General features: G+C 40.8%; 12 protein-coding genes and 1 long non-coding RNA gene across 14 annotated transcripts; 7 read left to right on the top strand and 6 right to left on the bottom strand.

Annotated features, from left to right (window-relative positions):
* Positions 1 to 29,091: 29,091 nt before the first annotated feature.
* On the bottom strand, positions 29,092 to 31,472 carry cxcl18b (chemokine (C-X-C motif) ligand 18b). Its single transcript, XM_072657308.1, has 4 exons — positions 31,305 to 31,472; positions 30,580 to 30,700; positions 30,103 to 30,204; positions 29,092 to 29,575 (listed from the first exon to the last, which is right to left on the bottom strand). Exons 1-4 carry the CDS (start codon positions 31,369 to 31,371, stop codon positions 29,515 to 29,517), a joined length of 351 nt encoding a protein of 116 aa, XP_072513409.1. The 5' UTR covers positions 31,372 to 31,472; the 3' UTR covers positions 29,092 to 29,514.
* Positions 31,473 to 36,428: 4,956 nt separating this feature from the next.
* Positions 36,429 to 38,851, top strand: LOC140535359 (uncharacterized). Its single transcript, XR_011977534.1, has 3 exons — positions 36,429 to 36,471; positions 38,392 to 38,448; positions 38,674 to 38,851. It is a non-coding gene; the product is annotated as an uncharacterized lncRNA (long non-coding RNA).
* A 34,857-nt stretch (positions 38,852 to 73,708) lies between these two features.
* Positions 73,709 to 83,815, top strand: caly (calcyon neuron-specific vesicular protein). The gene is made up of 5 exons (XM_072657447.1): positions 73,709 to 73,816; positions 75,617 to 75,747; positions 78,583 to 78,702; positions 78,965 to 79,078; positions 81,380 to 83,815. Exons 2-5 carry the CDS (start codon positions 75,619 to 75,621, stop codon positions 81,581 to 81,583), a joined length of 567 nt encoding a protein of 188 aa, XP_072513548.1. The 5' UTR covers positions 73,709 to 73,816; positions 75,617 to 75,618; the 3' UTR covers positions 81,584 to 83,815.
* A 53,900-nt stretch (positions 83,816 to 137,715) lies between these two features.
* Positions 137,716 to 141,381, top strand: msx1b (muscle segment homeobox 1b). Its single transcript, XM_072657333.1, has 2 exons — positions 137,716 to 138,217; positions 139,860 to 141,381. The coding sequence occupies exons 1-2, from the start codon at positions 137,833 to 137,835 to the stop codon at positions 140,267 to 140,269; spliced, it is 795 nt and encodes a 264-aa protein (XP_072513434.1). The 5' UTR covers positions 137,716 to 137,832; the 3' UTR covers positions 140,270 to 141,381.
* Positions 141,382 to 146,071: 4,690 nt separating this feature from the next.
* On the bottom strand, positions 146,072 to 177,618 carry gsk3bb (glycogen synthase kinase 3 beta, genome duplicate b). Of its 2 annotated transcripts, XM_072657025.1 has the most exons (12): positions 177,184 to 177,618; positions 176,665 to 177,004; positions 159,731 to 159,924; positions 158,999 to 159,082; positions 153,397 to 153,507; positions 152,599 to 152,729; positions 152,029 to 152,135; positions 151,826 to 151,923; positions 151,611 to 151,706; positions 151,160 to 151,346; positions 150,007 to 150,105; positions 146,072 to 149,914 (listed from the first exon to the last, which is right to left on the bottom strand). In XM_072657025.1, the coding sequence occupies exons 2-12, from the start codon at positions 176,747 to 176,749 to the stop codon at positions 149,844 to 149,846; spliced, it is 1,263 nt and encodes a 420-aa protein (XP_072513126.1). In that variant the 5' UTR covers positions 176,750 to 177,004; positions 177,184 to 177,618; the 3' UTR covers positions 146,072 to 149,843. The 2 variants fall into 2 exon arrangements, with proteins under 2 accessions (XP_072513126.1, XP_072513125.1); XM_072657024.1 differs by having other exon boundaries at positions 176,665 to 177,618.
* A 1,804-nt stretch (positions 177,619 to 179,422) lies between these two features.
* Positions 179,423 to 187,632, top strand: taf5 (TAF5 RNA polymerase II, TATA box binding protein (TBP)-associated factor). Its single transcript, XM_072656828.1, has 11 exons — positions 179,423 to 179,774; positions 181,977 to 182,202; positions 182,816 to 183,131; positions 183,867 to 184,030; positions 184,162 to 184,297; positions 184,552 to 184,672; positions 185,006 to 185,135; positions 185,416 to 185,580; positions 186,002 to 186,179; positions 186,314 to 186,491; positions 187,045 to 187,632. The coding sequence occupies exons 1-11, from the start codon at positions 179,423 to 179,425 to the stop codon at positions 187,260 to 187,262; spliced, it is 2,184 nt and encodes a 727-aa protein (XP_072512929.1). The 3' UTR covers positions 187,263 to 187,632.
* Positions 187,633 to 187,650: 18 nt separating this feature from the next.
* atp5md (ATP synthase membrane subunit k) lies at positions 187,651 to 189,124 on the bottom strand. The gene is made up of 4 exons (XM_072656829.1): positions 189,054 to 189,124; positions 188,052 to 188,153; positions 187,834 to 187,929; positions 187,651 to 187,713 (listed from the first exon to the last, which is right to left on the bottom strand). Exons 2-3 carry the CDS (start codon positions 188,136 to 188,138, stop codon positions 187,840 to 187,842), a joined length of 177 nt encoding a protein of 58 aa, XP_072512930.1. The 5' UTR covers positions 188,139 to 188,153; positions 189,054 to 189,124; the 3' UTR covers positions 187,651 to 187,713; positions 187,834 to 187,839.
* Positions 189,125 to 189,323: 199 nt separating this feature from the next.
* pdcd11 (programmed cell death 11) lies at positions 189,324 to 215,323 on the top strand. The gene is made up of 36 exons (XM_072657861.1): positions 189,324 to 189,415; positions 189,620 to 189,757; positions 191,150 to 191,290; positions 191,659 to 191,826; positions 192,916 to 193,074; positions 193,324 to 193,444; positions 194,894 to 195,069; positions 195,518 to 195,625; positions 196,405 to 196,614; positions 197,296 to 197,420; positions 197,655 to 197,715; positions 197,803 to 197,949; positions 198,689 to 198,940; positions 199,348 to 199,473; positions 199,683 to 199,877; positions 200,509 to 200,679; positions 200,825 to 201,038; positions 201,770 to 201,916; positions 202,185 to 202,297; positions 202,516 to 203,012; positions 203,559 to 203,621; positions 203,706 to 203,796; positions 204,222 to 204,311; positions 204,978 to 205,083; positions 205,701 to 205,878; positions 206,006 to 206,062; positions 206,597 to 206,719; positions 206,832 to 206,954; positions 208,000 to 208,171; positions 209,237 to 209,359; positions 209,512 to 209,655; positions 210,606 to 210,856; positions 211,859 to 212,027; positions 212,363 to 212,516; positions 212,926 to 213,091; positions 214,666 to 215,323. The coding sequence occupies exons 2-36, from the start codon at positions 189,656 to 189,658 to the stop codon at positions 214,832 to 214,834; spliced, it is 5,412 nt and encodes a 1,803-aa protein (XP_072513962.1). The 5' UTR covers positions 189,324 to 189,415; positions 189,620 to 189,655; the 3' UTR covers positions 214,835 to 215,323.
* A 15-nt stretch (positions 215,324 to 215,338) lies between these two features.
* On the bottom strand, positions 215,339 to 224,307 carry LOC140536177 (RING finger protein 122). The gene is made up of 6 exons (XM_072657862.1): positions 222,968 to 224,307; positions 221,391 to 221,540; positions 218,711 to 218,754; positions 218,068 to 218,109; positions 216,822 to 216,904; positions 215,339 to 216,285 (listed from the first exon to the last, which is right to left on the bottom strand). The coding sequence occupies exons 1-6, from the start codon at positions 222,990 to 222,992 to the stop codon at positions 216,162 to 216,164; spliced, it is 468 nt and encodes a 155-aa protein (XP_072513963.1). The 5' UTR covers positions 222,993 to 224,307; the 3' UTR covers positions 215,339 to 216,161.
* A 4,641-nt stretch (positions 224,308 to 228,948) lies between these two features.
* On the bottom strand, positions 228,949 to 230,439 carry calhm1b (calcium homeostasis modulator 1b). The gene is made up of 2 exons (XM_072657705.1): positions 229,891 to 230,439; positions 228,949 to 229,590 (listed from the first exon to the last, which is right to left on the bottom strand). The coding sequence occupies exons 1-2, from the start codon at positions 230,437 to 230,439 to the stop codon at positions 228,949 to 228,951; spliced, it is 1,191 nt and encodes a 396-aa protein (XP_072513806.1).
* A 1,472-nt stretch (positions 230,440 to 231,911) lies between these two features.
* LOC140535854 (inositol 1,4,5-trisphosphate receptor-interacting protein) lies at positions 231,912 to 235,046 on the top strand. Its single transcript, XM_072657385.1, has 2 exons — positions 231,912 to 232,067; positions 232,527 to 235,046. The coding sequence occupies exon 2, from the start codon at positions 232,528 to 232,530 to the stop codon at positions 234,796 to 234,798; it is 2,271 nt and encodes a 756-aa protein (XP_072513486.1). The 5' UTR covers positions 231,912 to 232,067; position 232,527; the 3' UTR covers positions 234,799 to 235,046.
* A 1,348-nt stretch (positions 235,047 to 236,394) lies between these two features.
* Positions 236,395 to 242,538, bottom strand: zp3c (zona pellucida glycoprotein 3c). Its single transcript, XM_072656905.1, has 8 exons — positions 242,259 to 242,538; positions 240,764 to 241,101; positions 239,268 to 239,383; positions 238,646 to 238,743; positions 237,918 to 238,092; positions 237,705 to 237,831; positions 236,990 to 237,078; positions 236,395 to 236,506 (listed from the first exon to the last, which is right to left on the bottom strand). The coding sequence occupies exons 1-8, from the start codon at positions 242,536 to 242,538 to the stop codon at positions 236,395 to 236,397; spliced, it is 1,335 nt and encodes a 444-aa protein (XP_072513006.1).
* A 12,032-nt stretch (positions 242,539 to 254,570) lies between these two features.
* col17a1a (collagen, type XVII, alpha 1a) lies at positions 254,571 to 287,771 on the top strand. Its single transcript, XM_072656904.1, has 55 exons — positions 254,571 to 254,608; positions 258,117 to 258,190; positions 259,445 to 259,489; positions 259,643 to 259,798; positions 261,526 to 262,002; positions 263,069 to 263,116; positions 263,223 to 263,228; positions 263,265 to 263,306; positions 263,393 to 263,440; positions 265,289 to 265,423; positions 265,776 to 265,862; positions 267,387 to 267,455; positions 267,943 to 268,017; positions 269,649 to 269,702; positions 269,784 to 269,948; positions 270,466 to 270,543; positions 270,629 to 270,667; positions 271,129 to 271,260; positions 271,620 to 271,874; positions 272,294 to 272,344; positions 272,529 to 272,555; positions 273,345 to 273,371; positions 273,459 to 273,521; positions 273,752 to 273,856; positions 275,092 to 275,154; positions 275,392 to 275,481; positions 277,052 to 277,087; positions 277,176 to 277,211; positions 277,742 to 277,804; positions 278,142 to 278,177; positions 278,288 to 278,359; positions 278,498 to 278,524; positions 278,651 to 278,686; positions 279,576 to 279,611; positions 279,766 to 279,849; positions 280,008 to 280,043; positions 280,403 to 280,486; positions 280,690 to 280,767; positions 280,885 to 280,926; positions 281,079 to 281,141; positions 281,237 to 281,287; positions 281,706 to 281,747; positions 281,877 to 281,957; positions 282,503 to 282,550; positions 282,650 to 282,769; positions 283,162 to 283,266; positions 283,468 to 283,587; positions 283,709 to 283,804; positions 284,430 to 284,573; positions 284,808 to 284,948; positions 285,512 to 285,565; positions 286,007 to 286,153; positions 287,206 to 287,283; positions 287,553 to 287,633; positions 287,710 to 287,771. The coding sequence occupies exons 2-55, from the start codon at positions 258,127 to 258,129 to the stop codon at positions 287,769 to 287,771; spliced, it is 4,500 nt and encodes a 1,499-aa protein (XP_072513005.1). The 5' UTR covers positions 254,571 to 254,608; positions 258,117 to 258,126.
* Positions 287,772 to 288,358: the final 587 nt, after the last annotated feature.

Genomic DNA, 288,358 nt, shown 5'->3' with positions numbered 1-288,358 from the left:
CAGCGCAACAAAGAGTGTGACATCAATATGCATTATGCACTCCATCATTGCTCCAGATTCCACACAGAAAGGAAAGCTGAGAAAGAAGCCCCTGATGTCCTTGCTTTGTATTCATCGTCTGAAAAGACAAATCAATGCCATTCACATCATAATTCCCCCCATGCGCCCGGCTCCGATCCGCCTCGCTCTCGTTCAAATTTGAATCACGCCGCATTGCAATCTCCTCCATTGATTGCATCTTTACAGTAGCGCTGCTCAATTCTTCTTATAATTATTAGTCACAATTACACACTTTTCAGGCCTTTGGAAGCGACAGATCACTTTTGTTCAAAAGCCTATTTAGTTAATATCTTGGCGATTGGCGATAAGAAAGCATGTTTAATGAATTGTGTTGCTTGTGATAATCACATCCTCCACACTGCGCTCAGTTAGATTATCTAAAAGTGCTAAGACTCGCCTTAAAACTGTTAAACAAGAGGAACTGGCGGAGACTTGAAAGGGATACGATGTTCCACAGCATGTTATGGAGATGCGGATTATACCCCCTGCCTCCCATCTTTAGGTTTGGATTAAACTATTGCAAAGATCAAAGGCCCCTACATCTGGCTGTACTCCCTCCCCCACCACACACTTTCTTCTGGTGTGTCTGTGTGTGTCTCAATAGGGTGTTCTGCCTTAACAACCTTTTGCACTGCGATTCCAGTTTGAAAGCCTTTGCAGACTTTAATCACCACTTCTTCCTCTCCTCCGGCAACCTAGAATGTCTTATCTGCCACTGTCTGTGAAGCCTGCCCGGCTCTTATGTCCGAGTATGAAAAGATAGCGCATGAAATATTATTGAATTATACATGGAGGCATCCACCCACCATCTGGGTGCCTATGACCTCAACTCACTCTCAGAACAGGTACTGTAAGGGGAGAAGATAACAAGGCTTGGGCCTGCACTTAACAGCCCATAGCAGTGTTACATTCTTTTAAACTATTAGCAGAGAGTTAGTAGGGCTAGTCAGGCATACAGTACTGTGCAAAATTGTGATCACCCTTCTTTTGTTTATTTCCAATCAAAACAGCACTGGTTATTCGTTCCTCAGGAGATGGTTCCAATAGATTAGATGGCTTGAGAGAGAAAGAGCCAAGTCAAAAAAAAAAAAAGAAATAATCAGGCTCCACTCTCACTTCAGATCTGGAACAATCCACATCCTCCCATTGTGAGAAGATGAACATGCTGTGGATCGGAAAGGATGTGGAGCTGATCAGGAAATTAGCCAAAAAAGAAGCACATTTGATGAAATCAAGCTTTTGAAGCTGCTGCTATTCTCAGAACAATGGACTGGCCACCCCAGAATCCAGGTCTCAACATCACTGACCATGTTCAGGATGACTTGGATGGTGCAGAAACAGGGCTGTAAAATGGGCTAATTCCAAAACCCCCAAACCAGTCCACAAAGTTGACATAAACCCCGCCCACTAGGAAAAGCTTTTCAACACCTAAAGCTGCAAAACACTCATACTCAAAAGCCACTTTGGGAGAATATGGTGTTGTTGATAGAGCAGCACATTACCACCAGACTAGTTCTAGGTTTATGTGTCTCTACACAAACCAGACCTTGTGGCTTCCCCTGTACCAGTGTCCACAGAAAGGGAGCTCAAACTGGTTGTGTGACAAAGCAAGCAGGTACTAGGCTAAAGGCTAACTCAGCTACGATTTCTTCAGCTAGCTAACTGTACACTGAACCAAAACATACCTAAGGAACACTGAGAAGACACCCAGAGAACAGGAACACTATCTGGTAAAGCTCCAGAATAATGAATTTAATAAAACGTGTTACTTTGTTCTACAAGCCTATTATAACAAGCCTGGTAACAGGGTTGTAAATTGGCACGGTAAACCAAAATCACATATTTAATTCATCTAGGAGCAACTACAAGTACACATTAAACCCATATTGTGCTAATACATCTAAATGTATTGTTTTATATATAAATAAAAAAATAATAATAAAATAAAAATATAAAAAATAATATATATTACATTATTTTATTAATTAATTAATTAATTTTTTATTCCAAACCTGGAACAGTGGCATAATTTCTTAACAATCATTCTTTATATTAAATATCTTAATAATAAGACATTTTAAAGGGCTAAGTAATATACAGAATATAGTAAGCAGTGTAAATTGTGAAGGAAAGGTACAGTCGGTTCAAGGTCAGGAACGAGCTGATTTTCTCAGAGCTGAAGTAGATTAGCTTCTGATTCATGGCAGTTTGCATATGCCATGAAAGTTGATTTGGGGGAGTGTGGGGGGTGGACCCTCTTTTTTCTGAATGATTTTCATCTTCCTCTTTCTCTCAGATAATCAGTGACATTCTGGCTTTATTAATATTGGTGTGTCTTGCTGCATTCTGTTTTTGGATGAATGCAACAGCTGCCATTATAAGTTCACTGGGTAGAGTTAATGGCAACAAAGTGCATGTAATGGCTATGCATTGTAGCAAGTAATTGTGGGGTCCTATGAGCGTCTGGAGCTTAAATTATAATGCAATTACGCTGTCATTACAGGGCATGAAGAATTAAATGGAGTTGACCTTAAGGGGACAGAAAGCACAAGAGTCAGTAAGGGATCCTGGGCTAATGGAACATGATCTCACACATATTAACTCTATTAGAGAAGAGGCCTGGATCAGTGTCTGTTATTGTAACCTAAGACCTCAAAAGTTAGCATCTGAAATGTAGAACTTTAAAAGGAGACCCACTTTACTTTCTTGTCTTAATTTATTAAACAGTAAACTCCTTAATTCAGGGTTTAAACTACATGTTTTAAAAAGCAGCTAATTTTGGGGCTGTTGATTTTGTATATTAATAGCCACTCCTGACACTGGCTTTCTTAAATAAGTTGGTGGGATAAGGTTTGAGTTTTCCTTGTGCAAAAAGACCAAGTATGGTAAATAGTCATGACCACAAGCCAGCCAAGCAAATCAGTACACAGTGATGCTTAACACAGAAACATTTTAACTGTAGCTTTTATTTACATGTTAGCCCTGCTAACCTTCTTTAACCTTCAGCCATGGCCTGGAGGCCGGAGAAGCTGCCTTGTGTCTGGAAAGATGGTCGCTGGTTCGAGCCCCTGTGCTGACAGGACGCAATTTAACTGCTCTCCGTGAGCTGCAACTAGAACTGCCTACTGCTCCCGGCACTTGTGCTCACTGGTTTCTTTATTGTGTGTGTGTGTGTGTGTGTGAGTGTGTGTGTACTGCATTGATGGGTTAAGTTCGGAAAACAAATACTTATGTGTGCAGCACAAATGGCGATTGAGTGGTTCTCTTCTAAGATAATGCTAATTTTCATTAGCCTGGTAATGCACATTTGCCTGTTATGTTATCATTAAGCTAACAGTGGTGATGCCTGATCAACATCAACTTGACACAGCAACATCAAAACCAGAACTGAACCACAGGAGAGAACTAATGCTAATACCAACAAAACCAACAGAACCGGCCTTGGTGTTATCATGGCGTTAGTTCAACCATAGTCAGCCAGACTCTGAACTATCAAACTAATAGTGGTAATGTTCTGCAGTAATGTCAACAACAATAATTTCCATTTAATAAATTACCTCAGCTGTTAGCATTAGCTAAATAAACACATACCCCAAGATTGTGTGTTGAATCGTCTGTTTTCCCTCCTAGGCAGCACACAAAAACTGACAGGGCTGGCTTACATCTCAGTTTGTGGGTTAGTAGGCACTCCAAATGTATGAGTGCAAACACAAACAAAAGAGATTTTCAAACGTCCCCCTAAAACTAACACTGAATTTAGAAAGTGACACCTATGGATTTATGCAGGCAAATTCATAAGCTATATATAATATGTGCTCATGCAATATTATTGGTTTTAAATCAGACAATAAGGGACGAAATCTGTTTCCCAGATTATTCTTAAGCTTAGACTAAAAAGAATTTCTAAAGGTGAATCATTGTGGACACTTTAATTTAGTCCAAGACAAGGCTTAATCCATTTTAATCCATGTCTGGGAAAGTAATCCCTAAGACTATGTGTCATTTCTTTCAAAGGTGCAACACTCTTACCTTAACTGGTTTCTTTTCTCTGACACCATAGAACTACCACTTTTCCATAAAGAACCCTTTAACAGATGGGTCCTTAGAGATTATTTATACACCATATAAAAGATGGTCTTTATGTGTTAGGGTGAGGGTAATGAACCTTTTTAAACTTAATAATAATAATTATCTAGCTAACATAAGTGTTTACTCTAGGATCTGCAATGGTGGCCATAAAAGAACCTTGCAAAGCGTTGAAGAAACTGAAATATTTCTTTGGTTCTTTAAACTTTAAAAAGGTTCTTCTAATTAACATTTCATTTATTAAAAGGGAACCAACCTCTGAAAACCTTAGGAAACTTTAGGAAACCAAACATGGTTCTTCTATGGCTAAAAACCCACTGAGGAACATTCATAACTGTGCAGAAATGTATGTCCAACTCAATAATCTGAAGCTTTTTTTTTTTTTTAGAGAAAAGTTATGGTTTGGATTTGTTTAGAAAAATCAGCACTAAATTTGCATATATTCAAATGAGAATAAATGACTGCCACATATCCCAATAGTCCCTGTTGTTGTTTCTACAACTGCTTTTCAAAAGCCCCAGACCAGTGCAGCTCTTGTCAAATGTGTCAGAATATGATGAATATGCTCCTTTATGTTTGCTGGGCTTGATGCTAAATGCCAATAGCAGACTGACAAAATGGAGAGGAGTGATTATGCAAATTCAGATTCATTCATCCAATAAAAACAAGGGCTGATACTGAGAATCCAAAGAAAATTCATAATTAGTGCACGTCAGCAAGACTGTGGAATCTACTGTTGTTGTTTTTCAACCCAGTTAATGCTACATTTCGTAGTCATTTACCACTGCCATTATTCTGCATCTTTTTATCCATTAGAATTAAACAGGCTGTAGGATGTTTTTGTACCTGTGCCTTTAAGACTCATTTACAGTATATAAAAGACCTGTTTTTTGATTGGCTGCCCTGTGTTGTGTACCATTTAGCACTTACCAAAGCAGTCTGGGATGAAACACTTCTTATAACTAAAGTGTACATGGGCAGAGCTGAACAATGCACAGGAATGTTGTGGTCAGGCTGTTTTAAAGGCTTGACTAGAACGTAAACAGTGTTTTGAAACTTGTGTACATATTAACTTATTTTAAAAAGTTAATTTTTTGTAACATGAGCCCTGTAAACTAATTACTGTGACATAGCATAAATATACATGATATATACATTTAGATATATACATAATTTATCTAAATTGCATAAAAGTTGTCAGACTGACAAACCAAGCAGACGCTCACAGAAGTAAAAGAGTAAAGCTGGTTTAATGTAGAAAGAGCAATCCAACAGAAGGGTCAGTAAACAAGCACAGGTCAGAAATGAGAAGGCAGTAAAATACAAAACAGGGTCCAAGTCAACGAGAAGCAGTAATGGTCTAAATGCAGAAAAATGCATTCAATAAATCCAATAGCTATAGACAAAAGTGGCAATACGCAATGAGACGATAGACTGAACAGGTATATAAACACTTAGACATGATTACAAACAGGTGACAAGCGCCACTGAACTGTGAAACTGATCTGAGGGTGAACTTGTGGCCATGAAGTGAGGATCTGATGAATCATGGGACAATTCCAACAAATCATTGGGGTTTGCAGGCTGGTGGGATATGTTAGGAGAATCAGGTAGTGTGACAAAAGTATTCTCCCCTCCTCTCCTTGCACTGTGAGTGGCCACTTGTATAATTTAGCTACCACAAAGAAGTGAGATTTGAACTTGACCTATCTGTGAAATAATCATACCCAGCCTCGTGATTTCTGGTTCCAGTGCTGTGAACAGCTTAAAGCTGGTCCATGTTGATGTTTTTACTTCTTGCACCACTGACAGACATTAAATTAGCGTGAAAAAAGTATTTGTTACTAAACATCAATGAATGTTTTCTTCCTTTAATTATCACATTAACAATCCCAGGACCCACTGGTGGGTCCAAACATTTGTGACACACCTCTGTGAATTGGTCAGTTTGTTTGCATTCAAGTCATGATAATTACAGAATAATAAGCCTTGGGGTGTAATATAGTTATAGTACACTATATTACACTCTGAATGTTTAAAGGGAATGGAATTAAAGGGTTACATTTCTTTACATCTAAAAAAAGGGCTGTCCTTTTACCATAGTCTAATCAGGAGCTAGTGTAAATTCAACCTTTTCCCCCTATTATAAAGTTATCATTAGCTTTAAGTTTGCTGGAAGATCAGTTTCAGCACTGTGAGTTAACTTTTATTTGGGGAGGGTGGGTGATAATGTCTGCCAGCTAAAAGTGGCTATATTAAATACATTATTACTCTTAATATAATGTATAAAGTATATGTGAATTCTTTGATATTATCTTCGGTATTTCATTCCCTGCACAACTCATTCTCGTCCTCCTGGGCCAGAATCGTGCTGAGTCAGCCCCAGCTCGTCAGGGCGGGATGACTGATCAGCTGGCTGAGATTTCCCCAGATACAATGGGCTACTGGCCTTCAGAGGATATTATGACTCATGGACATACAGGAGGCCCATGTGATGGCCTAATAGTAGCTTTTATGCAAAGTAAGGACAGAGAGGTTTCTGGCAATTCTTTTTATTATTATTTTTTATTATTTTTGGATCCAGCAGAGCAAAGAATTGCATTTCTGTGCCCATATGTAATACATGCTCATATTAAATACAATATATAATATTGATAATCCATCAAGTAAGATGAAGATTGGTAAAAAGGACAGTTTTGTAAATAGGACATTCTCTGTTACTTTTTGCTATAAGTGTATTGCCATAACATTCTATGTCCAAATGTTTGTCCACACTCCTTCTAATGAATGGAATCAAATCCTTACTGCAATGCTCCATAATCGAGTAGAAACCCTTCCCTGGACAGTAGAGACAGTTTCTGGCTTTGCAGTAAAGACAGTAAAGGCAGTTATCAGAATCCTTGATGCTATTTTATCCTATAACATGCCCATGTGGAGGCCTACTGGTTTGGTTAACCCAACTGGGAACCAGAAGACAAATATGTTCAAAGGATTCATGTTTGTTGAGATTTAGGTTGTAAATGTCTTCCTCTGTATGTCTCACGTTACTTTACTGTGTCAGCTTACTTAGCAAGTTAAAGGCTACATGGCTAACAAAAAATAAATTAAATAAAATGACTATAAGTTTTAAGCCAAAGCTTATAGCCAGACCAAGCAGTTATTCACAAGTTGATCAACCTAACAATTATTTAAATGGCAAAGTTTGCATGGCTAGCTGATAAGCACACCAATGCTAACCAAGCTAAGGGGAAACACAATCCAGTTGAAAATTACACATCTCATTTTTCCCACCTCTCCTTGCACCGTGAGTGGCCACTTGTATAATTTTGCTACCAGAGAGGTGGAGAAGTGAAATTAGAACTTGACCTATCTGTCATATCGTGTTATAGGCCAGACATGAAGGAATGAACACTCGCAGAGATGGAACTCAATGCAAGAGGGTTTATTTAACCGTGAACCATTTAAACCGTGAACACAACCAAAACAGTGAACACAACAAACCTGGGACTGGGAGGAGTCGGGAGCAGAGCAGGAGTAAAGGAGAGACTAACACAGGAAAACCAAACGGGAACTAGAACTAAATCCTACAGGCAGGGCCTGGGCGATAGGGGGTTAACGTGGACAGACACTAGAGCAGCGCTCCATACATAAGCAAGGAGAGCTGGGGAACCAGCAGCTACACCGAACAGCAAGACCGACCTAACCTGAAATAGCAGCGTGCTGCTGCGAGCGTGGGTCGCCTTGCTTGGATGTGGGCAACCTGAGAATCCTGAAATGAAGCGAGCGAGTCTCGCTAGACGCGTGAGTAGCAGGGAGACCTGCTCCTGAATGTGGGTAAAGCACCGGAGCTGACCTGAACACACAGGAACGTGCAAGGAACCTCGGGGCATCCTAGAGGTTCCAGACGGTTCAGTTCTCTGCAGAGAATGATGATGTAGAGGCTCCTTAAGTACCTCCAGTCCATTTCAAATATATTGTTTCATTTCAAAATTTCTTTTAAGCAATAGCAGTAAATTAAGGGCAATTATACTTTTTGGCCATTTTCAGACATTTACACACACTGTTCACACACTCAAAAAACAGCTAATTGTTGTTGATCAGTAAAGAAGAGGAGCTTTTGTTGAAGCTGGCTTACAGACAGGTGGCATGTACATCCTGAACAGCAGCAGCCAATGAACGATTGAGGCATGTCTGTGTCACTATGTGGACTGGCTGCATTGTTTCAATTCCATGCGTCCAGCCATGTCGTCAGCTATTACAACCCAATGGCACGTCCACGTCCGCAGTAGGTATGAACCTGCCTTTGGTCCTTTAGTGTAATCCTTAATATTCTGTATGCTTCCCTTGTCCTAAGGTGTAAAAAATTACCCAGAGACAGTCAGTGTGTCCTGGTGGTGTACAGCTTTCATGAAAGAATGAGCAAAGGCCATGTTTCACTTACTCTAATGTCGGGGTCCCTCTAGAAAAGGTCAAGCTGAAAAATGATTATTGAGGGGGTTTTTCTCGGCTGTTAAACATAGTGGCGGATCATTTTTGGCCCAAGGGTTAAGAGCAAAACAGTAGACATGACTGTTCCAAAAGACCCAAGTGAACTTTGTGTAGAGAGTTGCACTATTTGTTCAGCACAGGGTTTTGCTTGGAAGAACCGGATGACTTCTCTTTTTGCTCGGAACAAGACATAGAAACTTTCCAAGATCCCGGGATTACCCCAGCTTTCCTATATTTATATATTTTTTTATTACAGGAAATGATGAGGAAAGAAAGACAAAGAAGAACAGAGAAAAGAAATAAATAAAGTATTATGCCGAGCCCTGCTAAAATGGCAAAGCCGGTCCTGTTTCCGCTGCTGTGAGTGTGTGCACTGCACTAGGAACAATGTGAAGGAAAAAGAGGGGGGGGGGGGGGCAAAATAGTGTGAAATCCTCTCAAAGAAAGGGATGAATGTTTCATGAATGAGGCACACGTTCGCTCCCCCTTTTGAAAGAGCAGAGTGCAACTCGCCTCATGCGTGCACACACACACACACATACACACACACACACACACACATGCATGCTCTCACTCAGCATTTATAAATAAGGGGATGTGGGCACACTAGCCTGCTTCAACAACAAAACACGAGGCTGCTGGGATTTCTAGCACTAACAACATGAATAATGCGTTCCGCTCTTTAAAGGGAGAGAATAGAGAGAGCGGGTGGCTCCTCTTTGAGGCCTCCATATCTGCTGAACTTGGAGGGAGATAACAAGATGCAAGAAGAATACCAACAGGGAAATGTCCAAAATACTTATAATTAGAGGAAACCGTTGCTCGCTGTTGACGTGAGACATGCAGTTCTGAATCTGCGTTTCATTTTCAGGAATAAAGTAACACAGAACTGTTTGGTTTTGCTGTGTTTTGTGATTAGTTTTACCTGAGTTGACTGTATGTGATTTGGGTAGATCTGGGTTTTTAATCCAGCATGAAGATGCAATGTGTGTATTTTTTACAGGTCTCTAAGTAATCATTTCAGAGCTACTTAACCTCTGTAATTCACTGAATCCACCCACAGTAAAAGTTGGCCTCATTTACCAACCATTCCTAAGAAGAAACCTCTTCTCAAATGCCACTTATGCAGTTTTATGAAAATCCTGTTATCATTTGAGATTTAGATTTGTTCAGATTACGAGGACAATGGTATTCATGAGATCATAACTGAGAATACTTTCCCAGTTAAAAAACACAAGGTTTTCATTGGGACGGTATTGGGGAATGAGGCCCGGTATCTTTTCTTATCTTTGTCTAAAGACAAATACAGCAGATCTCATATCTTTTCACTGTTGCTTCACTGATTCTTTAAATATTTCTCCTAAGCCCCTTTTTAGTAGTACAGAGGAGATCAACACCAGCATTTAACTGAATGGGATTCTGAACCCAAATGAGACAAGCATGAAGCTCTAATTCTGCATTGATAGACTGCAGAAAAATCTCTGAGATGTTGAAGAGATCTATAAACTAAATCACAAAATCATGCACTTTTCTGAAGTGAGATCATTCTGACCTAGAGTGTTAAGCCACCTGTTCGAATATATCTTGATCAATGTAAAAAAAAAAAAAATTGAGCTTGTGTCTCAGGAGCTGAATTTCAGAAAGTTTCAGGACTCAACTGTGTCAAGGAGGACTGAATGAAAATAAGAGGAGATCTTAATTAATTAGCTGTTTTCCTCTAATATTTGGTGTTTATTCTGCATCTCCAAAATGTAAAATTTTTCAAAATGAGAAAACAACTTTCAAGTGGAAGTTAATGTAAAAAGATTTTATTCCAATATTCCATTTTTGGAGTGTTTATGTTGTCCCATTCATTATGAAAAGTGAATACAATGTAAATAACAACTGCCAGATTTAGATGAACAAATGGAGATACTAGGTTTTGACATGACAGTGATGATATGTACTTTTCCATACAATATGTAGACTACATTTACATATTTGCTAAACTTGTAAAAAGTATTTGTGTATTAACATGCATCAATGTGTAAATGTGTCAAAAATATTAGACATTCACATCATTTGACCTGGGGTAACCAAAACTTTTCACTCTACTGTATCGCAGCTGTGTAGAAAAAAACAGATCTCTCTAGAATGAATTAAATAATAAATTCAGTTTAAATGCTCACCTCTGAATTGAACACTGGATCCAGCATGAACTATGTGTGTCATTATTCCTCTAGAGCCTGTCTAGCTAAGTTACATATTGAAATATATTAGCGAATGAACGCAAGGAACATATTCAGGCACTGCTTATCTTGGGGGGAGGCGGCTCAGTAATCTGCTACCTGAAAGAGCAGAGCTGATGGGCCCTTGAGCAATGCCCTGAACCCTCTCTGCCTACTATATCACTGTGTGTGTTTGCTCATTACTGTGTATGTGTATGTTCACTGCACAGATGGGTTACAGGCAGGGTCCAAATTCAGGGTCCAACACAGGCGAGTGAAACAAGAGATACAAATGTGAGATACAAGTGAGAGCATTCATCAAGGAAGTTCTCAAAAAAAAAGTTTGCGAACTTCTGGCTTACATCACCAAAGTGTGGACGTAAAGGAGGACAGCAAGTGTTTTTTGTGACAGGTTTGAGTGTTACGTCTGTCACGAAAGGCTGACATGTAGATCCGGCCTTCAGTCTGGGCTATCTGTGGGAATTTTGGTAATTTACACCTTATGCCGTGCAAATCCTTTACAAATGACATTATAGAGGCTCCTCTGTCAAAACTGCTCCAGCATGAATAATATATATTTTATCCATTTTGTGGCATTTCTCTTCTTTTTTCTCTGTCTCTCTCTCTCTCTCTCGCTCTCTCTCTCTCTCTCTCTCTCTCTTTCTCTCTCTTCAAAAGGTAGCTCCTACTTCTGCTGTCAGTCTCTGCCTATCTTGTTCTCTCTCTACTCAGTGTCAACACCTCACCCCAACCCTTTCTGATTTGATCCTGATCCTTCTCCATCATGAGGCAGCCATGAAACACACATGATGGCCTACTTTGGAGAACTCTTTCACCGCAGCCATGTTTGACACCTGCTGGAACAATTGTGCTGAGCAAAGCTCCTCCACTCAACAGTTTTATGTGGCGCTTTGAAGCTCTACAACAGCCTATTCCGATACTCTTTTCATTGCGGCCCTTTTACTGCTAATTTCACAGTTGCTTGGATACAAGGGGATTTAATTTGTAAAGAGCAAATAAGGTCTGCACGATCCCTTAAGCCTAAAGAGAAGAAAGAGGAGAAAGTCCACGGCACTGGCTTTTTCAGGGCACATCACATTGGTCATATATTTTAGTGAGTAGCCTGGTTCCCCTCATATTTCACTGGCTTCATGTCCAATTAGATAGTCTCTTAACTCATTAGTATGGGTCTGTTGAGTCAGCCTTGCAATATTCCTCGAGATGATGAAACACTGAAGTGGTGTGGAGTGCCACACATGGCTCAAATTCACTCGTTTAAATTCGCACTGCAAAAATCGTCCATTATTTAACCCATTAACACTCCAAGGAACCCTGAGTGGTTCTACAATTCTACATCGTCATAACATAACTTACAGTATCAAGCAGTTACTGGAGAGCGCAAGGCCTTAAGATAACCACCTAAATGATAAGCCTGGAGATTAAGAGGTTGCGCCAAGCAATCGTCTTGATCTGGGCCACCAAATCATTATTTCTAAACAACACCAGAACATCAGCAGAGTCGATACACCAGGACAGGCCAAAAAGAAGCACCTGACCCTCTTGATTAAGGTGGACTGGGGAGGGGAAGGGTTGAGTTTGTGAGCTCACATCGATTGAACTGCAAGTCCACCAGGCCTGAAGTATCTCCTATGCTCTGTCTCAGGCACACAATTAGTGTTAATGTCCGCTGGCTGTCGCCCGGGCACGCATTAACCAAACACTGATGGAGCAGATAAGTGGCTTTGCCCCCTGACGAATCTGCTCTCCTGTAGAAGTTGCTGAGCACTAAATCTCACCAGCGATGGACCTGCAGAGTCGTGGGGTCATTCAGACACCACTTCCAGTTCTCTGCAATGGCCCCCTCGTCCCAAAAAAGCTGTCATGCCTCCTATCTCTCTATAAGTCACTGTCAACTCTTGGAACTCTATTACCCACCACAAATCACATTTTCTTTAACTATTGCTTGTTTTGACCTCTACCTTTTGCCTTGTTCCATGTTTTTTTTTTTTTTTTCTATGACCTGGCCTGGCTTATGCTCGACTCGATTTTCCTGTTTTCCTAGCATCTGGCTTGTCTCACCAGCATTATAAAAGCACATATGACCATACACAGACTTGCCTACCTATACTCATAGTACTGTGTTTAGCTATGAGCTATATTACAGAATATGTCAAATAATGTATATAGATAAATGTCAAATGATCATAATGGGTCAGGGTTCAGATCCCAGACGAGCCCCCATATTTCTCACAATTAGCTCAACATCATGACAAATAAAAGGGCACATTGCAGTGAATAAGTGACAGATTATTTTCAAATAAAAACAGTCTGGTACAAATATTTTAAAGCTAACATATTTTGGTCAAATGAAATTCAAAATAACCAAAGGGAACTAAAGCATAATGCCTAAAAAGCAAAAGAATACAGGCCTCAGAAAACAAAAAGAGCCTGCCACATGCACACCATGCACAGCATAAGTAGTGCTCTTGATAAGGCTTGATGCGGCTTTCAGCCTGTCCCACTGCAGCGTAACCTGGTAATGGCACATAACCTTATGTATTTCGTAAGTCTGGCTTAATCCATCCCTTGCTCTAGGGTGTTTAAAACCTATGGCCTATGGCGGTCCCTTTACACTAAACAGTGAGGTAGAGGGTAGTGCATGTATGTGGCCAATGCCTCATTACCTAATAAACTGGTAACATTTCCCTCAGGTTACATCTCCCTAATACTTAGAGACATACTGTTTACAGCCTTATGCCTGCTTTTTATATGGGCTCTGACATCATGTGTTTTGGAAGTCTGGGACATTGAGATGTTTGTTGTGTATCTCACCTGTCTCTGTCAGGAATGTCATCAGGCTTCAGTCAAACAGGCTGCGGCTTTGATGGGTCAGACTGCTGTCACATCACAAGTCAATTGAGACAATGCTTATGTTTGTATTGTGTGATGCGAATACGATTTGGCACAGCTGAAATATGCATGATGCATTTGCGTTTTCTTTACATACGTGTTTAAAGTAGTTGGCACAACTTTCTCTCTACTTCTCTGTCTCTCTCTCTCTCTCTCTCTCTGTCTCTTCAAATGACTGTTGTTTTCTCTGTTGTCTATGCGGCATCTGCAGTAGAACCTTTCAAGCTGTTGCCAGTGGAGCGTTCAGAGTCGACAGCCGCACTCAACCAAAGCAGTTCAAGGCCATTATATGATCTCTGCAACTCGGCGGAGACGAGCCGGGACTCCTCCAAAATAAACAGCAAGCTCTGAAAATTCTTATGCTTCTCACTCTTTAGGAAGAAACTGGATTGTGGAATTAATCATGTAACATACTGGCCGTAGAAAAAAGATCATTTTGCATCATCTGCTTCTGTTTGCTTTTAATATCCTCCCACTCTTTGGGCCTATTTGTTAATTTAGCCAGTTTTCCATTGCTTGGCACCTTTTTTATGTCCATGCCATTTCAAAACATTAACACTGCAATCTCTCTCAAAATAACATACCAATCATAGATGCAAATGTAAAAGTCCTAGAGGCACTGCATGACATAATGATACAAGCATATCCAGAGGTTGCTCCAAAGGCTCATCACCTCCATGCTCATTACTAATTGATATGGAAATTTGCATTTTGAATGATGCATATGCCATGCAGCATATAATGGTGATGCAGCAGGTAGTGTGTCGACTGCACATGTGTTCTTCCTGTGTCCACTTGGGCTCTGCAGTTTCCTCCCACCTTCTAAAAACCACACGGTAGGGAAATTGGTTATGCTAAATTGCCTCTTTGGATCTACACAATGATTTTTCCCCCTTTTACTCCCCATTTTCCTCCCCATACATGTGAAGCCATCCACTACCTCTGGATGAATACCGCTGCCTCATAATGCCTCCTGTGTCAGCCAACATCGCTTAAAGAGTGATGAGGTGAGAGAGTGGAGCGCCATCTTCACCCCCGGATAAGGCACGCCTCTGATGGCAAAGCCACTGAGTTGCTAGGGGCCCTGTGCTAAATTGCTTTTAGGTACGCTTGAGTGGGATAAACTGCAATGGACTGGTGCCCTATCTAAGGTAGTCCTGCCTCATGCCCAGTGTTTCCAGGTAGGCTCTGGACCTACCACAACCCTACCACTTCATTTTTTGAGTGAAACCCGAAATAGAATACACTGACCTCTGTAAACGATCAAAACCACCACTGACAATCTACAAATTACACAAATTGGAAAAATATTTGGGGTCTAAGCATAACACATAGTATGGAGCCAATATAAGCCTTTCTGCAGATGGAGCAGAAATGGACCAATTTTTTAGAATTGTCTTCATTTATAATAATTGCTGAAGAGAGATCTCAAAAAGAGATGTCAGGCTAATTGCAAACACACAGATTTAGGTTAGCAATAGGTTAATATACGTGCTTTCACTGTATTTTACTCCTAGAGTGCACCAAAAGGGGTCATTTTCATGTTAAAATGAAGCACATTTTTTCTAGAGGATGAAGCCTTTAGATACCCTTGAACGTGTCTCCTTTTTCACTGCCCACTTGCTGACATGCCAAACTTATTAGCCCTGTGATTATATATTTGACCATGTCTGCAACTGAATGTAAAACATGTTAAATAATATAGGAGCTGTATCAGCACTGTGGGTGTTGCTTAATGAAGTGTTTTCTTTTTAACAAACATATTTAAAGATTATAAGATAATTAGATCATAAGACTGCAAGATAATTAATGGAGCTCTTTGAATTGAACTGTGAGACCTGGGAACTGTGGCCTCATTACAGCCCACTGCATGGAATAGAAAGCTAGCTGTATAGAGTTTTAAAGGACAGAAATGCAACACAGCGCCAATGCTGCCACCATACTTCTGGTTTAGGTTTGTGATATGAATGTGTGTTTGTGTGGGTGGTGCTTCATGTTTGTGGATTCAACATTCTCCTGTTAGCCGGTTTAGATGACCACAGTATTGAACGAAATGTGCCTGACCTGGTCCTTCAGCAGATGACTCATTTTTCCCACTGTCTATAGACACTCGCATTATAGCCCACAGCCGGTGTCTCATTTGAAGGCAGATCGATATTGAGATGATGTGTGTCTGGCACACGGCGATCAGCCCATAAGACAGAGCAATTAGCACAGATGTCACTGTCATGCTCGCATGGCTGTGAAGCACAACGAGGGGAAATTGCTTTAATCAAACTCCGAAGACAGCATGGCAGCGGTATTACCAATGCCTCTGTAGGTGCTTGGGTGTGCATCAGTGTGGCTGTGTCTAAGCTAAGTATCAGCAAGTTCAAACTGATTTTTTAGGCCAAAAAAAGCCTAAAATCAAGTTATTTCAAATGCATTGTAGACATCCATAGATTCATGAATATCAGAGGGGCACAGATGTATGCAATGCTAAACCTAACACTTAGCAAGCTACCAACCCTGCATCAAAGACTTTGTCCTCTTTCTATTGCTGTCACGACCCAACAATAAACCTCACTTGATAGTCACCTCTTTCTAACCTACTGTGTTTCCTTTGTTTCAGCCACCTTAGGCTAACAGAGCCAGCTGATGTAGAGTGAGTCATGTTAGCATGGAGGCTGTCGTAGCTCAGATCTGTTCCTGCCCCCCTCTCTCCCTCCCTCCTCACACTGCTTGCATAACTCAGTTGAGTCAAGTCCAGCTCTCTCAGACATGAAAATGAGCTTGAGGGGAGCAGTCAACGAAGTGCTAACCTTTTTTGGCTTTGTCAAGGGTCATAGAGTATTTAAAACCATGTGCTTCACCTTGAGATTTACCATTTTTGACCTTGCTGCTTTCTTTCCAAAGAAGCGAAGTGCTAAAAGCATTTCAGATGAAGCTCTTACAGCCGGGCCGTGTTGTCACGGCAAGTCTTTGGTTAGTTTTGAGGTCTGATCTTGCTGCGAGCGACATCACTGAACACAGTTTATCCTAACCCAGAGTTGAAGTGCTCATTGCCAGAATACAAAAACAGTTTTACTGGTAAGAACAGGATGAAAAGGCAGTGGCGATTGCAGGACTGTGTAAATGGGGTCGACAATGGGTGGCCAAGGCAACTTAAGGTGGTCCATAAACTTAAAAGAAGAGGACTATTACACATATTCTATTTTATTAGGCCTATATGAACAAAACATGTCATTGTGAAAACACTGGAGAGTATTACTTATGCCATATTTGGACAGGATTAGTTTTACATGAGGAGGTGGGGGAATGTAATCATTAGCAGAGTTTCTCAGTGATTGTAGGCCTGATCTGTTGTGTCATTTATTTTGCGCTGCTGTGTCACTAAAGATTACCATGCCTTTTACCTTGTCATGGCATTGTGGCCTATTAAAGATGTGTTTTAATAGGGCAGGCAATAATAATGAGAGAAATCAGACAATACTTGCTCTCATTTACTTAGCTACATTCATATTGCGGGACTGCACTGATCATGAGACTTACTTGAGTCTAATATTACACTCTTGCCATTTCTCACACATTTTTAACATCCTCTCTATCCCTTCCAAAAACCCTCTGGATGAATTCAACTGTCTATAAAGTTTCCTACAGCTGCCACTCCAGATTTCACTGATTAAACACAGTCTGGACCGGCCTCATCAGTCTTCTGAAGAAGGTTCATGTTCTGACCCCCCCCCCCTCCACACACACCCCACACCCCCAGTCAGCCAGTGTATGATGAATAGATACTATCATAACCCATTTCCCTGCTTAGCCCATTTGAATCTCACCCTAAGTAAACTGTAAAAGTTGGCAGCACTGATATTGGGTTTCTAGGATATGAATGCACATAAAAGAAACCTTGCTGGTGATTCAGATTCACTGAGGACATAATGGAACTTATGATTATGTTCAGGTTTGTGCCCCTTTGCTGGTCTCTGACTGCAAGTAAAACCATGTTCCAAATGGCTTTCTCCAAGATGAGTAGGCAGAAGCCTTCTAATCTAACAGTTATGTAAAAGAAAGTTAGAAGTGGCTCCCAGGGTGGCCAACCAGATTTCAGGGGTAGCCTGTGCCAGGGGAAGCACAGTAGGTGTGTTTCTGAGATGTACAGAAATTTTATGAGAAACAAAGTGGTGAAATTCCCACCAAAGCACCATGCAGCTGTTTTTATTTGAGCCACTTGGACTTGAAAATTGAATAATTGTTATAGCTGAAGAAAATCCTTTTAACCTTTTATTATGCAACTTTCTCCAAACCCAAGTTTTGCTTGATTTCATCGGGGGAGATTAGAGGTACCTGTCCTCGAAAACCCATTTTTAGTTAGACCCTTTAGGGTGTCTAATAAAATCTGACTTCCACTTCTCCGTCACCAGTCATAAATCTCTAATCCAACCCTCAGGGTCGTGTAGGTATACATCTTCATCTTCTCTGCCCTAGTCTTACCTTGATCTCCTGTCCGTCACATCTTCTCTCATTAAAACTTCCCCTTTTTTCCTATGGAGTCCTCAGAGTTCTTGAGTCTGACTGCATTACTACCTAGCATAGATCAAGCTTTCTTGTCATCTTGCTTTTCCCCAATTCCCTGTCGTCATATTGTATCTTCCTCTGGCTGAGAAGCATTTCCATCCCTCCTCAGAAATCCTTTTTCGCTTTTAATTTTTCTGCCTTCCCGTAGATTTTGAAGCCATCGATCTCTCGTGTATCGCGGCTTAAAAACCTCAGGGTCAATTTGCTGAGTTTTTGAACCTCACCTAGATTCTTTTCTCGAATGTAGAGCAGTGTGGTGTTCCTCTTCTTCTCTTGTAGTTCATTCATCTGGGTTTCTTTGGGTTTCTATTCATGGCACAAGGGTGTCTGACTACTTTCTTTTCCTGCGTGAGGCTTTGAGGCTTCAGGGTGCATCTTTATGAGCTGGAATGGTGGTGTTCTTGCTCACACAAGACAACAACGTCCTCTCTGAAGGCTGCATGTTAAAAACAACAACATTCAAAATGTTCTCTGCCTGTTTCGAGCATGTGTTTGTCTGACAAAAAGGTGCCAGACATCAGTAGGCGCTCCTTCCGCGCTAGAATTCATTTGAGATTTCAAAGAAATGTGTCAGGGCGTACAGGGTGATGCTTGTGAAATGACGTATGTCTGTGGCCCTATATTTCCTGTAGTCATCCCACCCCTCGTCATGTCAAGAAGACTTTAGGCCTGTTCGGATGACTCCTCACAGAACTTTTCAAAGTTCACTGCTTTAAGGTAATGTGACGGCTATTAACTTTTGAAGCGCTGCGAACAGCTGCACGGAAACTTCAGCTGTTGTCACCACCCCCGGCCCAAGGAATCCTTTCTCGAAGTTGAACTTTATGATGACGCATCACAGCCACCACCTTGACACAAACCGTCCCTGAAGGCTCACTTCCAAGTGACAGAAACCCATCAGAGGCTGCGGCGCCACATAATTGTCGCCTTGTGCACGAGATTTTGTGCAATTTGTCGCCTGTCTGGCATCCGCATGTCAAGGCGAGGCTCTGCCCCGCGCAATGGTGGCGGCCACGAGAGGCGAGTGCATTTGTGAATAACTAAGCCGCTGATTTGGGGTGACACCTCTTTGATCGGGACAAATGGGGGGGCTGGCCCTTCGGCTGCCGTCTCCTGACCTCCCTTTGCGGAGGCGCTCGTGGGGTTGCAGGGCTTGGCCGCTGGTGCCTCCGCCTGTGTTTTTCCGTGGGAGCCAGGCAAAAAGGTTAATGGATTCAGCACTGTAGAGCAGCAGATCCCTTACAGTGGCCGCACCAGGGCTTGGAGGACGCAAGGAGGGATTTCAGCAGCATGCTGATGCGGGAGCACAGGCGGTTTTTGGGTGGCTTTGCTGCCCCCTTTGGGCAAATACAGGTAATTGCAAGGATGTCTTTCGGCTGTAGAGGTAGTGAGGCCACTTTATGGAATGGCACAGGCATAGCGGATACTCACCTCATTCCAGAGGTCTGTTTTGTGATGTGGTGCAGTGCCATGGCAGTGGCATTTGGATCAAGTTTGGCAAAAAGATCTTTTCTGTTCTAATGCTCTTCTCTTAGTTTCAGTGTCAGACTGAGAACTGAGAACTGAGGACAGTCGAGAGTTGTTTTAAATTTTGCTGCTCCAGTACTCGGCCTTGCATAATCCTCCTAGAGAGTAGCGCGTCTAAATCTAAGTGCAGCTAAAGCTTTCAGTCTGCCTGTGTGTGAGTGTGTATGTATGTGCATATGTAAGCCTCCAGGGCGCTCCATCTGAAGACTCAGAGAGGCGTGCCGCGCAACTAGAAGAAAGAACCGAAAAATCAGTGACTAGAAACCCAGACAAATCCCCAGTTTGTATCTTTCATGTTCCTACAAGTTGGCCCCTGCTGGAGCGGCCCTGCATTACCCATCCGCAATGCTCTAAAGAGGGAATCCCGTTCAGGGTCGGAATCATGATGCAATGTTACGGCAACACACTGTAGTCATCAGCCGGGCGATCAGCATCTTCGGGAGGTTCTGGGAGGTTCATCAGGACTGGGCTCAGTCCCTTCTGTATTCAGTGAAGCTGGATCCTTAAAGGGGCGGAATGTGATAATCTACAATGACCAAGTGCTGTGTGTTCAGAAAGCAATATGTCACCTGTGAATATCTGACATGGGAGCAAAGAGGAAGCACACACCACTAACTTCCTCATCTCTTTCTTTTTTCTCTCTCTCTCTCTCTCTCTCTCTCTCTCTCTCTCTCTCACCGTGTCTCTGCTTTCCTCTTTTCCTTTGTTCTGGAAATGACAAGTCCTCCCTTCCCTATCCGCTTGCACTGAGGGCCTGCCGAACAGATGTGGTGCAGCTGGAGAGCTTTGTCATTCTTTATTTATCGTGCCAAGGCGGTTTGATTGACAAGATGGGACATCAAAAAAGCTCCCTGTAAAGCCAAACGGATGGGTGGAATGCTTCAGCGGAAGATAAAACAGAGTGAGGCGACATAACGGGCTATTTGTTGAGCCTCGACAAAAGGCGTCCCTCATTGATGTTGTTGCGGGGTTCTGTGGTAGTGCACGGTGACAGTTGTTTTTTTCACTGGGGTATCATTCGTTTTAATTGAAGTCCCGTATTATTTCTCGGCGGCGCGTGGAACGCATGAAAGCGGCGTTGCACCATGGCGCATGAATATTGCATACCGACGGACGTGTTGGGCCCATTTACGATTCCTTTCTATTGTATGACAGCAGCATCAACAAGCAGTTGGGCCGGGCTCCACCAAGTATAAATAAAAGATTGGATTGCAAATGCTGGGAAAAGTTTTCGGCACGTCAGCGAACGTGCGTAGGTTTCGTTGGACAACACTGAAGGGGACAGCAATTCTCAGACAACTTTGATTCTCTTTTCACTGTGACTGCACAGTGTGTTTGTGAGAGACTGGGGGTGGTGTGGGGGGAGTTCCTTTTAAATGCTGTATGTAAAATTCAAAGCATGATGACACGTATTAGCTTGGCAGTAAAATGTCAGAAAAATAATCAAACGCTCTCTCTTTTTGTGTTGCATAGGAATGTTTTAAAATGAATAACATTTGTAAGCAGCTCTGTGAACATGTATAAAGCATCATTAGTAGTTATTATGAACACCTCACTTCAAAATAAGGGTTCTACAAAAGGTTATTTGAGCAAGGCTATACATTCCTATAGAAGAGCCATTTGTGGTTTCATTAAGAATCTTAATTGCAAAAAGACATGTATGTGTGAAGAATCTTAAAGGGTTAAAGAAGGCAAAGTTGGGGGCTGTGGTTCACTAGAGTAAGGTACTGCCACTATTATCCAAGAAACACTGCTTGCCATCAGCAGACAGAGTCAGAGACAGCACAACTTTCCTTGGTCTCTCAGGGGTGGATGATGGCACTTTCTCCCCACATCACTCCTAGTGTGATGTTGGTATGCACAGGCATGTGTTAGCTGTTGTATCGAAGCTGGCAGTATCACCCTGGCTGCCAAGTGATACTGCATCAGCGGCAGTTTGAAGGCGGTGGCTGGCTTCACATGTGCCGGAGGACATGTGCTAGTCCTTACACTCCTACTGTTGAGGGGAATTGCTACCAGGAGGGGGAGTTCAGTTCACATGAACAGGGATCGGGAAATTGGGTAGGAAATTGGGTAAAAATTAAAAATATATGTAATATAAATTATATATAATAAATGTAAAATAAGTGTATTATAATATAAATATAATAATAAAAACAGAGTCGATATTCAATACCAACACATAGACACTGTTCAACACCATAGTGTTGGGTCAATGTTAAGTTTCTTTACCAAGTTAAAAATTACTTACACACATCTCGTAGAACAAAAATGGTTCTTTATGAAACCAAAAATAATCCTTTGTAACATCTTTATTTTTAAGATTGTGAGGATTTCTGTGTGGGAGGTCTTCAGATGTTTTGTAGTGTGTAAAAATGTCTTATATGCCCTATTCTTTGTTCCTGTTTTATGTTAAAGAATGCTTTAGAATACTTGATGTCAGTATCTGCCCAGAAGCTAACGTATAATGGCTTGCTCTCACAGTACTTTACTGCATATTGCTTTCCGTGCAGAGAATAATGGCATGGGCGGCTGTCTGTAATTCAGAAAGATACGATTTCTGATCAGTTAATGGCTAAGGAATGAAGGCTATTTTGGTGTGGCATGCTTGAAATGGATTTCAACAAATCTCCACAGACCTGACAGTAAGACTTAAGATTTGAGCTGCACCGTCCACTTTTTCCGAAACACCATTTCATTTGTATGCACATTCCGATTTGACCAGCTACAGCTTCTGTAGATTTACTCTCTATAGGTAAACAGTTATAGACTGTATTCAATCTGTTGTCTTGCACAATTCGTCAGACCCTTTTGGCTCCAGGGGCGCCTAGTCCTGGTCCGGTTGAGTTTAGCTAAAACCCTCATCTGACACACCTAGTGGACAGACTAGAACAAAATGGAAAGTATATAGTATAGTATATAGCACCAAGTTTTTCCATTTGTTACAAGTCAAAGAACCCTTTTTCAGTGCTCTACTAACAGCAAGGCAGGAAACAACAAAGTAAAATGTGCTTCTAATAAATAATATAGTGGCTAAATTGGTGCCTTTTGAATGCCACTTTCTACATGTTGCAGTTTTAGATGATTAAAGAAAATGAGCTAGCACTGTCAGAGCTAATGTTATTCATGCTATATCTTCAGATTGCTGTTGTTACATTGTTCATAATTTAATTTGTCAGGAAGCAGAATATATTGAATAATAAACAGAGACAGAATACATTAAACTATACATGACAAAACCGTGATCAGACTAGCATTAAAGTCTAATGCTGGCTACTATTAATGCAGTTGTTCCTGTAGTTAGCTAGCTGTAAGTGTTTTGTTTTACAAACTAACAAAATGTATTTAAATAAACATGAAACTGATCTGATTAAATAATTGCACACCATTTAAAATGGTTCGATCAGTGAGAGACTACAGACGCTAAAAGTTCTGCTTTTGAAATAAGCTACATTAAATGCTAATCTTACAGTGTCAGATACGTTTTTTTGCATCTGTCTCTTAACTGTTAAAGGCAAGACTTTGAACACAAACTGTCAGGAGCAGCTTTAGAGCTGCGCTCAGCAGGTCTTCATCTTTGTGTGAGCGGCATGCCACTACCGCAGCGCAGTAGCAGTTAATACAAACAAAACAGGTGTAAAGAATCTGGCGGTGTAAGCAGATATATAGCCAGATACTTTGTTAGCCTCCTTTTACCCTGTTATTTCCCGGTCAGGACCCAACAGGACCACCACAGAGCAGGTATTATTTTGGTGGTGGGTCATTCTGAGCACAGCAATTAGTGTGTTTTGGGCTGATTCATGTGGATCAGTCACTGTCCACTCTTTTAGACACTCCTACCTATTTGGTCCCATTCATTGTAGATGTAAAGTCAGAGACAGAGGCTGATCTGTTGCTGCACAGTTTGTGTTGTGGATATTTTTGGTTGGTGGACTATTCTCAGTCCAGCAGTGATGCTAAAGGGGGTCTGATCCATTCGTACCAGCACAACACACACCAACACACCACCACCATAGTCAGTGTAACTGCAGTGCTGAGAATGACCAAATACCCAAATAGTGCCTGGTTTGTGGTGGTCCTGACCATGTATATACTGATAATATTGAACCACGACCATATGTGAGTAAAAGTGACTCTAGAAGATATTGCTGATATGGGGCCTTTTGTGGCCAGGCTAACATTCTCAGAGATGGGTGACATTCCATATCTTAGGCTAGCTAAAATAAAGGGAGGTAAACAAACTGCATGAGCTATTTGGATTGCTGGGAGCGTGGCTTAATAATACAAATTTAAAAAGATTGCTAATTTTAAGCTGGAAATGTTTTACTATTTCGTAGCAATGTCAGATTTGACAGAGAATCTGTTTCTGAAGGGGTAAAACAAAAGAAAAGCTGGGGTATCTGAAACAGCAAAAGTCTTGCTGCAACTCCAGAACTAGGCCAGTGGTAACCTGTTGTAGCCTTGAACTTTGTTTCTAACACTATAGCATTATCTACTAGTCAGAATGATGTCTATGACATGCTGCTAATGTTCCAGACCATTGGTCTTGCATATTCCTACATATTCAATTAAGTGACTAAGATTAAGGTTATCCTTTAGAGTCATTGTACAGCAGTCCAAAAGAATGGTAGAGTGGTAGTGTGCATACATACACTAGAAAATAGTGTATGAGAGGGAACACACACATTTACACTAGTGAATAGGGGCAGTAAGCACACACATTTGAAGCAGTGGACAGCCACCTTAGCACTTAAATTGGCGGTTAGGGGCAAGGGCACCTCAGCCATCAATGTTGAGCAAGAAAAGAAAGCCATGTTCCTTTACTCCCAAGGTCCAGAAGATTGAACCTGCAATCATCCAATCATAAACCCACTTCTCTAACCTTTAGGCTGTGGAAACTAAAAAGTTGGAAATTAGAATATATGATATTTAATATGCACTTGTCTTCAGCTGTGTAGCAGTTACACAAGACATTGGCTGTTTTGTGCTGTTACAGGACTCAGGGTGTTTTCTGTTGACAATTGCTGTAAGATGACGTGGCCCAGAGGGGTCCTGGGGTCAAAAGAGAATGAACCACGAGACAACAACCTATCTGAGGGATGTGCTTGTAAACTCTCCTCAGTATGACCAATACACGCCTGTTCTACATAGCGTAAAGTTGTAGACAAGCTAGAAGATTTTTTCCTGACTACTTATTTCTTCTCTTTCAGAGTCTTTAAGACACTTAAAGATTTTCTGATGCACAAGAACAAGGCTATGGAGCTGAACAACAAGGTGATAAGAACTTGTGCAATGCCCATCTGCTAGTCAAGTCAGAAACAGACTGGAACCATTCAGAAAAACATGTTAATTGGACACTGCTGACATTGTCTTATTAATAAAAGCCACCCAATAGTATTCTGTTTAATCATTGGTATGAAGTTTTAATCTATTTTCAATGCCAGCAATTTTGAGGCAAATCAGAGGTTTTGTATTTTGATTAAGTTTGATTTACATATAATCATTCTCCTCTGGTTGATGCCGGAGAGTAAAACTAATAACAGCAGAAAAAGCATGAAATGGTGACAAACTAATGGATACACAGTAATAAAAAGACCAATGAAGAAATAAAAGTGAGCCTAATATTACACAGACATACTCAGATTGAACTAAAAAGACATCTCGTTATTGGGATCTAGCATTATGAGAGCAGATCTGTGATAATTCTGCGGTTTAAAAACACATGCTGATCTAGACTTTTTGTTAGGACTTTTCTCAAAAACAAATTTAGGAAATTTCCTAGGGCGATAAATGGTAAATGAAGCCTGCTGTTAGAAGTTTTATCAAGAGGAATGGAGATTAGATCTATGATTACCTTCTGAATATATAAATATGTAAAGATGAACTCTTGGGTATGACTCTATATATTAGTAGAAATGTTTAGTTAAGCATGGGCCGAGCTGGACTGTACACTGCACATCAGGTCTAGATGGGACCCATGTAAGATTAAGGTGGACTGTAACTATACCAAAGTATGGACAAAGCCACTCTGAGCCCATGAATGCATTCATTAGAAGGGCTGTCCACAAACATTTGGACAATGACTACACAAATATAGTGTTAGTGTTTCTAATAAAATGGCTAGGCTGTGTATATACTGTACAGTTAGACAGACAGATGTAGCTGAAAGTGCTTGAAATTTACAAGGGTGCATTAAGGTTTAGTAATTGGCTGTAAATATTGATGGGCGTGTTTTACTGTAAAAGGATTGCTGTAATGTGTGTGTGTGAAAATACAGCGGCTTTCCTGACAGCCTTTAATTGTTGTGATTGACTGAGATGGTTTTGTTTTACAGTGCAGGACTGGAAAGTTTCTTTTTGCTGACAGGCAATGATACGAGAGAGAGAGAGAGAGAGAGAGAGAGAGAGAGAGAGAGAGAGAGGGAGTGAGAGACAGAGAGTGAGAGTGGAGTAATTTAATTCCTATTCATTTTTGGTAATCGAAACAACAAACTGCATTAGCCCAGTGTGATATATGCGCTATCTCCTCCTGAGGACTGGAGAGAGTGCAGCTGAACACAAGCAATTATTATTTCAAGTCTGAGGCCGTGCTCACTTGATGTTGCAGTGTGTCCGAGGGGGGAAGATGAATCAGAGGAGACAGACAGAGAGAGAGAGTGAGAGAGAGAGAGAGAGAGAGAGAGAGAGAGAGAGAGAGAAAGCATAAAAAAGACAAAGCGCCAGCCAGCCCTCCAGACTGACAGAGTGTGGAAATTTATTGAGGATCTATTCTGCCCCACACTCCCTCTTAGTTAAACCCAGAGAAAGGCTTTGATTTCCCTTGAGAACATGGGGATGAACACACACACACACGCACACACACACACACACACACACACACACACACACATACACACACATACTGTCACTGCAGTCAACTTCATCTCTGCATCCAAGACACAGTCCATATTTGACCTTAAGCCATTCTGTCTTTCATGACTCTGCAACAAACGGGTTTGAGCAGCCGGTCAAACTGTATATGATTTTTTGCAACCGACTGACATTCCCGTTTGACACTGCACATCTCAGCATAGCCTTGTTTCCACTCACGTTAGCAACGGGGGGAGGCCCTACCCCCCCTATGTAAATTTTAAAAAGTACATTTTTTAATGTTTTATTAATTTTTGATAAAGTAAATACTAAACTAATAGGATACTGTATACTTTAATGCTTCCTTGCTGATATTTGGTGTTCTATGGGTAATAATACACTGTATGTCTAATGAATGCACTTTATCTACATTAAGTTGGCCAGAGGGGGCACCTCTGGGCATTTGCAGGTTGATAGATAGTCGGGTTACAACTCACTCATCTCTGTTGCAATTAATCCTGCTTTGAGGTTCGTGGTAAGGTTTGCACACACTTACTGTTTCCTGCTGAAGTGATCATAAATTCTATATACAGTTTCATTTGTAGCAGCTTCAGTATTTCATTGTGGAAGCTTAAGTTTTCAAATGATGATGTTTACAGACCACTTCTGAAATATACACTACATATTCATTAAAATGAGGAACCTTTGGTTTTGACAGATATGGGCCTTTTAAATGCTGATTTTCTACCACACCAAAAAAGAGTATTATTTTGCTGAAAAATGAGCGAAGCTCGCTCACACACAGGTCACGTTCACACCAGAGATCTGTGATCAGACACAAATCCAACACATTTCAGACTCAAAACCTAAGATTCTGTCAGGTGTTATTTCTAAAAACTTAAATATTGAGTTGAATCAATATGGTCTCTTGGTAACAGAATCTGTGAGAAATATACCATGCAAAAACGAACTAGCCAAAGCTAAATTACTCAAGCTATCCAGAGAGGTCTGATCAGTATTTTTAAACCATGTTTTATCATATGTCCCATATTTTACTGGATGTTTAATTAAACATAATTTTAGAATAATACAGGCAATTTGAATATTTTACTCTGTCTTTTTTATGACCAAGTTTTCAATTAAATACTTGCAGTGGATAAACTGTAGAAAAATGGCACAGTGATGGTAGGTTCAAACACTTTATTGCGGGGAGGCCGGGTTTGCTATATGTTTTGACTTTTTAGTCAGACATCTTTTACCTTATCCTGTGACTGGATTGCCCTGTTCTTTATCTAGAATATAATTGTGACAATAAATAAGTGTAATCAGCTGGTAGTTTAACATGTACTGTGTAAGATTTGCAATTCTTGGTTAATAAAATTGGGAAATCCAACTCTATTAAACCCTCTTCTCCAAACCAGCATGCAAGACACCAAGACAAATTTGAGTTTCTGTTGGTGAACTTGATTGTTATGAATTGGTGTGCATGCATGGTGGCTTTAGCTTGGAAAGTAGTAATTGCACAAGATGTAAATTCAACATGACAAAAGTGAGTAAAGATTAGCTGCATTCAGTTCTTTAACCCATTAACACTCCCAGGCTTGTTGCACACTAAGGTGTATTATTCAGTAACTACAGGGACTTATCTACAACCTGGTGGGGCTTATCCTAGATAATAGAAGTTTGTAAAAACACTTTCGGCCCACTAATGGGCCACAAGCGTTTTAGGGGATTCATTGAGTTATTTGAAATAACCTCTTGCTGTGTTTGCTTACTAGTCTAAATACAATTATTTCAAAACAACTCATATTTTCAGAAGCTGTATTTAAGCATGGCATGTCGTACATTGTTAACTTCGTTGCTTCATTAGAACTACTACCTGTCATACACCTCAGGTATGCTCAGCCCATTGTGCCTCATAGCGTAAGCATTGTATAGTTTGTATACTACACCGACTGGAGTTTTTAAATGTTCAAAAGTAGCCAGTAGATGGGGCTCATTCCCCTTGAACCAATAACCGTCTGGGTCAACGCAGGACACAAGGCACCAGCTTGAATTAATCTGGAGGACTTTAAAGCTTGTTTAGTTTGATTTCTCCTGTTTTTTTGCCCTGTCTCCGTCAGCACAGTCTCTCTTCCCCTTTCTCTAATATCATTTAAACCTGTGTAGTTTTCTCATTTGGTTGTTTACTTGATTTTCTTGATTTTAGTCCAGCTTTGCTTTTCTTTGCCAATTTCATAACGCTCTTTCAATGTTGCCTTGGGGCAACAAACCCACTTTTAGTCACTGTACAATCCCAGGATGCACGTTTAGTGACAATGAAAGGGTTTCATTATAATGAATCAAAAAGGAATAATCCAATTAATAGCTTGTCCAATTTTAAGTAAGGAAGACATAGTAAGACAGTGTTTGTACAAAATATATACATTTATTCACATTAACATAAACATTCTATTATTAAGCAAATAAATATGCCAAAATAAAATGTGTTAAATATTAGCTGTAAAATAAAAGGAATAGCAACCGTATGCTTGTGCAATGTACAGCTGCGCATGTGTAATACTGCAATAGTCATTCTTACAGTCCTCCAGGGGGCAAAGCATTCTTGCTGGAAACCATTCACTAGTGACAGTTTTTTGTATACACAGCTCCCAGGGCTTATCTAACTTTCTGGGTTTTTCCAGTGGCATAACGGGGGACAAAGTCCCAAACAGTATTCCTGCAGTCCTGTTGGATTCCGTTTAGTCATGTGACTGCAGGAATTTCCACTGAAGTTTTCCCACTGGCCCCAATATCCATCCTTTCTGCTTCGGCCTGCAGAGCATGTGCTTTCACTTTCTCTGTCCACATTCGGAGTACTTGAGCATTGGTTTGCTTTCGTCTTTGTTTATCCTGTTAGAATAAAAAAGACGTGTTTTTAACATTACATATCTAGCATATATCAATATCTAGTGTAGAGTTATATATGAACTTCGTCAGACTGTCCAAAACTATGGCAGGATATGAGGTTAATTTGCCATGTTGTCCTGTGATGTAGCTTTCAGAGACACAAAACGTTTCACATATGTATATATTTCTTATTAAATTAGCCTCTTTAAAACTGAGCATTTCACATCAAATTACTTTTAATTGCATTACTTTTACTTTTAAACAAACTACTTTCAATTACCTAAATCTGAACAATTTATTAATGCTCACATAAAAATAAAAAAAAATCAGTGGAACTCCCCTTCACGTGGGAAGCCAGTATCTTCTCAATCTGGTCTTCAAAGACCCAACAATAACTATGATTCATGATTAGCTCTGAGATTACTGAAAGTCATACGGGCTGTGCTACAAACCTACTCACCACCATCTCCTGACTAAGATTTCAATTGAAACACGAGTAAGCACCAATGTGTGTGCTATTGTGTTCATACCTGCTCCAGCACTCCTGAAGGGTCTTGGTCTGGTTTAACTCTAGGCCTAGGCAGCGCTGGTCATTCTCTCCCGTTGTTGGATTGATAGTTTTCAGCTTGAGTCTGAAAAACAAGGAGAAAAACTGCAATAGGTAAGTATGTAGTGATTACACAACATTTGACACCTCAAATATACAGTAGTGATGCAGTGCAAACATGATTGTATGTAGTTCGCACAACTAATACTGAGAGGGTTCTTTGCTACTACTACAGCAATTTGTTCTTAATAATGATAACACACCTTGTAAATAGACAATAAACAAAAGACAATTCGACAACTGTTTCCTGAATTTCCCTGTTGTGGGTCTAATAAAGGATTATGTTATCTTATTTTCAGCATACAGGACTGCAATCTTAAGGGCTCATAAAACCCAATTTTTTCTCCAACTATAAGCAGCATTGATGGCAAGGTAAATTTTGGGGGGCTGGGACACTTACACAACCTCGGTGGTTTTGCAGCGGCCATGTGGTTGAGTGATAGAAAACTCTTCAATGTTCTTCCAGGGATAAGGCCTCAGAGAGTACCTCATGCATTGGCATCTGCGTTGAATAGCCAAAGCTGTGGATCAGAGATGGACAGAAATAAATGTTAAAGCATGCTGAAGCATCCGATTAAGCAAGCAAATTGTTGGGATCATGTTGCTTCACAATTTTTTCATTTAGTTTAGGAGAACAGATAGACAATAGCCAGTTCAGTTGCACATGATAAAAAAAGCACCTGCACTCCAAAGCCAAAAGGGTTCTTTAAACCCTCCCAACAATATTCGAACCCTTTCTGGTACTATTTAGGAAACCATTTACAAGACCCATCTACATGACCATTGACTTTTCTACAGAACCCTTCAATAACCTGCTTTTTACGCTTGCATTTTCAGACAGTACATACGCTGTAATTTAGTGTTTCTTGACCCTGGTCCTAGAGGCACCCTCCCCAGTACATTTATAGCTTTCCCTTCTCCCAACACACCTGATTCAACTAATCAGTTAATTAACACGTCCTCTCAGAGATGCAGGGAGTCCACTAAAATGTGCAGGACAGAGTGCCTCCAGGACCAGAGTTGAGAGACACTGCCATGGACTATGCACTACTTTCATACACTCACACTGCAGTGGTCCTGTTACAGGAGTGTAAAGATCAAAAAAAGAATCAAAAGCACACTCACCAGTATTAAGCTGGATACAAACGACAACAACCAGAAACAAGGAGAGGGCTTTGAGTGGAAAAGCCATGGTGAACAGAAGGAATGAGCAAAAAACCAAAAGAGCGCAAAGGAACAAACAGAAATGTTAACTTTCTCCTCAAGTCCTCAGCAGCAAGTGAGAGTGTTAGATGAGGAGGAGAGGACAGCCCTTGCTTATATAACGAAGTGGGTGTTTCTCTCTCCGCAACTCCACCGCCCCCATCCCACCCCCCCACCCCCCCGCCGCCCACCCATCACTTACTGGCAACTGGTACTATTCAGTGGAATTCCCCTTGGAATGCATGAGGTGGGGGAGAAAGAGAGAGAGAATGAAAGTGTGGGAGCTGGAAGAGAGAGAGAGAGAGAGAGAGAGAGAGAGAGAGAATGAAAGTGTGGGAGCTGAAAGAGAGAGAGAGAGAGAGAGAGAGAGAGAGAGAGAGAGAGAGAGAGCAGGCAATTGTCTTGGTGAATATATTGATTTGTAGTTTCTTAAGTGATCCTGCACCTAATAATTGGGGTTACACATAGGGCCCAGCCCACCCCTTGCACCCATGTTGTAGCTCACACAATACCTCGCAAACTCTTCACAATGGTTATCAGTTATCAGGTTGGTGCATCGCTTAGTCAGTGTTTCCCTGAATTAAGCTTTCAACACCTCCAAAAAAGCCCAAAAGTGGGGTCTGGTGTTCCAGACCCATCCACCCCCTCCAAACTTCCTTCACAGAATGCTCACTTAACCAACTTCAACTGAAGAACCAGATGACTAATGCCAGTTAAATGTTCTGCATCCACACACACATCAGTTCTGTATAATTTCAGTAATGCAGTTTTCTAATCACTAAAGAAGTCTGTATATTGCTTTCATTTAAACCCCTCACTTTTATTATCAAATGTGTTCGGTAAATTACATTCTTTGCAATGCAAAAAGAATACCAACTAACATGTCCACATAGGGCCCGTATGTATAGTTCAACTGGGAACCAGAAAGTTTTGTCTTTAAATTCCATGTTGCCCACTAGAGTCAGTTTCTTCACACCTTCTTCTACCCTTTTTGCTCAGGATTTTCCAAAGATATTATTTACTGAGATCACAACCTACACTGTAAATAATGGTGTTTTAATAGCTTTAGTTTACAGGAAATTGACTAGTTCATATCATACTTATACAAAGCAATGTACAGTGTGTACAGCAGTACTGTGTTACAATGTAATAGTCATTGGGATTTGGGAAATTTTGTAGTAATTCCAAGTAATGCTTGTGGATTCTTTGAAAATTAACTATGTAAATATGAAATCGTTATTGTAGAGAATATCAGATATTAGTTTAGCATTTTATAGTAAGGTAAGTAAGTGCATTTGTGCTTTGTTTGAAAAAATAATCGGTGGAAAGATTTTCACACAGACAAATGTATTTGTTTTGTTCACTAAGTAGAACCCAAATATAAAAAATGTGTTTTATTTTTATGACACCAAGAGTGCATTTCTGATTAATCTATCAATTAAAAATGTCACCAGTAGTTAACCTTCTACTCTTATTTTCTCACATTATGTATTTGAAAAGATATTGTTATAATATTTGAGTCATTATTGCACCAAAGCAACACCCCTTCTCCCCTCACCCCAATGGCATGGGTATAGAGTACTTTTATATGAGTTAATTTAGCAGTCTTTGACCTTCTACATATGTACGTTTAACCAAGAGTTTATTTGGAAAGACTTTACTTTTACTTGAGTCATTATTACACCAAGTAACAACAGTTTACTTAAACATGGGTTTGGACATTTCTCTCCACTTTTGCGAAAGACACGCATCAGACCAGGAAAGGAATTGTACAATACATAATACACACTACAATTGTCCCAGATTACCTGTTGTCCCTAATTCCCCTGTTATTCACAGTATGTTTCAGTGTGTACTTAATAGTTTTCACATGCCGTGCAGCAATTATCTTTGGCATTGAAAACAAGCAGCTGCAAGCGTCATAGCTGTTCACTGTGAAAAGTCCATGACGGTTACATAAACCCAATCCATTATTCATGCAGACATGTGACAATAGAGTTGCGAAAAACTCTTACTGACATCCATATCTCAAAGCAAATCAGACAGCCAGTCATATAGAGGCACCTGAAGCTTCAGCTTGATTAGTACTTGAGTCATTAAGCTTTCTCACTGAAGCACGTGATGTGTTTGTGCAATGCATTGATTAACGGCTAAGTTCACATAAATTGCTGTGAAGAGATGCATGCATGAATTAGGTCATGTGATCAGTCATTCTGGCACACAAGAGAGTATTACTGCAATCATGTAAAGACTGTGTAACGACTGTGCTTTTTCTTTTTTCATTCATCTGTAAACACTGTTGAACCAACCAATTATTTAAGATCACTGCTTACACTATACTCACACAATTAGAAAAAGACTGAACCAGTATGGCTTGTTTGGAGAAGAGACAGTTTTTCCAAAAAAACAACATGGCATCATGGCTTAAGTTTGCAAAGGTGCATCTGAACAAACCGCAAGGCCTCTGGAACAATGTCCTTTGGATAGATGAGACCAAAGAAGAGATGTTTACCAATACTACACAGCACCACATTTGGCAAAAACCAAACACAGCATGTCAGCTCATACTAACTATCAAGCACAGTGGTGGAAGGGTGATGATTTGGGCTTGTATTGAAGCCACAGGACATGGGCACCTTGCACTCATTGAGACTTCCAAGAACTCACTAAACTATTATGTTTAAAGAATTCTAGAGTCAAGTGGGAACCCATGTATCCAACAGCTATAGATTGGCCAAAATTGGGTCATGTCACAGGACAGTGATCCCAATCACACCAGCAAATCTGCAACAGAATGGCAGAAAAAGAATCAACTGACTCTGACTTGCGACAAATGCTGGTTGAAGAATGGGATGCCATCCCACAGCAGTTTGTGACCAGCATTAGGAGGAGGTGCCAGGCTGTTGTGGCTTTGGATGGTTCTTCCACACGCTACTGAGGCTTCTGTTTAATGTTTAATAAATAAATTGTTATATTTCCAATATGCCTTGTTTCTTTAAATCTCAGTCATCCAGTCCACCAAACACCAAACTAGGCAACGGCAAAATAAGCTGTTTAGCATTGGCAGAGAGGATTTGGCAATTTTTTATGGATGCAACCCACATACTCAGCTCTGCTAGTCATCCCACAAATCCATGTTCTTTACAAATGTGGCAACATTTAAAAATTATCAGGCTTTCCAAAAGTATAAGATTCATTGACGAGAAGCATTGTGCTAAGTTATGAGGTATCTTTACTTAATCCAATTTGTCCATTTTTGCACTGAGATTTACAGGGTATAATGCAGCGTGTTTAAGTTACTTTTGGTGTCCACTTTGACCTTGTGGAAACGCACAGTACATAGAAGTATAGCCTCCTGCTTTTGGACTCATTCATGTGAACAGAGAACTACACAGAACAAGCTCAGACATTGTTGATGTAATTATTATGAAGTGATATTGAAACCTAACATGGTCAGGCATGTCAAATCAGTTGCATTTCCCATGGCAAGAGATTACTAATGGAAATGTTCCAGTGAAATCAAAGCATCTTAGAAGCACTGTACCATTTATGATGAGCATAATGAAATCTGGGATCTGTCTATAAAGTAGGATTCCTTACTTATCCAGTTACCTTCAAGCATAGTTTGATTCAATCGGTCTGAATGGCATGAGAGCTGATTCTGCACATCTAACCTGGTTCAGTTTGGGATTTCAAATCTTAAACAGCTCTTGGGTCTAAACAACAGAGTTTCTGTAGTGCTTCTTTCTGCTTTGTGACATTTGTGGTGTTAATTACATGACTAACAGAACACCTGATCGTTTTTTAGTTTAAAATCCTGTTCCTGCTACTTGCACAATCAGTGTCAGATCTCCTATCATCTTTAAGCCTATAAGCTTCATGATTTATTTACACTGATACTGTGTAAACAGAAGATGTTAAAGCTTAAAAAGATCCTAAAAGTACTTTAATGGTTTTTTGGTAAACACTTTGGTCATATATAGAAGTATGACAACTTAAGGGATGGTTTGCATTGCATTGAACGAATGGGGTGCAAAAGTCTTGGTCCCTTCAAATGTCACGGTGATGCAATGTCACTAGTATACCATAGCAACTGCCTAGCAACCACCAAAAACCACCATAGCAATTGCTTGACATACCAAAGGAATATCCTTGCATTGCTATAGCACCCTATAGCACCCACCTAGCAAGCACTTAATAGCAACTACCTGACATGCCATAGGTCCGAGCAGCACCATAGCAACCACTTAGCATCCATCTAGCAACACCATAGCAACCACCGTGGATACCGTAGCAGCCAGTGGGAACCACTTTAGCTGCATAACCATTTCTACCTCCTGAAGGAAATTTACTTTTCTAGTTAATATCATCATTCCTTTTCTTATCCTCTTCTTTCTGGTCAGGTTTGTTAGAAGGTTAAAGAACCTTCTAACAATGTTCTATTTAGTACCACAACATGTTCCAATGTAGCTACAGAGTGCAGGAAGGGTCACTGATCGAACTTTACCTTAACTTACACGGTTCATTTACAACAAAAAATCTTTAAAGAATAATCCATTGAAAGGTTTCTTCTCCTCGTCTCATTGGCATCTCTCCAATGAACTGTTCTGTCAACTTCGTTTTATAGAGTTTTAAAGTCCCCTTGACAGAATTTTTGTGTGTGTGTGCAAGATTTGGCTGCTATTCTAATTTTTCACAAAAAGTGTGCTTGTTTTTGCAGCATCATCATCTCCTGCACACACTCATTTGAAAACTATGATCGTTTACAGCAAAAGGGTTATTCTTAAGAAAGGCATTTTCCCCCATATCCTCCTCACTCCCCCTGGTCTGGACAGAGTTTAGATTTGCGTCAGAGCGAGAAAAGAAATTTAATCTTCTATTTTTTTGCTGAACTGGGATTGCATCAACTGGTTTTATTCTCCTTATCCTCTCCCCATCCCCCAGTCCTCTCCTTTTTAGGCATGAGAACAGCTGGAATGGTGGGCCTCTTTTTTATAGCTGGCCAAAACAACTCTTCAACCCTGTGCACAGAAAGACTGAGACTTAGAGGAAAACGAAACTTAACTGTGTTCTACAAAGAAGACTGACTGTAAGACTGCTGCCCTAATCTACATGAATCTGAAAAGATGCCAATAGACGATTTTAACTTTACTGTGAAATCTAAGTCATTAATCTAACTTAAAAGAAAGCATGCTAACTGAATGTTTAAAAAAATTTAAAGTGATAAGGTATTGTGTGTTGTACTAGCCAATGCTTTTTAATATAGTTTACTTACACTTGAGTTTCACTGACTTAAAAATACCTAGAACACTAGAGAATTTACCTTAGATGTTCTTTTGACTTAGTGTAGTTTGTTTCAAACAACAAAATCATGTCAAGTGAAATCCACTATGTGTTGAATCTGAATAACACATTTATTAAAGCTGGGCTAACTAATATGACATTTCCTGCAACTTAGAATTTATCAGCTGTATTTGTTTATGCAACGATTTACTTGCAAAACGATTGCCTTCAAAACTCCAAGTGTTACTCGTGTACTTGTCTTCACACATCTATGCCACTGTAAAGTCTGACTAGTTAAATGAACCTAAATCATTTTTGTTTACCACTCACATAAACCACATGAACACACACTGGATGCATAAGTTCGTCTTGGGACAAAACTGCAGTCCAGGAGCAAGAGACTAAATGCTACTGCTGAGTGCTACTGCACATGCTCACATGGCAGCCTCTGGTACTACATTATCTGCACCCAAAACAATAAGTACATTTCACCCTGTAATTAAATGGAACTTTTTATGTATTGGTAAATGAATAAACTTTACTATTGTTTTATTATTTAGGTCATGACAGTTATTAGAATTTAGAGTTAATATTGAAATTATGATAACATACTCTTTAAGAGACACTCAAGGATGCATATTTTCAAAAAGCAGTAAAACTTAAACTTTTATTAAAGCCTGGGGATTACTATTCTGTAACCATACAAAAAGAGGTGTTTCTAAGTTACAACAGTCAAGAAAAAAGACCACAAACCACCGGCAGTTCTGTCCAGTTTTAGAGGTTAATTAAACCTCCTTCTTACCCAGGCTTGCTTTTCAACTTTTAGACAATAACCACAATAAACCATGTACAAAGCATTACACAATTAACTATACAGCCATTAAAGCACAGAACAAATTAGACTAGACAGTAAACAGTGTATATAATGCAGTGGGGGGAAATAAACCAATTGTTAGGCCTCAGCAGCAGCGACTACTGTACCTGCATTAGCCCCTTAAAAACCTGATGGGCTGGAAGTTACAAACTTCTATTACCAAATAATAGTCCCAATTTGTACAGAAGTTCCTGTAGAGAAATTAGCCCTTAGTGTGTAATACGATCAAGTGCAAGTTGGACTGCAGTTTTGTCCCAAGACGAACTTATGCATCCAGTGTGTGTTCATGTGGTTTATGTGAGTGGTAAACAAAAATGAAATATGAGAAATGATGTCTGTAGTTCATTAGCTAGCTGGCATTGAATGCTTTTGGCCTGTTTTAAGTGTTTTGAACACAAACAAATCAGAAATAGCCTAAATTGATGATCAATTATATATATTTTCAAATGTAGGTTACCATAGCTATCATATTAATGCATTGTTATTTGCTCATTTTCACATGGAAGGAGTGCTCAGTTTTTCTTTACTCCAAATTTAATACAGCATTGATATAAGGGATGTCTATGCACTGTATCCTGGTGGGAAAATGGACCACTTGAGAGTTCAGATCCAACATACAGATCTCCAGAACCAGAACTGGGCACCCCTGGGCTATAGTGTGCTGTTAATATTAAATTATGGAAATACAGTCCACCATGGCTGAAATGGAGGAAAACAAAGGAACAGTTAGCAGTAAGCAGTGTTGAACTGTTGTTCAGCTGAATGTAATGAACAATCTGTAGCCTTTTTCAAGATGGGAGGTCTGTGAATACTCTGCGTCAGTGGTGAGATTGATGCTTCCTCGCCCTAAAGGTCAGAGATGGACTGGCTGTGCTTTTCTGTCCAAGGCTGAGCAGTTTCCATCTGCAGGTCAGGATGCCCTCTATTATGCTTCTGAAGAGAAGATTCTGATGAACTTTAATAAAGCTATGAGTGTAAAAACAAGTGATTAAAAAAAACTATATATCTTTTATCATATCTGTCATCATGCCAAACCATGTCATCCCTCGTTAGCACTGTTTGTACTTCCTGCAGATGTAAGATTCAGATTATGAAAATATGAAAAACATTTTTCTCCTATCTCGTGTTTTCCAGATATGGGTGGCTGAGTTGCAGCTGATAATTTTAGCAGGTATATATGGCCTGCATGTGGCCATGTGGAGTGGACCACCAAAGTGCCATCAAAATTATATGGCTAGTGGGCTCAATGAAAAAGAACAATATGGACCAGACCTGTGCTGGTTACCCTATGCACTGTATGGACAAAAGTATTGGGACACCTGTCATTTATTGTTTCTTCTGAAATTAGGTGCATCATAAAATAGTTCATCCTGCTTTTGTTGGAGTAACTGTCTTTACTGTCCAGACTGTCTACAAGATTCTAGAGCATTGCTGTTAGTGAGGTCAGAATGTTGGATGATCACCACTCCACCTCATCCCCAAATCATCCCCAAAATTAGCTGAAGCACCATCATTTCAGAGAACACAGTTCTACTGCTCCACAGCTCAATGCTAGGGAGCGTACTATGCCTCTAGCTGATAGGTTCATGTTTATCTAGGCGAGTCCTATTCTATTGGCAATACTTCTCTACAGGGACTAAACAAGATGTGTTTGTTTGCATTTGCATTGAGCCCCCTCTACCTCGTCAAGTTCGGTGTCAATCAACTTTACCAGTTTTACAGTTACCTTTTACCTACTCCTCCCCAGACAAATATTGTCTCAGGTCTCCTCGTTCAGCAAGTGAAAGCTAACTGTAACTTGTACTCTGAAGTGTCTCAGTAAAAGCTAACTGGTACACTGAGGTACTTCATCAATAAACATTGTATAGTATGTTGAGGTACTTTAGTGAAGCTAACTAGAATATTGAGGCACTTTGGTGAAAGCTAACTGAAATATTGAGGTACCTCAGTGGAGCTAACTGAATTATTGTGGTACCTCAATAAAGCTAGCTGTTACATTAAGGTACCTCAGTAAGGCTAGCTGTTACATTAAGGTACCTCAGTAAAGCTAACTGGAATATTGAGGTACCTCAGTAAAGCCACCTGAAATATTGAGGTACCTCAGTGAAGCTAACTAGAATATTGAGGCACTTTGGTGAAAGCTAACTGAAATATTGAGGTACCTCAGTGGAGCTAACTGAATTATTGTGGTACCTCAATAAAGCTAGCTGTTACATTAAGGTACCTCAGTAAGGCTAGCTGTTACATTAAGGTACCTCAGTAAAGCTAACTGGAATATTGAGGTACCTCAGTAAAGCCACCTGAAATATTGAGGTACCTCAGTGAAGCTAACTGAAATATTGAGGTACCTCAGTAAAGCTAACTGGAATATTGAGGTACCTCAGTGAAGCTAACTGGAAAATTGAGGTACCTCAGTGAGGCTAACTGAAATATTGAGGTACCTCAGTGAGGCTAACTGAAATATTGAGGTACCTCAGTAAAGCTAACTGGAAAATTGAGGTACCTCAGTGAAGCTAACTGGAATATTGCAATACCTCAGTAAAGCTCACTGGAATATTGAGATACCTCAGTAAAGCTAACTGAATTATTGAGGTACCTCAGTGAAAACGAACTGTTACATTGTCATTGAGACATAAATTACACTCTTAATAGTTCTGATTTTAGGTATCAAATGATAAACATTTCTATGTTCGGTAACAAATTATAATACACCAGAAGCCTTAGTATTTGCCTGAAGAAGGACAGACTATGACACAGAAGCCCAAGCACCAGGACCTGGAATACATAGTGTATAGATGTCAGCCCTGCGGCGCCGCGCCCCCCCCCAGGGGCGGCTTCGGGCCGCGGTCCACAGGCTCCTGGGAACTTTTCAGTCAATGTTAGGTTAATTTCTATGTTCACATACTTTCTGTTCCTCCCGTTGGTTTGCACTCTAAGGACTTTTATGTTGACAGCGGTCGCAGTAAGGCGCCATGTTTTTGTGTTTACATCTGATTTGTTTCACCTGAGTGCTGGAGTACAAAGGGAGCAAACGCAGAGGCATCGGCGCCGAGAATTACTCTTGCGATGCCAAGCTGTAAGGTTGGCTTCATGGTCTGGAGACTTCTAGGAAGTTCTACAAGTTCAAATAGTCTATGCTCTATCGGAGCGGTTTCTCGTACAGGAGTTCGCTGTCTGGTACACCGGTTGGTCGCCAAGGGGATTTGGCGTCCGGTTCCCTAGCACCTGAGTCGAGTAAGTTCGTCAGCGCCTGACTAGCGCGGTTTGTTATTTGTCCCCTCTCGCTTTGCTCCCGGACGGCTTTCCAGCCTCAGGTGGTTTTTTCCTGCTTTATCCCCTTTCGGTTTTCACCTGTTTGTTTTCTGTTTCTGTTTATTGGACCCTGTACTTTGCTGCCTCGTTTTGTTTGTGTTTGTTCTGTTTGGTTCGTCCATTAAAGACGGTTTCTCCGCATTGCTCTGTCCCTGCGAGTGTTCCCTTGTCTCGCCTAGCCAGCATGACAGAATTCTCGGCCGACACCCTCCGAACAGCGGGGATGGACGCCTTGGATCACGCTGTTCGCGCCCAAGGTCAATTCTTGGGGCAGCAGCAACACACTCTGTTGAGCGTGTCAGAGACTGTGGGCCACCTGGCGCAGCAACAGGTGGGCCAGCAGCACCAAGTCACCCAACTAGTGGGTGACGTTCAGGGGCTCACGAATCTGGTAAAGACTTCGTTAGAGCCTGCTAGCACACCCCATAGCGCGTATCCGGTTGGCAAACCGGATACGTACAGTGGCAATCTGGAGCTTTGCGAGGGGTTCTTGCTTCAGTGTGAGGTCTTCTTTAAGAACTCCCCGACCGGCACTGACCAGGCGAAGATCGCCTTTATAGTATCCCGGCTCGCAGGGAAGGCTCTGGATTGGGCCACTGCCACCTGGAGGGAGCTTAGCGAAGGATCCCTCTCGGCATACCTTAAACATTTTAAGGCAGTGTTTTTACACCCCCGAGAGGGACTCACCAAGGGCGATCTGCTGCTGCGCATGGAGCAGGGCTCCCAGTCGGCGGCTCAATACGCCCTGGAGTTCCGTACTCTGGCGGCAGGGAGCGGATGGAATCAGCCGGCCCTCTTGGCCCTGTTTCGTAATGGGTTGAACCCCCGTCTGCAGCGGGAGCTGGCCTGTCGGGGGTCGCCCTACTCACCCCAGACCCCACGGAGCTGGGGGATCGGTCGCCTGCCCCAAGAAGCAGGCCGGCCAAGGTGCACCAAGGAATATTGGACTCCCTAGTGCAGCGGGTACAGCGGCCTCCATCTCGCCCAGTACACCGGAGAGTGAGCCCATGGAGGTGGGTCTCGGCCGCTTGGCACCGGAGGAACGCGGTCGTAGGACCAGAGAGGGGCTATGCTTCTACTGTGGGGAAGCGGGGCATCGTCGCAGAGACTGCCGGAGGAGGATCCTGATGGCTTCTCGCCCTAACACCGATGGGCGCGGGGAGGGGACTCCTCGCGCTAATGCGGTGAGTCTGCCCGTTCCGGGGCTAGTGTCTAGGTTGATCACGTTGCCAGTATTAGTGACCTACCGGTCTCAGTGTGTGTGTGTTGCAGCGTTGATCGACTGCGGCGCGGAGGGGAGCTTCCTGAGGGCCGACATCGTGGAGCGTCTGGGAATCCCGGTGGAGGAACTCCAGAGACCTCTCCGCATCACCGCCCTGGACGGGCAGCCCATGGGTCCTCGCCCCATTACCCACGTGACCACTGAGGTTCACCTAGCCGCGAGTTTCCTGCACCAGGAGGAGGCCTCACTGCTGGTACTCCCGGTCTCCGAGCATGCTCTGATACTAGGTCTGCCGTGGCTAGGTAAACACAACCCGCACATCTCCTGGCCAGACAGGGAGATAGTATCTTGGTCCTCTTATTGCCGCACACACTGCCTCAATCTCGCCCCCCCTTAGCATCGGATCCACCTCGGTGGAGAGCCCTGAACCCGAAACCCTAGTCGTCTTGCCGTCCAAGTATGAGGACCTTGCTGATGTCTTCTCCAAGTCCGGTGCTGCTAAGCTTCCCCCCCACCGCCCGTACGACTGCGCCATCGACCTAGTCGAGGGAGCGGTCTTACCTAAAGCGCGAGTTTACCCCCTCACTAGGGAGGAGGAACGGGCGATGGAGGACTATATAGACGAGGCCTTAGCACAGGGGTACATCACGCCGTCCAAGTCTCCCGTAGCGTCAGGGTTTTTTTTCATTCAGAAGAAAGGGGGGGGGGGGTTGAGGCCGTGTATAGACTACCGGGCACTCAACGCTATTACCAGGCGCTTCCCCTATCCCATGCCGTTGGTCCCGTCTGCCCTCGAACAGTTACGGGGGTCCCGAGTGTTTAGCAAGCTGGATTTGCGCAGCGCGTATAATCTCGTGCGGATCAGGGAGGGGGACGAGTGGAAGACGGCGTTTATGACCACCAGGGGGCATTACCAGTATCGGGTCATGCCGTATGGCCTAGCCAACGCCCCCTTCGTCTTCCAGTCTTTCATCAATGACGTCCTGAAGGACTACCTCGGACGATTCGTGGTGGTCTTTCTGGACGACATACTCGTGTACTCCCCCGACCTGGCCACCCATGTGCGCCACGTCCGCCTGGTCCTGGCGAGACTCAGGTCCCACCTGCTGTTTGTGAAACTAGAAAAGTGTGTGTTCCACGTGCCGGAGATACCTTTTCTGGGTTACATCATCAGCGAACGGGGGGTTCTTATGGATCAGGCAAAGGTTCAGGCAGTCCGGGACTGGCCGACACCTGGCTCGGTCAAGGAAGTACAAAGTTTTCTGGGGTTTGCGAACTTCTACAGAAGGTTCATCAGAGACTTCAGTAGTTTGGCAGCGCCCATCACGTCATTGCTAAAGGGAGCCCCGCGGCGCATCACTTGGACGCCCGCCGCGGAGGACTCGTTCCAAGCACTCAAGCGTGCTTTCACGTCGGCCCCGTTGTTACGACACCCCGATCCCCGTAGGCCGTTCGTGGTGGAGGTGGATGCCTCCGGTACAGGGGTGGGGGCTGTCCTGTCACAGAGACAGGAGGTAAGCGACGGCTTACACCCCATTGCGTTCTATTCCAAGAAGCTCACAGGAGCAGAGAGGAACTACGGGGTAGGGGATCGGGAGCTCCTGGCGGTTAAGATGGCACTGTCCGAGTGGCGTCATTGGTTGGAGGGGGCTGCCCACCCATTCCTAGTCCTTACCGACCATAAGAACCTCGAGTATCTCTGGCAAGCTAAGTGTCTGAACCCCCGACAGGCCAGGTGGTCCCTGTTTTTCGCCAGGTTCCAGTTCCACATCACATACAGGCCGGGCTCCCGTAACACTAAGGCGGATGCCCTCTCCCGCATCCACCAAACGGCGGAGGGGGGGGAGGTCGACCCGGTACCCTTGTTACCACCTTCGGTCTCAGTCGCGGCGATACAATGGGACCTAGATACGGAGATAGCCGAGGCACTTTCCCGCACCGTCGTTCCCACAGTGTGCCCCCCAGACAGGGTCTACGTACCGAGCACGTTCTGGGAGAGGCTCGTTGGCTGGGCCCACGCCTCTCCAACGGCCGGCCACCCAGGTGAGACCCGTACTTTCCACCTACTGGCGGCCAAGTACTGGTGGGAAGGGATGCGGGCAGACATTCACCGTATAATTGCTTCATGTAGCACCTGCGCCCTGTGCAAAACCCCCAAGACGCTCCCTTCGGGGAAGCTCATGCCTCTGCCCGTCCCCGACCGCCCGTGGTCTCACCTGGCGGTAGACTTTGTCACGGATCTGCCCGAATCCGGGGGTTACACGGTGGTGATGACGGTGGTGGATTGATTCTCGAGGGGGGTTAAGTTCATCCCGTTCCCTGCGTTGCCCACAGCAATGCAGGCGGCCCAAGCCCTGGTAGACCATGTCCTCCGGAATTTCGGAATCCCGGAGGACATAGTATCAGACCGAGGGGCCCAGTTCACATCCCGGGTGTGGGGTGCGTTTTGCGAGCACCTGGGGGTGAGTGTAAGTCTGTCCTCAGGATACCACCCTCAGACCAATGGCCAGTGCGAGCGCACTAACCAGGAGCTGGGAAAATTTCTGCAAATCTACTGTCACGACTACCCCAGCGACTGGTCGCGGTATCTGGTTTGGGCCGAGATGGCCCAGAACTCGCTGAAGTGCGCGACCACTGGCCTCACCTCCTATCAGTGCATGTTAGGCTGCCAACCCCCGTTGGCCCCTTGGACTGCTGCGGAGACCCCGGTACCAGCAGTAGATGCATGGATGCGCCGCAGCGAAGACGTCTGGACCAAGACCCATCAGCACATCCAGACCTTCCTGCGGCGCTACAAGACACAGGCGGATAGGAAGCGTGGGGAGACCCCGTCATACGCGCCAGGAGATCGCGTATGGGTCTCCACACGGAACTTTCGGACTGGTCTTCCGTCTCAAAAACTGGCAGCTAAGTACATGGGTCCATTCGAGGTTGTCAAACACGTCAATGAGGTTTCGGTTAAGGTTCGTTTACCCCCACACTCACGAATGCATCCTGTGTTTCATGTTTCGCAGCTCAAGCCTGTGGTGTCAGGGCCCCTGGACGAGGCCACCCCGGCGGACACGCCGCCGGAGCCTGTAGAGGTGGAAGGGACGCCCGCTTACACGGTCCGGCGAGTACTGGACTCCCGACGGCGCGGGGGCCGACTGCAGTATCTGCTGGACTGGGAAGGGTATGGTCCGGAGGAACGCTCCTGGGAACCGGCTAGTAACGTCCTGGACCCGGCATTGGTCCAGGAGTTTCATGAACGCTATCCGGACAAGCCGGCTCCCAGGCCTCGCGGTCGCCCCAAGAAGCCGCGGGCCCCCACCCGTGGAGGGCTCTCCAGTCGGCAGGTGTCACGGTCCGTCTCGTCGGACCGAGTGGGCCCGCTCCCGGACGTTCTGGGCTCTCGGGCATCTGGCCGGCGACCGGGGCGTCCCCGTCGGGGGACCCGACCGGCCGCCTCGGGGGGGGGGTACTGTCAGCCCTGCGGCGCCGCGCCCCCCCCAGGGGTGGCTTCGGGCCGCGGTCCACAGGCTCCTGGGAACTTTTCAGTCAATGTTAGGTTAATCTCTATGTTCACGTACTTTCTGTTCCTCCCGTTGGTTTGCACTCTAAGGACTTTTATGTTGACAGCGGTCGCAGTAAGGCGCCATGTTTTTGTGTTTACATCTGATTTGTTTCACCTGAGTGCTGGAGTACAAAGGGAGCAAACGCAGAGGCATCGGCGCCGAGAATTACTCTTGCGATGCCAAGCTGTAAGGTTGGCTTCATGGTCTGGAGACTTCTAGGAAGTTCTACAAGTTCAAATAGTCTATGCTCTATCGGAGCGGTTTCTCGTACAGGAGTTCGCTGTCTGGTACACCGGTTGGTCGCCAAGGGGATTTGGCGTCCGGTTCCCTAGCACCTGAGTCGAGTAAGTTCGTCAGCGCCTGACTAGCGCGGTTTGTTATTTGTCCCCTCTCGCTTTGCTCCCGGACGGCTTTCCAGCCTCAGGTGGTTTTTTCCTGCTTTATCCCCTTTCGGTTTTCACCTGTTTGTTTTCTGTTTCTGTTTATTGGACCCTGTACTTTGCTGCCTCGTTTTGTTTGTGTTTGTTCTGTTTGGTTCGTCCATTAAAGATGGTTTCTCCGCATTGCTCTGTCCCTGCGAGTGTTCCCTTGTCTCGCCTAGCCAGCATGACAATAGAACATGCCATAAATCATGTGAACGAAGATGAGTTAGACAGACCCCAAAATCCATTGTCCTCATTTTTTAAAAAACTCACTAGATAAGTCCTTCATGCCATTTACACACTGGCACACCTACTACACATCAATCTCCTGACACGAACCTGTCTCCTGGCTCACTGATCCATGCTAACAGGGAGCAAATGAGGACTTGGATGGATGACAAAAGACTGCTGATTTAATGGTTGTGTGTGTGTGTGTGTGTGCGCTTTACTCATCTGCTGAAAGAATTTATGAGCATAATTTCCATCAGCTGTTACCAAAACCATGTTGTTCTAATTTGGTTGCTTAAAATTTCTGGATTTTTGTCCAGTTTAACTTTCTGTTGCCAATTTCCTAACCCTCTTGCAATGTTGACTCAAAGCAGCAAACCCACTTTTGGTCACTGGACAATCACAGGACGCACATTTAGTGAAATCCACCTTTTATAGCTTGTCCCTTCTTTGCTGGTAGTAAGAAGCAAATGTAATATGAATTTGTACAAAATGTATATATTTATTTACATGAATACATTCCACTATAAAAAAATACAATGATTTAATGATTCAAAATTCTAATTTTATTTGTCACATACATAGTCATACACAGTATAACTTATGATATGCTGTAAAGTAAAGAAAATGGCGACAGTGTTCTTGTGCATACAATCCTACAGCAGTCATTCTTACGGTACTCCAGGGAGCAATGGATTCTTGGTGGAAAATATCTGCTAGTGAGAGTTTCTGGATGCTTTCGGGCTTATCTGACCTTCTGGATTTTTATCGGGGTGGGGGGGGGGGGTCGATGGATTGCATTTAGTTACATGACTGCAGGAGTTTCCAGTGGGGTTTTCCCACTGGTCCCCTATCTGTCCGCTCTGCCTTTGCCTTTTGAGCATGTGCTTTCACTTTTTCTGTCCACACTCAGAGTACTTGAGCGCTGGTTTGCTTTCGTCATTATTTATCCTGTTAGAATAGAAAATAAAAGATTTTAATATCAAAGTACTTTTAATTCCATTCTTACTTTTAAACAAACCACTCTCTGTGACCAAATCTGAACAAGTCATTAATGCTCACATTTTTTTAAATCAGTGGAACTCCCCTTCAGGTGGGAAGCCAGTATCTTCTCGATCTGTCGTCTGGTCTTTAAAGACCCAACAATAACTCGGATTGTGATTCATGATTAGCTCTGAGATTACTGAAAGTCATACAGGCTGTGCTACAAACCTACTCACCACCATCTCTGAGACTTCAATTGAAACAAGAGTAAGCACTAATGTGTGTCCTATTGTATTCATACCTGCTCCAGCACTCCTGAAGGGTCTTGGTCTGGTTTAACTCTAGGCCTAGGCAGCGCTGGTCATTCTCTCCCGTTATTGGATTGATAGTCTTCAACTTGAGTCTGAAAAACAAGGACAAAATGGCAATAGATAAGTATGTGGTGATTACACAACATTTGACACCTCATACCTTGCATGCATATAGAAATATACAGTATGTACAGTAGTGGTACAGTGCAAACATGATATGCAGCTGACTACAGCAATCAGCTCTTCAATAAATAGTAACACTTTGGAAGTGGACAATAAACAAGTTACAGGACTGCATTTAAAGGGCTCATAAAACCCAAGTTTGTCTCCAACTATGAGCAGCATTGATAGCAAGGTAAATGGCCATGAGAAGCTAATGGACACTTACACAACCTCGGTGGTTTTGCAGCGGCCATGTGGTTGAGTGATAGAAAACTCTTCTATGTTCCTCCAGGGATAAGGCCTCAGAGAGTACCTCATGCATTGGCATCTACGTTGAATCGGCATGGATTTGTTTGTTTTTCCTTTGGATCAGAGATGGACAGAAAGGAATATTAAAGCATTCTAAAGCATCCGATTAAGTAATCAGATTTATGGGATCATGCTTCTTTACAATATTTTCCTGTGTACATGCTGATAAAATAAATAAATAAATAAATAAATAAATGCACTCCCGTTAAGAATCTGTACTGATTCAACTAAAAAACAACCAACAGTTCACTACAAAATGTACATCATAGACTACTTACCAACACTGAGCTGGATGCAAACGACAGCAACTAGGAACAGGCAAAGGGCTTTTTTGTGTACATAACCCATGGTGAATAGCAGGAAGGAGCAAACAAAAGAACAAAGGAACAAACAGAAAAGTAAACCTTCTCCTCAAGTCCACAGCAGGTAGTGAGAGTGTTGCTTGAGGACCAGAAGACAGAAGACTCTTGCTTTTGTACTTTAGCGGAGCTAAACTTCCTCTTCTGTTACTGGCAAGCATGTGGTACTACTTACTGGAATATCTTAAATCACTCTCAGTAGACGTCTTTGGAATGCATGACAGTGGTAGAGAGGGAGAAAGTGTGAGAGCTGGAAGAGTTGAACAAGTGTTTTCATGAATACAGTGAATTGATTCATGTTTAAACATTAAACTGTAAATTGTTATGTGTCTACATATGATCACACAGCAATTCTTAAATGTAGTTTGTTAAAGGTTTTTTAACTAAAAGAATATTTATAATAAAAGGGAAATGTATAAAATTAAAGCAGAAATAGTCGCCAGTAATTGAGTTGATGCAGTTTACTGTACTCATGTGCCTCTGATGAACTGGTATGGAATAATCTTCGAGTGTTTTATTGCTTGGCAGCTATTCACTCTTTGCAAGAAGGATTCTATATAGTACTGAAAAGAGGCTAATTGTACTGTACAAATAGCAGAACTCTATATAGAACCATTTTAAAAGGTTCTTTAAAGCAACATTATGTAACATTTTAGCTTAAAGAACCTTTAAAATCATCACGATGTTCAACTGACTTGTAATAAGGAGAAGGGTCTCAAATGTTGCTACTCTGGGCTCAGCTTTCCCAGAAATTGCAGTATGTAATTTTGGAGAAGCAGGCAGGAAATATTATTCATATTCATATTAGTCATATTATTGTATGATCTGTTGAATTTAGGATGACTTTACAAACAAACCCTTGAAGAACTTGTTTAGGTGTGTAGCCCACTGGCATAGTGCTACAGTGAAATTTGTTTTTATTATTATTTAAAATAAATAAATATATTTATTGGAGAATAGAATTGAGACTAACATTTTTGCTTTAATTTGTGGTGTGTATGTATGGTATGTAAAACTCACATCTGCACAATATAGTTAATTGGCCAATATTATTCATTTCACCAACATTAACTGCATATAAAGAATATGAATAATAGTGTTTACATTTACCATCCAATATCTATTCCTTGTTTAAACTAAATTCTGGTGAAATTGGATAAATCCATACAGTGTCTGGAGTTCAAATGGAATCATCGACCATTCAACCTTGTATGGTCGTGAAGGGGCCACAGACTTCACTGTAAAAAATGAGTTTACAGAAATACTTTCATATACCTTGCATATGATAATACTTATATTACAGTTCTGCAATCCCACTATGCAAGTATGGAGTCACTACTGTGAGAAGTACTACCAAACTGCTTCAAGAAATACAGCTCCTGATAATGAGAAACATGTCAGTGCAGGTGAAAAATGTGCTGCAGTTCAGGGATAAGTGCTAGTAAATACTCAATCAGCAGCTAAGAATTTCTGGTCCTGTAAGCTACATTTGACTTGCACAGGTTTTACAACTTACTTCATAGGCGAGATAAATTGTAAAGTGCCTGTAACGGCCTGTGGGAATAGAAATTAACTGGTAAAATATTGTGGTAAAACTAGTAAAATATTTTTTTTGTTTGTTTTTATTAAAATTCTCAAAAATATATATTTGGTTTTTTGCTTAAAATTTACGACTAGAGGAGCTGCTACTGCATGTCTGTTCAGGCTTATAGTACAATAGCATTTTCTTAGTGGCTTATAGCTTTTTAAAAGAATGATTTAGACAATTTATAGAGAATTTCTATTGTCTATTCATCCAGAATTATTTACATAGTGTACAGATCTGCTTTCTTTTAATGACATTACTACAATAGAAATCTGTTTTCACTTTCACATTAAAGAGGTTTGGGCTTTTTGGAAGTTCTTGTAAAAGACCAACTTATATGTTATAACTTAAATAATAAATAATTAAAGGGGAAAACATCCATGTAGGGTAAAAACCTTGCGTTCTCGGACCACATGTCTGACAGGGAGGCCCCAGTTAGTCCGGTTCGGGGACAGCAGCTCCAGCATCATCACAATGAACACTGGGGCACCCCAGGGCAGTGTACTGAGTCCTCTGCTGTTCACCCTGCTGACTCATGATTGTGTTGCAAAACACAGTTCTAACAGCATCACAAAGGTCGCCGATGATACAACTGTGCTGGGTCTCATCAGCAAAGGCGACGAGTCAGCATACAGAGAGGAGGTGCAGCAGCTGACAGACTGGTGTACGGTCAACAACCTTCACTGGAATGTAGACAAGACCAAGGAAATGGTTGTTGACTTCAGGAAAACAAGACAAGAACCTCACCTGGTCCCTGAACACCAGCTCTACAGCCAGGAAAGCCCAGCAGCATCTCTACTTCCTCCAGAAGCTGAGAAAGGCCCGTCTCCCTCCACCCATCTTCACCCTCTTCTATAGAGGGACCATAGAGAGCATCCTAAGCAGCTGCATCACTGGCTGGTTTGGGACCTGCACAACCTCTGACCGCAAGACCCTCCAACGCATTGTGAGGACAGCTGAGAGGATCATCGGAGTCTCTCTCCCCTCCGTCATGGACATTTACACTGCCCGCTGCATCCGCAAAGCAACCAGCATTGTAGATGACTCCACCCACCCTTCACACAGACTGTTCTCCCTCCTGCCATCAGGAAGAAGGTACTACAGCATCCGGTCCAACACGACCAGACTCTGCTATAGCTTCTTCCCCCAAGCCATCAGACGTCTCAACTCAACTCAACTTCTGAACTGATGTCTTTTCTGTTACATGCACTCTCTCTCTCTCTCTCTCTCTCTCTCTCTCTCTCTCTCTCCAACCATTTACCCCAGATAAATGGGAAGCATTTTTTGCATAAGCATGTGCACTAATAGTGCACTCTAGTGTGTACTTGGGGGTATATGTGGCCCGCATCTGGCAACTGGGAGTGAACCATGCAAGTTCCATGAAATTTATGCAGCTAGTGGGCTGGATAAAAAAAAAATGGGCAACATGGGCCTGACCTGGGCCAGTGTGATTTTGCTATCTGGGACATTCATCTCTGACCATTTAGAGCTGGTTCACTTTATCAGTACAGTACAGTTACTGTTTGTAGCCTGTTTGTTGCTGCAGAGTTTATTAGAGCTAGAGTACAGTTAAAGACTACAGACTGAACTAAAGTCCTTAGTTAGAGACTAAGTGCACCAATATGGTCACATTTTTGATGAAACTGTCAGGGGCTACAGATATGAGGTATGTGTTCCTGGCCTAACTGGCATGGCTCAGTCATGACTTGTCTTGACAAAAACTAGGAGAATGATCCAATTGAACCTATTCTATGGTGTTATCTTACATTCAATTGCACTTCTTCTGACCAGAAATGGAGGAGGAGGCGTTAAGGCATTTTAAGAGATGCTGAATCTGCAAAATTAGATCATCCAAAAGTTGGCTCAGGTAAATACCTCCGGTGCAAGAATGCAAGAATTAGACGGTCTAATTCCAATCAAACAAGAACAATTTAAATAGCTCAACACAACTAATAACACAAATGTTTTCTCCAAATTCAACATTTCAATGAGGACTGCAGTCTCAGTATGATTCAACCCCTTCATGACAAGTGTCTTCAGTACTTAGTAAAGCAGTCTTTCTCGTTCCATAGAACCATGAACCATAGCCCATTCCTTATAGGCAAAGGCAATCAGTTCACTAGTATTATTGGGTCTACGTGGTGCAACCACCTTTTTTAAATGCCAACAAAGATTTTCTATGGGGTTCAAGATCAGGTAATCGTGACGACCACTCCAGAATCTTTCAGGACTTCTGAAATCAAGCCTTGGTGGTTTGAGGTATGCTGAAAATTTGTACACTTCGGGAAGATTTCGGGGATGTTTTGTAGCGTTATGGCTGGAGGAAGAAAAATAAAGCATCTGCTGAAAACACCCTGTCTACAGAAAAATGAAGCATCCTAGGAAATCCTAGAAGAAAAACGTCATGACTTCTGTAGGGATGCTGAAGTTTGGGCATCATTAGATCTTCAAACAAGACAGTAATTCCAAGCATACCTTGGCTTGGTTTCCTGAAAGTCCTGGAAGATTCTGATTTTAAACTACTCATAAAAAGTCAGAGATATTTGGCTCTCTGGTGAAATTTATGGAAAACATAAGAAGTTTACGCTACAGTGATATAAGTATTTAAGTAGAAGCACGTAATGGTGATTTCCTCATTTCAAACAAACCCTCATTTAATTAAAGTTTTCTATTTGACTCAAATCTAGAGAAAGTGCAGGCCACTCCATTTGAGGGACCCCAGTCTCCAGCAGCCATTCCCTAATGATGCCATCTCAATATCAATGTGGGATGTGGTCAAAGGATGTCCACTTCTATCCCTTTCTGTGACTCTACCAGTCTCTTTGTATCTCCGTTAAGACCTGCTGCTGGCCATCTAAGCTCAGTGGCCACTTCCGTGTATGAACATCCTGTTTGAAGCCTTGCAATGGCGAGTTTCTGTTAATCAATTGTTAGGTGTCTTCTGAGTCTCATGTTGTCAAAATGTGAACAGTATGATGAGGAGGACTGTTTAAATACCAATTCAAGTTGAACCAGAAAATGTTCACCGGTAAAATGTTAGAGCGCATTTAGGTTCATCCTGAAATTTCACCCCAAACCCAAAAACTTTAGTAGAGTATTTGTTTCAATTATTTGTTGATTTATTATTTTCTTTAATTATTTTAACTATACTGTTACCTACTTTTACAGTTACTGGATAATAAAATGTCCCTTATACAGTAGTATTGGAATAATGAGTTCAAGTTGTCACATCAATCAAAATCCACCATGTGTCATCCAGTGTTTTGGGATGGTTTACTTTGAGAAAGAATCAGACTTTGAGGAAAAACCCAAAAGTCATTGCGGTTAGTAAAAAACAGGAGTCATCTGACCTGTGGCCAAATTCTTGTGAAATGAACTTGGACTCTTTGGAGGGGAGTGCTGCGTACTGTTTATAGACAAACTCTCATTTAATTAAACATTCACTGTTGAAAAAGAACAGGGTGGCTATCAAGTACAGCTTATGTAAGCTAACTCTTCTAACACATCCTGCACCACTGTCCCATTCATGATAGTTGAACCATTTTTGATTGCCATAGAGAAATATCTGTAGCGAGTTCTAGAACAGAAAAAAACTCACCAAAAGGCCAAAAAACAAACAAACAAAAAAACAAAAGTGTGTATATAAAATTTCTCGGACACCTTGTGGGTAGGATGAGGAGTCATCTTCAGCATCCAGTGCTTCATTAGCACTGTTAGCTCATTAACTCTACTTTTGAGGCACCTCTATTGCTTATCCAATACAAAAAACCTACCTGGACTATTTACTAATAATAAAACATGTTCTGCCAAATGTTGTGATTTTTATTTGTATCATCTAAAAAGGCAGGCCTGTATATAATTGCAGCCAAAGCAGTTTTTTTGTTGGTTCAGTCAGATTAGACACATGCCCATCTTTAGTTGATTTCATAACAGTGTTTATGGTTTATATTAACATGAGTGCTTTGTAAAGTGAGTCCGGGCCCAAGGAAACTTGCTCTGGCCTGCATGCTGCTATTTCACAATCACAGCTTTAAAGGTTGCCAACATGATTTTCCGTTAGGAAAAAAACAAGTGAATTTGTGCTGCAGTGTCAGATTAACAATAGAAACATTCACATTGGCTGAAGTGGAAACTTGTCCCAGCACAACACGAACAGCAAGAAGAAACTACATTCTCACAGTCCTGCTAATAATAAAGAGCCTGTTGTGTGAACCTACATAAGACACCAAGATTATCCAAGGTTACGGTACATGGAAAGGGCCGATAACTGATGTGCAAGAATTCACAACACAAAGGGAACAGGAAGAAACTGGAACTTTAGGGCCAAAAGGGCCTAGGCACTTTCTTCATGTACATTTTGAGCACTATGGCTAACTCTTCTCCACAGAAGATACTGTAGCTAATGTATGCATAAAAAGTCACTGGATGTCATCATATCAATATTTGAATTTAACTGGCATGTAGAACAGAAACAGATTATATAACCATGCCATAAATGTGGTATAACAGAGGTCATATCCTGTCCAGATTTGTCGTGACAGATTGTCTGCAGAAATATAGCAGTGTCTTAACAGTTGGTTATGATCTCTTAAAACAACTAATGTCAGCATATGCTATCTGCCATAACATGTTTATGGCATTGTTACATCAATGTTAAATAGCAGAGTAAGTAAGTAACTGGTTATCGTTGTCTTACTATAAACATTATGCTAAAATTGCAGACCGCCAATTAAACCTGGATAAAACTTTTCTGTACATGATGCATCAGACAACACAAACAGAAAAAACTGAAGGCATAACTAACCTTTTTTATTGTTTATGATTATATTCAAGGAAACAATTTGACATTAAATTGAAGGACAAACAAGCACAATGGTGACCACATATTGGTTAAGAACAACACTGACTCACTCATGTTTTTAACTCATAAAACCTACTGCTGTTATGCGAGTGGGAAAGCCATAGAGCAAAATGGCTGCTCAAAAAGTTGCTAGACATTTTAAATACAGCCCTTATTAAAACATTTGCAAATCAATGATTCTGTAAACTTAAAATCTGCAAACTCAGCAAAGTAGCAACACTGATTACAACTACAAAAGGTGAGGCTGACACTTGCATCCTCCACTGAAATGCTTTACATAATCATGCCACAACCTAAATAAATAAACAAACAAACAGTGCATTCTATATACTTTATATAATATAGTATTTAAATACAGGGGTATTTAAATACAGGGATATTTATACAGGGGTATTTTTTTAAAAATATCATGTTTTTGTTGGAGTAATTGTCTGATCCTAAAGAGGTGAACCACACTGTACACAGTCAGTTACTTGTTAAAAGTATAAGATCCTTGAGGAACTTTTGGAGGCTCATTAATTTGAAAATGTGGAGGAACCTTTTAAGGTACTTTGAGGAACCTTCTAGGAAAGACTTTTAGAAGAAAGGGGTTCATTGAGGGTTCCCCAAAGCACCTTAAGACATTCCACCACATTTTACAATTGAAGAATCCCTTAAAAGTATACAGAAAAATATACAGTCCTTTGGCAGAAATGCTGTTGGAAGTAGCTAAAAGTCTTCCAATTCCCACTCTACTGTGCAGAAGACATCCAGTTCTGAGATATTCTTGGGTTATCTAGCACACTTGCAAACTTGTTTGAGGTCTCTCCATAAGGTTTCTATGATTCAGGTCAGGGGTTATTCAGAGCTGTGTCAAAAGCTTTTAACCAATCTAGTCTTTCCTCCACAATATTGTCAATGCTACTGATGGTGAACCTGAGTTTTTGAAATACTTAGAGGCTAAAGATGCTATTTCTCGATAGAAAAGGACAAGAGGGCCCACAATTTTACACAAGACAAGACTGTACATATTTATTAAAATATATGGACAAATATTAATTAATTAATTTATTTATTTTATATCATACATATTTCCTCTGGCCCTCCATACACTAAGGGGCCCCCTCCGCTCTGGGCCCGGGTAAACAGCCAGTCTAGGGGGTCCTGATTTGGAGACACTGCAGCCCTTGTATCTGACCTGAGGACCAGGGTGAGCGACACATTGTCAGGACCAATGGGAGCCCAGTGTTTACAAGATGGAGATGTCCTGTGGGGTATGGACACCATGGTAGGGAACCTGGCCATGCGTGGTGTGGGGAGCCGAGTGCCCTGCAGGGGGCCACTGAGAGGGTACGCAGGCTGGGAAAGTTCCCTGATGGAGTCCATGTAGTCGTCCAGGCTCTGGGTGAGGTACACCTCGCTCTCCTGAAGCTCCGTAATGGTGGGAAGAAGGTCCACAGAAGCACGGAGCCTTCGGGGTTTCATCCCAAGGCCGGATAAGCTCAACACTAACAGTGAACAGAACAAACACACAAAAGAGTTCTTTGGCACCAAATAAAAGGGCCAAAAAGGGTCTCTTCTGAATGAGGTCATGGAAGTTTTGGTTCCCTAAAGAACCTCTAAATGGACATTTTAGTAAATGACATTTGTGAGTCAGGCAAACATTTAGGTTTTAGGAACCTTCAAAATAATGTAAAGGTTCTGCAGACAGGTCCTTAAGTGTTTGGACGGGGAAATTATGTCTACCACCTCACTGGAGTCATAATTTATTTGTGTGTCCCAAAGTCTGAAAATAAGTGTGTAACATTAAGATTGGTCACTACCCAACACCGTTTTGCTGCAGTTAAGAAAATGTCCTTTTTATTAATCTGTTGCAACCCGACCCAAAGTTAAAATCATGACTACCACAACCAGCACCAACTCCAGACCCTGCTACAGATAAAGAATCAGCCACAATTATTGCTTTTAGATGGATTTAGGTGAAGGGCTACGTGCCACAGCCATTAGTGTTGTGTATGTAACATACTGGTTGAGGTAGGCTGCAAGTGCAGAGGGACCTTATTAGGACTACAGCAATACTTCTTGTGAGGACAGGCAGAGGTCAGAACAGAGCACATGACCTGTGCATGCACTCCCCACTAAGGTCAGCAGAGGGAGGCATTACAGTGTAAAGCCACTGACCGAGAGAAGGGACAGTGAAGTATACACTAGGCTAACAGCAACACAAACAACTACAGATGGCCAACCCATCTCTGAACGTAGAAAACTAAGGAGACGGTTGTTGACTTCAGGAGAGTATAAGGTGACCACCCACCATTGGACACCAAGTTCACAGAGTCCAGCAGTCTAAGGAAATTGAGGAACACCCATCTTCCTCCACCCCATCCCTACCTCCCCACGACTGTGGAGAGCATCCTGAGCAGCCCCCACCACACATTCAGTACTGAGTGCTGTGTCTGCATTGCACAGTCCTGTCTGTTTAATGCGGTGTTGAATGCCTGTTGCATTTATCATATTTATTGTTTTCTGTTTCCATGTTTGAACATTTGTTTGCCCTTTATGTATCTGTACTATTTTATGTGCCACCAAAGTCCTGGAGGAATATCATTTTACTGTGTACTTGTCTTCATTTAGATGTTATCCTTACTGGTTACAAGTTTCTTAATATATTTCTTCTGTAAATATGATCAAATAGGCTTAATCTTTAAATAATAATTAAAAAATTCTTAATTTTTTTCTCTCATCGCCTGCTTAAATCCACTGCTGCTCTCACAATCACCAGAGTAGGACTGCCACCTGCCTCGCTGATAGACTGACAGACGTGGGACAGTTTTTGATGAATGATATGTGGACCCTTGTAAAAGCTATATTTTCAAGCCTTTTGTGTTTGGTGACTTGGCTCAAGCTTCCTAAATATAAATCTGGTAAAATTGACTAAATATAGCCAGTTTTTATAGCCAATGCTATAAGCATATATAAAATGCTAAGCGCATCAGTGGACTGTTCAAATTAGCCAAACGAGCTCTGTAACACTGAGATAAATAACTGATCTGCACAGTGATTTATCAGTCTACTCATGCCTTACTTTACCATTACCTTATACTTCAGGTGTTACCATCAATGCCATTTGTTGACTTCAGACAATACATTTGTATAAAATACATTCATTTTTATGCCAATTTATTCTAAAAAGCATAAGGACTAGCTACATTCTAAATACTACCTTTTTAAAAAGGTAACATGAACTGAATATAGACACTTGGATTCTGTATTTGAAATAAATATTCTGTATAGTTAAATTCAATGACATCCCAAACCGGTCAACCAATATGCACAGTAAGTAAAACCAACTAACCAAAACAACCCTCTTAATAAACAAAACATTAATGGATATTGTTATTTATGCATGCATGATAGTAAGCAGTAAATCCGTCTGGGTATGCAGTTTACAACATCAGCAATCTCACCCGAGTTGTATCTGTATCCTCAAAGAATCAAGCCACTGTATTTCTTGATTTCTTGCTCTCAACTTGATTTCACAGTTTTGTTGCTCTGCTCGGTGTCTCCTGCTGCTGGGTAAGCTCTGTTCTGATCGAGCAGCTGAGCCGAGAGATAGGGGTTTTAAATCCCGGACACACAGCATTAGAAGCTAATGATGCCTAATTTAGCACATGTGTCTAAAGGTTCAGGTCTGTGTGTGTGTGTCTGTGTATGTTTGTGTATTTGTTGAAGGATTGCCTGAATTAGAACATTAATTTGGACTGTGTGTGTCAGATGATTAAAGTTCAGGTGATTAAACTGTGTCAGGTGATTAGAATGCCTTACTATAAAAAAAACTGTGGACTAGGAAAAGGGACTAGGTCAGTTGCTCCTCTAAAATTAGATTTGTAATTAGATTTATGCTAATTAGAGTTACATATAAGTTAAGAGTTACGCACTGTTTTTTTCTGGACTGGTTGGTGTGCAGTTCTTCATATCCAAGGAAAATATCTTGTAGATGGTTCTTTATAAAGATAAGTAATAAGTAATATTTCTACTAGAGATGCACCAAGCGATTGGCCATAACCAGAGACCGGCCAATTGGTCTCATATAACAGAGTCTGTGTCACATTTGTGCGGCACACACACACGCATAAAACACACGCATGCACAGGTTGTAAACGAAATGGGCAAATGATTTGGGCTTCAGCACAGGAGGGCAGTTAACATGTCTGGACGGTAGGCAAGTTTGTATTGGCCACAGCGTGTAGCGGTTCAGAACATTTGTGTGACCCTACAGGTCTCCCTTAGCATGCTGTTTATCACTGCATTGAGCTCAGCAGCGAGATTAATGAACAGTAAAATATGACAGATTTAATTCTTCCACTACCTCCCTGTAAATATAAGCAACATTAGTGTTTTTAGCCTCAGCATTTCAAATTAGATATGAGTAAATCTGTCCCACCATTCAGCCCTGCATTCGCTCTGGTTCGGTTTAACTCGTGCCCGGTTTTATGGGTTGCCTCATTAAAAATAACACATGATGGGAGGAGCGTTCTGCTGGAGTTGAAGGTGTTAAAACTGGTTGGAGTGGAAACTCTAAGTGTGTTTGTATATATATATATATATATATATATATATATATATATATATATGTATTAATATTAATGAACTAAAACATTTCTGTGTGTGTTCATTTATAATTCTTAGAAAGGATGGAAATCAGAATCAGCCAAAATCACAAATCTACAAAATCTCTTCGATAAAAATCACCAATCACTCATTTTAGTATAGAACTCTTTGTTAGTTTAGAGATTGTGGCGCATTGTGTGAGAACTGGTATTTTTGGAGAGTTGTGTGTGGAGCGCAATTCACTTTTACACCACTGTTGTAAGTACAAATCAGGCCTTGAGCTCCCGCTCATAAACAGCTGTACACATGCATTTCTTGACCAGCTGGGAGAAACAGAACCAACAGTTAAAGTGAAAGAAGCAGGAGTTTCCTCAGCAGCGCTCAGCAGCAGCATGTAGCAGTGTTTTCTGTCTCTGGCATGTTATTGTGCAATTATTTGCCAAAAAGCAGTTCTTTACTAAAGGTCATGGTTCTATGTAGAATCATGCCAACTCCAAGATCCATTTGAATGCTTGAAGGCCTATAAAAGGGTTCTTCTCTATGACAGAGAACCATAAAACCACTGTAGTCCCAAAAAGAACAAATATATGGATGTATATTAGCATTTCAATGCTTTTCAATGCAAAAGGTCAGAGGTACAGCTAGGTCTGGTAGATGTCGAGTGTTTTTGAAAACAGACATTTTTGCTATAGGTCCTATAGTGGTCCACAGTAACTGCAGTGAATCATTAACTGTACATATTTGCACTGGTCAAACTACTGATTACTATGTATAATAATTGCATTTAGGTAATTTATTTTTACTTTTTGCTCTGAGGGCTGATGAAAGCCTAGTTGCAGCACTGATTGCCCTTGTGTGGTGTATAAAGCATTGCTAACAAATGCTGCAGATTAGGCGTAATTATGCGCTATTGTTTTAGCCTGCTGGTTGAACACTACTCTCCATATTTATCTGAATAGCTAATTAGCCAATCAAATGGAGGAGAGGAAATGAAAAGTGAGGAACAGCAAGAGAGGCAGGCAAAATATGTTTATATAAGGAATCTAATTATTGTATCAAACTGATTATGGGCTTTGTTTGGTCAGATTACAGTCTCAGTAAATCAGTACGGCTAATTTCATAAAGTGTAATAGATATTGTGTTAGGTGTGACCATCTGGCATTACAAGCTAAATTAAAACCAGTGTCTATTTAAAACTACTGTCACATCCATAAGCCTAAACATAATGTCCATGAATAAACTAGAGACATTATAGTTTGGCAAGTTCACACATTATATATTTCTATATTGTAGGTCTTGTATATGATATATTCAGTATAATATGTTCATTATATTGGTTTCATAACTTAAAGCAGCTGTCCTTAAGATGTTTTTATTTCTATTGAAAGCAGTAGTCTTTCTGAATGGGCAGTGGTGAAAGTATTGTAAGAAGTGGCATCAGTGTGCTGCACGACCACCCCCGCAAATATTCTTTCTAAAAACAGTGGTCTGGTAGGTTTTCGTGGGAGCTGTCCTGGCCATGCCAGGCTTTTACATACTTATAATCACATGCACAGCCTCTAAAAGAGGATCCAGCACCGTTTTCTGGTTATCGGAGAAACTACAGCGCTGCTAGTGGTGTTGATACAAACAGAACGGCTACTGCAAGAGCTACTGCAAACGTGGAGCATTTAGAATTACAATGGCAAACTCATGTCTCCATCTGCTCATTTGCCCACTGTCAAACCAAAGAAACTGACCAAACAAACTTCCAATGGTTAGATTCAGACACTCTATCTATGAGAAAATAATCGCAATATATGATAACAGATCCTTTAATTCAACAGGTAACACTTTACTGAAGGGCAGCATTCATTAGGCTACATAAGCCTGTCATGAGAACTGACAGAAACCAACATAAACATTGACAAGACAAGACCTCCATATTCACCATTTGTGTCGGACACAGCAGAATTTGGCCTTCCCCTTTAACCTAACCGTGCAATGAACACACACAGTGACCGTGAGGACACACATGCCTGGAGTGACCAGGGAGCAGAGGCAGTTAACGGCCTTGCTCAAGGACTCGACAGTGCCAGCTTTGCCAAGCCTAGGTATTGAAATCTCAACCCACATACCAGTGCTTTAACCGCTGAGCACCCACTGCATTTGTCATAAGCAATGTTGTGGAAAGTTTGATGTCATTTCACCTCAACAACTTATATCAACTGATGCTTGTTGGAACAAGCACCATGTTGTCCATGTACGTCATATAGCCTTGTCAACAACACCCTTCCGTTAAGAGTTTTCACACAGAGAGTGCAGTCACACAGGTCTACATGTCCATTTTCCTCATCTTTCTATATTCTTTAGGATTACACAGGCTCTGTACTTTAGTTTGGGCCTTTAAGACAGATATGAAATGCACTCTCTTCTGATTGGCTGCCCTGGATTATGCTTCATTCAGAAAGCAGACCAGGCTGAAAGACCCCTTATAACTTTTAACAGTGTAAAATAGTGGGGCTAAACTGTGTGCAAATGCGCTTGTGCTTGTGACGTCACAAAAACTGGGAATTTTAAATGGTGCCCGTTTACAGACCACACCAAACAGTCATAACATTAGCACCACCTGCTTAATATGGAGTAGCCCTCCCTTGTGTCACCGCAAAATATCTGACCATATCAGAAATAAAGTGGTCCCAAGACCTATAGAGGCGCCCTGTAGTATTTAGCACAAAGACGTTAGCAGCAGATCACTTAAGCCCTGTAAGTTGCAAGGTGGCGGGATGCTCCATGGATCACATCAGGGAGCCTTAGATGCCCATGACCCTAGCACCTGGTGCTAATGTTATGGCTGATCAGTGTACACCAACACTTTTTAAGGAGAGGATATAATAAGGTTTTACATTGTATGGGGGGCTTAAAGGTTTCTTGTTCTATAAAGCCATGTCAGCAGCTTGGGTCCGTTCAGTAATTTTCAAGAGGGGTCATCTCTTTGTCGTGGCCCAAATTAGTGCCAACATCACACCTGACCTTTTTGCTGGTGAAGCAAATGAGGGCAAATAGTGCAACAAGATCAGTGCTCCGACTCTGATATTGTGTATAGTGTAGTTAATTAAAAGAAGATCATCCCCCCCACACACACACACACTTTAAATATGGCTAATATTGCCTCAAACCTTGTCTAACTTAAACTTAGAGGAAGGGCAAAGAACATCTGGAACTGGAAAATGAGTTTTTCTGCACAACAGGTCTACATTATACAAATTGTTAGCATAGAAGCTATATACTTTAAAAGTCTACCAGTAAATTAATGCACCAAAACAATTTTCAAATATGAAATAATTACATAACAATTAAGTCTTTCTTTTCCTGTCTCAAGTCAAATTCATTTGTATTTTTATAACTGATATTGTCACAAAAGCTTTACAGGGATCAGTAAAAGGACAAGAAATCACCAAAACAGTGAGCAAGTCAAAATGTGATTGTGGAAAAACTGCCTCAGAGCTGGAGGAAGGAACCTTGGGAGGAAACATGACTCACAGGGGCAGGGTGCATCATTCTTTAGTCAGAACTTCAAATTATTAATAAAAGTCACTGTACCACAAATAATCATAATAACTAACATAAAATTGTAAAAAATAATGAAAATAATTATTATATAAATATAATAATCAAGTCCATGTAAAACTTAAGCATAATCAGGCAGGCAGGCGGGTGGGTAGTCGTTCTGACACAGGTGAAGGGGAGCCCAGCAGTCAGTTGTTAACTCTGATATTCATAATTATAGTAGGAATTTCAGTAGGAAGAGCTCCTATTTAAAAACTACCATTTTGTTACTGTTAAAACTACCTGTTATGGGACTGTCAGGGAGCAGACAGATGGAAAAAAGGAAGGGGAGAAAAACCTGTGAGAACAGGTCTTGATTAAGAGACTGGAGTAATGTGACCACAATTGTGGGCGTTTGTTCCCAGCTGGATTTGAACCAGCAACCACGGCAGGGGAGGACCAACACCTTACCCCTGCACCTCCACCAAGCACGCATGCTCTCTTACAATAATTGAACATAAAGTTAGGAAAACCAAACAAAGTAGATGCCAAGATGGCATAGCTCAGACAAAGGACTGCGAGTACTAACACAACTGAAGACAACCAAATAAATGCACCTCTCTCTCAGGAGAGAGAGCTGATTATTAATGCCTACTGGTAGCTCAGATTATAGACTCATTTTCTAAGCTGAGATCTCTTTGCCAGGTTTGCTCTTCAGCTCTTCTCTTTTTTAACCCCTTCCTTTTCTCAACTCTTTTTCTCTGGTCTTTTCACTCTGTGTACCATACCGATCACCCCTCTACAAAGGTGTGACAAAGCAGCACCGTTTGCCACAGTATTTAATGCTCTGGGACCCAGGTGTGTCCTTTTGGCACTGATTACCCCTAGGGGTTCTGGGAATTGGAGTTCGCTGCCATTGCTCTCTGCTGGTTGAACGGCTGCACCAACCCCCTTACACCCCTTACACTACCATGTATGATAGTCACTGGTGGAAAATATTTGACTGATTGGCCTTTGTTATTGTACTTAAGTATTATTTAATAGTTCTACTAGTTCTATTAATTCTACTAGTATTATGAGTATTTTTACTAATTTGCAAGACAAAAAGTATCTTTACAGGTTTAAAATGTTGAGATAATCAATTTCTTGTAATGGTAATAAAAGTAATAGAACTGTAAAGTGTTTTAGAGTTAAAAAATTGAAACAGAATCCCGGTCATGCTGATAGCCATCGGTAGGCAGGGCTCTCGGGTGGGTAGATGGCACTTTCTCCCCACATTAATCCAGTGCAATGCTGGCTGGCACTGGCGTCTGCTGATCAAAGCCAGATAAAAGTGCATTGGTTGCCTGGTGATGTTGCATCAGCTGCAACATCACCGGGCAACATGTGCACAGCAATGGCTGGGTGCACATGTGTCGGCCTTCATCCTCCCAGTGTCGGGAGCACTGCATGTCATCTATTTTCAGTGTACTAATATTTATTCTTATTCTTCTTCTTCTTCTTATTATTATTATTATTATTATTATTATTAATAAAGAGCAACATTTTTACATTTGCAAGAAATAGGTGTATTGCACTGGACGTTTCAGATAAGATGTGGTGGATCATTCGTTTCAGAATGCACTCATTGCTACAGATATGGTGTTGGATTGACTGAGTGAGTGGGGGCGGGGCATAGCTGACCTGGTATTTAACTTGTTGTGTTATGGGTTACTGGAAAATGACTTGCTTCAACTTAAATTATAGGTTGCTGTGAGTCAAACAGCAAATGCCACCCATGTGAAAAACAACAAATGCCACAAAAAACATGAGTTAGTCAGTATGTCTGGATTCCCCTGAGCAATTTATTGTAGAAATACAGTCAGTAAAATATGCACCCTATATTTAAAAATAAAAAAAATGGACACTCATTGTATTCTTGAAAAAAAAAGCTATAAAAAAAGGTTATTTTTAAAAATGCCATGGAAAAAATGCTTTTGCTTCTCTGAAAGACTTTTCATTTGACTGTTTTACAGTTTAAAGAAACTCCACATAATGTAAAGTTTCTTTACCAGTTGAGGTTTGTTTCCTTGAAGCTTTCAGTAAACCTTGTTTTTATCTGTATATAGTATTGTATGCTAATAGAAGTATTATTCCTGGATTAAATGCTGGAGTAAAAGATAAAAAAGACATACAACATACATTCAAAATACATACAGTATATTCAAAATAGTAACATTGTAGGAGAACATTTTTAACTTTTAATGGACATTAATGTGTAATTAATTTTTTTCTTTTACTGGTCAATTCATCATGGAGCATTCACATAGTGTAAACAACCGCTTCTATTTTCAGATAAGGTTGTTATTATATGAGGTTATTGCCTTCATTTAAATGTTCTGAAGTGGAAAAAATTACAAATAAGATATGGCTTTAGGTCTCAAAATCACACATTTGGCCTCACAGGTCATGACTGAGTTGGAGTCTACTGTCATTTCTTGGGTCGTGGAACATTAATTCCTGAAAGACTGTGTTCACTTCCTTCATTAATCACTGCTCATCCTTTTCTCATGCACTGTTAGTATCTACAGGGGAAAAAAGATCTGCCAAAGAATCCCATGTAGAACATCTGGATGACAAAAGCATTGGTTTTCCTAAGCCTCCCAAATCGTTGCTTACATAGAGCTACAGAAATTTGACCTCTTCACAAAATATTCCCCTTTTCCAGGCAGTGTGGTTTTTGTGAGGTGCTTTTCTTTGCTTTGCTCTGTTTAGACATGGTGAAATGGTGTCGTTCTTTTTGGCACTAGTCCTTGCAATTCCAGTCTCATTACTGACAAAATCATCAGTGAAAGGAGTGATTGACTCTTCTGGGAAGGCTGCCAGCATTGCACAACTCAAACCAGACAGAGGAAATGCCGTAAAATGCTGAAGATGTTTACCACACAGGGGCTGGAGAAGACAGTACACTGCATCTGTCAGAGAGCAGTTATGGCCCATGTCACATTTCACATGAATTGACGAAACAGAAGACCAAGACTTAGTCAAACTAATAGCAGTTGATTCTTAGTATCTGTAACTCATTTCCAGTCACAGTATTCAGACCATAAGGGGTTATAGGAGTACAGGCCTGAGAAGTAGCCTCTCGTTCAAACGTAATGAACCCTTGGGCTGCAAACTGATTGTCATTGCCTGGAATTAGACCTACAGCTCAACTAACTGTTGGTCTCATCATTTAACTAATGTTATTCTGCTGTTTGTAGCATCTGTAGTTTGTTTTTCCCCAGACGTCATTTACAAGTCAGTGTGTTTCTGAACATATGGGGGCCCTAGGCTAGGTTCTATTTTGGCAGGATCCATCAGCCCACCCAAAATAATATATATTTTTTTTGTATAAAAGAATAAAAACAATGAATGTTTTTCTTATGTATTTATTTAACCGCAAAGTGGCTAAATAAATCAAATAAAAACATAGTAGTAAAGTAATACTAGCTTATAATACCTATACCTAAGGAGCTGCCTATACCACTTACTACATTAGAAATAAACAGCGCTGTCAGGGTGTCATTTAAAGATAACTGAGGTTTAAAGGAGAAGCTCGGCCCACAATCAAGTTAATATAATGTATCACTTAGCCCAAAAGCTGTCGATCAGCCAAGACGTGTCTGATATCTGACATTTGCTTGCTAATGTTGTTAACAAACCAAACACACCATCACCAATCACCAGTCATATCTTACTAAATACATGCCCAAACATTTTCTTTTTGCTTTAAAAAATATAATCCCCGTGCAGCGCCATCTGCAGGAGCATGAGGTTACTACTTACCTTAAACATGCAAAGTGACTCATGTTTTTGGTCCGGGAGCTTATTATACTGGGGTAAAATTGTTTTCAGCTAGTCAAAATTGCTAATCCACCATTCAGCTATATTTATTATTGTTTTTAAACCAATGCGAGTCATACTGTGTTGCAAACCACATAGGTCTGTCTGCATTTTGAGCAGGTTGAGAGATGTGTTTGGGCATGTATTTATGGGGATCAGATTGGCAACACTCCAATATTAACCAAGTTAGCCTAGCATCTCACATTCTCTCATTCTCACACACTTTGGTATATGATGGCTGTTGACCACATCAGTTTACACAACTTCCTACACTATTTGTAAAAGTTCCAAACCATGCTGTTCAGTTCTCAGCCCGATACAGTCCATACATGGGAAATATGTGGTAAAAACTGTGTTCCTCTGATCACACCTGAAGCCACTTATTTACATATCTGTGTTGATTCAGCCTACCACAGTTGAGATATATATATATATATATATATATATATATATATATATATATATATATATATATATATGTAGTTCTCAGGAGTATTTGAGCTCTGAGTGCTTTTTCTACACAGCCAATCAGAAGGAAGCGCATTTATCGTATATAAATCTTAAAGGTACAGTAACAACAGCAGCCTGTTTGATTCTAAAGGAGAGAGAGGGGAGGGGGCAGGTTGGAAAAATTAATTTGGATCATTTTAGGAACATAAAACCACACAAACATTGTGAGAGGGCCTCAAGAAAAAAGAAAATCTTCTGCTCAAGTTGTTGCTTTAAACGGTACACTCACTTTTACTTGTGTTATTATTTTACAGCAGTACCGGTGCTTTTACTTAAGTATGGGTTTAGGCTTTTCCATGCCTTTTCCTGACGGACTGCATCACTGGGATTTCCCACCATGCTCTACTTAATGGCCTCGCGGTCAGTGTAGCTGATTCCTACTGAACCATGCCATGTTCTGTTATTTGTAGCATCTTCCTTCTTAGACGGAGTCGTTTATAGCCTAAGAGATTAAGGCTAAGTCAAGTTCAGCAGTGCGAGCTGCTGTAAATAAGGAATGGAAAGGCAACCTGGGATAACAGGGATTAGAATGCAATCCCCCAGTTGCATACAAGGGGTGCATTCAGCATTCAGCACTATTCCTTATTTGCTCTTTTGCTTTAGCAGTGCAAAACTGTGCAGTTTTTTACACTTATTTGTAAGCCACAGGGATTTATTCAGTGTTCTCTACAAGAATCAGAAAAAGAAGTCATTTTCCGTTTCTAAAATTTAACATAACAAAGATAAATGGTATGTCATAAAATTATACACTATGATTAGTGGTGTATTCATTATTGTACTATGTACAGTATATTTATAGTAGTAGGCCTATGTGGATTTGCACGCAGCCCTTTCTATGAACTGTTCTTACACTGTCATCTAGTGGCAGACTGAGGGAAGACCTCAACCTCCTATGGCTACAAGTAAGTATCAACTGTGATATTCATGTTGACCTCTTAATTCGTCTCAGTGAAAAGCAGTTTTATAGATTTGGCCACTAGGTGGAGGTATTGTAAAGTTGGGATGTTCAGATTTACTCAACGATATTTTTGTCAGCGTATCCAGGCACCTTTCCACCCTTCCACCATCAGCATTGAGCTGTCCAGCAGTGGGGTGATGGAGCTCTATCCATTACATTTTGGATGTTCTTATGGCTAAATGCACTTAAAGCAACACACTCAAAACTCATGGAGGTTCACTGATTGTTTTGGATCATGTATTTGTATTTGTGGTTTAGCTCACATTTGACCCCTGAGACCCCTGGGTGGCTATCACCACTAATGTAAAGAATCTGTAAGGTTTCTCTACAGTAACACCTTTCACACCAAACCCACTCTGACTTACTTCCTTTGCAGCTCAGCGGTGGCTCAACGGTTAGAGCACCAGGCTATTGATGACAGGATTGTGGGCTCAATACCCAGGCTCAGCAAGATGCCTCTGTTGGGCCCTTGAGCAAGGCCTTTCAGCCTCCCTGCTCCCTGATCTCTGGAATGATGGATGGTGCTCCATCCAATACTTCAGGGATGAGTTGGGGATGAGGTGGGATGGTGATTGTCCAACACTCTTGTTGCTAAACACAGTCAACTCCTCAGAGCAATGCTGCATAATCCAGTAGAAAGCCATCCCTGGAAAGTACAGTAGAGTCATATTTGATTTCAGAATAAAATAAATTAGATTTAAACAGGTTTGATAAGTGAGCTGTGTTCAAATTTGGCCTAAACTGCTGTAATAAACACTGAATATGTGGATATTTGTAAAGATATTGTTGTGTTAAAAATAAAAATAAAATAAACCCCCAAAATCTTAATCTCTAAAATTGTGACTTTAGAAAAGAGCCCAGTCATTTTAATAAATAATAAGCCCCTCCCCCATTCCCACCACTTAAATCAGATACAGTGTATCTAGAAGACTGGTTTGGATCATTGAAGGCAGTGTCTTTAAAACTCGTAAATGAGAAATGTGTTAAAATGCAATTTAGATTTAAATTTCAAAACTGTAGTTTTTAATTAATGTTTTAAATGTCAAATTTGGGATCTTAAATTTCAAACCAGACTTTAATTTTGTTTAAATCTTCTATTTTTTTATTTGGTGCACATTTCAGTTCTAAATTTCAAAATAGGATTTCTGAATTTCCAATGAAGAGCTTTAAAATTAGAAAGTGTTTCAGATTTTGCAATTAATTAGTTTTAAATGTCAAAAATATACATTTAGAATTTTATTTAAAACTTTATATATTTAAAACTTTTTTGATACTGTGTAGATGTTCCTACATCCTCAGTAATGTCATATTTCTCAGGATATTTCTGAACTCACCCCACCTATTTAACCCACAATTCTCCCCCTTCCTCCCCCACACATGCACACACACTGTTCTCTCTGCCTCCACACAAACACAAAAGCACAGGGTTGCCTCTCGGAGGCTTTACAGAAAGCACAAAGCCCTCCCCTCGTCTCAGAAACCCATATCCTAATTGATTCTCATTTTCATTAGTCACCGTGAGAGGCTTTTGTCCTCTGGGACTGGGCCCGAGCCAGCGGAGGGAAGCGGTCTGCTGCTCTCTCTAAGCATGACCCACAGAGGTCTTCCTTAAAGAGAGAGAAACCGAGCTTGGGCTTTTGAAGTGCGTCCCCCGCTAACTAAAGGTCAAAATAATAAATGTAGGCCCAATTGAAGCCTAGGGAGGGGAGAGTGGGGGTTGGAGACAGACCAGAGTGTTTTAGGGAGGGGTGGAGGGGAGACGTGCTGAATTCATTGAGTTGGGCATATTCAAAGACAGCACAGCACGGGTCCCGAAGAGAGAGAATGGAAGGTTCATGTGCTCAGACAGTGCTGGCTCCAATGGTCTGTGGCTTTTGCTGAGAACTATCTCTCTCTCTCTCTCTGGCACTCTTGCTCTCGCACTCTCTCTCTCTCTCTCTCTCCATTTATGTCACACTCTCTCTCTCTCCTTGTCTCACACATTATCACAGCGTATCTCAGCGTATTGTTTTATTATTATATACCATTTTCTTTCAACTCCTGAAAACCTAATGGCCTGTGTACTCTTAAAAAATATAACTTTCAGAAGGGTTCCTTGGGGTGATGCCATAACATAACCACTTTTGGGTCCTTAATGAACCCTTTAATGAATTCTTATGTATTTAAATTTATATAGGAAGTAAATAACCTTTTTATTGTTTAAAGAAGGTTAATAGCAATGAAAGGTCAATAACCAATTTTGATTCATTTTAAAGGCCCATGGTTTCCCTTTATTTTAATTTTATTATTTTAATTATATATTTTTATTTTTATACCAAAAACAGTAGATCATCAAATCATTTCCCAGCCTTTTTCTATCCCTTACAATTAAACCGGCTGTCTTGCCTGAGAGGTCTGTACTGTGATGTTAAGATTGATATACGTAAATAACCTTTTGATTTGATTTGACAACCATTTGATGCTCTGTACTGCGCCTTGTTCAAAAGGTTCAGCCCAGAAAGTTCCAGGCTGAAACACTTCATTAATATGAGCAGAGCTAAACTGCTGTATGTTGAATTGTTGGATCTGTAAATGTGATGGTCACATGATGATCACAAAAACAATAAAGAACAAGTTGTTTGTCTCCATATAATATTATATAATTATAATATAAACTACCCCAAACTCTTTCCTCAAAGACATTATTGCAATCTTTCACTCTCATAACCACAAAACATACATATTATTTACATAGTACTTACAAATAAGTCAAAGTAATGACTAAACAATAAATCTTAAGATTAATAACCATAACTACATTTATGTGTGTGGTTCACATCAAAACACAATATTCACTCATCAGCCAAATTACATTAAAACTACAAACAGGTGTGGTAAATACCACTAATTATCTTGTTACAATTACACCTGTCAAGGGTTGGATTTTATATACACACACAGTAACAGAGAATTCTAAAAGATTCACTAACTTTCAAGGGCCACTATACTATAAGCACTCATTGCTGACACAGATGTGCAAATGCATACACACACACAGCCTCTCCAGTCCCTAGACAAAAACGTTTCCAACAGAATAGGACTCACTGAAGCAGATAAACATGAACTGTGTTTATGATGGTGCTAGAACCAATAATTGTGGGATGGGTTGAGGAGTTGGGGATGAGGTGGGGTGGTGATTATCCAACATCAAATCCTCACAGCAGTGCTCCAAAATCTAGTAGAAAGCCTTCCCTGGACAGCAGAGACAGTTACTCCAACAGAAGCAGATTAAACTTGTTTATAATACCCCTAAGTTCAGAGGAAATAGTAAATGAACAGGTGTCCCAATACTTTTGTCTATATAGTGTATGTCTAAATGAAAGGGAATCTAAAGTAATGTTGAAGTACATGCATTTTACCTTTTTGTATATCCCTAAAGACGATGTCAGAGCATTTGCTAATCATACTACTTATGTATGAACAAAGTCCTTTTGTATTATTACTTTTTTATGTTTTGACTTGACCAGCAAATTCTAAATCACAGTGTGGCCAGAGGCAGCAGGTTTAGCTCAGCAGGACTGCTTCAGTTCCACTGACTGGAGGATGTTTAAGAATGCAGCTACATGTGGGGGCCACACAACCTTGGAGAAAATCTGCATTGCCTTTTACTGACAACATAAGAACATGTGTGAATTTATATGCGGGCAGTGGTGGCTCAGCGGTTAGAGCGCCGAGATATTGATAACAGGGTTGTGGGTTCGATGCCACTGTTGGGCCCTTGAGCACGGCCCTTTACCCTCTCTGCTACCCGGGCGCTGGAGTTGGCTGCCCACCGCTCTGGGTGTGTGTGTGTACTCACTGCCCCTAACACATGTGTGTGTGTGAGTGTGTGTTCACTACCAGATGGGTTAAATGCGGAGGACACATTTCGCTGTACACTGCACCTTAACCTTGAGTCAGATGGACATTTGGGATAATATTGTATGCACCTGGTAATGCACCTTTGAGTTCAATATGCATTCACCAACTACGCATGTCTCAGGATATTCAAACTGTGACTGAATCATCTGCACCTGCAGAATTGATGCTAGTCTTTCAGATGCCTTTAATAACTTCTAGAGTTATTTTCCTCATTCTGGCAACAAAGCACTGTCTGTGACTGCAGCTGACATGAGGACCCCATTACATGACCCTAAACACCTCTCTATCACCCTAAATATCACCCACGGCTGCATCGCCAGACGTCACAGCAATCACATCATCAAGTTTACTGATGACACAACAGTTGTGGGGTTTATCACCAACAACGATGAGACTGCCTACAAGAAGGAGGTGAGGCAGCTTGAGTTTTGGGGCAAGGACAACAGTCTCTCTCTGAACATTAGCCAGACCAAGACCAAAGATATGATTGTGGACTTTAGAAGGATGCAAGCACCTCATATGCCTCTGCACATCCGCGACTGACAGTGGAAACTGTGGTACACAGCTTCAAGTCCCTGAAAACCTTCTCCTTAGGCCTCCACTTCCTGAGGCAACTGAAGAAGACTGGCATCATCAGCAGCTTTTACAAAAGCATGCTGACCTTCAGCATCACTGTCTGGTATGAAAACTGCTCTGTCTTGGACAGGAAAGCACTGAAGTGGGTGGTAAAGACTGGCCGGCGCATTACTGGGTCAGGTTTTCCTGTGATCAAGAATATCTACACTGTAAATATGTGTATAGGGTCCACAGAATCAAGAAGGATCTCTCTCACCATTCACATGGACTGTACACACTCCTCCCGTCTGGATGCAGACAATGGAAAATTTAGCACAAGCTCTCCAGACCCATAAAAGTGACTGCCTGCTTACCAGACCTGCCTGATGACCCTACCTTATACCTGTTCCTCACTTTTACCTAACGCACTACCTGCTGCCTTTAAGGCGGCTGGGCTAGTCCCAAAAGTAGCCACTTTTATCAGCCAAGAACAGAAAGCTGAGGCTGCAGTGGGCACAGGCTCACTACAACTGGATAGATACAACTGAAAAAACGTAGCCTGGTCTGATGAAGCTTGATTTCTCCTGAAGCTCTGAAGCTCTGAAGCAACTGCAGGTACACATTTTTTCAAAATGCAATAGAAATATATTTTCCACTATTCTTTTACTAAACTTCTTTTACCAAACGTACGATAATTAAGTTAAAAATCATAAAACAACCTTAATAAAAAATAACGTAACGTAAAAATGTGGAATTTAACAGCAACACCGCCTCATCCATCGCTTCCCACACGATGGCGTTTTCTTTCCCACCCGTATTCAGACTAACTCCGCCTCTCATTGGGCGGACTGCTTGCAAGTATGAACTACAAACCAATCATAGTGCAGGATGCCAGACGGCGCTAGCCAATACTAGCGCGGAGAGGCGGGACTTTCCCGAATACGGGTAGGAAATCCGGCATTGCCACGGTAACCGTTGCACTGTGTTTTTTTTTTTCTCTGCCTCTTTTCTCCCGAGATTTTCCGCAGGCAGCAACCGCAACGGTTACCGACACAGAGAAACGGTGAGCATATTTTGCATAATTTATATCCACCACCTTTCAGATACGATGTTATTCGAAGTGGAATATGTAAGCCCCCGGTTAGAGAGCTCCGCGGTAGCTTTCTGTGGGTTCTGTGGGATGTTAAGATGTTGTTGTGGTGTCGGTGGGGGTTTTAAGCCTAGCGGTGCTAAACCGAGGATGTGACATTTTACCCACAGCTCCTCCTTTAACAAACAGCCGTGTGGTGGCCAGGGATTAACCGCAATACAGGGGGAAACGTAGAAATGAGGGGATTTGTACCCCACAGCTTTGCTGTTAGCCCCTGATGAACATCTGTGTTAGGGATAACTGTCCTTTGCGAGGGAGCGTTAAAACCGTCGGCGGAGATTCAGCAGGTTTAACCTCTCTGCGCTAACACTGAACGGCTCTGCATCTTAAATGCTCGCACCCTCAGCCTTATTTCACTTCATTTTCCATAAAAATAGCAGCATTTAAAAAACTCCACAGTAACAACCTCCTTTTCACAGGCCCTATTTTTACCGTATACAGTGGGTTTGAGTGTGTACTAGTCACTAACCTGCCTACAGCTAGCTAGCCGTGTAGCACTATCTCTAGCTATGTTCTGGACCCTTAATGCGCATAGATCTCTAATCTGTTGGTGTAACATACAAAATACTATATGGACAAAAGTATTGGGACACCCGCTCATTCATTGTTTCTTCTGAAATCAAGGGTATTTAAAAAATACTCTCTACCGTCCAGGGAAGGTGGCTTTCTACTAGATTTTGGAGGAGCAATGCTGTGAGGATTTGATTGCATTCAGCGATAAGAGCGTTAGTGAGGTCAGGGTGTTGGATGATCACCTCCTCACCTAATCCTCAACTCCCCAACCCATCCCATCAGTACTGGATGGAGCACCACCATCATTCCAGAGAACACAGCTCCACTGCTCAATGTTGAGGAGCTTCACACTCCTCTAGACCACGCCTGGCATTAGGCAGCATGGTGCCAATAGATTGATGTTTATCTGCTCCAGAGAGTCCTATTCTATTGGCAGTACGTCTTTACATGGATTAGACAAGCTGTGTGAGCGTGTGTGCATTTGCACATCTGTGTCAGCAATAGATGCAACCCAAGGTAGATGAATGCATTCGCTAGGAGGGGTGTCCACAAACATTTGGACATATAGTGTATGAATATAATCCCAGATGTATCCTTAAAAAAAAAACAGTTCTCAGCTGTTCTCAGTTTTTTATTACCATTAGGTTTAGAGATCAAGAGACTAGGAGTGGACTGTATTTGTTGCTCTGTGCTCTGTGAGATCGGTTTAATGGATTTGACTCCATTTTAGTGTGTGTGTGTGTGTGTGTGTGAGTGTGAGTGTGTGAATAGACTATGTGCTTTATAGTGACTCATAATGAAGTGGCTTAAGAGTCAGAGAACACAATATGTATGCAAAGGCTATGTCCCAATATATATATATATATATATATATATATATATATATATATATATATATATATATATATACTCTGTGTACACTCATGTACTCTAATTCAGAGGTGATATTTATATCTCAGTTGGTTCAGCTTGGAAATCCATACGCATAGGTGAAATTACGAAGCACTGTCGAGTGGAGGTCTGTATGTGAGTGTAAATGAGTGTGAGAGAGGCAGAGAGAGAGGTGTGACCTCATTACCAAGTAAAAGATGCAGACAATTTTGAATAATTTGCTTGTAGTCTACAGCAGAAGACCTGCTATAAATCTCTTTAGTGTTTTTGGAGCATCTGCATCTAAGTATGTGTGTATGTGTGTTGCAGACATGGTAAAGCTGGGCAGTTCTCTTGGTGAGAAGGTGGAGAGGGAGCCATCTATGGAAGATGGCTTTGATAACATCCCTCTGATCACACCGCTGGAGGTTAACCAGCTACAGAAGCCCTTTCCAGACAAGGTAATCAACTCTGCACCTCCATTTATCTGCACTACAAGAGAAACCCCCTAACGCTTCTCAGTTATACTTCATTGTCAAAGTCTTTACAGATGGAGCTTCATAATGGATAGTTTGTTATAGCTGTGAGTATAGGAGTGAGAGTGTCAAGGGAATCTGTTGTGGAATGGCCATACTTTAGAGCGCCCTGGGATTCTCACTAGCACAGCTGTTAAGTAATCGTACTTACATATCGGTGTACCACCCAACCTGATTAAAACCAATTTCAGATGTACTCAGATATGGCTACACATATCAGTTAAAGCCTCACTCAACAGTACTTTGTTCTTGGGAAAAGTCCTAACAAAACATCTACATCGGATTCATGATATATTTAAGAACTACTGAACTGTTCACAGCTCTGCTCTTGTAATGATGGATCCCATTGCCCTCATGAATTGAACACATCCCAATTATGGAAACACTGGTGAACGTCAGAATACCTCTATTCCCTTTACATACGAAAATGAACATGTCCGATTCAAACGATGTAACCATCACTGCCCACATACTTCCATGCGTTCTTTACATTTGCATGGATGTTAAGCAACACATCCACTAGAGGGCAGTTCAGCGTCAGAGGTTTTTGACCTCAAGAAACATGGCAACAGTGGAGGAGGCTGTGATGATGTAAGGGTGAAAGAGGCAGGTGTCCATATGGCAGTGATCATGTCTCACTCTAACTATTGGCTATACTGCCCCTACAATTCATACTGTCCATATCTATAAGCTCTCATAGAACATGCACAAATATGCAATGGCATGAACGCAGAGTTTGGACAGAAGACGCCGTCCATATTCATATTTAATGTTGAGCATCAGTGAGCCTTTTCTTCTTAACAACAGTTGGTGAATCAGGCCCAGTGTATTGTTTAGAGTAATTTTGACTTTTGCTTGGCAGCTTTAGCCTAGTAGTTCACATTGTTTGGTAGAAGAATAGTTTATTGGAAGTATTGCCATTACTAAACTATGTATTGGTATATTTCATAACCAGTTAATATTGTAAAGGCAGTCAGCTACAAAAGGCCACAGATAGCAGTGATTTTACCTCACTTGACATCTAACTATACTTTATCCATGGTAAAATCTTTATCCTACAGCAGTTGGTTTCGACCATACTATCTGATTGGTTAAAGTTTTGATTTGAGTTTTTGGTTAGAGTTTTCAAATAGCAAGATTTTAACAGAGTCTATCCTGCTTTTGTTGGAGTAACTGTCTCTACTGTTTAGGGAAGGCTTTCTTCTAGCCTTTGGAGCATTGCTGAGGGATTGATTGCATTCAGCAACAAGCACATTTGTGAGGTCAGGGTGTTGGATGATCACCCCAACGCATCCTCAACTCACCAACTCATCCCAAAAGTATTGAATGGAGCACCATCCATCATTCCAGAGAACACAGCTCCATTGCTCCACAGCTCAATGCTGGGGAGCTTTATACCCCTCCAGCCCATGCCTGCCGTTAGGTATGGTGCCAGTAGGTTCATGTTTATCTGCTCCAGAGAGTCCTAAATTCTAGTACTTCTCTACAGCGACTAGACAAGCTGTGTGTGTGCTTTTGCATATCTGTGTCAGCAATGGGTGCAACTTAAAGTTGCTGAATGCGTTCATTAAAAGGGGTGTTCACAAACATTTGGACATATAGTGTGCATTAAACATTGCAAGTGCTAACTGTTCTCTAAGCTACTGGAACTACTTTCTGGACTGAGGAAACTGCCAGTATAAGTTTTAAAAGTGTTTAAAAGTTTGTTGAACCTTCAAATAATTTAATGGTTCTTTATGGAACCACAACTGTCCCTTTTTTAAGCACTGGCCAAAAAACAATCGAGTTTTGTTTAGGGTGCTGCGTTATTCTGAAGAACATCACAGCGGTGATGATGTACTACAACCGCTTTTACAGCTGCGGTGTTGTTCATGATAACACACTTCCTCCTGTTCTGTTGTTTAAACAATCATTGGGACTGAGTTCGGTGTCTCATGAGGACTGAGCCTAGTTCTCTCACCCACAAACATGCACCACCACATACGCATATACACTCTCACACATACACACAGATGGCATGAGCACTCTACCCACGCAGTAGGAGTGCAGGATAGAATCAGAGCAGAGTGTTTGTGTTTCATAGTCAAATGACTCATCTTGCCGTGACAGTGATGGCCAAAATTACATAGCATTACAAGATCTGGGAGATTTTTCATGTATGCGTGTGTGTTGAACACTGGTTGGAACAACCCATTGTTTTTAGTTGTTCTCAGTCTTTACCCTTCTGCATTTAATCTGGTTGTGTCTATGGTTATAGGGCCAATTGAGGTGAGCTGTTAATGGGTACAACTGTGGGGCAGTACCCCACAGAGGTGGGATCATCCCTAACAAAAGACAATAGGCTAAGCTTATATGTTTAGGTTTTAAGGATGTGTAACATTAGATTCATCTGTTAATAAAGCATTCATAAGTGTTGGTTCATTACAATCAGTGACCAACCTTTTGCTCTTCTGGTTATTTCTTACACAGTGTTGGAAAATTCCCCCAAATTAATTTTCATAACTGTGGAAATGCAAAAATAAACCTGCTAAAATAAACCTAAAAGTTGTTAACAGGGTCTTTGGAGTCACATTTGGTTTGAATGATGTTTGAGTGTGGAGAACATTGTTCTCAAGAACTTTTTCTCCACATAATGTAACATTTTGATAGCGGGATTGTTCATTTTTCCTTGAACTGTTTTTAGTTGTTTGTACTGAAACCCATGCACTGTTCTGGGAGCTTACCTGCACTCTGTTCCTTCCTGACACTTCATTTCTATAGGTGATTGTCAAAACAACAACTGAGTATCAGCTGCAGCAGAAGAAAAAGAAGAAGCTCTACGTGCCGAGCATTAAGAAGCTCAACATAAACCTTTATGGCGAAGTGTCAGAGAAGGTCAAGGTAAACCACTCTTTGCAGCTGTTATGCTATGCTAGCCTTGAAACCACATGACGGCCGTTTTACAGAAGAGGGATGGTTATTGCCGAAACATCTGCCTGTCATCTTGTGTCATTGTTGGGGTGAACATATAGATAGTTTGTTCCTGTGGGATGAATGCCATGTGCATGTGCTTAGTATATTTGTGTAATGAGTTTAAGTGTTAGTCAACTAATAGTAAGCTTGGCTTTATGGGTTTATCATGTTGTTGTATTTTGTGTTCCAGCTCACAGGACTCATTCTCATCACCTTGGCCTTCCTGGCATGTCTTCTTCTGCTGGTTATGTATAAGGCTCTTTGGTATGACCAGCTAAGCTGCCCTGAGGGTTTTGTCCTGAAGGTAATTTACACAGTATTCCAATCATCCTCATTAATACAGAGCTGGTACAAAAAAACATCAAAATAAAGGTGCTCTCAGTGGTCTAATGTGCTGGTACTATGGCCGCGGGGTCGCAAGTTCGAATCCCGAACCATACAGCTTTGCCATCGGTGGCTGGAGTCTGAGGGAGCACAATTGGCCAAGCTCTCTCCAAGTGGGTTAATGGCGCTCTCCCTCTTCGTGATTTTGAAGCGATGTTGGCTAGGACAGGTGTCTGTTAGCTGGTGCAATGAAGCTAGGGACCCAGTGCTCTCCATGTATTGGGAGGAGAAGTCCTTACCCACGGTGGTGTCAGAGGCATTGCTAGTGCTAGGGGAGTTACGAATAGGTGGATAAATTGGCAGTACCAAATTAGGAGGTTCTACTGTGGCATTGCTCAAAGAACCATTTGTAGCACCTTTATTATTAGGGAATGCAAGGTTACAAGTAAATGAAATTAGCATTGTGCAAAGAAGCCTACATGACAGCTGGTGCTCACTGGCTTTCGTTTACAGTCACATTGCCATCGCCAGGTGAAATATTCAGTGAAAACACAGTGTGATTTGTGAACGTAGGTCAATTGCTCTCACTTTACTAGATCACTGCTGAAAACATAGGCTAAATGCTGTCCTCAGTCTGGATGTCATCCCTGGTGGTATATGTCAAAACTTGCCAGCAATTACACAAGTGTTTTTTCTACAGCATGATTTTAGTTCAGAACAATTGCTCCCACTTTCCATTCTAATCATCTTTGAGCGACAGCAAAGCGTTCATGCATGCTAAGATAACCTCTGAAACTGCGGCATTAGCTCCTGGCCATCTTGGAGCTGCGGTTTCTGGGCCAGACAGCAATAGGTTTTTTTCCTTCAGCTGTGCGAGAGTGTGAGAATGTCTTTAATTAGTCTTAACTGTGACTAAACTGTGATTAAGGCCTGCAGGGGTTTCCGCCTCAGCCCCTTTGATGTCGACGCCACGGCTGCCATTAGCGCGCTATGCTAACGTAGTGTTGCCGACTTGAAAAGCAGTCAAATTGCCTCTCATTAAGAAGGAATGAGCTCCGTCAAGGCCGAGGCTTGTTGACATCCACTTGACTGACGGCTTTTAGTTAGAGAAACGCCGGGGATCCTCTCCTCAGCTTCACTCTCCTTTGGGGCGCCCAACTGTGGTTGTCCACGGCTCGGCTGTCACTTCAAAACCAGCCTCTAAAAACGCTTTGACAAATAGGAGGGCCTTTAGTTTTTTTTGTTTTTTTTTGTTCCCCTACTCAAGGCTCCCAGACGTCTCGAGGCGCACAATGTGAATTTATTCATATTAATGCAGGTAGTGAATCTGTTAAAAGATGAGATGCCGTCCTTGATCATGTAGCAAAGGAATGCTGTCAAAATCAAAGGTAGCTGGTTGTCGCTGAGTGTGTTTTTCACTAAGCATGAGTTTTGTGTTCTTTTTGAAGTAGGTCTTGAGTCTGGCCCTGCCATGTCGTAGTAGTTTAACCTTAATCCTGATCAAATGCTATTAAATGCAAAAACACACTATTTATGTCCAAATGTTTGTGGACACCCCTTCTAATGAATGCATTCAGCTAATTTAAGTTGCACCCTTTGCTGACACAGATGTGCAAATGCACACACAAACACAGCTTGTCTAGTCCCTGTAGAGAAGTATTATGAATAGATTAGGACTCTGAAGCAGATAAACATGAACCTATTGGCACCATGCCTAATGCCAGGTGTGGGCTAGAGGGGTATGAAGCTCCCCAGCACTGAGCTGTGGAGCAGTGGAATAATGGTGTTCCATATAATACTTTTGGGATGAGTTCAGGAGTTATGGGAGAGGTGGGGTGGCGATCATCTAACATCCTGACCTCACTAACGCTCGTGTCACTGAATGCAATCAAATTCTCACAGCATTGCTCCAAAGTCTAGTAGACAGCCTTTCCTGAATATTAGAGGCAGTTACTCCAAAAGCTAAATAAAAAACACATTTTTTAAATATCTTTTTGATTTCTGATTTCAGAAGAAACAATGAATAAGCAGGTGTCCCAATACTTTTGTCTCTAACAACTATTAATCATATTCATAACACTAACCCGAATGTGTTTTACTTGTTTCCTCTGTACTGTGTTAGCACAGCTGGGAAAGCCCTCCAAATTTGTTTTGCCATCTGTGTGTCCTAGTTAACAATAGACTGAGCATGTTAATGTTAGAGTTCCTGTAAAAGTTGTGTATCCAAATCTTAAGAATGTACCCCAATAATTCACATTCCCTTTCTTCCTTTAAAACCTAGCATAAGCACTGTACTCCTGCTGCTCTTGAGATGTACTACCCGGAACAGGAGCCCGGCTCGAGGGGCAGCCTGTACACCGCCATCAGCCACCTCAACCAGGCCAAAAAGGCTCTTCCTGAGCTCTCCTCTCCATGGCTGCCGGTCATCAATGCCCTGAAGGAGGCCCAGAAGGCCAAAGAGGAGGCGGCCCACTCCCAGCAGTGAGGGCTGGGAAAAGGGTGTGTTCAGGTATGACAAAGAAGGCAAAGGCGTGGATAGACTGGACACTGAGGGAGGTGGTTGGATGGTTCTGTGTGTGTATGCTTGGTGTTTGAGGTGTTAGATTGTGAATGATAACCAAGGTGATATGGGTGTATGTGTGTGCGCAAGCTGTTGTTGATGTGTCGCAAGCATCCAGGCAAGATAAGATATCTGTCTTTTGAAGTGCTGAGTTTGAAACCAGTTTAAATCAGTGGCTCTGCATTGGAATCTACCTTACTCGTACTTGATGATGATACAAACCACTTTCAGCTGTTCAGCAACCTTCTCAGTGTATTAAATCACATGTAGATATTCGCAACCGGTCCTCAAGCCAGCTTGAGGCTCACAACGCTGACCTTTGACTCATCGTGGTTGTGCGGATACGTTTGTTTTCTTCAGTGTTCGTGCTTCGTCATTTCCGAATGTCGTCCTTTAGGGGCTCTCACTCATAGATTAACGTGTTTAACGTAACTTAGCTTAGTGAAAAACTGCATGGCCTGTAAAAACGTGCTCTCGAGAACTGCAGTGCAAATCCAGAAAAGAGCACTCTTACAACAACAACAAGAACAAACTCATTTCTCAAACCAGTTACAATTAAATGCATATCATGATCAGTACCAGTAGAAGGTTTGTGAACCCTTTACAATTTTCTGTATTTCTGTATAAATTTACATACTAGAACGAGAGCCCATTAAAAGAAACGATTGAAACACATTTTTTTTGTTTTTGTTTTACATTTATTTATTTATTATGTATATAAACCTCTAGGACGATGCTTACATTTAACAGGGTATTTGAAGTCAGCTGTTACAGAAAGAAAGGTGATTTAGGATTTCAAGAATGTTAACTTGGGTCTTCACTATCAAAATTTGAATGTGTTACCTAAAAAAACAGTGGGTTTTTTTTTTCATTTCTAAAGAGTTTGGCCACCACAGTACCACTGTCTGGCAGATATATACAAATGTGTAAGAATATATAAGAATGAAAAAGCTAAAGAAAGAATGGAATTGTAAGAGAGCTGTGGAGTTTCTAGCCCCGGGCTGTGAGAACTTTACAGTGACTTTATGTAGCTGTTTTTTTGTTTGTTTGTTTGTTTGTTTGTTTGTTTGATTTTTTTTAAGTTTGTGTAGGTGCATCCTGGACTGTGCATTTCCAGGATGCACACTCGTAAACCAATTTTGGAATGGCCAGGTCAAAGTCTAGACCTTATCCCAGTTGAAGCAATGGGCCACAGGATTTCAGGATTGATTGCCAGTTGCCAGAAACATTGGGTGGAAGTGCTCTTTATCTAGTTTAAGAATTTCATTGAAGTGATCTGATCTCAACACGGTCGAATTAATGCAGAAATGCAGAAAAGGGTCTACACACTTTCTAGCAGCACCCATAATCCATTCCTTTGCAAAACACATTCTGCTTAAACTCAACACAAGATGATATAACTGTAGTTCACTGACTTTTGCTTTGCGCATAGACATGCTTTGTTTAACACATCCCCACAATGCTCCTGCTGAAATTCCAGTATCCATATCAATGTAAAACCATTAGCTGTTCACACAGCCGTGTAAATAGAAGAGTAAACCTCGCTGAATGTAATGTGAAATACAGTTGTGAAAAACAGGTTTTTAATATGTGGCGTTTTCTGTTTGTTTGCGTTCGAACAGACATTCACAAGAAACCCGAACCACCAGCAACCGTAAAAAGTATTAAATAAAACACGTCCTGTTAGGAGTGCTCAAGAATGTGAAATTAAACCCCAGTACGAAGCTTTGTAACCTCTGAATGTGTGTTATTTAGTGTGTGTTCTGAAGGACGCTCTAAAGAATGTGCTAATTTAAGCTCACTGATCATAACCACATTCCCCCAACTTACTTTGATTGTACTATACAGTCAATATTTTACCTTAAAAAGCCATTTGTATTATTTATTTGATTTCCTCTGTATAGCTTTCACATATCTGTTGTAATGAATTGCTTATTTTTATTACTTTTCAATATTTATTAACTTGGAAACTCATTTTTTAATTTATTTTTGTATATTTTTGTGACGATTTTTACTGGAAACGGGACGTTAGTGTAAGATTCCTTTAAGAAGCAGCTACTGATGCTAATCATCCCACACTGTAAAGTCATGTGTATGTGTGGCAAACTACTGTTACTCATCAGCTTCATCTCACCAAAATAAAGATTTCAGTATTCAGCGCTCTTTGCTGTCTCTTTATTTTTTTACAGTGCTGGTCAATGTTGATCAAATTATATTAAATTATATCAGATGATTTAAATGTGTATTTATGCACTAAAAGTACAGCCTGATCTCCTAGTGAAAAAGTCCACATTGGTAATTTGATATTGTCTTGTAAAACGACCCATTGCCATGCTAAGAGGAAACACAACCTCTAGCAGAGAAGAAAAGCCTACAGGCGACTCTTCTAAGAGGCGACCCTCAACCGAGAGCCAACTAGTCAAACCCAACATTACTGTAACCAAGCAAAAACTGATGTCTGCCCTTTACTTTCTCTTTTATAAGCTCAGAAGAGTTCAGAAACAGCAGGATTTTCTCCAGCCTTTTTCTCTTTTTCAGTTCCTCTATAGGGACATGACAGATAGGTTGTGTTAGCGTTTATGTGTATATGTATATTTTGCTCAACTGCGCTACCAGTGGACGGGTAGAAAAATTACAGAATAGGTCGTCATGTTTGACTGCCACAATCAATGAATAGTGATGTCTCAATATGAGATCTGTCTGACTGGCCTGACTGACCTGACTGGCTACCCCGCAATGCAGTGCAGACTGAAACACTTCCTATAACCTCAATGCAAATAGGTAGAACTCAATTGCTATATGCTAAATTGGTGGATTTATGCAAATGTGAACATTTCTGTGGCTTTGGGAAACCTTTTTTTATGTCATATGTTTTAATACTAAATGAAATCATTTTAATATGACACAATTTAGTTTTTTATGTTTTGTTTTATGTAAGTTTTTTGAAGTAATAAACTCATGCTTAACTGTTTAACTGGGTTGTTTTTATCTTTTAAAAGTATATCATAAACAGAATAGTAAATAATAAAATCTGGCATAATTAGATAATTGATTTTGTTTTCACTATTTAATTCAATTTTATTTTATTTTATTTTATCATTGCTGACACAGATTGGCACCATGCACCCAGCATTGAGCTGTGGAGTCATGGAGCTCTGTTCTCTGAAATGATGGTTGGTGCTCCAACTGGTTGGTGAACTGGGGATGAGGTGGGTTGGGGATCATCCAACATCTTGACCTTACTAACGCGCTTGTCGCTGAATACAATCAATCCAGGATAAACTCTTTTTAATACCCTTGATTTTTAGAAGAGACAATGAATGAGCAGGTGTCCCAATACTTTTGTCCATATAGCGTGTATAAGCATAATACAATGACTCAAGACCTGCTCTGATGGCTTTAACATCTTAACAATGAAAAAAGAAAAAACTGATGAAGATGAATGTGTGAGTGAGGAATGCATGTCCTGTGTGTGTGTGTGTGTGTGTGTGTGTGCGAGCCTGCTGTGCGTCTGTCTGCATCTCATTTACACTCCCACATTTTTCACACCGCCACCTTGCACGCTCTGCTCTGTAATGAAATCAACATTTTCATCTACTTCACTCTCTCTCACTTTCTCTCTCTCTCGCGTTCTCTCTCTTTCTTTGAGTGACAGAACGTAAAAAGCCACTTGCCCAGGGCATGGAACCAAATAAAGTGTTAAAAAGTATTTATGAGGGTATTTACGGGGCCCAAGCCTGGTCAAGGCGCAGCGAACGTTGCCAGGAGAGCGAGGGCGCTTGCACTGGGGAATGTGTAATATATGTGTGTGGAGAAAGAAAGACAGAGAGAGAGAGAGAGAGGGGGGGGTCAGGAGAAACGTATTAAATGTGTCGGGGACTTATTTTGCAGTCAGGCCTGTTCTGATGGCGCTGGTTTACAGGGTTACAGTGTAAAACAGCGGCTCGTCTGTCATTTGATTTGGCCGTTCGGGTCTCCAGCTTTGTTCACCTGAGGGCAGAGTGGAGTCAGCAGGTAGCTGAACAACAGCCTGAAGAACACAACTCATTTACTCAGACACTCATAACTCACTTCATGGATTTGAGAGCTGTGTGAACAGAGAGTGTGATATAATGAGTCAGTGACTCACTGATGTAACAGCCCTGCACAACAACAATCTTGTGTGTGTGTGTGTTTCTACTAGAGGTGTAATATGTGTCCATGGGTTGTGCTGCATCAGTATGAGGGAGGGGATTCAACTGCATCAGTTTTAGAGCCTATCAATCATAGTGAATTTGTGAAATTGAATCATACATGATTCACAAAAAATATATACATATATAAGGTATGCACATGACGTCACAGGTTAGGGGAGTGGCACAAAAACAGGAAAGAGCTGTTGTGTGGAATTCTGAGTTCTCCTTCTACAGAAGAAAAGAGAAATGAATGGACTGCAATTCACAGAAATGACTGAAATCCTAATTTGCTATCTGTCTATCTGCCTGTCTGTCTGCCTATCTCTACTTCTATCTATTTATCTGTTTGTCTGTCTATCTACCTGCCTTTCTGCCTGCCTGCCTGCCTGCCTGTCTGTCCGTCTGTCTATATGTATTTATCTATCCATCTATCTGCCTGTCTCTCTATCTATCTGTCTGTCTGCTTGTCTGCCTGTCTGCCTACTTATCTGCCTGCCTACTTACAATCTGTCTGTTTATCTGTCCGTCTGTCTGTCTTTTTTCCTGAAATGGTTCTCCAGCCGATCTGTCAAGTTTAATTATTTTATTTTATTTACAAGACATCCAGCTCATTGTCTTCATTAATATACACTACCAAAAGTTCAAGTCAAAAGTTTTAGAACATGTGTTGCATGGCCCACGCAAGCCTGCTTTGCTTGTTTTGCCATCTCAGCATTGACGTTCTTACTGACACCTGTTAAACCTGCAGCTCCAAGTCTTCTCCTCACAGTTGACACTGAGACTTGGTCCAGGTGCTGTCACCTGAGCCACCTATCACACAAGGTGTTGACTCTCAAAAACTTCTGATGATGTTGTGGATGTGAGTCTGTACCAGACCTCTTCAGTTTTCACTATTTTTAAAGGAAACTGTACTCACAATGTTCCATCAACACTTTTAGGAGGTCAATATGCCTTCCTTTATTTAGTGTCTTCTTTCAGACATTATAATATGGATCTGAATGCGCAATGACCTCAAAATATATATACACACTATATTGCCAAAAGTATTCGCTTGCCTGCCTACGCACGCATATAAACTTGAGTGACACCCTATTCTTGATTCATAGGGTTTCCTGTTTGAAACGTGTGGGGTCACACCATAATCCCCCCTCCACCAAACTTTACATTTGGCACAATGCAGTCAGACAAGTACCATTCTCCTGGCAACTGCCAAACCTCGGTACTGGACTCGTCCATCGGATTGCCAGACAGAGAAGCGTGATTCGTCACTCCAGAGAAGAGAGTCCAGAGGCACCGCGCTTTACACCACTTCATTTGACGCTTTGCATGGCGCTTGGTGATGTAAGGCTTGAATGCAGCTGCTCGGCCATGGAAATCCATTGCATAAAGCTCTCTGCACACTGTTCTTGAGCTAATCTGAAGGCCACATGAAGCTTGGAGGTCTGTAGCGATCGACTCTGCAGAAAGTTGGCAACTCCGCTGACCCTGCTCTGTCATTTTACGTGGCCTACCACGTTGTGGCTGAGTTGCTGTCGGTTCCAATCACTTCCATTTTGTAACAATACCACTGACAGCTGACTGTGGAATATTTAGGAAATATTTAGGAAATTTCATGACTGGACTTGTTGCACAGGTGGCATCCTATCACTGTACCACGCTGGAATTCACTGATCTCCTTAGAGCGACCCATTCTTTCACAAATGTTTGTAGAAGCAGTCTGCATGTATTAGCTATGGCCATGGAATTGATTGGAACACCTGAATTCAATGATTTGGATGGATGAGTGAATACTTTTGGCAATATAGTGTAGATATATGCTCTGATTCTTATATTCTGATTCTTCAAACATGCCTTTTTGTTAATGTCCATCTGTTCGTCATAACATGAGTGGAACATCTTTTGGTGCTTAATCACAGGTTCTTCAGCAAGAGCAACAAACTATTTAAAACCACATCAACTTGGTTGTGTAATTTTTTTATAATTGTGCTTTGCCTTATTAAATGATGGCCTGTGTTCTCTATTATGTAGAACTCCATGTATTAATCACTGCTGTCCAATGAAAAACATGTATGTCCATTTTTGTCTGTTTTTAGTTTTCTCTGTAGCTGCTCTGTACCCTGGGTGAATACTTGGATGAATGGACCAATAGAAATGCTATAAATCACTTGGAACCATTTTGGAGATGCATGTTTTTCATTGGACAGCGATGATATTTACTTATAGTTTCAAAAGGGTTCTACATAGCACCAAAAATGTGCTGTGTCATGTTGTTAGACTTTTTGATCTGAAACATATACACAAATACTATCTTTTCTCACATACACTATCAAATACACACAAAAAGGGTTCTATATAGTACTGAAAAGGGTTCTTTGGTTTGTATGATATTGGAACCGTATTCTACAACAGATTCTATTTGTAATCATAGAGCCATTTAAGCAGGCAGGGACCCAATTAAGCATTTAAAGGGTTCAACTAGGTCATGGTTCTGAGCTTGCCCTTACTGAAGAACCCTTGAAGAACCCTTTTTAAAGGGTGTTACAGCAGTAATAGAAAAGTGTAAAAGTGAAAAATGAAAAAAAGACACTTGCCAGGCCCAGCTCAGGCCAGGTTGCTGAGGTCAGAGGCGGGCTGGGTGAGGAAAGGGTTAAACGAGAGTGAGCGAGAGATTGACGGAGAGAGGGAGAAAGGGAGAGGGCTGAATGGAAAATGAAAGAGAGGAAGAAAGAGGCTGAAATATAGGATCCAGACAGGATGATTAAACTGCAGTGGGGGAGCTTGATGAGACAGTGGCGTGCCGAGTGGGCCAGGGTCAAGCCCGTGGGCTGTGTGTGAGTGTGTGTGTGTGTGTCTCTGTAGGATCTCCCCAGCACTGGCGCCAGAAGAGAATGCCACTAGCACAGCAGACACCCTGAACATACATACATGCACGCACACACACACTCTACCTCTCCCATTCTCACACACTCCCCCCACCCCCCCTACACACACACACACACACACATGTAATCTCTTGCTCTCACACACAAACAGGCCGATGACAGCAGCAGAACACTTCCCCCTGACCTACACCATAATTATCTCAGTTCTACAATAGAGTCGCTCATCATCACACCATTACTGTCACACACCTCACACTCCACTCTCAGCTCCCGCTCACTCTCTTACACACACACATACACACACTGATTACATCAGAAACACACACTCAGCACAAGAGAGCAGTGCAGACAGTCAAACTGAAAGGCCTCTGTTCCCTGTCTACACAGAGAGACTCCAACAGCGCCACCTGGAGGACACATGTAGAAGCTCAGACATGCAGCTGAGATTGACTCTATTCACACTGAAATTAATTATCTGCAGATTTATAACATGTTTGATTGGATTTGTTTTATATTTGAATGTCTAGAAAAATAATAAAACAAAATGAAAATAATTCAAAACTTTATCAAATGTATTTTTTAATTTATATATTTTTTATTTATAAGTTTGATCTGCGCCGTGGTTTGTACAACGGAAATTATTGTGGATCAGAAATGTGTAATAGATATTTTGTTTTGAAGGTTTTAAAATAAAAAGGAAACTAACTAACTAAATAAAAGGAACCAAAACGTGATTCTAATCTGTAGAAAATTTGTTTTTATTAGTTTTTAATTCAGTTTTATATATGTTTGTTTTTTCACTGCAGAAATAAGTGGGTTAAGACTCAGCAGTGCTTTTTTGTTTGTTAGCTTGTTTGTGGAATTTAGAAGTTATTCACTTTCGTAGTAGGAAAAAAAAGCAACAGATATCTTCAATAAAATAATAATGAAAATAAACAGATGAAAAAAAACAATACAACAACAAAATATTATTAGAAATCATGATCAGCTTGGTTCAGTACGTTGTTCCAAAGCAGTTTAACAGAACTCTACACTTGTTTGCCTTTTTTTGGTTGGGCCCGTCACCACCAACCCTTTTAAAATTTTTATTTCTAATGTGTTATTCATTAGGGAGGACAAAAGCAGATGGTGTGATGTGAATGAGGGGGAAAATACAAAAAACGACTTAATCATTGATAATAGTATTTGTAGAAAAAATAAATAAACAAAGGACATCATGAAACGGAATTATTAACACTGTTAACTGTTTCTGTGATATGTTCTATATTATTGTTGTATAGAGACAGGAATGTGTGTGTGTGTGTGTGTGTACGAGCAGGCAAGAGAACTGTAACTCCAGATGGAGATTTCTTATGTTATAGAGTGGTTTGAAATTGGGTATTGAGTTTTAGTTGGTTTAGTTGGTTTGGTGGGACGATTGCTGTTGAAGGAAGTAAATCACTGCTGTCCAGATTGAATCATATTCAGTGTTTTTGATGGTTTTCCATAGATATATAATAAATCAGTGCATTTTTTACAAAGCATGATAGTAATGGTGTTTTTTCATTTCCAATTCATGAGGATGTTGTTGTTTTTTGTTTTTTTGGTGATGGTTAGAGCCGTGGGTAGGACAGTGGAGGTTTCTTTAGTCGAGTTGATTGCTTATGTGGCCCCTAGCAGACATAGTTTGGGGGGGGTAGGGGGATAGTGATATTTAAGCATCTTTCTTCTCAGAAGTGTTTCATGGTTGCGGACATAATTCTTAACTCTTAACCCCCCCTTAACGCAGCAAGGCTTATTACACACTAAGGTGTATTATTCAGTACCTACAGGTATTTCTGTAGAAACTGATGGGGCTATTCTTTGATAATAAAAGGTTGTTTTTTTTTCAGACCAACGGGCCATAGGCTGTTTAAGGGGTTGATGAACAAACTAAAGGAGACAATAGCAAAAAAAACTGTTGCCCTCTTACAAATAACAAATCATAAAAAAGTACTGTGGACTAGATATAATCATAGAATAACCACTTGGGTCCCTAAATAACCTTCTGGTTAGATCATTTCAATCATTTCACTTTTTTTCAGGAAAAACGTGCTGCTGCTGTGATGTCACTCCAAAGACCTTTTTGGCACCTTTGCTTTAAGAGTGTAAAAGATTGAGAGAGAGAAACACTAAGACCATCCAAAGCTCATCTTCTGGTGGATGAGACTCTGTGTTAGACACATATAGAAAGTTGGTAGATATGAGGACATGGTAATGAACAAATATTCACTGTATTCATCCCAGCAGAGCTGCAGAATTAGCCCGTGTCCTGAGCCTCAGCTAGCAATTACGTGGGCTATTATCATACTTCCCGGGGTTGAGAATGTGAGGTCGCATTAGTCATTAGTTACGCACTGAAATGGCATCTTCCATCCGAGCCCACTCTAAAGAACAGGCCCTGTTTTTTTTCTCTACAGTCATTGGACGAATGATTTTTTTACGACGTCCTGTGATTAAACTTTAGGGTAGCGGCTAATGGGTGAAATGTCAAGGGGAAACAGGGGGTTTTCATTAAAAATGCATCTGTGTGTGTGTGAGTTTGTGAGATGTGTTGTCCTGTACCGGCTTTCTGACTAAGTTTTAATGATTAAGGTTTTAAAATTGTAGGATGGAATTATCAAGTCAGCATAAGCAGGCGTGCTCTCTTACACACACATGCATTTAATCCTCATATTTAATGAAGACTGCATTTACTTCTCTGAGACTGCCGAGCTGCTGGCGTACTGCTAGTGTACACATATTTATAAATCTGTTATTTTGCTGTGGTTTGATCTAATTTATCTACAAGACAGACAGCACTGGTTCTATGTAGGACCCCGACAATCACAAACACTTTTTTACCTGGTTGAAGGCTCTTCATATAAAAGAAAAAAGCTCTTGTTGATGTTTTTTTTTTAAATAATGTTATTGCTACTAATTCTTCTATTTAGTCCAAGTCCAAGAACTTGTTTAGTACTATATAGAAGCGTTTTTGCTTAGAGTCTAAATAAATGCCTTTCACTGTGTACAGAAATGTTTAACTCAAATAAAACATTATTATTGAACATCACTATTACTATTCACAATTACTATTGTGTTATATTGGATATATATATAAACAAATGGGCATGGCTAGAGAGATAGAAATTGAGCAGTGGAACTGTGTTCTCTGGAATGATAAAGGGTGCTCCATGCAATACTTTTGGGATGAGTTGAGGAATTGGGAATGAGGTGAGGTGGTGGTCACCCAACAATCTGACCTCACTAATACTCTTGTCACTGAATGCATTCAAATCCTCACAGCAATGCTCCACAATCAAGCAGTAAACGTCCCTGGAAAGTAGAGACAAGTACCCCAACAAAGGCAGGACCAACTCTTTTTTTAATGCCCTTTATTTTGGAAGAAAGAAAGAATGAGCAGATGTCCCAATACTTTTATCCATATAGCGTATTCTTGTTCTTTCTTCAGAAACATTGGGTGCAAAGTCTGACGCCAAGTCAAAATCATGTATAAAAGCCCATGTTATTATATTTCAGAAGGTTGTTAAGGATCAGGCTGGTAAAATAATGTTGAGCGCTTTTGAACCTCTTTTGAAGAAACGCTGGGATCTTTAGGGCATCACAGAGAATATAAAAGTAAAGCTTCATGTGTTTCATCTCTCATGTTCCTGGTGGGAAGCTTCTGTACATTACCAGTAAGTCTTCTATTTGGATCACAACTAAGCGTTTAGGTTGAGTTATCTATTCTTCCTGATTCAGAATGTGATGGATTACTCCTAGCTCAGTCCATGTCCAGGCAAGTGCTCTAGTAATAAAGGGGGTAATTATCCACTTTAGAAGTTTAGAAGTTCACAGATACAAGGCTGAAACACACTCCTCTTGCTGGAATTCATAACTGATGCAGCAATGAAGTAATGAAAAAAGCCCAACAGTTCGTAATCGGGCTGTAACAGTCTACAATATTTTACACGTCTTGATTTAACAAAGCTCTAATTGTGTACTAGACAGATTGGCTTGGCTCAGATAGAAAAACCTGTCGCTCCACCCTCTAACAACACAAACCCCATGATATCAAAAATCGTATCAAAAAGACTTTTTTTAATGTTCATTCATTTGAGCAAAGAAACCATAGCCTCTCCACCCACTACACATAACTGTAATGGATGATCCCTGAGGCCGATTTCTGATCATCGACGGATCCTGATTTATAATAAAAAGTAAACGAGAGACGCTTGGAAAAGGCAGTGGGATGTATTACGGTTTGAAATTCTGGTTGACACTGCTGTAAAAGCTCAGTTCTAGCAGGTGGCAGTGAATCATTAGGAAACAAGAGATCAAGAGTCTGTAATTACATTTGCCTTAATTTACCCCTGAAAACATTATCTCACTCTTAATATGAAGTGAGGTGGCCTAAAAAACAAAAAACTTAAATACACTCTTAGAACATGAACATACGCCTTCATTTTTCCCTTCATGAGCTCTTCCTCATAGCTCTACCAGTGCCTGACTGGACCTTTCAGGTCATGTAGTGAGTGATCAGTGTTCATCTCTTTCATAAAGGAGATGACAGCTTCCTCTCCTCATGCTTTTAATGATGGGACAGGAGGAAGTGGAAGTGCACCCCATCTGGAGATGATCTTCACCCTTATAGCCTTCGGGGTCAATCAACCTGGAGTTCGAGATTGACCTGATGAGAGCCAAACTTAAAGTTGATCAGCTACAGATTCAGTAACGGTAGAAGGCACCTGGAAATTCTCCTTGAAAACTTTCTAAGAAACAACAGGGACGTCTGTTGGTCATACTGAAGAAAGTTATATAAAATTAATGAATGACTAATTATTAAAAAGCAGATCTGAAGAAATACACAGTGACATACACTTTATGCAGTGCTAGATCATTAGAGCTAGGCCTTCAGCTCATGCCATGAACATCATGCCATCTTTAAAATAATGCCTAATAATGCCTCTATAGGAATTCTAGTATGTTAGCACTGAGCTAACACTTACAAACCGTCATTTTTGGCTGTTCTTGATTAAACACACATCTGAAGCTTGGAAACGTCATTGCTTTCATCATATCTAAAAGCTTGGAACAAACATTAGCATATGTTTTTCAGATGAACAACTGATGCACTTGTCCTTCAATTCAGCTTTTGAAGATCTGGACCAGTTGGAGAGTCCACTTGGCTGCACCTACCCAGATTATCCTGTATGTGTTTTAGTGGGCATGCACAAGTAATGAACCAAAACCTAACTATGAAATATGAATATGACTGTAATACTTACAGAGTTTAAATACAAAAGGTACGATGACTAAATGAAATAAAGTGTAATGTATTACAGATATACACGCTGATCAACCGCAATGGTTGCTATGCTATGACTGATCGTTGTATATATTTCTTGCGCCCCAGAAATCATTACTGCATGCTCATATGTTTGTAGACACCTGCTAGTCCATCATTTCTTTGCATTTGATTGCATTCATGAAGAAGAGCGGTAGTGAGGTCGGGTACTATTGTTGAATGATTAGTTCTGGATCCAGAGCCCTCCAGATCATCCCGAAGGTATTGGATGGAGCTCCAGTCCTCTAGAGAGCACAGTTCCACTGCTGCTCCACAGTCCAGTGCTCCATAGTCCAGGGTTTCACCTTTTAAGCTTTTGCTTGGCACTGAGCTCAGTGACCTCAGTGAAGTTCATGTATGAGTGTTCCCCAGTTTCCCTTTCTACTGAGTGAATGCAGAATTGCATGCTTGCATCAGCTATGGGTTCACTCTGACAAGCTGATCTCACAAATTAGAAGTCTCACTACTTACTACTCAACTTCTGAAACACCACATCGACTCCCACACTGGAGGAGAGCGATGAAATCCTGGTAGTACAGGAGGCACAGGTTGGTTTTGTACATATTTGTTTAAGTCTGTACATTCAGTTGAGACATTGCTCCATGATAGGTTGGAGGTGGTGGGACAACATGCTGTGATAGCACTATGTCATCTCAATTGTAAGCTACACAGTGCAGTAGCAGCATTCCAGGCTTGAGTATCAGGGTTATTTCTGCATAAGGCCAAGCCGCATAACAATGCAAGTGTAAACACACCGCATGTAAACCAGATCTGATCCCTCAAACCACTTCAGGAGGAGGTCTGAGAAGCATTTGAGACACATGTTGTTATAGCAGTTTAAACTCATCCATCTCTCCAAGACACATTTGACCACCACAACCCCTACACCCCTCCCAGTACGACCAAAACACCAGTAATAATTGCCAAGAATTGAGCAAATTTGCATAATCCGTTCATCAGAGCAATCAGATTTCAGTCTGACTGACCAGAGACGCATTTGACTACCAAGTGTATTAAATGCATGTGGCTAAAATCTTATCAGAATACAATCACGATACTAGTCACATGAAGTGACCAGGTGTAAACGGTGTCCAAATTTTTTTTAGGTACTGTTGCTATGTAATGTTGCTTTAAACAATTATCTGCTGACACCAGTTCTGATATCATTCCAATAGCATCGTACATCCCTAATAAAGACAGTAGCATCTTTTGTACTCAAATCACATTCATCATCTGAAGAGGCTGCTGCCACAATGGATGGCCTGTGACTAACTGCTGGCTCTGTGCAACTGTGCAGGTGTCAGGGGACACCGATCTCTCTTTCTTTTTCTTTCTCTCACACTCTGTCTTCCTCTCACACAGCAACAGCAGACAGAGACAGGCGGTGTCAGCGCACTAGTTGTCTGCACACTGGATCCTGGTGCAGATCACCATGTCGGAGTGTTGTAAGGGCCCTCTGGTAATGTGCATTTAAAGCGACTTAATAAATCACTCTGCTTTTCAGCTACTATGTGAGGCACTCGCGACGGGGCTGCATGCGATTTGCCGGGGTCGTAAACTTGTCTTTCGCTGCATGTCATTCAGTCTCTGGGCCTCTGGACGAAGACTTTATAGAACTGGCTGCTTTGGGTGTCACGCGTAAGTTTTTTTCGGAGACCATTTACAAGAAATAAAAAGGGTGTAATCATTTAACGAGTGTAACTGCGGGGGTTAAGCGTCGAGCAGAACACTTAGACTGTAGATTCCGAAGAAAAGACCACAAGAAAAACGTTTCGTGTCATGGATTAGTCTGCTTGCTTTCTCTCTCTCTCTCTCATGACACGTTTCCTCATGTGGACTTTCGACTTCAGGGAGAAAAAAAGGTCCATACTGGAGCTATAAAGGGAACAATGAAAAAATGAAATGACTAACAACTGTCAGTGCATAATGACAGCTGGAAGGCACAGCCTTGTACTGGCAGCGAACACTGTTTGTGCGTGCATGCGTGTATATTGCAAAGGGGAAGGAGGGAGATGTGGGGGGGCACCGAAGCCAAGACTAAATTGTCTGTCTGTAGCTATTTAAGAGCAACATTTAGCCTTGATTTACTCGTCGAGCAACGGCACGGCTCGGAAACATTTTCCAAGCCCCTGCAGCTTGCAGCAATTTACGTTATACGAGGGAAAAACCACCGAAACAAATATTTGGGCGCGCTCCATAATGAAATGGATATATTTATGTGGATTAAACAGGCTCAAAGGCCAGTTTTAACAAAGATTTACCACGCAGGACAGCCTGCTCAGAGTCCAGTACGGTAAAGATCAGGCCGCAGGCCTTGCATTATGAGAATGAGACAAAGTGGGGAGGGAGGGGGGGCACAGCCTTTGATCTTCTTTCGCGAAATGTGATTGGAGCAGAAGAGCCGGGTTCCTCAAATTGCTTTTGATGGTTGGAGGAAAGAGTTAGCGAAAAACTAGATTGTTTTGTTAGCTTGTTGTTGCTGTGGGTGTCTTTGCTATGGCTTTGTTGTGTGTGTGTGTGTGTGTTTGTGATGTTTTCTCTGTTTTCTGTGAATGTTTATGTGGAACTGAAAAGCTTCATAGGCTTTCATTAGAATTAGTTTAAGGGGAACACCATTAGGTACAACAGGTACTCATTGGCTGCCATGTACTGTGCCTTATTTTATATATATATATATATAATGTCAGCAAGGTCAATGATAATGAATGATCACCACATCACCTCAACCCCAACAATCCCAAAAGTATTGGATGGAGCCCCAACCATCGTTCTAGAGAACACATTTCCGCTGCCTTGTACTGTGCCTTATTATATATATGTATATATATATCTATATATATATATATATATATATAGAGAGAGAGAGAGAGAGAGAGATAAATAGATAGATAGATAGATAGATAGATAGATAGACAGATATGTCAGCAAGGTCAATGATAATGAAAGATCACCACATCACCTCAACCCCAACAATCCCAAAAGTATTGGATGGAGCACCAACCATCATCCTAGAGATCACAGTTCTGCTGCCTCACAGCTCCTCAATGCTGGGGTTCAGGTTTATCTGCTCCAGAGAGTCCTATTCTATTGGCAATATGTCTCTACGAAGGTAGCACATTCATCATTTATATTTTGTGACATCACAAAAAACAAAGCTCAGTTTCTATATAGAGTGTTACATCAAATGCTTTGAAATTGGTTCTTTAACTGCTGCTACACATATTACTTGTCTTTGTCAGTTCATGGTCATTACTGGTCAGCTGACCATGCTCTCCTTCCACAACAATGAAAGATTTCATGACGGCTGTAGATTTATGTGGAAAACGAGCCTACAGAGGCACACATAACCGTATGAAAAGCTCGGCATAACACACATTCCAAAGCAACACACCCACCATCACCCAAGCCTCAAGGAACCCAATGGGACGAAGCTGACGCGAATTAATTAGAGGGCAGAAAATATTTTAATGGCTTACAAATGGTGTACTCTCCCAAAGAGATCCATGGCCCCTCATGAGCTGTCGATCTCGCATCAAAATTTATAGCAATTAGACACGTCGAGTGAATTCTCAGACGTCCAAATTAGAGACGTACCGTAGTGGAGTCTCCCCGCGTCCTATGTCACTAATGGATGCCAAATGGTGTCCTTCCTGTTGCACGAAGAGCGGAAGTCCTCGTTCAGACCATGCGCCGTTCACTTTTTTGGATGCAGTTTATCATAATGTGCAGTTTCAGAGGATTGGTTGATTATAAATTGTGTTTGTTGTGCTCTAACAGTGTCTTATTGTAGCTTAAACCCACCCTCTCAGCAAAAGATATATATATACATCTATGGTCTTCACTGAAGAACCATTGATGAAGCCCATTTTAAAGGTGCATGCTCCATTTTTCTGAGCTAATGACTCATATAAATCCACAATCATCTTTGCAGCTGTAGAAATGAGTACAATTACAAAATAAGCAGCTTAAACAATACAAGAATGCTCTGTTCTATAGAAAGAGTCTAGAGACTCTGATTTCTTCACAATGATCTTAAGAGGAACCTGGGGTTGTACTGTCTGTCTACAACATGTAATACTGATGATGGTAAAACAGTGGTAAATCTGAAAACATACATTTTATTTGAGGACTATTTAACTATTTAAATTTACAACAGCCTGCATGTACCCCTCCACCATAAATAGATTTTTTAAATATATGTTATGCCAAAACTGTGTCTCTGGCATCAGCCAGTATATTTATAACCATTCTGTGTGATAACTGAAAGAAAGTGTTTGAGTTTTTAGAGGTATTAAACACTTTAGATGCCTAGTTCCATTCACCACCGTGAACAATCCATGAGTCAGTAAGTTTCTCTTCAACGGAGCATTTCACACCAAACCACCAACCACTATATTAAAAAATGTTTTTTTTGCAGGCTTTCCCCTTCCCCCCTTAAGTACTCAGTACTTAAAGTGAAACACCCAACATTGCCAATGTACCAAAATGAAAAAGAAAAAAAATAGTAACAAAATATTGACTAAAATGTAATGTGTAATTTAATCACAAATATATGCAGACAGATCATTTTTATTTGGAGCTGAATTTGTGTGTCAGACAAAGCAAAGACAACAGAATTTGATGGCCTTATCTTATTCATAGGGGTGCCTGTACTACAAATTATCCTTAATAATGTGCTTAATAACTTTTCTTTCCTTTTTTCCTTATTTAATGTTATGTATTAATAAATTATATAACTACTATACTTTTAATTATTACAAATTATTATAATTATAACAGTTCTATTATTTTCATAATACTCCAAAATCTATTGTTTTATATATATATAAGCATAATTACACTATTCATAATGTAATGTAAAAAAACTAATTTATGAGCTCATTTATATAAATGAATTCACTGATATATTGCACACAGAAAAAAAAATTAAAATCAATTGCAAAAGAAATAAAATTCTTTATTTGAATTTCAAACGCACAGCAAGTGCCCTAAACGCTGTGGCGTATTTTTGTTTTGTCAACATTTATTGTATTCCACTCTTCTTTTTCCTCCTTTCATCAAATAAGCCCATAATGAGGAGGCTTCAGCACGGCCTCTCGCTGCTATTCTCAGTGATGGACAGGGCCAAGTCTGTGTGGAGACCTGCAATTTAGTAAAACAACACAGAGTTCAGGGTCAGCAGGGAGCAGGACAGCTCTCATGATACCCCGTGTCAGAGACAGATACAGTGCTTTCCCTCCCCCCAACCTGCTTTTGCTCATCTGTCTCTCCTTGTCACCATCCATTTCTCCACTTGCCCAGTTTTCCCAGAGCACTCACAGCACAAAAACACTGTTCAACATCATCAACACAAAGACACTGTTCAACACCATCAACACAGAGACACTGTTAAACACCATCAACACAGTTCAACACCATCAACACAGAGACACTGTTAAACACCATCAACACAGAGACACTGTTTAATGCCATCAACACAGAGACACTGTTAAACACCATCAACACAGTTCAACAACATCAACACAGAGACACTGTTAAACACCATCAACACAGAGACACTGTTCAACACCATCAACACAGAGACACTGTTTAATGCCATCAACACAGAGACACTGTTAAACACCATCAACACAGAGACACTGTTCAACAACATCAACACAGAGACACTGTTTAACACCATCAACACAGAGACACTGTTCAACACCATCAACACAGAGACACTGTTTAATGCCATCAACACAGAGACACTGTTAAACACCATCAACACAGAGACACTGTTCAACAACATCAACACAGAGACACTGTTTAACACCATCAACACAGAGACACTGTTCAACACCATCAACACAGAGACACTGTTTAATGCCATCAACACAGAGACACTGTTAAACACCATCAACACAGAGACACTGTTCAACAACATCAACACAGAGACACTGTTTAACACCATCAACACAGAGACACTGTTCAACACCATCAACACAGAGACACTGTTCAACAACATCAACACAGAGACACTGTTTAACACCATCAACACAGAGACACTGTTCAACACCATCAACACAGAGACACTGTTTAATGCCATCAACACAGAGACACTGTTAAACACCATCAACACAGAGACACTGTTCAACAACATCAACACAGAGACACTGTTTAACACCATCAACACAGAGACACTGTTCAACACCATCAACACAGAGACACTGTTTAATGCCATCAACACAGAGACACTGTTAAACACCATCAACACAGAGACACTGTTCAACAACATCAACACAGAGACACTGTTCAACACCATCAACACAGAGACACTGTTCAACAACATCAACACAGAGACACTGTTCAACACCATCAACACAGAGACACTGTTTAACACCATCAACACAGAGACACTGTTCAACACCATCAACACAGAGACACTGTTTAACACCATCAACACAGAGACACTGTTCAACACCATCAACACAGAGACACTGTTCAACAACATCAACACAGAGACACTTTTAAACATCATCAACACAGAGACACTGTTCAACACCATCAACACAGAGACACTGTTTAATGCCATCAACACAGAGACACTGTTAAACACCATCAACACAGAGACACTGTTCAACAACATCAACACAGAGACACTGTTTAACACCATCAACACAGAGACACTGTTCAACACCATCAACACAGAGACACTGTTTAATGCCATCAACACAGAGACACTGTTAAACACCATCAACACAGAGACACTGTTCAACAACATCAACACAGAGACACTGTTCAACACCATCAACACAGAGACACTGTTCAACAACATCAACACAGAGACACTGTTCAACACCATCAACACAGAGACACTGTTTAACACCATCAACACAGAGACACTGTTCAACACCATCAACACAGAGACACTGTTTAACACCATCAACACAGAGACACTGTTCAACACCATCAACACAGAGACACTGTTTAACACCATCAACACAGAGACACTTTTAAACATCATCAACACAGAGACACTGTTCAACAACATCAACACAGAGACACTGTTTAACGCCATCAACACAGAGACACTGTTCAACACCATCAACACAGAGACACTGTTCAACAACATCAACACAGAGACACTGTTTAACACCATCAACACAGAGACACTGTTCAACACCATCAACACAGAGACACTGTTTAATGCCATCAACACAGAGACACTGTTAAACACCATCAACACAGAGACACTGTTCAACAACATCAACACAGAGACACTGTTTAACACCATCAACACAGAGACACTGTTCAACACCATCAACACAGAGACACTGTTTAATGCCATCAACACAGAGACACTGTTAAACACCATCAACACAGAGACACTGTTCAACACCATCAACACAGAGACACTGTTTAATGCCATCAACACAGAGACACTGTTAAACACCATCAACACAGAGACACTGTTTAATGCCATCAACACAGAGACACTGTTCAACAACATCAACACAGAGACACTGTTTAACACCATCAACACAGAGACACTGTTAAACATCATCAACACAGAGACACTGTTCAACACCATCAACACAGAGACACTGTTAAACACCATCAACACAGAGACACTGTTAAACATCATCAACACAGAGACACTGTTCAACACCATCAACACAGAAACACTGTTTAACACTACCAACACAGATACTCTGTTCAACACAGACACAGTTTAACTCGGACATCACAGAGACACTGTCCAACACAGACACAGTTCAACTCGGACATCACAGAGACACTGTTCAACACCATCAACACAGAGACCCTGTTCAACACAGAGACAGTGTAAATCAGACATCACAGAAACAGTGTTCAAAATTCACAGCACAGAGACACTGTTCAACACAGAGACAGAGGCACACGGTTCAAGACTATCACCACAGACACAGTTTAATTCTAACAGCACATAGATACTGTTTAACACTATCAACAGAGACACTGTTCAACCGTATAATCATAGACGCAGTTTAACATTAATGCAGATACACTGTTTAATGCTATAATAATAGACACAGCAGAGACACTGTTTAACATGATCAACACAGACAATGTTTAACACAGCGAAATCATTCAACACTCACAGTACAGAGACAGTACAGTGTGTATCTGTTTCTCTGTCTTTCTGATGTTTTTTCTTTCACTTTTTTGTTTTTCTTTCTGTCTCCATTTTTCTTTTTCTCTCTTATAATCGCAAATAAATTAACACACACCCGCACATCTACTGTTGTCTCCTGTGTCAGTGCAGCTGTCAGTTGTCTTTGCTGACACTGCAGAAAGCTAAGTGTGTTTCATCAGCACTGGCAAGAGTGGGAGTGTTTGTCTGTGTGTTTGTGTGTATGTTTGTGTGTGTGTTTGTGTGTACGTGCAGCATCTCTGCCACCTCCCCCCCAGGACTGAAACGTAGCGCTCTTGCTGACAGCTCTATCACTCGCCCTAAATGGGGCGTAATTTGTGAGGGCCAGGCTGCGCAGGGGATGGTGGGTAATTAAAAGGTTGACTCGGGCCACTGTGGCTTTGGCGATGACAGGCGTCAGCTGCCTGCTGTGTGGAGCCCTCTCATCCCAGAGCCTCCCGGGAGCGTACGGGCGAGAACGGGTACACACTGTCCCACAACGGGATGCTTTTAGGGCTCTGGCTCAAAAGCACTGGGGGGGTCGGAGAGACACTTGAGTCTCGGCTCTGTGCGTCATCCTCCAGGTGAGAGGGGTTGCATCGGTCTCTACTGACAAACAATGACCAACAGCCACCAACAGTCAGAAGTAGCTGTTTTTCTGAAAGTCAGCAAATATGTTTTAAGCTAGTTTGAAGATGATTTGGAAGTACACTCGTGTATTTATGAATAAAAATAAATAAATAAATAAAAATAACAACAACAATAAAATTTTGAAATATTTCTTGACTTGATTGTGTAGCTCTAGGGAAAAATATTAATAGATCCCTAACATTATATGTAAACATGAAAAAAGTTTCAGTTTTACACATCTCACAAAGACACTGTTCAACACCATCAACACAGAGACACTGTTCAACACCATCATCACAGAGACACTGATAAACACCATCAACACAGAGACACTGATAAACACCATCAACACAGAGACACTGTTAAACACCATCATCACAGAGACACTGTTAAACAGCATCATCACAGAGACACTAATAAGTACCATTATCACAGAGACACTGTTCAACACCATCATCACAGAGACACTGATAAACACCATCAACACAGAGACACTGATAAACACCATCAACACAGAGACACTGTTAAACACCATCATCACAGAGACACTAATAAGTACCATTATCACAGAGACACTGTTCAACACCATCATCACAGAGACACTGATAAACACCATCAACACAGAGACACTGTTCAACACCATCGACACAGAGACACTGTTCAGTGTCTCAACACAGAGACACTGATCAGTGCATCAACACAGAGACACTGTTAAACACCATCAACACAGAGACACTGTTCAGTGCATCAACACAGAGACACTGTTCAACATCATCAACACAGAGACACTGTTCAACTTGGACATCACAGAGAACACTGATAAACATCATCAACACAGAGACACTGTTCAGTGCATCAACACAGAGACACTGTTCAACACCATCAACAGAGAGACACTGTTCAACTCGGACATCACAGAGACACTGTTCAGAGCATCAACACAGAGACACTGTTCAACGCCACCAACACAGACACTGTTCAACACCATCAACACAGAGACACTTTTCAACACTACCAACACAGAGACGCTGTTCAACACAGAGACACTGTTCAGAGCATGAACACAGAGACACTGTTCAACACCACCAACACAGAGACACTGTTCAACACTACCAACACAGAGAAACTGTTCAACACCAACAACACAAAGACACTGTACAACACCGCCAGCACAGAGACACTGTTCAACACCGCCAGCACAGAGACACTGTTCAACACCGCCAGCACAGAGACACTGTTCAACACCATCAACACAGAGACACTGTTTAACACAATCAGGTTGAGGACAATCTACTCAAGAAAGACCATCTCTTCTCTTTTCCCTAAACACTATACATAAATAATGGTGTGTTGTTTATTATTAATAAATGTACATAAATTACACTTGCCTAAGATTATTATTACACAGTTGTGTGTGAATGTTTGGACACACTTGAATAAATCATTAATTATAGATGTTTTATTGGGAAGTAGTAAACACAGGCTCTGTAGCTAATCAAACATAAAACACTGTTTATCTGAATGTGTTATTCTGTCTTACATCTCATAACACAAATTACAAATTAGATCATCAGTCTAGTCTGTGCAAAAGTTTAGACATGCCAAGCATTGCAAAGTCTCTGATTTTCTCATTTTATATTTGGTTAGCAAATCAGACCAGTTGTAACTGGAACTGTCAGCTGATTCAAATTTCCAGGCTTCATAAATTCTCTTTTAGACTTTTCAAATGTTGTGGTAACACTCACCCACCCTGGGCTGAGTTCTATCCACAGATCTGAAAACAAAAGTAATTGATGCCCACAAGGCAGGGGAAGACTACAAGAGGCTGGCCAAGTGTTTTCAGCTTGTGGTTTTTGCAATGTGGAATGTGCTTAAGAAATTGCAGTTCAGGGGAACTGTGGAGGTTAAGATGAGAGTTGTAAGATTAAGAAAACTCTATAAGATAAGCTGCTTGAATGAGGGTAAAAAAATCGAAACCCCCAAATGACTGCAAAGAACCTGCAGGAAGGTTTTGCTGAATCAAGAGTGGTGGTGCACTGTTCCACTGTGCAGCATTGCTTACAAAAGCAATCATCCTGGAAGATTCATAGAAAACCTCACATGTGACCTGCTACAGGACTCAAAGGTTTCAAACATTTTCTTCAGAGAACTTTTAGAAGCCTTTTGGCCATTTTTTGTATCTCACCTTGCTGTGTGTTTTAGGTGGCTCATCCTCACCTTTTTGTTTGAGGTGATAATACCTCACTTGGCCTAAAACAAAACTTCACTCGCTATGCTAATGTGGCTGACAGTGACTGAAAGCTTAGCTGGTCTAACTAGCATAATACTAACTGACCCCCTGCTACCTTCCAGTTCTCAATGGCATTGTTAGCATTTTAAGTGTTTTTACATATGTTGTCTTTGAGTTGTTGTTTGGTCAGCATTCAAAGTACAAGACCCTTCTAAAGCATTGTTTAAAAATGCATGGGGTCACTCTTCTCTAAGCTGTTGGGCCACAGCCCACAAAAACACTGGGAAAAGTACAAGTCTGCTCTTCTCTAGGGACCTAATACATTCTCATTACATCAAAAACGGCAGCACACCCTCTCAGTCTGTCCTCTGTCTGTCAGTCCATCAATCCTGTGGTACCTGTCACATTCCAAGAAAGCGTCCGAGAGGGAACGAGAGAGCTTGAGATGAACGTCTGCCTAATTGATAAAGTCATAATGTGAACTATTTCTGTGCAAGTCTCTAATTGAAACCAGGGCCAAGGAAGAGAAGAGCTGTCTGGTGGGGAGGGGGACCAAGCGTCTGAGGCGGTCTTTGATCTTCAGACTTGTCTGCTATGCTGTTTTCCTTCAAGCTCCCCTGCCCTGTTGGAGTAGACCGCGGACTCCACTCTTGGGGATAGGGGCCACTAATGGATCACTTAAAGAGGCCCTTTTCTTTACGACCAGGGCTAAGCAAAATCAGCTGCCCCGAAACCAGTAGCCATCCAGTTGAGTTTCTCATGAGGAGCTCGGGCAGATAACCACCATGAGAAATTACAGTAGAGCTTTATCGGACCAGGGCAGATTTGGAGGAGGGAGAAAAACGAGGTTCTTCTGCAAATAAGCTGAAGAACATAGGATGCTGAGAGCAGAACTGTTGACATTGGTAGGATCATAGAATTGCAGAACCCAGGGAACCGGTTCGAAAATCATTTGCCAATGTTAGAAAGCAAAAATGGGAGTTGTACTTCGAGTGTCTCGCGTGGTTTGCCCCGGGCAGCGAGGCGAAATTGATGTGAATGGAACCGTTTTGCCGTAAAATTGCCGTTACCTGCTCACGTTGGCGCAAGGATGGAAATGGTGATTAAGTAAGATTGACGACTACGTGTGACTGACAAAACGTGCCATTAGGTCATAATGATGATGGTGATTACTGAATTATACCCCACCTGGTACTCATAATGACATACTCTTTTCCCAGTGCCTATCTAATGCAATCATGTTGTTGTTTTGGAACACACCTAATAAGAAAATCAATGCAATTTGACAGGCCTAACGGCTGATCAGAGGTTTTCCCGCAGCCCTTTCACTAGCTCTGGAAAATGATTAGGTTCAGATCAGCATGATTGAGAAAAGAAAGTATAAAAAGCAAACAACATGATTTTACAACATCAACAGCATTTGTATCAGTTTCAGCATGTCTAGTCACATGCCTCTGGGGTCGCATTTGCTATGTTAACTCAGTCCAAAGTAAAAAAAAAAAAAAAAAGGCATGTAGGTCTAGTCACTTGGTAGTAAACATGAATGCGGCACATCTGACTCAAGGAACCGAGCTGTAAATGTATGCAATGTGTTTCAAATTGCCCATTGGTTATGGATAGCTTTACGAGTGCGCCTCATTAGTGGGCCAGTGGCTTAGGCTCTGTTGATTTACCTCCAGGGAACGAGAGGTCAATTAGCCCGGCACGCTGTAGTTCCTGTGTTTGTAGGGGTTGCTCTCTTTGTACATACTGATCTGAGAACAGCTTTACAATCTTAATTACAGCAGTTAAGAATGGAGGGGTTTATGTACGGACAGTGGTCTTAGACCAGGATAAAGCAGAGATCCTCATGAAGAACAAAGTACTCTGTTGTTGTCTACTGTGATTATAACCATCTCTAGAATCCATCAGAATCAAGAAATATGGAATTCCATAAAGATTCAGAAATGGCTCCCAGTATGACATTGTCTAGCCAGTATAGCATTTCAGACTTCAGAATTTTTAAAAATTACTTGGGATAAAATATCATTGCATGAGTGTACCTTAAGGCTAGGAACATTGTTTCTCTCTGTTTTATAAATGGAAGAGATTTTGCTACTACAGTACAATATACAGTATGTGTTTAGTATAAATGCTAGATTAATCCACTTAATTATTGCTGAGTAAAATAATAATAAAGTAATAAAGACACTGTATAACAAAATAAGATAAAAGAGAGCTCAAAGTAAAACTAATAAAGTCAAGTTATTACACAGCTGTACTTGAATCAGTCAACCTCAGGCCCCCCACATCTCCCGGGTCAAATGTTTTAGTTTCATCAAAGGTTCTCCTAAATCATATTTGTTTTAAGTGCAGCATCTCAGTTTTGTGAACAATATACAGTGTTTATTTGAATTTTCTCTCATTTCCTTTCTCTTGGGCTGGCCAGTTGTGGATGAACACTATGGCATTGGTGAGTTTGAACTCACGATGGAGTGAATGCTTAGATACGCATTAGATGTGCGTCACTTGAAACCCCTGATTTTACTGAAATTTAAAACATAAAAACAAAAACAGACCTTTTTAGACTTTTTAAAAAGTAAGTAAAGTTCATTGAACATAAAGGAAATATAAATTCACAATGAAAAGTTCACATAACAGAATGTAAATTTAATGCAAAATTTAGGCTGGCCACAAATAATTGAAACTACTACTAAATTAATTAAAAACTAAATTGCAAAACAAATATTTTAATTAAATCATTTTTTTAAGTCCTAGAAATGCTACATAAACCAACACCAAGTTGGATTTTTTTATAGTAGATTTTTTTCCTGAAGACAATTCATTGAAGTTCAAGATGAAAAATAACTTTTATGTTGTTTATTTACTTTCTGCCTCAGCCTGAAACAATTTATAAACTCTTTGATTCCACTGTTTACAGCAATGTTGTAAACAATGCCAATAAAGTTGCAAAATATGTGTCTATTTAAGAATATGTACTGAATTTAAACCCATATTTGTCAGTTCTGTTAGTAATAATTATAAATGACTTGAAATCACATTAAAATAATTCTAATTCAGACGTTAACAAAAGATGAGATGTGGGCCTAACTTTTCCTACTTGTTGGTTCACTTCATCCCAACCACTGGTTTGTATTGTTGGTGTTATAAGTACAATATTGAACAGAGTATTTGTGGTGGGAATGCGCAACAGAGTAAATTTACAACTGTATTTACTATTAATGTGCACTTCGTGTTCACGTCACCTCATTTACTTCGCTCTCACATCTTTCTTTCTGATGGTTTTGTTGTCCCTTCTTCCATTCAGTGCTCCCGGGACATCACAATGGCAGAACCGTACTTATGGGGGATAAAATTACACCATCTCCCCTCAAATAAGCCCCTCACTTTTCATTAGATTTTTTTTTTTTTTTTTTTGCTATGGCTGTGGGCAAACAGAGCCTGGCGATAAAGAGTTGGGTGGGTGGTCACAACCGAAACGAAAGGAAGAAGAGTTCAGCGCTGTCGTCCAAGTATTACAGGCAGCCTCGGATATGAAATAAAATTTGGCTCAGCGTCTGGCTTCACTTGGCCTCAACGCAGGGTTTTGGGTATCAAAGGCATATTTGTGCTGTTGTCAGACCTTATTTGTGAACGCTGTTATGTTTATCTTCCGTGCAAGAGCAAATAAACAAAGACAAAATTGCCTCTGAGCCCACCTTGGATTTATAATGTCCTCTTTGTGCTTTTAAATTGTTTCTGACTTTCAAGTTCAGCAACAGTCACTCAGTTACTGTTTGGTAAAAGTTGAGGGTCAGCTGTGTTTTGCTGTTTGCAAATGTTAGAACTTCACATTTTACCTCAATATGTCTCAAGCTATCAAAAAAGTCATGTACTGTAGATGCAAATCACTGGTTATTTTTAAGTTGTTGACACATTTGCAGTACATATTCCAAATGGAATAATGCGTAATTCTTAAAGTCTTAAAGTTGAACCAATTAAAAGACACTGAAGTAGCAAGGAGTAGATATAACAGCAGCAGTCCACCGGCAGTCAGCCTCTTGGACCTGGCCAACTGTTACTGGACCATCTTGTGCTGGAAAGACAATGAGTTTTAGAGGACTGTGGTTTGGGTGCCTCTCCAAAACCTCTAACAATGTGATTATGGGTCTGCATAACCCGCTAACAATAGCATAGCCTAAAACCCACAGACAATAGCATGGTTGGAGCAGCCCTGCTCATATTGTTCTGTGTGTTTTCATGGATTTCATGCCTAAATTCACGAACTAAGTGGAGTTTTCTTTTTTTTAATCCTGAACATGGACAGTATACGCGTTTATACAAACTGTTTGAGGAAATATTGGGGAAACCCCAGTGGAGAAAGTAGAAAGCAGGAGGCGTCTGCCAGATTGCAATTACCAGACACACTCTGTTTGGTATGAGGGTGAGAAATTCCTCGATGCTATGAATGTTTTTTTTTTTCTTTAATCCTTTCTGTGTCCCTTCAGATGAAAAGACAATAATTCTCCCTGCTGATGCATATTGTCTAGAATAGAAGTAAATATTGGCTTTAGGAGATGTGAAAATACAAATGGCTGGGGAAGTTGCGTATTAAACTAACAGCTGTCAACTTTAATTACAAAATTATCCTGACATGCCTGAGAAATGGAAAATATAAGAAAGTGTATATGTGTGTTTGTGTGTGTGTGGAGAGAGACAGTGAGTCTAAAGACATCTAAAACAGGACTTTCGGAAACATTAGCACATTAATGTTTTTAAGTAAGAAATCCCTACATGCTTTCAAAAATAAACTAAAAAAATAAAGGTAACAAAGGGTTCTTTGAGGGATGCCATAAAAGAACCTCTTTTGTAAAGGAGGTGTGAAGGTGAAGAACCTTTCGATTGGTAAAGAACCTTGACACTGACTTCTTTAAACCTTCGCACATACACAGTACCAGTTCAATGTTTGGACCCACCTCTCAAATGTTTAGACACGTTGGCCTTTCTTTATTATTTCTTATTTTCCACATTGTAGATAAGCCCACTTGAGATGGTTTGGGATGAGTTGGACCGCAGAGTGAAGGAAAAGCAGCCAACAAGTGCTCAGCACCTCTGGGAACTCTTGGAAAACCAGTCTGGGGGACTACCTCATGAAGAGAATGCCAAGAAGGTGCAAAGCTGTTATGAAAAGGAATGGAATTTGTTTATGTAAATTACGTATGTGTTCCTTCATAGTTTTGTAGTTTTCATGTCTGCAGTATTAATCTACAACGAAGAAAATAATGCAACTAATGAAAAAAAACACAATGAAAAGTGGGTCTAAACTCACTGACTGTTACTGTATCTCTTTTACAACACGGTTCAAAAAATTGTTTTTCTACGGCATCGCTTCCAAATATCATTTATTCTTTGTATAAACCTTTTTATAAGACTGTATCATACATTTTAAACAAGAGTATATAACATTGTTGTCCAGTAAAAACACATTTCATCTCCAAAATAGCAAATATATATATAATGTAATAGAAATAGAAATGACCAAAAGAAATGCTTTAAATGATGTTGAATACACTCTTATTTTACATTGACTTCCATTCAAAGTTAAGAACATTTTTGCCTCCTCCTGTAAAGCCAAAGTTTTTTATTGGGCAGCGAAAATATATATATATATATAGAGAGAGAGAGAGAGATATATAGAGATAGATATATAGATATATATATATATATATTCTTCCTAAATTTCAGTCACAAATTATGAACTCAGGTCTTAATTTAGGTCCTCATCTCTACTTCAGGATCATCTTACTTTACTTCTCAGTAAGTCATCTTGACTTGAAAGTATTCCCAGTGTGTTACGAGTCATGACATTCAAAAAGAAGGAAAGGAAAAAGAAACGAGGAATCAAAAAAGAAAAAAAACAGACATAAAGATGAAGCTTGTTAAGGGATTTCGCTTGACTGCAAATGAGGAGTCTAAGGGATAAAAACTGTTTGGTTAACTTATACCGAATGCATGGAGCCAGGAAAGAGATTGCCTTTATAAGCCTCGAGCGGAACGGATCCAGACGAACTGGTGTGCGCTGTAATTCTCTCTCTCTCTTTTTCTCGTCTCTTCACTCAGCCTCACATTAGAGTTTGTTTGTCAGCTGAGAGACCTGAATGGGGGGCCGTGAGTCTAAACCCAGGCCCCGGGGAAGAGTGCACGGAGATAAGACTTCAAACTGATCCCTGCGTGTTGTCTTTGGAGTTCTAGATTGCCATCACTCATAAAAGCTTGCTTTTTGGCTGTGTAACGTCATTTGTTTAGAGAGTCTGAAACACAGCACCGCGCTCGTTTGTGGTTGAGGACGTGAAGTGATCTCTTTTGACAAGTCATGAGATGGGCAATTAAAGCCGCAATCAGGATTTCTGTTTTAGCCTTTCCGAGGAGTCCCATAAGCCCCTTTCACACTCGGGGCCCGGGACATTATCGGGATAGTCTTACTGGTAACTTGTGGGCTTTGGAAATTAGGTCCTCAGCATAGACGACCAATAGCTCTCTCATTTCTGAATCATGCACGACTACAAAAATACACTCCTGTGACTTTTTTTTTCTCTTGCAAAACTTCTACTGGAACACAAAAGTGGCACAGAAACTCGCTTTTGCTCAGAAATGGCCATGCATGCAGATTTTTGCAGCGTCTTTGTTGAGACATGTCCAAAATACAATCCTGTGGCATTTTCACTCGCCAAAATAAACTCAACTGTTAATAGAAAATTGATGCAGAAACACTCCACCCTTGTCAGCTCTAATTTAGACGCCTGGCGACAATTCTAGGACTGTATACAAGTACACGGGGTGGCCATTGGGTGGACAAGGCAATGCAAGGGAATTTTGAAAATTATCAAAAATGAAAAAGCTAAAAATGTTAAAATATGACAGAACTATTTAGTTTGTTTTTTGTTCATGTGAGCAAAACTTTGAACACTGCCAATAGACCAGGGGTGTCCAGTCTTATCTGCAAAGGGACAGTGTGACTGCAGGTTTTCATTCCAGCCAAGCAGAAGCACAGGTGATCAGGCGGTTGAAGACTCACTAATTGATTAAACAAGTGGAATCAGGTGTGCTGCTGATTGTTTAGCATGAAAACCTGCCGCCTCACCAGGCCTTTGCGGAAAAGAATGGACACCACTGCAACAGATGAATGCGTAACTCAGCAGTTGTAGGCAAAGGTTTGGGCACCCCTGGTCAAATAACACATTTAGTTGATTTTCTAAGTACAAATAAGTAAACAAATCCTGTATAGGACACAGAATTAGCCCCTTAATGCAGAAAGGATTATTACACACTAAGGTGTATTACTCAGTAACTACAGAGACTTCTGTACAGACTGGTGGGGCTGTTCTCTGGTAATAGAAGTTTGTAGGCTGTTTAAAGGGTTACATATGGCATTTTCTGCACATTTCTGACACAACCCCACTACCATTATTATTATTATTATTTTGCAATATATTCAATTAAAGTAAATAAACAATAACTATACTTTACAAGATGCAGAAGTGTCTCTAAAGGATTCACAACTTATTTACAAGGCAGATTTGTTACACACAGGCTTGTAAAAACACTGGAGATCATTATTTCGACTAGGGCATCTTTAAACAGTGCTTAAAGCATCATTAACACACATCTCTGCACACAGTGTTCACACCACATACATTCTAATGAATCTGAATGAATGTTGGCTTCTAATCTGAACTTTCCATTCCACCTTAAACGCTACAGCGGTTACATTCTGTTCTGTACAATAATAAGAGCAGTAACACATTTAATTAAATCTTTTTTCTAATTCATTAAAAGAGAAAAAAGAGACTTTGTAGCCATTCTTAGACGGAACAGGGAATCTGAACAGAAGCGTCATTATGGTCTAGAAGTCTTACACACACACAGAGAGCGTACAAAGCTATAAATTAAACAAAACACAAATCAGCAGTTCTGATGAGCTTTACAAAAGACAAACTACACAGTATGGACAAAAGTATTGGGACACCTGCTCATTTATTGTTTTTTCCAAAATCAAGGCAATTAAAAAAATATGGTAATATTTGTTGGAGTAACTGTTTTTACTGTCCAGAGAAGAAGGCTTTCTACCAGATTTTGTAGCATTGCTGTGAGGATTTGATTGCATTCAGTGACAAGAGCGTTTGTGAGGTCAGGGTGTTGGATGATCACCACCCCACCTCATCTCAGTTCCCAACTCCATCCTGGAAGTATAATGTGGGGCATCATCCATCATTCCAGAGAACACAGTTCCACTGCTTCACAGCTCAAGGCCGGGGGGCTTTATAATACCCCTCAAGCCCACGCCTGGAATTAGGCATGGTGCCAATAGGTTCATCAGATTTATCTGCTTCAGAGAGTCCAATTCTATTGGCAGTACTTCTAAAGAGGGACTAGACAAGCTGAGTGTGCATTTGCACATGTGTGTCAGCAATGGATGGAACTTACGGGGTGTCCACAAACATTTGGACGTACGTTTTAGATTTTAAGCATTTATCCAGAGCGACTTACATTTGAATCATGTTACACAGGTGGGAGAATGTAGTGTTTGGACTCTTGCCCAAGGACTCTTATTGCCGGGGAAACAAACCCTAGTCATGGGGAAGACATGGGGACTTGTTACCCACTACACTACACCCACCACTACATTTTACAGTGTAGCTTTTCTCTCTTTTTTTCAAGTAAGTTATGCTCAGGGTCCCTGGAAATGAAAGCAGGAAAAACACTGTTCTAGCGAACCAGGAGGACACAAAGATGGGCCACCATGGGTTTCCTGATGTATGGGTGGAAGCATTCTAAGCACCCAGTTATGTGAAAGGAACTTTGGGGTGGCACCCAGGGTGGTCAGTCATATTTGAAGGGTAGCCAGAACACCCTGGTCTCAGGTTGTTTCCCAGTTTTAAAATCGGTCCCTTTAAAGCAATGACTAAAAGGAGCCATTTAGGTTCTCTACAGAACTTTTCGATTGAAAGCTTTGAGTTCATTTTTTGAAGGACCACTGAACTGATAGATTCTTCTTTACCTTTGCTTGAAGAGACTCTTTCTTGCGCCTTCCATTTAAAGAGTGTAGTTGGCATCATACATCTCATAAGGGTCTCACTTTCTCACTCCCATAGATGTACACACACATCTATACAGCACCTACCTCAGCCTCAGAACACTGGGATAAAGTCCACATTACGGTCGTCCCAAATGTGCTATCAAACGGTTTGTTTAGTCCCACACCTTAGTAACACACCAAACAGTCTTGTAAAATGCTGCATGGGTTTCATTAAGTCAGGTTGGGCCTATATAACATCTCTTTACACTAGCAGGGCTTGCTAAGTTTACAATGATGGGGCACCTCTGAGGGTTTAAGGACTCGAGCTGGGTTTTTTTTTAAGGATAATAATGCCTTGTTTACTGCTGTGGGAAAACACTGGTCCTTTTAAGCTGATCTGGGCCCAGTGTTTCTGTAGCTAAACCCTTATTTAATGGACATCAACACCAGGTTTATAGCTCATGTTAACCAGATTAGTAGAGTGTAGCATTTTGGGTCAAGGGGCATTGATAGGACTCATCCTAAACTGTGATCTAAGAACATTTGTGAGGGTTTATACTATGGTCGATGGTGATGTGAGCGGTCGGTCCTAGATCAGTCCAAAAGGGTTGCTTATAAGCTAAATTAACCTAATTAGCCTCTTAAACTCAACTCATTACTGGGCTTCCACTCCTTTTTTAAGAGACGTTGGCGACATCCCTTCTGAGGAGAGGCAGTTTTCTCATTATTTCTTAAAACACACAACCCAACATCATGATGCAATTTGGTTTTATCACCGGTTGAATAGTTATAGTGTGGCTGTGCGATTTCCTGTAGCAAAACGTGTGTGTTGTGCCATTAGCGTGAGTAATTTCACACAGCGGGTTGCCAGTTGTGCGTGTGATCCCTCATCATGAGGAGGGGCGAAGTAGCAACCGCTGATGGAAAATTTGGCTTAGGACTCCTCAGTTGTCTGGCCTTGTTGTGGGTTTGCGTTGTTGCCATGTCATTCTTGGGTTATTAATGGGGAAGATGACATGCACCGCTGATAACAGGGAAAATATGACGACGTGATGGGGATGTTTCAGCTAATCTGCTAACGTGAAGCAACCTGCTGACTGAGAAACAATTGCTGGTGCACACACGCTCATATGAGCAATGCATGGTCATTCAGAAATGATCGACCACATAAAGAAAAAAAGGTCAGGACCCATACTGAGCATACAGGCTATTATCGTAAAGACTACTCCTCACGCTGGTCAAATAATTCCAAGGGGTTCCTCAAGGTTCAGTATTAGGCACGCAAGAAAAGTAGGCTCCGTCTGTTGAATGGCATTTCATAGTAATATCCCGGCACCCAGGGACATCCATTAAGTAAATTCAAAGCTAACCCACCATGTCTCAAGAATGACCTCTTTTGAATCCGCCGTTTTAAATCATACAAGCTACATCAACACAGAAGATCAAGCAGAAATATGCCCAGCGTTAAGTGGGGGGCTCCACATACACTAGACTGCACTGGAGCGATATCAGATAAATGAGATCAAAATTACATTACAGGGTTTTTTTTTTATGGCGTCGTGAAAGGACGTAGCCCACAGGTATGTTGCTTGGCCTCGTAATATGTTTCAGAATTGTTACCATCTGGGTGGACTGTCGGGAATGCTTCTCTCTTTAAAACCTCAAAGCAAATGATACAAGCGCAGGGCTGTGTTTGTAACCTGGTGTAGTATTACTACACAAATACACACTCACACACATGCATGTCTACGCAAGCATTCCCACAGATACACACACTTACACACTGTCCACTGGGGACTAGGCTTTGCGGTGTGTCAAAATGAAAATGATCCAAGTCTCAGGTTTCTGCGTTGAGCTGCTATTACCCAAACAGATGCTGTCACGAAAAGGTGTCAAAAGCAAGCGAGGTGCGAGCCTTCTGCAGTTACGCACCTAGAAGAGGATTGAGGCAGGTGTTCAATTATAATGGGTTCATTTTTCACAACTTCTTTACAGTTTAGCAGCACCTGCTTGAGGAACGCTTTAGCGTTTCTGAGTCAGTGAGATGAGGAAATCAGAATGATGTGAATGCATGTACTGGGAAACAACCTGAACAAGCAATGCTGTGTTACACAACACAACATGGCTGGTTGGCACAGCTATTGCACATGCGTACAATACGCACATTGGCAATTTAACTACAGGGCTTCCCAATCTTTCACAATCTTTCAGTTCCTGAAACTTTCCAATTGGCTCCTGGTGTAATCTATTTCCATACTGGACGTGTCTCCGCACCTCTTCACTCACTGCCTGCATGTAGTCGTTCCCCACAGGCTACCTCATCTTGGGTATGCTGTCGTATTTTATATTATGGTCCATTGCCTGGCATCAGTGTTAAAGGCTGTAAGAGCTTTGGGAAAGGTTGCCATTGTCTGAGTGTGACTATGTTAGATAAGTATTGCAGTGCTCACTCCTGCATTTTCTAAATAGGAGGTTCATGGTTATCTTCACATGAAGTTCTTAATAGCCTGAAAAAATAATCAGTATTGTGTAAACAAGCAAATCTAAATTGGACAAATAAATTGACAAAGACACGACTGCCAATGTAGTGGTTGAGATTACTTTGCCTTACAATGTTGAGCTTTCTCAACATTTTTTTTTTTTTTTGCATATCTGAATTAACTTATCAGTTCAGCAGATTAATCATTTTGGGTTCTCTAAAGAGCCTTTCAATTGATGTTTTTTTTTTATAATTCTGCCTCCAATTAATTAACCCTCCAAGCAAAAAGGATCTACAGCAAATACCACTGCAAAAGAGTTCTATAAAGGACCACTATCTATGAAACATGTTCCACCTTAGCAAAGAACTATTTAAGCATCCAAATGATTTTTAAAGTTGTTATTGTTCTAAATAGAAACATTGCATTACCTAAAGAACCTTTGAAGAACCTTTTAAGATTTATTTAAGGAGTGCATGCAGGGTACTGGAACCAAGATACAGAAACATTTTTCGAAATTTCCTTCTTTTTATATGATAGGTATTAAATACAGTCAAAGGTTTGGGCACCCTGACTGACATTGACTTTCTATGTAAAAATGACCTAAATATGCCAGTTTCTATTTATTTCTTGAAACATATCGCTGCTGTCCAATGAAAAACATGCATTTCTATTTTGTCTGTTTTTAGTTTTCTCCATGGTTTGAATCCTGCAGATGCTCTGTAAACTAAAGTTTAAATACTTTTGGATTAATAGACCAATAGAATAGAATGCTCTAAATGACTTGCAATACACTTTTATTGCAAGTAATTTCTCTTTTTCTTTTTGCTCTTTGCCAGAGTCACTCTTGCCAGAATGATTGTACATTGGACATTTAATTTTTTTCCCATTGTATGTTAAATTATATGTGTATTATAATGTGTACTTATTTCAGAATCAGCAAACCATATCATTTATGGTCCAAGGGCGACCAAATTATTTCCTTATAGCTGAAGAAAGATGGGCAGTAGGTGTGTAACAGTGCAGTGTATTGTGTAATGCACAATAATTATAATAAATATTTATTATTCTTTGTCTGTATTGTGTTGTATTGTCTGTCTGCACTTGTTCTGTGTTGCACTTGTGTTCTGTATGCACTGTGTCTATGTTGCACCATGGTCCTGGAGGAACGTTGTTTCGTTTCACTGTGTACTCTGTATGTAGTTGAATGAAATGACAATAAAAACGCACTTGACTTTAATGTAATGCATTGTTGTGTTGAATTGTATTGCACAATGTATCATGACTAGCATGTTAGCATGTTAGCTTAGGTGAGGCTAGCCTGTTAGAAAGGCTAGAATGTTAGAAAAACACACACCTTTTATATCAGATATCATCGCGTTCTTAGATAACACTCTAGCCACAGGCTAATATGCTAGCCATGGTATTCTATACAGAACAATTATTAGAAAAGTTCCTCTTATAAACTGAAACTGAAAATACTGGCATTAACATAAGCCTCAATTTCTGTCACTTTTCACTTTTGCTGTATAAAAAATGCACAGAATCGAGAAAGCATTATATCGTATATAATCACATTCTGAAATTTGTGAATCGGTAGACCTGACAGGTAGAGCAGAAACAAAAAGGTACTGTGCAAAAACATTCATATCATTGCTTTTAATGCAAAAATCGTGTCTGCCATCAGGAGGGGAAAAATTTTAACTTTCAACGGAAGTCTGTTTTTTGTCAAAGGTTTTATTCCAGGTCTGTTTGGAGCTTTTCTATTGGTCCATTCATCATGACATTTTGACACAGAGTAAAGAACAACTGCCAGGTTCAAATTATGTCACAAAGTGAAAAACGGCAGAGAAAATAACACAGTTACAAGACTAACAACAGTGAGTTTGCAACGCAACTGAAGGGCTGGTTGTATTAAAATGATTGATACAGGTCTATGTCAGACATGAAAAACAATGAAACTGCCGGCACAAATCACCTTAAGCTTCCACCAGTCATGTATAGAACTGCCCGGGATCTCTCTGAAGAACACGTCAGCACTGGCTATTGTCTTCATTTTTTTAAAGCCCATATCTCACATACGCTGAAGCCTCGCCAAACCACTTTTCTCTCTTCTGCATCCCTGACCCATCGCCGCTGTCAGAGGGGGCCAGCGAAAGGGACCCGATAAGGGCACCGGCGGGTCTGCCAGCAGCCGCCCGCTGTCCAGCCGCCCCGAGAAAAAGCCCCGGCAGCCCCGCATCCGTTTCAGAGCCAAAGCTGTTGTTAATAAAAGTTTAAAAGGAGGAGGATGAAAAGAGGGCGAAATTGAGCAGCCAAGGCACTATTATTTCTTCTCTGTATGAGAGCTGCCCTCTTGCTGAGCAGGCTGACAGTGTCGACCCTTGAGGGGGGGGTGGGGGGGAGCATAGTGGGACAGAGGATGAAACTGTGTGTGTGAGGAGGAGGGGTAGGGTGCGTGTGTGTGTGTGTGTGTGGATGAGTATGTGGCCACTACCGGCCCTAGGGCGAAGCAAATCATTTGCCTCTCAGAGGCTTCAAAGGGGGGCAATTACACTTAAGTAACCAAATGAATAGATAGTCCAGCCAGGCAGCATTCCAGGAGGAAAACAGAGGGGGACTTTGAGGGAGACACCACGCCTCACCAGTAACGTGCAACAGACACTGGGCTAAAAATACATTTTTGCAGAACAAAAACAGCAGCAGGATCATCTTCAGCACAAAAGAACAAACTAATCTGGAGCTGCCCGAGATGAAGGTGCTCATTCTCCAACAATGAACATCTCCAGTATTCCTCAATATCACTTTCTGGAAAACTGAATAATCTAGAGAGCTTATAGAAATATAGATCAGTTTGACTGATGGCATAGAAGATCTGCTTTAGGTTCCATAAAGAACTTTTTTAATTGATGGTTCTAAAAAGACTCAACTCAAAAACTCAAAACAATGGAAAGGATCTGTACAGCTAAATTCTATTTTTGCCTAGAACCCTAAAAGTGCCAAAGTTCAAAGCTCACATTTGTTTACACAGTGAAATGTTTAGGAACATGGTTCTGTAAAGGACCGCACATTTGTCAATAAGATGTACGAGTGAGAACCTTTTTTTAAATCAAACACAAACAAAAGTGTAACGAACACACAAAATGTTTTACCTAGAACCCGAGAGAAGTCCCTTTTGTTAACAAAATGAACATTTCAATGCATGGTTCTGTAAAGAACCACACTTTTGTCAATGAGATGAGTAAAGAGTAAAGAACCCTTCAAATACTGGTTCTATAAAGAACCTGACATGTATGAGTGTGGCACAAAGGGTTCTTTGAGTGATGCAATACAAAGGTCACTTTTGTTTACATAGAGAACCTTGCAATGGATGGTCCTGTAAAGAACCATATTTTGACAAGGTGGTGCATGAGTATGATGAACCTTGTCTGTAGCAAATCAACATGTTCTTAGAAAGCTCCTTTCATGAGTAAAACAATCTGGGATTATTTGAGCAAAGCATCAAAAGAACCAAGTTTGGTTCACTAAGGAATCATCCAGTGATGTTTTTGTGTGAAAAGAACCTTTTTAGACTTTAAAACATTTAAAAACCTCAAAGTAATGGAAAGGATTTGTACCACATTATTTATTTTCCCCTAGAACCCAAAAGTGCCTCGAAGTGTTCTTTGAATGATGCAGTAAAAAGACACTTTTGTATCCATGAAGAACCTGTAAGAACCACATGACTGAGTCTGAGTATGAAAAACCTCTTTAAAGTTTGAAGAACCTTAAATTAATGCAAAAAGGTGCTTTCATTTTCCAACCAATAAAAATGTTTTCTTTTGATGCACAAATCTCATAATTAGGTTTTTAGAGGTTTTCATTAAGGAACCTTTTTTCACATTCTTAGTTTTCAAAAGTGAACCAGGAGCCAAGCCAGGAACCACTGAATCCAAGGGAATGCTGACTCTGCTCCGTTTGACTGAATGGAAACGTGTGGCGGAATGAAACTGAGTTCATACAATAAGTTCATTTTCAATGTTTTCGGAACAGCCACAAAGTCAGCTTCTCTCTTTAAGTATCAGTATTGGGGAGAGAGGGAGAAAGAGAGAGAGAGAGAGAGAGAGAGAGAGAGAGAGAGAGAGGGGGCTCCTTTTCAGTAGAAACTCACCTGCAGAGAGAGGACTATAGAACTCTGTGGGCGAATAGAGAGCGAAGCAGCTGCCAGAGCTGTTAGCCTCAGCACCCAGCTGAGAGGAAGAAAAGAGGATGCGGAGGCCTCTCACGACAAGGCCACTTAGTCCACTTAGTAACAGCAGCCTTGTGCCAAGCCTGCGGAATGAGAAAAAGAAGGCCCATCAAGTGTTTTCAACTAAAACACACTGAATTTATGTATCTCTCTCTCTCTCTCTCTCTCTCTCTCTCTCTCTCTCTGTGTGTGTGCTGTGTGACTCAGACTCTCTGAGTCTCTCTTATTTTCTTCGCTTTGGAAAAAAGAAGAGAACGGAGGGGGTTGTTTGATTTACACACTGAAACAGAAAAGCCAACATTAACTGCAGTTGTAATTTATCTCGAGCTAACAAAAGACACTTTCTTTGAAGGCTACCTACCTAAGGACTTCACAACTCATGCATAAGCACCGAATAAACGTATTCATAAAGCAATGCATGAGTATTTATTAAATGTACATCTATATACACAGCTTATGTCAGTACTCACAAGGCGATGTACTGTGCTTTATGAGGTGCCATTTGTTCTGTGTATAACAATGTTATGAAGGCTAAGTCACATGCAATAGAACTAATGAACATCATGTATCACTTCTGTGTTCACTCAAAATAGAAGGATCGATTCATACATGTTCCCTGAACTGATACAGTATATGGCAATTGCAGCTGGCCAAATCAATTACACTAGAAGGATGCTTCATAACAGTGTTGTAAGTGGAACAAATATCCATCACTTTAGTTTAAGGCTCTTTAAGAGAACCGAAGGGTTGGGGGAGCTGTGGGTGCTCACTGATTGTTGATGTTGCGCTCTGAAAACAGGTGGGGGGAAACTCAAGCCCATCGCAGTTGCAAGTTTAGCGACGCTGAAAACAGCCTGAAACCAGTGGAAAACACTCCGAAGACCATTCCCTTGACTCTGTGCTCTCAGATATGAGGCCTTATCCCCTAAACGTGTGTGAGCCTCAGTTAGCTGGAACACGGCCTGTGCTGTGGTGTTAAGCCTGCTAGCTAGCTAATTAATCTGAACCTAGATAGCCAGCTGTCCGTGCAAACACAGCAGAGAACTGTTGCTCCCAACACCAGTCGCTCGACACAAGTTTTTATCGCCAGTTAGTCAACAGCAGCTGCACTGATCTCTCTGATACTCGGTGGAGCTGTAGCCGAGCTAGTTAGTTAAGCAAGTGGGCTACAGAAACCCGAAATCATGGGGGGAAACCTTTCAATTTAGCTCTGATCATTAGTTACCAGTCACCTCAAGTCCATACGTTTATAAGTGGGTTTTCTGGTGAGCAGATCCTTAGTTATCCTGCTAACTAAGCTAGCTAATGCTAGCCAGCCTCTCTCTCCTGGTTCAAAGAAGTGTAACACATTGCACCCCTGCATACCCCCAAAATACAGTATACCGTGGTACTATATTTAGACGATATGACAGTATAAAAAATAGTGGATACCTCCCAACCTGCATAAATACATTGCTACTGTCATGTACAAATGTATTTCCAAAATGACGACAGGAGTCATGTAAATAGAATTCAGTCATTTTGACATACAAAGTTTGTGTGACACTGATGATATGTTTTTTTATGCTCATGGCAGAGGTGCCTGCACTCCTGGTTCTCTAATGGACCTTTCAACTGATTCGAAATTTTGTGTAAATGTCCAGATATCTTATTGTAAAGAACCACATAATAGAAATGTTGTATGCTCATTTCGCTCTCAGTTTTCTTCCTTATTGTCCTTATCAAGAGTCTGCTGATGAAATATGACTGGCTGAAAATGTGTAATGTAATTAAATTAAGCAAATTTAAATAACCTGGGTTTCTTTGATCTCTATGTCAGTTTCCTTTGACAGTGAGAATCATTAGTCCATAATTTAACCCTTTTAAACAAGTGGGCATTCTCATACTTCAGTTCCTACCCCTATTCCCCCCTATTAGACTCATAGTAAGCACTGAATAATGCCCATTAAGATGAATAACTGAATAATAAGCCTCAACTATGGAAAGGAAAATGGCAATATACTGACGCGAAGGACGTGTGGACAGACGGACAGGAGCATGGACACCAACTGTGGCCTGTAGAGAAGAATGCCTCAGCATGACCAGATCATTATAATGCACATACAAGCAAATAAAAAAGGGCCATACGCAACAGATGCCAGGCGGGAGAGCAGCTTAAAGGACCACGGCCACGGGGCAGTGGGTAGTGTGGGAACTGACGGCCTGCGTTCACCGGTCACCCTTGTATTTACAAGCTCTGATTAGCTAATGACAGCATAAAAATAGTTTCCCGTACAATAGCAGTCCACTAATTGTTTTGCCTCCTTTATGATCTAAGCGGGATTCAATAGCCAGGTCAGGCACAGATTAGTTACAGTACAGAAAAGCGTTCGTGAAAGCAGATTTCAGTGTTTGCTAAAAATGTAGGGGAACAAACTACAACAGGGTTTAAATGTGAGACATTTTTTCTGTAGTTAAACAGGCCTGAGAACAATGTGTTTTTGGTCACCTCATATTCCCAAAGCAACTCCATCAGTTTTGACTTCTCTTGGACAGATATTCCTCACGATTCACCCTAAAAACTGGATGAGTGTTTGTGTTTACATCACAGTTATATTATTTTAATCCCTGTCCTGTTTTGAAGCATGTAAATAATTCACACTGAGAGCCGGCCAAGTTAAAGTACAGCCTCCAGACTGGGGGGTTAGTTTTATCACAGTATTACTAAAGGGCCTATTCGGATGGGATTCGTTTTACATGGGGAGGAGGAGTAATGCAATTTTACTACAGGACGTCTGTAAAATTTATGACCAGTTTGCATGGGACAAGAAATCTCTGCATAAATGACTGAGATGGGAGTGGCTACTGGATTCACGCACTGCAGTCACTTCCAAAAAAACGTGATGATATTACAATCCAACCATAAGAATAATGAAATTTTAGTTGGACAATTAGCAGCTACATGTTCATAACACACATGTAGGCTATCGGCTGCACTACACAATGACTTGTGTCACACATCTGGAGACTCCTTATTCTGGATTTGACTGGTTTTCCACAGATTCCACAGTGCCTCCCTACTTCAGAAAAGCCACAAAAAATCTCCTTTTCAACAGTATATTTCGATTCACACAGGATTAATATAACCTGGGGCTATTTTCACGGCTCATTTTACGGAAGGTGAAAGGCACCTAAATATTTACTGAGGCGGGAGTGCACAGTCCATAAAAATGACTAACATGCCGCATTCGGACAGAACTAAAATCACTGGGCCACGCTGGCAATAATTACATTACCACACCTCCCCATGTAAAACTAATCCCGTCCAAAGAGGGCTTAAGTGTAATTTGTGCTAAACAGACTTTGAAAAGACTGAGAATCTTGCAGGGTCACTATTTTCAAGACTTCAACTAGATTCCTTTTGAGATTAAAATCATGCTCCTGGTGGAAATTTACAAGAAGAGAAACTGTTGAATTGTTGAGCAACAATAGAGCAGAAACAGAAGCAGCTTTTAGCCACAGCGACCCTGGTTTGCAAACTGGTTTGTTTAAAAAATACATTTTAAAAAAGAGAGAGCAGAATAAGCTTTGCTGCTTCCTGTTTGGTGCTGAAGAGAGAGCTCATCTATTGGCTATTCACAATGTCCACGTCACAATCTGCATGAGCCATGACTAAAAACTTGTGATAATACTAAACACGGTTGATTTTAAAGGAATGTCAAGACCAGAAAAATATCTTTTTCACACCAAACAAACGGTCGAGATGACGGGAGTGCACTGCAAGACTGGAAATTTGTCAGCGACAGTGAAATTTCTTGAAAAGTTGTTTGGCGTAAGGCCAGCATAAGCCTCCTCAAATAAACAACCTGAGTAGGCCATGTCCTCCTGCATGAAATTTGGAGATACTATAAATTTCCGTTTTACTGTTTGTTTATTTGTTTGTTGTTCTGCTTTGTTGTGAATATAAATAAGCAGTTTTGCCTGCTTTAACTAATCATTTTTATTTATTTATTATTATGTAGTTAGGTAGGAAAACTCATTTGGTTTAAACAACATAGAGCTGTATCGGATTAAATGTGTTTGTTTCAATTTTCCAGACTTTTTCATTGACTGTTACAAATAACCCTGTAGTCTGTTAGAGTTAACCCCAGCAATGTCATTACAGATGTGTACATTTGCACGCACACTTCACTTACCCCTGAATTGTTTATCAGTGGTCGGATCTGGAAACAGATGTTGTTTTCATTTGTAGCAGAGATGTACCAGTCGCTCAACTTACTAATCTGGTGAGTTCGGCCTAAAATCAGTTTAGCAGACGGTTCTGAAAAATGGCCATTCGTTTAGGTTTTAGGGGCTTAACATCTTAGCCACAGTTCAGCCGCAATTCCGACGAAACCTGTGTGGATTGTTAGTTTGTGTGTTATTGTTTCCTTGTTTTTGTTATTCCATTGCATGCAAACAGGCTGGGTACACATTCCAGTCACGATCTGGCTCCGAAACGCAAAAGCCAAAAAGGTGACTCATGGGCGGCTAATCTGCAAAATCAATTCCCCCTTAGTTTGTGCTAATTACCCGTCTTTTAATGATTCACTTCTGAGAAGGCTTTGAAATGCAACAAGCCAATTACCTGCAGCTTTTCCTTAATGTAGGCTTAAGAGGGCCTGTGATCTTCCTCTTGCACCTCCCCGCTCTGCTCCTCTATTCTCGCTGCACAGCAAGAAGCCCTGCGCCTTTGGGGCATTTCCCAAACGTTTCATTTACAATGCCCCACAGTCCGTTTTCACAGTCGGGGAAAAAAAAGTGCAATTGTGTTTTCAAAGCCTCCCTCCCTCTCTCTCTCTCTCTCTCCCTCTCTCATGTCCCTGAATGACGCTTGATGTTGCGAAATTAGGAGATCCTGATGAAACCAGCACTAATGTTGGACCAGTTTGCCAGCAACAATCTTAACCTCAGCTGTTGTAATCGAAAACCTCAAAATTGGTCTCAGATTACTGCTTTCCAACAACTCCAAAAAAAAAAAGTCTTGGGAAAAGTTGCCTTTTTGAGCGACAAAATAAAAGGTGCTGAGTAGCGTTTTGAAGCACTGCCATGGGCCAACCACTTTTGGTTCCCAGAAGATTCTTTCAATGGTTCCTTTTTTTTTTTTTTGTTAAGAACCATTTTTGTAATTGAGTTGAGTGAGTGTGTAGCGCTAGGAAAAGCTTTTTCCTAGAACTCCACATCCCAACCAAGGAACTATTAGGAACATTTCTTTTTAAGAGTATACACACTTAAAAGGCCATGGCTACACATAGAACCATATCAAGTCAACAAGCAACTTAAACACTTAAATAGTTCTTATATGGTAAAAGTGTTTCTCTCTACAGCCTTAAAAGTGGTTCTAACTCTACATCCAAAACAAGAACCACTTAGGAACACTCGATTGTAAGAGTGTGCACTCATTTTAGAAGTGTTCTTTAGTGAAGTTACTGGCTATGAGTGAAACATACCAACTCAAAGAACCACTTAAGCACTTGAATCAGGTTAAATTGTTCTGCTTGACACTATTAAAAAGGGGTTCTAACTCCACAGCCAAACCAAGAGCCAATGAAGTACATTTATTTGAGTGTACACATTTACAAACTAGAGCAAGGGTTCTTTAGCCAACACTTGAATCATTCTTTATCTGGGTGAATAGTTCCTCTCTACAACTTTTAAAAAGGGGTTCTAACTCTACAGCCAAATCAAGAACCAATTAGGAGCTGTTTTATTAAGAGTTACACACTTTAAAAAGAGCAAGGGTTCTTTAGTGAAGAAATATCTATACAAAGAACCACAACAACTCAAAAACACACTTGAACACTTGGTTCGTTCTTTATCTGGTTAAACTGTTTCTGTCTATAACCTTTAAAAGAAAACAAGAACCAATTAGGAACATCTATTTTAGTGTAAATGCTTAAAAATCTAGATTTTTTTTGCATAGAACCAAAACAACTTAAAGAAGTTCTTCAACACTTACATGGTTCTCTTTACCTGGTTAAAATGTTCCTCTCTACTACCTTTAAAGGGGAGTTCTAACTCTACAGTCAAATTAAGAACCCTTACGAACACTTAACACTTAAGCATGTACATGCACAAGAGTTCCTTATTGAAATCAATGGTTTCTATATGAACTTTTTTGCCAGATGAAATGGTTCTTAATAGATAAGAAAAACCTCTGCATCTTTAAGGTACATTTTAGAAAAGGTTCTATATATCACTTTGTAAGTCGCTCTGGATAAGAGCGTCTGCTAAATGCCGTAAATGTAAATGTAAATGTAAATATAGCACCAAAACAGGGTGAAGGAACCATTTTGAGGGCTGCATAGAACCTTTTCTTGCTAAGAGTGTAGAAAAGAGCAATTTCCAGCAGCCAGATCCCAACCTGAAGCATCAGAAATTCCAACCTGTGAACTTCTTGAAGCAGACATCTGCCTAGATACCACGGCTCCGGCCTCCTGCCTCACGTCCCGTGTGTGTGTTTTAAAAGGCCTTTGCTTTCTCTCGGTGTGACACAATTCAACCTTTCCTGCTGATCTCAGATCAGGCTCTGCGGCCCCACAAATAATGGTCAATGTTCAGGTTTGAGTAAAGTGGAGCTGACCCTAGATCGGCACAAAAGAGGCCATTCCGCCCCGCGCCGTCCCCTCTATTCACATTGAGAGGACCCAAAGAGTGTTTATTCAAAGTCTCTTTCAACTTGCGGACCCCCTGGCGGCCGGCTTTTTCATGGGAGGAATTTCAAATTGTAATCTGGGGCGAGCAAGCACACATATTTGTTCATGGCCCAACCTCCGCCGACCACATAATTATCTGATGGCTGATGGAAGCCTGGATGAAATGCTTGTAGATGCCAACGAACGAATTGTCTACACTAGACAGGAGTTATGGAATGCTGCAGGAGTAGGAGCTCGGACTGACTCAGACGAACAAAAGACCACAAGTGGTTTGATTGGAGGGGGGGGGGGGGGGGGGCAGGTTTCTGATGGTCGCCACTGTTCTTATGTCTTCCTTTGTGGGAAAGTCACTGTTTGAGGATACAATACTAGCCCCCAATATCAGTTTCCTACATCTACCCACAGTGTTCAAACCACTAAGGGTCAGTTTCCTGAACAGGGATTAAGCCTAGTCCTGAACTACACAGGAATCTGAGAGGAGGCTCTCCACTGGAAAGAAAATGTGATTCAGGACTAGGCTCAATTCCTGTGTGTGAACTGACCCTTAATATAAAATCTAGTTATTGATATTAAGAGTCAGTTTCTCAAAAACTAATGATTCACAAAAAGACATATATTCAAAAAATATTCTAATTCATTGGCGTCAAAAATGTGATCTACTTTATATTAATGTTATTTTGAAGAGTAAAAAAATGTGTGTACATATAAACAAAAAGTAAAAATAAAAGTAAATGTTCTACACATATACACTCTACACAAAATATTTTAAAAAATGTACTAGAATAAGACAAACATTTTATTACCGGAAATGCTAGTGAGGTAGCAATGAGATATTGCACATGCATGGAGTTACTAAAAGAAGATGAACAGCCTTCACATAAGGTGAAATCCTAGGAAATTCAATGTAGATCCATTAAAGTGTCCATATTATGGAAAACCATGTTACTGATTTAGAAATCAGAATTCTTTCGAGTTTCGATTTCACTGTTTTTGTGATGTAACAAAATCCAGTGCTTTTTGAATGTGGCACAATGCAAGGCAGCCAATCAGAACAGAGGTCATTTACATAAATCAGTGTTTTAAAAAAGTGCCACAAAGAGGTCTTTGAGTGTTGTCATACAAAAAAACAACACTTTTGGTGTCCCTAAAGAACCTTGTTGAAAATTACTGTGAAGAAATTGTCAAAGCCTCATTTGTCTTCTTTTTTTATTTACACTGAGGTCAATTTATGGCAATTGTGTGGTTTCTGTGTACGTAAATACAGTAGTCATTCATTTGTACATGACCCTTTCCAACCTCTCTTTATCCCTTGGAATTAAACAGGCTGTTTTTGTTATTGTGTCCTTAAAGAGTGCATATTAGGCATGATGATTTGTTCAAACCAGAGAAAAACAAACTGTCAGTCAGAACAAATTCTTGCAAGTTCATTTTTTACATTTTCTGCTTTTTGTTAAACAAACTTTTAAATTGCCAGCGGTCCTTTACATCATGTCATAATTATATGATTAATGGACTAATAGAAGGAATGGCTACATTGAAAGCAAAAGGCGGCACAGAATGCATTTATTTGGTTAATTAAGTTGTTATTTGATGTATAAATAGTTATTATGTGACTTTGGACTAAAATTAAGGTGCTTTAAATGGTTCTTTGAGGGATGCCACAGAAGAAGCAGTTTTGGTTGTATAAAGAACCAAAGGTACCAGTATAAAGAACCAGTAGCAAGCAAAGGTTCTTTACACTGACACATCTTCACAACATGGTTCTTTATGGAACCAAAAGTGCTCAAAGAGCCTTCATTTTTAAGAGCGTGGTTGGGGTGGAAAATGCAGTGTTACAGTGTATCAAGTCCATTTTACAACCCTGTTATATTGCCTCAAAATGAAACACACAGATTTTTCTTTTAGGGTGGATTCTGAGCTCTGGTCTGAGTAGCTGGTTTGTGGCAATGCAACGGCTCACAGTATGCACACAGCATTACATAGCACAGCAGTTTAAACAATTCATAAGTCTTACTGGATAGTATTGCTGTCCTCTCTAAGTCCTCTCAGTGGCCAGTCAGCCTGGTGTGCTGCTAGCCGAAGAGATTGTAGTAGGGTCTGCTAGGATTAGCTTTTAGCATAGCACAGATCGCCACTCTGCCCCCCTGCATTTGTGCGGATACTAGCAGTGACGGTTCATCTGGTCTGCCCTTATCCAAGGGGTGTTTCACCTGGTCGGCTGGCATTAGATTTTTGCCTTTTTAGCCTTTATTCCATATTCTCCTGAAGCATCCATTCGGTTTTGCGTTGCATGCTTTTTGCTAGTGGGCTGGATGTTTTGTTCATTTTTTGGATTGTTTAGTTTTCCATTCTAGTGCATTCTGAAGTTGAATGTTTTTGCTTGACTTGCAAAGTGACTTTTTTGAAGATTTGAGGTTTTCTTCCAGAACTTTCAAACATCCTCTCCTTTCATTATGCCTTTCTCTGAAAGGATCCAGAAGCAAGAAGCTCGGTTTCAGCCCTTGTCCTTGTGACAAGTGGGCCCCATCAAACTGAACTTAGTTTTAGGTCACAAGACCCCTCACTGTACCATACTGTCACAACCGCTTAGTGTGCCTAGCCTCAAACGATTCGTGACAGTGTGATTGACCCTTGAGGGTCCTTGTTTAACAGTCTTACATCAAATCTCATGTGGATCATTCATATCGCCTGACTTAACAAAAAAGAGGTCATTTGATGTTGTGGGGAGGCCAAAGTGGAACCAGATAAGACTGATCTTTGTCACAAGTTTTACAGACACATTTCCATGAGTGATGATTTGGCTATCAGGGCTCTGTGAGGAAATTTAACTGTGTCGGACAGCGTAGGTCAGTTTGTATGTGAGGACGTATGATGTGTGAGGAAGCAAACTCTATGTTATGGAAGGCCATTCCTGCCACTAAAAACAAAAAAATCCAGCAGCTTGTTTGATTTTCAGATACTTTCTCATATTTTCATGATACAATGAGACAATTTTTCATTATTGTTGACATGCTTTCTCAATATTTAGAGAGGAGTTTTAAATATTTTGAGATGGTCTCTCATTATCTTGACTTTTATTAATTTTTTGGATGAATTCTCATTATTTTAAGATACTTTTTTCATTATGTTGAGATTTTCCCTACATGTTCAATGATTTTGAGATGATTTCTCATTATACTGAGTTACCTTTTTATTATTATTATTATAATTATTATTATTATTATTATTATTATTATTATTATCTTATTAGTAGTAGTAGTTTAATTATTTTGAGATTTTCTCAAAATTACACATGGTCTCATTTTGAGATTTGCTTGATATTTTGAGAGGATTTTATGTTATTGTGATCCTTTGTCAATGAGATTTCTCATTTTATTGAGATTTTCTTCCCTTTTTGAGATGATTTCTCATCATTTTGATACTTTTTATTATTTTGAGATCCTTTCCTTTTATCCTTTTTAAATGCTTTATGGTTTTGTAATGAAAATAAATCTTAATAAAAAAATGTATTGAAATAGTAGGAAAGTGCTTCTATTCTGTGTTGACAGAAAAGAGGGGGGGGTGTATGTTCAGTGAAGTGCTCCTGAGAGCTGCAATTCATACAATAGCCTCGCGGTGAGAATTTGCCTGAACAGTTAAAGTGTAATTTAGGGAGCTGTGGGGACTTGTGGGAAAAATAACACATGGCTTGCTCGGCCACTAACAGCCTATGGAGGTGTGCGGAAATTCTTTCTTGGATACAGTGACCAGGAAGCGGCCGCGGCAGTCACCATGCAAACACAAATACACGTATGCACATGCGCATGCCATTCTTGGCTGACTTGTGTGACTAGATATTGCCTGCAATGTTTCTTCCTCTCTTTATTACGCACACATACGCACACACACACACACACACTTCACTCTTTCCATGTGCATCATATCCACAGTGCTCTGCATGTGTGGGCTGTCTGGCTGTGTCCTATCCTCAGGAATTTATAGAAATGGCTGAAGAGCCTGAAGAGAAGGTTGTTATTGTACGGCCACGCTTCAGTTCCGACACAAAGTTCTCACACAAAAATTAAATTCAGCTCTGCATGCAAGAATGCTGAACCTTGTCTGAGGAGGATCCTACTGAATTTTCTGAATTTCTGAATTTCTGCATTATTCGATTCTCAAGATGTAAACAAAGGCATTCGGAGTGGTTTGGTATGAAATGCTTCGTTTTAGAGAACTGTAGGCTCTGATTTCTCTCCAGTGATGGTGAGCGGAAGCAGGGGTCACAATGCCTTCTTCTTATGCAAATATAGCCATTTTTGTTATTATCCCAAACCACCAGTGAACCTCCAAGTGTCTTCTGAATTTTGTATGTAATGTTGATGATGGTGAAATGGGTAAATCTGAAAAGGTCCATTTCCCTTGAGGATAATTGCAAGACCTTGCATGCTAAACATGTTTTAGACAAAATCCTATAAACTAGCATAAAATAACTTTTTTTTTGGAATAGCTTTCTGTCATGTTTGACAGTTTGGTTCCCATCACCACCACTGTAAAGAAATGTGTACTGTGTAAGTTTTTCTAGAACAGAGCATTTCACACCAAATCACCCAGAATGACTTTGTTTACATCTCAGTTTTTGAATAATGCAGAAACTTTGAATAATAGGCCGAATTCATATCTTTCATTAAAGCTTTCACTTTGTGTGATAAATCACTTTTACCACAGTCCTTTCACCTACTCTTCGTCTCCTTTAAGGCTGCTCCTGTCCAAAATAACAGCCATGCATATCAATGCTATTCCTCTCAGGATCCCTCGTCCATTTCACATCATTTGGACAGCTCTCTCCCTGCTGAGAAACTGAATGGGGAGAAAGTAAACCAGCTCTGCGTGGTCTGCCTCTCTTTTCAAGATAGAAGTGTGTAGACAGTCTCCAGCACACAATGTAAAAACAGCGGTATGTCCCTGGCTCCGGCACCTCCTAGCTATAAGGCCTAATATATACAGTATATGCAGTGTTTTGTGTGACTTATGATCCCTACTCAGACTTAAGAAGAAAATAAGATCTCAAGGTTCTTGAGTAATAATGTTGATTACCTTCTTAAACCTTCTTATTAATCTTAATCAATAATCTTAAATGATCTTAAATGTTATTATTCAGTAAAACAGTGCAAACTGGCTGAATTATGAAGTTATGAGTGAGGAATTTAGCTCTGGAGTCAGCGTTGGTTCCATGAACACTAAGACATTAAGAAATCTTTGCATAATTTAGAAGTTCTTACATTGAGTGGAGATTCTTTAAACTTAAAAAAGGTACCTATTGAAAGTTCTTTGGGGACCAACAGTAATTATTTGATGGCACTGCATAAAGAACCCATTTGGCATCTGTTTTCTTGCTTCTCAGAATCACATGAAGTCAAATGCAAAGTCACTGGACAGCTAAACATGCTTGCAAACAAACAGTAGTATTATGTTAACTACCAGACGCCCACACTGGCTGGCATCACTAGTGATCGACGAGAGAGAGGGCCATCTTACCCACTCAGAAAGAGTTGTGCTGTCTAGGACTCCTGGCCATGGATAGCTGTGGCAGAACCAGGAACATTGAACTTTGAAGATAAGGCCGACACTTAGACAGCTGGGCCACTTGTGAGCACAGTAATTAGCAACTTTCACTAAGAAGATAAATTTAGTTAAATTCAATTTCATATGTATAGAACGTTTAAGTCAAGATTGTCCCAAAGGAGATTTACAATTTAGTCCTATGGCTTTGGCTTTAATGGTAGTGTGCACCGGACATGCATGAACGTTTGCACAGGTGCAAAAGCTTCTGATGAGCAGATCAGATCCACCTGAGAGTTGTCGGAACACGAGCTCCAATGGAAAGATAAGATAAATTGCTAAAATAGAATTTTTATTCACTTAGTAAAGGTTCAATATCTTTTTAACAAAGTCTCAGAACTTTGCATTCTATTATTTGTTCATGTCAAGAAAGGATTTGAGGACTGTGGAGTCAGCTCCTGTGTCTCCTCGGATACTCGTTGGAATGCAAAGAAGATCTACTTTGCATTTGTTATGGTTGCTTATAAGATTTAAAGGAAAGAATGACTTTATTTGTGACTGAATCTGGTGGTCACACAATTAGATGGCAGTACAGTGAGTGAGAGCATGAGTGAGTGGGAGAGTGAGCCAGCCAATGAGGATGTGTCTCAGGAATCAAATTCATAGCCTAATAAATCTAAACACATAAAGAAAAAATCCCATCACACTTGAGTACTGTCACAGTAGGGCCTCCAGAATTCATTAAATCGAGGTTGACAAGCGCAATCACCAACATTTGAACTTTCGGTCGGTATTTTTGTGCTAAATTTGCCTTGGCCCCAGCTTTTATGAACTGGCTGAGTGGTTCCATCCAAGCCTGAAAAGCGAATTGGAAGAGACTCCATGTGAAAAGCTCCATTATTGCCTGTGTAAATTGTGCGGCCTGTTGCGGCCTGACCTTCGGGGGTAAATTCTCTTTCAAACTGTGTAACGATATCTGACAAAAAGCACAAAAAAAATAAGACTTTCATGCTGCTTCAGATGTGTGTGTGTAGGTTTGAGGAGGAATGTTATGAAACCAAATACTTCAGCAGAGATACCTCTTATATGAGGTACATTATATACGTTTACTTAGACTCAAATTATTCTTCCTGGGGCTCGCTGTAACACTGCTCCAAGCGTGAGTCCAGGGCTTGCTGACTTGGTTGTTGAACTATAGTTCATAAAGGGTTGGTCAGAAGAAGCTGGAATTTGGGCAGTTTCTTCCAGAAATATTCTTCTCCAAACATTATACCCAACGATATGGTGAACGTCAAGGTCCTCACCTTCAGGAAAAGCCCAGGCTTGGCTTGCACGCCTGACTTCCACCTCGTTTTTTTTTTTTTTTATTAAGTAAATTAGGATGTGACAGGGACAGCCAAGATACCTCTGTCACGGCCATACTCAGCATGAAAGATGCCCGCTCCAATTCAATTAGCCTTATGTGATTGAATAGGCGTTAGCTATAATGATCCTAGCTACTTTGCCACATGCGAGTTTGATGCATCACCAAGAGAACTGCACTAATCAACTCTACTTTGACCTTTTATGTTCATTAAAACGTCTTCACGCCGTAATTTGACCTGCTCGGTGGGAATCGCTTGCATTATTGAGAGTTTGAACAGGGTTAGCAGGTTAGCATGGTGGGGGGAAGATGGCAGGCGGCTAGCGGCTGCGTGAGCCCTGCCGGGGGGGATCGGCAGGCTCGGATTCATACACACCACGACAGATTTGTCACGCCGACAGGCAGGCAAGTGAGCCTTTTAGCTTTTAGAGAATATTAGGACATCTGAGAATGCTCACCAAATCTCTTAAAGCAGACGTCGCAGTTTAAACAGACCTGAGGCATCGAAGGCCCAAAAAAGGAAAATCACAAAAATCACTGCTATTACTTGTGTGATAAGCAAAGCCTGGACACTTTGTTCTATGTACTTTTTTCTCCTGAAACATTTTCAGAAATGCTAAGAGAAAAGCTGCTGTGATATATGGTTCCTTATATGGGCATGACACTGGCTACAAAATGAGGACACACACTTTTTTTTCATGTGTGTTGCATTGTGGGACTTCTCTATCCTGATAAAAAGTGCTATGTTATTTCACAAAACAGAATTGTATATTCATGTACCACAGTTGTATAGAATATTTGTATTATTTCAATTTTATTTCTAGTATTTGTTTTTTAGGTTAAGGTTCATTGTTAATGTTTTGGTGTTTTAAAAAGTGGTCAACATTTATGCAGCTACATATTCTAGAAATAGACTTTTAAACCCATAAGCCTAGAATAATGTATAAGCCTTAGGGCGCAACAATGCAGCGAATCGTTCAAGACAGCTCTAGGTTCAATAAACAGTTTTTTGTTTGCTGATAAGAAACCAGTCAATCTGGTTCAACTTCTAATGTCAGTAATAATGTTTTTAAACTGAAATAAAAAAAAAGTAATACATTATTGTTCTCATTTATAGCAGTTACTGAATTTCATAAAGTAGATACTGAATCATGGATAGTGGATATTGCATCACTTGTAGAAAAAGTTAATTTATTTATGTACAGAAATTACTAAATCATTTATAGTAGATACTGAATCACTTATATTAGATACTGAATCATTTATATTTGATACTGAATCATTTATAGTAATTAATAAATCATTTATAGTAGTTACTGAATCACTTATATTAGATACAGAATCATTTATAATAGTTAATAAATCATTTATAGTAGATAGTAAATAATATATAGTAGTTAATAAAACATTTATAGTAGATAATAATTAATTTATAGCTAATAACTAAATCATTTCTAGCAGTTACTGAATCCTTTATAGCAGTTACTAAGCCATTCACAGTAGATGGAGAATCACTTATAGACTTTTTTTTTTAACATCCTAATATTTCATATTCAGTAATTACATGCAAAATCGTGCAAACTGGATTTGCAAGTCTGGAAACATCAGACTACACTATTCCTATAGAAATTAAAAAGGAAATTGACCGTTTGGACAGTTTACTACAGCATGCCATGACACTAATTAATATATTTACAAGAAAGTCTTATAGAAAAATATTATATATTTTTTTTATTCTATTTTTTTTATAAAGAAAATGATTTCTGGATTCACAGAGAACCATGTTTGTTACAGAGGTGTGAATATAAAGAACCTTAAAGTCAGGTGATGTTCTTTAGACCATTAAAGGTTCTTCACAGTCTATTACAAACATGGTTCTTTATGAAACCATGACGTTTTTTTAAAGAAACGTTTTAAGCAAGTGTATTAAAAACTGCATCAAACCGAGACCTGAGTTTGATGAATCGTTACACTCCTGTTGGGTTAATTTGTGGAAAGTGTGGAAAGAGCTGGATCCCAGACCAGAAACGGTTAATGTTCTTGATGGGAGCAGTTGGCCTTCCAGCTATGCACTACTGGACTATGACATTATTTTGAGGACAATTGGTTAAGTGGAGTTAACTGTTGCCTTTTTCTCCCTGAGGTAGCTTCGCTTTTGATCCTGCCCTGCCTGGCGCCTTCCGAAACGCAGCTCGTCTGGCTTATTAAATACCGAGAGAGAGAGAGAGAGAGAGAGAGAGAGATGAGAGAGAGAGAGAGGAAGAGAGAGAAAGAGAGAAGAGAGAGAGAAAGAGAGAAAGAGAGAGAGAGAGAGAGAGAGAGAGGAAAGAGAAAGAGAGAGAGAGAGAGAGAGAGAGAGAAAGAGAGAGAGAGAGAGAGAGAGGGAGAGAGAGAGAGAGAAAGAGAGAGAGAGAGAGAGAGAGAGAGAGAGAGAGAGAGAGAGAGAGAGAGAGAGGGAGAGAGAGAGAGAGAGAGAGAGAGAGGGAGAGAGAGAGAGGGAGAGAGAGAGAGAGAGAAAGAGAGAGAGAGAGAGAGAGAGAGAGAGAGAGAGAGAGAGAGATGCCTGATGCTTCTGAGCTGAAGGTTTGAGATGCCTGTTGCTTCTGAGCTGAGGCTTTTGTACCCTTAAAAGCCCATGACAGGCTTTAAATTGCGGAAATGTAGTGTGAACAGCCCTATCCAATCAATTCCCTTTCTTCATAAAAGCGCTTTTCGGAGAATCAACTATGGAGACTTCCAGGATGAATGTGATCATCCTTAACTAAAAATGTGAAGATGCTGAAGATTAGACCAACATTTCCTGTTCATGATACTGTACTGTTATGAACAGTCGCAGTTTTACGACTTTTACTTTGTTATTTTGTTCACATTCTCCATGGTAACGAACCTTAGCCGGCTGTTCGGACTTTGATGCTACAGGTTAAAAGTCTCACCGAGGGCCAACTTAATTCTTTTGTGTGGTTTCAATGACTCTTCAACAGTTGGATATGGACACTTCTGAAGCTTCCCCACTGTTTAATTGGGCTAAAATTGGTCTGCTTGTGCTCCAAGAGAGTCCGGAGCCCCCGGGCCATCCATACATCAACCACAGCAAGACGCCCGACATTATTACCGGCCCGGTTTCCTCAGCGCTCTCTTCGCGTCTTTTCGCGGAGCATCCGGACCAATAAACACGCAGCGCGCGGGGCGTGACGAGGCCGAGCGGACGCGCTGATTGGGCGGGGCGGGGCGAAAGGCGGGGCTTGCCCTTGTTTATATGCGGAGTGGCGGCGAGATCAGGGGACGGTCTGTCAGAAAGTTTAGAGGGACGCGGAGAGACGAGGGTTTCTGGGAAGACGGGAGGAGACGGGAGAGCTACACCTGAGAGCTAGTCTTGGTAGTCTTGGTGCTGGAAACCCGCGGTCCCATGCCCACAGGAGCCAGACGATGAACTCTCCCGAGGGAGCCTCACCTGTCGCTTTCGAACCCGCGGCTCACAGCAAACCGGACCGGGAGGAGAGCGAGGAGAGCAAGCCGAGAGAGATGGCGGTCGGCTCGGAGGCGAAGAGCAAGGCGAGCCGCCACCCGTTCAGCGTCGAGTCGCTCATCTCCAAGACGACGAGCAGCAGCCCCGCGCCGCCACAACCAGGACCTTTAACTCCCCCCGCCGTGGGCCAGTACCCCCACAGGACTTACTTCACAGAGCAGAAGAGCAAAGTTTCGCTCGCTTTTCCCGATGTGTCGGACTGCACGAACAACGACGAGAGCGAGGACTCGAGCGACAGGGAACAGAGCACTTGGCTGAAGAGCCCAGCCTTCAACTCCCCGCCGAGTAAGACCAGGCTTCACTTCAGCTCTGGGTGCTGGGGGGGGGGGGGGGGGGGGGTTTCAGGGCCACTGTTGCCAATTAGTAACATTTAACGAATGGTGATATTACTTAATTACACTCAGGCTAATGATAGCTATTAATAACATAAACCTAGCTAAACTACACCAGTAGACAAAGCTGTAATGATGCTGGACGGTGAGAGATCTAGCCCAGGACACTAATATTACTAATAATAAAACTAATAAAGACACCAGTAGTGTAATAGCAGTTTATTAATTACAACAATAGCACAAAGATTGTATAATAACAACAATAGCAACAGTGTAGTGGTAATAACAATAACAGTAATAGTACAATAACGCTAATAACGACACCAACTATGACATATATAGTTATTAGCATTTGTAATAGTAACAATAACAACAGTAACATTATATAATAATAATATTAATAATAATGACACTAACATTAACAATAGTGTAATAGTAGTAGTAATAATAATAATAACAGTAATTGTATAATATTAATACTAATAACAGTAGCAGTAGTGCAACAGTATTAACGATATGATAATAATAATAAAAATAATAGTGTAATATCATTAACTATTAACACTAGCAATAATAATGGGTTAAAATACACAGTTTTAAAGATGTTAAATATATACAATGATAGTGTATAGTCCTGAACAGTATACACCAGTAATAATAATAATAATAATAACAGCATCAATATCACATGGTATACTACTGAAACTGTAGTCCTCGCAATATCGTCATCACTGTTGACACTAATGAATGATGTAATTAATGTAAGCTGGGTAATTATAACCGTTTATTATATATTCGTTTTATTCCGCCTTATGGAAAAACGTGGCTTCTACAGTGTTTAATTTCATTTGCGTTCATATGATCTGATTTATGAACTCTGTAGGAGTTTCTTTAGCAGTGCAGGAATTCATTTCGTTTTATTAATTTAATACAACAGGCGTTTAAATCCATCAGACTAATGGGCTGTTTGCGGGCCTACACTTACACCTACATTACCAGCTCTCAGATAATGCGCAGCAGCTATTATTCAATGACAGAACGACCGCCTGCGGTTTAGGGGGGTTTAATAAGTCATATCTAAACATTTGTATATGGCTGTGTCTTAATAATAATATGAATAATTATTGTATTATTGTTGTGGTTATTAATAATAATAATACTATTATTATTGTTATTATTATTATTATTATTAATCGTATGGTTAAAAGTGTTGTGTCATTTAATGTATCCAATTTTGATCACTTGAGACTGATGTTTAACAAACCAACTGGACATCCAAATTTGCTTATATAAAAGTATGAAAAGTCCAGGAAAAGCATGTGGGTTAATCCAGGACTGGAAACTCTCCTTTCAACACTACAGGCTGAATGGGGGGCGTATATCATCACCAGGCTGGATTTCTTAATTATCTTAATTATCTTAATTAGCCTAAAGTCCAGCAGGACTTAGCTGTCCTTCCACTGGACAGTGCTCGCTCTGGGTCTGTGTTATTCAGCTAACTGAGAAATCCAGCTTGGTAAAACACTCCATCTTCTTTGAGAGAACCTCACTGACCCCCTGTCTCCCCCCCCCCCCCTCTCTCTCTCTCTCTTCAGGGCACCCGAGTCCCACGTCGTGCCACCTGCGCAAGCACAAGAGCAACCGGAAGCCGCGCACGCCCTTCACCACGGCGCAGCTGCTGTCGCTCGAGCGCAAGTTCCGGCAGAAGCAGTACCTGTCCATCGCGGAGCGCGCGGAGTTCTCGAGCGCGCTCAACCTCACCGAGACGCAGGTGAAGATCTGGTTCCAGAACCGGCGCGCCAAGGCCAAGCGGCTGCACGAGGCCGAGCTGGAGAAGCTCAAGCTCGCCGCCAAACCGGTGCTGCCCGCCCTCGCGCTGCCCTTCGCTTTCGGCGCGCACGCGGCGTCTCCGGCCATGTACGGGAGCCCGGGGCCTGGCCCTCGAGCCGCCGTAGCCGTGCCCGGTCTGTTCAGCTCACCGTACGGAATGTATTATCTGTCTTAAAGCGCGAGGACTTGACGAAACGATGCTTGTTTTCTTTAATAAACAGCCCTCGTGCACTTTCTAGGGATGCACGAGACGAACAGATTGCATTGGTGCAGACGGTGCACGCGGCTGAACACTTTAACGTGGCTAAAGACTAGCCTCCGGTGTTGGGTCGCAATGCCCATGTCACGTGCGTCCTAACGCGTAGGGCTGGACCAATTATATTGCTGCATTTTGCCATTATGCATTAAAATAGTGTAAAAAAAAAAACACACATAGGCGAGCCCCCTGGATGCGACATTAAAAGCATTGAAAGCCGCCTTGTCACGTTTCCCTTAACGTGCGCGTGCTTACGGTGCAAAATAAACCCTGGGACAAGACAGTAAACATATGCAGTACCTCTGACTGAAACCACGTGCACGGTATTCCAGCTGCTGGTGCGCTGGAATTCATGGAGATGGCTCTTTCGTCTCTGAGATTTAACAGTTTATCAATTATTGCAATTATTGTAGCCTTACACAGCAAGATCCCCGGTGTTAAACGGCCATCTACAGCAGTGGCGCTTTCATCTAATTAAAAAAGGGTCAGTTTTCATGTCACTTGTTCAGTCAGGTGGTCTCCAAATAACTGATTAGCTGTATGTCCTACGCCATCACAGCTATCACAAATAAGATCTCACAGTTACACAGCAGGGGTCGTCAACTCTGGTCCTGGTGGGTTAGAACAGTGGCTTCCCTGCTCAGGAACACTTGATTACTAAGTCTAGTCAGCGAACTGTGCTGGATCTAGACACTCCAGGACCAGAATCAACGACGCCCACCAGAATCAACGAGGGCCCACAATCACGCTACCTTACCTTTTAGATGAAGTGAAATCAACACTGCGGGATTTTGCTGTGTAAATATATAAGAATGTCGCACAAATGGTGGAATGAATGCAGCCTACTGTGTGTATGTGTGTGTGTGAGCGAGAGAGAGAGTGTGTGTGTGTGTGTGTGTGTTTGTGTGTGTTCATGCTCATGTGGAGCAGCTCGAGCTGGATGAATTCAAGAATATTGGGATGTATAGAAACTCTGGGGTTGTCCGTCATGTGACGAGGAGTACTTACTGGCCTTATCTTAAAAAGTGCCTTTGAGAGACCAAATATTTATTAGTCAATAAAGATTATTCTTTTTAACCTTGAACTCGCTCTCCTTCATCTTCTTTTATGGACCACTTGTGTTGCACTAATTAGGCTTAATGTGTTGCACTCATTAGTACCTAACAGGGTCAAATTCACACTGTCCTGTGGGCTAAGCTCCTGGACTGCTTGGCTGTTGCTCACCTCTTCACTTTTCAGTGCAGAAGATAGCAAATATTTAGTCCAGGGAGATTCAGCTCATGGTTTGAAATATGTACTGAAATATATACACTAGTATTTTGTTGGGTTTCTATCAGAAAAGAAGCGAATAAATCCTCAAAGCTCAATTTTAGACTCAATTCCTATTCATTTTCTGACTTTCTGATATTCTATATTAAAGTAAAACGCAACGTATTTAATGTGCTATTAGTTCCACAAGCGCCACATTAATGTATATATCATAGAAGATTAAATTATAATAAACAGATAAACAATAATTAAGTTTCATAAAGACGCAGACGTGTCTCTGTACAGGATTTGTAGCGTATTTACAATTAGTAAAAAATCAACATCACGTACCATATGGCCAACTAAAATGTAGTAAGTTAACATGATCAAAATCAAAATTACATGTAACACATAGCTACCAACCATCTGCACTCAAGATTGTATACATATATAATCTTAAGTTAAAAAATTAAAATTAAAAAACTGATAAACTGCTTCTCTTTCTGCCATTCGTTTCAGTTCATTAAATCTTCCTGGTCGGTCAGACTGGTGAACAGTCCGCTCGCTTTTCCCCGCAGTAGTGCTGAGCTTTATTGAGCGGAAAACGAGATCAGACTGTAATAAGGGAGCTATCTAAACACAACAGTGAGAACCTCACTGCATCTCCCCGGCCGATCATACGCACAGAAAAGTTGATAATAATTCATAATTAATACACTTTATGTGATACTACAAATCAATGATGTAGCTAATATCTGGGCATGTATCTCCGGAAGATCTCAGGATGGGCGTCTTGCTCAGGGGTGGAATGGGTCTATGTAGCTAACTGAGGGCTACTGAGGGTAAAGTCCAGCTCTCAAAATCTTGTATGTGGACCCATTAGGAGTCTATAAGAGAGAGCTAATCACACTTTACACAATCTCTCTTAGAAACACCGAGTAAAACGGGGGTTCAGTAGAAAGACTGGGAGGAAAGTTGAAATGAAAAAACACAGGAGATAAACTTACAGGAGAGAAGTAAAAAGAGCATGAAATTTGTGAAGGTCTTCTGAAGACATCTATCTCTAGCTAAACAAGCGTGAAAACGTGCTGTTTTCTCTGAACTTCCATGGTTCATTTTAGTGCTCGAGTAAAGCACAAAAGTACAATTACTACATAGTGTTTTCCACTCCGTTTTTTCGGTGTAATTACAGTTTACAGACCCGTGTTGTGTTTAATGTGTAAGGCGTCGGCGTACTCACCTCAGTCAGGGCAGAGAAGAGGCGACATCCCCTCAGGTTAGCCTGTTAGCTTCGCCCAGTGGCCTTTTTCTGTTGACTGGTTACCAGCCGACAGATCAGTTCACTAAACGAAATCAATTAAAAATAAAATTCAACGTTTAGAAGATTGCTAGCACTTCCATTATTATTAATATTATTACTATTATTATTTTATTATTGACGAATTAATGCATTTAGCCTAAACTAATATTTTAAAATGTTAAAAATTCTCTATCTCTCGCTCTTTGTATACATACAGTGTTACGCGCTTCCTGAGCACATTTGGTCGAAATCAACATAAAACTTAAAAAAAAAATAAAAATAAATACTAAATAAATACAGGGGTTCCCACACTTTTTCTTGTGATTTTTTTTTAAGTTTTTGAGTTTTTTAAACCTGGAAACAATATTTAAAAAAATCTTGGTGTCACATAAAACTGTTTATTAACATATTATCAGTTCCTCCATCATCAAAAACAATTATTTAAAAAAAACTTAAAGAATCATTAAATCTTTGGATTGCTCTGGGTCTTATTGTGTCTAAACGAAATCATCGCTGCAGTAGGATTTTTATTAAGTTTATACTTAATACGTAATACCTTATTAATGCCATGCGTTAGTTTTCAGGGCACATTGGCTGAAAAGCCTGTACTGGTATTTAAACGTGTGCAGAATTAAGCACTAAGCTAAGTGAGGTCTGGTCCATAAAGACATACAATTAGCACACTCTTAAAAAAGAAAGGTCCTGAAAAGGGTTGTTTGGAGTGTTGCCATATAAGAACCACTTTTGCTTCTTAAAATCAAACAAACAGACACAAATAAAACTCTTCCAGTTTATTGGTTCCTTAAAGTACCTCAGTTGAAATCCATCAAATGAAGGGCTTTGTATTTAACCCCAAGTGGTTTTGTGATGGCATCACATTCAGCACCTCATTTTGAAGAGTGCACTAAGCTGCCTGACTATCTAATATGGCCTTTTAAACAGCTAACATGCATTACTAACTGCACTCAATAAGATACATTAAGTCTTTACATGACAGACTGAACTCATAACTTCTTAATTATCAAATTAGTCATCTCTAAGAACTTCTGTAAATCCCAAACATAACCTTTCCAACAAAGGCATTCAATTTTGGTTTAGATGAGGTTCACTATAGCTCCCAGTCACAGCTACACCGTGGCATCTTGTGAGTGAAGGTCTGGCCATTGCTGTGATAATGAGTAATTACACTATTTACCTATTCAGGTTGAATGCCTCCCCCTAGTGGAATGTTGGTTGTGTGAAGTCCCCCCCCCCACACACATACATGAATAAATAATATAAACAAAAGTATTGGGACACTGGCTTGTTGTTTTGTGGGTTTTGTTTCCAGTGAATCAAAAGTATTAAAAGAGTTCATGCTGCTTTTGTTGGAGTAACTCTACTGTCTCTACTGTCTAAGCAGGCCTTCTACTGGGAAGGTCAGGTTGTCCGATGATCATCGCCCCACCTTATCCCAGAAGCACTGTATGGATCATTTCAGCAGGATCGTCACACCCCTCTAGCCCATGCCTGGCAATGGTAAGCAATCATACTTAAATAGGCTGTGGCATTCAAGTGATCACTGAAAATTAACAGTGCCCAAAGTGTCCCAACAATTATTTAAAAAAAAAAAAAAAAAAAACAAAGCACCAAAAAAAAAAAAAAAGTTCTCCAGACCATTAAGCAACCTCCACCAACCTGGACTCTTGGCACAAGACATGTTGAGTGCATGGATTCTTGCTGTTGGCTTCAAACCATCTTTGTGTCTCAGCAAAAAAGGAGATTCTTTAGACCAGGCTACATTTTCCCAGTCTTTAATTGTCCAGTTTTGGAGAGTCTGTACCCACTGCAGCCTCAGCTTTCTGTTCTTGACTGGCTGTTGTTGTGGCCCACAACTGCACAGAGTGGGTATCAGAGTTACTGTAGCCTTTCTGTCAGCTCAGACCAATCTGGCCCCTGCCCTGTTTCATCAACAAGGCGTTTCTGCCCGCAGCACTGCCACTTACTGGATTTTCCCTATTGCCCCACATGGAGTAAACTCTAGAGATTCAGCTACATGAAAACAGATTGCAAATAACAATGTTGTGTGGGTTTTTTTTTAAAGGGAAGTTTAGGGAAAGCATAACAGAAGAACAGTAAATCACAGTTTAATTCATGAAGGTCTTCTGCATTCACAGCAGTTTGGTCTCCAAGTTTTCTTGAATTTCTACTTCTTCCATTCCTGTTACATTTGAACAGCTACCTGAAAAGCTTCATATAGCGCCCGGTTGCTTTCATTTTTGGAGGGGAGCTACGGCCCAACAAGCTACCTGAGGTCTGAGACCTTTGTAAACATTATCTGAGAGCAGAAATCTCTTGCGGAAGCAAAACATGGGTGTCTCTTTTTCTGGAGATTTGGTAGCAAATACAATTAGTATTGCATTTCAAGTAGTTTGCATTTCATTTGGAATTTAATGTCCTAAAGTCTGAAGGCAGTGTGGAGAGGCACAGAATCCAACGCATCTTAAGTCCAGTCCAGTAAGAAATTTCCATAAAACAAAGTTCAAAGTTATTTGCTGATGCCAATTTTGTTTCTCTACCTGCTCACTGTGCCAAAACTACTACCAAGCTTGCTGAGAATGACATTACTGTGCTTGATTGGCGGCCAACTCTCCGAACCTGAAGCCCATAGAGAATCTATAAGGCATTTTCACACGGGAGATGAAAAACCCAGCACCCGACCCAGCAATACAGACTAGATGAAGACCACCATCAAAGCAATTTGGGCTTCAGTAACATCTCTGCAATGTCTGACTGCAAGCTGACTGCCTCCCTGTCACACCACACTGATGCAGACATTCATGGTTAAAGAGCCCCAACCAGGTATATAAATGAACATACTGGACATTTCTGTATTGTCCATCCTATTCTGCTTGTTCTTCTGAATTATTCAAATAATTTACATTTTTCTGTCATGAGCTATTAGCTATTCTAATTGTTTTTGAGATGGACTGGTATATGGGTCTGCTAGGACAGCGATCAAATGCTAACCTCAAGGTCTCAAGCAAACTCATTTGGTTAACATATTTGGTGGGATGACACTGGGCCTCCATTCAAATACTGACTCTTCAACTTCCTTTAGAATACAAGCTTCCTCTGAGGCATCTGGAACAAAAATGAAAAACGTACTCAGTAATGACGGGCGAACAGAGCGGTGGGAGTGGTATTCAGGCTAACCTACACTTTATTCAATGCAAATTACAGTACCGGGTAACTACTTCTCTGAACCATTTTACACAGGAGAACAGAACAGTATTTACAGGGAGAGACATTTAGCATAACCATCACAGGAGGAAAAACAAACAGGTCTGTTTTGGATGAAATTCTATATATATATATATATATATATATATATATATATATATATATATATATATATATATATATATATATATATATTAAAAAAAAAAGTCAACAGGCATTCAAGTAATAGCAATGTCATAGTCGTTTTTTTGTCTGTAGTTATAAAGTCTCTTATAACTGCAACAGCTATACACAAGTTAATGTCCGAATGTGCAGCAACCCATTTTTCTTCCCTTTAGTTTCAATGAAGTTCTTCTTTTATAAAGCATTTTCATTCAAATCTGTGACTGACAGGTTATGATCATGTCACTTGTCCGTGATCTGCGTTTCGTAGTCGTTTAGGAAGCGACGTATTTATGGCTGTAGGTTTTAAAGACGGAAAGCATTTACATACGCTTACATGTATTATTTATATTACTCTTCTTTGAATTATGTACTTAGTGCTACATGACATCTCTCCCTTTGAGTGCTGCTGAAAGCGTTATGTTACAGCTTTGTAGACACTGAAAACAGAAGAAAACAAAACAAAATATCAATCATCTACTTGTGTAATACTTATTGCCATAGTTGATTAGGTAACACTGCAGTGCATGACATCATTTCATATCCCTTTCTTAATGGTTAGCGGCTTAAAAAAATAACAATAAAAAACAGACAACAATAAACAAAGAAACAAACGAAAAAATAGCTACTCTTTAAAACTGATTAAACATGTATACCCTTAAAAGGAGAGGTTTTCTTTTCTGGCTGGAAGGATAAAGCTAACAAAGTGTTGAACTCTGTGCCATAAAGTCTCTCATTATGATAAAACTACAGTGAGGGGAACGAGGATGATAACCTAAGAGCACCATTGAAGGGATAATGACTGTAGTCTAGCAAACTCTGGGGTTATAAAGCAGCCTCTGGATCAGTCTGTACTTCTCAACTCGTAGTACGTGAGACAGGGATAGAGACAAAAAATCTGAAAATCTGGTGCTGCGTTTGTGCTGCTGAAGCGGGATTGCTTAAATAAATATTAGAAGTTATACCATTAAGTCAACCTGAGCTAACATTAGATGATGACGGCTATGTGAAGGCAACCACAAAAGAGAACAAACAATGCTTGTGCACTCTCTTCATTCATCAAGGTGTTTAAAAAAAAAAAAGTTTTAGGAGCAGGTTTTTGCCTTTAAAACAGTCCAGGAATATCCAGCTCAGGTCTTGCAAGGTCTTACTCCAGCACAGTGTGATGATCTACTTTGAACACCTAAAACTAGTAAGCATGTTCTTCCAGGACCAGAGCTGGACAACCCTGAAACAGACCAAAAGTGAGGTCATTTGGGGTTTCACCGGTATCAGCAATTTATATCATGTTCCAGCACTGACTGCCTTAAACAGCTTGCAGAACCTTAACCAAATGTACATACAGGCCCAGAAATACAAAAAACAATGGCACAGGCAGCAAGACCAAGACTAGAGAGAGCTGTGTACTAACAGCCAGCAGCAGCTAAAGAGGATACAACAGAAGCAGAGCAGCAGCCTTTCAACAGCACTCCAGGGAGGTCCATTACGCTCCGAGAGAAAGTCGCCCTGTTCGCACCAGGAACCTGATCCAGGACCAGCTCAGCAAGACCCACCTGAAATCTCTAAGCTTAATGCTAACAAGAGAGCACAGAAGATCAGTGGTCTCAGATCAGCAGCAAACAGGCAACTCTAGATAGATGCTGCCTGCACGGTGCGGATAGCTTCTGTTATTGTGATCACAATCTCTCTCTCTCTTTTTTTTTTCTCCATAGTGGTTTTTACGAATGTGACAAGAAGCAGTCTGGGCGGAGAGACTTCAGAAAGACACTACACTAAGTTAACGCCGCCCAGCAATGCCGATTCACAATGATCTCTTAATGCTATTTTAAAACAAAAATAACCCCCCACCCTCCCTATTCCCCATCCCCACGACCTTCGGCCTTTGAGAGTCTTACGACGGAGGACGTAAAACAGGTCAAAGATCAGCAGGAAAGGCTGAGTACTACAAAGAGCAGGACAGAGAAGCGGCGACATAAAAGAATCAGTGGAAGCAAAGGCACTCCGAAACCATCACATACACTCCACGGCCGCGCCTGCGGCTCAGCCTGCCGTTTTGAACTCTATGGCTGGGGAAAGAAATGTATGTACAGTTCGAGACCAAGATGATTCGATTCAGCCTTGATCTTCGCTTTTGAACTTCTGTCTTTGTTGTTTGTCATCGCTTGTTTTACATACATATACACATTATATATATATATATATATATATATATATATATATATATATATATATATATATATATGTGTGTGTGTGTGTGTGTGTGTGTGTTAATATACTTTTTTCTTCCTCTGCTCACAGATGCCTCGAGGGGTCGGCGCGTTTTAAATACAGTAGACATACAACATGCGTGCTCATGCACGCACATACACGCACTCACGCCAAACTGAAGCGTTTCAGGGTGACTGTACACAGTAAACGAAGGGAAGACTAGCATGTGGAGGAGGAAAGATTAAAAACAGAGGTATACTCCTTCAAACACACTTTTAAAAAGAACAAAAAAAAAGTGGGGAAAAAAAAAAGAATAAAGCAGCATACCGTTGAAGCCGAGCATACAACATACATCAACCCCACAGAAGTGAAAAGGCAACGTTATAGACAAGGTATTTCACAGGAAACGAATATACAGTTCGCAAAGCCTTGGAAATCTGCTCTCGCCCACTTGCAGGTGGAAGTAGCCCTTATTAGCTGATCTGGGATCAGTAAACCCAACCCAAATCATATCCTTAACTGTTATGATGAAGAAAAACTGAACAAAAATTTAAAAAAAAAATACACCGATTGTTGTTTATACATCAGTCTCTGCCCGTCTTATTCCAACGTACAACCCAAGGAATACAATCCTAGTTCAACGCCTTTTCAACGTTTTACTTGAATACACTGGGATACGCTCCTCAGGGGAACCAAAAGACTTCGACCACAAGCTGAGAACGATCGGTGGGTTCGCTTCAACTGTACTGACTATCGACCACACACAGGCAGGTTGGCAAACACTCTTACTTTGTTCTCTTGGGTCCTGCACCAAAAGGGCAAGGGTCGCAAGGCTGGGGGCTAAGGTGAAGAAATCCGCATTTGCTATTAATTACTAGACGGGCAGCAACAAAGGCTACTGTGAACCAATCACCCTTTAAAAAAAACAAACAACAAAAAAAATATTACAAGTCGAAGGAGACACACAAAAACATCATATCTGTTGCTCTACATATCTGTATCTCTATTTAAGCAGACGCGCGTATGTATATATCATCATAATGAAACTTCTCCACAGTCAATTCCTCATGTCCCCGAGTCAAGAACTGACGCGAGGCTCTTAAAGACATCCTTGTGTCCTTTAGTATAAATAAATAAAAAAACAACAATAAAAATAAAACTAATGGCGAGGGTAAAGGGGAGAGAAAGTTCGGTTGGTTTGTCCGTGTCTCATCATGAGTTGAAGTTTTTTTTTCCCTTTTGTTCTTTTTTTGTTTTTTGTTTTTTTATAATAGCCACGCCCCTAACTTGGGGGAGCAGGCGTGGTTAATGAGCAGCATCATGGGGGTTGGCCTGTTGAGAGGTGGGTGGGGCTCAGGTCGAGGGGTTCGGGCCAGAGGCAGAGGCAGCATTGGTGGTTGGGCCGCGTTCACCGCTGCTGGCATCTGAAAATGAAACAGAGGAAAAAGACAGCAATCAGTTAGGACATGTTTAGGCATAGGTCTGTCTATGGGTCTATGAAGATGGTGGCACTGACCCGCTGTAGACGAGGCGTTTGAAGGAGGAGAGGCTCCGGCCTGGTTGCGGGCGTGTGCAGGGATGAGTATGGACGCCAGCGAAGGGTTACTGGACAGCTCTTAACGAGACAAACCAACATCACTAGTTATTACTCAACTCGAAAAATCTAAAATATTCAATGCCACATTTTTAGGAGACCTGAAAAGTACAGTTCTGCAAAAAACAAAAATAAATAAATAATAATAATTTTTTTTAATAATAATAATAATAATAATAAAAACAACAACAACAACAATTTACATAGCCTTCCCCCCCAATGTAGCTGATCTGAGATTCAGATAGCATAAAGGTGGAGTACAAACTTTAAAAAGACTTCTTATAACAGAAAACTGAATGCCATTATATACTAAACGTTTGGTGTAGTTTTTAAAACACTGTGGATCAGTTTCCCTAATAGAGATCAAGTGTAGCCCTGGACTACACAGCACTCTGAGTGGATATTTTCCACTGTAAGAAAAATAGTGTCCCCGTCTTACTCCATTTATGAAAATAAATCTGCAAAAAAAGCCTGGTATGATTTTCCTAAATTTGTAACTTCACAATAAAAAGCAAATTTTATATGTCCACTCTTTCAGTCAACAGCAGTTTAGACTTGCCCATTCATGCCAAAATGACAATAAGTGTTTCAGTCTGGACTGCTTTTTAAATGAGGCACAATACATGGAGCCAATCAGAATAAAGCTTATTTACATACACTCATCTTGGATATTTAATACCAAAGTGAGGGCGAAAAAAAAAAGAAAAGAATTGTGACTCTTGTACTTGTACCATAACAAATGTTCTAAATGGATCTCAGGGAACAAACAAAACACAAGAAAAGAAAGGTAGGCTATGAGCCCTTATATATCTTGCTACTCTTATTGCATCCAGGAACATAAAAAAAAAAAAAAAAAAAGAAGTAAACAATACCAGGTTTGTCTTGCCTGATCAACTCTATCCGAGGAAAGGAGGACAAATACACTTAAGTCAACTAGACTGAAATGGCCAGCTTACTAAACTAAACCCTATAATCAGAATGTCAAGATCTTCTAAAGACCAAGAAATATGATAATGTAATTTAGTATAATTTTGAAAATATTTTAAATGGCAAAACGGGTCAAGCATTTGTGTACCCTGGGTGGTGAAGTTGAAAAGTGGGGGTCTCTCTCTGCCGTTGGGGAGTTTGAGGGTTGGTACGCGTAGCTCATCAAAGAAGGCGTGGGCGCAGGCCTCCAGAGGAGTAAGGCGTGCTGTGGGCGTGTATTCCAGCAACCGAGAACACAGAGCAATCGCCTCGGGAGGGGTCTTCGGTCTGAACACCTAACACACATACAAACACACAAAGTGCAAGTGAAAATCAGGGGATTTAATATTCCACACTTCACCAAACAAGACTAAACCATCAATTGTATTATGACCCCAATGCCACAAGGGGGTGCTGTGATATCTACCAACATCCTTTTCTGATTTTTGGATTCCAGTTACAGCTAAGACACCAAACATGGTCAGAAACAAGTTTGGTTTCAAGCAAGAGAGACAGAAAGAACACTAAGCAGCGGTGTTCTGCAGCAATGACTGACTCACCTTAGTCCACGGGTGGGCTTTAATTTGAGGAAACTTGAACTCAGTATAGTTGGGGTTCATCTCACGGATCTGCTCACGTGTAGGGGTCCCCAAAACCTACAGAGGGATGCATTTTCAGAACCTGCTCAATGATCAAATGCCTTGAATACCTTACAACCCAATCAGCTACATCAGGTTTTAATAATGGATTCATTCCTATAAAAAGACAAACCAACCTTGATGATTTCGACTAGCTGGTCTACCCCACTGTCCCCTGGGAAGATGGGCTGTCCGAGCAGAAGCTCAGCTAGAACACAGCCAGCCGACCACACATCTGTGGAGTAAAGACGCATAGAAACTGTGTCAACAGACAAAAAATACCCACACTACCATATGTTTAGTACCCACACACTGTCTCCTGAAGATAATGTGGGGTTACCTATGCTGGAGGTGTAGTCTGTGGCTCCAAAAATGAGCTCAGGGGCTCGGTAGTAACGAGAGCAGATGTAGGAGACATTGGGCTCACCACGCACCAGCTGCTTAGCACTGCAAGAGGAAGTGAAAGAAAGTGTTTGAGAGACCACTGAGAATTATTCTTCAGCAGCCTCATGCCATCACCACCATTTAAAAATGCATTTCCATTATACTCTCAGGTTTATGCTGCTGCAAGACTGACTCACTATGGATCTTATGAAAGCAATTAGGAGTACTATGGCCAAGAAATACAGTGCATACTCTCAAATTGCGGCTAAGGCAACTTCAATAGAGAACTGAACACGCTTGGAGGAGAACACTAACTGCCAGTTGGGGGGGGGGGGGTGTTTGGGCATCCTACCCACTCAGAGAGGATGTGACCCAACATCCAGTTCCAGTTATGCTGTCTGGATCTTCCAGCCATGGATGGCTTAATCACCAAATATCAAACCTGTGTCCTCCAGATGATAGTGCCTGCTTTATTATAAAGCACAACCTGAAAGCTATGGTCCCTCCTCCTGCATTCTCCACCTACCTGCCAAAGTCACATAGCTTGAGCACAGCAGTCTCGGGGTCCAGCAACAGGTTCTGCGGCTTAATGTCCCGATGGCAGATCCCGAACGAGTGGATGTACGCCAAACTCCGGAACAACTGGTACATGTACAGCTGATGACAGAGAGACAGAGAGAGAGACAGAGAGAGACTTAACTTAAAATCCTGCATATTGTGAATACAAACTTCTGCTGGGAGCAGCTTCACTGCAATTCATCTCAAATTTATTCTGGCCCATGAGCTGACGTTTTGCTTGAAACACAGCCACACATCACACACCATGCAGTCTCTTTTCTCTACTAACTTAAATACTTATGACATTCCCTACAATATTATTATTCTTCTAAATGTCTTGTGCTCAACACTAAACAGAAAGTGGTTCTCTATGGTTGAAATATGCAACTAACAGATCTTAAACGTGTCGTGCTCATTCTTACTTCTTCTCTTATTCAACATAATATTCAAGATCTGCACTGCTTAAAGGTCCCTGGACCTCCTTTCTCATTGGTCACAATCATTGAGAAAGTCACCTGAGCGTCCCTGCCTGCATAGTGGGAATTTGCTTCCTCTAGGACACTTGATCCAACTAATCAGCTACATCTATGTCTGAGTTGAAGTACGTCTGGGCAGGGAATATGATAAATAAGCAATGGTCCGAACCATTTAAGGCCAGTTCAGAATTTTTTAAAATGTTGTAATAACATGGGAAAGCAACGCAAAAGACACAAACAAGGGATTTTATCTGTATATGTAATGTATGTGTAATAGAGTGTATTCATACCTTTACATAAAGCATGGGAAGGATCTGCTTGGCTCTGCTGTAATGCCTGGAAACTCGGTAGACAGTCTCTGGAACGTAGTCCAGCACCAAATTCAGGTACACTTCATCCTTCTGCAAGTCAACCAAACAGAAAGAAAGAGAGGGAGTAAGGCAGTTTCTTCCAAACCAGTGGGATACACTGTGTGTCCAAATGTTTGTGGACACTCCTTGTAATGAATGCATTCAGCTACTTTATGTTGCACCAACTGCTGACACAGAACTGAACTGTGGCCGTGTGTGTGTCCATAATAAATATTTTACTTCTAGCATGGCTCACATTTTAAAGCCAAGACACCTAATTTTATAATTCTAACTTAAGCACACCGAGTTTTCCCTACAGACACCACTAACTAAATATCCTTACCCTGATTAAACCATCATCTATTTCCAGACTCTAAGGATATGACTCATCAGACTGTAAAACTACTCTTTTGTCACAGTGTGTGTGTGCATGTGTGTGTGTGGGAGGTGGCTTAGTCTCATTGACACTTCTTTTCAAAAATCTTTCTTTTGCTGCACCTCTACCTTACATTCCCCTTTCCTGTTTTCTGGGAAAACACACTCCTGTTGCAGCCTGGACTCAGAATCCGATCCCCTGAATATGATGAGTCACTTTCTGCCTCACAACAGCAGCCCCTCAATTATTCTCCTATTGGCTGTGCGGTTTGCGTAGAGCCCCACGATTGGCTCCCTTTACCGTTCTGCGCTGAAAGGCGGCCTATGATTGGCTGCAGGGGCAAGCACGCTCTGTGATTATCATGATGACGGCTGAGGCGCAGTGTGCAATTCACATATCCAGATTAGGTTGTGTGAATGTGTGTGAGCGTGTACATAAGAGAGAAAATTAGACCTTAAAAGACCCTAAAAAGTCACACGAGCCAAGTCAGTGAAAGGATTTCAAAGAAAGTACGCTAAAAGTCATGCTTAGTGACAAACAATAAAGTCAGGACAAATGTGAGCATTTCACTACACCTGATAAATTTCACAGAGGAGCAAAAGACTTCAAAAGGTCCCTTCACTGCTCTGTGTTTCATACTGGCCTGTTTTCCCAGACCCAGATTAAGCCTAAAGCTAGTCTAAAGGTGCCAGTCCGGACTTTGGAAAGGTGCCTCGGACAGCGGTCCAGACCAAAAGACTAAAATATGGCCCCACCAAAAAAAGTGGTCTCAGGCAAACAGATCAAACTGAACCATGGTTCGATTCGTTTACAGCATGAACACCTTTTTAGGATGCTTCGGACTTAAGCAGCAACCATGGGAATGCAATCTCTCATTTGGTTTAAACGATTTTAAATACTCAACCCCATCACCACAGAACCTTACCAGGGTTCACCTCGGAGAGGACATACTCTGAATTTTGATGGACCACAATTCAAATGAGTGGAGTGTTCACACCTTAAAAAAAGACCAAACTAGAAGAAAATAATGGGACAAAAGTGTGGCGTCAATGGTAACGTACCACTTATCACAAATCATGTGAGTCTAGGACCAACAGGTCTCAATGAACCTTTACTCATTCAACCCAGTCTAGTAGATATGCTTTGTATGTGAGTGAATGTGTGTGAGTGCATGTCTGTGTCCAGGAAGGGTTACATAACTGAGCTGACTCTATATGTAGGTCAGGACATACTCTGAACGGTCAGCCATGGCCCCATCATCAGGGGACAGAACAGAATGCAGACATGACAGAGTATACCCCTTCCTACTGGGTGAGATGGGTACAGAATTGTGGGTCTCTACTTCTGTGCCAGGTCATCTCCATTCTGCTGTGCCAGACTCCACAATTAGATCACACAGCGGAAGCCGGGTGCAAATCGGAAACATGGGTATATGGGCTGTAACAGTATTAATTATATTAAGCTTGTTCTGATTCTAATGTTATGTAACCTTTTGTACTCCAACTCCAGTAACATTGTATGCTCTCGACTAAGGGTGGACGAAATGATAAAAATAAAGATAATGATACGTAAAGATCTCTTCCAGATATTCGATATGTACCACAATATTTCTGACATATCAAAAGTCACAAAAAGCTCTTAGCACAATGACTAAACGGTTCTATTTATGATTTATGAAATAGGGATGTCCCGATCAGGTTACTTTGGCCCTCGGCTGAATCTCTTAATGATGTTGCTAATAAATACTGAAGTAAAATCCCTTTATTTTGCGGAACAGTTTCTATAATGAAACATTCTGGACTGATTTCTTTAGTTTAGTAGAGCCTTTTCTTAAAATGACTTTTATAGGGTTCATTCAGCTCACAGTCCCTTTAAAACACTGCAGTCCAAGCACTTCCTGTGTGTAGTGGTACACACTCCGGATGGATATTTGTTATTGTATGGTCAACTACTGATGGGAAATAACTGGTTTATAGTGGGTGAATGTGCTGTGATTGGATTTCCATAGTGCATGTGTGTGTATTAGCATCAGTGATAACCTTCACTCGGATCTGAACAAAGAAAGGCGAGCAGTTCTCCTGCTGGTAAAACTGACAGCTTGAGCAGTAGCTTTTATAAAGGTTCAGATATGATATCATATATATAAGTTCCACTGTAAAACGTTACCACACTGCAGACTCTAAACTCTTATTTACCCTCTGAGAAAATCCTTACTGCTGCAGTAAAATCCTTAATGCTGTTCTGAACACTGTGGTTAAAACAAACACTCATAACTGGATTGGAATTAAAAATGATAATATGCCTTGATTGGCCAATATTTCGATCCAGTGAATCGGAAAAGGACATCCCTAAATGGTCAATATTCTAAAAGTACAGATGATGTCCATCACATGCTCAGAAATGTATACAGTAATCATACTGTCCACTATATAAATATCATCTACTTTATCCAACTTGTGGCAGTAAGGCCTGTGGATAAACTATAGCATGAAGACCTTTCTCGATTGCTAAGCCATGTAGATTAGCCAGGGTTACTAGATTTTATAGAGGTTTACATATCAGCATCAAAACATACAGGCTATACATGAAAAATACTCAATATTGGTGTCGTCTCTATTAGTTATCCTCTAGTTCTGTGATTTTTCTTAAAGATCACCACCCCCCCCCCCCCCCCCACACACACACACACACCTCCATCTTTTTTCACATACTCTTACACACACTCACTCCTTCCTCTCAGCCCCAGTTCCAATCTTTTTTTTCTCTTTTTTTTTTTTTAAACCAAGAGGGCAACGGAAAAGCCCGCCCCAATTGTTAAAGTAAGAATAGCTCTTTACCTCACAACTTTGAGTAACTTTACACCCTTGGTCTCCTGCCCAGTGGAACTTTGTCCATGTGTATGTGTGTGTGTGTGTGTGTGTGTGTGTGTGTGTGTGTGTGTGTGCGTCCATCCTTATAAACCTTGTTCTAATCATGGTTCATGATGAAAGGACTCTAGCTGTCCAGGAAAGGCAATACCACTGACTGATCGCATGGGTTGGAAGGCAGTTCAGAACACTCAGGCAAACCACTGAGCCACTGAAGGCTTTTTCAACAGTCTCAAAACTAAGAGCTACTTGCTCGCAATACATTATGCTTCCCCAGTTAATGCCCGATTCGCCTTTTAAGACACACACTCTCACTACGGATATTGCAGACTGCCCCACAAATGCTCATTGGATGAAAACTGCCACCTTGTATATTCCTCACACTGAAAAATTGGCTTTTTACTGTAAGGCTATAACAACAAAAACTGTCAACAAGATAAGTTATTGATTAGCTGGCTGGATGTTTGCATAGCCCCTGCACATCACATGACGAAGGCATTGTGCAAGAGTCAAAAAGTCAAAAATAAGTGGCAGTACGGTGAGCAACAGATACAACAAAAGAGCTAAAACTGCAATCAAAGGTCAAAAACTGCACGTCACTGTCCACTTTCAGCTAATTCTGGTTTAGGTTAGTAAACAGTACAAACAGGGGCAAAGTATACATTTTAGTGAGCTGTTATAAGAGGTATGAGGCTGGTCTTAGAACGTTCTCCCACTGAAAATGGCTTGGAAATTGTTTAAATACGGTGTGGAAATGTGGACATAACACAACTGGTTGTTTCAGTGTGGGTTGGTAGTACCAGACTTAATTACATGAGCTTCCAAAAAACAGAGAATCTCTCTTACAGCTCAGTTTTTATTCCTTAGGTTCGAGGTTGGATGGGCAAGTGGTACATGACAAAACTGGTTAACAAACTCGGTTTACGAGTGCTAGGAAAGTTGTAAGTACAAGATGATGATGTCTTAAGACTCTCTATAATTAAAGATGGCCTATTCTTTATTTCCAAACCAGCTTTACACAAGTTCAATATCTACCACCATGAAGCCTTTAGGCCCATCACACTAGTCTTGCTGCAGTGTCCACATTACTGACACTGAAATGGTACAGTTAGAAAAGCCTGAAAACATACAAACAACCACACACACACCCACACACCCACACACAACCACACACACACAACCACACACACACACACAACCACACACAACCACACACAACCACACACAACCACACACACGTAATCTTCTGGTTACTGACTAAACAGGATCTGTGGTGGGCCTTATTTGACGTCAACCAGCGTCCAATGTCCGCTGATAAAAATAAAGCTGCGCTAACAACCACTTGCCTATCAAACATCCCCCACAGAGCTGTATCTGACTACTGTTACTGTCTCAGTTAGGTTTGGATGTTGAAGGGTTACCTAGGATTTTCCCTTGTTAAAGTTTGACACTGACAGTTGGTCATCCTGTAGTCATTCATCAGTGGTAACAGGACGCTGCTGGATATTTCTGTTTGCTAGACTGTTCACAGTCAAGTGAGTGTCACTGCAGTGCTGAGATTGACCCACCATACAAATAGTACCTGCTCTGCGGTGGTCCTGACTATCTGCTGAAGGGAAACACATTCAAACGCCTAGAGTTGCACAATTCCTGTTAGCATTCAGGTGCTCTTAGTCACACTCTGAATTCTGGCTAAAGATGTGTGTAAATGAGATTACAAAACTGGACATCAGTTCACGACAAAGAGGGTAATCTTTAACCACCGTCCTCTGCAATTGGGGCAAAAGGGCAGCATCCTGTGGCAAGTCATTAATCTGAACATCCGACTCAGTGTTAATATGATTATAACTATACTGCCTCTACCAGAGACTGTAACTGTTTGACAGTTTTGCAGACATTAAATCATAGGTTAAAGGTAAGTGAATCTCTATAGCAGAACGTGTAAAGGGCTTAGGCTTTCGCTTGGTAAACCTAAAAAGAAAATGTAGTTGCTGTATCTCCTAAAGTGATGACTGACAATACAAAACCAGTCAATTTCATAGTCACACAGGGGCTTAAAGAAGCCATTAGTGTGCCCTGATACCATGTCTACTTGTAACTGCTGCTACAGCAGCAAGTATAGTATGTTCTATGTGGTTGGTTGTCTTGAGGACGATGGTCACTAACATGCCTCTAATAACCCCTTCAAGAAAACCACAAACTGCTGTTTTCCTATGAGGGGGAGGGACGAAAGGTTTTCTGAATTCGCCTGACACCATGCAATTTGGACTGAAGGAGAATGAAGAGGAGAGGCACTCACCTTATCCCCACTGGAGTAGAAGAAATAGCGCAGGCGAACAATGTTGCAGTGGTCCAGCTTCCTCATTATCTGCAGCTCACGATTCTGCATTGGCAGGAATTGACAGAGTTTAGTTAAAAGTTAATACTACCTGAAGTCAATACCAGTGATCAAAGTAACAATAAAATCCTTCAACACAATTTGTGTACATTTCTATTTTGTCTACACACTTTAAAGCAACATGTAGCATTTTTACCAAACTTCAAAATCACTGTGATGCTTTACTGACTTGTAATAGAGACAGTAGTGTCCATGTTGTTGCTACTCTGGACGAAAATTTGTAGGATAACATACGCAAGAACTGCGTGACCCTGCGCAATTCTTATACAATTTTATATAAATATTAATCTACTGAGTCAGTCCACATGCTTCTTGGTTCTGTATCTCTCAACTTGTCCAGAAATGCATGTGTACTCAAAATGAGGAAACATACAGAGCTCAAAATGTGAGGAAGCAGAAAAACAGCAATTCTCACATAATGCTGCTTTAAATAACAATTCAAAAACAGTAGTGATTTGAACCATGTCCAGACATCATCTAATGTAGGCACTCAGCCAAGCGCAGCCAATCCAATTTCAGCACAAACCCAAAGTCAGGGCAAGTGTTCATGGAATGCTTTATGGCACAAATACAAAGCACTACATAAAACTACTAGTCAGGACACGCATTTTTGACCCAGTTTTCTATTCTTACCTTGAACCTCTTGTCCTGCAGGACCTTCTTGATGGCCACCAGCTCTCCAGTGTCACAGAGCTTAGCCTGGTAGACCACGCCAAACGAGCCATTGCCAATGACCTTGGTGTCTGTGTAGCTGACTTCCTGAGGCCTGTCTGGACCCTGCCCGGGGGTTGCTCCCACCGTCGTCACCTTACTGCCATCTTTATCTCCTAGACAGAGAGAGACAGACAGAGAAAATGTTAGTCTATTTAACCATGTATGTAATTATGAAACATCAGTAATAACTTCTCCATTGGCAGTCAAGCAGTATTGGGCTGGATTCCAGCAGAGCTAGCTAATTTTCCTCCTCTAACAGACCTACTAAACCTGGAAATTAACTGGTGAGTTGAATCCGGTGTGAGCACAAAAGCAGGAAAAGCACAAAAAGTTGGCCCTCCAGAATTGCCCACCCTTTGGTCTAGATATAAAAGACCCCTTTAAAGCTTAAAGCCACGCTGCATTTCTCTACATTGCCATTTGTCTTTTGAACAACCCAGTCAGCTGCTAATAAGGGGGAAGTGTTACTACAAGCATTACTACAAGTGCTTTCACAGTGGAAAGGGGTAAAAAGTAAAACCCTCCTGTGTCCTTGAGTGACGCGCTCATGCTTGTTTGGAAGTCACACTTCAGTGGGCCCTTAATTTCACACAGAATGCTTAAAGCAAGTTTCCTCAGCAAGTGTTTGACAACACGACAATATGAAAATGAAATGAAATATGATGGTATGTATGAAGCATCAACCTTCATACTTGATCCTGGGGTCATATGAGGATAAGGGGGTTCAATGATTTCAACACAGTATAATACAGGTGTGATTGCTGTTGATTTACGTAGTTCAACATCTACACAAATCAAAGTCATGTCCAAAAACCTCCCACATGTTCTATAATTATGGCCAGAATGGAAAGAAAACACTCATCATTTGAAGGAAAGCTCATAATTTGTGCTGTACTCCAGAATGGTACCATAGTGCTTGGGCCCCAGTGATTGCCAAATGCAATGTAATTTGATGATGGGAACTCATCTTTCATAGGAATCCCAACAGTCCCAACAGTTCATAGACACATCACATTCACATCAATTTCAGATTAAATTATTAAAATACTGATTGTCTTGACCACTGATTAGGACACAACTTGACCATTTATTGACCACTGTTGGAAGGCTATTAAAGTCTGAATGAGAAAATGAAAGCTACCTCCCCACTGCTTCCCAGAATTCTAAAATCTACACGATTTAGGCAAACAGTATATTCACCATTCAAAACAGGGAATTTAGCAGAAAAACATGATGAATGTTTCTATGATGATGGGCATCCTCTAGGTCACTTATTTCTTTTTACAAAGAGTCAATAATTGTGAATAATTTGTGTCAGACCGCTGAACACATTTTGTTGCAGTCTGCAACAAAACTTAGTTTCCCCAAAACAGCAAATTCACAGGAGAAGGAAAGAAATTAAATAACCGTGAATGTAAAAAGAACCTTTTGTTACCATGTCACCATGTCTTTTGTTGCAATTGGTCCATTTATCATGAAATTAGTAAAAGTAAAAACAGCTAAAATAAATATAGAGGGAGAGATGCTGAATGTTACAACCTGCCTTGTTGCAGTTTTTCATTAGCTTCTACTGTACTTGATCTGTTGGGCTGCTGTTTTAGCATTAAGCAAGTTCAACCAATGTTTGCTTTGTTTATTCTGCTGGGAAAAAAAACAAAAACAAACCAAAAAAACCAAACAAACCACGATTCAAAAAGCTGATGGGGGCCATCATGAAGCTCCAACTGGGACACAGCTGCTCATGGTGGGCCATTCATGGAAATGTAATGATTTTAGTGCTAAATGTACAATCTGTAAATTCTACATAATAAAAAAGTTCAAATCAATTATTTTGGTCACACATCGTGCATTACAATCCTGCTACCCACAAACACTAAAACTACTCTTTACTGCAAACGCTCTTCAGAATCAAAATCTGTAATATTGCATTAGGTGGTCCCACAAATTCATCTCCATTTTAACCAAAGAGAAAAAGCTGAAAATGGTATTTTAGACTAAATGAATAACCCTCACTCTAGGCTCCGGAAGCTCCAGCGACTCAATATTTTATTACCATTTGATCTTGCTTCCCTCTTTTTCACGCTCTCTCACACTTGCACACTCCAGCTCAAACAGAACTTGAATTAGGCGTCAGACTGCAGTCTGCACATGACTGAGCTAATACGTTAATTTGCTTAAAGCAGAATTACATTTTTAGCACAACCATGTGGCATTAATATTTGAAGTTTATTCAAAGTCACTTAATTTTACTGTGGAAACTGACTGATATTTGAAGGTTAATAAACTAACAAACAAATCGCTGCAGGCCTGTCACGGTTTTATGTCAAAGAAAAACACAAATCACATAAATTCTACTAGTTATGCTGCAGCGTGAACAATACTTGTTAAGCAACAACAGGGACTCGACAGACACTCGTGCATAAATTCACACCCTAGTTAGACCAACATGAACATTTATGCCCAGATAGAACCCAGGATAGGGGAGGTATTACAATAGAGAGTTTTATGGTTTCAGGTTTCATAAACAGTCTGATTGACTGGAAAACAAAGGAGGCAAAGGACATTTTGGATGAAACTTGGGGGCTGACTCTCAATTCTGGATTCTAGTCCAGCAGAACACTCATCTGCAAAGACAACACTGCAGTTCATGTTTGACGACTTAAGTTGTTGTCAAGCCTGCTGAAATAAATCTGCGTGATGATTAAACTTGTTTGGACCTCAGCTAAGTACGCACTATGACTGTCATCTATAAAATCCACCCAGACTAATGAGCAGAACTGCCCTGATCTTGTCCTTAGAAGGTAAGAAAACCTTTTAAAAGCGGGTGTATTATATTTCACTATTTCCTCTGGACATTTGACCATGTTCTGCGTGTGGAATGATCAAGTAAGGAACTACACTCCCACCATGTCTTTACACTTGAATTATGGCTGATAAACTAAAACTATTGTTAAAACGCTCAGTTTTACTAGTAAAGAGTCCAAAACACCTTTTGTTATTTTAAGCCAGCACTGAAAATCGGGAGTAGGCTAATACACAGATATTACAGAAAACTAAGTCATTCCCCATGAATGGACTATAAAACAGTTATTACAGTAGCAGTTCTTCTAGCAGTGTACTTCTATACACACATATCAAACAAAATGATTAGAGCAAGTGGGAGTTGAATTACGAAGGAGGTCAATCAGACTGTGAAAGCAGATATTAAACACACTATACAACAGTCAAAAATAGACTATCAAACTAAACTGGTCACATTATAAAAATTATTAACTGAAAATAGTAATTTTATCTCCAAAATCTCTAAAAGTACTATTTAGCAGCACATCTTACCAAAATTGTGTGCTTGCATTATGTATAGAAGGAGAAAAATCAGATCCGTATTGGACGATTAATTTATTTACTTTGCATTAAGGTGCCAGAATTGGATTGTGGGGCAAAAAAAACAAAAAAAAGGGACATGCCTACAATGTTGACCACAATGTGGACACGGTTTTCATAATTTACCTTTACATGTATTCCTTCATAAAGCATCACTGGCATCTGGAGAGCCTAAATGTATTCTAACTGGTTGATTAGCGTGGGCAATTTTCAATATGGCCATATATTTTTCCCCCACCGGAAACAAGAGGATATGCAATACCACTGGCTTCACTGTAACCCACTGTGTCAACTCTTCCTTAAGAAGGAAGTGAGCTATTAGAGAGTCATTTTACTGAGAACAAAAGTTAACAGTACAACCTGAAGCAAAACTTCTAAATCTGGCACACTTGTGTCAGAATTGTGATGCCATTTAAGGCCTGAAAAATATTTATTAGCACAACAACTAGCATATAAGTACATTAGAAAACATACTCGAGTAATTGAGATTTTCTATTTGGAGAAGCTAAAGAGTTAACACTACTATCCAGTACAATGTTTGATGCCGATGAAGATGACATGAGGTCTTTTCTACTTAGTGGATGACGTGCCATCTTTTTTTGATCAACCTGAACAAATACATTTACAGTGATTTCTGTATTCCAATACCAGCACCTTTAACAATTACCTGAGTACTTCTGTACCCCTCACACCCCTACTGTAGTACCTACTGATACTGCCTTAAAGCAGAACACATCATGTCACACCTGAAGTGTCATTTGTGCTTCAGCAAAGCCTCAGGAACTTTAAGGGACTCAGGACTCAGGTACTCAGGTTCGAGACCCACAAAGTCCTCAAGTTTTTGGGTTGGTACAAGGCTCAGTTTAGGTACTGCATGAACCAGTGGTAGTACAGGGAATAGCACTACAGTCTTTTCCTGGTTGAGTATTCTCTGCATTGGTGGAAAACCTTTTATACCAATAGCATCAAAAAGGGTTCTGCTGTTGTCACGAATTGTTCATATTGTAACAAAGCTTCAAAAGTACATCAATCAAAGAAGAAACCAAAAGCGTCTGGACGTCTAATTTCTGCCAAACATTCAGAGAAGTAGGAAGCAAATGACCTTAATAGCGGTAATGGCACCTTGATTTTAAATCACAAATCATGCCGTCTCAAGCCTAACACTACTTTTATCATCATCATTATCATCATCATCTCCTCTCTGGTTTCTTTAAGAGCATAACAGCCATGAACATTGTCTCCAGCGGAGAAACCCAAAAGGAGGCAACTCATCCCACATCAGCCTAAAAGGGTTGACTTCCACCATGGTATAAATGATATATAAAGCTGCCATGTTCCATTAATGTCTACGTGACCCAGTAAAACCAAACCGCGTGTCTATCTCGGTTTAAACAGCTCTTGGATAATTACTAGGAAAAACATAATTGCTGGCAAGATTTAGTAAACCCCGTTGTTAAGGTTTTACAGCCACTTCCAGCTTCCATTTGATCAGTTCTGATAAGTGCAAGTGCCTTTAGCAGCGATCAACACCTCTGTAGTCCCTCAATAGCCATTTTTACTTTCAGGACATGATCTTTTGTTTATGAATAAACAACATGGAGCATAAAGAAACCTTTAACAATTTATCATTAAGCGCTCAGGCTAACAAAACTGTACTACAGACAGTGCACAGAATAACTATGCACTGTGAAACTATATGAGCGAAGAGCAAAAGGCTTTTGAATGCTGTTTTTATTCAATTTCAGATGAAAGAGATGTTAAGAATGCAGAAATGAAAAAAATAAATAAAACCACACTGACTGCCAATCATGAGAGATGGAAAGAGTTTCAGCTCCCTGAGGGCCAGGAAGGGTGTGAGTAAGCATGTGTGTGATACATTACCGTGCCTTTTCCCCCCTCTTTCCTACCCCGAGAGTGAAGTAAGAGGTTATTCGTCATCGCCACTTAAGAGGAGCGGCTCACACAAAGAGAATGCTTCCACTTTGCGTTTCAGGCTACTGACACACATACATGCATGCATATCAGGAAGGTGCTATGAATAAGCCAACTATCACTAGGCTAGCAATCCTGGGGACAGGAAGACGTCAGAGTAGTAAAGGCAGAGTGGATAGGCTCTGCATTTGTGGTTGTGTAGCCCAGACCATACCTAAAATGTGTGTTTATTTCCACAGTAAGAGCCCAATTTATTTGATTAATTACAATGATCAATTACGATGAAGAGTTCTCACAAGCACGGAACACAGCTGTCAGGCCTGACTTGTCTGCTTGCCGTTTCATGAGTAAATTTCAACCTTCGCAGCAAATAAATAAATATCATGCCTAAAGTCCATGAATTTGGAGAGTACCTAAAGAGAATAACCTTCTCCACATTACACAGAAGTTGTTTATTCTAGTTTTATAATGCTGTGGTTTAAGGATATCCAGACCCAATTCAGTGCTTTAAGATGAGGCGTGGAGATACTTAAACAGATCAGGTCTTGGTTAATTTAAGTCTGATCTTAATTAGAATTAGATTAGATCTTATTTAGCTCCAATTTGGTGTTTCGACCACAGCGCTGCTGTTCTTACACAGAATCCTCTGGTGTCCTCTAGGCAGCATAAACTGATATTTTTTTTACAGCCTGCTCAGGAGCAGTTTAGATGCCTATTTATGTTAGTTACCATTTTACTATAAAAAACACACAAAAAAAAAAAAAACAGTTGCAGCTGCAGTCGACTGTGTTGGAGCTGCGTTTACATTTGTCCTCAAATACAGCTGCTTAATCTGAAAAAGCAGAGTGGAAACACTCTGATTTACCTGCGGCAGTGCAACACACCTTTTGTTGGTGTAAAAATAGCACTAAACAGCTTATTCATAAACTAGAAGCCCTGTACAGATACCAAAAACAAACGTTTTGTACTGCAAAGCATAAAAGTAACTGCCAGCAATGATCAGGGACATCTGTACGGATACAACAGGAAGTTAAACAAACTATAAATCAGTGGTTTTAATCATTTAAGCTAAAAAATATATTATAATATGTTAAAAAGTAAATTGTTTCATTAGATTATCTTTCTTCTTCAGCATCAATTGGCAGCACCAATTACTAATAACTAAAAACAGCCAATATATATAGATCGAATCTGAGGGTAGAGGGGGATATATGTCATTATGATCCACAGTATGCTTTTCTGAGCGTATTGTGGATATTGTCGGTGCTTGAAGAAAACTGACCAACTGTACGCCTCAACACAAACAGTGTAATTAGTGCAGTTTAATTAGTTGTAGTAGAGCAGATTTTAAGTATAAAACACTGTTTCGGTATGAGAGGATTTTTGGACAGCAGCTTCTTAAACCTGCTACATTTTGTCTGCATTTTAAAATATTGTGATAAAAAAAACTGTATCGTGATCATGTCATAAAATATTTTATATTTTTACATCTAACATTTAATATAATATTTACCTTTTAATATTGACCAGCCCACCTGCCCAAAACCAAAACAAAGAAGTGACATTCTAATAATTGATCCTTTTCCCTGGTGGTTAATCCTCAAATGTGGCCTCCACTGGCTTCCACTGCAATATGAGCAGTCCTACACACATACACACCACTACCAGAACAATTTGTAGATTAGCTGAGGCATAAAGTTCATACAGCTTTGTCAACCAGCCGACCCTCCACAGCTGAGCAGACCCTTTTCTTTGCCCCGGACGTCCTTTGAGGAAATGCCCCGCTCAATAGAGAGGAAGTTTGGCATGCCTTCTAGTCCGAGCCTAGAAATACCACAATACCACAGGACACATTTAGAGGCCTTGTGGAGAGACCATGCTTCGATTTGTCAGAATGGTCACTGTTGTGACCTACTCAATATTAGGCAGGTGGTTATGGCTGATCAGTGTATGATACAGGTCTAACCAATATTGACCTTAAAGCAAACTGTAATAACGCCCAAATGCCTACTAACACCAGTAACATCTGTACATGTGCACAACGTCTGAAGCTTTGGAGCAAAACCTCTGAGCGAGTGCTGCTACAAGGATTCAAAGATCACTTTGGAGAATGGACATCCTTAATCACGTTCTTGACAATATATAATACTACCACAAAGGCTTGTATTTCGAATGACAGGAATCTTTTATTGCTTTAATGCTTAATTGGATAACTTGGCACACGTTCCACAAACATAAATACATAGTCTGCCAAGACTTTACCGCATTTTCTTACTCAGTGACATGCAATAAACGTAACGCTGCTGTTGGTGTGATCACAGTCTGCACCTAATGAACACGGGAATGGCTGCTACTGGCTTATCTGAGACCACCGATCAGACCAGCTCTTGACCTTCTGCAGTGAACATACCAAGAGGCAATATGATCAGATAATGCTGGTATTTACCTTCTGGACAGAGCAAACACCACTTAGACACAAAACGCAGCATTGTGAGGATCATGTTCTCCAGTGGTCTTCAGTGAATTCAACACTACACACCCTGGGCTGCTAGAAGTGGAGCTTTGACTGATGCGGGTGGATGAATCCATCATCTCATCGACAATGTCTCACATGCATGCATGTACTTTATATTTTATAAGAGCATTACTTATTATATATAATAAATAATGCTCTTGGTCAACCTGTACCCCTTGGGACTTGGACAGGAGTGGAAGATGAATACAGGAAGATGGTGAAGGATTTTGTCGACTGGTGTAAACGGAACCCACTAAGGAGACTGATGTCTGACTTGAAGAAGCCCAATCCCCCGGTCACCAGTCACCTTGGATGGAGTGAACTTAGAAGAACCCAGGTGTTTACTGGGGCAGCAAACTAGACTGTACCCATGCAGTGCACAATAAAGACCAGAGCCATCTAGGAGGTCCTTCAATGGACTTTTATCTTCTATGCTGCTGTGTGCCAGATTAACCGAAACGTTCAGTATCATCTGAACAAACTGATTTATACGGCCGGCTCTTTTGTAGCAGTAAAGTTGGACTCTCTGGAGGTTGCAGACTGTCATTATGCTGTTAGCTGTTTTGGACAACACCGCAGATCCTCTGCACTCAACACTATAGATGCACATTTCGTGTCAGACTGGTGCAGCTGCACTGTATGAGATCATTCTTACACAGTGGCTCTACAATGAGTCTCCTACTGGAGAGATCTCCTGATGACTAACCTGTGCTGAAATGCACTGTACAGCTCAATGTGAACAGTATCTCACACTTTCATCATGTGCTGCGGGCTGGTAATGTTGCTGCTACCTGCTAGTAATAATAACTAAGAATTACCTCATACTATTCAACATACTTATACCAATGACTGCTCTCCTACAAATGCCATGTTAAAAACACTGTAGGAAAGCACTCCTGCTCATTTTCAAAGACACTTAACTGCGCCTGTCTGTGACACTTCGTGAACAGTATCATGATGATGGTCGAAACAGAAAGATCTTGCCTAAAGAAGGAATAAATAAATAGTCAACATCACACACATCCTGGTGAGTGAGCACTCACGGGTCATGGGTTTCCAGCCAGGGGTTTCATTTGCTCCGACATCAAAGTCTTTCAGTTCCTCCTATACATGGACTCAAATAAACTGCTATCAGGGGTTCGATAATGACCACAGATTGGCATCCACAGATAACAGTGAGAGTGAGTGACATACACCTGTGATCTTAAACCTCTGCAGAGTAAATGCATGTGTACAAATACACAGTCACATGTGCTCACAGCACAAACTAGGGGTGAGAACCGAACCACTTTCACACATGCACCAATTATTTACCAGAAATTAAACAGGACAACGTTTAGTGCAAGCATGAGCCGAAGTGCAAATTTCACAAGCATTGGCTTACCCTTTTCACTGGAAAGACTTGTAAAAGCCAAACCTGGGGCAGCTAGTGTGGACAAGGCTAAAAGCTATACTGCTTATAACCAGCTATGGTCTCTTCAGATTGAGAACAGCACACCACGCAGAGAACCAAAAAAAAAAAAAAAAGACTGGTTTACAAGCATAAATAATAATAACATAAACAAACAAACTAATTCATTAAACACCATAGAAACGTATCATAGAATGACTGGATTTCAAGGCCTTTGTGTATGCATTTGTGTTTAACAGAGCAGGTAAGGTCTGGGACAAAGAGCACCAAAGCTTCCCTTCAGCCCAAAGCCATGTGATGGGTCAGAGTACACACACCCACATGTTCATAGACACACACTTACTCACACTCCCGATCAGCTGAGAGCGTTTTTTTTTTCCCCCATTCCTGGCATAGCCTTTACACCAGTCATGGACACACTCTTCTAAAGTTCTTGCTCCGTTCTCCTGCTACGGTGACATTTGCTACAGTAGAGATCAAGTCACATTAAGAAGCTATCGTGTTCACGCTCACGCACGAGTTGCATGCATCAAACCTTAACTCAGAGTCCAGAGGTCAAACCAAAGTGGTTTAGAAGACTTGGGTTAGAGACTCCCAAACCAAACTTCATACTTTTACTGTAGCTGAGATACGTGTCCTTAATGTCAGCTAGAACAACGCATGCATAAGTACGAACAATAAATAAATATACTTTATTTTAAATCTAAAATCCTACCATAACTTATATGCAAACATTCATCTGCAGTTTGACTCGCAGTGAAGCTCAAGTCTACTGTAAGCTCTGTATATTTTGTACAGGTTTGACACTAGTTACTCTCCATATAGTGTCACGGTCACACAAAAACCTTTTGTCTTTCACTTTTTGCCATAATTTGAAACTAGTAGTTGTTCTTCACATTGTGACGAAAACTTCATGATGAATGGACCAATAGAAATGCTCCATAATGACCTGGAATAAAATCCTTAACACTGACTTCCACTGAAAGTTAAGAAGGTTTTCCTTCTTCTGTAAAGTTAGACTCTGAAAAAGTAAGCAATACTATAGAAGAACCACGCACAGTTCCATTCAGAACAGTTATGATAACAGGGGTGTGTGACGTATCTTTAAAGAACTGGTAAAGGACCTTTACATCAAGTGAAGGTTCCTCAGACCTTTAAAAAGGTTCCTGAAATCACATATCCATTACATACATCGGTTCTTTATGTGATTCTTCTACAGCGCTGCTAAAAGACCACCATTATTTTCAAGAGTGCTCCATTTTGGAGATACAAGGTTCTTCTAACATATAAAAATGAAGCCTCACAGCATGGGTTAAGACAGCAAAAACACTATATGTATAATGAATGAAAGATTTCCAAGTCCAAACACTGTCTATAATAGCAAAAGAAAAGAAAGACCTCTCTCAAAGCATGACTAGTAAATGAACTAGTGCGAAAAACTAAATATCAGCCGTGTGTCCAACCTGTGGCACACCAAGAACAAACCAAACGTACCTCTAATGGATATATAGACAGGTGACGCGAGCATGAAGAGCTTATCACTTCAGTTAAATCCTTTAGTTAAGTTTCAGACAGTCCACAGAGAGAGAGAGAGAGAGAGAGACACACAGGATAAGATCCGTCTGTCCCCGAGGCACACGCACAAGATCTGACTAGGTCAGCATGCCTGAACTCACACTAGCTCTGAAGCGGATAATGACGCCAGCATCAAGCGTCACACACCTCTGCCTTGGCCACACCCAGCTCAAAGAGCGGCCTCTGCTTCAGGCCTGGGCGCTGCAACATGACTCACCTAATCACAGGAGGGTTAAAAAGAGTGATGAGAGATTGAAAGAGAAAGAGGGAACATCTGTCTCATTGATCGATCCTCTGATCCTCTGAACACAGACTCTGTGAAAGCCCTGTAACGCCTGATCAGCCCCCTGTCTTAGACACACACTCTGAAAGACACAAGCTTCTGCAATGCACATACATTTCCCATCTCTCTATCTGAGCTCGTCATGATGCTCTTTCAACAGAACTGCATCTTCATCCATCTCTGGACGTCTCACCCCATAATCTCACTCAGCCCATAATCCCAAGTAAAGGGATGGTGGGACAATTTGCTTGTGATATTGGGGAGTAAAAATACCACAGTGTTACTGCAATACTGTTAGCATGTTCTGAAAACCTTTGTTAGGCATAGGAACTTGGCCTCCATGAAGTGCGCACACATACACTCTAGGGAGCAAAAACACAGTGACAGTGAGCACACGTGACCAGAGTGACGGGCAGCCATTGCTGCGGCCCCCAGAGAGCAGAGAGGGTGAAGGGCCTTGCGCAATTGCCTAACAGTGGCAGCTTGCCAAGCCCAGGTATCGAAGCCACAGCGCTACCCTCAATAGCCCGGTACTCTAACCGCTGAGCCACCGCTGAGCTGTCGCTGAGCCACCGCTGAGCCATCATTGCCCCACCCTGCTGCCCTATCCCGATGTAATTAAATTTACATAGGGTCCTTAACAAAGTCTCCTCGTCGTTTTCACTAAACTCAGCAATGTAGTCCTCTCTAGTCCCCTTCAGACCCAGTAACCCAGAACATTTACGGACATTACCCAGAGGAGCTGTGTGTGTGTGTGTGTGTGTGTGTGTGTGTGTGTGTGTGTGTGTGTGTGTGAATGCACGTGTCCGGATCAGTTTTACCGGACATTATCCAGACTTTACTCGGCTAGCCCCCTAGTACAAAGTCCAGGGAAATTTTCGGAGAATTCACAGTGGGTCTTGTTGTGCCTCTTGTCTAAAGCATGCAGAACATTTCCTGTAGTGCAAACCTCTCACACAGAAAATATCTGACTGTGCTATAGGGGCGACAGGGCGTTCTCCAGACATTGTCCAGAATTCATAGGTGAAAACTACTTTGGAGTTTTTCAAGGCATGCAGCTGCGCACCGTATTCAGTCTCCGAACTCAGGCATCAGAGCTCCCCCGGTGGAAATTTTACTTTCTGAACCAATTGTTCTCTTTTGACAAGCAGACAAAAGGCACCAGTAGCAGCACTTTTTTAAAAACTGCTATAGAAAACACTACCATACTTAGTACAGTAATTCTTATATTAAAATTCACTGCACTTCATCCAATTAACCGCTGAAATGAACAGTGCCCTGCTGGCAAGCCAAAACATTTTACTGCACACTTCTATTACCAAAGAATAGCCCCACCTGCAGTTACTGAATAATACACCTTAGTGTGTAATAAGCCTTGAAGTGTCTGATTCACAGTGTGAAGTTGGTCAATGTTCTCTAGACACTGACAATATCCAAGCGTACTGTGTATTACAATAAAGTATCACAATACGTTAAGTACCTTTATTGCCATTAAACTTATACCCTTGTACAGTACAACACAGTTTTCCTCATATTCCAGCTTACAAAAGCAGGGTCAGAGTGCAGGGTCAGCCAGGCTGCAGCCCCCCTATAGCGTGATTTATAGAGAGCTTTATGTGCCTTGCTCAAGGCTATTGGGCATCGACCCCACAATCCTGAGATCGATTAACCAGAGCTCTAAACACTGAGCCACACCACTGCCCCAGTAAAATAGTATCATATTGCCCACAGCTACAACAAAACTCAATATGAACCAGGGAGTCTCTTGAATAAGACTGTAGGCATGACTGATGGACATTTTTAAGGATATCTAGATCACTGATTCATAGGAACTAAAAAATCTTCTACTACTTACTTCCATGGACCTGGAATTGAACGTTATTTAGCTTGGCTTAGTTGAACAGTGAAAGCTCATGGAACTGATATACTGTTAACCGCAAACACTGCTGCGTCTTCTTTCAAAGAGGAAAACCCAGTCATGTAAGCAATTCCAAACTCCTAAAACTGTTACGCAACAGTCCTGACTCATTTTATTTATTCACACACACCCAGCTCGTAAGGAAAAGCCATTTGTGGTCTACTCAAAGTCTGACCTGCTGAAACACACTGGCCACCAAAATCGGAAAAAGGGTTGCTACGCAAACCAGGCCTTGTGACCACGGCTTTCCCAGACGCCACTGTCCAGAAAACATAAGTTCAATTGAAGTTTGACTTTTCTGATTGATTTTAAGGTAATAAACAGGCTTTTTGCCACAGTGTTTGAACCACCTTCATTAACAGAACAGCAAACCAAACCTTAGCCAGTGTGAAGGAGCTTCACCCCAAGTGTGTAAACTAGTGACTCTTAAAAACCAAGTCTGGTTGACTTACAACTTACAAAACTCTTCCCTCTCTCCAGAGCCACGAACTAGCATTAGATGACTTAATAAAACACTCACATAACAACTACTTTATCATCACATCAACTGAGACCTTTCACTTCCGACTATTATACATAAACGTGGCCACAATGTGAGGAACTCTACATTTTTTTGGTCCACTCTAAAATCTGTTGCTTGGTCATTTCTGCACACAGGTGACCACTGACAGCTTCTCCAGGTGGATGAGCCCCTGGAGGACCTTACTATGAAATGTTGCACAGAACGCTGCGTTATACCAAACATTAGAAGGTCAAACTGGGACAAAGACAAAGGCTAAAATATACATGAAATCACAGAGATCCAATATATAAGATCATATATCATGCTCATCAGTAATGATAAAAGACTAAAGCCAGCGAACACATCAGAAGTAAGACGCGACACCAAAAACGCCTGCTTCCAGAGGACAAGAACAAATCTGTGGTTAATGGCTGTGAATTAGTTACGCTGTGATTTAGAAGCACCACATCAAGGCAGTGAAGTTGGCAGCAGTTTCTCTCTTCCACAGCCGTTGGCTGGCATTCTAAGCAGATCTCAAGGAGGTCGCCGATCTGCTGACGACCTCAGCTGGCCGGAGAAGAATGCTGTGTCAGACCAGGCTGACCAAGCCACAGTGAAGATGGCTGGGATTTCCGCATTAGGCCAAACCGCAGGTCTCCTCTGCACTACCTGTCTGTCAGAACTGCAGAGCACAGCAGCACTCCCAGTCTTCCAGCACTGCAGATCCAATTTGGATGCCTGTTACATATACACTACTGGCCAGTTTCCCAGACCTAGATTAAGCCTAGGACTTGGACTAAATGGTATTATTAATGAGGAAGCACCACTGAGAGTGCAGTTTAATCTAATACTTGGTTTATCCATGTCCAGCAGTTTGCAGACACCTGCTTACCAAACTCAAACATGTCTCTTTAGGCGATACAAAACATCTCCAGTACATACACTTATGATTATGTGCTGCCTCGCCTTTGCCAAGTATGTTAACCAATAGGGCACTAGGTAGGCCCAATTGGGACAGAGCCCAGCGTAAGTGACTCAGAGAGTTCGGTGATCTGCTCTTCCTGGAATGCGTGATGAGAGACGGGCATCATTAGGGCAGGGAAATGACCGATCCAACAGGGCCAAGTCACAGGGGGGTCAATAATTTCAGTCAAAGCCACAGGGGGCAAGACTACAGGCTAAAGAGAACACCCGGTACACAGCATGTATTGCCAGGAATAGATATATCAGCAGAAAATAAGAGAGTAATAAAACATGCTAGGATATGTAAGGGATGTAACAACGCATTGTGATCAGGGTTGGGCATCATGCGTTCACCCTACCACCCACATCAGTACCACGAACATCAAGACCTAAGTAGAACAAATACCAGTAATCAGTATCCATGAGCCATTAGGCATAATCCTCTCAAAATCTAGACTGCTGACTAGCATCGCACAGGCACTATATAGACTAAAGTATTGGGACACCTGCTTACTTGTTTCTTACAAAATCAGGGGTGTTAAAAAAAAGCTGATCCAGCTTTTCTTGGAGTAACTAGATGTTCTACTAGATTTTGGAGCATGGCTGTAAGGATTGGACTGCATTCAGCAACAAGAGCGTTAGTGAGGTCAGAATGTTGGATGACCACCTCCCCACCTCATCCTGAACTCATCCCCAAAGTACTGGATGGAGCACCAACCATCATTCCAGAGAGCACAGTTCTTCCACTGCTCCACAGCTCAATGCTGGGGGACTTTATACCCCTCTGGCCCACGCCTGGCATTAGGCACGGTGCCAAAAAATACTACTGTATATGCAACACTTCTCTACAGGGAGCAGACAAGCTTTTTAAGTGCTTTTGCACATTTGTGCCAGAAATGAGAGCAAATTCAAGGGGTGTCCACAAACATTTGGACATATCGTTTATATGTTATTAAGATCATGGTTCCTTAATGAGCCTGAAGTCTCTCGTGATGAGTTTAAAAACTATATAAAAATATATTCACCTCCAGCACCGCACACACACACACACACACACACACATTTCTGACTGGAGCCACGCCCACTTTGAGACTGGTATTTAAAAGAGGATGCTGAGGGAAAAAAAAGCACCAGAGGACCTCTTGGAGATCTGAAAATACACTGGGTAGATTATGGGCACTGTGTTAATCATACCAACTGATTTCACTGCACTGTTTAAACACCAAAGTCCACGAAGAACCAGCAACAAACATCAGCTCACTCAGGCCATAAGGCACACTCCTACTGACTCCGATTTACACCTAACCCATTTGTCTAACGCTCTTACCCTAACTGACTTACATTCGAACCACGTTACACAGCCAAGCGAATGTAGTGTTCGGACTCTTGCCCAAGGACTCTCACTGGTGTGGCACGGGAATCAGCGCTGCTACCTACTAGGTCACCCACGAGACTTCACCGACCGCCTCCCAGATCTAGTCTTATCAATAAGTTGTGCTGCAACATCGATTCATTGTTCTTGATTCAAAATACAGCAAGAACCTCGATTCGTAAACCCAGTATCGTAAATCGAATGGTGGGCTGAGTGCACTCAGGGAGGGCAGATCAATACTGAAGTACTGATGCTTCTGATACGATTCTTTTCAAGAATTGATCCTCACATGAAATCATTGGTACTGAGCATTCTCTTCAAAAAGAGAACAAAACTTTATCTGTCTCCATATAAAGCTGAACATGATCTGTAGGATAGACACAAGGCTCTCCGAAAACCCACCCGGTCTCTGGGTTAGCCTCACTGTTACTCACAATCCGATCGAAAGGAAAACTGAGGGTATAGCGCCCATCCCTAATCAGCACGCATCAATATTATACACATACGACTCTCCAAATTGTCTGAAAATCAACCATTTCAAGGCTGCAGTCGTGCTGTAGTGTGGCAGGGTGCATCACTGTACAGCTCTCTCACACACACACAGTAAGTAACTGGACACCAGCCACAGATCCCTGGGCAGTTCACCTAGTCCTCCTGCAGAGATTCATGAAAGGTTAGCTCACCTTAACCTCATTTAAGCCCTAATACCATGTCTTTTCTACCACAGGATCACTGTTAGATGCCTCATGAATCCTCTTAGACAGCTCTGGGTATGGAGGCAACGATGTGGAGATCGAAATAACTACAGGGAAGATCTCCCAACGCTCCCATAACGTTAGAGATGAAATCCAGCCAAGACAGTGACTTGACAGATCACATCCGACGGATTTTCAGTATCCCACATTACATCTGCCTCCAGATCAAGTGCTCGCATGACGGGTTTCGCCCTAAAACACTGGCTGCAGTATCTCTAATCAGGTGCTGGGTGGCTCAGTACTCACGGCTGACTTTGACGTTGCCAAACGCTAAAGGCTGCGGCACGGGTTTGCTCTCCGCAAAGGAGGTGGTTCTTGGCCGGCCCGACATTTCTCAGCCTTTTCCTCTGTGTTTCTCCACAGACAGCACGCCCAGCAGCTTCTTTCCTTTCTCCAGACGACCCTCCTTTCTAATTTCTTCGATTCCAGGCAAGCCTTCTGGTCCCGGAGAGGAGGAAACCCGCTGTCAACTCCACGCCGTCCTTGTTCGCAGTTCTGTCCTGGTCAGCTAATTTCCCTCGACTCGGTCGTTGAGGGCCAGCGCCTCGCTAAGTGTTTCCCCTCGACAACGGCTGCAGTCTCTTAGCTGGAAATATAAACACCCAGCGGACACAAACGACACGAATATGTATTAAAATACCTCAAACATCCGTGACAGAATCCACCTACAAAACACCGCCCTGACCGTTTCCCCTCAGCTAGCTAACTTAGGTTAGCCACTAGCTAGCCGAATGCTATAGAGGAGAGTTAGCTATAGCTAGCTACCTCAGCCAGCGCTGTGCTCGAAAAACGAGATTTAACAGGAAACAGTAAACATCGGACACAAATCAGGACGAGCCTCCTTCTGGGTTGTATAGCCTGGAAAGCTTCAGGCGGTCCGGCTGCGCAGAGGTTACTTGGCTCGCTGGTCTTCTTCAGTGGAAGCTAGCTAGCTGGTTTCGCTGAAACTGAGGGGCTCCACACTCCGACCGCTGGCCATGGCGCCTGCCTTATTCAGCTCCGCGCAGAGAGGATCAAACAGGCGGGGTGGAGAGGGAAGATGCCCGGGACAATAAAACTGTTCGTAAAAGGTTCCCAGTCTCAGACACCCCATAAACAGAGAAGCGCGATTAATGCTAAATTTCCTCCGTAGACCAAATTTGTTCCTCCGGGAGTCTTCGGTTCGGCCAGGCCAGCCGCTGTGCAACTCTACTGCGCCGTAGCGGCGTGTCGACTCACGAAAGAGTCGGTTCTTTTCAATTGAATCATTTTCAGGAAATCGGTTGAACGGATTCGAAATGGCAATATTTTGTTGTGAATAAATAACTAAATAACATTTTCTTTTCTGTCAGCTTTCCTTGAAATGGCATGCATCTAGTAGCTATGTCGATTTAATTAAGAAATATACAGAAATAAATTTAATATACACACAATATAGAGGAACAACAGGGCTCCCCATGTAAGAAACAATCCACTGCAGAGCAGAGAGCAGAGAGAAAGCTAACCACGTTGCAGTTGTGCAATTATTACAGAATATGACTGTAATTAGCAATGCAAAGGTAACAGCAATGGTAAAACAATACAATACAGCTAGTTACAGCTAGTATTTATTGAAGCTGTCAGAAAAAAAAAAATAGCAGGAAAAAAAGGAAAGCAGATGGGAAAGGACGCTTCATTCATCTTTTCGGCCCAAGTACTATTCAAATAATAATTCTCGACCTAATTTCATAGAATTGCAGCACAAATGTATATATATATAATATTTCAACATTTAAAGTTGAACTTTATATGGGAATTAGACACTAAATAAAAACGGACGGTTCAAAAGAATTAGACTCGGTTCGTTGAAGTGACTCGAACTGAATCGTCACTATAGGTTCGACTGCATTGCTAGTTTTTTTTTTTAGTTACGAAAAAGGAGTAGCGATGCTTGCGTAAGCGGGCGCGCTCGTCGTTAATGAGACGAACCTCTGCGTAAACGAACGCTTACGGGAATCGGGCGTTGTGCACGTGTATTGTGACGTATAGTCCAGATAGCCAATGAGAAGGCAGATATTGGAAAATGGGTGGAGACAGTGCGGGAGCCAATGAGGACGGACCTGAAGGGAAAAGGCTGAAGCGCGACCTCTAGTGTCGAGACGGAGTAAAACCACGATCGCCTTTATCTCTTAATATCTTAATAAATAAGATATATAAGATAATTATAACATTATCAAATATTTATTTGTCAACAGAGACCAGTACTATTTTATAATGGAAGCTAATCTGACTGTATATATGAACGTTTATATATATTATATATACATATATATAATATATAAATCACTTAATGATGACTTGAAATGCTAAAATATTACGTCTAAAAATCGGTAAATATAAGAGATATGTTTGTAAAATGAAATAAAATAACTTAAAATAAATTTAAGCGGGTCAGACATCGACCAATGAAATCGCGCGCATTCGACGTAGCTCTACGTCCCTTTTCTCTCACGCTACGTCATCGCGTACGAACGCGTTTCCGCTTCTGTTCGATTCAGTTCGTCGAAACGATTCTGTTAAACTGTTTGATTCAGTGAATCGAACGTCCGAGTGAACGATTCCTTGGCAAGTTAAATGCAGTGTTTAAATAGCTGAATAGAAGTACCTTCGCTTTCAGCTTTTCTTGATTGTACCTGATCCGTATTCTTAGTTATACAGATACCTGAATACTTCCATTTATGACATTCCTTTTAATTGATTTCCCAAAAAAGGTTTGATACTAAAGCTTTGAAATATAATTTGAAAAATGTTAGTGTCTACATTCTCTAGTTTGTTAGATATAATGGAATTTTCTGTCACATGCACAATAATACTTTACTTGTTGGTACTGTATCAGTATGCTAGATTCCCTTTAAATGTACCACCCAGGATTTACGCCCTGAGTTCCCGAATCGGTTCAACTGATTCATTTAAAAGAACCGGCTCAAAAGAAACGACTCGGTCACGAGTCGTTACGTCGCTAGTAGTTTCCGCGCCTGGGGAGAAAATGGCGGCCGTGCAGGACGGAGGGAGCGAGCTGGAGAGCGAGAAAGAACCGCAGCCCGAGCTCCTGAACGATGGCTCCGCGGCGCCGGCTGCAGCGCCGACCTCCAAGCTGGAGGAGCAGCAGACGCTGCTGGCCGTGCTGCAGTTCCTCAAGAGGAACAAGCTGACCGAGGCCGTGGACGCGCTGCGGCGGGAGGCGGGACTGTCGGACGAGCCCGAGGAAGCTCCGGGGAGCGAGGCTGGAGGTGGCGGAGGAGCCGCGCCGGGGAGCAGTGACCGCACGGATGCGAGCTCTCTGCTCAGCCGTGTTTCTGCAGCCTCTCAGAGTGCTGCAGCCCCTGCTCCGGCTAAAGGTGGGTTTCCTACACGTGACTGAAGAGCGGGTCTTCAGCCGTGAGGCACAGCAGCGTCCAAAACGTCAACATGGACTGTAGGTGAAGCTGAGACGCTCGTGGGCTGCTGCTGCTGCAGCTGCTGCTGCTCCCGGGGTTCGGCAAGGTGGTGTGTGTGTGTGTGTGTGTGTGTGTGTGTGTGTGTGTGTGTGTGTTTTACCGGTACACGCGAACCATTCGGTGCTTAGTACCGAGAGCTAGTCCCTGTAGGAAACAGAGGCGCGCGGGAGCAGCAGCCGGGCAGCCGGCGGGCAGCGTGGGGGCTGAAGTGTAGTCAGGGCTGGTAGCAGATGTTCACTCTACCAGTGTTTTGACGGACATCCTCAGCCCATCGTTATGAGGAGACGCTATGTCGTTTGACATGTTATTAATTATGAAATAAACTTCTCGTTATCACGAGAAAACATGGCTTAAACACCACAGCTGTGACGTCAAATAGGACCCAGAACATCAACAACAGAAAACGTCATTATGTGGGCATAATATCTTGTGATCTCAAGAAGGTCTCTTATTATGGTTGTCCTAAAATCAATCAAATCACCTCATAATTACAATAAAATGTACCATTAATGGGAATCATAGACATCATAACTATGACCGTATTTTAAAATTGCTAGAAAGCGACTTGTTAAGCGATCCTGTATGTATGTAAGTTAACTCACAGGACATCTTGTAACTACGATAAGTCTCATTATTATTTACAGTGAAGGCTTTTAGCAGACACTTTTCTCCAGAGCGACTTACAAAAGTGCTTCACTGTTGTAAAACTCTTAACTAGTTTGTATCGACTAGGATCCAAAAGATACCTCTAAGCTTAGATACTACTGACCACTAAAGTCAGTATGCAGACCACAACACTCAACATTACACTTCGCCCAAGTACTCTTGGAAGAGGAGGGTCTTCAGGCTGGGTTTGCAGACAGCGAGCAACTCTGCTGTTCAGGTGCCAGGACAGAAAAAAAGTCTGGACGCTCGTCTTCCGTGGGTCCTAAGGGATGGCGGGTCGAGCTGAGCCGTGGTGCAGATCAGCTTTTGACAATCGCCATCAAGTACAGAGGGACTGGTTCATTCTTGGCTTTGTAGGCCAGCTTCAGGGTTTTGAATCTGATGTGGGCAGCAGCTACAGGAAGTCAAAGTAGAGAGACATGGCTGAATTTAGGATCGTTGAAGACGACCCGTGCCGCTGCATTCTGGATAAGTTGCAGGGGCCTGATGGTGCGCAGAGGGAGACCAGCCAGAAGAGAGCTGCAGTAATTTAGTCTTGAAATGACAAGAGACTGAAGAAGCACCTGGGCGGTCTCTCTAGAGAGGAAGGGTCGAATTCTCTGGTTGTTAAAAAGGAGAAATCTGCACGACTGTCAGGAGATTTTCATGAAAAATACATAAAGTAATTGACACAGTACATATTGTAATTGTCAGAAAGTACCTAGGACTTATGAGAATGTTGTGATTATGACAATGTCTTGTAACTACATAAAAGTATCTTGCCATTATCAGATAACACAAAAAAACACAAAATACACATAATCTTATAATTATCAAAGTATGCAATTAAGTAATTAAAACTACTTTCATATGTTGTTATTAGGGCAGAACTTCTTGTAATTACTGTAATATAATTGCTATACTTGTTAATGAGCGTCATAAAAAGAGCATGTTTTTAATTGCAAACAAAATGTATCTTACAACATCTGTGTCCAAATGTTTGTGGACACCCATTCTTATAAATGCATTCAGCTGCTTTACATTGCTAACACAGATGTGAAAATGCACACACAGAACTCTCTTGAGCTGATAAACATGAATCTATCTGCACTTAGCCTAACGCCAGACTTGGGCAAGAGGGGTATAAAGCCCCCCAGCAGCTCCAAAATCTTGTAGAAAGCCGTCCCTGGTCAGTAAAGACAGTTACTCCAACAAAGGCAGGATGAATTCCATACCATGTAGTTTTTATTTTAGCAGATGAACCTCTAATAAAACCTAGAAAAAAAACATGTACTTGCTTGCATTGGAGGTCACTAATACTTGTGATCCTACTCATCCTCTAATGGTCAAAAGACTCAATTAGTATGGGTAATGCTGGAAATGCTACAGCTCAGCAGAGTGTGAGCATATGAGACTTCCTCTTCCCCTCCATCATCTCGTCTACTGTGTTGTCTGCAGGTGGAGAGGACCAGCCGGACGTCAGCGTGGTTCTTTCGGCGTACAGTCAGCAGGGCGACCCGTCCTTGTACCAAGTCTACTACAGCGGTTTAAAGAAGTTCATCGAGTCAGTGCTGGACTGTCACAGGGCCGAGCTGTCCCAGCTCTTCTATCCACTCTTTGTGCACATGTACCTGGAGCTGGTCTACAACAACCATGAAAGCGAAGCCAAGGCTTTTTTCGATAAGTAAGTTGAGCAGAAAGTGGTTATGCAAATTTGTTGTCCATCCAGGTCCTGGAATGCCCCTGCCATGCACCTTTTTACGGTTGCCATTGGTATTATTTCTAATGCAACTCACCAGCACATTAAAAACTTAAATGAGGCTGGAACTGCCACTAGAATGTGTTTGCAGCCGTTTCTCTCCGAGATGCTAGATGTACCAGTGGTTCTACAGTGTGTGCACTGATATGGTCAGATCTTCAGACGCTGTTTGATCCTAGTGTGTTTTCACACCTGCACTTTTTAATCTGGTTCGTTTTCACTCTTGGAGTGTTTCGTTTGGGTAGGTGTGAATACAGTAATTAGGCCAGTCCAGAACACAGGATCTTCTTCCTGTATTTACTCTCTTGCTCCCGCTCCAGACAGGTCTGACCAAGTTTGTTGTGAAGCTGCTCTTCAGTTTTTTGCCTGTGCCTGTACAAACTCATTAACCGATTCAGACCAGAGCTAACAAACTATAGGCCTGCCCCTTGTCTTTGATAAATAATAATTATAAAATAAATATTGAAAATGTATTTATATGAGCGAGTGAATTTATTGTTTCCTTGAGCTTCCTCCTAATGTTCCTGTCCCTTTTCAGATTTAGTGGGGACCAGGAATGTTACTACCTAGACTACTTGCGGGTGCTTTCGAGCCTCACCAAGAAGGAGCACATGAAGGGCAACGAGATGCTGCTGGACTTCCGCACGAGCCGCTTCGTGCTGCGCATCTCCCGCGACTCCTACCAGCTGCTGAAGAGGCATTTACAGGAGCGGCAGAACAACCAGATCTGGAACATCATCCAGGAGCATCTCTACATCGACATCTTCGATGGCATGCCTCGCAGCAAGAGCCAGATAGACAGCATGTCTGGCAGCCTGGCAGGAGAGGCCAAACGGGACGACAATAAGACTAAGGTGAGCGTGGGGAACCTTCTATTAGGCTTTACACTGAACTCCCCCTTGTTAGTTTGAAAGTTCTTTTAATTGTTTAATACAAACAATAAAATCATCTACTAGGCTATTACAGTATTAAAGAACCCTAAGAAAACCGTTTATTACTCGTTTCCCACTCGCTTTTAAGACCAGTCTGAGCATTCAGTTCATGAACAGGTGGAAGTCATGTGGTGTGTGATTGACATTTTTGTAAAAAAAAAAAAATAATAATAATAATAATAAATCTGAAAAACACGATGGGGAAGTGTGAGATTCCCAGTTTTTTTATAATATGGTGCAACTTAAAAAGCCCTCTAGAATACCCAAGACAAGAGTATTCTCTAAAGAGAAGAATGCCTCTTAAGAGGCAGATTGAGAGTTGGGAACAAAAATGATTGGCCCGGAATACCTAAGAATGCCAAAGACGTACCGTTTTTGGTTCCATAAAGAACCATGTTTGTAAAAAGAGATGCAGGTTCTTTAAACTCGCACATCTCTTTTTACAAACATGGTTCTTTGTGGAACCAAAAGGCTTCTATGCTTCTATGGCACTGCTTCAGGATCCCATTAAGGTTGCCAATGTAACTGTATGCTTTGTGTTTGCTTTGGATACTTTGTCTTGATTGCAACTGCTTTGGACCTTTTTAAGCATTGGATTGTGCTTGAGTCTGTATATAAAGAATGACCACCTCTGTGCTGCTTCTACCATGGTTGCAGGTGTTCTACGGGCTGCTGAAGGAGCCAGAGATCGAGGTCCCACTGGATGACGAGGATGAAGAGGCAGAGAATGAAGAGGGCAAACCCAAAAAGAAGAAACCCAAGAAAGACAGCATGGGCTCAAAAAGCAAGAAACAAGATCCCAATGCCCCTCAACAAAACCGGTAGGACCAAAACCCAGAGACTAGCACTGCGTCATTTGTGCTGGCCATAATGCTCCTTTAAACTTTGCCTACAAGGACAAGACCAGTAGAGAAATGGAGATCTTTAGTCCACTGTCTTCTTTCATTTGTAGGATTCCTCTTCCTGAGCTGAAGGACTCTGATAAGCTGGATAAAATCATGTACTTGAAAGAGGCAACTAAGAGGATCCGGCTAGGGCCAGAAAGTCTGCCTTCTATATGCTTCTACACGTTCCTCAACGCCTATCAGGTAGGATCGACTGTTTGTTCATGGGCTTATTGTTAGTCATTGAGCGAGTGATTGTTGTTGGCCTACTTGTATTATTTTCTTCTCCTGACTATTTGTTATAAAGATTTGGGCGGTGTTGTCAAATGTGTGGTTTTTGCCTCTTGTAGTATTCTCACTGGGAATTATGAGGCTAAAGAGGAGATGTTTTGAAAATGGACTTGGCTATAAATGCATTGTTTTTAAGCTAAATGCTGACTTGATTCTTCTTTCCTCAGGGTCTGACAGCAGTGGACTTCACAGACGACTCCAGTCTGTTAGCAGGAGGTTTTGCTGATTCAACAGTTCGTGTGTGGAGTGTCACGCCTAAGAAACTGCGCAAAGTCAAATCCGCAGCAGGTGAGCATGCACATTCAGTCTAAACACTACACAGATCACCATGTGTTGTACAGTCTGTATAGTACAGACCTAAATGTTACTTACTGAATGTTAAAGTATTGTATATGTTTATAGAACAAACCTCAGCGGACAGCATCAGCTTTCTGAGAAGCAGTCCTGATGCACATGCTGTATTCTATGTACATAATGGTTCATTACTTTGATGGCCGGATCCTGCTTTATCCAGCATCCACCACCACTGGACAAATTGCTGAAACGTCCAGTATTGTTGTCACTTGATTTTGAAAGGCACTACTAGATCACACTGCAGCCTTTGAACTTGTTGTGTTCCAGATCTCAGTCTGATAGACAAGGAGTCTGACGATGTGCTGGAAAGGATCATGGACGAGAAAACCGCCAGTGAATGCAAGGTCCTGTACGGCCACAGCGGACCAGTGTACGGCGTCAGCTTCAGTCCTGACAGGTTAGAGGAGGAGTCTGAAATCTAAATCTAAAACGGGTTCCTGTTTTAAATAAAGTGACCTTTGAGATACATTGAGCTACCTTGAATATACAGTCAAAGCAGAAGGTAGTTCTTGCTTTATGTACCACAGTATACAGAGAACCAAATTTGTTTCTCGCGTCAGTGGAGACTCTGGCTTTATATTGGCAAGAACCTAGCAATACAATACGCATCATGAGACGATGCAATACTGTAAGCACAGTGATGTATTGCGATGTCAGTTTGTTGATTTGTCCCACAGAAACTACCTGTTGTCCAGCTCTGAAGATGGAACAGTCAGGCTGTGGAGTTTACAGACGTTTACCTGTCTGGTTGCATACAAGGGACACAACTACCCAGTGTGGGACACCCAGTTCTCTCCATACGGTTACTATTTTGTGTCTGGGGGACACGACAGAGTGGCACGGTAAGACGTAGGACTGGCTGTGACTTCCATAATGTGTAAACCAGCAACATGATACGTTAAAGCAAGACTTGACATGGTAAAGCTGTCAGTGTCTGACCCAACTATTATTCTGTATAGTAGATTGTCACCTTTAGATCTCCATTTTTGCTGTTTTATCACTTTTTGACAATGTGAATTTGTCTGTGGTTCTTTATGTTCAGAATCTCATGATGAGTGGACCATTAGAAATGATCAGTGTAAAATCGTTTTACATTGACTTCAGTTAAAAAGGTTTTAAAGTTAAAGTTGCTGTTTTGGAGATACGAGCTATTGCGTGACTATGCATAATCAAAGCAAACCATATTTGGTGTATTGTCTGAGTTTTTATAAACAACCTTTAACCCAATATAAATAGCATTTAAAACACTTGATGTCTCCGTAGCTTGTGGGCAACTGACCACTACCAGCCACTGCGCATGTTTGCTGGCCATCTCGCTGACATCACCTGCACCCGATTCCACCCAAACTCCAACTACGTGGCCACGGGGTCAGCTGACCGCACAATCCGCCTCTGGGACGTTCTGAACGGTCACTGCGTCCGTATCTTCACAGGTCACAAGGTAGGCAGTTACAGCACACACTGCCTGTCCCCCTCCCTCCCTCCCTCCCTCCCTCCCTCCTTTCCTCTCTCCCTCCTTTCCTCTCACACATAAATATCTTATACATAGGCATTTTCTATGTTTCGTCTCTACAGGGCCCCATTCACACCCTGGCATTTTCACCCAATGGAAAGTACCTAGCATCTGGATCGACAGACGGCAGGGTTCTTTTATGGGACATCGGCCATGGGCTTATGATCAGTGAACTAAAGGGCCACACGGACACAGTATATGCCCTCAAGTTTAGCAGAGATGGCGAGATCCTAGCCTCAGGTGGGTGGGATGTCTTGTACCAGTTTCAGTGTTTCTCAGGGTTATAGACTTTCCATTGAAAGTAGGTGATCTGCCAAAATATGTGCTTCTTTAGAGTTGCCGCAAACCTAATGCAGATAAGCGATCCCACCAAATCAAGGTTTAAGGTCGGCAGCATTTGAAATGGCTAATATTGATACTGGGAACTAGATCCCTTGTAATGAAAGCATTCAGCTACTTTAAGTTGCACCTGCTGCTGACTCGTGTGAAAATGCACCCACACTGTCTGGAGCAGCTAAACAAACCGGCTGGCGTCATGCATAATGCCAGGCATGGGCTAGAGGGGTATAAAGCTCCCCAGCATTCACAGCAGTAAATCTGTGTTTTCTGTATTTAATACCCATGATTTTAAAAGAAACAATGAAAAAGCAGGTGTCCCAATACTTCTGTCTCTTTGTTTCCCTGTTATTTTATGTTAATATGTACAGGAATTCTGATCGCATCAGAAAAGGCAAGCAGGTACAATGATTAGGTCGGTGCAGTAATGTGAAATTTTCTTTCCTTCTCATCACAGGCTCCATGGACAACACAGTACGGTTATGGGACGCCATCAAGGCTTTTGATGACGTAGAAACGGATGACTTTACTGCAGCAACTGGCCACGTTCATTTAGCTGACAATTCACAGGAGGTATTACTGGGAACATTTCTTACTAAATCCACACCCGTCATCCACCTCCATTTCACCAGACGCAACCTGCTACTGTCTGCCGGTGCATACAACTCTCAATGACTACTACTACAGTTCACACAGTCCAGTGGTGTGGAATAAATTTGTGACTTCCCCTGCAATGCAACACAGACAATGCATGGGTCAAAGGATCTGTACTGCCTCACAGCTCACATTTCTTAATAGGATCTTCCAATGATGAGACTTAGCTTTATGGTCTGGTTAACCATGTGTTTTGTTTTTTTTGTTTTTTTGGATTTTAAAGCTCTGCTGAACCCAAACAGAAATTGAGTTAAGTAATGTGAATCTTAGTTGGGCTTTAACTTAATATTTTATTTGTGTACACATCACTGCCATGCAGGGTTTTGCCCTGCCATGCTCCTCCCCAACATTAATCTGTACAGTCTTTTATAATAGTACCCAATATGTAAATAAAACATTTTCTATATGATTGAGTTTTGTGCAAGTTTTATTCATAACATCAAGACGACAACCAGTGGAATCATAGGATATCCTGCAAGAGAGTGAAAGAGAAAACATTAGAGTATTAGTGACAAAGTAATATTTCCTTATGCCTGTATGTGACATTCTTAGCCTTGCTTTAAAGACTTAATGAAAGTGTGAAGTAACTTACTTTAAATTAACTTGCAGTTACAGCCTTCTGCTTCTTGGGCTTCAGCTTAAAAAAGAGGACGATGGCAGCAATGCTGGCATATGTGGCCAACACGCACTGAAGAGAAAAGTTAAAGAAAACAGCATCCAGTAAACGCTGCAAACACTTCAGACTTCATAAAAACACCACCAGCACCTCTTCCTGGGAATTATCAAAGGGTATAAAAGGCAGTGACTTACATTCCTCCTTCCTGTTATGGTGTATGCATTGAAGTACTTGGCGATACCAGTGAACTGGTGCTGCGTTCCAGCGTCGTGTCCTCCCATGGTTATATCTCAATGCTGAAACAGAAGAAGTATGAGATGATGCACACTGTATAAAGAATATTTATAGAGTATAGAACAGTATAGAGACTCCTTCCTGCAGAGATCCCAGCCTCTATGTCAAGTTAGTAGGTACACATGTCTCACCAAACCTTCACTTTTTTGTGTGAAATCTACTACTACTGAACTACCAGGGCAAAATGAAAGAAGCAAACTTTAGACATCATGATGTCAAGGTTACCTTGATATCTTTGTTATCGAGCTAAAGGTGTGGCCATCCATGAATGAGCCAGTTATTTTGACCTTAAGTCTCATAACTGACCACTGTAACCTTTCATTCATTTTATGATTCAGGGTTTTTAGGAGCTTTGGGATCGTGAGCAAAACAGTGAAACATGATAACTGAGAATTAGCCAAATCACCCAGGATAAGACAGTGGGTGCAGTGTTTTCCAGGGTCACATCCTAATAAATATAGTGCTAGCCTTTGCTGTATGTAAAAGGGCAGATGAAGTGGACACTGGGCCACCTTCAGCACCAATAGCTAGCCAGAGTTCAACACGCCAGCAGGTTTCTGTCATGTAAAGCTAGCAGCGTTTGCTTTGCGCAGGGTTGGTAGGCCAAACATTGCATGAGGAGTAAAAGTAAGGCAAATTTAGTCTTCAGAGCATGTAGATATGGAGAATTCAGCCCCTGGAGTGGAACAGAGGAGTAAACCGGACCCTAAATCAGTCGGTCTCCGAGGCTAACTGGCGCAGCTAGCTAGCTAGCTAACGTTCCCTACACAGGAGGAGACACCGACCATGCAAATGCACACTTTCGCTCAGGGATCACATTTCACACACTTTTCCGCGCAGAAAGCCGAAGCAGACATACTGGAATTGGGTTTTAGTGAAGGAAAAAAAAAAAACCTCCTTACCTTAAAACCGTAAGCCTTCTCCTGCTGGACTGATTGCCCTTCAAGCTGAAGCTCTAAAGCAAGTGAGCGTTGGAAAGGATGTCCCGCCTACGTCGAGAACGGCTGAAATACGGCACGCTGATTGGCTACCGCGGGCGTCCGTTTTCGCAAGGGAACGTCCGTTTGGATCACGGTAACGTCAATCAAGCCCATTCGTTTCTCTTATTGGTGGTTTGCGTCCCACTCGTGTTGAGCGTTAAAGCTCGCCTGCAGTGGGGTGTGTTTCCGGGTCGCAAACATGGCGTGTTTTGAGGAGAACATGTGAGTTTCTTTAGGTGAGGGTGGACAAATCAGAGCAAGCAACACTCATCAGGTTTGAGAATGTAAGTGAATCGTGAAATTACACGTTATCTTTTCAACGATAGTGTAAACTCTGGAGTGTAGCGGTTGTAAACACGATGCCTCTTAAACACAACGTTAGTAATGTGGGTTTCAAAGATCTGGATTAATGGAGGCGGGTTTCACGTTGTTATGTGTGCAGTATTCTGCTCTAATCTCCCCTTATTTCTCGGGTTTCATTCCTGTAGATTTATTAGCTGTCTAATAATAACACCTTCTGAATCATGGCGTCGATGGAGGAGGATTTTCCTCGTGGTGGCTCAAGCAAAAAGGGCTCTGATCCTAAAACTGCAAAGCCTCGTATAGAGGTGGACAATCTTTTTGAGGTGAGTGATTATGGTGGTGATGGTGGTGGTGATGGTGGTGGTAATACTGAAGACGAAGCTGCCATTTAAGTTGGTGCAATTCTCTTCTCTGTGCAATAAGCAAGCATCCCATGATATCATGGTGTCAGCTAATGTTTAAGTCAGTATTAATAAATGTATAAGTGTTCTTGTGCTCTATGTCAGCGATTCTTAAATATTTGGAACCAGTCTTGGTTCCTCCGAGGGTTTCTTCCTCCAGGAGTTTTGGTCTTTGCCACTGCAGCATGTGGCTTTCTAACCAGGGGGTTTATGTTCATGTCTTATGAGCTGTTGATTTCTGGTCCTGTTACTGGATTCCTGTAAAGCTGCTTTCTGACCATGTCAGTCGTAAAAAGCTCTACACAAATAAATTAGAATTGAATTGACCCGAGTACTCAAATAAGGAGAACCGATACCAAGTTGACCTTAAATTTCCAAGATGCCAAATTTCCTGTAGAAAGAAAAATCAAAAAATTACATTCATGTTTAATGTACAGATATTTATAACAAAATAAAATGACATACATTATAATATTTTTGTTCAAGTCACTCTTGAACATTTCTATTTGTACATACATCATCAAATTCTGAGACAATGTAAAGAACAACTGCCAGATTCACATTGTGGCAAAAAGTTAAAGAACCAGGTTTTTACAAGACACTGAAGAACTATAAGCATCTTCATACTTTAGAAACCCTGCCGAAACTCCCTTTCCATGTGGTTTTGTGGTTGGTTTTATAGTCAGACAATGACATAACATTTGGATGACCATATGATCATTGAGAAACACCAGTAGTACTTTCAGTACCCAACTTCTACATGTAAAACTAATGCTCAGTAGTACTTAACAAAACTGACACAGGTTGCTTTAATGTTCTGTTCTGTTTTCCTCTCATAAAGTTATACCACAAAGTTATAGGCAAGCTTGCATGCTACTGTTCATTGTTTTTAATTATTATAATTTAATTTATTTATGAGCACTCAAAATAAGAAAGCAAATTACTTATTGCATTTAACTTTCTGGTCCTGCTTGCCATGAGCGAAGAGCAAAAAAATAGAATTTCAAAAGTTTAGAAAGGAGCCGCTTGGCATCCAAATTCATCAGTCTGTCATTTACGTAGCTAAAAATATAGCTAACATTTTAAAAACAATATTGCAGTATTCCAGAGCTGAGGATATATTACCCCACTCTACTTTAATGAATACACATCCTATAGTTTTCTTTCTCCAAGAGTACATTTTTGCAGGAACAGCAGCTTCGTCCTGTTCCCCTTAATGACCCTTTTTTCTGATGCTGCTTGTCTTTTCTGGTGGGTTATTGCTTTCACTTAGAAGATGCCCAGATGTTAATCATTGTCACACATGCCTTTCAGGTTCGAGAGCCAGCCAAAAAGAAGAAAAAGGAAGTCAGTAAACCAGAACATAGGAAGGCTGCTAAAGATGAAGGGAAGAAGGTGGATGACGGCAGTCTCAAACTGAACACTTCCACTGATGTGAACATCCTGCATTTAAAGGTAAAAGCTGACAGAACTGCTGTTTATTCTTTCGACTCTGTTAATTCTTCTCTCTTTCTCTGGCCAAATCTGGTGCTTCCAGTAGAGCTTCAATTCCTGGAAAACCTGTGATATAATATTAATATTAAAATAGCGTGTAAACAAATAGAGTGTTTCCATATGTTAGTCTTGGATTAAACTTAAAGGAATATTTCTGCTCAAAGTGCCTGATGGTAGTTTTTCCCCAAGTATTTGCAAGTGTGATTTAATCTTTTGAATAATTCGGTTTATAAATACTTCTAATACCTTTTATCCCATTTATACCTTTTATCTATGAAATGACTTCAGTTGTGTCTCACCACAGATTCCTTTTTTTGTTCCTCTTTTAGAATCTGAAGGTTGGCACTGTAATGCTTGGCTGTGTGAGGGAGGTTTCAGACTTTGAGTTTGTTCTGGGGCTCCCCAGCGGCCTCAAAGGTTACCTGCCCATCTCCAGCGTCTCTGACACCTACAACGAGCTACTCAGTCAGAAGCTGGACTCCGGCGGTGATCTGGAGGTAACTGACGCAGCAAGACAACATTGTGGTGGTAGTGCATGGCTCTAGTTTTCCCTGGACAGAGTTCTAGCTACAAATAGGATCTGAGTTCTTGCTGTGGTGTTGCGTTACAAGACAAGGGCACAGTGGACATTTTACATGGAGCAGTTGCACAAAATGAGATGCTTTGGTTGGCCTGTGCTTGTAAAATATGCACTGTGTAGGATAGGGCTGCAGTATGTCGTTTCAGGCTTGCTATAGCAGTGTGGGCATGTGCAGTATCCGCTACGCAGGGCGTGCAATTTAAGTAAATGTTAGTTTTTGATTAGTGTTTGATACAAAAAGAAAATATGCCCTGTTCTCATTTACCATGTCATAATTACCTGAAATAGATTAAATCTGTCCAGTTTAATTTATGTTACTCCAATCTTTGAAATATTGTTATATGAATATTATGACATGTTGGATCATTGGCTTCTGGAAAATCTAGTGAAAATGCCTGTGTTTGTAATGTCTCCTTATCTAGCTAGCTTGCCAAACACCCACCCAAACACTTACCCACCTATCTCTCTATCTATCTACCTACCTACCAAAACATTCCAAAACTGTGCTGCACTAGCGTAGATGGAGGGAAGGGTCTGGATGTTGGATCTGTTCAAAATGTAGTGTGCAAATATAAATATTAAAATGTCAATATTTACTCTAAGTATTTGTTGTTTGTGACATCTGGAAGGCCATTTTAGTCATTTGGCAGGTAATGCCAGCATTCTCACGATTTTAAAAATGCCCTGCCGTAGAATATGCTTCCAGTTCCAGTTACTGCTGCTTAAATAGAACTGTTGGTAGGACGTTCTGACTTACAGAAAGCACCACATTACAAAATCCTCCCTAAAGAAGTTTAGGTTTTGATCTGAGGGTAAGGATGAGGTCAGTGAGGGGATAATAATTCTATTTGTATAATATATTTGGATAAAAGCAAAGTAAAATGAAATAAATCATTATAAAGTGCAGTTATACTATACTACAAGAGTGACCTTGCGTTATAGTGTGCTGCAGATGTGCATAAAAAAACGCCACATTGTGAATTTTTGTTTTTGTTTTTGTGTACAGACTGTATCTTCCTCCCGCCTCCTTGTGCCGGGCCAGCTGGTCAGATGCGTGGTGTCGTCCTTGGGCTCATCCAAAGAGGGCTTTGTCAGTGTCAAAGTCTCCATCAACCCTAAAGAGGTCAACAAGGAGCTCAGCTCCAGGTCTCTGAAAGCTGGCATGGTACGGGTTTGAAGTTTAACACCTTTTGAAAATGCCTGTTCTTTACTTTGAGTGAACATCTGATGACAAGTGGACCAATGAAGATGGTCCAGGATTACTTAAAATAATAAGCCATCTACTCCATTAAAGTTACAGATTCAACTTTTGTAAATAATTCAGTTGTAAATTGTTAGTGATTCAGTTGTAGATCCTAGTTGTGTTGTGTTGCACATTTTCCGTTGTAACTTTTTAATTCTGTGTAAACTGCAGACTCTTGGTGGTTGTGTGGAGAGTGTTGAGGACCATGGTTTCCTCATAGACCTTGGAGTCTCTGGAACCAAAGCCTTTTTGCCTAAAGACAAAGCGGAAGAAGCCAAGTCTTCCAAACAAGGTAAAAAGAGCAATTAAATAATAATCATCATCATCATCATCATCATCACAGAAGTCATGAGGATGAGTCAGAATGTTCAGTTAGTCATGAAAGTAAAGAAGTATTTTTTTTATGCTAATGAGCTTCTCTCTCTATTGTCATGTTCTTCTATGTGTGAACTCTTTTTACTCCACCAGAGGGTGTTGTAGAGCCAGTGTCTAAGGTTTTGGTCAGAAGTAGCCTAGAAAGCCTAGAAAAATTCAGGCCACTGTATTCTAGGGAACAGCGTTGAGTGAGGTAGAGATCGAGTATAGACACCTTGTTATGTGTATGAGCTCTCTGCTGTCTTCCTCAGAGAAGGATTATGGGTATTCCATGGCGCACGTTTGCAGACTATACAGTATAGTACAGTGCATTGTGCGATTGTTACAGTGCCTTGAAAATTTGGCACTATGCTTTGACATCACTACAAAATAGCTGAACCCTAAAGTAGTGTCCTATAAAGTAAATAGGGCACAGTTTTGAAAACGCCTTCCTGTAAGCACTGCTGTTATTGACTGGTTTTCACCAAGACAGCACACAGGAACCTAGTATAGCTTATCTTAGAACTTAACAACAACATTGGGCCTTATTCACCAACTGTTCTTAAGAAGAAATGTTCTTTTAAAATCTACTTATGCAGTTTTTCACAATTTTTTGACATTCGCCAAATTTGGGATTTGTTCAGTTTCACAAGGACAATAGGACACCATCACTTTAAGAGCAGAGCTGTGAACGGTCATGAATCTGACTTAAACTTTCTGTAAGAAACATTAACTGTTTGTAATCCTTTTTATTAAGTTTATTTTATTATTATTATTATTATATTTTTATAATTATTATTGAGTCTTACCCGATAGTGTTACTGTCTTCTCGGCTGTGGTGTGCAGTTAGCTAGATTAAGAGATTGAAGCCGGTTGGCTATTAGCCAAGTATCTGCTTGCTACCCAGGCTTCCACCAGTCAGCCATTCTGCCCCTCTTGGTTGGCCCAGTTCTAGTTCCCGGCCTTTTAACTGCTATTCCGACATGCCTGGCCATAGCTCCCCGCTTCCTTCATGCAGTCATCTCCTCCCTTCTTTGGTCTGCCTTGCTTTCATTTTTCTCATATTGCATTTACCATCGAAAGGCTGCTGCCAGTGGACTGTGTGCATGGGGGTGTAAACATAAGTTTTGGGGTTTTGGAATTGGCCTATTTTGCAGCCAACAGTGTTTGAGGTTTATGGTATGTTCCTTCCCAACTCTCATTATTTAGCTAGGCCAAGAAAAATAGTTTTCCATTCTAGGACACCTTTAACGTGGATCCATCCATTCATGTTGTTCAGTTGTTGCTACAGTAAACATTGTTTGTGAGATTTTATTTATTTATTTAATTTTTTTCTTCACACGCTGCTTTCAAAATGCATTAGGTCATGATGATATTTCTTTCGCAGAGCTGATGGTGGGACAGTATGTGACGGTTCTGGTGACGGAGGTGAAGAATGAAGGTCGAGTGGTTCGTGTCTCTGTGGACCCTACAGCGGTCAGTCAAGCCTGTGCTGGGACCCAGCAAGGCTGGATGCTGAGCAACCTAGTCCCCGGACTACTAGTCCAAGCTCGCGTGAAGAAGGTAAGGATATTTAAAGATTAAACAGCCAAATTATTATGCAAATAATTATGCAGTACTATTCAAATGTTTGGGGACCTCTGTCTAGCTATGTAACCATCTATCTGAACAGATATCATTTTAAAATATCAGTTTGAAAAGCATAGAAACAAACAGACTGTTTAGTTCAAAGAGTTATATTGGAGGTGGTCATGTAAAAATGACTTATGACTGACATCGGTTCGTAAATCCACACAAGTGGAGCTCTGGGTCTGGTGTACTTCAATACCAATGCTAATGTTGATTTCAAGCCTGGACTAAAGGTCTGTTAGGAATAAGTAGGCCTTTAGTTGTCTGTTATTGACGTACTAGAGAGGGAAAAAGTCACTATAAACGTCCAAAATAATCAGAAGACATGACTTGTCTTGACTATGTCAGAACCATTGCTTGTGTTTGTGTTCTGCGTATGTAGGTAACTCTTCACGGACTGATTGTGACGTTCTTCTCTGCTTACAACGGCACAGTGGACTTTATGCACATCGACCCAGACAAAGCATCAAAGTACAGTGAAGGTGACGAGGTAAGACTTTGCAAATTACTAAGAAGTAAACGTTGTTCTTACTTTAGAATAAGTGGGGTTTTTTTTGTTGTTTTTTTTTTTGTACTTTTGGGATACTTTGGGGAGTTGAGGATGAGGTGGGGTGGTGATCATCCAACATCCTGACTTCAGAAATGCTCTTGTCGCTGAGTGCAATCAAATCTCTACAACAAAATCTCCTAAGTCTATTAAAAGACTTGGAAAAGCTGAGACAGCTACAAAAGCCAGTGAATTAGCAGGTGTCCTAATACTTTTGTCCATACAGCTTATGTTTATCCAAGTTCAGGTTTTATTTTATACCAGCGGTTCACCACTGCTCTACTAATCCAGCTATTAGATAATGTGCTGTTAGATTTAGCGAGCATTAGTGTTCTACAGTAGGGAAAGAATTATCACTGTTCAAGGGCCAAACAGTGACCGCATAGTGGACCAATAATAATCAATAATCCAGAGCTCTAACCACTGAGCCCTCATAAAGCCAGGGTAAGAGTGCAGGGTCAGCCATGCTACGGCACCCTTGGAGCAGCCCAAGCCTCAAGGGCCAAACAGTGGCAGCTTAGTGAAATGTGGGTATCGAACCCACAGCCTTAAAATCATTAGCCGTTATCAAGTTAACTTGAAGTTAAAGGGCAATAACGGCTGCAATAGCGGTGCTTACATGACCGTGATCACCGAGGCACAGTAATCACAGTTAAAAGTTTTTATTTAAAAAGGTATTGTGGTGAAATCTTTGACCATATCAGTTCCACACTCATTTCCAGGTAAAAGCTCGCATTATCTACGTGGAACCCTCCACTCGCCAGGTGGGCCTTTCTTTGCGTAGCCACCTCCTGCCACCAAGTAGCGATGTGTTGGATACTGCAACAAGTGACCGTGTAGGAGCAGTGATAGAATGTTGTATAATGACCGCTGTACATCACCACTCTGGAGCCATTATGGAGCTGCCTGATGGAGCTGCTGCCTTTGTACACGTAAGTGAAACCACAATTGCTCTGCTTTTTTGTTTGTTTTTGTTTTGTTTTTAATTATAAAGAGTATTTTACTATGTAAGATGTGTAATTAAGTGTATGACTTTGGTTGTGGTGTAAAATGCTCAGATGTTGTTCAGCAAGCCTATTTACAACCCTGTTATTTTTCTTCAGAATGTAACACTTCGAAATAAAAAAGATAAGCTCTGCTTGTAGCCTTTAGTGTTTAGCCGTGTCTCCACTCGCTTCTTCCAGGTTGTAGCCAACATGGAGCTTGAATTTTGCCAATATTTTTATGATTTGTTTTAAGTAACCATATAAAGTATACATTTAAAAAGATCGACTTAACCTAGTTTGAGACAAATTGCATGAGTACATCAGCCTCGTAGCTCCAGTACAACATCAAAGAACACTGAGCAGCTCTTGGCTGGTCACCTACATTTGGGTTATGGAGACAGTTGTGTAATTTTTTTTTTTTGGCAAAAATATTTCTTTTTAAATTCCATACAAAACATCAGTAGGGATGTTTGTTGTTAACCTGAAGCCTAAAGAAATCTCGCTACTGTTAGAAACCTGGACTTCACACAAATGTTGCTGTAGGTTTGTCACAGTCTTTTCTCAAGGTTCTGTCATCTCACCAGAAATCTGCTTGATTTTACTTTCATTGCATCATTGTTGTTCTAGAAAAACCAAATGAAGGAGCCCAATGAAGAGTTTAACCCCAATCGACTGCTCGCCCAGCCTCAGCACACCCTGAGAATTACAGACTACAGCCCAATGGAGCAGATCCATCTAGCAACACTGCGCAAGTGAGTATATAGTTATGTACTATGTAGTGAGTGTGCAGTTGAGTTTGTAGTGCATCTGTATACCAGATGATGAGAATGGAAAAACACTTTGTCTCCACATCCCCATCGCTTTTATGATGTTTAACTGTAACAGTCTGGATTCGTAGCTTAGCTGGTTTCCATGGACATGGATTTATAGCAAGTACGTTTTTTTTATTTATTATTATTATTGACTTGCCTTTCCTTGTCTTTTAGGCGCACCATTGAAACGACCTTCTTCAGCTACCAGGATATTAAAGAGGGGCAGCTTGTTGAGGTGAGGGATGCAGAATTTCCTGCTGTGTTTGGAATAGCAGTATGTGTGGATTTTGGAATTTGACTGAGTTTGGTTGTGTGTTCTCAGTGCACAGTACAGAGTCTGGAGAAATACGGCATGCATGTGAAGATTTCCAACCACATTAAAGGAATGGTTCCTAGAATTCACCTGGCTGATGTCACCCTCACCAACCCAGAAAAGAAGTTCAAAGTGGGCATGAAGGTCAAATGCAGGGTGAGTTTTCAGTCGTTTAAAATACCGTTATCATACTCTGTATCTACACTGCCTGTGAAATCCAACATCCTTAACAACAGAATATTTGGTCATCCATGGCAGTGAATTCCATGTTTTTTGGGACTACATTGCTACATTGTTTTTTAATGTATTTTTCCTCATCACTTTAACTTCTGCTGTGTTCTGAGAATCGAGCATTTTCGTCATCGTCATGTTTTCAAGGGGAATAAAACATGTAGTGGCATCTAATGTTTTTAGCCTTTTTTCCCCCTCTTTTGATTTACATAATTTTGATGCAAAATATAGATTAATAAATAATCATATTCACAACTTGATTATCTTGAGACAGAGTCTGAGCTTTTAAACATATTGTAAACTCTACATATTTGAATTGTGGCTGTGGCAACTGTTTGATGGCAAAATATGCCAAATTCTATCTGTAGTCTGACTTTTTTTTTTTTTTTTTTTTTAATTCAATAATTTTACCTGTCAGGATATTTAGAAAAAGACCATAAATTCGTCATTTCCCCTCTTTTGAACTCTTTGGGCAGATTTGTTTGACCTGAATAAGTTTCTATATTAGTCCCATCTTATTTGGCTGTTAACAGTCTATGTGATGCCGCCAGATTGGTGTAGTCTCATAAACCTGGAAGTGGTGTAGTCTCACAAACTACTGATTTAAACATACCAACAGTATGTTAACCTGCCCATCTATCTGTGTTTCTGTCTCTGTCTCCAGGTTTTATCAGTGGATCTTAAGAATAAGAAGATCATCCTGACCAGGAAGAAAGCTATGATCGAGTCACCCCTCCCTGTCTTCGCCTCATACACAGATGCCCGCGTGGGCCTAGTCTCCCATGGCTTCATTGTCTGCGTGAAGGACTTTGGCTGCATTGTGCGCTTTTATGGCGACGTCAAGGGCCTGGTTCCTCAGCAGGAGCTGACCGCGGATTCCATGATCAATCCACAGAGCCTTTTTTATGTTGGACAGGTCTGTAAATCCCTGTGGTGCATCTTATCCCTAAAAATGCTCGTACTGTTTCCCTAGAGATCCACAACTTTTTTTTTTTTTCTTCTGTATTTTACTGTGATGCCGTTTAAGCATAACCGCATGTGTCCTCCAAATGAAAAAAGGCTTTCCTTAATTTCTGAATTATGTACAAAAAAACATATTTCTTTTTTCCCTTCCAAATGTCTCATGAAAACCTTTAGCATTATTAAAACTAAATTCCTCCTAAACTAAAAGTGCATGGTTGAAAGGGGCTTCACATACTTAATGTTACAGGGCTTAGGAAATATCATTTTCTCTGAGATTCCTGATAGTTTGCATGGGAATAATGATGTTTAATGATGTTTGTATTAATGTTTGTTTTTCCTCTTGTTGTGTTTGTTGAGCAGGTGGTAAAGGCCAAAGTGCTGAGGTGTGATGCTGAAATTGAGAAACTGGTCCTTTCCTTCAAAGCAGTGACCCAAGGAGATGTAGAACAGGTCCAGACTGCCAAGTTTGGCTTTGAAGTTGGAAAGGTAAAGTGTTTTTAAAACATCTTCTGTGGTTGATTGATTTCAGGCACAAACTCCTAGACAGGTCGAAGTCAGCATCATCACTCACTAACACACACACACACACACACACACACACCCACACACCCACACCCCAAAACATATGGATATGAGACAGATAACTGTTACTCAGGTCAAGTCTCCCACTTTACTGTGTCCTTTTGCTTTTTCAGAAAGTAGAAGCCGTAGTGCTGAAGAAAGACCTGACCGGCCTTGAGGTGTCCATCCTCCCAGAGGAGGTTCCAGCTCTGCTTCCCATGGTGCATCTCTCGGACCATACAACCAATTGGCCTTTGCTGTGGGAGGGACTACAGGAAGGAGACACAATCTCTAATGTCATGTGTCTCAACAAGACCAAGCAAGGCATTGTATCCTCTCACATTGTCATGTGCTGTCAGTTAGTATACATATCAAAGTTTCTTCTATCAACACACACAAAAAACAGGCATACAGAAAAAAGTCTGAATCTGATCACACACTCTCTTAGACTGGATCCACGCTTCTTCAACATGTGAGGAACATGTTATATAGTCGTGGGGAAACTCAGAACTCTAGAATCCATACATTTGTCATGATGATCCATTTTGTTCACCTTTTATCTTTTAAATGAGGAGGTAGAAGTTTAGCTGTCGCTAAAGCTAGTCTTGGTTTGGTTGAACCTTTCATTTTTCAGGTTTGAGGTCCGACTATCTCTTTACACAGTGCTCTAGTTCACACTAGGTTAAATATAAATAGAGCTGGGATAATTCTGAACATGTTGATGTAAAACCTGTGGATATTATCTGAAATGCAAATACATTTTAAAGGCAGAATTAAGAAGATCTGCAAAAAAATTGAGAAAATGCCAGTGATCAGTGTTGAATGCTGTATTGATATATTTTCAGCCAGCCCTAATACCCATGTGTGCATCGGCCTCTCCATGTGACTCCTTCCCTCCAAGCATTTGTTGTCTGAAACCTCTTCCAATCGGCTCCTGCTCCTTAATTGCTCTTCTCACAGACTCTCAGTAAGAAGCCCATGCTATTAGAAGCTTTGAGTTCGGGTGACGTTGTGAAGTCCTTTTCCGAGCTGCAGGTGGGGATGATTATGGTGGGCTGGGTGAAGGACATCATGCCCTATGGAGTGTTTGTCAGCTTCCCTCACAACCTCTTTGGCCTGGCCCCTACAGCTGTGAGTAGCCTTTAGATTTGTTTGTTGGTCTCCTTTACTCATTTGTGCTGGTGTTACTGGTTAGCCAGTAAAGCTCCATGCTAGAGCTAGATGCATCTCTGTAGATGTAAACAAATGTGAACTATGTATCTAACCCCCTCTCTAGGCCATGAGCGATAAGTTCGTCGCAGACGTCGCAGGTTTGTTCCAGGTAGGTCAGACCGTGCTGGCGAAGGTGACTAACCTGGATGAGCAGAAACACAGATTTCTGGTTAGCCTGAAGGTGTCTGAGGTAAGCTCCTCAGAGGAAGATGCCCAGGCCAGGCTGTTCCAGGGTCAGAGCGAGAGGAAAGCCGCCCATGAAATGAAGACCTCTAGAGGTAGGAGAGCAGTGACCACACACTAACGGCTTCAAGGAGTTTTGCATGTTTCCTTTTAAACACTGCGTTTACTGTGTGTAGTGTTTTTCCGTGTCATAAGTGTTACAGTACGTTCCACATACTGAAGTGTATCCATTAGAGATGGAAAAATCGATCGCTATTGGTTTTGGCTGACTTTCAGCTAATATTTGTGGTCAGCGATTCACCTCAAAAGCAACTTTCTTATTTATTTATTTATTTTTAAGATACATATTTTTCCCTGTAATTATTTTAATCAATCTTTTGTTCAATCAAAAAGAACAGTGTTTATTCCTTTGAGGGTCAATATATTAAAATAAATAAATAAATAATATTAATTAATAACAATATTTTATGAAGATACACTATGCTTTTTCAACTGTATATTTCATTACAAAAAGCATAATTAGTCCTGTTTAATTAGATGGAGTGCAGTGGATATTTGATTAAAATACATACATTATTGTACTTGGTGTGGATTTGAATATCAGTGTTTAAAATCTGCCTATACTGGTGCGTCCTATCTGTGTGGTATCGTAATATATTGCAAAAATATTGTGTATCGCAGAAATCTTTTAAAATATTGTTTGCTTAAACAGTTAAACTGGTTTTTGGCCAATAAGGGTTATTTATAGTACCAGAAGGAGCCATTTAACTGTGCAAATAGAGTGTAGTACTGAAAGTCCTATGTCTGTCTTTTCTTTTCTTTCTAGATGACCTGCTACAGCAGCTCTCCTCCGTATCGTTGGGGGATAAACTAAAAATGACTGTTGGAGACACCGCAGAGGATGGCTCAGTCAGCCTGACCTCAGATCAGTTTAGCAATGTCCCAGTGCTGGCCTCTTTGTACCACACAACAGGTCAGAATTCACCCATGTCACTTGTCTTATTCCCATCAGTGTTTTCAGCTTTAGACACAAACACTTGCCCTGAAGTTTTGTCCTTTGCTTGCTTTCCATTGCATTTCCCCCTTCAAATAATATCAGTCACTAAGTCTGAAGTCATTTTTGAACATTTTTATTATGAATATTTATATTGTTGTTATTGTTTTTAAGCTTCTTTAAGCTCTATTAAGAAGCTTAAGGTTCTTTTCCTCAAATTTGTGTGTAAAATGTTTGCCTCTTGTAGGTGTGAACACCACCCCTGGCTGCCAGGTCACTGCTGTGGTGTTGCATGTTGACCTTCTGACCCCTCGAGTGCATGTGTCCCTTCTGCCGGCGCTCACAACAAAGAAGAAAATGGTGAGTAAAGGTCAAAACACAGTTACTTCTAAATCCAGTAACGTGTGTAATCACAATTCATCAGTTTCACCAAATGTGTTTAACATGCATAGAATTGATCTCCGTGAGTGTCCTCGTATGTGCTGTCAATCACTGAACAGGTCATTTGGCCAAATAGTGTATTTGATATCACACTCTCTTAATTGAAATGTTTTTTTTGTTGTTTTGTATTTCTCTAGTTGGAGAAAGGCTCTCAGCACACTGCCACAGTCCAATACGTGGACAAAGACTTTGCCATCCTTTCACTGGAGGACACCGGTCACTTGACCGTGGTTTCCACAACGACCCACTTAAACGAAACTTTCCGCTTTGAGTCAGAAAAACTGACGGTGGGCAGCAGCCTGACTGTGACCGTAATCAAGCCGAAATGCAGGGAGCTTGGCGGACAAGCTCTCGTAGCCGTAGCTAGTCGACTCATGACCACACGGCATCGCACGACATCCGAGAGCATGGGGCCCAAGCACAGTTACAGCATTGGGGACATTGTGATGGCCAAGATCAGAACAATCAAACCCACACATGTACTCGTGGATTTGAAGGACGGGATATCCGGGAGTATCCACGTCTCTGAAATTCGGGAGGAGCCAAAATTGGGCAGCTTCCCGACGTCATCTCTTAAGGTCGGCACTGAAGTCAAGGCAAGGGTTATCGGTGGTCGAGAAGTCCGGGGCCACAAGTAAGTCTGATTCACTGTATTTTCAGATTGATTCAGGCACAGTATACACAATTGTCCCGTTAGCCAAGACATGTCAGTGTTTTCTGACCAAAGCTGTGAGGCTGTTTCACCCATACCCCATGAGTTAGCCTACTGCTAAAGGATATTTTTCTATCGATTAATCTACCAATTATTTTTGTCTGATTTGATTAATCTAAACAATTTTTATTTTGAAAAAGTTTGAGAATTAAAATTCATTTTTTTATTTTGATAACTGTAAATAAAGGTTTACATATTCGGTACAAAACTGTAGGTTTAAGCAAAAACCTAAAAGTGCAATAGTTATTTGATTGGTCATCAGTTTTCCTCCTGCAGCCACGTCCAGGGAGGCTGGCTACAGTCTCATGGATCTTAAATTTCTGAATAATATGTGCAACTATAGTCACAGGAACAGAATTTTATTTATTATTACTTTTCAGATTCAAGTTATTTCTGTGACCATTGTGGGTTTTTCTTTCATTAACGTGTGTAAATTGCTGATCACCTTTTTTCCTGTTTGCTCCACAGCTTCCTCCCCTTCAGTCATCCCAACTTTACTTTCTCCATGCCGGAACTCACACTTCTCCCCAGGTACAGAGCAGCGAGTGCTAGCAACTGTGTGCCATGTTTTCACTGAAGAGCCGATTAGTAGATGTTGTCTGTTGACTGTTTCAGTAAACTGGATGTGGATGTCCAAGAGATGAAGAGTGAACCTGAACTGGAAAACTACAAACCTGGAGATGAAATCACGTGCTTTGTGTCTAAAGTAAGGGCTTCCTGTGAATCTGCAAATAATGCATGAATGGAAAAATGCCTGAACTGGTCCACATCTGATTCAAGTCCTATGACATGTAGCAGAGATTTGGGTGCTGTTTGTGGACAAGAAAGCCTGTAAATAAAATACTACTGCTGCTGCTACTATTATTATTATTATTATTATTATTATTATTACCATTATTTAAAAAAAACTGCAATAATTACAGTTAATGTCAGTACTAATACATTTCCATACACATTTAAACCCACTCCATCCGGATGCCGATATGCCAAAGATGCAACCGCATCGGTGCAATTGGCGTATGCCCCTCAGATCGGACCATACACAACCGTACATGAATATGGGCCAGTGTGTGAGAGTATGTCTTGTTCTTCTGGCACGTTGTGCACTTACAGCTGTCGCTATTTTTACAGTACATACCACAGAAGACCTGTCTGGAGCTCTCTGTGTCTCCTGGCATCGAAGGAACAGCAGAGCTACTGGCCATGATCAGGAGACCTCGAGTGAGTGAATACGCTTCTTCTGTCCTTTCTCCTGCTCCAAGGTTGACCAGTCATTTCTACTGTGTTTTACTTGCATGTCTTGTATAGTTATATTATTTGGGCGGGTAACAATAATTGTTATTAAATAATATGCTGTATGGACAAAAGTATTGGGACATCTGCTCATTTTGGTTTTTCTGAATGAGTTTATCCTGCTTTTGTTTGAGTAACTGCCCCTAAGGTCCAGGAAAAGCTTTCTGATGGATTTTCTAGCATTGCTGTAAGAGAGTTAGTAAAGTCAGGATGTTGGATGATCACCACCCCACCTCCTCTCCAACTCCCCAAAGGATCCCATAACTTTTGGATGGAGCACCAGCCATCATTCCAGAAAACAGTCCCACAGGCTTAATGCTGGCATTAGGCAGGGTGTCAAAATGTTCTTGTTTATCTACTCTAAAGAGTCCTATTCTATTGACCATGCTTCTCTACAGGGGCAGGCTGTGTGTGCACTTGCACCTCTGGATCAGCAATGGGTGCTACTTTAAGTAGCTAAATTAATTAATTTCAAGTGGTGTCCCTAAATACTAGCAAGGGGACACAGTATCAGTGCCTAAACTAAGTTTATATATCGAGCTCCAAGAACTGATCTGTGTGAAGCTCATCCTTTTCCCTTACTTTGTGTTCTAGGAAGCGAATCACCCACAGAAGCTCTTCAAATGTGGTCAGTGCATCACCGCAAAAGTTGTCGGCATAAGCACCAAAAAGCCAGAGCGCCTCATTCTATCCCTTACAGGTAACCTTTGAAGCACATGTTTGAGTTCAGTTCTCTATATTTTTCTCTATATCTTTAAGATGTTGTGATGTTGTGATGAGCTGTAATTACTCTCAAGTGCTGAAACATACCATGTCCTGCCGAGGTCCTGTGAGCAAAACAAGTAAAATGTTATGTTAAATAAAAGGCATTGTTGCTTGTGTCGGACGTAGCCGTGCAGTGCATGATCCGTCCGGAGCGTCAGATTTGAAAGATTGGTAGAGAAAGCTAAGCAGAGTTGAACTTCAATCAGTTCAGACACATCGTGTTCACCCAGTCAGATCCTTGTTTGTAGCTCAGTGTATGAAACTTTTTTTTTTTTCTTCCCTGCAAGAAAAACTCAGCAAAAGCAAGAATTCTGAAAATCTTATGTTTTTTAAATAGTTGACTTCATTGATTTTGAAGCGATGTTCGTTTCTGATGTGACGGGAAAACACACACACGCGCACACACACACACACACACACACACACACACACACACACACACACACACACACACACACACACACACACACACAACTCTCTGCTGAGTCACAAACCCCACAAGTTCTTCCCTCGAGTCACCTACTGTGTTTCCTGTGTGCCCTGTAACTGCAGGGGTGCACAAGTTCGAGCCAGGAACTGTTACCATGGGAACGATTCTGAAAATCACTCCCCGAATGGGACTGGCACTGAAGCTGCCATTTGGGAAGACTGGCTTCGCTTCCATAACCGATCTGTCGGACATGTACACAGAAAACCCACTGGAAGAGTACAAAGAAGGCCAGGTGGTCAGGTACGTGTGTTTGTGTTTGATAAATAATGGAGTCCTTCCCAGACTAGATACAGACAATTTCAGTCAATTTCAGAAGGTCTTCAGACCAAGTCATTTGTTTTTGGTTTACCCTGTGTGTCTCTTTCAGATGCTGTGTTATCGAGGAAGAAAATGGACGCTTCCGCGTGTCCCTGCGTCTGTCCAGGTACATTACAGCATTCAGGGCTCCGTCCTGATCTTCTTGTTTAAATGAAACTCATAGTTTTCAGTAAATAAATGAAAAGATAAAGCTAGATGATAGCTAGACGACTCCGTCAGAACATCTCCAAAACATCAGGCTGGTCTTGTAGGGTGTTGCCGCTTTATTCAGCGGTCAGTACATACCAAAAGTGCTCCAAAGAAAGGACGACCCCTAAACTAGCGAAAGGACCATGCGTGCCCAATGCTCACAAATTGCAGCACTTAACATATTGGTGCCAGATGCCACAGGATGCCTTCAGAGGTCTTGTGGATTCCATGTGTGATGGGTCAGAGCTGTTTTAGATGCCCAGTGACTTAAAATACCTAGTTTTTGTATAAATGTTGCAATTAGTGAGAGGGTTGTGGGTTTGATACCCGGGTTTGATTTTTATTTGAACAATACTGGTCAATTTGATAAATTACTAAACTTAATAGTTTTTGCTTTGCATTACAAGAAATCAGTGTTTTTTCCACTACTTTTTATATTAAAACTCCACAGGATCCATGCTGGGAAGGGCATGCCAGTTAAAGACGTGGACATTAACTCCATCTCTGAGCTGCAGGCGGGGCAGACCATCCGAGGCTATGTACAGAACGTGGGAGAACAGGGCGTATTTGTGAGGTACTAAAGTTGTTTTTGTTGTTGGTTTTCTGTATAAGTCAAATAATTACGGTTTTCTTTGTTTCTTCTTACAAACCTGAGTGACAACACTAACTTTGTTCATTTATTGAAGGTTATCAAGAGCAATCACAGGAAGAGTCCTGTTCCGACACGCCACCAGCTACTATGTGACTGATTGCAAAATGTTCGTCGAGCACATCCCCCAGAATGCACTACTCACCGTCAAAATTCTCCAGTAAGACTTTGTATATACACACAGTAAATCTACACAGTAAATCCTCAAATCTACAAAAACCTTAAGAGGTCTTAAGCTACCAGTTTTGGTGTAGATAAATAAATATAATATAAAATGCTGTATAATGTGTAGACATGCGCATACTGTCAAATGTATGTATTCATACAAAATATTTGATATATCTATATCTGAAGAAAGAAAAGAGGTGTTTGGGAGGGATCCTAAGGCTACAAGGCTACAGCTCACCTCGCCTCATCTCATCTCATAGCTCACCTCATTCAAACAGCTCCTAGCCTAATGGCTTGAAAACGGCGAGTGTGAAGAGGTTCTGCCTTACGAATACATTATTTGGCTATTTGTTAATTCAGATTTATCCCTACTAATAAGGTGGTGGTGGTAGTAGTAGTTAGAGATTAAAAGCTAGTCATTTTAATATGTGTAGTAATAGATTTATTATAGTTGAATCCTCTGTATTTATAAAGTGGTGATTAAATCTCAAGGCAGGTAAATTGACAAATTACTATAAATGGATCATTTAATAATTTATTATTTACTGTTATGCCACAGTTATTTCCCACCTCGCAGTGAGGTTCGCTGATAGGCATTCTATAAGTGTCAGTATCTCCAGATAATGACGCTCCAAATAAATCTCTGACTTCATGAGTCTACAAAAAACTAAACATTCCCATCACAAACAAGAAACCACACTGATGTTCCACCTCCACAAAAACCCAGTTAATGTAGGAAGTCCACTTTAATGCAGCAGCATTTTGATAAATGGATGTACATAAATGTTCTTATTAATAATTTTTTTTTTTTGTCTCTGAAAGCCCAATAAATCTCTATAAAACTATGGTATAATTACAATAAAACATTTGAGGTTGAAAAAGGATTATGCAAGTGTGTATATAGAGCAGAACGAACGTGTTACTACCAAAGTGCTTTGCGTGTGTGTGTGTGTGTGTATGTCTTACTGTCATGTGTAGTAGTCATAGTTTCCGTAGCTTGGGAATAACCATGAGGTTTGGTTTGTGTTCATGCTCAGTGTTGACACAGAGAACAACCATGTGGCCCTCTCCCTGCTCCCAGAGGACACTGGAAATGCTGATGTGCTCCCAGAATCCCTTGGGCTCCCTCAGCGTCAGAAGCAAACAAAAAAAGAGGAGTATTGCAAGAACCTCGCAAAGAGGAAACGCAAGATCTCTGAGAGCAAGCAGGTGGGTGTTTGTGTGTCTTTGTTTAAACTAGGCATGAAAATCTGACCTCACTATGATTGGTTGATGTCGTAAAGTGGGTAATAACACCGCCTTCTCCATGGGGTTCAGTTCCCTGGCCAGGCAAGAACACCACGCTACACCAATAAAAGTTCCTGAAGACCCCTTATACTACGTTCTCGTACCTGTGTATCATGATTCACATGTAAGTCCCTCTGAAAAAGGGTGTCTGTTAAATACCATAAACATCAATTATTTGATTTGATCGGTTCTGCAGGAAATGATCCAGAGCATAATGACGTGAAATTTGACCACAATTTGATAACATTGCTCCAGTTTTGAAGAAAAAAAAAATAAACACAACAATTTTGTACACGAAAGCACATAATTCCTGCACGATCTATTAAAAATGAATAAATAAATAAAAATGTAATGTGAATCTGGCAGGTTTATACATTGTTTGAAAGATGCCAAAATGAATGGACCAATAGATGGTTAAAATGTAGTTTGTTTTTTTTTTATATCCTTGCTTCCTTGGTTTTCTGATTGGGGAAAGATAAACAATAAGAAGTGCTTACACCTCTAAACTGTGCTCTAAATGGAAGCACTTACTGTGGGGGACCAACCATGGTGTATCCATTCATATTGTGGTATTTGGCTGATGCTCATATCCAGAGTGACTTTATGCATTTAAATCATGTTGCACAGGCAGGAGAATGTAGTGTTTGAAGTAGGGGTGTAAGAAAATATATCAAAGTACCATTATGTTTTGTAATACTGTGACGATTCAATGTTCATTTTTTACATGTAAAGATACTGGGTTTTTTTGTGTTCATTTTAAATGCAGGCTTCTAGATAGCAATGTTGTACTCTTGTACGCTGAGTGCATAAAGTCAACTTTTTTTATGCGTATGATGTTTTTATACGACGACAGTTTGATCTTTATTTATTTGTATGTAAAAAACAAAAAATAATACATTCAACCTGTCAGTTTCCATTGGCCACTAGGGGGCTGTGGAAAGAGGTTAATGACTTCTGAAGGCTGAAGTGACATTTTTATCTAAATAGGAGGAAGCTGGGGAAAAGAAAAAGCCAAAGAAGGAAAAGGAGAAGAAATCACAGGCCGACGACCTCGACAGCGGAGTGGATGTGTATTTTAGAGAAGAGGAGACGCCAGAAGAAAATAAAAAGGTGAGCTACGTCATAAAATGTCAGCCAAACCTTAATTAGCTTTTCTTTGGACTGCGCTGGATTTGTGTGAAAGCTGGTTCTGTGCCAAAGTGGGAATTCTAATGCCGATGGAATGCTGCTGTTCTTATGTTGTGGTTGTATGTTGTGTGTAGGGAAAAAGGGAGGCAGGAAAGCGTGGCAGGCTGCAGGTAGCCTCTACTTTCTCCTGGGACACGGAGCTGAACTCCCTCAAACCTGCAACCGCTGCTGAAAACACGTACGAGTCCAGTGATGACGAGCAGGACAGTCAGAGCAAGGTGACACACACACACACCTACCTATATAAAGGAATAGTTGCACCAAGCAAAATGATTTGTATATAATAGCTCATAAAGATGGTACTGATCCACAGTGTTGTTACTGGGTCGATATCTGCAGAACTTTTGGATAGGATATAAAGAACAAATCCAATCAGATGCTGTAACACATTTAGTGTGTAGTAAATCTCACTCAGAATGTGTAATGTTAGCAGCATGTTTCCTCCTGTTGGGTAGTCGAGCGTTTGAGTAGTTTGGGTAATAATACTTTACTTGATGATTGTCAATTGAAAACTAATTTAAAAGCTCATTGGAAGTGCAGTACTACTTTAACCCCTTATGTTCCGTGTCTGTTATTCAACTCTAAAAATTACTCATTGGTAATGTGAATAACACGATTTGTGCGCTTCTCAACTAATCAGTTTGCGTGGCGAAACTAACTGTATAACTGTATATTGCGGAACACAACTACCTGCCAGTGTGCTACCACACCATGTGGGAGACTGGGGTTCCATTCCCGGTCTGGGTGACTGTGCTGTGCTACACCACACCAATAAGAGTCCTTGGGCAAGACTCCACTGTGTTAGCCCACCTCTGTGATACAGGTAATTTTGTAAGTCGATCTGTATAAGAGCGTCAGCTAAACGCAGCAAATGTAAAATACCTAGAATAGCCCATAGAAACAGCGAAAGCTGTATGATCTGGAAGATAAATTCTAATAAAAATGAGTAGCACAATTTATACTGCACACTTGAGTATAAATCCCGGTTTTTATACTTATACAGATTTTGAGAATGAGCATGTGGAAGGGAAAATTTCTACAAAAAATAATTGTTTGTCTCTGTAATCAAACAATTTAATTTCATCTCATATGAATGATTTTTCTTTTACAAATGATTGAAAACTAAAACTCTTCTCTTCCCTTCATTCACCTTCTTTCCCCCATCTAGCCAGCGAAAAAGTCTCGCCGGGAGTTGGAGCAGGAGCGCAAGGATGCGGAGCAGAGTTTAAGTCGTTTGGAGGCGGAGCTAATGGACCCCTCAGCTCGTCCAGAGAGTTCTGGAGCGTTCGAGCGTCTGCTCCTCTCATCGCCTGACAGCTCGCTGCTCTGGCTGCAGTACATGGCCTTCCACCTGCAGGCCACACAGATCGAGCAGGCTCGCGCCGTGGCTGAAAGAGCCATCAAAACCATCTCCTTCAGGTGTGTGTGGGTGTGTGTGTTGAGAGTACTGGCAGTGTCATAAGAAAAGTGGGTTAATTTTTGTGCTTTAGAAAAAAGAAACAGTTGTGAAGAAAAATTAGTCCCTGTTTGTGTGTTAGGGCACTTTTGATTATCAGCCATTTTTCTCTTTTGGGCGTATCCTACACCCTACGCAGGGCGCATCGCGATGCTCATTGCTATCTCGCACCCCGCCAACATTGTCTATTTTCACACCTTCAGCCTGCGTCATTTAAATAGCAACAGTTCTTGCAAACCTCTACATCAACAGCAAACAGAACAAAATTAATAGAATACAAAATAAACAGAATACAAAATAAAACGTTATTCTAGGAGCGATGCACTCCACCGCTTCAGCAAGCCGTCATGACCACAGACCACACCTGGCTGTTAAAGGGAATGTGAAGTGACACGCTGATTAGTTTATAGCACGTTACGCCCAAAACACACCCATGATTAATCAAGAGACTTTTGCACTTTTGAGTCGCACAAGACATACTTTTCCAATTCTTACAAAGATCCACAGCCACGCCCTAAATCAAGCTGCACGGAGAGCGGTTGACAGCTTGCCTAAAAAATCAGTAAAATAGGGCCCTTAAAAAATGTGACTGGTTAAGGTTGCGAATGCTTGGAGGCGGTTTTACATGCCTATTTACAACCCTGTATTAAATTAAATTAAAATAATGAAATATGTATGCAGGTCAGTTTGTTTTTGTTTATTTTATTATAGTACATTTAGCAAACTTAAGCTTGATAGCGGTCACTGAATACAGAACCTTAGAATAATATAGCTGAATAATATGAACTCCAGATTTTGAGAGCATTTTTTCCCTTCCTCAAGGAGTCTAGAACAACTATCCTACTGTGATCCTGGGTATCAACAATATTTTGTTTGTTGATCCAAAGTTTTTTGTCCAGAGTCTGTAGCCATTTGTGTTTAGTTTCACTGTTGGAATGTGTGTAATCCCCTTCTGTGCTGTGTAGGGAGGAGCAGGAGAAGCTGAATGTGTGGGTGGCACTGCTGAACCTGGAGAACATGTACGGCACCGAGGAGAGCCTGCAGAAAGTGTTTGAGCGAGCTGTTCAGTACTGCGAACCCATGCCTGTCTACCAGCAGCTGGCAGACATTTACGCCAAGTCCGACAAGATGAAGGTGAGACCCTAGATTTGCTCGATGTCATCCATCTGCAGACCCAGGGAGCTAGTAGAAGTTCAGCGTATGATGTAGCTTGATGTAGACTTGGGCCCCCTAAGTTCTAGTGTGCAGTCAGGTCCTGATTAAGGTACTTTAGCACCTCATGCAAACTTTATTCTAGGGTTCAGTTTCCTGTATTTAAGGGTAGTATATTTTTTTGTGTGTGTGTACTGATTTACAAGGCTGGTTAAATAGTTTGGATTTAGGTTACGTACTTAGGACCAACTGACTACCCAAGTTATTTAGTTAACAAATGTTCTTATAAAAAAATTGTTTTGTATGTTTGTGTACAGGAGGCAGAGAGCCTGTATAAGAACATGGTGAAACGCTTCAGACAGGAGAAGGCAGTGTGGCAAAGTTATGGCTCCTTCTTGCTGCGTCAGGGACAGAGTGATGCCGCCAATGTTCTCCTCCAGAGAGCGCTCCAGAGCCTTTCCAACAAAGACCGTGAGTTCTTCTAACAAACTGCATTCTAGCTATACCCTCAGGCCAAGCTACCATGGCAACCAAGCAATGTTATATTTAGGCTGTTTTCATATATTTATGCACACTATATGTCTATACCTAATGGATGCATTCAGCTATTATAAGTTGCATGCATTGCTTAGACAAATGTGCAAATGTGCGCACACAGAATAGAATAGCACTCTTTGGAGCAGATAAATATGAACCTATTGGCACTATGCCTAAGCAGAAAATATTCTCTGGACAGTAGAGACTGTTACTTCAACAAAGAAACCGTGACTGAACAGGTGTCCCAATACTTTTGTCCATTATAGTATGTTGCACCGGTCTTCTAGCTCTACTTTCTGTCTACTCTACAGACTGTCAGTTTTTATCCCTCTATGCTTTACAGATGTGGACTTGATCACCAGATTTGCCCGGCTGGAGTTTCAGTATGGCAGCAAGGATCGAGGCAGAGCCATGTTTGACAAGGTTCTCGCCAGCTACCCCAAACGCACAGATCTGTGGTCTGTCTTCATAGACCTGATGGTGAAACACGGCTCCCAGAAGGACGTCAGGTGTGTTGGTTGCACTACGAGGTTTAAGGCACTTAAATGTGGGATGGGTAGCTGTAGTTGTGGCTTAGTCAGTAGTCAAGTTTTTATACAATTTACAGTATTCACCTTACACCAAATGAAGCCATCCAGCCAAGCCATGGTAAAGTCCAAGATTCGAACAGGTGCTATGAGGCTAATATAGCTAACAAGTAATCAGAGTACAGGTTAGCACTGTGGAAACTGCAGGTCTAAATCATCTCACACTTTTCTGGGTGGGTAATTTATGTAGTTACAAATATCTAAATGATGTTCCTGGTGCTATATGGCATACTTTCTTTGCAAAAGGAAAACACAAGCATAGCTATTTCAGTATACTCAACAAGGGTTGAGTCAAGTGTGTAATGATTTTAGGGGTGTAAGTAGTGCCATGCAAATCAACCCATTACTTTTTAGCCTCACAGTTCCAGAGAAAAAACAGTTTCTACACTGGCTACATTTTAAGACAAGGAGGTGTGTGGATATGTGATGTTTTTCCCATCTCCAAAATGGCAAATTTTACAGAATTTCAATGGAAGTTAATGTACAGTCATTTTGGAGCATTTCTATTGGTCTGTTCATCATGAATTTTAAAACAATGTAAAGAACAACGGTCAATCACACTGGCTAAAAGTGAAAAAGCAGATACAAGGAGATACAAGGTCATAACATTAATACTACCTCATTGTTTCTACACCTACTGTTCCTTGTCCATTTCAGCTCCACTCACCATCCAGGAGCACTTTGTAGTTCTATAATTATAGACTGTATCCATCTGTTTCTCTGCTTACTTTGTTAGCCTCCTTTCACCCTGTTTTTCAATGGTCCGGACCCCACACGCTGCAGTGACACTGACGTGGCAGTGGTGTGCTAGTGTGTTAAACACTGTGTTCCTCACGGTCCACTCTTAGACACTTCTTTAAACCTCGCAGATCTGTTGCTGCACAGTTTGTGATGCTCATCTTCTTCTTCTAGTCCTTCATCAGTGGTTTACAGGATGCTGTTAGCTGGATATTTCTGGTTCTTGGACTGTTCTTAGTTTAGCAGTAATGCTGAGGTGTTTAAACACTTGAGGTGATCCACTCATACCAGCGCAACACTCTACTAACATACTCAAGACTGCCATGTAAGTGTCCCTGCAGTGCTGAGAATTACCCACCACCCAAATACTACCTGCTCTGTGGTGGTCCTATGGGGTCCTGAGCATTAAAGAACAGGATGACAGAAGGCTAATGAGGTATGCAGAGAAACAGATGGACTACAGTCTGTAATTATAGAACTACAAAGTGCTCCAATATGTTAAGTGGAGCTGATTTAATCGATGGGGTGGCGTAAATGTTATGGCTGATTGACATACACCAATAATTTGAATCTGCAATAACTCAATATAGTTTCTTCTAGGTTAAGATTTCAGGGGCCAGTGACTGAAAACCTACATTTAAATCTTTCAGAGATATTGAAATGCAGGCCAAGGTTAAATACAATTGGTGGGGGGGGGCACTGAACTGGGTGGGAGCAGCTCTGCAGTGAAATCTAATTTACTTCCTGTGCTCCTCCAGGGACCTGTTTGACCGGGTGATTCATCTAAGTGCATCAGTAAAGAAGATCAAGTTCTTTTTCAAGCGCTACTTGGACTATGAGAAGCAGCACGGTACACCTGAGAGCATCCAGGCAGTCAAGCAGAAAGCCTTGGACTACGTGGAAGCTAAAGGGACTGAGGCCACCTAGCTAGACACTGGGGATGGCACTGATAAAAGGACTGAGGTTTCTTAGGTTTCCTTTAACCAGTCGAGGGACCAAACGAAAATCGTGAAGCTAGTCCGTTTGCTTGGAACATGGAACGAAAATGAATTGTACTTGGAGGTGGCAGATCGGACAATATTTTGATAAGCGCATTTTTTTTATATGCTCCAAAATATCGCCAGAGCTAAAAACACTGCCCAACTGTACATTTCATGTCGAAGAGCATATTTGAATGTTTAACTGGGTGGAGTGCAGCAGCCTTTGAATAATAAGTACCAAGTATGGGACAGTGTTTGGATAGCAGTGGTTAAGATCTGCTGCTACTGAGGTGTCAAAATATTGCATTTGGTGAAAATGTCTTTAATTATCATGATGATATTTTTTAGCATTTTGCCCTTCCCAACCTGTTGAATTGTGCTGTTATGACTAAAAGACTTTGTAATAAACAAATTCATATGCTGTTAAAATTGCCAACTCTGTTTGTCAAGATTCTTAACCACAAAACATGAAATTTTTATTCCAAAAACATCCAAACCATACAAAAAAACGAGAAAAAAGGGTAGGGTACGGTCACTTGAGACCCTGATACATATTCAGTAATGGGGAAGTACATTGTAACTGCTGGTTACTAATTCATATCTTAACATTTTCTTTCTTGTAAGCACTACACAAGGCCCAAGTAAAGACTTGTAGTACCAGTCGAACAGACAATACACTTTTACCTACGCTCTACAGCCTCGAAACATTGGTACATAGCAGACTCTCAAACTCTCTTGCAGTTAGACCATCCTGCTTGTCGTCGGGCACTGTCCTTGCGAGCAGTAGTGCTTTTCATAGAGTTGCTCCACTTCAGTGCCGTTCCTCATTAGCTGGTTGCTTGGAGACACCTCCCCCGAGGCAAACCACCAAGGTGTTTACCTCCCTCTTGAACTCCGACCTCACCTAGAACGCACGACTTGTGCCTTGCTAAGGAACTCTGGTCTATTCACAGAACATAGCGGAGTAAATCGGGCAGCTATTTTTGGCTTTTGCCAATCAGGTGCTAGCTCTTGAATGGAGGCGTTCGTGTGGGGTACTCTGCCCAGCCACCCCCCCTCCCCCTCTCTATAGGATGACACAGCAGGCAGTTCACTAGGCCTCCGAAAGGTTGGTGCATAATGGAGAGCTATATTTTTAATCCTATCTCCTCACGTGTCAGATTGTGTGTGTGCGCGCTCCAATGGTGGCAGTTTTGGAGGTAATGAATATGGCCATAGGCCAGTAAGCATTTTTGTTTGTGTTGTTTTTGTTTAGGTCATTAAATTTTTCAGGGTCACACCTCCTCGGGGTCTTGCGGCCCCTCGGCACCACGCGGAGTGTTGTCGTTTTGTAGTCGCATGATTGGCTTGTTGCACATGGGGCAGACGCTGCGGATCTCCAGCCATTTCAGCAGGCACCTGAGAATAACAGGAGGAATGCTTTCAAAATCTGAAACTGCTGTTAAAAATTATGGAATATAATGAGGGAGACAGTTACTCCAACAAAAACAGGATAAGCTCCCAGTTCTATACAATCAAATACCGATGTGGCTAACTGACAGAAAACTAATGAGTCAGCATGATCCAATTTCTACAACACTGGCTGGGTTTTTGAGCCTGTTTTAGCAATGCTAGCATTTCTGTGTGAAATATGACTTTAAAGCTTTGCTATTTTTGGATCACAAGTGTAGAGTTGCGAATAAATGTGTAGGCACTATCGGAAGCTGGCACTCGTCCCGTTATAAGATGCTCTTGTTATTTTATCTGCTCTTAGGCTAATGCTTGGCCCGTACCCATCCCCCACCAAAGCCCCTTCCTCATGTCCTCTGGCCTGTAACACTTGGCAAATGCAGGATACATGGGTAAACAGTCTCCTGTTTTGGGGTCTAAACATTTGCTAGGCTCCTGCAAACTGCTGCCTCAATGTTCTGGGTTTAGCTTGAACTAGCACTTACTTCTTATGGAAGGTGTGTGAGCACGGACAGACACCCAGCTCGTCTCGGGCTTTAAATTCCTCCAGACACACGGCACAGGGCTGCTGCAAGAAGCGGAACACACACACACTTAACATTGTCGAGGAGTAGACCTAGCTATGCTACAGTCTTAAAAATAAGGGTGCTTCTAATGGTTCTTTAAGTGACGCCAGAGAAGAACCACTTTTGGTTCCATTAAAAAAGTGTTTGTAATGTGTGGGATGTGTGAGTGTGAAGAACCCTTTAAAAGGTCTAAAGAACCCTCAACTGATGTAAATATTTCTTTAACAATTTAAAGGTTCTTCACACTCTCACATCTCTGTTCCAATTGTGGGTCTTTATGGACCAAAAGTGGTTCTTCTATGGCAAAGGTCAGGTTCGAGTCCGGACCTAGTCGCCACACCTGGACCTGTAATCCATAAACCATTGACAACTATTTAAATTTGAGTATTTATGCGTTATGACGACTTGACGACTCAAGGGTGTGAAGACAGCGGTCGAGTTAATTTGCATGGCGGTTTTGAAAAGAGAGAAGTGGAGCACAAAAACTCTTACCTATGTTTTGGGACTGTGGCTATTATTAATAGCAGTAATGTAAAGCTGCACTACAAGACAAGTTATAAGGCTCTATATTAAAATATGCACTTTTTAAAGCCAATTTTACTTGAAATGAGAATATTTATTTAGAGTATTTGTTCATAATTCATCCAGTTTAGTGTGAAAATTGTCAATATTGTTAAAAAAAAGAATACTGTATTGTAATGTAATTTGATATGACAGTAGGCTGCTTCAATGTACAGGATATGGTTAGACATAAGTTAGACATTATCATTTTTCAGGTCTGGGTCTGAGAACATTTTCTTCAGCAAAAATAAAAAATAAACTGTTCTGTGAAATCTCTTAGACCTGTTGGAAGCCCCTTTATTTTTTAAAAGAGTAGCTTTTTTGGTCATGGGTTCTAGTCTTGTAATGACCATAGTATAGCAGTTGCCAATGTTATCAGACCACACAGATTCTAAATGAGAGTATGAACATCAACTATTTAATTGGCGTCTATTTCAAGTAGTCTGCAAACTAGCAGTTCTGCCTTGAACTCTGGCAACTAAGGCAGTTGGATACTATAGAGCATAGAGGAAACATGCAGATACACATCATTTCCAAAACCAAAAGGCATACTGTTTACATATGGAAACATGCAAGTCAACCACATCAAAGATTGAATACGTACTCCCAGAAGGCTCAGCTTCTTCCCCGCCCCTTTCAGCACCACCTGTTTGAAAGAAAACCAGGAAGGAAAAGGGTTTTCAGCAAGCTGTTACGCGTGGGTAGAGCACATTGCCACCTAAGCTTTTAATATTCTTCAGGAAATCCACCCAAGACTGCAGAGCGTCTCAACGAGATGCAGATACACCTTTGCTAACGAATGTCAATTAATTTCACACGCCATTTATTTAGTGCATGCCTCAAGTTTAAGCTCAGCCCACACATACACACACATCGAAAGTGGCAGATGACACATTTACATGTTTGCCACATGCCTTGTGTTGGGGCCAATATGCTCAGCCTACTCACTCGCTGTAGCACATGTGAAGGTCATCTACCTAAGAGAAGCTCAGATTGGGTTTCAATGTAACGCCTACAGAGCGTATGCTATATTTACCAATTCTACACTACCCACAACCCACTGATGCTGCTTGTCAGTGTAGTTTTGGAGCATGATTACTCTTTTGTATCTCTATTTTGGACAGTTCCTCATTCATTCCTCTCTCTCAGACAAGTGCACAGTCAGCGTTAAGCCTTCTACATCAAAACAGGGATTACAAGCCTTTCTCAGGACAGTGTGGACCGGTTCTCTGGCTGTATTGCAGTACCTCATTGTAGCTGTACTGCTGTCTAGTGTCTTGCTGTTTCAACCTGCAAAGTCAAACAAAAAAAAAACACAAAAGGCATGATCACCCACGCTTCCTGTATATGTGCCAATACCACATGCAGTTCGACAGTTCAACTGCAGCAACCATGAAGACTGGAGGACTTGTTTCAGAATGGTGTGGCAATGCATGGCACTGTCAAACAGGAGCGTCCAGTTTTTACCATAAAGTTCCAGTCTAGTGGCCTGAATTGAGGTGAAACACACCTGATTTAATCAGTAGTTCTCAGTTTCATGTGTCTTTATGTGTCTTTAAGCTGGGCTGGATTGAAAACCTGCAGCCAAACTAGCCTTTTGTGGACACCCTGGTTGTAAAACGTTCAAAAGAAACTGTACTTAAGTATGGGTCAAAATCTTATCTTATCTTCTTATCTTATGCTGTGCAAAGCAGAAGTGTGCACTTGTTTATGAACATAACAGTAAAAAGTAAACCTTTAAGCAATAAGTGTAAAAGTATTCTCTCTTCGTTGGTGTGTGTGTGTGTGAAGCAGAGGCGTGTGGTGCAATAGCATGTGATGCAGCAGTGCGTGATATGATGTGTGGTGTTTGCGACTATGCAATAGTACGAACCCTTGCACAAGACAACTTGGCATATTTGTGGTCAGTATGCCTTTATACTGCTATGAGCTGGGATATATGTTTAATAAAAAACAACACATTTAAATGCGGAAAAACTCGAACTCATTTTAACCCTTTAAAGCCAAGTGTATCATATTTGATTCACACACTGTGTGTCCTTCTAATGCATTCAGCTACTTTAACATGCACCCATTGCTGAGACATATGTGCAAATGCACAAAACACACAGCTTGTTTAGTCTCTATTAATATCCCTGATTACTGAAGCAACAGTAAATGAGCAGGTGTCCCAATACTTTTGTCCATATAGTGTGTTTGAGTTTTAGAGACCTCTGCAACATCTGTGTGATAATCAAATAATGAACTACTTTTTACAAAACCTGCTGTAAGCAACACATCCCACATGCATCAAATGTGATTAAAAATAAAAGTCATATATGTAAAGTGATTTTTTAAAAATAATGAATCATTCTATTTTCTAATAATTAATAATCGACACTCCAGTTAGATTCAATTAGATAATTAGAGTTATCTGAATTATTATTCGCTTCAGGCTTTAAAGGGTTAAGATGAAAACCGTGAAAAACCTTCTGGTTTTAAGATTTGTACTCCTCTTCTTCCTCTTTTAATGATTTAAAAAAATGGATTATAAATGGAATTATGGTCAATATAATTCAGCTGTTTTTTTTGTTGTTGTTGTTTTTGTTTTTTTGCAAATTCTGTCTTAATAGCCTCTCTCACTAGCCTCCTTCTTGCACAGTCTCCCAGTTTGTGAGGATGGCCAGCTCTAGGCATATTTAGAACCTGTTCCATATTTCTTCCATTTCTTAATGATGGATTTAACTGAACTCCAGGCGATCTTCAGTGACTTGATTTTTTTTGCATCCATCCCCTCACTTTAATATTCACTCTTTAAAAACCTTTTCTCTGAGCTGTGCGGAGTATTATTTTGTCTTTATGGTGTTTTTGTAACCAAGAATACTGATTAACCAGTGACTGGACCTTCCAGACAGGTGTCGTCATACTACAATCACTTGAGACACATTTACTGCTCTCAACTGTGAGACTACTAGCAATGACTGCCTGGACCTCTGTTGAATCAGGTCAGTCACTTTAAAGGGGGTAAATATTTATGCAAATATATTGTTATTTAATTTACATTATTTTACTTGTTTAGTTATAAATTAATTACTTACTTGTCTATTCTTGTTATGAAAAAAGTCAAATTATATTGACCATGATTCCATTTATAAATGCAATAAAAGGGGAAAACATCCAAGGGGGTGAATACTTTTTATAGTCACTGTACCAGGAACACACACACACACGCACACACGCACACACACACACACACACACACACATTATATATATATATATATATATATATATATATATATATATATATATATATATATATATATATATATATATATATTCAACCCCCCCATTTTCTGCTGATATTGACCTGATAGCACTACCTATCCATACTACCCATAATTCATCTCTTAATGAAAATACAAAGAGTAAATAGTATTGTTTTCCTCTCAAAAATGTAATTAAGCTAAAATACTCAAAGTATTTCAATTCAGTAACACGAGTAAAGAACAAACCCCCAAAAATAACACATAGTACAATCACTCAAGTATTTATCTTATCATATGACCTACATTTATTAAATGTACAAATGACAGCAAGGCATGAATGCTAATTTTCAGTTCACACTGTTCTGTACTTTTTACATCACGTTAAAGAAATTATGAGTCTGTGTTGCGAAATTATAGTGAGTTGGCCTGTAACATTTTCCCTGAGCTGTTGGAAACACAATGGCCAGTGTGTGTGTGTGTGTGAGTGCAGAGTACCAGTAAAAACATGGGGCATATTGTCTTAAGTGTGTTGTAATGTGTAAAAAAAAAAAAAAAAAAAAAAGGGTATTGCTAAGTGTCTTTATGTATGTGTGTGTGTGTGCGCGCATGTGAACTTATTTGACCAGACAGCAGCAAAAGTGTGTGTGTATGTGAGTGTGTGAGTGTGGATGCTTGTACCCGGAACAGGTAGCAGCAAAAGATGACGCTGAGCATAAAGACGAACAGGCCGATGCCCAGTACGATGACGTACACGTTGAGTGGCAGGTGATACAGATCCTCCGACGTCATATCGCAGTCTGAACGCTGCAGCCCTAGACCACAGAGGCAGCCTGCACACACACACACACACACACACACACACACACAAACACTTACATAAACATGTGCACTTACAGCAGTGGTATACAGCAGTGGTCAAGCTGACCGTAAAAGATAAGGTAAACATTTGGCAAGGAAGTTCAATGGCTTTTGGTCACTGTCCATGCATTTGGTGCCAAGGGGAATCTGGGTAATTAACTATGCACAAAGCAAACATGGACCACTGTGGCGCCACCTCCAGCAAACCGCCATCTGGCCCTTTAGAGATGGGGGCAGGCAGCTGGTGTGTGTATTATAAGGATCTCCATTCATATGTAAGGAGTTTGAACCACACTGCTGCTCACCTTCACTCATAGAAAAACACATCCCAAACTATATGGGCCTATTTTTCTAGTTTAAAAAAAAGTAATTAACGCATGTTTATGGGAATGCCCTGAAAAGGCCTTCAATAATAACTACAGTACCCATTAAACTACTGTAGGGGGGTTGGGTACTTGCATTGGGATTACTGTAAACTTTTTTCAGGGGTGGGGGCTGAGATAAGTAGCTTTTGACACACAAAAACAACCAAATCTTAGGGGTTTTCACAATGTTACCATACCCAATACCTTATTTGGGTTAGCGGTCTAGTTTCGCCCTCACAAAAAATGCCAGTTTGGACTGTAAAAACACACACACAAAAAAACACTCTGAACTTATTATTATTATTATGTGATATTATGTTATTATGTCTACATGTTATTATGTTACTATACTATACTATACATTCTCAAAGTCATTCATTTTTCTCAAATGTTGATTAATGTCTAAATTATTATTAAATAATATCTAATTTAATAATAATTTAGTTCAATAATTAATATCTAAAAATAAATTAATTATCTAAATTATTTGTTAAATAATTTTACATCTTTTTATTTACATATTGTCTAAATGACTTTCTTTAACTTTATTTCTTTTTATGTCTAAATGTTTATTAATGTTTGAATTATTAATCTAATAATTAAAAAAGTAATTAAAAAAAGCATTATTTAAACACATTCGTTAATGATCTAATAGCATAATAACAAGTAAAACCCTTGAGATTTAGACACCGATTTAAGGCCTCGCTAAGCCACTGGTTGCGTCCAAAACCGCACTGCCACACTAAGTAGTGTGACTAACGTGGGGGCCCTGGCCAAAGTGGTTTTGGACGCGGCCAGTACCTCGAGAAAGCAGTTATTTCAAATTCTGGCAGAACTGCAGGCAAACAGAGAGGCGGAAAGCAGCAGGCGAGGTTTTCCAGCTCTACCTGCGCGAGGCGGCTCTCATATGAAGTAGAGTAAACGGTGGGGAAGGTGGGGAAAGGGGGGAACGGGGTAAAACACGACGCAAAACCCTAAACATGTCAAAGTCAAAGGAAGTTAGGCTCAACTCTTAGTGTTGTGTGGCTGCTCACCGTTACACCATTGGAATGGTTGCATGTAACTCGACTCCGAAAGGCTAGCGGCTCGCTGGGTTCAGGGTTTCGTGAGGCGAAGTGAAGGAGGCTGAGGCTGAGGCTGAGGCTGAGGCTGAAGCTGTTCCTCACGATGGGTTTCAAGCAAAAACTAGAAGAAGTTGACCGCCGGGCCCACTTTAATGCCCGTCCTTGTCAAATCTCGACGTGGTCTTCACCAAAGTGTTAGCTAGCCAAGTTTTTTTAATGCGGAAGCTCTGAAGAGACGCGAGAAACGGCTCGCCTCTCCGTGTTGTTTTTATTGTGTCTTCGTCTTTACTTCGTTCATTTTCACGGTCTTTTCTTTTTGGTTTATCGTCGTCTTCGTCGCCGTCGATATCGACTCAGAACTAGCTATGCTAGTTAGCTTGTTGGCATACGGTTGCCTTGCCACAGAGACAAAGAGCTCGTCCTCATACCAGCTAACGTTGTGTCCTTGCTAGCTTCCTAGGTGTCGAGAAAAGGGACCCTAGTCGGGATGCTAGCACAAAAAAAACCCCACCACGTTCAATGTCAAAACATAGATGGATGGACTGATGGACGGACGTGGACTTGAGTCCTTTGAAGGTAGCCTACGTGGACCTTCTGCTCTAGTGACCTACAAAGATGCATCCAACTGTCTGAAAAACAAAGCCACGCTCCAGCTTGACAGCAGCGAGGCTGAGCAACATCCAGAATAGGAGATCACTGGAGGAACTGTCTTTGTCCTCATCCGCCTCCACAAGCCCTACCACAGATTTGGACGAGCCTCGTCCCTCATTGATGTCATTCTCTTTCTTCCAGAGTCCTCCCCTCTCTCTCCTGTCTTTCCCTTTCTGAAAATGGCTGATCCGTAAGGGGTATTCCTTCTTCTCCGGCGCAAATGCAGGCCCACTTCCAAAAAAAATGACCAGGAAAAGAGAAACAAAAGACAAAGACAGCGAACACACACACACACACCTATTCTACCACCCTGTAGTTAGAGTGAGGCTGTTATTTCTCGAGCATGTATGCAGCCTATGTGGGGGAGTGTTTTTCTCTCCGCCTCAAACCATCTGGTCTCTCAATCCTTTCTTCAGTAGGAAAAAAACCCCACAAAGGCTGATGACAGCGTTCAGTTCATCCAGACTTCCTTGTTCTTGACAATGGTTCCTGGGTGGAGTGTGTGTCAGGCCCCAGTGTATTAGCTCCTCGGTTTCTTGCTCCTCTCTGCCTCGGCCTCCCAGCTTCAGTTTGTAAACAGATATGCGCTCATGTGATCCTGGGTTTGCCTCGCAACTCCGCTCACCCACTCCCTCACTCAGTCACTCACTCCCTCCCTCCTTTCCTTCCGTCCTGCGTGTGCTGTTCCCCTCCTCCAATCTCTCTCTCTCTCTCTCTCTCTCTCTCTCTCTCTCTCTCTCTCTCTCTCTCTCTCTCTCTTTCTCTCTCTCTCACTCATTCTCCTCTTGTGTTTTAGGGGTGACTGCAGTCAGAGGATGACCTCTCTCTCCCTCTCTCTCTCTCTCTCACTCATTCTCTTGTGTTTTAGGGGTGACTGCAGTCAGAGGATGACCTCTCTCTCTCTCTCCCTCTCTCTCTCTCTCTCTCTCTCTCTCTCTCTCTCTCTCTCTCTCTCTCTCTCTCTCTCACTCAGCAGCAAAAGAGGCAGTGAGACCAGATGCATGTGCTCTGCAGCAAGAACAACAAAAACAACGTTGACGGATGACAACAAAGCACGGAGAGGGAGGGAGGGAGAGAGAGAGAGAGAGAGAGATATAGCAAGCACTAAACAGGGGTAGGGTAAACATTAGAGCAAGCCAGACATCTCTGACAACGTACAGCAAAAGCTCAGATGCTGTGTGTGTGTGTACACAGTTCAGTTTGACCTACTAACCGTCTGATATGAGCCTGTACTGCTTTGCCCTGATCTCATGGATGAATATAAACATGTCTTTGTGCACAGAGAGATGGCTTAAACTAAGCCCACCCCCTTCACTAGTGAGGGATTCTGCCCGCTTTACAGACCTAACAGCTGCTGATAGTGTCAGTGTGCAACCCCCTCTGAGGCGGTTCATCTCTGCCAAGATACAGGGGCTGCATGACTTCAGTGTAGTGGTGTCACCGTCGATTATATTAGTAATCTGCCAGTTGTTTTGCTGAAGAATCTGCAATAAAAATGGACGTAGCCGAACGATAACAAACACTATTTCTTTATGTATGACTAAGACAAATGTTTGTGGACACTACTTCTAATCAGGGCATTCAGCTACTTTAAGTTGCACCCTTTGCTGGCACAGTTGTGCAAGTGCACACACAGCTTGTTCAGATTTAAAACCTTGACGCTGGCCTACAAAGCCAAGAACGGACCAGCCCCTCCGTATTTGATGGCAATGGTCAAAAGCCGATCCGCACCAAGAGCCCTTCAAGCCTAAAGCATGGCTCCGCTCGACCTGCCATCCCTCAAAATCCACGGAAGACAAACGTCCAGGCTTTTTTCTGTCCTGGCACCAAAGTGGCGGAACAAACTTCCCCTGGGTGTCCGAACGGCCGAGTCACTCGCTGTCTTCAAACGCAGACTGACGACCCACCTCTTCAGAGAGTACTTGGGCGAATAGCAGAGTACTATGGTCACCTTATTGACTTGTGTTTAGTAGTGTCTAACCTTAGAGGTATCTTTGAACTATTAGTCTATTCAAACTAGCTGAGGTTAAGATCCTTGATTTTGGAAGAAACAGTGAATGAGCATGTCCCAATACTTTTCTCCATAGAGTGTATGTGGGCTATCACATACACTGATAGAAATGCTGTAGGCTGTAATGCTTTTTTTTTTTTTTTAGGTCGGTTTGCTTGTTTTCGTAGGTTGTTTTCAGATGAACAGTGTTTGGGCTAAATAGTAATATTCTGATTATTGGCACATACGCTAAAACCAAATGTTTGTGGACGTGCCATGTTTTCTCCAAAATCAAGAGTTATAAAAAGCCATTTGTCACACCTCTGCTAATGTCCTGCTCTACTCCTGAGGAAGGTCTTCCACTACATTTTGAAACATTGCTGTAAGGACTGAAATGCGTTCAGCCACAAGAGCATAAGTGAGGAGAAGTACTGATGTTGGATGGTTAGTTCTGGATCACAAACTCTACAGCAGCCTTAAATGGTTTATAAATGCTCTATACACTCCAGAGAACACAATTCTACTGCTCCACAGCCCAGTATCAGGGGCTTTTTAACATTATAGCCAACACTTGGCAATGAGCAATGGTAACCTTATGCTCCTCCAGAGGGTCCCACTCTATTGGCAGTCATTTTTATATGGAGGCTGTACAAGCTGTTTGTATATTTGAACACCTATGTCAGCAGTGGGTGCATGTAGTGCAGCCGAATTCACTAACAAGAAAGGGTATCCACAGGCTCGTGGATATGTGATAAATTCTTTGTTGTGAATAGGAACAGAACACAAAACTATGCCCTCTGCTGGGACCTGTGAAATAGCATGCGTTGTTCCCTTGTGTGCATTTGGAAGAAATGTTATCTATTAATTTATTTTAAAATGAATTTAATGCATCATCTGACAAACATACTGGCAAAAAAATAAACACACACAGTAGGACATTACAATATCACTATAATTACAATTAATTGTACCTGTAGTAGTCTAACAGTGCACAAAAAGAAATGCCTATTCAGTCAAATACAGTGCCTACAAAATATTGACCTTGTTGCATGTTTTCCCCTTTTATTGTTTTTATAAATGGAAATTATGGTCAATTTAGCTTTTTTAAATCAAAATTTAATTTAATACATTTATATGAGTGATTGCATAAATATTCACCCCCTTGCACAGTAATTTCACAGAGATCCACACAATTGGTGCTCAATTAGTGAAATGGAGATCACCTGAGAGCAGTGAATGTGTATCAAGTGATTGTACTAAGACAACCTGTCTGGAAGGTCCAGTATTCCTAGCAACAAGTACACCATGAGGTCAAGATGGGATCGATACAAAAAAAAGAAACAGATAAATCCATGATTAAGAAATGCAAGAAATATGGAACATGTGTAAATTTGCCTAGAGCATGCTGTCCTCACAAACTGAGTGACCATGCAAAAAGGAGACCAGTTAGAGAAGTCACCAAGACACCTAGCATCAGCTGGAGACTGTTGCATAAGACAACTATTGCCTGTGGTTCTGCCAGTCAAAGCTTTATGGGATAGTGGCAAAGAGAATTACATCTCCACTACAGTTTACCCAAAGGCATGTGGTACACTGCCAAGATCAACTGAAAGAAGGAGTGTCTTGGCCATAAAACGAGACTATGTTTGGCTGACAACAAACACTGAAAATCACTGCAAACACACCATCCCCACCATGAAGCATGGTGGTGGCAGCATTACGCTGTGGTGAATACTGATGGAGATTCTGATTCGGTCTGCTAGAGAGTTACGACTTGGGTGTAGATTTATTTTTCAGAAAGGCATACAGCAAACACTCCACAGAAATGGCTCAAAGACCACAATATGAATGTTCTGGAGTGGCCGAGTCAAAGCCCAGACCTCAATCCAGTAGAGAATTTGTGTCTGGAAAATGGCTGTTAACGCACAGTCCTCAACCTGACCGAACAGTTTTGCAGAGAGTAATGAAGTAAAGTTGCAGTGTCCTGATGTGCAAACCTGATTACTACTTAGCCATACAGACTTACTGCTGTGATTGCAGCCAAAGGTGCGCTATTAGTTACATTAATAACGGTGCTTTATTAAATATAGTATATATGTTCATTTAAAGGGCATTACTTGTTTTTGTAAATTCTTGTCAAAAAGCCAAACTATGGTCATTTATTTAGATTCAATTATTTATAAAAGCAATAAAAGGAGGAAACATCCAAAAGGGTGAAAACTATTTATAGGCATATTTATATGTAAACATCTAGATATTTCTCAGTCTGATTAAAATCTCCTTGAAGAACTAAACATGTCTCACACAGGCTGAACAAAAGCAGACATATGCAAATAGTGACCTTGTTTCTTCATCAATATGTAAAGCAGCGTGACTCTGCAATTGCCTCTCTGGCCTGATTTGCAAGAGATGGTGAGAGTCAGTGACATGGGTTTATTTGAAAGAAATGTATTCACGCTCACTTTTAGAACAGGCTCGGAGGGAGACACAGCCTACATATTACAGAACACAACAAAGAGAAATTCCTTTGATCCTTGTCCCAGACATTCAGTTAGGGATGACTAAGCTACTCTTCACAATGACATGTTTGAGCAGATGAAAGTGTTCACCAGGGCATCTATGGGACAACGCCCTATAATGCACACCAGCCAACAACAGATGTTCAGTATCTGGCAGAACTTTGAATCATTTTGAAGTTCTAGTCACATGGTTTAAGATAAGATAATCAGAGATAAGATAATCCTTTATTAATTCTACAAACTAAAATGTACACTTTTATGGATACAAATAACAAGTCAAAAACAAATAAATCTGATAGTGAGTAGATAAAGCCATGGCTTGTTGATGTTCTTCTAGATCTTCTAAGATCTTTCCCCACAAACCTTTGCCTTTTTTTTACTTTATCAACTTCTCAGGACTTAAAGAACAAACACTTAAACATTGACTGTAGAAGACGTGGACGCCATGGTTCCATTCCCTTCTGTTCTATAGAAATGAAGCCAAAATTGTCCGCCATGTTGTCAAATTTGCATCCAGAGGAGATTTCGCCTACTTATTTTGCCGACCCGCCCCCTTCACCCAAACATGTCAAACATGTCTCAGACCGCCTTCATTGAGCTTACAGTGCAGAAGCAAAGCAGATTTTCCCCCTGGATTTCCAGTTTGCCCAGTAAGTGTAATGTTTCAACAGTTAAACTGTGATTCATGTAAGTTCCACTACAAGTCCGCTGCTTCATGTAATAAACAGAAAGGGCAGGACAGTTGCGCTGTCCATGCTTTCTACAGTCATTGGTTTTTAACATTGACAGCGTCAGACTTTGCTGTAGTATACAGCCCACTCTCTCTTCTGAATAGTGTTTGATGGGTAACCATCTCCGTTCACCAAGGTGTGCTGGTTCATGCTAACTGTACCATTCAGGTAGTTATTCGTAAAATCATTTTGGGCAGCATCATTGCATCCACTCTCAAAGCCTTTTTGGTCTATGCCAAAACTAGCATTGTCATATCCATCTTGTCGAGTGGTGCCATTGACATTAACATTATTATTCAGGAGGCCGTTTTCTTGCACGTTTCCATCCTTTCTCAGACTTAGTGGGGGCTTGCACGTGTGCCAGTTCCATAGAACTTTATTCATATCCTCCTGGGCACGAATTCCTAGCAGTTTATCCTCATCACTTTTGTGATCGCCATCGTCGTCACTGTCGTCTCCATGGATGTGGCCGTGGAAGCTACGCATCTCCCCGCTGATGCTCTCAAAGTACTGCTGGATGCAGACTTTAGCGAAACTCTTGGAATGCTCTGTGCAGATCTCGTCAAACATCTTCCGCTCAATATCGACGTAGTGTGACCAGTATTTGGTTTTAAGGAAGGCGGCTTGGGTGAAGCAGGGACGAACGGCACGGACCATGAAAGCAATGACCGTAATGAGCAAGAGGAAAAGCCAGCCAAATGCCTGTGAATTTTTGAGAGATAGAGATGAATTCAAGAAAACATGAGCAGATTAAACAACACAGGAGTACTTTACACAAACACTCTAGCATCCACTATTGCTATTGGCCCCTCCCCACTGGTCAAACCTAGCTCTGACATTAGGCTACTGACAAATAAGAGAAAGAAGCTGGTTACTATTGCGTAATTGCGCTCCCAGGCTAACTTCAACTATTTGTAGATTTTTACTCATGTTAATTGTGGAACATGCTCCCTTGAGGTGAACAGACAAACAACAAACAAAAAAGCACCAGCACTCCCGTACCTGTGACACACACCGTATGTACCTGGTGGCTGCCTCCCTCGATATAATATGCTGGCCATCAAATATATGTTTGCAAGGGATTTTGGCGAGCATTCTCACGAGCTCCTCCTCCGATAACCCATGTCCTGTGGCATTGCCAAACTGAGACACATCTACATCCACACTATAAGCGCAAAGGAAGCTTTTCCCATCCATTAACGTGACCGAAATCCAAACGGCAGGGGCAATCAATGATCGCTGGGATATAGAAATGAACATGTAGCGGAGAATCGTAGGATCCTTGCCTCTCTGTCCAAGTGGTCGCCTCCATTCTTCAGCCAGCATGGATACGTTATTGTTTAGGACAAAGCCTAGCATGAAGAACCAAATAGCTGGGATTACCAGTATGCCAATCCCATAGGAGTAATTGTATTCAGGCATGCAAGGGCAGTTGAACTCGAAAGATGCGTAGAGTTGGGCACTAGCCAGGGCCATGATGCCACAGATGCCATTCATAAAGGACTCTTGGTTGGACTGAAGAAACTGGAACATCATACGAAACTTATCCATTTTGATTTGGTGGAGGGATTGCGTTTACGACCTGTCTAAGAGGCAAAAGAATCATCAGGATGTGTTTTACTTGAATTAATACAACATCATAATTATTAAACATGATAGGAAAGATTGGCTACATTGGTTTGGGGTCAAGCACCAATTTAATTTCTATTTATTTGAGGGTTTATTTAAATTTTCATCCATATAGAAATACACAATTAAGCAGAATACCATGTGCAAAAATAGAGCAAATAAACAATACAATAAATATGATCATTATGAAGGACAGTAGGCATACTAAACAGACAGGACACAGTACTGAACAGCACTACGTAGGTATTTCACAGTCAGCGTACAGCATATATGAAAATACAATGCTGATTTCTCAAATGAGCTTGTATAGAAACACGTTCCTTAAAAGAAGACACTACTTACTGAGTTTCAATGAGAAGGTCTTAAGGTCCAAATTTGCGAGACAACTTGCTAAGCAATGTGTCGTAAAAGCTCAGCCTACCTTGTCCTTATAGACCAGCTAAAGACTTGACGCAGTTTCCAGGACTTTGAAAAAAAGACAGCCACATTATAGTGTCCAGCCCCTCCCTCTACACATATACACACACCTGCTGCTTTGCACTGTAATCACTGCCTCAGTTCATCAAGAATTCTACATATGGTGTGTGCCTGAGCCACATATGTCACACTAATCATAACTTAACACTTTAGCAAAGCCATACAGCTACAATGTTTTTGTCCCTTAATATCTCATATTAAAGGATTCTCCTATTTACATAGCTGACATACTGCTGAAGCAGCGTCTGGGTATTGCCTCGCCCTATTCAAATCATTCCTGGCCAGCCACGGACCTTGCAAGTCAGGGGAAATTGTGACCAGTAAGCCAAAATAATATCAACAAAAATACTGCTTTCTTTTATGCCTTTCTAATTCATATTTAAATACATTTATTGCTGGGTATTCAAAGTGTATGAATTGCATTTAGCACTGGTGAACTGAATCAAGCATCAGTATACCTCTAAAAATACAAAATATGAACAAAAGTATTGGGACAGAGCGTTGATGAGGTCAGGTTGTTGGATGATGTTGGATCTTACCCCTAAAGTATTAAATGGAACACCACTATCATTCCAGAGAACACAGTTCTACTGCTCCACAGCTCAGTGCTTCTCTACAGGGACTAGACAAGCCATGTGTGCATTTGCACATCTGTATCAGCAAAGTAGCTGAATGCATTCATTAGAAGGGTTGTCTACAAACATTTGAACATATAATGTACACACAGCGTACATCAGTACAGTGAATGGTTTAGGCATCTGCACACCACATTAATTTGACCTTGAGCATGCTCTCTGAAGGCAGTCCAACTAAACATTGAACTGTATGTTGTCATGTACATGATTTCAACAGCGATTGTTCACTGGGGTGTGTTCTGTTAGGTTGCTTCAAACAGGAAAGAGTCAGTTATGGTCTTGTGTGTGTTCAGGAAGTGTGCCGTCAAAGTCTGTCTAAACCTGACAGGCAACATCCTCTATAGGAAGAGACGAACCGTTTAGAGCGCTGCAGAAAACTGGTCCACTTTAATGCTGGAATACACCTTTATCTTTGGAGATAGACCTAAAACCATACAGGTAGGACGACTGAAAAGTGACACTTGTTCTTCAACCAAAAACCTGAATTTTACTAAAATGGTTCAGATGAGTTGAGTGAGTGAGGATGGAACGTACCTTGTTCTTTAAACCAGGAAGTTGAACAGCTTGCTAGGATGATCCACATCTCTCTGTAGATTGAGGGCAATTTTGAGGGCAAAGTTAAAGTTAAACACCCAAGCAGATGTTAAATGACATTAGATATATTACACGAAATGTAGCAGGGCTTAAGCTTAAGCACTTAAAGTAATTTGCACCCATGAAAGCAAAAAAAAACTGCCTGATTGTTGCTTCATTGAATTTTAGTGCTATCCTCTAATATTAGACATGCACATCAGTTCTACATTTCAAAACGTATGAAGCCAGACAGTGTCTACATCTTCTAACTTCTAACTAATAATACAGCTTGTATAACTTTAGCAATGTCTTATTTGACCACAGGATGGAGGAGATGCTTCTGCATGTCTGTGTGCTCTTGGTCAGTCTGGTGTTCGTAAAGGACCCCACTATCTTTGAAGAGGAAGATGAGATGGTCATGGACATGCAAGCATGGGAGCACTTGCTGCAGAAGGAGGATGCAAAGCTGGGACAGGAAGTTCAAGCTGTTGCCGTAGAGCAGCTGCAAGCCTCAGGACTTCATGACAGGTTGGCGAAAGGGGAGGGTGAGGAGCTTGATGTTCAACAAATCCATCTAAAAGGCAGAGTAGTAGAAAATCCACAAGAACAACAAAAGCAGCCAATGGAAGGCCAGAGTACTTTGCACCATGAGTCCTTAACCCAACAGGCCCCAAATGTAGATAACCAAGATTCTCCACTGGACAGGAATCTCTCCGACCAAGAGGTGCCGTCAGGGGGAAATGACATAGTGAGTCAGGAAGATGCTGTGTCAGTGCACAAGAAGGAAGTCCTAAATGATGATAGAGAGGCGCTGAATGAAGTTCAAGCATCATCATCACCTTTAAATGAAGTGACTCAAAATTCTCAGACGCATTTGAATCATCAGGTGGAGACTACGGATAAACTAAAGTCGTCTGAAGAGGGTAACGGCATTCCTCAGGAGCATCAGACGTCATTCTTTCAGCAGACAGTGAATGGACTCATACAGCGATGGTTCCAAGCTTCGCAAGACATGCGTACATCAGATAAGGAATCTTTAGAAAGAAGTAAACAGCAACAAATGCAGCTTACGCAGAAGAGAGAAGAGATGGCACAGAGAGATGAGAGAATATCTGAGGTACATCAAGGACATTCTCTAACCTCTAATGAGCCATTACATGCAGACCTCTCCAGCTCAAGCCAAGTGCAGACTGAGGCCTTACAAAGAGAACACTCAGGGCCAGAGAACGCCTACATCTGGTATTTGTGGAAAGTCCTCTCACTGCTGTCAGTGATCCGTCTTCTCCGAAAATTCCTTGGAAAAAACTCAAAAAGCTCAAAAACAATGATTCCTATCATGGAGGGCAAGAAACTCTCTGGAAGTGTTAACATATCAGCCCAAATGGCACTTCTAGACAACAAAGTTTTGGGTTGTTTTTATGAACGGTGTGTCCAAACTCCTCTCAGCACACGTGAGCTGGTATGTGATTTTGTTGAGGGTTTCGTGGATGAAATTCTTCAAGCTGCAAGGAATGCTGGCAATAAAGGAACTGACTTGCAGATTGGGAACTCTGTTGGTGTAGGGAGCTTATATGAGCTTTGGGCTACTGGTAAGACAATGGTGTGTGATTTATATGTTCCCCTCACTGCACCACGGTCATACAGCTTTGACTTTGAGCTTGACATGCCAGGCTGTGGCAGAATCAAGTTGGTGAAAGCTGAAAGCACTTCCAACGGCTGCCCTTGCGCCAATGGGATGGCGGATGACGATATGTTGTGTCTTCTTCATCCCCATAACGAGACAAACAAGATCATGGATGCTGTTGGTGGTCCACTGTGCCAAGGCAATACACCATATCTTGCTAAAACCCAAGTAGTGAGATGGTTCAGGAGAACCATTACCAAGGCATGGGAGGAAAACAGCCACAAGTACGAATTTGATCTTGCATTTCGAAACCGGGCTGCACCCGGTGCTTTGAGGGTTCGACTCCGGTCGGGGCAAGCCATTTTCTTCAATATCACTCCTGTTGTCCAAGTCCAAGGCTCAGAGGTTTTCTTAGTCTCACATCTACCTTCAGACCAAGGCAACTTTGCAGACACCCACTGGCCTGTTTCCTTGGCTAGCTACGAGAAGGCCCTTCTTAAGCACTTCAACCAAAGGCTTCCGAATGATTCTTGTCATGTTCACTGTCTTCAGATCCTCTCTTTCTTGCACAAGCAGCAAAATATCCTAACAGGAAAATGTGGACTTGGGAGTTACCACCTGAAGATTACACTGCTACATCTGCTTTTAGCCAGTAATCCTGCAGACTGGAAGAGTGAGCAGTTAGCTTGTAGATTAACTGATATGCTAATGTTTCTTGCACAGAGGCTTCAAGAATGCAAGTTCCACCACGCTTTAGTCACAAATCCTCTTGTTCCAAGTGCCTTTGAACTTCCTAAGGTTGTTCAGTTAGTCAAGCCTACCAATCTTTTTCAGCCACTGCTTTCAGATAGAAATTTATACCTGAGAACTGTGGAACACTTACAGGAACTGGTGAAAAATGCTCCTGTTCTTATACAGGAGTATGTTTCAATGAACTGCTCAGGGGCATCAGTGAATTTAAGGCACAAATAATCTGTTTTATGAAAGACTCATCACCCATGTCTGTGAAAGCCGATGTGTGCATTATCTACCAATGAATGTAAAAATCATGAATGTTGTGGTTCTGTTCACTTCTGTTATATAGAAATAAAGCCAAAATTGTCCACCATGTTGTCAAATTATTAACCAGAGTCTGTGCAGTAGAGAGCCTGACTCACCTATTCATTTGGTAGACCTATCCCCTTTTCCCAGACCACCTTCATTGAGTTTATACCACAAAGACAGAGCGGATTTTCCCCTGGATACCCAGTTTGTCCAGTAAGTGTAGTTTGTGCATTTAATTACAAAACAATTTACATTTCACCACACATTACGTAACCCATAATTATGTTTCCAGTTGAGATGAACCAAAAGCTACCATCATCCAGTTTAAACCCAAATTGCTGCAGGTTTTAAATGGTATTTGGACAGAAAATACAATTTTGACAGAAGCATCCAAGACATCCAGCATGTCTGACTATACTGATGTGAGCTGGCTGGCTAACAACTAATTAGATCACATTGGCCATTCTATGCTAAAATCAGACTTGCAAGAAAAACTGCAAAAATCTTAGAGCGTCACAGACTAAATAAATCAGTAGCTACAAATTCTAATAAACTACTATTCAGCTGCTCTCCCATACTCAGTCATTTTAATCAACATCTGCTGTGTTATTACACTGTTTGTAAGGAAACCTGCAGCTGATCAGTGTTAAGTACTAACAGTATCCTCAATATGACTGGAAAACCATGTTAATCACAAAATGATCAACTAGTCATATTGCCATCCGGCCAGAGAAGGCACTTGATCTGCGGTGGCTTTACTTTTAAGAGGCTTCACACGGTGCATGCTTTTTACAATCATTGTGCTTAACTAGATTTACTGCCCAGTTCAGTATGACCACCTATGTCGTTTCCCCTTGTACTCCCTCATGCTGTGAATGTGAACAAGTTGAGATACACAAAAGTTGGTGCGCACAAGCAGAAAGTACTTTAGCAGAGAATTTATTGACTTGCATACAACATATGGAAAAACATTGCTCAAAACCTAGAAGATGGACATGCTGATGCTTTGATGCATGAATGTAGCTTGCTTAATGGTTACAGAATACCAGCGGTATTATTACTTTTTTCTTCTTTATTCCCCCTCCACCCAACCAGATTACACACAATGCATTTCCACAATAAATAAAAGGAGGGTTTATAGTTCTTGTATTCCATTCAGACCAATACACAATATAGTGCAAGATTGAAGTTCTAGTAACACCCTTAAGAACACGTCCACACCCGTAGCCTTCATTGGGACAGACGCCTTTGTTGCCAGTTGGTCACAGTCATCCCTTTTAATGATTTGCCCAAGGGTTGTTTGAAATCTTCATGGGTGCTGTAGCAAAAGTTCAATACAGAAAGGTTAAATGATGCGCAAAAGAACAACCCACCCCCACCACCACCACCCCAGTAAAAAAAAAAAAAAAAAAAAAAAAAAAAAAAAAAAAAAAAAAATCCACAAACCAGTTCTGTACTTTGATAATGCCAAACCGTATTACTCTATGGCACTAAAGTTACAAAACTCACTAGATGTGTGAATGATTAATGGCATGAATGGGAATGAAAAGGAACAAATGGACCTGGGGACTCCGGGGCAGGGCAAGAGGAGTCACAGCAAGTACAGACAGAGTCATCTCCCAGCAGCTCAGTCCACCTAAAGCATAGCAAGTGAGTGAGTGACTATTTTGTGTGTTTACGTTTAGGCCCATCCACAGGCATCCAGATACTTTTTAAAAAAACCTCTGAGGTTCATGCAGACGCTGAAGCCACAACGTGAGCATGTTTCTGGCTGAATCTCAAATACCTCCTTACTCCCTATATAGTGAACTACACAAGTCAAAGCTACATCATCTACACTGAAAGCACTAGGTTTCAGATTTTCACATATTAATAAATGTGGATTTTATTCTGTTCAATTACAAATCTATAATGTTCTGTTTAGATGTAGAAATAGAGTAGTGTGTAATATGGGATTAAACCGTTTTCTTTTTACCCCCTTTGCAGTTTTTTTTTTTGTCCTTATGTCTTTATGAGGTACCATCACTCCATACAGGGTTAACATGTTTTTAAAAACACCCAGATACATGTGGACGTAGCCTTAAAAGAAAGAAATAAAAAGGGACTTTATTCTTCTCACCTTTTGGTACTAAGAGTGTATGAACATGATTTTGCACTTGGGGTTGGTTTTTGTGGTCCCAAAAACATCTCACAATGAATATACATGATCTGGAAAAGTCACAGGTCAAAACCATATGCATGCATGGTTCGTTTTGTATATTATCAGGCAGAAAAAAATAAAAAATAAACATAATATCGATAGAAAACTTTTTGGTCAAGGTCCAGGCCAATGACTGTAGAAAACATGGACACCTTGGTTCTATTCCCTTTAGTTCTGTAGTAATGCAGCCAATATTGTCACAGTTTCAACCGGAGATTATGCAGTAAAGACCAGAGGCAAAGCTTAACTCGATTACTCATTCGGTAGACCCACACAACGTCTCTTCCAGCCAAGTGTAAGAAGTAAACTGTAAGAAGTGTAAGCTATTGTAAGGTCTTCTTACAATAAAGCTGAATAAGGGGAACTTTTTAGTTTATAAATGTGCCAGTATTAGCACAGGAAAAAACTAACTGTTTGAATCAGACACTGGAAGGACGCTTTAGAGGAGAAAAATTAGAAGGAAAACAGGCCGTTTCATCATTGAAACATATGGGTGGAGCCAGTATAGGCTCTAAATCTGTGGTGGCTTCACGTTTAAGAGACATTGTGCTGTCCACATTTTTCCACAGTCGTTGGTCCAAGCAAACAAATCTCTTAAAATAGAAGCGGATTTAAGACTCTAAGTTATATTTACCCTCTTTGATTCTGGTTGCGACATCACATTCTTGAACACCAGGGCTCCCACAGAGAACCGAAGCGTGGTCTCATCATTGCTGGGATGGAACTTTGACTGGGTACTTGTCTTACCATCAACCATGCAGCTGTACAAGACGAAATTTACAAGAAAAATTTAATATTCCATTTGCAAAGATCTCTGAGCTAAGGGTAGTAGGTAGTAGCGGTTTACCCATAGTTGTCCAACACCATGTATCTGGGTGTAGATTTGAGGTCTGGAGAAGTAGTGATGTAGCACTTGCTCAGGTAAACCCTCTTCCCTTTTGTATTCCTCGGGGCCTTGACCTCAAAGTACATGGGCTGGCCAATAACATAGCTACGCAAAGGGGGAAGAATGCTCCAGTTCTCTAGAAAAGAAGAGCTAGCTTTCAGCTGTGATTGCAAATTGAATACATGCAAACTGAGGTTCCCAATAGTGTTTAAGCTTGCAAAGACAATTCATAACAAGTGTTTCATTGGCATGGACAGTTAGAAACATTAGTAGGTTTAAAATCGGTTCTCCAGTAGCACCTTAAGCAGAGTGCCGAATGATTTCCAAGTCATATACGCAAAAATTCCAAACTAGTAACAGTCCAACCACGCAATCTGGACATGATCAACCATGCTAACTGCTTTAGCTTTGTGTGGTTGAACATTACCTCACACAAGCAGTAGAGCTTACCACTGCACTGAATGTAGGCTGAGAGAGGTCACAATTTCACAGTAAATGGAGGTTTTAATATCAAGGGCGAGGGTGAAATAATGAAAATTTAGATCTTTATGGTGCTATGGAGAAAGCGGTCACTAAAAAGAGGCTTTATTGAGCAAGTTTGTCAAAATTGGGAAAAGCATTCTTGACTTCTAGAAAAGCAGCATGATAAATGTAGAGCTTTATTTAGATTATGTGTTGAAGGTACTTACCGTCTACGTGTGTGAGGGAGGCTCCTGATTTTAGCCCCACGAAGATGGTTTCTTCCAACACTTCAGGAAAGAAGCCCAGCTGATAGGAGCGGTGATGCCTGCAAAGCAAGGACTAACCACTTAGCCTCAGTTATATGGACAAAAGTATTGGGACTCTGCTCATCCATAGTTTCGTCTTAAATCAAGCATATTAAAAGTTCATCCTTCTTTTGTTGGTGTAACTGTCTCACCTGTCCAGGAAAGGTTTTCTATTAGATTTGGGAGCACTGCTGTTTGGATTTGACCTCATATAGCAGCGTCTGTGAGGTCAGGAGTACCACCACATCTTCAACTCCTGCCTCATACCGAAAAGGATTGGATGGCACACCATCCTTCCAGAGAACAATGCTCCACAGCACAATGCTGAGGGCTTTATACCCCTCTAGCCTAGGCCATGGTACCAATAGGTTCCCATCCACCTGCTCCAGAGAGTCCTGTTGCATTGGCTAATCTACTTCTCTTCAAGGACTATACAAGCAGTGTGCGTGCATTTGCACATCTGTGTCAGCAAAGTAGCTGAAAGCATTCATTAGAAGGGGTGTTCACAAACATTTTGTATGTGCGGTTGAGAGAAGTTCCTCACTTGTTGTAATGACACTCCAGCGCCACAGAGAATGGCAGCTCACGAATCACCAGCTCTGTGGACTCTAAGGGTTCATAGCGGAGAGTGTTGGAGTAGATCACAGTGTCCGGATTTTCCTGTAAGAGGACGCAAGGGTAAGAAATTATGTATGTATTAGATGTATTAACATCTAACTATAATCCCAACTCCCAAAATGACTGCTAACAGCCCAGGTTATAGAGTGAACCTGACCTTTGTCCAAAACTGGGCCCTATTCACTACCCCCACATGTGAAAATCCAGATCACTACACAGAGCACTATTATAGAGAACAGACGTTCATATCTTCAACCCATACAATGCAATGGATTATAGGTATTTCATGTTTCATCATACAACATCTGTACTACAAAACAGTGCATTGTGGGATTGTTACAGTGCACTGAAAATTCTGCACTACGTTTTCAGACACCACTACAAAATAGCAGATTAGGGTTATCTTTAGCACCCCATGTGAAGACCACCCAGAGATCAGGGGCCTAATGTCCAATTAAAACTAATGTTAATTTTGCATATTTTTCTGATAAATAAAAATCCTGATTTTATTATTAGTTTGTTAATTTAAAATAAATTGTGTGTAAAATGCATGCTCACTAATGTTAAGCTATGCACTTAAAAAAAATAACTGCAAAGTGGTAAAATGACTGAACATAAATTAATGTGACTTTAAAGACTTTTTCCATTTCCATTAAAAGCAATAGTCTTTGAGTGGGAAGAGGTGAAACTATTGTCATAAATGGAATCAGGGTGCTATGTGACCATCCCTAATAATAATAATAATAATCTAATAATATATTCATTCTATAAACAGTGAGTGGTCTGGTAGGCTTTCATCTGAATTTTCCTGGCCATGTCAGGCTTTTACGTCCCATGCACAGCCTCTAAAAAACCCACGGTGCTGTTTTTAATAGTCTCCATAGGAGTTTACTTGTACGACTAGGAACGGCAAGGTAGGAAAGCAGCAGAAGGGTGGTAATGAAGGGTCTGGTTGTGATTGGGAACACTAATCAACCTGTGATTGGGTGTCGGTAGCAGTGTTGGCAACCGGTCTAGTAAAGAGTGACCTCTGCTGGCATAACTGGGATATTACACAAGGTTAAAACAGTGAAGGACTCAGTTCAGTCTTCATCTGCTCATTCACCCACTATCAAACCAAAGAAACTGACTAAAGGGCTGCACCACAATGCACCTTTTTAAAGCACTCTTCTGCCTGCTTGATGCAATTACACATTCTCACCAGAGAGGTCTCCAAATCCCCAGATCTTACAGACTATCGCTTTAAACATTCACTTGATTCAGGGTCCCACATTTTGAACAAACTGTCACACAACAAAAAATGCAAGCTATCTGAGACAACTTGGCAACCATATTTACCATTTTTTTTAATGAGTGTGATGCCTACAGGTCACATTAGGATTTCACACCCTACCCAGCAACACCACTGACTGGACCACCCACCTGACGTTTTCCACTGCAGCCATTGATGGAATAGAGAACGTAGTAATGCTGATCTGTGGCTTGATTCACAGCGCATGTTCCCACTTTCAGATATTTTCCAGCATCAGGATTGGAAAACAGGCTTTTTAACACCCTCACATAAATGCGGTCAAGGTGGCAAAGCATCTCCACTGGTCTTGGTGCAGAAGTTGGAGAAGGTGTTGTTTTGGGGGGCAGGGGTGATGGCAGAAGCACAGGGGTCAGCAAATTAGGTAGCTGTCTTAGAACTTGGTCAGGTTTAAAAAAATCTGTTTTGACCTCTGAAGCTAGGATTCTCTGAGACTCTGGTAAACTGATGGCTGGAGGTGGATTTTGAGAGACAGTGAGGCGTTTAACATCAACTGCAACACCTTCATTCTTGAAAAAATGAGGGTCGACATTATAAGCTACAGTTATAAGAATCAGAACAGCTTCCAGCAACATATTGGCCAGCTTTCAGTAAGCCACCATGGGGTTTATATGTACTACACCTCCTGCTCTTAGGAACTGCAAGGTAGGAAATAGGTGAAGCAGCAGAAGGGTGGTAATGAAGAGTCTGGTTGTGGTTGGGAACACCTGTTGGGAATTGGCTCCACCAGCTGCACTAATCAACCTGTGATTGGGTGTCAGTAGCAGTGTTGGCAACATTCCAGTAAAGAGTGGCCTCTGCTGTTGTGACTGGGATATAGCATAAGGTTAAAACAGTGAAGGGCTCAAATCCCAAAAGACAATATTATCTGATTTAAATGAATGGCATTAACATACAATTTGCTATATAAAACTAGGTTCAATAGATTTAGTACAAAAACACTACATGTCCAAATGTTTTTGGACACCCCTTCTAATGAATGCATTCAGCTACTTTAAGTTGCACCCACTGATTGTCTAGTCCCTGTAGAGCAGTATTGCCAGCAGAATAGGACTCTCTGGAGCAGATAAACATGAACCCCTTGGCAGGTGTGGGCTAGAGGGGTATAAAGGGATGATGTGTGGTGGTGATCATGTAACATTCCGACTGTTGCCACAGTTGGGCCCTTGAGGAAGGCCCTTTACCCCCTCTCTGCTCCCTAAGCACTGGAGTTGGCTGCCCACCGCTCTGGGTGTGTGTGTATACACTGCCCATAGTTCAAGAGTGTGTGTGTGTGTGTGTGTGTGTGTGTATGTGTGTGTGTGTTCACTACCACAGATGGGTTAAATGCGGAGGACACATTTTGCTGTACAGTGTACAGTGTATAAGGACAAATACGTGCACCTTTACCTTTTTTACCTTTTATCAAATCCTCACAGCAATGCTCTAAAATCTAGTAGAAAACCTTCTTCACTGGACAGTGTAGTAGTATAGTTATTCCAACAAAAGCAGGATAGTCTCTTTTTAATACAGGTGTCCCAATACTTTTGTCCATATGTGTTGCAGGAACCTTATTAACAACTATGACTTTAGGAACATATGATCAACTGTTTACTCAAAACTCAATACAAGGCTCGCGAATGGTTCTTGTGGTAAATGTAGGAACATCCTTTATAAGTGTAGAATCTTCATCATCATCATCATCTTGCCGCTTGATCCAATTTAGGGTTGCGGTGGCAATACGGCCCAGGTCCCTAGTGATTTCTTCCTGCTCCTGCTGGGGTTTTCCCAAGCGCTCCCAGGCCAGCGGAGAAACATAGTGCCACCAGCGTGTCCTGGGTCTTCCCCTGAGTCTCCTCCCAGCTGGTCGTGCCCGGTACACCTCCAACAAGGGGCAAGTGCTGGGCATCCTCATCAGACGCCCGAACCACCTTAACTAGACTTCTCAGAGCAAACCTAATGTCTGCTAAATGTGTCTAAAAAACTGCCGAAAACACTCCTAAGTCTTCCTGTCTCAATTTCATTCTCTGACACAAGTCTTTATCGTCAACTCTTGTGTCGGTAGCTCAGCAGTGGCACTGAGCTGTCTGATATTTGGTGGAGCTGTAGCTGAGCTAGCTAGTTAAGCAAAGACTAGCTTAGTAAGTGGGCTACAGATCCAGATTACAGCGGTAATATTTTGAGACAGTTAGAAAAAAGTGGATACTTTCCCAACCCTACAGTGGGGACAAAAAGTATTTAGTCAGTCACCAATTGTGCAAGTTCTCCCACTTAAAAAAAAACGAGAGAGGCCTGTAATTGACATCATAGGTAGACCTCAACTACGAGAGACAAAATGAGAAAAAAAATTCAGAAAATCACATTGTCTGATTTTTAAAGAATTTATTTGCAAATAATGGTGGAAAATAAGTATTTGGTCACCTACAAACAAGCAAGATTTCTGGCTGTTACAGACCTGTAACTTCTTCTTTAAGAGGCTTCTCTGTCCTCCACTCATTACCTGTATTAATGGCACCTGTTTGAACTCATTAACAGTATAAAAGACACCTGCCCACAACCTCAAACAGTCACACTCCAAACTCCACTATGGTGAAGACCAAAGAGCTGTCGAAGGACACCAGAAACAAAATTGTAGACCTGCACCAGGCTGGGAAGACTGAATCTGCAATAGGCAAGCAGCTTGGTGCGAAGAAATCTACTGTGGGAGCAATAATCAGAAAATGGGAAAATGGGAGACCTACAGATCTCAGCCCGTGGGGTCAAAATGATCACAAGAACAGGAGCAAAAATCCCAGAACCACACGGGGGGACCTAGTGAATGACCTGAAGCTGGGACCAAAGTTACAAAGGCTACCATCAGTAACACACTACGCCGCCAGGGACTCAGATCTTGCAGTGCCAGATGTGTCCCTGCTTAAGCCAGTACATATCCGGACGCGTCTGAAGTTTGCTAGAGAGCATTTGGATGTTCCATAAGAGTATTGGGAGAATGTCTTATGCATGGAGGAATGGGCCAACATACCAGCAACGGTGTGTGCCAACCTTGTGAAGACTTCCAGAAAATGTTTGACCTCTGTCATTGCCAACAAAGGATATATAACAAAGTATTGAGATGAACTTTTGTTATTGACCAAATACTTATTTTCCACCATTATTTGCAAGTAAATTCTTTAAAAATCAGACTATGATTTTCAGAATTTCTCATTTTGTCTCTCATAGTTGAGGTCTACCTATGATGTCAATTACAGGCCTCTCATCTTTTTAAGTGGGAGAACTTGCACAATTGGTGACTGACTAACTGTATCTGGGATGGGACTGTTCCAAGTATACCTTTTTTGGCCTTTTGACTTTTTTTTATTTTTTTTTTTTAAAAGAGTGTAGGTGAGGGCGGGTGAAAGGCAATGAAGATTTATTCGAACTGAACAGAAAGAAAGACACAGACAAAGAGAAACAGACACTAATTGAGAGAGATGCTTTCCTGTAGCACCTGCTGGATCTCTGTCGGTAGATGGTTGTGTTTGTACAGGTTAATAGGTGAGAGTAATGATCCCCCTGTCTCTCTGTCTAAGAGCAGATTAACAGTCGGTCTCCAGGCTTTCTCTGTACCACTGTTTATGATCAATGAGCATCAAGTCTAGACCTGTTTTCTATAAGTCACATAAAGTTAGTCCAAAACCTGTGTTTTATGTTGTGTGGTGGTTTAAAAATGGGACAAGGGACAATCCAGATGTCTTCAGAAGATATGCATGTTTTATTACACTGCACTTATGAAGCGTAATGATCATTGAACCACAGACATCTGAATCAGGATGGTATGGATTTGATTAATAGTGAAAAGAACACTTTGTACAGATGTGTTTATGTGGCTTAGGGCAACATTTGATAGGTTTATGTAGGTTCACATGATGGTACTTGCATTGTAGATTTTTTTTTTTTTTTTTTTTTTGTATCTAGGTGTAGTAAATTCCATTCAATTTAAATAGCACAAAGCAGCTTTACTGAGATCCGGGTCTCTTTAGAGCAAACCAGTGGCAAGGAAAAACTCCCTCGGGTCGAGAGGAAGAAATCTTGAGTGGAACCAAGACTCAAAAAGAGAACCCACGTCCTTCCCTGGTTAAATTCACACATAGTCGTCTTTTTCACCATCTTCTCCTGTTCCCCTATCAACATCATCTGGAAATTCCCACAGCTATCAGCGAATATATCCCAATAGTACACCTGTTGTATTGTAAAAGCTTAAGTACGGCCTCCGCACTGTGTGGTTAGATCAAAAGACCAAATAAATGAAATGTGAGAAATCCATTCTCTCCTACACTATCTGGTCAATAGTATTGGGGCACCTGCTTTATTCACTGTTTCTTTCGAAATCCAGAGTATTAAGAAAGAGTTTATCCTGGTTTTGTTGGAGTGACACTCTACTGTCCAGGGAAGAATGTTTTCTGCCAGATTTTGGGAGAGCACTGCTGGTTTGATTACATTCACCAACAAGAACATTGGTGAGGTCCGTGTTGGATGATCAGCACCTCATCCCCAACTCCCCAACTCATCCCAAAAGTATTGGATGAAGCACCACCATCATTCCAGAGAACACAGTTTCACTGCTCCACAGCTCAGTGCTGGGCTTGGGGGGGGGGGGTTATCTGGTTTATCTGGACCCAAAGGGTCCTATTCTGTTGGCAGTACTTCTCTACCAAGCCTAGACAATTGTATGTGCATTTACACATTTGTGTCTGTGGCAATGGGTGCAACTTAAAGTAGCTGAATGCAATCATTAGAAGGGGTGTCCACAAACATTTGGACATATAATGTATGTAAATGTAGGGTTAAGTGCTAAGAAAGATCAAAAATGCTCCACAGAGCATTTCGGATTTAGTCTTGGGGCTAAATAACCAGATTGGGACAGATGTGCTACTTTAAGGAGTGTAGTTTAAAGCCTATAACTGTATTTTGAATTTTTGCACTGTACATGTGTGTTATGTAGTCATTTACGCTCAGCTATTCTCACATTGACAAGCTACTGATGAGATTACAAATCAGTGGGTTCACACTGATAGAGTATCTCTGGTTCTCTAGTTAGAGATTTAGCACTTTGCATTAAAATCTAACCCTTCAGTCTGAAAAGTGTGGGAAGATACAAGTCTTCACTGGTTACAGAGAGATGCCGTCAGAAACAGAAATGTTACAGAACAAATATGTGAAATATCTCTCTCTAAACTGTTTCACACTCTGGTCTCCAAAACAACATTCCAGCAAAAGAATCCTCTCGCCTTCTCCTAAACTGGCCTCGTAAAAATAGCTCACGGGGTAACTTCACCCAAAAGTGCTACAACTGGCTAACAGTGAATAAAAGTCGTAGTATTAAGATTCCAGCAGCAGCAGAATACCGGGGTTTGTCATGCCAAACAGTCTCTAGAGTTTACTAAGATTGGTGTAATAAAGAAAAAAACGTCCGGTGAGCTGCAGTTCTCTGGACAGGACCTCTGTATTGTTGAGAGATGGTCAACAGGGAATGGACAGACTGGTCTGAGCTGGCATTAGAGTTTAGATTCTGTGCTCTGAAGCCGGGTCAGGCCGAGATTTCCCACCACTTTTTTTCGGGCCCTGTCAGGTCGGGTTAAAAAAATGGTCTGTTATGATCTGTCACAATATAGCAAAGTAATATATCACACTGTGATCGTAAAAGAGTTGCATATGTTTAGGCCTGTGGCTCATTGTTGGCATTGTTGGTGTTTTAATCATTTGGAGTTGCGTTCTTAATAAACAGTTTTAATAACAGGTCTATGCTTCTTCCATGTTGCAGTGTTCATTAACATCATTCTGAACAGATTTCAGTCATTCAAACTCATCATAGTTAAAAAGGTCACTTTTATTGCTCTTCTTACTCAAAAAAGTTTAAGGAGTGGGTCAGGTCAGGCTCAGACAGAACGTGCACAGGCTCAGGTAGGGCCAGGCCGGGCCGATCTTCTAGCTGTTCTATGCCAGTTCTAGCTGGCATAAAGGCTTCAGTGACTCAGATTCAGAGTCCTATTCTATTGGTAGTACTTCTATACAGGAACTAGATAAGCTGTGTGTGCGCATTTTTTAAAAATCTGTGTCTGTGGCAATGAGTGCAATGTAAAAGTAGTTGAATGCATTCACTAGAAGGGGTGTCCACAAACATTTTACCATTTGCAATTTATTGACCTGGAAAACATTTACATCATGCAATGTATATTTATCTAAATATATTAAAAAAACTAAATTGTCAACAAATATATAATATACATGTTATATTCCAGTCCATATGATATGATAATATATTATATTTTATATTCCAGTATTGTATAAGATTATATTTTAATAGAAATGCACACAATTTGTGTGTGTGTGTATATATATATATATATGCAGGGTTTTCTTGTGTTACTATGTTACTTGTGTGCTTGTGTGTTTTTGTGCATGCCTATGTGTATGCATTCAAGTTCAATTCATTTTTACATCTATACATTAAATGAAAATTTGGCAACATTATTTAAGAAATCATAAGAATTGTTGTTTTGCTGTTATGCTGTGTATGATCATCAACTAGATCATAAATTAATTTAGCTGCTGCAGTCTTACAGAAAGATCATGAACGCTTTTGTGTAATGTTAAATTATTTGAGTGTATTTGTGCTAATAATTGTTTGAAATTAAATGAAAGGAAGAGAAAATTTGATCATTTTGATCAATTTTGATATTAAATATTCCTTTCATTATTTTGACAAAAACGGAAAACATCACCTACATTATAATAAAAGCGCCTTTAGAAGTCTCTCTCTCTTGGTAAAAACTCCCTCCACAAATCATTGCGATCAACAACATGTCCATGAAAAATGTGTAGCCTGTGGTTCACTGTAAATCTGCTTTCCAGGTGTATCCAGCAGAGATTCTTACAGCTATTTTAACACCTTCAGCTGGGTTAGTCCTGAAACGGTTATTCTCATGACGTTACCATAATTATTAGCAACATTTTTTAATATCATGTGGCAGCACCCAATCTCACCATCCTTCTGGTACAATTCCCCAGCAGCCTGTTTCAGATGGTCTAAGCTAGCTTGTCTGTGATGATGATGGTGGTCTAAGATGCCACTTACTGGATTACACTTACTGGTGGCTGACAGACAAACTGGACATCAAGCTGGACTAGATGAAAAACACTGCCTGCTAAGCAAAGCATGGACCTGTGTTAATAAACCTTCCTCAGGCCTGATCACATAAAAATTCTGTTCTTTGAATAATACCTAATTCCACATTTTTCACCCTCCCTTGTTTGAGATGTTGGCACTCGAACATTTCAGCAGTTTGGCTTTAAGCCGAAAGAGTGTCAATATGTGTTTTTAATGGTAGTAAAAAAAAAAAAGAAATAAAAACTTTAAAAATCTTTAAAAAAGTTAAATGTTATTATTATTTTATTTTATTTTGTAGTAGTAGTTTTTAGATTAGCATGAAGCTGAGTGCTGCAAAATTCTAACCAAACTGTCCACAAACATTTGGCAATACCTATCCTGTTTATCAACGTTCAACATTCCACTGGATGAGATCCACAGTCCTGTGCAGATCCTCAATCCAAACTGAAGATGCCCCTCTCGCCAAGACGTCTTAGCAGAAGTAGCTGGTTTATCTCTGGCACCAAAACTACTAGCAGCACCCACAGCAACACTGACAGCAGCAGTGTTCAGTAGTTTGTAGAAGACTGCAGAGGCGTGAGGTTTGGGCATGTCGGCTTCCTTGGCCTCAGTCTTCTCTTTTATCACCCAAGCGTAGCATAAAAATACAACAGGGTGATGTATGAAAGTATGAACACGTCCAACATTCCATGAAGTCTTTTGACCGACTCACACTTTACCGTACACCGCTGTTCAAAAGTTTGGAATCACTTTTCAGTTTATAATCTTAATAGTCATATTCATCTTTCAAATGTACTTTTTTTTTTAAATCTTGAAATTATACTGATATGTTTTTCAGTAATAACATGAAGTAGGTAGCTACTTACATTATTAAAACATTATTAAATGATAAATACATCATCTTAATATTATCTATCCAAATGTTGTTTATGAAGCAAATAAAAAAATATAAAAAATTATCAAATATATTATATATTAATATTTTACAGCTCGTTTGTCTGATCAGATTAGATCACTATTGTTATACTGTTAATTTTTTTATGACCTTATTGAATGTTATTAAATCATTTCTGTGCAGCATTTTGGACAAATCCAATATATATATATATATACAGTCATGCCCGAAAGTATTCATACCCCTGGCAAAGTTTGACTTAAATTTACTTTTATTTAACCAGAAGTTATATTTTTGCCTGGAAACGACACAGGCATCTCCCAGGAGATAACACGATGATGTACAAGAGGCATCATTGTGGGAAAAAGTATTTCTCAGCTTTTATACACATTTGAACAAAAAGTGGCATGTCCAAAATTATTCATACCCTTTGAAAACTGTCACAGTATATGGGAAAATCCAAAGTTCTATACCATTCCAAATAGTCCAAGCTGTTTTAAAGCATCCTAATTACCCTGATTCATTGGGAACAGCTGTTTTAATCAACTCAACAAGAGGAAAACAGCAGCTCTCTGCAGTTGGTTTGTGGACAGTCATGGCTAAGACAAAGGAGCTCACTAAGGACCTGCGGCTGTGCATTGTGGCCGCTCACAAGTCAGGAAAGGGCTATAAAGCCATATCAAAATGTTTTCAAGTTCCAGTGGCTACAGTGCAAAGTATTATTAAAAAATACAAGAAGTTCCGCACTGTGGAAAAATCTCAGAAGATGTGGTCGGAAGCCAAAAGTGACACCTGTGCTGGCCAGGAGAATAGTGAGAGAGGTGAAGAAAAATCCAAGGATCACCACCAAGGCCATCCTGGTGAATCTGGACTCTGCTGGTGGCGACATCTCAAGGCAGACAGTTCAACGGACACTGCACACTGCTGGGTTCCACGGACGCAGGCCAAGGAGGACACCACTTCTCCATAAAAGGCACACAAAAGCCCGCTTGACCTTTGCAAATGCTCATCTGGACAAAGAAGAAGACTTCTGGTGTTCTGTTTTATGGTCAGATGAAACAAATGATGTGTGCACCATTTGGCGTAAAAAAGGAGAAGCCTTCAACCCTAAGAACACCATCCCCACTGTCAAACATGGTGGTGGGAACCTAATGTTTTGGGGGTGTTTTTCAGCCAATGGACCAGGGAACTTGATCGCAGTAAATGGCACCATGAAAAAAGAGCAATACATCAAGATTCTCAACAACAACATCAGGCAGTCTGCAGAGAAACTTGGCCTTGGGAACCGGTGGACATTTCAGCACGACAACGACCCAAAACACACAGCCAAAGTGGTGAAGAAATGGTTAGCAGACAAAAACATTAATGTTTTGCAGTGGCCCAGCCAGAGTCCTGACTTGAATCCAATTGAGAATCTGTGGAGGGAGCTAAAGATCAGGGTGATGGCAAGGAGACCCTCGAACCTCAAAGAGTTGGAGCTCATCACTAAAGATGAATGGGCAAAAATACCAGTGGAGACATGCAAAAAGCTGGTCAGCAATTACAGGAAGCGTTTGATTGCTGTAATAGCCAATAAAGGCTTTTCTATTAATTATTGAGAAGGGTATGAATAATTTTGGACATGCCACTTTTTGTTCAAATGTATATAAAAGCTGAGAAATACTTTTTCCCACAATGATGCCTCTTGTACATCATCGTGTTATCTCCTGGGAGATGCCTGTGTCGTTTCCAGGCAAAAATATAATTTCTGGTTAAATAAAAGTCAATTTAAGTCAAACTTTGACAGGGGTATGAATACTTTCGGGCATGACTGTATATATTATTTTATCTTATTTTCACAGCTTCCTAAAATTATTTGAAGTCTCTGTCCTTAGAGTACAGGGGCTGCACTTTTTCTATACTGTTTAAAACATGCCCCCACCAACTTTGAGTCATCATTGGGAAATGCATTACATAATGGCCCATCATGGAGCAAAAGGTACACTGAAACTCACTCACCCTCACGTAAGTTAGCTTTAGGGTGCTAATCATCTTCATCTGGTTGTAAGCTTTACTAGCTAAAGTGAAGGTGCATGTATTTGTCACTGTACAGCGAAATTTAACCGCTGCATTTAACCCATCTGGTAGTGAACACACACACACATGTGTTAGGGGCAGTGAGTACACACACACACCCAGAGCGGTGGGCAGCCAACTCCAGCGCCCGTGGAGCAGAGAGGGTAAAGGGCCAGTGGCAGCTTGCCGAGCCCGGGAATCGAACCCTGTTATCGATATCCTGGCGCTCTAACCGCTGAGCCACCACTGCCCAGCTGACTACCAAGCTAGGAGAGCACTCACATTATGTATGGAGCAATAACCTAAAGCCAGGTGAAATGGATGTCCTGGTACTTCAAATATCTTAAAGTATTGAAGTGTGTCATTGCTGTCCAATGAAAAACCTGTATCTCCATTTTAGGAGATGCTCAAAAATGCTCAAAAATGACTTGGAATAAAACCTTTTTCCAATGACTTCCATTGAAAGAAATTAAAGAAGGTTTGTTCCTTCTTTTGTTGTAAAGTTACTATTGTGGAGATACATGTTTTTCATTGGACAGTGACTACATATAAAGTTTGATATTTTTAAGGACCTGATATGACTTGGAAGTAGCTTCCTTCTATAGTTTTGGTGGGATTAAATAAATAAAGTAAATAAATACTAAATAAATAATAGTGAGATAGCAGTGATTTCAGCTTCTTACGTTTTGCTGCTTAAGTGGACGGTCGTGTTCACTCTATCCCTCACCCATCCAAGAAGTACCAACCAGCTTCACTTCAGCTAAAACAATTTCGGAGTGGTCCTTAAGACAGGGTGGAGGTGCTCTCAAAGATGGAATGGAGAGACCAAGTGTATGAAGATGTGTAAAGCTGGCACTGAAATGAGGCCTACACTCCTAAAAATAAAGCTGTGAAGAACCTTTGAATTGGTGCAGAACTTCTACATCAAGAGGTTCATCACACTCACACATCTCTATCACTAAGACGATTCTTTTATGGAACCAAAAGTGTTTTTCTTCTACAGCATGGAACCTTTTATTAACAGCGTGGTGTCATTTTATACGTGTGTTTCTCCCAAAGCGGGGTTAACAGTATTGAAAAACAGCGATTCCTGACTTTTAAACAATGTGTTTAATTGCACGCAAGGTTATAGCTCCCAGTCCTGCTTTTTTACTCAGTGCATGTTGATGCAGAGGCGAATGACTTAATAGCAGAGTATTTTTGCTCCGAGGAGTTTCTGTAATTTTTTGAACATTTCCGTGCATTTCAGAACAGATCTCTCATTTTTTTAACTTCTCTTGAAATACTAAACCTTTATTGCCTCAGGTGAGAGCTGGGACTGTGCCTTAACTTGACTGTCCCAGTTCAATATTTTATCCTAGGGCCAAAGGGGATTTCAGCTTGAAAACATGTCTTTTCATTGCAGCCAATTGCCGCAAACATATCCATACTGTGGCACCAATTTTAAAATGCTGAAGTCTGATAGAGGATCAGAAATACATATTTTAGATTATATAGCATGTTTAATATAAAACATTTATTTTAATGCAAATAGATATTAGGGTAAAATCTGACACTAAAATAGATTTACATTTTTTTCATTCATTATAATGACATCTTTCAGATTTCCTACTTTAGGAAACAACAGTTTGAATATATTTGATCTAACATTATTATATTAGATGTAATTTGAATCAGAAAGGTCCAAACACCTGTTTCTTCTGGTCTTCTGGTTGCAGTGGGCCGGAGCCTACCTGGAATCAGGCAGGAATGACCCCTGGACAGGGCACCAGTCCATCTCAGACCACACTTTGAGTGTCTGACTGCACCATCTTGTGCAAATAGCCAAAGGTCTTCTCCCACTCTCCACCTATCTCTAGTGGATAGCACTCGCATAAGCAGACACGCATAAGCAGAGTACAAACTGGGAATGTGATGTTCTAGCTGAAGCTGGAAAGGCTGAATAACATATTTGCATTAAATTAGTGAGCACACTGGAAGCAAACACAGTATATTTGCTATTGTAGAGACAAAAGACAAGGTTCAGTGTTTTAGAACTATTCTGTTTACCCTTAAGGACATTTACAGTAGAGAGGATAGTATAATATAATGGAGAGATTTAGATTTTTTCCATTTTACTAATAAATAATGTTTTTTTCTGACTTTTTACAACATCATAATAAAAGAGGTCTGAGGCTGAGGCTTAGTCTTAATAATCAGTCCCCTTCAAATCCTTCATGTAATCCCTTTGGTATCAGAATAAGTGAGAAATCATAAACTAAAAGTTAGCATTGTCCACATATGTGTGAAGTGTTATAGCAAATGCAACTGTATAAAATGTATGGCAATCCCTGAGGAACTGTCATTGTAACATATTTCATATTTATATTTCATATTTATATTTCAACTCTGTGAGTCATGATGAATCATCAACTGTCAGGGGTTTTACCTACAGCACATCTTCTCACACCTGGTGGTGGTGGGAGGGGTAAGGAAGATGGTAAAGGTGGCATTTCTGTAGTTTTGTGGTTAAATGTGTATTTGTGTATTTGGTGATACTTATGAGTGTAAGATGTGTGTATTCTGTGTGTGCTGTGAGTATTGCAACCTGGTCTGACAAAGCATCAGCGATCGACATATAATGTGATCTTTATTTGTCATGCCTACAGTGTCCTTCTATTACCAAAGAATAGCCCCACCAGTTTGGGAAAATACGCCTTGGTTATGTTAAATAAATGGTTAATTAAATGCATATTAAACATAAATACATATCAGTAGCCCCACAGCAACAGCTTTTAGACCATTACAGGATCAGCAAAGGGTTGTTGATATGCAAATGCAAGCCAACATACCAAAAATGCAAACACACACAGCTTACTCTAATGTATTATAACTGATGAGAGCATTACCCAGCTATCCCAGTGTCACAGGCCTTCACTTTGGACATGTTGTATTCTATACCTCTATTCCTATAATTATATGGTATAATATATTAGGTATAATTAAGTTATACCTAAATTCTGTTTAGTGTATTTTTAGTTATTGTTTGACATTGGTGTGAGCACCCTGCAGGCCTATTTCAGCAATGTGTTGTTTGTTTACTCTGTGAAATCCATCTCCAACCTCAAATGCCTTCCTGGTGAGAGTTTGTATTACCAGATGAAAATAACCTTTTGGATGCTCTGTGAGGAATTTGGCGAGACATCATGATTTTTTTATACATCTGAGAATAAAATCATTTCCCACAAGTGCTGATAGTACCCCAGAGCTGTTTTTAATTTTTTTTATTGCTTACAGCAGAATGTCATTGGATATTTTTTATTATAACATAAACAAGAAAAAGCTAATGATATTTTTATTGGTCAGGCTAAATTCCTTAAATTAACCCTTTTATAAGCAATTTATTTTAGATAATCCACTAAATACACTTACATTGACTCAAAACATGGAGCATCGCATGCAGATACTTTGCAAACCACTTACTGAAAATAAAAAGGGTACTGAAATGCTCATTGCTTTGGGTCATGGTAGATGCAGTCACATTATGACCATCCATCTTTCAGCAGTCAATTATTAAAGCTTGTGTTTTACTGTCCGTATATCTCTCTCACTCTCTTTAAAATGAGATTGCCCTGAGGGTCTATTTTCTCTTAGCTATGTGTGCCCATCACAGGCAGCCAGTTACAGCCCCTCGTCTTGTCCAAACTTGCAGATAGAAACGGTGAGTCAGAACAAATGGTATACAGTAGGCCCTTCAAAATCCTCCAAAAACGCCTGCATACCTGCCTGCAGATTAGTCACCCTGACCTGGCCGTAAATATAATCTGTTTTCAGCACTCGGGACTCAAAGACACAGCGCACAAGAAGCCAGCACAAAGCCATTTCTCCACAAAGAGGGAACAGGTGAGTTTACTCAGGATTTGAAACCCCTTTTAACCCCCCCAGGATTATTATGCTGTTATTTTCTATAAGGGTTATTGTCTAACTGCTATATTATTTATTCACTGTTATTATTCACTGGCATGTACATGAAGGTGTTGGCATATCGGTTGGTGCTTATTGCGGTCTACTGTGTAGTGTAATTTTGTCACCACAGCATAAACGGATGCCATAAATAAAGGCTTACAAACACATCCATAAAATTATGTTTCATAAGTAACAAATTAATCAATTATGTTTAGCAAATGCCAGCCATGCTGAATCAAGTTCAAGTGCAAGTTCAAATTGGCAGCATTCCTGTACTCTAGCGGCTACAGCACTGTTCAAGACATGCAGCATCAGATATGCTGATCAGCATATAGCTGCATAATGAGCTTTGGCTTACTGAAGGCCTTTGGGCTAGTAATGTATAACGCTGTTAAAATGAGGTTCAGGTTTTTAATTCAGCTTCATTTAAGCTTATGTTCTGATTATTCAAGGCAAGAATCTACCACAACCTGCAAGCGTAGTCTCATGCACTCTTACAAATAAAGGCGCTACAAATGGCTCTTTGAGGGATGCCTTAGACGAACCACATTTGGTTTAATAAAGAACCATGTTTGTTATAGAGATATGAGAGTGTGAAGAACCTTTAAAATACTTAAAGGTCACTCTACTGCAAAAATGGTTCTTTATGGAAGTCTTTATGGAGTCAGTATGTGTTATGATTCATTTCCAGAACGCTCTTCAGCACCTACAGAAAAGAAAAAGCTTTCTCATATGACAAACGCTTAGGTAACAGCACCTACTGCAAGAGAAGAATGCATGTTACCTTCAAAGGCCAAGACCAGAGCAATTTGTACGAGAGGAGAGGACTTAAGTACAGTCTCAGTGTAATTTACGGCTGTAAGTCATTAATCACTGTCATTGTGCAACAATAGGAGGAAAACCACAACAAAGTCAAAGACTGTAGACATGTCACATGATAATTAGCCTTGAGACACATGTACACACACTTTGAATCTGTAGTATCTGGAAATGTGATCTTGAGTCTTGAAACTTCAGATAAGCTTGTTTCTGTTTTGCGAGTGACTGGATTACTTGATTTATGAAGACAGAAAATAAAATGATGGAAAGGCAGAAGTAAAGAATTCAGAAAAGAGAAATGAATGAAAGAAAGGAAAGAAGAAAGAAAGAAATGATTGATGGAAGTTTCTCTTCATGTATCAAGATTATATGATAAACAGATGTATAGAAGGCATCTCTGGAAATGTAGCTTAAATAGAAACAGTACCATAACCTAAGTTTGGAGACAACTTGGTTGAACGTGTGCTGATCATCATCTTAAAAACATTTGATCAAATGCTAGGGTGACCATATTTTTGTCTTTTAAGGACACTGAAGACACTTAGGATGTCGTGGCTGTGGGGGGTTTCAATCAGTCAAGCTGTAGGACCGTAAATAGCCTTAATATCCTAGATGACCAAATCATCTCCTTTCAGTTCAACCTGCAACTTAGGCCTACTTAAAACCCCTCAGCCGTGACGTTCTAACTACCGGGAAAAACCTGTGAGTTCCTAGTGTCCTCTTAAAAACAAAAATATGGTGACCCTAGCATTTGATCAAATGCTTTTAAGATGATGATCAGCGCACATTCAACCTCTGACTGATGCTGTTTTGTGTATAAGAAGGTGGAAGTACAGTTCTGAAAGATGAAGCTTATGGAAATAGGCTTCAAATAGGTTAAAAGACAGAAATGAGATCCAGTACAAGTAAAAAAAAAAACAGTGATTTTAAAATGTCAACAAATGTATACTTTGAAAGCATACATCACCTAAAGAGTCTGTAATGCATTTTCTAAAGCATCTAAATTGTATGTGTTGTATCAGGAGCAAATGGTCATGTTTCAGGTGTTCTATGCCCGTATTCTACTACCTTGTTTTACACTAGACCACGTCGCACTATACTGCAATCAATACCGTCGCTGTCGCACAAAAACACTTCACTTTTTGACCTGATTTGCATCTGGCAGTTACTTTCATGATGAATTGACTAAAATATCACAATACATTCTTTGTACACTGACGTCCACTGATGAAGTTATGAAGTTCCTTTTGTGCTTGATAGTTTCAATATGTGGACCAGAAAGTTTTTCATTTTCAATTTTCCATTAGAATTGCAGGAAATTATCATTTTGGGAAATATATCCTGAAATAAGAACTTTGATTCCCTAATGTGTGACGACCCTGTTTAGAAGTATAAAGAAATTGCATATGCTATGGTTCTACACCAATTCAAGCTTTTTACTAGAACAGGACATACAAAGCAAGAACCATGTAGGCCCCTTTGTATTTAAGAATAGAGCATGCTTCTCTAAGGAATATGGAACTTACCAGATGTTCCTGCTTCACCAAAGGGGCCAGCAGCAGGGTGGCAACAACTGTTTACAGCAGGGGTGCTGAAATAGAGACTTTAGTAGCAAATCTGGCTCATATTATATTAAACGAAGGCTTTTGTGTTGCTTATCTGCTCTGTGAACAATGTTTAGAACATCAGAAAATGCTACAGTATTCTTCTTGTCTGGACATTCAACCTGTGGGCAGCTATTGATACTAGCCAAGGAGAGTTCCATACAAAAGGGCTGTTTTTAAGAGAAATGTTTAGATTATATATCTAATCAAAATATATACTTAATAAGTTAATTGCTGGGTTTGTTAAAAATAAAAATAAAAGTTTAAAAGGTTCTTCACACTCATGCACGTCATGTACACTTGTTATTCTCAGGCCCCAAAAAACATCTATTAAAATGATCCTTAGGACACCAATAGTGTCAATAGTGTCAATCTCCTAAAGACCCCTTTCTGGAACCTGTTTTTTTGTATGTATAGTTAGTGTGATTCCAAAGACAAGGTAGATTACGAAATGCTCATACAATAATTCACACAGTGTGTCCCATATGGGGTAAATGAGTGGGTTGCTGCTGCCTTGAGGAGGAGAGTCGTGTCGAAACCTGCGGGGTCCAGATATATTAAGTATGGCTGATGCCATACTTAAAATCGCTTCATAGGGCGTGTTAGAGCTTTGATTTCTTTACTCAAAGAAAGTGAAGTTCTGGTAGGGCTGAGGTCTCTAGGATGGAGTTGGGCTCTACCCAGAGTGGTGAGTTTAAAAGATCTAGAAGAACATCTTTGTAGACTATATCTAATACTACTGCGTTGGTGATGCAGAATGTTTGGTAGGTGTCCTTTGAGATAGGAATTAGTGCATTACTATAGCATAGACAATGAGACCTATAGAGCATGTACATGATGCCATTCTTTTCTAAGCTCAGTCGGACACCCCAGACTTTTACGACTTGATTGCTGTTGCTATGGCATTTCTGGTCAAATTTAGAGAAATGGTGAATTTGGTAGAAGTGTCTTTTTATTCTTCTTGTCTCGTCCACCTCATCATGTAAACCTTGCTCTGGGTTTGGTATCCCCTTTCTAAACAGTTAACATGGAATGGACAATTTAATCACATCCAAGATTGTGAACGCAGAGGGGGGATCAGGAGCTGCAGGGAGAGGTATGTGTTTTTGCTCATTAGGAGATTAGGAGATGCCTGGTACATATTGGAATTAGAATACTGAGAATAACTTTCTGAAACAGTAGATGGTGTAGAAGTAACAGTTCAACATTAAAACTCATTTACCTTATTTGGGTTTCACAAAAACTGCTGTTTACCTATAGCTTAGATTGCAAAACTATTGTTTCTTTAACTTTTTATGGCTCAGATTGTGACATTATGAATTTATGTGGCCTCTTGTAGCTTCGATTTATGATCTTAGATTATGGAAATATGATAATATGAAAATATAAGATACTTTTGTAGCTTAGATTGCTAACATTATAGTTTCTAGTAATTTCAGTTGCTAAAATGATAGTTTGTAGCAGTTTTGATTGCTAAAATTATAGTTTGTAGCAGTTTTGATTGCTAAAATGATAGTTTGTAGTAGTCTAGATTGTTAAACTATAGTTTTTAGCAATTTTGATTACGAAAATTTTGGTTCGGTGTAGCTCAGATTATTATCAGAGATTCTTATGGCTCATTGAACGCCCTACAGCATTGGTTAGATTATATTGCTTCTTGTATGTGTGATAATATGTCTAATAATATGTCTTATTGTAGCTTGCATTGTCTAATAATAGCTTCATATAGGTTATTGTATATTAGATTTTGTCCTATAGCTTAAACTGTGAAAGAATACTTTCTTATGTTTTCTTGTATTTTCATGTTAAGCTTCTTACAGCTGTTTTGACCAAGATTGCAGAATTAAAGCTTCTTTTAGCTCACACTGTAAAAATATAGCTTATTGTAGCTTACATTCTGCAAAGATAGCAAATAGGTTGCCCAGAGCTCTATCAATCACCATTACATTGTGTAATCATAGCTTCTGTTAGCTTTTTGTAGCTCAGATTGTGAAATGGTCACAGCTGTCCCTGTGATTTCACAATCTGAGCTACAAAGAAGCTATGATTACACAATGTTATGGTGAATGATAGAGCTTTAGGCAACCTATTTGCTAGCTTTGCAGATTTTATGAGCGCCACCTAGTGGCTATGAGTCTCACATGGTTAAAATGTAGCACTTTCTGAAATTAGATTTTGGCCGTAGCTCATTGGTAGGTTAGTGCAATTTTTTAAATGTACCTGTTACACCTTCTTTTAACTGGTGAGTTCAGTCAATCATTAAGCAGGGAAATAACTAAATGGCCTCCAGACCTGCAGGATTAGAAGTAGACTCAATTTTCTTTTTAAATAATGCTTTTGCTTTCCCCAGTTACAGAGACAGTGACCACCACAAGATTAAAGTCCCTTCCACCAAGTGAGTTTGGGTTATTATTTTAGCATTTTATTAAAGCTAATATTTTAGCTTTTATTATTAGAAACAAATGTAAGACTTCCTGCAATCATTTACATGACTGAATCATTACAGAATCATTGTTATGATCAAGTGCTATTCTCTTTCTTCCACTAGAGGGCAACAGCAGTTCAGTGAGCACTCAGCGGGTGGTGAGCACCAGCTCAAACTCTAGCTCTGCTTCAGACTCTGGAGCTTCTGGAGGAGCAGTGCTGGTGGAGAAGAGGATCATCAGCCAAAGCAGTGGAGGAGGAAGCAGCATCGGCAACACTAGTTATGTCATATCCTGTAAGCACAACTTCATTTTTGACATCACTTCCTGTGATGACATGACACAAGTATGATTAAGTGTACTGACACTAATTGGTCGCTTTACTTAATCTTGATCTTAATTAATCTTATCTACCTCATGTGTTTGCCTTTTTGATGTAGGCTACACATAAATATTGTTGCTGTTGGAAACCAAACCTTGTATCTCCATTTTTTTTTTTTGTTTTTTTTTTTTTTTTTACAACTTTTTAAAGCAACCCTCTTTATATTGTATTAATATTTCCAGGAAAAAATGACCACTATATTGTTTTTTTTTTATCTAAATGCAATAAAAAAAAAGAAAAAGAAAAGAATATGGCACAATTGTGTCATTAAGAATATACCTTCATGACGTGCAATACATAGAACTATCTTTTATTTTTGTTTAATGAAAAAAATATATTGTGTACCAGCTACTTTCTATCTGTAAACAAAAACTTTCCACTTCTTCTGTGTAGGACTGTACATTATACACTCACTGACCACTATAGTAGGAACATTATTATTCATTAATTGTAGCCCCCCACTGGTCTTGATGGCTGTAGACTGTATTCTGTGTGTTGATCAACAGTTTGTTAGTTATCCATAATTTTGTGACCACAGAGCTGCACTTGGCTAGATATTATGGATATTATTTATTTATTTATTTATTTTCCATAGTTGCCCATAGTTAGGATACTGTGGATAGAGGGGTTTAAGTAGGCCCAAGTTGTACAGTTGAACAGAAAGAAGCTGATTTGGTCACATGGGCTATTAAGGCTATTTACAGGTCTTGCTTAATGAGCCAATGTGTGTGTATTTATGTACATTAACATTAACTGTTGCTGCATGGTTTAAGAGGCATTTCCATGCTCACACATACACACTGCCTCAGCTGTACAACATAGGCCTACTTGAAACAGCCTTGCTGAAAAATCTAGCTCAAGGTCAGCTAATGGCTAATGTTCAGACTGCAGGCAAATCAGATTTGTTTCTCAAATCAGATCTGGTGAGACTACTTACCGCACTGTTATTTACAAGTGGTCAGATCCGTTTTGCATGTCCAGACATCACAAACATATCAGGCATGGGTTGCTGTGGTAAGGGCGAAGGCATCAGTAACTGCCTGTGGCCCTCTTCTTGGATCCTGTATTGGATCCAGTATTTGACATGGTCATTGTTTGTCACGTTGCGAGTGATGCAAAACAGCACGATGATGTCCAGTCGTGGCGACCAGTGTGTCCGATTAGAATTGCATTTCAAATCACCTTCACCTCAGTGTGGTTTGAATTTCATGTGGCTTTTTGCTGTCCAGTCTACCAAAAACCTGGACACAATCTAGATATGCCAAAAATGGGATTTGGACTGGCAGTCTGAACATAGCCTTTACTGGTCTTGATGGTCAAGGTGATTGAAAAGCTGGTCATCCAGGCTAAAACATACCGCATACTAATAAGCAAGCTGGTTAACCAGCTCTTGAACAGTGTATGTTGTCTTGCTGCTCATGCTGGTTCACCAGCATTGTCTAGTGTGGTCATACCGCTTGAGGACCAGCTAAACCATCACAGTTAGGCAAAAACACACCCTATGCTGGTCAAGAGCAACCGGTTTGACCATCTGGCCGGCCTTGCTGTGTTTTTAATTTAATTTTTTACATTTTTGATTTAAAAAATGTTAACTGGACTGCATTTGCTTCTTCATCTTTCCTCCAGCATCTTCGGTAGGTAGTTCAAGCGGCAGCTCAGTCCGAGTCGTGAGTGGCGGATCTGGCAGCAGCTCGTCTGGGACCTTGTCTACTGCTGCCCTGTCTGCGTCCGAAGCATCCTCAGGCCGAGTTGCTGGAAGTTCTGGAGCTTTGGGCGGAGGTTCTACCAGCATCCCCGTTGTCACAGTTGGAGGATCCTCAGGAGGAGGTTCCTCTGGTGCTTTTGAGTCTCGCTCCTCCTCCACTTCTTCTCGTTTGGTGACTGGCTCCTCCACTGGGTCGGCTGGCATGTCCGGTGGTTCCCTGACCATGTCCTCCTCATCAGCCATGACGGCGGGAGGTGGCTCCGGCTCTCTCACAGTGACCAAATACAGCTCCTCTACCTCAGGGGGTATGATGAAGAGTGGTTCCTCATCCATCACCTACTCACCTATTCCTGGTGAGAGGAAAAGCAGCATGAACATGCGTGCAGGAGGATACGAGGGTGAGTGGGGCCTTTTGACCTCTTGAACCAGTTATGATGAATTCATCAGATATAAAGCATGACATACACCACTGTTCAAAAGTTTGGAATCAATGTCTTGAATCTTTTATTAGTTATTCTTTATAGGCAAAAGTATGTGGACACTACAACCTTAAGTATTGAGTTCTCAGGTATTTCGCTGCTAACGAATGTATAAAATCAAACACATTGTAAGGGGTCAGTCTGTGCTGCCATCTGCCAGCAGAGGGCAATGGCGGCGAGGCACTGTTACCCAAAGTAACTCCAATTCCCAGGACCCCTAGGGGTAATCAGCAATCAAGTGTGAATGTTACAACTTGTACTGTTACTACTAACTTGGACTAGACTGCTAAAAAAGTCTATTAAATCATTGCACAGTCAAGTCTGTACAGTTCTACATTATTGAGCCTCATGGGCCTTCCAAAATAACACAAACCCCACTGGGGCTTCAGCTCAGCCTATGGCAGCCAGAGCCTGAGGGAGCACAATTGGCCATGCTCTCTCTGGCTGGGTTGATGGCATTCTCTCCCCGCATCACTGCCAGTGTAATTTTGGCCAGCACAGGTGTCTGTTAAATGATGTATCAGAGCTGGGGACTTGTTGCTTTCCTCTGAGCCCATTAGCTTCCCAGGGATTATGCATTAGCAGCAGGAAGCATGTGCTAATCTTCATCCTTCTAGAGGATGCTGGGAATATTGCTACTGATTTGGGTCCTAATGAGTCTGAATTGGGGTAAATAAAAGAGAACAAAAAAACAAAAAAGCCCTGACCAAAGCTGACCAAAAGAAGACCAAACCAAATCCCCCATATACCCCCCTCATTAGGCTCCCTTTATTTAATGGTCTACAATTACATTTCCCCCCTCTTTAGCTCCCTATACTATAATTGTCTACCATACATTGCCCCCCCAAATAGGCTCCCTATATGTAATGATTTATCTTAAACCCCCCCCCCCCCCATTAGGTTTCCTATATATAATGGTCTATCATACATTTCCCCCTCATTATATATGTATATTCATAATGTATGTTTATCTCTCTGTCAAAAGGAGGATCAAGTGCCAATTCCTCCCCCGAATACACCAGGAAGGAGTACAGTAAGCTCAGAGTATATTTTCTATGCTTAAGCATCAGAATCACACATTTTCCTAGAACTGACGTTGATTATACATTGATCACTTTGCTGATTCTTATGAATGTGAGCTGAAGGTACCATATTTACTGTCCTCTCGCTTTCATCCTCAGCAACTGCAAGTGCAGTCACCAGGGGTCGCACCCAGACCAGAGGTACATAAAGCCCCTCTAAGCTTTTGGGAAAGCTGAAGATCTTGTAGGAGTGAAAGTAACATTTTGATTTTTGTTGTCTTTTGCAGAGAGTGAGATCAGAGCCAGACTGCAGAGCGCCTCTCCCTCCACTAGATGTCAGTAGAGTCTTCTAAAAGAACTGTATTCATGTGTTTGAGCACTTCAACAAATACTGTTTATTGACTGTGTGTTGTAGAGGATAGAGGAAGGGCAACAATGAGTACACTTAGTGATTTGGTGTCTATATGTTCATGTAGGTGTGTGTCTGTCACTTAAAAACCTTGTATCTTCTTTTTGACTTTGAGTTTGATTTTGTCAGTTCTTTACATCTTGCCAAATGCTCCAAAATAACTTAGCAGAAAACCTAGACCTCCAGCGAAACTTAGAGATTTTTAATGTTTCAGTAAATTTGCCATTTTAAAGATACATCTAATTATTTTAAAGATACATCTAATTACCTTATCAATACATGTAATTACTTTAAAGATACAAGGTTTTTGCATGACAGCAATAAGGTTAACTACTTTTGGGAGGAACATGTTTCCAGAAATATATATTTAAAAAAAAAAAAAAAAACTTTTACTCCGCAGTAATATTTGAAGGTTTGTGATTTTAAAGTAATGGTTTATATAAAACCATATATATTATAATAATGTAATAATTGTTGTTATAAGAGTATACATTTCTGCCTTGCTAGATCTGCCCTGGTCCACTGTAAGTGCCATTCATATGAAATGGAGCAACAACAGCTCAAGTACAGATGTTACAGCTTGTACTAACTGTAAAAGATCAGTGAACAAATAGCCTGGTAAATCAGTTTTACATAGTTTGAGCCACAAGTTCATTTCCAAATGAACTTCCCCAAATAACACAAACATAGCATTAAAACTAACTGGGGCTCCGGCTCAGCGGACTAACGCACTGAGACTACGATCTGGGGGTCGCAAATAAATACAGTAAATAAATATATAGATATTTTTATATATATTTGGAAAAAAGGTTGCTGGGTTTAAAGTAATGGTTCACAGAAAAAAAAAGGAAAAAAAAGAATTGTAATTGTATTTAATATATATATAAATAAAATAAAATAATTTTTATAATAACAATTCTAAATATTATTAGTTTAAAATTATACATTACACACAGTTGTTTTCCTACCAGATTAAAAAATATATATATTTATTTATTTTACAAAAATTACATGTTCTGTAATTCTGTAATTTGGCACTGGAGCTACAAGGCTAATGTGGCTAGCTAACAACAACAACGGATTTCTGTGACACCCAGTCTGATATTAGCCTCATAACTCCAGTGCAAAACTAAAGACGTCAACTTAAAACATCTTATAGCTGATCAACCACATTTTGTCTGAGCAGGACATTATTTTAATGAGTAATTTCTTTAACGCTAAGCTTAGTTACGAGCATCACAACGGCGTTTAGCAAGACAGCTCACTTTACTAGCTAGCTAGCCGCACGTAGCAACAGTAAAAATCACAATGTTCTTCATATTTAGATTATTCATGGGGGAAGTACAGCTTTTTAAATGAAAAATAAAAATGAAAGAGACTACAGATGCTTTTAGGTGTCTGAGATTAACACTGGGAGAGAGTCAGCTAGCGCTAGCATAGCAGCATCTAGCTAGCATTTAGCTACAGTACGAAGCAGAAGAGGATGTCTGCTTGTACTGAGCTGTTTGGAAATAAAAGGTGGAGAATGTGAGCATTTATAGCTATATAAGAGACATTCTGGTCAACTGTGACAAAAAAACAACACTTTAAAAATCAGGTTTTATTTAGAAAGTAAAAAACGGAGACCAAATGCTTGCTGTTGTAATGGTTACCATGGCTAACTGTTTAGCACTAAAGCTACAGGAAGGTGAAAAAAGTCATGAGTGGAAATGGAAACTACAGAGACATGAGTGAAAGTGTGTGTGTGTGTGTGTGTGTGTGTGTGTGTGTTTAGGGACTGAGCTGGATGATGTGAAGAAGCTGCTTAAAGGCAGCCGCTCCAGCAGCAGCAGTCCTCCTCGATCCCCCACCAATACTCTACCCATCCCCAAGAAAGCCAGTGTGGACACACGCACCCAGAGCCACTCAGGTAACACACACACACACACACACACACACACACACACTGACTACAAAAAAAATACACTATACACACTACACTGCTAAAAAAAATACTAAAGTACTGACTTGCAGACCTGTAGTGGAACTTCTTGCTCTATCAATTAAAAATATAGTCTAAAATAAAATGAGCTATATTTATTTTAGTAAAAGTACTTTCATATTTTTCATATCATCATTATAAATCCATCAAAATTGCCCTTCCATAATTGTTAAAGGGAAAGTATAGCCAGTTGCTACCCAATTCTGCACACATCACCTTTGCCCCCACGCTTGGTAAGGTGGTAAGGGTGGTATTCAGTGGTGATGTTTCTCCTGGACAGGTTACGACAGCACTGTTTCGGATTCTGGATATGGCTACCACACCAACCCCAAAAACCTCAGCCCAATCAGCACGATTCATCACAGCGGTGAGTGTGTGGAAATGCGAGAGGGGTTTATCATGTCAGAGATGTGTTTGGTGCTTCCTGCATGTGTGTGTCACTCTCAGTGGTAGAGATAGTGGATCAGTGTTGATGGAGATTTGGTTTTGGGTCTATATCAGCATCTGAGGGAAAACGTCTGAATCTGATCTGGATACAATTCTAACCTGAAACAGCCACACACTCACACTGTGTGATGATGTCATCTATAAAATATATATTTATTTTAATTTAATAATTCATTTTAGCAGTTTTATTAGTCATAGTTGAGGACCCTTTCCTGTACCTGTACCCTCAAAGATAGATTAATGTCCTTTAGTCCTTAAAGTTCCTTTTCTTCTATAATCTATAATTCCAGTTTTCGGTACTATTATTTGCCATATTAGTTATTCAACATATTATATTATACATATCTCCCATTGTTTTTAGATGCTGTATGTCTAAAATATTCAGACACCCTTTCTTATTAGCAAATTCAGCCACTTCAGTATGAATCTGCCATTCTGATTGTGTTCTGCCTGTGTTCTGATTGGTGTCCTGTGTTCTACCTGTGTTCTGATTGGTGTCCTGTGTTGATGCCATGTTCTGATTGGTGTCCTGTGTTCTGCCTGTGTTCTGATTGGTGTCCTGTGTTCTGCCTGTGTTCTGATTGGTGTCCTGTGTTGATGCCATGTTCTGATTGGTGTCCTGTGTTCTGCCTGTGTTCTGATTGGTGTCCTGTGTTGATGCCATGTTCTGATTGGTGTCCTGTGTTCTGCCTGTGTTCTGATTGGTGTCCTGTGTTCTGCCTGTGTTCTAATTGGTGTCCTGTGTTGATGCCATGTTCTGATTGGTGTCCTGTGTTCTGCCTGTGTTCTGATTGGTGTCCTGTGTTCTGCCTGTGTTCTGATTGGTGTCCTGTGTTCTGCCTGTGTTCTGATTGGTGTCCTGTGTTGATGCCATGTTCTGATTGGTGTCCTGTGTTCTGCCTGTGTTCTGATTGGTGTCCTGTGTTCTGCCTGTGTTCTAATTGGTGTCCTGTGTTCTGCCTGTGTTCTGATTGGTGTCTTGTGTTGATGCCATGTTCTGATTGGTGTCCTGTGTTCTGCCTGTGTTCTGATTGGTGTCCTGTGTTCTGCCTGTGTTCTAATTGGTGTCCTGTGTTCTGCCTGTGTTCTGATTGGTGTCCTGTGTTCTGCCTGTGTTCTGATTGGTGTCCTGTGTTGATGCCATGTTCTGATTGGTGTCCTGTGTTCTGCCTGTGTTCTGATTGGTGTCCTGTGTTGATGCCATGTTCTGATTGGTGTCCTGTGTTCTGCCTGTGTTCTGATTGGTGTCCTGTGTTCTGCCTGTGTTCTGATTGGTGTCCTGTGTTGATGCCATGTTCTGATTGATGTCCTGTGTTCTGATTGGTGCTCTGTGTTTATGCTGTGTTCTGATGGGTGCTCTGTGTTTATGCTGTGTTCTGATTGGTGCTCTGTGTTTATGCTGTGTTCTGATGGGTGCTCTGTGTTCATAATGTGTATTTTGCAGTGGGGCAGCAGAACAACTTGACCCTGAGCTCTTCTGTCTTGGGCAGTGGTTTTCCTGCGGGCGGTGCAGGTGTGTGTATGTGTTAACACTTATCATCGCCCACAGACCACCAAAAACACAGTTTTGCAATAATACAATACAATAGATGTTCTGCTCCTGACTATAGCCTATCTGCTGCTGCTGCCACATTTATCATTGGTCAGTTTCTGACCGCAGATGTTATTTGGGTGGTGCACCGTTGGCAGGTAGTTTGTGTGATGCTGATATTGCTGGAGTTTTTACACACTTTAGTGCCGCTACTATGCTGAGAGAGGTCCACCACCCTAAAATATCCAAAGAAATAGTGTAACTGTACAAAATACTCTAACTGTACATCCACAAGGTGGACCTACAATGTCTACAGTATTTCCAACAAAGTGGCCAGCAGTTGTGTAGAGGCATTGTAATAACCAATATATGTCTAATGTTTAAGATTCAGGTAAAATAACCTTAAAAAGCAATTGATGCCATACATGACTGTCTTCTCTAAGTCCTGTTTTGCTGTCGGCCGTTCTAGTGTACGGAATGCACAATAACCTGGTCACCAGTGGTGGTATGGCCCTCACTGCGAATGGAATCAGTGCTGGTCCAGGTAAGTGAGCTACTGGGGGAAGTGACTGTAGCTACAAATCTGATTGAGAGGTCGTGATTAGATATTTCTTCCTAAGAAGTTACTGTGCTGATTAACCCTTTAAATTGCAGGTGTCATACTTAGATATTCATCTTAACTTAACTTTTTATTCAATAAATATAATCCATAATTTCTTATTTTCTAAGAAACCAACATGTGAGTTATGAAAGATATTGAGCCTACACTCAAGTTTAGGCCAGTACTCAGTTTCTTAGAGAAAAAGAGAAGGATTAATGTACATTACAGCTATGTTTCCTCCAGTGAAGCTCTGCCCTTTACTAATTTACCCTCCTCAACACAGGCTTTTTATATTTGACATGCAAAAACCTTGTATCTTCATTTTTTTGGCATAATGTGAATGAAGCCGCTGTTTTTTCTGTTGTGTCAACATTTTATGAGGTGTGGACCAACAGAAATGCTCCAAAACAATCCAAATAGAGTGAATCCATTAAAAGTGAAAAACTTTTCTCCTTCCCCTCTAAAGTGATGTTATAATACTTTGTACAGTGTGTTAAAGTAACACAGTTTTGTGCACAGTTTCCCATGAATTAGTCAGTTATCAGTATGTTCAGTGCAAGATGTATCCAGAACAATTAGGGAGACTTACAGTGCAAAAGATAGGACACCCCATGTAAACTTTTGTATTTTTTAACATATTTAAACATGAGCATATGATCTTCATTTGACCAATACTAAGAGATGGAGGTCATATAACTAAACACATACAACTGAAGATTGGCCTTTAAAATCCTTTGTAAAATAAGATGTATAGAGATGCAGTGAGGAAAAAGTGAAAACACCCTCACATTCCTTACTTCTTTAAATGCCTACGATTAGAATCACGATTAGCACATCAGCTGCAGATGATCAGAACATGGTTAGAGAAGATTTTGAAGGAGCCTGTCTAATTTAAACCTTAGACATTTAGTTTAGTTTGCTCTTGATTGTTGAAGTGAGTGATATCAATATGGTGAGATCTCAGAGACCTTTAGAAGGAAGGTTTTGGTTACCTCAGAAGAATTAGAAATCAGCCATTCCACCGTCTGCATAATGATTTACAAATGAAGAACAAATTAAACAACAGCCAACATGCAAGTTCAGTCTGAGAGCAGACTACAAGATGTGTAAAGAAGTCTCCAACAATCCTAAAATGTCATTACGGGACCTACAAGTAGCTCTTACTACATCTGTGCATTGTCTTTTCTGGCTAACTTTAGTCTTTATTTTAAATAAGATTAAGATCAAATGTCCATATGTTTACATGTGGTTTTATGGGGTGTCCTAATTATTTCACGACTGTAATTAGATGTAGTAGAAATAAAGAGTAGCTACTCCCATCTAATTCCTTGATTGTCTGAATGGGGATTAATGTGGGTTAAAGGTGACATCTTCAGGATGGTCGCTCTCCAGGGAGAGGGTTGGAGACCACTGGTATAGCCATTGTTTCTTAGACTTATTGGAGTAAGTGATTGGAGTTTCCTATGTGACTTGGTTGAGACAAAGTGGTTAACAGTTCAAGTCATTTTTTAAAGATCTTTAAAGATTTAAGAAGAGCTCTTTTTGATGTGTTTCTATGTGCTTGGGTCTTACAGTATATGGGGTGCAAAAGAATATCGTAGCCCCTGGAATATCAGCCACAACTGCAGGTGAGAAAGAAGAATGATGTTTTTAATTTTTAGCCAGTTACACCTTTCCGTCTGAGTCTTACTTTTTTCTCTATTCTGTAGCTGCTCCCAGCAGCCCTGTCACTACTGATGACGTGTTTGTTAAAGACTACAAGTTCATGCTGCTTGAGAAAGACAATTTTCCAGTCAAGAAAGAGAGTGAGAGGTTGATCAAGTCTAAAGACACGGGCAAACACTTCACCTCTACCACCTCCACCAGCGGGCCGAGTAAGAAGACCAAGAAAATCCAAAATGATTATGACATGAGTTTAACTATAAATTTTTTGTTCTTCTGCAAACTCAAATTCAGAAGTAATTTTTGATTCAGAAATCAATCAATGATTACAACAAATTTGGAGAAAACATATGTATGTGAAATTATATTATTACGACTTTCTATTCAAAATTGCTACCAAAAGAGACTCAATGTTTTCAATGTTTTCAATTATATAAACCAACATGGTAGATGTGTAAATTAATGATTGCGTGGTTAATTGCTGTAGGTCTTTTTATATTGTTTTCTTTATTGAAGTGAGATGAGTCCATAGAAATGAAAAACAATTCTGCAAATGATTAAAAACTGACTGAATTAATCAAATAAAAAATAAAATGTAAACCTTGTAATGACTTGCCAAAACATATGAAATATTAAATGTCATATACATTTGAATACATCACTGAATGTTAAGCTATGTTTGTTTGTTTGTGTTCATACTAATATCTGAATTTCAACATGTCAACACAGGCTCGTTTTCAGAGGACTCACTGAAGCGAGAGAAGAAGATGGTCTCCAGCACCATTGAAACCACCACTGTGTCAAACGGTCAGTTCCGAGATTTGATTACTCTCATTTAATATACAAATTCAACAGCTGTCAGCATCTGAAAATAACCCTTCGACTCTGACAGGTGCTAAAGCTGCAGTGAAAGACAAAGCCACATACGCAGGTATGTAACTACTGCTACTGATAACATTCTTATACAGAGCATGCACTATTGTTACAGAGGCACATATTATCGTCAATAGAACATCTAGTGATGAGAAGAAAATATAGGCTGGTATTAATGATGAAAGTGTCTGTTTTGCTCAACATGCTTGATTAGGAAGAGGTCTGATATTTTTGGTAACCCACAGTAAGGACATTGAAAATAAATATTTATGCTGTTTTTTTTCACAACATATATATATGTTGTGACATATGTTGTGGTATATTGCTGCCAAGCCAAATAAACACACACACACACACACACACACACACATATATATATATATATATATATATGTGTGTGTGTGTGTATGTGTGTTTATTTGGCTTGGCAGCAATATACCTCATGTGTGTTACATGTGTCAGGATAAATATCATGGTTTATGGTGGCTTCGTTTACCGGTGGTTCTGTCATTTATACAGAGATTCGTAAGGAGGAATCTGAATCAACCAAACTAGGATTCTGTTCCTGTTGTACGTGGTGGATGTGGCTGCTGGGATTATTACTGGCGCTGCTCTTTATGCTGGGCCTTCTCTTCGGACTCATCGCTCTGGGTGAGACAATTTAGTGCATCATGAAAATGTATTGTAGTTAGTGTGCCAATAGTTAGTGTGTGTTAGTTAAAGTTACTGTTGTTATTTTGCTATATAGCCAACCTATTTTACATAATTATGTATATATAATAACATGATTAATTACATTGTTGTATAATAAATTACATTTACATTCAATATACTTTCTTGACAGATCATTAAAATCTTAAAAAAAAATAAAATTCATGTAACATTTCTGTGGGTAAAAAAGAAAGAAAGTCAAGCTCTTTAGTGAGCATTCAAGTGCATTAGTAAATGTACTAATTTGTAAAGGACTGTGCTGTACGATAGTATACGTGTGTGTGTGTGTGTGGTTGTAGCCCAGGAAGTGAAGGCCCTGAGGGCTCGTGTAGATGCTCTGGAAAGTGGAGCGGACCACGCAGCCTCGGCCCGCGTCAGCCGTTTATCGTCCTCCCTAAACATTGTGGACCCTCTGGACTCCTCATATGCTTCAGTAGCACGCTCTGAAAACACTAAAAACCTGGGGTCCGATCCATCACAGCCTGACCCTGTGGCCTTGCACAGGACTATAAAGCAACTCGTCCAGTCTGAACTCCAGTCGGACAGCGTCAGAGGTACTAAGAGTCGGATGGTTGTGTTTGTTTCCTATCAAGATGCCACTTTGGTTTTGGGCATTATTTGCAGAGCCAATTTAAAAGCAATTTTAAAAATCAATAATACACAGTGAAATAATACACACTGCCGTTTAATATATACATACCTTATTATATTTAAAACACTCTAAAGTAATGACTGAATAAAATACTAAACATTTAGATGCTTTACTCCACATTTCAACAATAGAATATGGATGTAAGAAAGCATTGAAGCTTTGTGATATCGGCAGAAGAATACTACATGATACACTTTAATATATGCATATTCATCACATACACCATATTCCAGCAAACTGTGGATTGTGGCAGGTTAATTCTGGACTTGTCATTTATTATTTAATTCACTCTTCTTCCATCTTTCTTTGTCATCCATGTAGCTACACTGGCGACTTCACTCAAAGGAGAGAGAGGAGAGCCTGGATCCAAGGGTGAGCACCTGGGGAGCATTCATACTTTTATAAACTACTTGACTACTACACATTCATGAGCCACACTATTTAAAAATAACAGCAATAAAAGGTTACACAAGTATAAGTATAGTATAGTGTAAGTGTAAGTATACTATAGTATAAAGTGTCTGCTAATACGTTTTCATTCTTTTTTTATTCTCAGGTGACCCTGGAGCTCCTGGGGTTAAAGGTAGATGAATGAACCCACACTTCACTTCACAACAGAATTTTTCATTTAAACAATTGATTTTAGTTACCTAAATGTTTACTTTAAGTGAAAACAAGCTGGTTTTGATTCAGTTAAAGTACATATTTGAATTAAAATAAAATAAATAGATGATTTTTGAATTATTTCACATCAATCCAAGCTTGAAAAACACATTTTACACCTCAAGCTTAGACCTTCTAGAGAACTTACTAGAGAATACTTATGCAAGCATAATCTTTCCATTTCTTCATTTTCTTTAAACTATCTGCAGACTTGATTGTGTCAATTTATCGTGGATTATGTATAATTTGTAAAACTGATAAAGGTAAAGGTAAAGGTAAAGGTAAAGGTGCACGTATTCGTCACTGTACAGTGTGGACTGTACAGCGAAATGTGTCCTCCGCATTTAACCCATCTGGTAGTGAATACACACACACGTGTTAGGGGCAGTGAGTACACACACACACCCAGAGCGGTGGGCAGCCAACTCCAGCGCCCGGGGAGCAGAGAGGGTAAAGGGCCTTGCTCAAGGGCCCAACAGTGGCAGCTTGCCGAGCCCGGGAATCGAACCCACAACCCTGTTATCGATATCCCGGCGCTCTAACCGCTGAGCCACCACTGCCCCAATAAATAATAAATAATGTATATTATTTATTATTTATTTATTAATAATAAATAATGAAAGGTCATTCAGTTATAATTGTATAATTAGACACAAGGGGTCAGCGCTATAATTGTGACTGATGTGTGTCTGCATTTCTTGTTTTTCAGGTGATGCAGGATTCCCTGGAGTTCCAGGTAATGTGTTTTGTAAACAGGTAAAATACCAAATAAAAAAACAGAGGTTTGTCTTGTCTTAATGCTTAATAAACATATTTCCACCAGGTCCTCCTGGTCCTCCCGGTCATGCAGGGCAAGAAGGCCCAAGAGGACCTAAAGGAAGTGCAGGTAAAGTTCAAGGAACACTGTTTTGCTATAATATATAAACATTCTGAAAGTTCTGAAATGTACTGTTCAGTTTGGCAGTCCCCATCCCAATGCATACATATTCCTTAAAAACACATTTCTATTTGACTGCTAATTTAGTCTACAACGGTTTATCCAAACCACAGTAGTAGTGGAGTAGTGGAATAGCAGTGCAGTTCAGTGTTGATGAAGACACAAATGTTTCAAACCAGGTGAGCCAGGACATGATGGTCCACCTGGACAGAGGGGCCGTGAAGGGCCAACAGGCCCCAGAGGGGAGCCAGGCCCTCCAGGAGCTGGAGAGAAAGGAGATAAAGGTGAGATCAGATGTTAGCCTTGATTCTACGATGCTGAGTTCTGCATGAACAAATGGATCTTCTACCATTTCATTTACTGAGGAACTAGGTAGGGTGGAAGCTCAAATGTTCCTGGCTGTGCTTTGAAAAAACATGACTTATCATCAGGGATGCCATATGGGAGGGGTTTCTAAGGGCCTGTGACTAACTGGGGCCCTAAAAATGTATCAGTTGAGTATTATGGCAGAATTGGTAAAAGTGCGGTTCTCAGTGTAGTATCTTTTAATGGGGCCCAAAATCCCTGGCAGCACCCTTGTTTAATACAGCAGAATATTTTCACTTCCTGTTTAGTCTTACTGTTGGGGATATGTGTCTTTATTTCTAGACAAGGGAAATGAGACAATGTTTATAGGTATCATTAAAAATGGCACAATAAGCTTATTGTGGGTAGAACAGATTAACTGGATTTAATACAGTGCAGTGTGTGAATAACATCCTTTGTACTCATAACTTTAATAGTCTTTGTAATATGGCACTACTGATCCTCCTATATCTATTCTAGTTCATTACACCTTATAAACAATACATAACATGACATTTTGTGTATGTTGGAAATAGTAGTGTAACAACCACCAAATTATTCAGATTTTATTCAGCGAGACAGTGTTTAAGAGTGTGAGAGAGTGAGATGATAGAGTTTTACCTCAGGCGTGTTTATATTGTGTTGTCTGAGTGACAGAAATGTCAAAATTATATTTTAATGAGAATATTTCTCAAAGGAGAGGATACATTTCATTTAGGTGGTTCTAAACAGACTTTATTTGGCTACATTTCTCAGCTGTGTGCTTCAGTTTCTTGTATAATAAGGTTAGGTTATGTAGCAAGCACCAGTATTTACCTCATTTAAAATAAACAGGGTTTTTTTAAAGCTAAAGACCAGTATTCCCAGTAGCTGAACTTCCAGAACAGACTTTCTTTTTATTGAGAGAGTTCATACCACCCATGACCAGTAGGTTCAGTGAGTTAGCTAGATAATTAGCATTGCTAATGCAGGGCTAGTTTAAGTGCTTCTATACTTGCATATTTCTTCATGCCATGAAAAGAACTGCTTTTTTGTGTTATTTAATAAATTGGGCTTAATTTAAAATGGCTATTGCTATGAGTATATATAACTGCATTACTCTTATTTGGTCTCATTAATGCAGCAAATTGTACAAATTAGTTAAAGTATTGTTCTTTTTTTTCTTGTTCTTCAGGGTCACCTGGAGATCCTGGGGCACTTGGACCTGTCGGACCACCAGGGCCCATGGGTCCCAGAGGTATGACTGTTATGTCTGATGTGTTTTTTGAAAGAGTGTGAAATCTTAGTGTATTTTAGTATGTTTATGTGACCTAAGTATGTTTTATTGAGTAGTGCAACCAAAATTCATTTGGTATCGCTTGGATGTTCCATTATAGATGCTTCATAGAGGTTATATATATATATATATATATACCAATAGTCATATCAAGCATTAGGGAGTTTTCCTGTCATAACATGTAATGTGTCACATCAGGTGAGGTGGGTTCCCCAGGAAGCGCAGGACTTCCAGGAGCTCCTGGTCCTCAGGGTTTCCGTGGAGATGCTGGAGACCCTGGTCCGAAAGGCAAGTTTGAACATGTATTGATAGTATACAGTATATACAGTGGGGAAAAAAGTATTTAGTCAGTCACCAATTGTGCAAGTTCTCCCACTTAAAAAGATGAGAGAGGCCTGTAATTGACATCATAGGTAGACCTCAACTATTAGAGACAAAATGAGAAAAATCATATTGTCTGATTTTTAAAGAATTTATTTGCAAATAATGGTGGAAAATAAGTATTTGGTCAATAACAAAAGTTCATCTCAATACTTTGTTATATATCCTTTGTTGGCAATGACAGATGTCAAACGTTTTCTGGAAGTCTTCACAAGGTTGGCACACACCGTTGCTGGTATGTTGGCCCATTCCTCCATACAGATCTCCTCTAGAGCAGTGATGTTTTGGGGCTGTCGGCGGGCAACACAGACTTTCAACTACTTCCAAAGGTTTTCTATGGGGTTGAGATCTGGAGACTGGCTAGGCCACTCCAGGACCTTGAAATGCTTCTTACCTTTGTTGCCCTGTCAGTGTGCTTGGGATCGTTGTCATGCTGAAGGACCCAGCCACATTTCATATTCAATGCCCTTGCTGATGGAAGGAGGTTTGCACTCAAAATCTCACAATACATGGCCCCATTCATTCTTTCATGTACACGGACCAGTCGTCCTAGTCCCTTTGCAGAGAAACAGTCCCAAAGCATGATGTTGCCACCCCCATGCTTCACAGTTGGTATGGTGTTCTTTGGATGCAACTCAGCATTCACTCTCCTCCGAGTTGTGTTTGTACCAAACAGTTCTACTTTGGTTTCATCTGACCATAAGACATTCTCCCAATACTCTTCCAGAACATCCAAATGCTCTCTAGCAAACTTCAGATGCGCCCGGATATGTACTGGCTTAAGCAGGGGAACACGTCTGCACTGCAAGATCTGAGTCCCTGGCGGCGTAGTGTGTTACTGACGCTAGCCTTTGTAACGTGGTCCCAGCTTTCTGCAGGTCATTCACTAGGTCCCCCCGTGTGGCTGAGATCTTGCGTGGAGCCCCTGATCGAGGGAGATTAGCAGTGGTCTTGTAGGTCTTCCTTTTTCTGATTATTGCTCCCACAGTAGATTTCTTCGCACCAAGCTGCTTGCCTATTGTATACCATAGTGGAGTTTGGAGTGTGACTGTTTGAGGTTGTGGGCAGGTGTCTTTTATACTGTTAAGTTACTTTTAAGTTCAAACAGGTGCCATTAATACAGGTAATGAGTGGAGGACAGAGAAGCCTCTTAAAGAAGAAGTTACAGGTCTGCGACAGCCAGAAATCTTGCTTGTTTGTAGGTGACCAAATACTTATTTTCTACCATTATTTGCAAATAAATTCTTTAAAAATCAGACAATGTGATTTTCTGATTTTTTTTTTCTCATTTTGTCTCTCATAGTTTAGGTCTACCTATGATGTCAATTACAGGCCTCTATCATTTTTTTAAGTGGGAGAACTTGTACAATTGGTGACTGACTAAATACTTTTTTTCCCACTGTAGTAGTCATTGAACAATAAGCCCCCTGTATATGCCAAAAATGACAAATTACTAACACTTTCACCCTTTTTACAGGAGAGAGAGGACCTGCAGGGCCTCCTGGCACTAAAGGTTAGAAAAGGTTTTTAAAGATTTACTAAAACAATGATGCATTCTCATTATTGTTAGTTATGTATCTCTGTTTCATTCCACACAAAAGGTGATCAAGGAGAAAAAGGACCTCGTGGTGCTACTGGTAAGTAATCTTACTTTTCAGTGGCATAAGAGAATATGGCATTGTATGTGATACTGTTACCTATGGAAACGAAAGTCAGACACATGTGGACATTGGTAGCAGTAGTCTTTAAGTTTGTACTGTGTTCTTCATCCAATTCTTTTGGAAGGAGTTGGGGATGAGGTCGGTGGTGATCATTCAACATTCTGACCTCACTAACACTCTTGTCACTAAATGCAATCAAATTTACAGCAGTGCTCCAAAATCTAGTAGAAATTCTTCTTTCCTGGACGGTAGAGACAGTTACTCCAGCAGAAGCAGGATAAACTCTTTTTAATACCCTTGATTTCGGAAGAAACAGTGAATGAGCAGGTGTTCCAATACTTTTGTCCATATAGTGTGTGTGAAGATTTTGACTTTAAGTTTATTGGTGTTAATTTGCTATGTTAGCTACATTAGACTTGTTACTGAACTTCTTTATTTGGCCCAAATATGCTGAATTGTACTTAGTGTGCTTCACTAGTCACAGTCCATCATCATTGTACTTGCAGGAGAACCAGGACAGCCAGGACCTGCAGGTCCACCGGGAGAGAAAGGACCTAAAGGATCAGCAGGTAAATCCTAAAATATTTGGAAAATGGAAAAAAACAAATAAAGCACAGTGTGGCTGTCTGTTATCTGATGTAACTGAGAACTGGCAGTTAGCATTCTCCTCCAAGCATGTTCAGCTGTCCAATGAAGTCAGCATCTGGCTTCATGTGCCCTGGAGAAAGCAAATGCTAGTGCTTCTTCACAGCACTGGTGGCATTGTGTAATAAGGGAGTCCTAGCTGTTAAGTAGGAACTGGAAACAACTAAATTAAGGAGAATTGGGAAAAATAGTCTTGAATTACACTTTGAATACAATGTTTATCTTGATTGATCGATTTCATGCATTTTTCCAATTGTACAGGTTCTCCCGGGCCAGATGGTGAAAAGGGAACTCGAGGTATGTTTAAAAGAGAGAAACGTCTTCCACCATATTTATTTTTTATTGTAGCTGGTGATGCAATTTTCAAAAAATATGTTTCTCTTCCTTTTGTTGTAAACAATTTTAAGGTGATCAGGGACCAGCTGGATTGCCAGGTCCACGTGGCCCAGCTGGATCACCAGGAGATGCAGGAACACCAGGTAGGGTAGTTATATTGGTCTGGCCAATTTAAATGGACTTAAATGGACTGCACCCATTAATTTTGAGCAAATTTCAGCAAAGTAATTATTGGATTGCAATTCTACTCACATTACTCTGTTTACCTGGGCTCTTCTCAGGGACTCCAGGGCTCCAAGGACCACCAGGTAGGCTTTATTTTACTTATTTTACTCATTATTTTACTTTAAACAATGAGGTTATACTAATGGGGGTCCATGGGGTTATACTAAGAAATCTAAGAGGAAAATCTAAAGCTTGACTCTTGTTTGTAGGTTTGCCAGGAACACCAGGACAGCCAGGCGCTAAAGGTAACATGCCTGAACACTCCATGAACGTCTTTTGTTAAAATGCCCAAAAATTATTATGGGCTACTTAGACCAGTATGATTTAGTAAATATACACATATAGCAAATAACATACACTATTTGCCTAAATGTTTGTGGACACCCCTTTAAATAACATATTCAGCTACTTTAAGATGCACCCATTGCTGACACAGATGTTCAAAGGCACAGACACAGCTTGTCTAGCCCCTGTAGAGAAGTACTGCCATTAGAATAGGACTATGTGGAGCAGATAAAAATAACTATTGGCTCCATGCCAATACCAGGCATGGGCTAGAGGGGCATAAAGCCTTGTATTGAGCTGTGGAGCGTTGGAACAGCTCTCTGTTCTCTGAAATGATGGTGCTCCATCCAGTACTTTGAGGATGAGGTGGAGTGGTGATCATCCAACATCCTGACCTCACCAATGTTCTTGTTGCTGAATGCAATCAAATCCACACAACAATCTACAAAATCTCGTAGAAAGCCTTCTCTGGACAGCAGGACCCCAGAAAAAGCTGGATAAACTGTTTTTTTGTTTGAATTGTATTTGATTTCAAAATAAAACAATTAATTAGCAAGTGTCCCAATACTTTTATTTACATAGGGTATCATTCATAAGGCTACATATGTCCTTAATGACAACTGACATAAACCTACAAAAAGACATGTGCAAGGGCTTATTGCAGCTATTGACATGAAGTGACATCAAAATTGACAAATGCAGCTTTATGGCAATCTGATGGTAGTTGTAAGAAGTGATTTAAGAGGTTTATGTCAGTTGTCATGACAGGTGTATGTAGGTAGCCTTAATATGCAGCCTCTCAGTGAAGTGTTACCTATATGACATATGACATTTATTGTTCTCATTCAGGTGAACCCGGTGAACCCGGAAGAGTTATCACTGCAGGTGAGAAGGTTCCAGCTTTGATTCTGAACTTCTGACAAATCAACTTTAGCATTTTTGACTGAACTGTTACTATGGGATTGCTACCCCAATGATGGGCCAATGGTGTATTGTATGATCATTATTATATCTCTTGCCTCTCTCTTTCCCTCGACAGGCTCTGCTTCCAACACTGTGGCCATTCCTGGGCCACCTGGACCTGCTGGACCTCCAGGCCCTGCCGGACCACCAGGACTGTCTGGTAGGGGTCATGATGACCATGTTGCTAACTGAAATGTGCGCAGTTGTAGCATAGTCCACTTTGTGTGATCAAATTGTATATAACGATAAGCAGTGTTAACGATGCAAAATGATAAATTAACATGCTCGTATTATTAAGAGTCATTTCTCTCCTCACAGGTCCTATTGGCCCTGCAGGTCTTCCTGGGCCAACAGGTAAAACAATGACTAATCCAATCCAATAAAGCCTGGCTTAACACTACAAAAATGCAGTTTTAAAAATTCATTTGCAAGTAAAAGAAATGTACATTTAAGCAATACATCTAATTTTTTTAATAATTTCTTATATATTCAATGTTTCATATTACAACATAAGCTATCAAAGCTAATTGTTGACAAAATTGGAATCTGGCAGTTCTTTGCATTGTTTGCAGGATTGCACCTGATTTTTTAATGTCCTTTCATCAAGAAACATTTTCAGAAATGAGCAGGTGTCCCAATACATTTGTCCATATTTTTGCATTGTGTCACATTGTGTTCAGTATATTGTATTAACATGCAAGCTGTTTTCACAGGGCCAAAGGGTGACAGGGGTGACAAGGGAGATTATGGAGAGCCTGGTGTCTCTATCAAAACATATGAAACAGTCAAGTCTGAGAGTATGTCCTTACTTTTCTAATACCATGGCTAGCTCAGATTAGACTGACTGATTAGATTGTCTATTTTAGTATTTATTATTTGTGGACATTTTGTACTTGGCAAATATAAAATAAATACAGTACAGTAGCTGTTGCTTAGAATGATGCTAGGCTAAAACACTAGATATTGTCATTTTAATGTGACATTAGCCTGTTTTGAACAGAGCAAACTGTTGCTGGTCCCCCTGGTCCCCCTGGACCACCTGGACCCCCCGGACCTCCTGGAGAACAAGGGAAACCTGGTAAATATTTAAATAAGTAGTATTTCTCTGTAGCTGATCATGTGACTAGTATTATAGCTTACTATTACTTTAACAAAGACTAGCTCAGACGCCTTGCAATTTCATTTGGTTTGGCAGGTGAAGGGAAGCAAGGCCCACCGGGACCTCCTGGAGAGCCAGGTAAGTAAGCAGCAGCATGATTTAGCATTAGCTTCTAGCAGTAGCATTACAATTGGTGGGAACTATGTAATATCCCTACTACTTATAAAAAATACTGCAGAGTGTTTTTAAAATTCAGTTTCTTACCATTCTGCTATCTTTTTGCTACCCAGGCGTTGGTACGCCTGGTCCACCTGGTCAGAAAGGTGAACCAGGAAGCTTTGTGCCCAACTCAGGTAGGATGTTCTTATGATATAAATGACATTAGGCCTAATTTGCTCAGAACTGAATATTCAGATTATGTTTTTTGTTGTTTTTAATCCTTCAACAGAAACTTTCTTTGCAGGGCCACCTGGACCCCCCGGACCTCCTGGACCTCAAGGTTGAATATATCTTGTTGAATATATCTTGAATATTATCTCTGAATATATTTTCTTTTTACTCATAATCATGACAGTATAATTCTAAATACAGTTTACTGTTAATACAGTAATTCTAGCAAATTATAGTCAATTAGTCAATTACCATGTAAAATGTTGATTAGTTTTGGCAAATTGTCAGACAGCTATTAATAAATCATACTGAATAAGGAAACTTTAATACTTATTGTTTTTTTTTTTCACTTTTCTCAAGGATTCCCAGGTAAGTCCTTTCTTCTTATTTAATAATAATATATGAATATATAATATTTTATAAAATATATAATATATGAAGTGTCTTTTAACTGTTTTATTAGCTGTTCCTTTATTGTCAGTTAGTAATTTATCTTGTGTTTTCTGATATTTTTCTTATTGCTGTAGGAGAACCAGGGCATCCTGGATTACCAGGAGAACCTGGAGTTGGTAGGAAATCTACAATGACCTCTTTCTTTCTCTTTTGTCTGCTTTTAAAACAGTGTTTAAAAATCCACAATAATGCTGATATATTATTTATGTCCTGTTCTCTTTAAACTGAATCCCCAGGTCCAAGAGGAAGTCCAGGTCCAGAGGGTCCACCAGGCCCACAAGGACCTCTGGGACCACCAGGCCCTGAGGGGTCACCAGGTCCAAAAGGTATGACAAGAGTCATATCAATTATAATATGTTATTAATCATATGTCCACAGATATGTAGAACTACAGGTTACAGTCTCTTAACATAATAACTAATGATTATGTTATTATATTCAAGTACTTTCAGAGACACAAGTATTATAAATATACCAGAGTGCTTTAGGTGTTTAATTCAACGTTTTAGTTATTAAATTTCAGAATTAATGCTATAATTAATGTACTGTAAACAAATCTTGACATTAGTCAGCATTTCAAATACAAGACTTTCTCTATTTTAATTTTACTATTGATGTTATACAGCTTTTTCAGTCCTTTTAGAATCGCTTGCAGCTGGTTCATCATTCATGACATCTAATATTACTACAAATTCTACAGCTTTCTAGTAATTGTTTGAAATCTGTACTTCTTGAGTATAACCATTTTAACCTTTTGTTATGTCTTGATTGTCTTGAATGTCTTGATTGAAATTATTTTACAGTAATTACAAATGTTTGTAATTTTCAGTGGTGAAAAAATTTTAGTTATGGATTTTATGACTTGTTGTAGGTGATGCTGGTGTACCAGGGGCTCCCGGCATCCCAGGATATTCTTATGGTATGCAGGAATGACTTTTTATAGGCTTAATAGGCTTAATTTCTTCACCTGTATGTCACATCATAAACAGTATGTTCCTCTCTGTGTTTCTCCTCTCAGGTGGAGGCAGAAGTGCACCTGGACCACCAGGTCCGCCTGGGCCTCCAGGACCTCCAGGAGCTTCGGGTGATGGCTCCAGCTCACCAGATACGTCTCAGCAGATTTCGGACCTTCTCAGAAGTGAGTATTTTCAGAGTTTTAACAATTGTTTTAGAATAAGACAAATGTAAATCAATAATTTGGCCCAAAATCCAAAATCTCAATTTTTTAACCCCTTAAAAAGCCTGTGGACTGCTGGTGGGCCAAAGGTGTTATTTCAAACTTCTGTTACCTGAGAAGAGCCCCTGTGTATAATAAGCCTTGGAGTATTAAGGGGTTACATTGAACTAAACTGTCTATTTTTGGAACTGTGCCTTCAAGGCACATGTATATGATCTCTGATTTGATTGGTGGTTGAGAGTTGTTTTTGTAACATCCCAAAAACAGTGAATTCACAGAGACAGGGAATTCACTTTAACTCAGCAGAACTAAACAGTATGACAAACTGATGTTTGTCTGGTTTGTTTCTGAAGATGATGGTATTAGGCAATACTTGGCTGGTCCTCCTGGACCTCCTGGACCACCCGGAAGTATCTCTGATGCTGACTTGGCTGAACGTGTTATCAATTACATCCAAAGTGAGTCGTCTGAGTTATATCTCTGAGTTCTTAAATCAAACGCATGTTCAGAACAGCTACACCAGTATTATTGTGCATGCTTCTAATGTGACAAAGTACTGCATAGATTTTCAGGAGAACTCGTTTCTCAGTGGGATCAACTTAAATTGATAAATTAATCCAGTACACAGTCAAAAAAAACTGCTCTATACTGTACCTTAGGGGAGGAGGTGAGGCGATATCTAGTTGGACCACCAGGACCACCTGGAGCTCCAGGTATACCAGGAGGTTATGGATTTAACACTCAGGAAGTGGCTGGAAGAGTCCTCAATCTAATGAACGGTACACTCTGATGTTGAAATTCAGTCTGAAGTGATAATTGAGTACTGCAGTGTTGTCAGTGAATTGCACATGCATCATTCAGTCCAAAGACAGAGAAGACTTTGCTATTCTGTGTTTTCAGAGCAGGGAATCCTTAGGCAAACTGGACCCCCAGGCCCACCTGGCCCTCCTGGACTTCCTGGACCATCTTATGGTGATCTCTCTCTTCTTCTGCAAAGTAAGAACCTTTAATATTTTATTATGATAAATATATCATTTTCACAATGCTTTATATCTTACACCAGAGACGTTTACGAGCCTGCAATAAATGCTGTAGATGCCGAGGATTTGCTGTTAAATTACATTTTTACAAATGTAGCAAATACCCTCCTTTCATATTTCACATGATATCAGATTTTGGAACATTAACCATTAGCTATGGAAGTTAATAAAATTCTGGTGAACTCAGAGTGGCATAGTGGTCTAATATGCTACTACTATGCCCCGGGGGTTGCAAGTTCGAATCCCAGTGGCCAGAGCATTTAGCTATGCTCTCTCCGGTGGGTAGATGGTTCTCTCTCCCCTTATCAATCTTAAGTGATGTTGGCCAGCACAGGCATCTGTTAGCTGGTGGGGTGCAGCTGGGGACCCGGTGCTTTCCTCAGAGCGTGTACCAAGCGATGCAGCGATGTTACTGAATAAAAACTCTGCAGCAGCAGGATTGGCCACAGTAGTCTAGTCATTCCTGCTGTTGTCAGTGTCCTGACCCACAACATAGATCTCTACCAAATTCTTAAGAATGCGTTTGTTTTTAGCAATGAATGAAAATGATTGCATTCTGACAATTTTTCTTCTCCCTAAAGATTCAGAGTATAGAGGCCTTCTGGGACCAGCAGGACCCCCTGGCCCACCTGGCTCTCCTGGCATGCCAGGACTTCCTGGACCCCCAGGCCCAGTTCCTTATACTGGCACATTCGGTCTGGAAGACATTCGGACATACATGGAGAGTAAGCACCACTAGAATTGGTTGGGTTTTCTCACACATTCAGTATTAAGTGTATTAGGCTAATATAATGGAACTGCTACTTCATACCTGATAGGTCATTTTGTCAGGCTTAGACACAACACAGGTGTGCAAGTACTCTCTTCAGCCCAGCTGTAACCCAGAGACACACTTTGTTAGTCACTTTCAGTTCTGCTGAGATACTTTAGTGGTTTTAAATATTGTCCTGTTTCTGTAGATACTGGTTTTAAAGGACCACCAGGACCTCCTGGACCACCAGGGCCTCAGGGACCTCCTGGGATTGCAAGAGGGCTGGTGTCCTATGCTGAGAATGCACAGCAAGAGGCCCTCCATGCTGAACTACAGCAGTATCTTAAGAGTGAGTTTGTACCTGCACAAAAAAGTGAGGGCTGCACGATGTTGGAAAATAAATGCACTCTCACATATTATATAAATTTATATACATATGTTATTATATACATTATCTATATAATATATATAAAAGCAAAATCTGCAGAGTTTCATACCCCAAGTGTCATATATTAAATTTATAAACCTATAAATAAATGTTAAGCTTGTCCATAATGCTGATAGAGATGGATGCAGTCCCAGTTTCTACATTAAGTATAGTAAATATTTTTGTATCAACATCAGCACTGGTAAATGTGTAAATGTGTAAAAAAAACAAACTGAAAAATATTTGATATCTCTATCTTAGTGAAAAGTGCGCCTTGGACGGCTCAAAACGCAGGCATTTACTAAGTCTTTTAATTAATCATGGGTGTGATTTGGGCATAACGTGCAGTAAACCAATCAGCATGTCACTTTCTATTCCCTTTATGAGCCAGTTGTGGTCAGACCTGTGGCGCCTGTGTTGATGGACTTCTGCCTAGGTTGTTTTTAGTCAGTAGCACATCTGTGTTATCTCATGTTATCTTAAAGGTGAGCCTTTGGACTACCCCAGTATCGCAGCACAAGTGGTGAACTACATCAAATGTAAGTTGAAAAATGTTCTTCATAAAACATCAGCGAACTGATCTTGAAGCCAAGGCACACTGGGCCAGATTCGTAAAAATTGGAGACAGCCATGCAGCCATGCAGTGTGTGCAGCACAGTGATGAAGTCCTATTCATAAAGCTACAGTGGACATACTCAGCATGCTGCTGTCTCTAAGTGCTGTGATATTTTTACATGTGACCTCAGTAACAACCAATAAAAAGCCACATACTAATAACTGAATCCACATTAAGAAGCAACACTCTTGTGCTACAAAGGAAAAATAGTGTTACAAAGCATGAAGACTGTAAAAAATGGCAGTTATCTTTGTTTATGGATGAGTAAACACCAGGCTATTTGCTACATACATCTGGTCGTATGTTTATAAATTTGGCCCACTATCGATTCTTATCCCCCACACTATTTATGTACTTTTTTCAGCTCATGGTTTGATGTTGAGGGATGTGGCTGATGAAGGGGTCCACCGTTACCAAGGGCCACCTGGACCTCCAGGACCACCTGGACCTCCTGGAGCACATGCATTCAGACCCTACAGCAACATGACTGAGATCATGAACTTGATCAGAGGTAGAGGCTAACTGACATAGTCACCAATAACAACACATTAAGCACAAAATTTGCTTGTATAAGCACTTGAGCACTGCTTTGTTACTGCAGTAGCGCTCAATACATCGTTGAAGGTGTCATAGAATTCATTTACTGAGTTTTTCAAGTGCAGTAAGCAATGTTACACGCTTATTTACAACTCTGTTACACCCTGATTTTTCTTTTATATAGAGCTTATGAAAGAAAACCTGATAAGGTCCTCTATTGGCTGGGTTACGGCAATGAAATGAAGCCCGGCTTGACTGACACTTTAGCAAAACCACTGTAATTATACACAAGTCTAACTCGATTAACTTTTAGCCTTGCCCCCACTCGTTTCTCAAGGCCTCAAGTCTTGCTGGTAAAAAAACAAAAGGAAGAAAAGAAAAGAAACCAGTGCTTGTACTTCGTACTGGGTGTTTAGCTCCAGTTTGGATCAACTGAGGTAATCCGGTTTGTTTTTTGAGGGAGCGGACGATGGAAAGAAGAGATGGTACAAGGCTAGTGTAATATTTTAGGCTAGCGAAGATCCCCAGTTCTCCCCTGGCTTTTGCGTCGATATATGCCGAGTTTGAGCTCCTCTTCTGTGGACACTGGCACAGGACAAGCCATGATCACGAGGCCTGGTTCGCTAGCAGAGTCTGGAGGAGATGTGAGCTTGACTAGGCTTTCGTGAGTGGGCTGGGGCTTGGTTGCATGAATGTACCGAGACATAACAATATTAGGGTTGAAATTTTGGCCCATTTTACAGCTCAACAGTTTTCTGTTCAGTTTCTGAGTTCTTTTGAATGCAGAGTCGACAGGGTTTAAGGTTTACGGTTTGTCCATGTTCTTCCATGTACTTAACTCACAATATGTTGATTGTCATGACTAGACTGTTGAGTAGGCCCTTGCCTGTTTTTCCTCTGCGTTACTCACTCCTTTTACCACCATGGCTCCGTAATAAGTTGCTAGGCAGCGGTGCAGTAAGTCAGTGCTGGCTATTGCAGTTTTTCTACAACCTAAATTATGCACTTTTATTTCTCTCCATAAAGACCATGGCATTGTCGGACCCCCGGGTCGACCTGGACAGAAAGGAGAGATGGGATATCCTGGTCCCAAAGGACCAAAAGGTATGTGACGAAACCTTGGGACAGTTTGATTTGATAATGATTCTTTAGGAAACACTTGAATAAATCATGCAATGTCAGATTTGATCCTGATTCAGATTGAAAACTCAGTTCAGTTCAATTCCAGTGCAGATACTGGCATAATCAATCCTCACCTCACAGTATTCACCATCCAAATGCTGCTTTAAGGTACATTACTGTTCTGTTTTGCTGTTGAATATGTACCACTTATATTCCTGTATCTCTGCCACTGCGTAATTGCTCACATTTAGGTCCTAGAGGAGAGCAAGGTGTCCCTGGTCTACCAGGGCTTCCTGGCAATGTTGGACCTCAAGGACAAAAAGGAGAAAAAGGTATTAACACCATAATGGCTATGAAAGAGGATACTATCATTAAAAGAACAGTACTTAACTGATCCTCTGGTCGTAGGTGATGCCGCCTACATGAGCCTCAAAAGAAAGAGAAGAAGCAGGGGTGTTCAGAGTGACTAAATCACTGGAAGAAGAGAGGAACTCATGGTGCTGCTGGCAATACCGGCAAAACTGTTTTTCATTCGCTACTGTTTTGCTGAAATTAGTGTACAATCTCCTTAATGTGAACAACGGTGACATTCGCTCCATTAGCTGTTAACTACTAGAAGTTAAATCGTCTTAGATGGTCTCTCGTACAAGAACACAACCTAACAGCATACAAACGTTTTAACTGTTCTTTGTCATTTTTTTGAATTGAGTAAACGCTGCATTGCTCACTCGAATCAATTATCAGGTTGCTTGTGCCAGTGGATAGTGAAGCAGTGAGAGGTCGTGTTCTAGCACTTCTAGTCCTGTGTTTTAGCTCAGCATTAAGCTAAAGTAGCTACTGTTTCCTGAAGTAGGTGGTTTAGTGTACTTTCCTTGCATGGTTACAGTTTGGGATTTAGTCTGTATGGTGAAATGAATTATGTTTTGTACCTGTTTGTTCTGTATTTTGTACTTTTTTAATCAATGTATGTTTTAATTAATCAATCGTGCATTTTTTCTTTCTTTAAGGACATTATTAAACCCATCTTTAAACCATTGATGCAATTTCTGTCAGCACT

Source organism: Salminus brasiliensis, chromosome 15 (genome assembly GCF_030463535.1).
Source record: "Salminus brasiliensis chromosome 15, fSalBra1.hap2, whole genome shotgun sequence".
Taxonomy (NCBI): Eukaryota; Metazoa; Chordata; class Actinopteri; order Characiformes; family Bryconidae; genus Salminus; species Salminus brasiliensis.
This window is presented reverse-complemented; position numbering and strand designations above follow the sequence as displayed.

What these genes read in the sequence shown, in the direction of transcription:
- cxcl18b (XM_072657308.1), bottom strand. Translation starts at nt 31,371, where the DNA reads ATGGCTTTTCCACTCAAAGCCCTCTCCTTGTTTCTGGTTGTTGTCGTT. An exon ending in TTGTATCCAGCTTAATACTG is followed by an intron (nt 30,701 to 31,304) that starts GTGAGTGTGCTT and finishes TCTGATCCACAG; the next exon opens with CTTTGGCTATTCAACGCAGA. An exon ending in TGCAAAACCACCGAGGTTGT is followed by an intron (nt 30,205 to 30,579) that starts GTAAGTGTCCCA and finishes CTTGTTTTTCAG; the next exon opens with ACTCAAGCTGAAAACTATCA.
- caly (XM_072657447.1), top strand. Translation starts at nt 75,619, where the DNA reads ATGGTAAAGCTGGGCAGTTCTCTTGGTGAGAAGGTGGAGAGGGAGCCA. An exon ending in AGAAGCCCTTTCCAGACAAG is followed by an intron (nt 75,748 to 78,582) that starts GTAATCAACTCT and finishes TCATTTCTATAG; the next exon opens with GTGATTGTCAAAACAACAAC. An exon ending in CTGAGGGTTTTGTCCTGAAG is followed by an intron (nt 79,079 to 81,379) that starts GTAATTTACACA and finishes TTTAAAACCTAG; the next exon opens with CATAAGCACTGTACTCCTGC.
- msx1b (XM_072657333.1), top strand. Translation starts at nt 137,833, where the DNA reads ATGAACTCTCCCGAGGGAGCCTCACCTGTCGCTTTCGAACCCGCGGCT. An exon ending in AGCCTTCAACTCCCCGCCGA is followed by an intron (nt 138,218 to 139,859) that starts GTAAGACCAGGC and finishes CTCTCTCTTCAG; the next exon opens with GGCACCCGAGTCCCACGTCG.
- gsk3bb (XM_072657024.1), bottom strand. Translation starts at nt 176,749, where the DNA reads ATGTCGGGCCGGCCAAGAACCACCTCCTTTGCGGAGAGCAAACCCGTG. An exon ending in AAGCCCACCCGTGGACTAAG is followed by an intron (nt 151,347 to 151,610) that starts GTGAGTCAGTCA and finishes TATGTGTGTTAG; the next exon opens with GTGTTCAGACCGAAGACCCC. An exon ending in TTTCAACTTCACCACCCAGG is followed by an intron (nt 150,106 to 151,159) that starts GTACACAAATGC and finishes TGTCTCGTTAAG; the next exon opens with AGCTGTCCAGTAACCCTTCG.
- taf5 (XM_072656828.1), top strand. Translation starts at nt 179,423, where the DNA reads ATGGCGGCCGTGCAGGACGGAGGGAGCGAGCTGGAGAGCGAGAAAGAA. An exon ending in GCCAAGGCTTTTTTCGATAA is followed by an intron (nt 182,203 to 182,815) that starts GTAAGTTGAGCA and finishes GTCCCTTTTCAG; the next exon opens with ATTTAGTGGGGACCAGGAAT. An exon ending in CGTTCCTCAACGCCTATCAG is followed by an intron (nt 184,298 to 184,551) that starts GTAGGATCGACT and finishes TTCTTTCCTCAG; the next exon opens with GGTCTGACAGCAGTGGACTT.
- atp5md (XM_072656829.1), bottom strand. Translation starts at nt 188,138, where the DNA reads ATGGGAGGACACGACGCTGGAACGCAGCACCAGTTCACTGGTATCGCC. An exon ending in CCATAACAGGAAGGAGGAAT is followed by an intron (nt 187,930 to 188,051) that starts GTAAGTCACTGC and finishes TTTTCTCTTCAG; the next exon opens with TGCGTGTTGGCCACATATGC.
- pdcd11 (XM_072657861.1), top strand. Translation starts at nt 189,656, where the DNA reads ATGGCGTCGATGGAGGAGGATTTTCCTCGTGGTGGCTCAAGCAAAAAG. An exon ending in AAAGAAGGCCAGGTGGTCAG is followed by an intron (nt 205,879 to 206,005) that starts GTACGTGTGTTT and finishes TGTCTCTTTCAG; the next exon opens with ATGCTGTGTTATCGAGGAAG. An exon ending in CTCACCGTCAAAATTCTCCA is followed by an intron (nt 206,955 to 207,999) that starts GTAAGACTTTGT and finishes GTTCATGCTCAG; the next exon opens with TGTTGACACAGAGAACAACC.
- LOC140536177 (XM_072657862.1), bottom strand. Translation starts at nt 222,992, where the DNA reads ATGCAACCATTCCAATGGTGTAACG. An exon ending in CTTTTGCTGCTACCTGTTCC is followed by an intron (nt 218,755 to 221,390) that starts GGGTACAAGCAT and finishes TTTGACTTTGCA; the next exon opens with GGTTGAAACAGCAAGACACT. An exon ending in AGAAGCTGAGCCTTCTGGGA is followed by an intron (nt 216,905 to 218,067) that starts GTACGTATTCAA and finishes CGCTTCTTGCAG; the next exon opens with CAGCCCTGTGCCGTGTGTCT.
- calhm1b (XM_072657705.1), bottom strand. Translation starts at nt 230,439, where the DNA reads ATGGATAAGTTTCGTATGATGTTCCAGTTTCTTCAGTCCAACCAAGAG. An exon ending in ACATACGGTGTGTGTCACAG is followed by an intron (nt 229,591 to 229,890) that starts GTACGGGAGTGC and finishes AAAAATTCACAG; the next exon opens with GCATTTGGCTGGCTTTTCCT.
- LOC140535854 (XM_072657385.1), top strand. Translation starts at nt 232,528, where the DNA reads ATGGAGGAGATGCTTCTGCATGTCTGTGTGCTCTTGGTCAGTCTGGTG.
- zp3c (XM_072656905.1), bottom strand. Translation starts at nt 242,538, where the DNA reads ATGCCCAGCACTTGCCCCTTGTTGGAGGTGTACCGGGCACGACCAGCT. An exon ending in AAGAACCATTCGCGAGCCTT is followed by an intron (nt 241,102 to 242,258) that starts GTATTGAGTTTT and finishes ATCCACCTCCAG; the next exon opens with CCATCAGTTTACCAGAGTCT. An exon ending in CTCCCTCACACACGTAGACG is followed by an intron (nt 238,093 to 238,645) that starts GTAAGTACCTTC and finishes CTTCTTTTCTAG; the next exon opens with AGAACTGGAGCATTCTTCCC.
- col17a1a (XM_072656904.1), top strand. Translation starts at nt 258,127, where the DNA reads ATGGACAATTTAATCACATCCAAGATTGTGAACGCAGAGGGGGGATCA. An exon ending in TTTTCCTGCGGGCGGTGCAG is followed by an intron (nt 267,456 to 267,942) that starts GTGTGTGTATGT and finishes CGGCCGTTCTAG; the next exon opens with TGTACGGAATGCACAATAAC. An exon ending in GGGGTCACCAGGTCCAAAAG is followed by an intron (nt 281,958 to 282,502) that starts GTATGACAAGAG and finishes GACTTGTTGTAG; the next exon opens with GTGATGCTGGTGTACCAGGG.